Genomic DNA, 288358 nt, shown 5'->3' with positions numbered 1-288358 from the left:
TGGACTAAAGGATCTTGTATCTTGCCCAGGGTTCGCCACTATTTTTAGTCCTCTACAGAGAAGAGTGATCAAGACTATGAAAATAGAGATTCTACAATAAAAGGACTGATTGAAGGAACTGGTGAGGTTTAATTGGCCAAAGAAAAGAAAACCTAAAGACAATATGATAGTATTCTTCATATATTTGGTAGGCTAATATTAGACAAATAGATGAGGCTTAAATTTAAGGAGCTAGGCAATTAAGATCAGACAGCTTGGCTCCTTCAGTTTTTCTCCCCAAATACCAGTTATCTTCAAAGTTTAGTTTATGCATTGTTTCCTGATTTCCCTCTTTAATTAGTAACTCAATCTCCAAAAAACTTATATTTTGTATATGTGTATATGTTTATGTTTTCTCCTTTGATAGAATTTAAGTTCCTAGAGGTTAGGGACTATTACATTTTTGCTTTTGTTTTCTTTCCTCCTAGCATAGTGCTTGACACTTAGTAGGATGCTAATCAATATTTGACTTCTGGATTAATTAATTCCTTTCCGCCATTTTTAATTAATGGGGCATAAAGACTTTTCCCAGTCTGGTTTTTATCTACTTTTGTAATATTATCTCTAACTTCTAGAATCTATTAACTTCATAAGGTATTTTCCTTACAGATACTTTGGTCCAGTTTTCAGAATTTGTAAGGATAACGGAAAAAATATGATTCATCTTCAAATTTGTCAGGTTGAGGTGAACTACAACTTTCCGAGTTTTACTCTTTTTTGTATGCTCTATAAAATCAAGGCACAAGAATGCCCAGCCTAGAAGAAGCCTTTTAGAATAGGTTAAATTTAAAAAGATTTTGCTGTCCTTGAGGATGTATTGGCATTTGGAGGAAATTATAGAAAAACATAACCCTGTTCTGTCACTATAGGCATTCAATGAAAGTTTTTGTAGCTTAGTTTTGTGTGTGTATGTGTGTGTGTATGCGTGTACATGTTTGCTATTGCTGTACTGAAAGATTCATTGCTAAAAATCACTTAAAGTTATAATTTTGTTTTGTTGTTTTTCAAATTGAATTTATTAAGATCTCAGGATTTCTGGAGTCAAATGACATCTAACCCAATGATGAAATGTAGAAGATAAAATCGTGGCAATATTTTTAAATAATTAATTAATAAGTGATTGATTTCCAGGAGAGGTGGGAATTGAACGACTGGGACCATACAAATTACTCTTACAATCAAAGTGAATAAAGTTTCCACTGATAAATAATGGTAGTTCTAATGACTCTATAAAAAAAGAGGATGTTCCAATGAGTTTCCATGTCCTAAACATGATAGGGGAAAAGGCTAGATATGGATTCTAGGTAACCCGTTATAGTAGTTAATCCAATATCTCTTTTTAGTATCCCTGACAGACATTTCTTTCCTTCCACAATTAAAAATCCTAGACAACATTCTAGAAATTCTTTGCAATTAGTTTTGTAAATACTTGATGGTTAGATGCTAGCTGCAGTTTCAAAGAGCTAAACACATTTTGCTTTCTCATTAAGGTTTACTATTTGTAGAAACCCTAAATTCCTCAAGCAAGCATTTTCATAATCACTTTTACACCCCCTTTTGTTTTTTTTTTCAGTTACTTTTCCAAGGTATCAAATTGGGACAAGGTATCAAAAATAGTTAATAAAAAATTTATGAGATCTGCCTTTTGTTTTTATTCCATTCATATTTTTTTTCTTTTTCACATAAATACTTTTGTGATGAGAAGCATATTGCAATTTCTTCTCTGAAGTTTGCTAATCTTTGTTGTAGAGTCAGTTGGAAGATCATTTCTGTTCTAAAAGTGCTTTAAAAACATTATTATACAATTCAAATTTAAAATTACTTAGTTCTTTTTTATTCCTCTAATTATCTATAATTAAATCTTTTCCAGTGAACATTAATTATTCTTTCACTTTTTATTCTAGGAGATTTGTTCCCTATTCATTTTCATGTGAAATTGAATCAGATTGTTTTTTACCTTTCAGTTTAATTGTTAATTTTTTCTTCATCATTTGAAACTTCCTTTTACTTATATTTTCCTTTTCTTTCAGTCATAAGATTCTTTAACACCTTTATGTTTTACAAGTCATCAGACATTGTCTGATAACTCCTTTCTAAGTTTTCAGGATAACAGCTCTATCTCTCAGGGTTGGTATGAGAATTAAATGAGATAAGGTTAATAGAAAGAACTCTTGGTAAAGTTTAAAACCCAAAGAAATATAAATATATATTTCTTTTTATTGTTAATCAATTGTTGTACCTTATATGACAAAGTACTGGGCAAACTTTGAGGAACAATATAAATACCAAGCATGATCATATCATCAGCACAATCATTATCATCATATAATCAACATGGTTTTTGCCTGGGAAAAAAAGAGATGAGTTTGGGAGGATTTGGGGAAGATGGTGAAATAAGTTAGTAAATTTCAAGTTTTCTAGATTTCCTCCACAAATCAACATGGGCTAATATACTGGTGAAAAATGAAGAAAACTTGGGGAAGAACAAGTTATTTGTGATAACCCAAGAAAATCAAAAGAAGGCTCCCAAGCTGTGTATTAACCATTGTGAAGGGCAAACCCTTCTGGGCTAGCTGTGTAGAAAACTAACTAGATCTAGCTGGGCTTGGCTGAAGCCTCAACAGGAACCACACAAACTTCACCTCCTGGATATCTTGGGGAGTACATATCTGAGTTCAGGAAAAGAGAGAATGCCAGGCTGAGCTGTGCTACAGAGATGTGGCACTGGGTAAGAAGGAACAGGCACATCTAATAAGTGAAGAGGCAGTAGGATAGGGACACTGTGGGTACTTGCAGGAGGGGAAGCTTTTGGTTTGAGGTTCCAAGTCAGAGAGGAGAGCTGAAGTGAAGCTAGAGGTACCACTCTTCTACCCAACAATTAACGGTGCTTACATTAATACTTATTTTAAAAATGAACATGCAAAGATGAAAGAATCCAAACATAAAAACTTACTATAAGAAAGGGAAGATTAGCGTTCATCTTCAGAGAAAGACACTGAAGTAAAAAAGCTTCTTCTGTTCTAAAGGGTAACATTAAATGGCTCCCTACCCAGAGATAATTTATAGGACAACTTTTTAAAAAATTGAAAATCCAATAAACAGACATTGAGGAAAAACTTTTAAAAATTAAAAACTATCCAAGAAAAATAAGATTATAAAAAAATAACCCATTAGAAAAGAGTAGAGTAACCAGATAGAAAAGAAATAGAGTCCCAAAGATGAAAATAACTTTTTTTTTTAAATTAGTGTTGGGCAAGAGAAAGCCAGTAAGATATAAGAGACCAAGAAATAACAGAACAGTATATAAAGAATGAAAGCATAGAACAGAATGTGAAACAAATTATAAGAAAAACAACAGATCTGAAGAAAAGATCAAGAAGAGAAAATAGAAGAATGATTGAACTACTTGAAAGCTGGGACCCCCCCAAAAAGGTTTGACACAATGATGCAAGAAATAATCCAATAAACATGAAGCAAAAGTAGAAATTAAAAAATCAAGAATCACCACCTCAAAAAAAATCCTTTGTGGAAAATATGATTGCCAAATTTCAAAATCCAAAGATCAAAGAGAAAATTTTGCAAAAAAAAAAATAATAATAATAAGAAAAACAAAATTTGACTACTCTGAAACTACATTTAAAATTGTACAGAACTTATCAGGAGCCACAATAAAAGACTGCAGGTACAGGAATTATATACATCAGGAGTCAATAAAAAAACAAAAAAACTAGGAATGAAACTAAAAAATATCATATCCAGCAAAATTATCTATAATATTAAATAAAAAAAAATGGACATTCAAAAAACTTGCATATTTTCAGAACTTATTTTCAACTAAACCTGAACTCAATAGAAAATTAACTTAGAGCCAATTATCATAGATTGATTTCAAAGAACATGGACACAGTGTTTATATTTTTTTTACATGAAAATGTACACCATATGTTTAAGATTGGCATCAGCATTTGAGGAAGTGATTGGATATTGCTGCCTTCTACTAGTGCAATATTGATCCATAGACTTGAAACATGCTATATGTTGGGGGTAAAAACTGACTTCAATAAATCACATGTTAACACATACAGTAGTTGTCAATAATATGAGTGTACTGAATGTATACAGGGATATAAAGTCTCATATGAACAAATGCATTCATTCCATTTATGAAAGGTCCAATTACTCTAATGGCTCCAGTTACTGTAATCAAACATTTTGAATTTTCTATAAGCCATAATCATCATGATTATTATCCTTTCTTTCTTCTCATCTTTAAATTCAATACATTTCAGAAAGAAAAAAAAAAGGTCCCAAGATGAGTTATTACCCTCTGATCTTTTATGTTTAATGTTTGGTGAACTCCGATGGAGGTAGACAAAATAATTTATTTTTATATTTGAATAAAAGCATTATGATGAAAGTATATCTTCTTTAAACTCACTGAAAATTCCTGTAGGATAATTCCAGAAACAAATAACATGTCAATGATGAGGCATGCCTCATATTATCCTCCTATGGTTTGGATTTCTTCTTCTGTGCCTCTGTATTTTGAAAGCTTTTAATTTCACATAGTTTTAAAGTTATAAGCATTCCTCATGATGACATCTATTAACCATGTCATTTTTAAACTTTCAAAAATCAATATTATGTCTGGGTGATTGAGGACACTGAGTTATTCCATGCTAATGGTTCTGTTGGTTCAATAAAATAAGTCTTGATAAAACTCCAGCATTAGATAGGATGACAGAGACAATATGTACTTCATTCTGTTCCAATGTTTTGAAAACTTTTCTTGACATGTCACTTGAAGGTTATAAGCATTTTGTATGGTGACATCTATTAAAATAGTTAAAATAAAACCCTGTGCTTCAGGGATTTGGGGATGTATTAATGTCATACCTAGGTAATTATTCAGTTAGTGATTATACTTCAGTTCTAGTGTAATTTAGTTATTGTTTTTCAAGATATTCTGAAGTTTGCATGTCATCTACCATCTATTCAAGTTAGAAAGCTGCTAGAAAGCTGGAAAATTAGAAAAGTTAGTCACAAGATTATTTCTTTCTATGTATTTTGTAGGTACTAAATTTGTACATCCTGACATGAAATAATATATTATATAATTTCTATTGTTTCTTTGCATGTTCTTGACCAATCACTAGGTCCTTAAAAATAAACCCTCTAAAATACTAAAAACAACAAACTGGTCCTCAATTGCCATCATATATTCTATAAACAAATCCACCTGACTTATTTATTCAATTTTTTTTTTTGCTGATATACTATTATTAAAATTCATTCGGATTATCATTATTATTCTTTCTTCTCATCTTTAAATTCAATATAGTTCAGAAAGAAAAAAGGTCCCATGATCAGTTGTTATGCTTTAATCTTTCCTGATACATTAGTTATTATAGAACCTTCATCTGGAAATAAAACATTTCTTATTATATTAAACAAATTCAACCAATAGTAGGTAGCTATTATCTATTATTACTTTTACTTGATAAAATGATGTTTCCTCATTTCAAAAATTCTTCTTTAGGTTTTTGATGTGATAAACTTATGGTTTGTATGAAACGCATTCTTTTCTAGCTGTACTGTTAATTCTTGAGAGATCTTTTTCATGACATTGAAACCTCTGCACCCTGGAAGCTCACTCAATCCCTGGACTACTTCTCATGTTGTAAGTTCATTTACCCCTTCTGCTTTTCTCTCTGATTGGCTAATTCCTCCTCAAACCTCTATTTTATTTGTAAATGCAATTTTGTTTTTTCTAATTTGATGTAAAGGTAATTTTCAACATTCTTTTTTATTATATATAGCTTTTTATTTGCAAGATATATGCATGGGTAATTTTTCAACATTGACAATTGCAAAATCTTTTGTTTGAATTTTTCCCCTCCTTCCTCCTACCTTCTCCCCCAGATGGCAGGTAGAGCAATATGTTAAATATTTTAAAGTATATGTTAAATACAACATATGTATGCATATCCATACAGATATTTTGCTGCACAAGGAGAATCAGACTTTGAAATAATGTAAAATAAACCTGTGAAGGAAATAAAAAATGCAGGCAGACAAAAATAGAGGGATAGGAAATGCTATGTAGTGCTTCACACTTATTTCCCTGAGTTCTTTTGCTGGGTGTAGCTGGTTCTATTCATTACTTAACAAATGGATTTGGTCATCTCATTGTTGAAGAGAGTCACATCCATCAGAATTGATCGTCATATAGTATTGTTGGTGAAGTATATAATGATCTCCTAGTCCTGCCCATTTCACGCAACATCAGTTCTTGTAAGTCTCTCCAGGCCTTACTGAAATCATCCTGCTGGTCATTTCTTACAGAACAGTAATATTCCATAATATTCATAAACCACAGTTTATTCAGCCATTCCCTAATTGATGGGCATCCACTCAGTTTCCAGTTTCTGGTCACTACAAAGAGGGCTCCCACATTTTTGCACATGTGGGTCCCTTTCCCTTCTTTAAGATCTCTTTGGGATATAAGCCCAGTAGTAACTGCTGGATCAAAGGGTATGCACAGCTTGATTACTTTCTGAGCATAGTTCCAAATTGCTCTCCACAATGGCTGGATGTATTCACAATTACACCAACGATATATCAGTGTTCCAGTTTTCCCACATTCCCTCCAGCATTCTGCATTATCTTTTCCTGTAATTTAGGCAACAAATGGTGGAAATCTTTAATTTCTTAATTTCATTCTTGTTCAATGACTTTGGTCTTTTCATTCTAAAATATTTTTTCTTCATTAAAAGTCTTTCATAAATTTTCCAATTTATTTTAAATTAAGAATTTGGGCCCGATTTCATAAATTGTAAAATTCTCTTTAGGGAAATGGGTCTTTTCAGAACTTTTTCAAAAATTTTTTTTTATTGATTCCTTTAATCTTTTCATTCATTTTAACAAAGCTTTTTCAATTGATATTCAAATTTTTATTTTTAATCAATAAGATCCAGTTTTCTTTTGTCAAATTCCTTCCTCCTCCAAGGCTGGAGGTAAATTACATTTCCAAGTTATTTATTTTTTTTATCCTAGATCTGAACCCTTTTTGAATTTCATGGTGTTGGTATTAAGTTGGCAATGCTTTTTTCTGCCACACTAATTTTTAATTTTCAATTTTCTCAAAGTGTTCTTTCCCAAATGGGCTTTTTTTTAAAAACTGATTTTAAATTATTGATTTTTTTTTGGAATAACCTTTCCAAATTTGATCAAAAGTCTATTTTCTTACCCCAATTAAAATTTTTTGGAAAAGCTTTTTTAAATTTTGATTTCAAGATTCATTTGATTTTTTTCATTAGTTCCTTTGAAATCTTGACGTTTTGTTCTTCCAGTAAATTTGTTTATTTTTCTAGGTCTTAAAATAGTTTTTTGGAAGTCTGATTGTAGAGCACTAAATAATTTTTGATTATTTCCAATTCACAAATTGGATACAAATAAACCCACATAATCATCACATTCTTATACATCATAAAAAATCCAAAGTCAGAGTTACAAAGAAAATTCCATTTAAAGTAACTACTGATAGTATAAAATACTTAGGAATCCATCTGCCAAGAGAAAATCAGAAACGTTATGAGCAAAATTACAAATCACTTTTCACACAAATTAAGTCTGATCTAACCAATTGGAAAAATATTAAATGCTCTTGGATTTGGCGAGTAAATATAATAAAGATGACAATACTGCCTAAACAAATCTATTTGTTTAGCGCTATACGAAACAGACTCCCAAAAAACTATTTTAATGACCTAGAAAAAATAACAACAAGGGGGGCGGAGCCAAGATGGCGGAGAAGACACACATGACTTTCTAAGCTCTTCTCTTACCCTCTTTATCAATATTATATCGAGCCTCAAAATATCTTGCTCTACAATTCAAAAGATAAGAAGTAGAAAAACCACCCGGCAAGAAAAATCTGCAGTCTACCAAAAGGTTGGTTCCGGGGCCGGGGGAATCGGCGAGACAGGGAAGAAATTGGTTGGAGGTCTCAAACCGAGGGAAAGCACAGATCTCACGGGCACCCCAACCCCAAAAGGGCTTTTCCCTTGGGGCGGGATCCTGCAACAGGAGGCGAGCCGTTGTCAATCTGCAAAGTGGGGGCCGGCTTGGGGAGAACTTTCCAGGGCCATTTGCATTGGGCGAGACACTGGGGCAGAGTTCCGGGCGTCTGTGGTCTGTGCTCAGCTGCTAATACCCGTCCCAAAGGGCCCAGCCTCAGTGAACTTTCCCCAGTCTCAGCCGGGCAATCGATAATCCACCACCTACTGCCGTTTGATAGCTCGGCCAGTGCTGAATCCACTTTCCTGTTGGGGAAGGGAAAACCTCACTCAGCACCCTACCTGGAGCCGGGTCCCTTTCTTCCCTCTTGCAGAGGAAGCTGGTAACCCCTTGCCTGGAGACCTACCTAAATTTAAAACATAAAAAAAGATGAAAGAACGATCAACAGCTTCTATGCAGAAAAAGAGCAGGTCAGCAAACCTGAAGGACCCAAACAGCAAAATGCATCAGACTGTCCTCTTTTACAAATGCTCTAAAAGAGACCATTAAAAGTCTCAAAAGAGTTAGAAGATAAATGGGGAAAGGAAAGAAAGCCTTAAAAGGCAACAACTTCCTGAAATACAATTGAAAAGTTAAAAAATTCCAGGAAGTCAAATTTAATTGGAAAAATAAAAACACGGGAAAGTAAAAATTGTAATTGGAAAAAAAAAATTACTAGAAAGTAGGATCTGTGAATTGAAAAGAAAATAATTAAAAAAAAAAATTAGTAAATGGAAAAAATTCCACAGACCAAAAACAATACATTCAAAAACTCAATTGGACATATACAGAAAAGAAAAAGCTAATGAAGAAAATAATTCTTTAAAATTAGAACTGAAAAATTGAAACTAATGATGCATTGAGACGCAAGAATCAGTCAAGCAAACAAAAAAATGACAAACTGGAAAAAAACATGAATTATCTACTTCTAAAATGACAGACTTGGAAAATAGATCTAGGAGAGTTAATCGAATTTTGGACTTTCCAAAACTGTGAAAAAAGAGCCTAGATACTATTTTAAAGAAATCATCAAAGAGAACCCGATGTAATGAACAGAAGGAAATAATTGAAAAACATCAACACCTTCTGAAAAAACCCAAAATAAAAACCCCAAGGAATATTGTAAAATTTAGAACTATCAGATTAAGGAAAAAATTTTACAAGCAGCCAAAAAAAACCATTTAAATAGAGGGCCACAATAAGGATCCCCAAATCCTTGCCTCTACATTAAAGGAAAGAAGGGCCTGGAATAGTATTGAAAGGCACAAGAACGGATGCAGCCAAGAATAAACTACCCAGCTAAGCTGGGCATTTTCTTCCAGGAAGAAGATGGACATTTAATGAAAGAAATAATTCCATTTGTTTCTGAAGAAAAACCAGAACAAACAAAAATTTGATCTCAAGAATAGAACTCGAATGCAGAAAAGGTAAAATAACTCTTGAGTTTATTTCTTTGTGGATTAAAAAAAATAATAAAATTTGATAGTACTGATATAACATAAAAGGGGTAGATTGGAAAAGGGATGATGGCGAATAAGGTGGGAAGGAGGGATAAAAAAAACCAATCCCACAAAGGGCTAAGGAAACTTATCATATCTAGGGAATTTAGAGGGGGAGGAACTTGTGAATCTTGCTCTCATAAGTTGCCAAAAGGAAAAATAATTGACATTTGTTTTTGAAAATTCTCCCCTCATTAAAAACGGGGGAAGGAAAAGAAAAAGAAAAAGTAAAAGGAAGGAAGGGGAAAGACTCCAAAGGGGAGGGAATTATAAAGAGGAAAACGTGATCAAGAGGGGTTAATAAGTTTAAAAGGGGAAGAGGGTTGGGGGGAAAATAAACCAATCGGGTTTAGGATGGGGAAATACAGATTTATAATTCTAACCAAATGTGAATGGGATGAACTCCCCCAAAAGGGAGGCAGATGAGACTGGATAAAAAGTCAGAACCCTACAATATGTTGTTTACAAAAACAATTTAAAGCAGGGGGATACAATAAGTAAAATAAAACGGAGCAAAATTTATCTTCAGGTAAATCAAAAAGCAGGGGTAGCCATCCTTATCTCAGACGCAAAAGAAAAAATTATCTAATTAAAAGAATAAAGGAAACACATCCTCAAAAGGGAAAAAAAACAAGCAATATCAATATTAAAATATAGCACCAAGGATGGCACTCAACTTCCAAAGGAAGTTAAGAGATTGCAGAAAAATAGAAACAAAACTGTAATAGGGAGATCTCAAAGATTCAGAATTGAACAAACAAACCACAAAACAAATAAGAAAGAAATTAAAATAAACAAATTTGAAAAATTAGGAGTTGGATCTTTGGAAAAATTGAATGGAATGAAGGGAATATACTTTCTTCTCAGCAGTTCATGGAACCTATTCAAAATTGAATATTAGGACATAAAGACCTCAAAATTAAATAAAGAAAGCAAAATATAAATCTTTCTTTCAGTTCATGATCAATAAAACTCATTCAACAAAAAATTGGGAAATAAAAAAAGTAATTGGAAACTAAACAATCTATCTTAAAGAATGATTGGGGTTTAAAAATTATGATAAATTAATAATTTTCCTCAAGATAATGACAATGTAGACATCATACCAAATTTTGGGATCAAAAAATAAAAATTTTATTTAGAGGCTTCTTGAATAAAACAAAAGAAAAAGATTAATGAATTGGGCTTGCAACAAAAAAATAAAAAAGAAAATTAAAACCCCAATCAAATACTAAATTAAATTCAAAATTAAAAGGAGAAATTAAAAAATATTAAAGTAAAAAATCATTGAACTAATTTAAAACTAAATTGGTTCTAAAAAAGCCAAAAAAAGATAAGCCTTTGGTAAATCTGATTGAAAAAGGAGGGGAAAAATGAAATTATATCTTAAAATGAAAAGGAGAACTTTCCACCAAGGAAGAGGAAATTAGAGAAATAATAAGGGTTATTTTGCTCAACTTTATGCCAATAAAATTTGATAACCTAAGGAAATGGTGTACCTAAAAATAGAACCCCAGATTAACAGAGGAGGAAGTAAATTGTTGAATAGTCCCATTTCAGAAAAAGAAAAGAACAGGCAATTAAACAACTCCCTAAGAAAAAAATCCCCAGGACCAGATGGGTTAATGAATTTTCCAAACATTTAAAGCAATTGGCCCAATGCTATAAAATTTTTGATAAAATAGGAATGAAGGAGTCCTACCAAATTCCTTCCATGACAAGACATAAAGATACCTAAACCATGGCTGAAAACAGAAAGAAAATTATAACAACTCCAAGAATAAATGCTAAAATCTTAAATAAGATATTAAAAAGACTCGAAAATCTCCCAAGATAATACACTATGATCAAGTAGGATTTATACCGGAATGAGGGCTGGTTAATTTGGGAAAACTATCAATATAATTCCATTTAATAAAAATTAAAAAAACCATTGACATCTCAATAGATCAGAAAAAGATTTGAAAAAAATCCAACATCCATTCCTAAAAAACACTTAAAGGTATAGGAATAAATGGACTTTTCTTTAAAATAATCCAGCATCTATTTAAAACCATCATGCATCATTAATGAGACAAACTCAACCATTCCCAATAAGTCTGGGGAAACAAGGTTGCCCCTATCACTTACTAAATATTGTATTAGAAACGCTAACAATAAGAGCTGAAAAGAGATTAAAAGGAATAAGGAAAAGCAATGGGAACCAAATTATCACTCTTTGCCATGACATGATGGTAACTTAAAACCCCAGAATTCTGCTAAAAAGTTATTAGAAATAATACAACTTTAGAAAGTTTTATAAAATAAACCCACATAAGTCATCAGCATTCTTATATTCACTAACAAAAATCCACAGTCAAGTTACAAAGAGAAATTCCATTTAAAATAAATATAAAAATATTTAGGAATCATCTTGCAAGGAAAATCAGAAACTTTATGAGAAAATACAGACCACTTTTACAAAATTAAGTCATCTAACCAAGAAAAATATTAAATTTTGGATAGGGGAAGAAAATAATAAAAGCTTTTCCTAAACTAATCTATTTATTTTCTATACCAATAGACTCCCAAAAACTATTTTAATACCTAGAAAAATAAAACAAAGTTCATATGGAAAAAAAAGGTCAAAATTTCAAAGGGAAAATGAAAAAAAAATCAAATGATGGTGGCTTAGCTAAGATCTAAAATTATATTATAACAGCAACCAAAACTATTTGGTATTGGCTAAGGAATAATTAGTTGATCAGTGGAATAAGTAAGGTTAAGGGATAAAACAGTTAAAATAAGCCCTGTCTTTTGACAAACCAAAAGATCCACTTTTGGGATAAGAACTTTTTTAAAAATTGCTGGGAAAATTAAACTAATAGGCGAAACAGGCATTGATCCATACTTAAGCCACACCAAGATAAAAAAAATGGGTTCAACTACAAAAAAGAATAAAATCATTAATAAATTAAGGAACATAGGATGTTTAATCTCAGACCTTGGAAGGAAAATTTTATGCCAAAAACAGAATCATTACTGATCACAAAATGAAAATTTTGATTTACCAAACTAAAATTTTTTAAAAAAACTAAAGACAAGATTAGAAGGCTAAACAAAATTTTTTACAGTCAATTCTGAAAAGGCCCTCATTTAAAAATATAGAATTAACTCTAATTTATAAAAAATCAAGCCATTCTCCAATTAAAAATGGTCAAAGGATATGAAAACAATTCCAGATGAAGAAATTAAACTATTTTCATAGAAAAGATGTCCAATTTATTAATCAGTAAAATTAAGACAACTCTAAGATACACCACACCTGCGATTGGCTAAATGGGAAAAATAATATGATTGTTGGAGGGGATGTGGGAAAACTGGGACATTGATTTTGTTGGTGGGTTGTGAAAGAACCAACCATTTTGGAAGTAGTTTGGAACTATGCTCAAAAGTTATCAAACTGTATACCTTTGATCCGATGCTACTGGGATTATATCCCAAAAGTTATAAAGAAGGAAAGGGACCTGTATGTGAATGTTTGTGGCAGCCCTTTTGTATTAGAAACTGGAAACTGAATGGATTCCACAGTTGGAGAATGGCTGAATAAATTGTGGTATATAAAATTTGGAATTTATTTCAAGAAATGACCAACAGGATGATTTCAGAAAGGCCTGGAGACTTAAACGAACTGATGCTGAGTGAAGGCAGGATCAGGAGACTTATCTTCAACAACAATACTGGATGATAACAGTTCTGATGGATCGGCCATCCTCAGCAAGAGATCAGAAACATTTCAATGGACAAAGAACTGAACCATATACCCAGGAAGAACTCGGGAGATGATAAAACCATTTTGAATTGCCAATCCCTTATTTATGCACTGCATTTTGATTTCCTTCACAAGCTAATTTACAATAATTCAAGTCTGATTCTTTTTGTACAGCAAAATAATTTTTGGTCATGTATACTTATTATTATCTAAGTTATATTTGGTATGTTTAACATCACTTACCTCCATTTAGGGGGGGTAAAAGGGAAAAATTGGAACAAGAGGTTTGGCAATTTTAATGTAAAGTTACCCCATTTTTATCCTTAAATAAAAACAAAAATTTAAAAAAAAAAATAAAACAAAATTTAATGGAAAACAAAAAATCAAAATTTCAAGGAATTAATGGGAAAAAAAACAAATCAATGGCAACTTACCAGATCTAAAATTATATTATAGAGGAAGAAAAACCATTTGTATTGGCTAAGGAATAGATTATTGATTAGTGGAATATTGGTTCAGGGAAAAAATAACAACTTAGCAACCTAGTTTTAAAACCCAAAGACCCCAAACTTTGGGGATGAACCCCTTTGACAAATTTTGGAAAAATAGAAACTAAATTGAGAAACTAGGCATTGTCCAATTAACACCATACCAAATAAGGTCAAAATGGTTCAGACCTAGGCATAAAGAATAGTTATAAATAAATTATAGGAACACAGGATATTTACCCTCAGACCTTGGAAGATGAAGGAATTGATGACCAAAAAGAACTAAGTTTACTGATCACAAAATAGAAAATTCGACTATACTAAACTCAAAAAGTTGTTTACAAACAAAACTAATTCAAGAAATTGAAGGGAAAAAACGGAAAATTTTTACAGTCAAAGGTTCTGATAAAGGCCTCATTTCCAAAATATATAAAGAATTGACTCTAATTTATAAAAAAAATCAAGACATTCTTCAATTGATAAATGGTCAAAGGATATGAACACACAATTCTCAGATGAAGAAATTGAAACTATTTCTAGCCATATGAAAAGATGTTCCAAGTCATTATTAATCAGCGAAATGCAAATTAAGACAATTCTAATATACCACTACACACCTGTCAGATTGGCTAGAATGACAGGGAAAGATAATGAGGAATGTTGGAAGGATGTAGGAAAATAGGGACACTAATACATTGTTGGTAGAACTGTGAATGGGTCCAACCATTCTGGAGAGTAGTTTGGAACTATGCTCAAAAAGTTATCAAACTGTGATACCCTTTAAGCAGGGTTTCTGGGCTTATATTCCAAAGAGATCATAAAGAAGGGAAAACATGTCCAAAATTTTTGGACCCTCTTCATAGTGGCTAGAAACTGGAAACTGGGATGCCCATAATTGGAGAATGGCTGAAAAAAATTGTGGTATAGAATATTATGGAAAATTTTGTTCTTAAGAAAACCAACAGGATATTTCAGAAACCTGCTTCATGAACATGCTGAGAATAAGCAGGAAAGAATCATTATATACTTAACAAAATACTATGAACAATTTTTTTTTTTTTTTTTTAATAATACTTAAATTTATTTTAGTCTCATTAATTTTTTAAAAAATCCCCTCCCTTGGGTATTGGGATGGAGAATAATTTTAAATTTTATTTAAACCTTTTAAAGGGTTTATGTTTAACTTTCACATTAAAATTCCAAAACCCCCTACCCCCCACCCCCCCAAGGATGTCCCAGTGGAAATATTTTTAAAAAATTGATCACAATGCCCGGGCAAACAGCTGTCAAAATCGGCTTAAATTTTGGAAAAACGTAAAGAAATTAAAAACGGTTTTAAAAATGGGGATTGGGGAAAAATTTGGTTTTAGCATCCCAAGTTCTTTCTAACAGTTCATTTCGTCTTAAATATTTATTATCTCATTCGGAGGAAAATTTGAGGGGATAACATTTGTTTAATTTATCTTTTAAATTTAAATCTATGCACTGATTCTGGGGTTTTTTGGGGAAAAATTAAACAAGAGGTTTCAATTTTTCAATCTTAAATTCCCATATATAACTTTTAAATAAACAAAATTTAAAAAAAAAAAGAATCTTTTCTTAGTATACCATAACATACAAAAGTGATAATTTTTTACCATTACCTTTTTAATTCCTTTAATCCTTTCTCAACTTTAATAATAGATTTCTAATCTTTGAAATATAGTATATGGGAATTTGTTTTCATATCTTATTAATGGTTCCAATTTAGCCCTTGCATTTGTTAATTTTAAATAGATGTATTATTGGGGTGGAAAGTCCATTTTATTTATATCTCAAATTTTTTAATGGCTGGTTTTTTGTTTTCCAATTCTTGTCATCCATTGAATGTCATATGGTTTTGGTTTAATTTTTTTGATATTAATTAGTAATGTTTTTAAGGTTGAACCAGTCATTCTGGTCCTAAATTTTCTTGATTGATTAATACCTTATTTTTCTATTTCTTTTTCCTAAATTTTATTTAAGATTTACTCCCTTTAATTAGGGAATTGGTCTCATTTTTTTTCTTTTTCAAACCTTTTGTTATTATACCTTTTGTTTGGAATTTTCAAGTTCTTTACCTTTTTTTTTCAATAGTTTAAAGGTTTTAATTTTTTAAATTTTGGTTCAAGAACCACTTCCTGGGTTTTTTTATTATTAATATTTTATTTTTTTTCTAAATTTATTTAAAATTTCTTCCTCCCCTTTAATTTTTAAACCTTATTTTTGAAGGTAATCTCCTTTTTTAGTTTTTTATTGGCAAAAAACCTTTTTTTTATTTTTTGTTGGTGGAAATTTCCCTTTTATTTTTTGACAACAATTTGATTTCCCTTTTTCTTTTTATAATTTTAAATTTTTTATTTTTTGTTTTTTCAAAACCAATCTTATTTATTTATTAATTAATTTTTTTTTTTTTTTTTTTAATTTTTTTTTTAAATTTAAGAAGTTTTACTTTTTTTTTCTCCTTTTTTAGTTTTATTCCCAATTTATAGACCTCTCTTTTTATTTTTGTTCCTCTAGATACAAAATTTCCCTTATTATGCTTTGGCTATACAATTTTGTTGGTTTTATTTATTTTCTGGGGGTGAAATTATAATTTTTTAAATTTTTTTTCACCCAATTTTTAGGTGATTATTTGTTTAATTCCTTTTGGTCTATTTACCCCTAGTTTTTTTTTAATTAGTTTTTTTTTCTGATTGAAAAAGAATGCTTTTACATTTTTGCTTTTCTGGCCTTTTTATCTTTTTTCCAAATTATGGCAATTTTTGTTAGGTTCATAACTTAGAAGGTCTTTTTGTTCCTTATTTTTTCTCCCAAAGATCTATCACATAATTTTCTAATATTCTATTTCTTTAGCTTTTTTTTTTTTTGGTTTATTTATTAAACGGGGATGCAAATTAGATTCCATTTTTAATTTTTCCTTTATTTTTTCTTCTTCCTCCTTTCCTTTAAAGTGGGAGTTTCCTTGGGAAATATAATTATTTCTTCTTGCATCTGTTTAGTAAATAAGTTTTTCCCTTTTCTTTTAATTAGATCAATTTTGCTTTTCTTTTAATGAGATGGTGGTCCCTCTTTTTTCTTCCCTGAACTAATTTTTTAATTTTACCCTTTTATTTTATGATCATTTTTGGTTTTCCTGTAAACAATAATTTGGGTTCTCTTTTTCCTCTTTTTGTCCATTTGGGGGATTATTTTACTTTTTTTTAAAAATGAAATTTTATTTCCTCATCTTTTTATCTCAGATTATCTTTTCTTTTTCTTTTCCTTTTAGGTTATCCCTATATTAAACTTATGTTTATTGCCTTTATTTGAGTTTCTCTTTAAATTTTCCTTCCTTTTTGAATTTGCTTTCTTGGGTTTTCTTTTCTTTTTCTTTTTTTTCTCTACACCTTTTAATAAAAGAAGTTTCCTTAAAAAATATTCAATTATTTTCTCTTTGAGCCCAATCTGATGAAAGTAAAATTTACAAATTGTTCCTCCCCCTCTCTAAAACTCTCAGATATCATAGTGCCTCTTCATGAGATGTAGTTTCCCTCTTTTTGTCTCCCCTTTTCCTTTTTTCTGACACTATCCCTTTTCCATTTCTACTTCCCTTCTTTATATTATATCAGTAAAATCAAATTATACATGCAGTCTTTATGTATGTCCATAACAGAAATAAAATTCTCAAGAGTTCATTTTACCTTTTTCTCCTTCTTTTGAGTCCTATAGTTGGAGGTCAATTTTTTTTTGTTTACTTCTGTTTTTTTCCTTAGAAACAAGTGAAATTCATCTATTTCATTAAATGTGCATCTTCTTCCCTGGAAGAAAATGCTCAGTTTAGCTGGGTATAATCTTGGCTGCTTTCCAAGTTCTTTTGCCTTTCGCAATATCATATTCCAGCCCCTTTCATCCTTAAATATAGAAGCAGCTAAATCCTGAGTGATCCTTATTGTGGCTCCTTGGTATTTGAGTTTTTTTTCTGGCTGCCCATAATATTTTTTCCTTAGTCTGATAGTTCTGAAATTTAAGCACAATATTCCCTGGAGTTTTTCTTTTAGAGTCTTTTTCAGAAGATCTTCAATGAATTTTTTTCAATGCCTATTTTACATTCTGATTCTATTATATCTGGGCAGTTCACTTGATGATTTCCTATAAAATAGTGTCTAGGCTCTTTTTTTGGTCATAATTTTCAGGAAGTCCAATAATCCTCAGATTATCCATCCTAGATCTATTTTCTAGGTATGTTGTTTTTCCAAGTCAATATTTAACATTTTTTCTAATTTTTCATTTTTGGGTTTTGCTTGACTGATTCTTGATGTCTCAATGAACCATCCATTTCTATTCAGTTCTGATTTTTAATGAATTATTTTCTTCATTAGCTTTTTTACTTCTTTATTTATATGTCCAATTGAGTTTTTAAATGAGTTGTTTTGCTCTATGGAATTATTTTCCATTTCACTATTTTTTTTTACTGAGTTATTTTCTTTTTTCAATTCACAAATCCTACTTTCCTGGGATTTCTTTATCTTTTCCAATTCACAACATCTGGTTGCCTGACAGTTCTTTACCTTTCCCATTCACATTCCAGGAAGTTGTTTTCTTTTTCCACTTTATCAAATTTTTCTTTATGTGAGTTATATGCATTTTCCATATTCTCCTTCATAGCTTCTCTTTCCTTTCCCCATTTTTCTTCTAGCTCTCTTTTAAGATTTTTAAAATAATTTCTTCAGGAGAGGACTTCCGGCCAAGATGGCGGAGAGCAGGCATACAGCTGTGTAAGCTCTGCGTTTTCTCTGAGAATCCATCTCATTACTAGCCTCTGAATTAATGCTTGACAGAAAAAAAAACACACAAATAGGTACCAAGAGAAGACATCCTTGAGATTCGACAGGAAAGGTTTGTTTTTGCTCACAGGCAGGGATGGTTTTAGATCGGGCACAGACTGAGAACAGTAGCAGTGAGAACTTGGCAGGCAGCTCACAGCCCAGCAGATCGGAGGGGGTGTGGGGTGTGATCTCAGCCATCTCTGTGGGGAGAGCTTTGCTACAGGATTGGATACTTTGCCCTGGCAGCAAGTCAGTAGCCCAGCAGAGAAGCTAAAAACACCGGGGGTGAAGAATACAACCCCAAACAGCTGGAGTCTCTTGGGACCTGTCCACCTCTCCCCAACATCATCTCACCACGCTCTCAGAGTCTCGAAGCTAGGCTCAGCACATTCCTGCTAGTGCCTCGCTGATGCCCCCCACAGTCTGCAGAGGAAGCTTGGTAACACCATCCAGCCCCTCCCCCCAAAAAAGCAGATTCCATTTGTTTCGTTTTGTTTTGTTTTTTTCTTTGCTAGTTTTCACAATCTCAGAGCGCAGGCACAGCCCAGTCCTGCTACTGCCTCGCTGCTGCCCCTGCAGTCTGTAGAGGAAGCTCGGTAATGCCACCCAGCCCCTCCCCCAAAAAAGCAGATTCCATTTGGGGTTTTTTTCCTTTTTATTTTTTTTCTTTGCTGGTTTGTCTCTGATTCTTCTCTGACAAAATGAGCAAAAAGTTGAAAAGGACCTTAACGATTGACGGCTATAAATACGGACAGAGAGCAGACTCTAAACCCTGAGGAGATTAAAAACAGATTATCTCCAGGTGAATTCCCACAGGAGGAGACCATCTGTTCCTATGCACAGATGAACCTCATAGAAGAAATTAAAAAGACTCTCACAAGAGAGCTAGAAGAAAAATGGGAAAAGGAGAGGGAGGCTTGGCAAGAGAGTCTGGAGAAGTCATCCCACTCATTTAAAGACAGAGTGGATAAAGAAATCAAATCCTTGAAAAATAGGATTAGTGAACTGGAAACAGAAAATGGCTCTCTAAAAAATAAAATTGGTGAAATGGGAAAAAAGTCCATAGAACAAAACAACACAATTGAACAATTAGAAAAAGATATTTAAAAAGTGAATGAAGACAACATTTCATTGAAAATCAAAATCGAGCAAATGGAATTGAATGACATGAGAAGAGAACAAGAAACAGTCAAGCAAGACCCAAAAAAATCAAACAATGGAGAAAAATGTGTAATACCTTCTTAGGAAAACAACAGACCTGGAAAATCAGTCTAGGAGAGACAATCTAAGAATTATTGGACTCCCAGAAAAATATGATGAAAAAAAGAGCCTGGACACTATTTTCCAGGAAATTATCAAAGAGAACTTCCCAGAAGTCACAGAAACAGAGGGTACAATAGACATTGAAAGAATCCATTGATCACCTATTGAAAGGGATCCTAAAATCAAAACACCAAGAAATATAGTGGCCAAATGCTAGAACCCTCAAATGAAGGAAAAAATACTCCAAGCAGCTAGAAAAACCCAATTCAAATGTAGAGGAGCCACAATAAGTATCACCCAGAATCTCGCAGCATCCACATTAAAAGATCGAAGGGCCTGGAATATGATATTCCGAAAGGCTAAGGAACTCGGTATGCAACCAAAAATAACTTACCCAGCCAGAATGAGCATCTTTTTCCAGGGAAGAAGATGGTCATTCAATGAAATAAGTGAATTTCACCTATTTTTGATGGAAAAAACAGAACTTAACAAAAAGTTTGATCTGCAAATATAGAACTCAAGAGAAACCTAAAAAGGTAAAAAGAAATCTTGGGAACTATATTTCTGCTGTAAAGATGTATAAAGAATACATGTATACCTTATTCTAGAAACTAGAGGTAGAAAGGACATTGTACCAGAAAAAGAGTAAAGTGGGAGTACTATATCTCATGAAGAGGCAAAGGAAACTTATTATATCTGAGAGAAAGAATGGGGTGGGGATGAATATAGTGGGTATCTTACTGCCATCAGAATTGGCTTTAAGAGAAAATTGTAGACATATTCAATTTATGGTGAAACTGCTCCCAACTCATTGAAAAGTGAGAAGGGAAAAGTGAAAAGGGAAGGAATAAGTTAAGCAGAAGGGAATACAGAAACTGTGAGGGAAAGGAGTAAGATAGGGGGAGGAACTCTAAGGCAGGGGGGAGGGATACTAAAAAGGGAGGGCTGTGAGAAGAAAGTGGTTAGTCTTAAAAATGAAAAGGAGAACTTGCCACTAATGAAGAGGAAATTAGAGCAATAATTAGGAATTACTTTGCCCAACTTTATGCCAATAAATTCGACAACTTAAATGAAATAGAAGAATACCTTCAAAAATATAGCTTGCCAGATTAACAGAGGAAGAAGTAAATATGCTAAATAGTCCCATCTTAGAAAAAGAAATAGAACAAGCTATAAACCAACTCCCTAAGAAAAAATCCCCAGGACCAGATGGATTTGCATGTGAAGTCTACCAAACATTTAAAGAACAATTAACTCCAATGCTATATAAACTATTTGAAAAAATAGGGACTGAAGGAGTCCTACCAAACTTCATTTATGACACAGACATGGTACTGATACCTAAACCAGGCAGGCTGAAAACAGAGAAAGAAAATTATAGCCCAATCTCTATAATGAATATTGATGCTAAAATCTTAAACAAAATATTATCAAAAAGATTACAGAAAATGATCCCCAGGATAATATACTACAACCAAGTAGCATTTATACCAGGAATGCAGGGCTGGTTCAATATTAGGAAAACTATTAGCATAATTGACTATATCAATAACCAAACTAACAAAAACCATATGATCATCTCAATAGATGCAGAAAAAGCATTTGATAAAATCCAACATCCATTCCTAATAAAAACACTTGAGAGTATAGGAATAAATGGACTTTTTCTTAAAATAGTCAGGAGCATATATTTAAAACTGTCAGTAAGCATCACATGCAATGGGGAAAAATTGGAACCTTTCCCAGTAAGATCTTGAGTGAAACAAGGCTGCCCACTATCACCATTATTATTCAATATTGTATTAGAAACAGTAGCCTCGGCAATAAGAGTCGAGAAAGAGATTAAAGGAATTAAAGTAGGCAATGAGGAAATCAAACTATCATTCTTTGCAGATGATATGATGGTATACTTAGAGAACCCCAGATATTCTACTAAAAAGCTATTAGAAATAATTCATAAATTTAGCAAAGTTGCAGGGTATAAAATTAAATCCCCATAAATCCTCAGCATTTTTATACATCACCCAACAAAATCCAACAGCAAGAGATACAAAGAGAAAGTCCATTCAAAATAACTGTCAACAGCATAAAATATTTGAGAATCTATCTACCAAAGGAAAGTCAGGAATTATATAAGCAGAATTACAAAAAAATCTTTCCACACAAATAAAGTCAGACTTAAGTAATTGGACAAATATTAAGTGCTCTTGGATAGGCTGAGTGAATATAATAAAGATGACAATACTCCCTAAAGTAATCTATTTATTTGATATAAATCAGACTTCAGAAAATATTTTTATCTAGAAAAAAACAACAAAATTATAGGAATAATAAAGGTCGGAAATCTCAAAATTAATGAAAAAAAAATCAAATGAAGGTGGCCTAGCTGTACCTGACCTAAAACTATATTATAAAAAGCACACCAAAACTATTTGGTATTAGCTAAAAAATAGATTAGTTGATCATGGAACAGGTTGGTTAAAGACAAAATAGTCAACTATAGCAATCATTTTAACAAAAAGATCCTAACTTTTGGGATAAAATTCATTATTTGACAAAAACTGCTGGGATAACAAATTAATATGGCAGAAATTGGCATGGCTCAGACTTAACAACATATACAAGATAAGATCAAAATGGATCCATGATTTAGGCATAAAGAAGGAGATTATAAATAATTTAGAGGAACATAGGATAGTTTATCTCTCAGACCTGTGGAGGAGAAAGAAATTTGTGACCAAAGATGAACTAGAGACCATTATTGATCACAAAATAAAAACTTTTGATTACAGCAAATTATAAAGCTTTTTCACAAACAAAACTAATGTAAACAAGATTAGAAGGAAGCCAAAAACTGGAAAACATCTTCACAGTTAAAAGGTTCTATAAGGCCTCATTTCAAAAATATGAAAATTGACTCTAAAAAAACCAAGCCATTCTCAATTGATAAATGGTAAGAATGAATAGACATTTTCAGATAATAAATTGAAACTATTACCACTCATTGAAATGTTCCAAATCACTATTAATCAGAGAAATGCAAATTAAGACAACTCTGAGATTCCTACACACCTGTCAGATTGGCTAGAATTACAGGAAAGATAATTTGTGGAATGTTGGAGGGGATGTGGGAAAACAAGGGACACTGATACATTTTGGTGGTTGTAACACATCCACCATTCTGGAAAACAATTTGGAACTATGCTCAAAAGTTTCAAACTGCCATACCCTTTATCCACAGTGTTTCTATGGCATCCCCAAGGAATACTAAAAAGAGAAAAGGGACCTGTATGTGCCAAAATGTTTAATGGCAACCCTCTTTGTAGTGGCTAGAAGCTGGGAAAATGAAAAGGATGCCTTTCAATTGGAGAATGGTTGGGTAAATTGTTTATATAATTTATGGAATATTATTGTTTTTGAAATGAACAGGATGAATCGAGACTTGGAGAGACTTAATGAACGATGCTAATAAATAGGCAGAACCAAGGAGATCTTATATCTTAACAACGTCTGTGAAGTGTATTCTGAGGAAGTGGTTTCTTTGAAAAGACCTCATTCAGTTTAATTGATCAATGATGGACAGAAGCAGCTACACCCAAAGAAAGAACACTGGAAAAGAATTAAACTGTTTGTATTTTGTTTTCTTAGGTTATTTTTATTTTCTGAATCCAATTCTTCCTGTGCAACAAGAGAACTGTTTGGTTCTGTACACATATATTGTATGTAGTATATACTGTGACATATTCAACATATATAGGACTGCTTGGCATCTAGGGAAGGGGTTGGAGGGAGAAAGGAAAAAAAATTGGAACAGAAGTGAGTGTAAGGGATAATGTTGTAAAAAATTATCCTGGCATGGGTTCTGTCAATAAAAAAGTTATTATAATTAAAAAATAATAATAATAATTTCTTCAGGAGAGCCTTGTGTGATGGGGACAGGTTAGGGCCTCGTTTCCAAAATATATAGAAGGGCCTCTAATTTTAAATTAAACCATTCTCAATTGATAAATGTCAAAAGATTGAACAGACAATTTTCAGATGATGAAATTAAACTATTACCCTCATATGAAAAGTTTCCAAATCACCCTTTTTAAAAAATCAATTTAAGACAACTCGAGAACCACTACACACCTTCAGATTGGCAGAATGAAGGGGAAAGATAATGTGGGAATGTTGGAGGGAGGAAAACAGGGACTTTGGGGTTTTTTGTCAGACTTTTCTTTACTCTCCTAGGGGTTGCCTGCTCTCTTTCTTATAAAGCTATCTTATTAAGTATCTTGCTTCTTTACTCATTTTTCTTCAAAGCCCTTAGTGTCTGTCTTCAGGAAAATGGGGTTACCAACTTCCTCTACAGAGGAAGGATAAATATATGAACAGTAGCTGTGTTGGTAACAGGCTGCTAAGGGTAGCAAAGCTGAGGAAGTGCTCTGGGAAAAGCTCTACCCAGTGGAAGTATTACTGCCTTGGGAAGAGCCTTTTACCAGAATTGTCTCTGCCCTGGGAAGCATGGTAAAGCTGTGGAAGTTCTATTGCCCTCCTACTGTGCAGATTTGTGGCTGCTCTGGGCAAAAACCTTGTGTTGTAGAATGTGGCTGCACAGCTGTGCTGTGGTCCATGCTGAGTCACTTTTAGTTCTTGGTGGGTATAGCCAGGTCTGTTAAATTCTGGAGTTTTTTGGAATATACTCTACCTTTTTGTAACTTCTCTGCCCAATCCCTTTGCAACCAAAGCAACACCAACAATGGTAATTCACCAAAATCTCCACCTGCATGGAGACCACCCCCGCCCCTGTCCACTCAGGGTGCTAGCCTCTGCATTCTACCTCCCTGTCTGCGTTGGCCTGCTCCCGTCAATCAGGACAAACCTTTTCTGGCAATCTTCCAGATTATCTTTGGCTAGTAATTTGTTGTACTCCCTGTATTTGTGGATTTTGCCAGTCAAGCACTATTTCTGAGGCTGAATTTGATAATTAATAGTGAGGGTAGAAGAGGAGCTTAGAATGAAGCATGTGTCTTCTCTGCCATCTTGGCTCTGCTCCCTCAACATTCATTTTTATAAGATTTTGAGTTCCAAATTTTTCTTTCCATGTATATGTATATGTAAGTGTTTTCATATGTTTCCTCCTTAATTTGATATTTTTACCAATTTCCTTTCTGTCTTATAATTGAGTTTAATTTCTTTTTTCTTCTTAACAAGTTAACATTTATCTATTAAGTGCTTATTATGAGTTCATCACTGTACTAAATCCTAGGGGCACAAAGAATGATAAAATCATTCTTAACCCTTCTTAATACAATAAACTCACTTCAAAAGATAGCTATTATCAGGGTCAGCCTTTGGCTTGATTAAGCTTTTTCTTAGCAATTTTCTCATTAATTACAAATTGCTAAATTTGGATCAATCATTTTTAATTAATGCCTCCCCAGATTGCTAATAGTATTAACAAGTGACATTTACATATAACTTCAAAGTTTGGGGAAATTTTACATACATCATCATCTCTTATCCTCACAATAGCTATTGTTATCCCATTTTTACAGATGAGACTCAAAATGTTTAAGTAACCTGCCCAAAGATTACACGTTGGGCTAATAATATGTTTGGCAGGATTTATACTTAGGTCTTCCTCTTTCCAAATTCAGTCTCTTACTGACATACCATATTTTCTCAACCAACCTCTCCTTTTTCTGTTTTTAATCCATTTATCCTTATGGAAACCAAATGACATTAACATTTAGCCAAGAATTTTCAGCATATAAGATTATCATTTGTTTCCTAACTGGTCCTGCCATCATTCTACTGCAGAGCAATTTATCAGATTTTCTGCCTCATTTATCTCACCTTAGAGTGAAGAATTTTAATATTAGAAGATTAATAGTCTCTGAGAAAAATATACAAATGAAACTTGTCAAAATGTGTTTGGGAAGGATTGATCATTTTTTGTACATTAAGTGATTTTTTTTTTCTTTCTAAAATTTTTCATTCTAATTTGAATGGAGCAGCAGAAAGAATATTGGGAAGCAAGAAAGCTATGTCTATACTGTCATTGCTTAGCAGAAGAAGCTATCTGGCAAATCCTGCAATTCTCTCTAAATAGTCATTTGCTCATCAGTAAAAAGAAGTCATGATAAATTTCTGAGTTTCCATTCTGATCTAAATAGGATCATGCCTAAATGAAGAGAAAGTTAAGCTTACTGACAAGATAGCAAATTCTAATTCTTCCTCTGATACTATTTACTATCAGAGAGTTACTCAATTTCTGTGCATTTCAGTCCCCTCCTCTGTAAAATGAAGGCATTGGAGTAGATGGCCTTTAAGATCCTTTTCAACTCCGAATTTGTGATCTATGAGAACCTAAGTAATGAATAATAATGATGGCATAAGGTGACCTTGGGTGTTTCTTTAAAAAACATTTTAAAAGATTTATTATCCATCAGGTTGTTTCCACACTCCCCCACCCCCGGAGAGAGAGAAAGACAGAGACCAAGAGAGAGAAAGAAACAGAGAAAGAGACAAAAAGAGAGAGACAGAGAGAAAATTTGGAACTCAAAAGCTAAAAAACAAATTTTACCATATATAATATTTTTGGCTTTTTTAATGTAATCAAACTAGCATTTCTTTAACATGGTACAATAAAAAAGATGACTGCACATGAGACCTCAGGTTCATTATATACAATTTGCTGTCCCTTTTAATTATACTAAAAAATCATTATGTATATTTCCTTTTTCCCTTCCCTTCCACTTCAGAAATGGCTAACATTAGACATAAATTGGTATATTCTTTGTTTACCTGTAATTGAGAAAAAATAAAATACAAATTAAATGTAAAAATATATTTTAAATAAATGTTTCAGGGTTTGTTTTTCACATCACATATTTTATTTTTTTCAATTAACAAGAAGTTATTCTCTCTCCTCTCCTACTGTCCCCATTAAAAACCTGAATTCATTCTAGTCTCATATGCTGATAAGTCTGGAGAAATCACTTAACATCTGTTTGCTTCTTACTTCAATTGTAAAGTGGGTTTAAATATTTCCCTCCCACGTTGTTATGGTAATCAGAAGAGATATTGAAAGCACCTTGCACAGTGCCTGGGCACACAGTAAGCACTATATAATTGCTTCCTCCTTCCATACCCATTGATAAATCAAATTTTTTGTTAAAGGTTGCAATATATATATATGTGTATATATATATATATATATATATATATATAAAACATATTATATTAGCAAAGAACAATCTAGAGTAGAACTTAGCCAAGTTTCAAAGGCGTAGATTATATATCTGTCAATAATGATATATCCTATATAAGCTTAAGAGGCTCATTTATAGGTTGGTCACCAGGTAATGGATCTTTTTTTTTTTTCCTAACCATAATAACTCTCAATAACCATCTGATAAGTCAAGATGCTATTAGGTGTATAGTTTTAAGGAGAATGCCTACCTCAATGAAATCATAGGTCCTTGAAGCAATAGAAATAAGTAATAGTCTAGATGAAACAATAATTTTTCTGTGATAGAAGAGATAAAACTAATCTAGAGTCAGAAAAAGGTAATAAATGATCTCCTGAGATAGATCTCATTTCTGGGACTCTATATGTCAAACAACAAATTTGAAAATGACAGGCTGAGGAGCTGCAAACATTATACCAGCCCAATTTTTTTATTACCTTCAAGAAGAAAAAAAGTTTTCATTTCTTTGACAATTCTCTGCATAACATTTCTCTAGCTTTTTAGTTAGTCGTGGCTAATGAAGGCTAACCTCCACTGAATATTTTAATAAAATAAAAAGACTTTTAAAAATGGGAGATAGAAAGTGAATATTAGGAAGAAAATAGTCAACTCTGAAAACACAAGGGAGAAAATAAAAGGAAAAAATGTTTCTTCCTTTTTTTTTTTTTTTTGCTTTCAATAGCATTTTATTTTTCCAAATAGATGTAAAGATAGTTTTCAATACTTTCTGTAAGACTTTGTGTTCCTCTCCCTCCCATGCCTTACCACTCAAGACAGAAAGTAATCTGATATAGATTAAACCTGTGCAATCTTTTAAAAAATATTTCCATAATTATCAAATTGTACAAGAAAAATTAGACCAAAAGGAGGAAAAGCACAGGAAAAGAAAAGCAAGCAAATAAACAAAAAAAGGTGAAAAGACTATCTTTCGATCTACATTCAGGCTTTGTAGTTTTCTTTGTGGCTGGGGATGGCATTTTTCTATCTGAGGCCCTTGAATCACAGCATTGCTGAGAAGAGCTAAGTCGATTTATCACAGTTGATCATCACATAATCTTGCTGCTACTGTGCACAATGTACTCTCTCACTTCATTTAACATTCATTCATATACATCTTTCCCAGCTTTTTTCCAATCCAACTGCTTATTTTTTTAATAAAACAATGATATTTCATTACATTTGTATATACTAACTTATTCAGCAATCCCCCAATTGATGGGCATCTACTCAATTTCCAGTTCCTTGTGACTACAAAAAGAGCTACTAAAAACATTTTTGCACATATGGGCCTTTTTATGATCTCTTTTTATGATCTTTTATGATCACTATTAGGATGTTTCTGTGATACTGATGGATCAAAGGATGTGTTCCATCTTATAGCCCTTAACACATAGTTCCAAATTTCTCTCCAGTCATCATTTCACAATTCCATCAACAATGCATTAGTGTCCCAGCTTTTTCACATACCCTCCAATGTTTTGCATTATCTTTCCCTGTCATCTTAGAAAATCTGGGAGATGCGAAATGGTAGCTCAGAATTGCCTTAAATTTATATTTCTCTACTCAACAGTGATTGAAAACATTTTTCAAAAAATATTTCTATTTTAGAGACTTTAGTAAGATGAGATTTGATCATAACAAGCAATAACTGGAAAAAACATAGTAATCAGGATGACATTTGATCAATATCTGTCTCTTTACCTGTGTCTCCCTACTGACTATTTTAGCCTGACCAAATCACTCAAACATTTAATGCCCACAGGACCATCATTTCATATATTTTGTGTTAGAAAAGACTCAAATGTCATTTGATATAACACAGTCATTTTAAACTTAAGCAAATAAGCTCAATAAGGTTACAGAGGCTGTGACAGAGCTAAAATCTGAACACATATCTTTGGCCTCTAAATACTTTTTGTTGTACTAAACTGCTTTTAAGAACTACTCATTAAAATATTTAAATTATATGTGATAAATTTTGTTAAGAGAGGGAATTTCTTTATTAGATACTCCATTTACAAATTGAGGACAGAAGAAATATTCTAAATTTTAAAAAGGAAAAGGAGCATGCATCTCTGTTAATAGGAATGTGGGGGTGATTCATAATAGGTTTAATTTTCTCGAATATTTAAAAAGGTGCTTCTGCATTTCTGTGGTAATCCTGATTTCCATGTCTACTTGCTAACCAAAATACCAATGTATCAGAATCATTTCACTGTTTGGAATCCAAGAGAGATTGCTTATTATTCAATATGCTTTTTAGAAAGGATAAAGATGATGAGAGATAAAAAGCTTCTATTGCCTGATGGCAGAGAAAAACTCTGCAATTATAAAGCATAAGGTTAAAGGGCCATTTTAGAAAGTGAACTTTTTGGATCTTGGCAGCTGTATGACAGCCTATAAGTGTCTCTGTCATAATGGAACACTGAGCAAGAGTCACAAACAATGAACTCCTCCCCTCCCTTTCTCTCCCTTTCCTCCTCTTCCCCCTCTCCCCTCCCCCGCCCCCCAGTAATCCTACTCTAATTATATCAACCCCTTCCTACTGGAAGTGTGAGAAAATGCCATGGGCCCTGACAACTTTTCAGAGATCAAAAGAGGAGAGATGTTTGTTAGGATCTCACTCCATTCTGTCACATAATTTTCTCTCTCTGAGAAGAGGAACATGTTTATCAGGATAAGAATAAGTCTACAAAAGCTTACTTACTCCATGGCTGACTAAGGATAAAATTTGACTGGCTTTAGTTCAACTACTAGAGATGGAAAGGAGTAACTTATCACCCGGACTTCTGCACTTCATTGACAATGATAAAACATTGACTCAATGTACAGATCTTGTTCCCTGGATATGATGTTTCACCCCACCATCTCTGTGCCTGCATACAAGACAAGTCACCCTGTCTGAATTCATGTCCTTCTCATTTCTATCTTCCAAAATCCTTATCTCCCTTTAAAACTAAGCACTTTTGCTTCCTTCTCTTAATAGTTCCACTTAGGAGTATTCTAGCCTTTATCATCATTGATCTCTTCTTTGCCCCTACCACTCCTTCTCTTATATTTAGCTGTATTATGCTTACTTGAAAACTAAGTGCAGGGGATGGAGTGCCAGGACTTGAGTTCAAATTTAACCTGACTCTTACTAGCTGAATGAGTTGGGAAATTCACTTAATTTCTATTTGCATGTTTTCTCAATTATATATATATATATATATATATATATATATATATATGTACATATATATATTATAAAAATAAATAAAATTATAAAATGAGGAGTTCATACTTCACTTAGGTTATCTAACCTACTCCAAAATAGACAAAAAGAAAAATTGAGATAACAGTCCTGTCCATTTCAATTTATTCTAGTTTTACCCTAAGGCATAGAAGGAAGGAGAAAACCCTTTAAAAATACAATGTAGGGACAGCTAGATGGCTAGAGTACCAGGCCTGAAATCAGGAGCACCTGAGTTCAAATCTGTCCTCAGACATTTGATACTTTCTAGCTCTGTGACCCTTTGTGAGTCACTTAACCCCAATTGCCTCAGCAAATTTTTTTTGAAAAAAGCACAATATATTAGTATGCAAGTAGACTATTTAAACAAGTCATTCTTTGTACTTATATAATATATTCACTCTATGCCTCTGATGTTCAAAATCTTTTCTTTGACCTGGAGACAATATGTTTCAATAGAGAGACTGCTTACTGAATCTGGAATCAGTTCAAATTCCACTTTTGTCACTTAGTGACTGTCACTTTGCACAAGTCATTTATTCTTGTAGTCGCATTTTATTCACTAAGAAAATGTGGGATTTAAGCTAGCCAATCTTTAAGGTCTTTTTTAACTCAAGATCTCTGATCCTATGCTTTCCCTGCAAGACTTATCTGAATTTCCTTTCCAGATATCCTATCTAATTATCAATACCACCCTCCACCTCAAGCAAACTTTGTTAATATTCTTCTCTTCCACAAACTCATAGTATTTGCTTATATGTGAACACTATATGTGTGTGTGTGTATGTGTGTGTATGTGTGTGTATAATATATATATATATATATATATATATATATATCCCCTTGAATGACTTTTTCCATTTCTATTTTTGAAATCCTAAACCCCTAATATATGATATGTATAAAGTAAAGATCTGGTAATGCTGAAATAAGTTGAACTGAATTAAAATAAAATTTGCAAAAATTGAGGGAGGAGGGAAACTGGAAAGAAAAGCATAACTAATTCACTAACTGTTCTTAAGAGAGAAATATCCTCTCTGTGAGAAAAAATAAGTAACCACTATCAATCAGAACTTGCACTTAAATATTTTAATTCTAGCTATATTGTGCTTTGGGGGAGCATTTGTTCTCTTTTAAGGGAAAACATTTTTTTTATTTCCTATGAGGAATGGCCTGCAATTGATTGAATTAATCAAAAAATCCTCTTTTATTTTTTACATCTGATGGAGTAGTAATAATTCACATTTTCATATTCTGTTAATCTCTATCAATCATTTTCATTTCAAAATCCCTGTGAGTCAGCACATCTCTCAGTCTCATTCTATAGTTAAGAAAGATATAGGGAATTGTCCTTGGGGATTCATATGGCCAATATTTTAATTCTAATTTGCTAACTACAAATACAGTGTTCTTTTCATTACCCTCATGCTATCATGACCAATCTATTTTTCATAAAAATTGTAGTGCCCTCTTCATTTCTCTACAGATAAGTACTAGTGCCATCTCTTATAGCACTAGATAAATCACCAGAAGATCTAGCATAAGCAAAGACATGTCACTGATACGGAGCCTTCCTAAAATTTCCTGGATTATATTTACATATATTAATTGACAAGTATTAATCAGAAATCCAAAAGCTTGAAAAAATGCAATATCGTATGCTATCAAAGGCTATATTCTTGAAAATCCTAGAAATTACATCAAATTGTTTTGTGTTGTTATCTTGTTTCAGTTGCATCTGACATTTTTGTGGCCTCATTTGGGGTTTTCTTTGCAAAAATACTGATTTTTCATTTCCTTCTCCAGTTTATTCTACAGATGATAAACTAAGGCAGATTTAAATAACTTACTCAAGATCATACAGTTATGTGAAGTCAGACTTGAACTTATGAAGATAACGCTTCCTGACTCAGGTCTAGAGTCTATCCACAGTGCTATTAAGTTGCCCTATCAACATCTTTACAACTTCAGTGATGCTAAAATGTGTAGATGACATTGATAAACTAAATGGCACTCAAAGGATGACAGCTAGTGTGGTAAAGGATTTTGAGTCAATGCAGTATTAGAAATTACAAGAAAGGTGAAAGAAATTAGTATTATTAGGTGGGGAAGATTTAATGAAACGTCATAGTTATTTAGCAGTATTTGAAAGACATACATGTCAAAGAGATAATAGACTTGTCCTGCTTGCTTTCAAAAGGCAGAATTAGAAGCAATTCATAGAAGTTATAAAGAAGTTAGTTTAGTCTTGTCATGAAAGAACTTCCTCAACTATTAGAAATGCCCAAAAATATAATGGACTACCAGATGAGAACCCCTCCTTGGAGTTCTTCAATTTGGTTGCATTCATTATATTGGATACTCCTTTGGCATATGGGTTAGCTTTTATAATTAATTAGATATCTATTAACTCCCAAATTCTATGAGGAAATATAGTGACACAGATCTTAGCAAATTCATGCCAATCCTTCTCTTGAGAGATGTTTTGTTGCACTATAAAAATTTTCCCTAAATTCTCAAGCCAAAGATTGAACCCCATATAACTTAACCCTAACAGAAAGGAAGGAGTGAATGGGCCACTGTCCCAGAATGCTGACATGCCTCTGAAGTTATTATATTTTTCCATTCACCATCTTTTCCCAAATCTTCTGAATCATTGCATCAAATCTCCACACTATTAATTACTAGATTTTTTTCAACTTTTGAAAAACAAGAAAGCATATGCTCTCTAAATATAATTTTTGCTGTTGAAGCTCTAGGATGAGTGATCCTAAAAGATATTACTTCTAACTTTTTAAAATTATTACTGTAAAGCAGGTGTAGTGGATAGAGCACCAACCCTGAAGTTAGGAAGATCTGAGTTCAGTTCTGGTCTCAGACACTTAATACTTCTTAGATTGTGATCCTATGCAAGTAACTTGACCTCAATTGCCTCAGCAAAAAAATAAATAAAAAGTAATTACTGTAAGGCCATTGAATTTTCACTCAAATATTTTTATCAATAAATGCTTGTTAATTGATTTATTCAATTCCATAGATCTGGTGATTGTAGTATTTGACCTTTTACATTTATCATTGTTATAACAGATAAAAAATTCATCTCCTGAATGACTTTTATCCTTTGTCTCCATCATCACCTCTCCATCCTCCTTCAAATAGACTTCATTCACGAGATTATGGTTCCATCTCTTAAAACTATTTTGGACAATGATGATGAAAATTAAGATTTCAAAGAACCTTCCTCAACCCATTAATAATTTAAGACAGGATGACAAAGATGTGGTGAAATGAGGTGTTATCAGCTGAGTTAATTACCTAAGTCAAGACAAAGGAAAAAGTTTCAAATGAAATATTGAACAGCCATTAAAATCCCTCTTTCATATTTAAAGTAGATCTGTTCTGTTGCCTTCCCAAAGTACTAAAACTTCAAGTTATGCTGAAACACATAGACTTCTAAAAAATTATTTTTCTGGACTAGATCTAATTTTACCATAAAAAATAATATATTTTTAACCATTAACTAGATAGGTGAATATCTGTAAGCAAATAAGCATATTTTATGAGTCATTAAAACTTAGATGAAGCTTCTATTATTAACCTATTTATTTGACATAACAAAATGAGGCATTCAAACATTAAATTTCTTTCTGAAAATGAGTACTAATTTTCCTTTCTTCTAAATATATTACCTGACAAGTCTTATGAATGTTGTTTCCATTTAGTATTCTTCAATATTTCTATTATTATGGACTTTATCAGTGCCAAACATGATCATTTCCATATACAAAATCGAAAGAGAAATACATATGATATGCAAAACTCAATTCCATACAACTCCTTTTAATATATGTGTGTATATATACATATGTATATATGTGTATTTATCCTTTTACACATACATATATACATACATACAATTTAATCCGGTAGTTTTAGATGTGTCCTAGCTTGGGATTTTTTTTCTGGCCTTCTGCTCTCTTCTGTGCATTTTTAAAATGTGTCATTGCTACACTTTCCTTTTTAAAAGAATATTGTTCATCAACACCCTCATAACCCACTTCCTCTGCTCTGTAACACTCTCCTCCTCCCAAAAAAGCTCTTCCCTGGACAGACAAGCAGAGGGGAAAAAGACAAACCCAGAAATTCACTGTGTCTAAAAATGTTATCTTATTCTATACTTTTCTGTTAAATTGAAAAAGACCTCCATTTATGAAAAATTGAAACTGGATTCTGTTGATGGCAAAATCCAAACTCCTATAATACCAGGATTTGTTAACATTTTAATTATTTCTCAGTTACTGTCTTCCTCTGGTGTCTCTTACTGATATGTAATCAGTACATCTGATAAAGCTAGAAGGCTTCAGGTATGAGATTAAAGGAATGATTATAATTAAAGTTAATATATATGTAGCACTTTGGGGTTTGCAAAGATTTTTTTTCAATTTTTTTAACATTTTTACTTAAAGTTTTGACTTTCATATTTATCCCTCTCTTCTTTCCTTCTTTTCCCCTCTCCCTGGGGTAGTAACCAATCACATACAAGTTATAGCTGTGCAATTATGTAAAACTTTTCCATATTGGTCATTTTGTATAAGAAGACTGAAATAAAAGAAAAAAAAATTAAAGAAAGTTGAAAATAGCATGCTTCATTCTGTATTCAATCACTATCAGTTTTTTCTCTGATGGCAAATAATATGCTTCATCAATAGTCCTTTGGGGTTGTCTTGGTAATAATATTGCTGAAAATAGCTGTCAGTCTGAAGTTCTTTATCAAACAATATTGCCATTACTCTGCAAAATGTTTTTATTCTCTTTGCTTCACTATGTATCAGTATATGTCAGTCTTTCCAGGTTTTTCTCAAATTAACCTGCTTATCATTTCTTATAGCAAAATAACGTTCCATTCCAATCATATACGACAGCATGTTTAGCTATTCCCCAATTGATTTCCAATTTTTAGCCACCTCAAAGAGAGCTACTATAAATATTTTTTGTACAAATATGTCCCTTTCCCTTTGTCTTTGATATAAAGGTCTAGCAATGGTATTGCTAAATCAAAGGGTATGCAGAGTTTGCCAACCCTTTTGAGCATAGTTCCAAATTGCTTTTCAAAATAGTTGGCTACGTTCAAAACCCCACCAACAATGCATTAGTGTTCTATTTTTCCCACAACCCCTCCAATATCTAATTTTTTTTCTTTTTTATTATATTAGCCAATCTGATAGTTATTAGGTGGTACCACAGAGTTGTTTTAATTTGCATTTTTCTAATCAGCACTGATACACAGTATTTTCTTCATATGATTATATGAAACTTTGATTTCAAAGATCTCTATATATGTTATTTCAGTTAATTATTATGACCCCCATCAGCCATGTGTGTTGGAATCCTAGTGTTTACTCAACTTGAAACAAGGTGATAACTCAAGGGAGATGTTAGAATCCTAGTGTTAACTCAATGTAATTGATACAATGCTTGTGTTCACACCTTTGGAGAGCTCATATAATCAAGATCTATTTAAGTACTCATTGGAGTTCACAAATATGGGAGATTCACAAAGTTAACTTTGTAACTTTGTGAATTCACTCTTCCCTTAATCTCTTCCTCCAGAAAGAGGAGTCAACCTTTGGGAGATCATATATATAGAAGCTCTTAGAGCTTCAACTTAGTTACTTTGGAACATTGCCAGGGGTCAGAGAGGAGCACTCTGGGAGATTGAGATTCAGAAGCACTCTGGGAAATACAGAAGGCCCACCAGCCCGCTCTTGGAGGTGAAGTCAGATTCATTCCAAATTTCACCTTGGTGCTGGCTGGAGACATTTGGAGTTGAGCTAGAGGAGTTAGATCCATTCCATTTTCCAGCTTTGTGCTGGTTGGAGGCTGAAGGACAAACCTTTGGATTTGGAGATCTTAGGAGGGAGTTCTTGGAACCAAGAAGAGAGATAGGTCACTAAGAAAGCTACCCGGGCCCAAGGAAAGAGAAAATAAACATTTGCATTTTATCACCTGTCTGCGTTTGGAGTGATAACTATTTGTAACTGAAACTAAGGCTGCCTCCAGGAAAACCTCCCCAAGAAACCTGCTCCCAGAGAGAACCATTATTATATTAAAGAAGAAAAGCACCACACATGTACTATTATGATCACCATTTATATAGATATAGATACAGAGATAGATAGATATAATATAGATAGATAGATAGATAGATAGATAAGAGAGAGAGAGAGAGAGAGAGAGAGAGAGACAGAGGCAGAGACAAAGACAGAGAGATGAGAGAGGTTAAGTAAGTTATCCTGCTGGCAAGTGACTTTTCTGAGGCAAGATTTGAATTTAAGTCTTGATTTCGAGTATGGTACTCTATGCACTACAGAAGATGTGATTTTCCTGAGCAACAGTGGAAGTTAGAAGAAACTTCACCAAATTAGCTTCAAGATGATGCATTTTTTAGCCAAACCAATCTATATAGTTGCTATGCTAAGGCAAGAGCTGCCAAATATTTTTAGTCTCCACATTCTTTGTTTTCAGTATATCATCCTTTCAATATAAAAGAAAAATAATTTTAGAGTTTGTCAGGTTATAGATAGATATAGAGATATGCACAAAAGAAATAACAGATTGGTTTTCCATAAATACTTCTTTTTGGATATAATAATTTAATATCATACATTGCTAAATATTTATTGGGTCACAATCAGATAAATATTCCATGTGTCCTTTTGGCAAGCATGTCATAATCTCCATATTATATCTAATTCATGTTAGAAACCTCTCATGTGATATGGAAGACTTATAGTTATGGAGATAGAAAAAATATTAACAACAAAAATGTCATAGATTTCTGAAGTATTTTAAATGATAAATGTATCCTTAATCAGAAGAATAGTAATTATACAAAACACCAGAAAACTTTTCTTTCCTCAGAAGATAAAAAAAAAAATACAAAGGAGAAGATCTAGCTAAGAAATTCACAGGATGACACATATCAGAGGAAGTCTCTCAATGCTGACTGATAGATAAGTTGAAGAGCTGCTAATTTGTGAAGTGCCACCAACGTTCATTTTGAACTAATTAATTTCCATGGCAATTTTGACTTTCTATGAGTACTTATAATTAAAGTGTTGCCAACAGAATTTGATTTGATTTTTAAAAAATAGAACTTTAGCAGATTTCCTGGTAAATTTCTTGGATTTCCCAGTCAGGATTGGCTGTAGTACATTTTCTGGGTCTTCATGCAGGAGTTATAGAGGATAACTCAGTTGTACTTCTTTATATTCTTCCAATTTGGTCTACTCTGTATGTGTTTGTGTCCCCTTTAGAAGGTGAGTTCTGCATCATAGATCCAGGGTAGATTGAGGAGGGGATCTGTGCCAAAGGTAGGGGCTGGGTCTTGGTCCTAGGCAAGAAGTAGTCATGAGTCCTAAACTATATACCTCTATACAGCACAGAAGTTGTTTGTCCTTCATTCTGGAAGAGGACCATGATATCAGGGAGGTGATGCCATGACATGCAAGTGAACTGGATTTAAATGAGGGAGGGCTGTACAAGGTCACCTGCCTCACTTTCCCCTCCAGAGCCATCTGGGTCCAGTGGCAAAATATAGATCAAAATGATTGGAGATGGCCCTGGTTGAAATGGGAGAATTTGACCTTTTTAAGCTAAGGTCTCCAGCAGGCCACAACCATTCAGTGATTAAAGTGAGGTAATGATTGAGCACAATTCTTTTATTTTAACTTAGTCAAAAAAAAAAAAAAATCTAAATAAATAAATAAATGAGTGAATGGGAAGGGAAGCCCCTTAAGGTTTCTGGCTAAAACAGAAATGACTGCTATTTAGAATCAATCTTAGTCAATCAGGATCCAATGACCAAATGAGACTTGGCCTAATACCTATTCCTAGCCAATTAAAATAACATCTGTCTGGCTCTAAGCCCAGCAGTGAAGCATTGGTTTCAGTGTCAGCCCCCAAGCCACTCTAAAACCCAAAGCTGAATGACAGGAGCAAGAAGATCACACCAGAGGGGAACCTGAAGATGTGTCACACTGAACATGCTGAACTTTCTACCTGACTGACAATATCTAAGTCAAGCAGCAATCTGTTGTAACTATAACCAGGAGAAAGTCCAGACTCAAACCAAGGTCAGAAACTTGTCTGGGAGGATATCACTCAAGATTTTGCTCTACTTAGATCGAACTAAGAGTTTGCTAGATCAGCTGGGTGATGAAGTAGATAGAGCACTGGGACTAGTGTCAGAAAAACCTGACTCTAGCCTCAGACACTTACTATTTGTGTGACCCTAGCCAAGTGATTTAAACTTATTTTCTTCAGATTTTTCATCTGTAATTTGAACTGGAAAAAGAAATGGCAAACTACTCACGTATCTTTGCCAAAAAAAGCCCATATCCAGTCATAAGGGGTCAGACATGACTGAAATGACTAAACCACAACAAAAATAAGTGAACTCCATGAATATATTGACTTAGGAAAATGAAAGCAATTAATGACAGATAATTTATTAAGGTTTTTGTTTTCTCTGTAATATCACATGTTTTCTAAAACAATGCCTCTTATTTTCCAAAAGGTGGAAATAAATATTTCCTTGAAATACTATTAATTCACTGCAATTCAATTTTGTAGCTAAGAATATATATATTCCCAAACTGCCCAATAGAGGCAATATTCCTCTTCAAATTCAGTAATACTGTCAGAGTAAAAAGGAACTGCAGGTAATATTACAGATTATAAAAAGATGTGTTTTTTTTTCAAATAAGGAACTTTTTATCACTGAAACCTTTTAAAGGCCTATCTATGCTATCTTAACAAATACAAAATATTTACACAATACATTTATAAAGCCTTTTGCAGTTTACAATGTGCTTTTCCCCAGTTATCTGATGAAGTAGAACAAATATGGATTTGACAGATGCAAATTAAGGATAAAAGTTGAAAACATCTAAAGATTATAATATGGCTGCATAGGGAATTCACAGAATTTTCTTTTTTTTTTTTCTTTTTTTTTCCAGATTTTTTTTTTTTAATTTAATAGCCTTTTATTTACAGGATATATGCATGGGTAACTTTACAGCATTAACAATTGCCAAACCTCTTGTTCCAATTTTTCACCTCTTACCCCCCCACCCCCTCCCCTAGATGGCAGGATGACCAATAGATGTTAAATATATTAAAATATAAATTAGATACACAATAAGTATACATGACCAAAACGTTATTTTGCTGTACAAAAAGAATCAGACTCTGAAATATTGTACAATTAGCTTGTGAAGGAAATCAAAAATGCAGGTGTGCATAAATATAGGGATTGGGAATTCAATGTAATGGTTTTTAGTCATCTCCCAGAGTTCTTTTTCTGGGCATAGCTGGTTCAGTTCATTACTGCTCCATTGGAAATGATTTGGTTGATCTCGTTGCTGAGGATGGCCTGGTCCATCAGAATTGGTCATCATATAGTATTGTTGTTGAAGTATATAATGATCTCCTGGTCCTGCTCATTTCACTCAGCATCAGTTCGTGTAAGTCTCTCCAGGCCTTTCTGAAATCATCCTGTTGGTCATTTCTTACAGAACAGTAATATTCCATAATATTCATATACCACAATTTATTCAGCCATTCTCACTGATGGACATCCATTCAGTTTCCAGTTTTTAGCCACTACAAAAAGGGCTGCCACAAACATTCGTGCACATACAGGTCCCTTTCCCTTCTTCATAATCTCTTTGGGATATAAGCCCAGTAGTAACACTGCTGGATCAAAGGGTATGCACAGTTTGATAACTTTTTGAGCATAGTTCCAAACTACTCTCCAAAATGGATTCGTTCACAACTCCACCATCAATGCATCAATGTCCCAGTTTTCCCGCATCCCCTCCAACAATCATCATTATTTTTTCCTGTCATCTTAGCCAATCTGACAGGTGTGTAGTGGTATCTTAGAGTTGTCTTAATTTGCATTTCTCTGATTAATAATGACTTGGAGCATCTTTTCATATGACTAGAAATAGTTTCAATTTCTTCATCTGAGAATTGTCTGTTCATATCCTTTGACCATTTTTCAACTGGAGAATGGCTTGATTTTTTATAAATTAGAGTTAATTCTCTATATATTTTGGAAATGAGGTCTTTATCAGAACCTTTGACTGTAAAAATATTTTCCCAGTTTATTGCTTCCCTTCTAATCTTGTCTGCATTAGTTTTGTTTGTACAAAAACTTTTCAGTTTGGTATACACAGGATTTTCAGACCACTCTGCCATCTTCCCAGAATCCTTCTGTTATCAAAATTTAAATACACATACACAAACACACACACACACACACACACACACACACACACACACACACTGGAAAAAAGAAATCTGCAAACAGAGAGAGACTTTTGCACAAATAATTATATAGTCGAAGGAGATGAGGTTCAGAAATATAAAAAAGAAGACTAATCAGTCACATCTTTTTTTCACTGACAATTCTAATAAAAGAAGACATTTAATCAGGAACTTTTTCTGTGAGTAAAATGTAACACTTTGAGCTAGTCAGTATTAATATTACCATTTATGGATAGATTTGAAGTGCTTTCCTCTATTTTATTATCTTTTCAAAACCTGTAATTTCATTCGTATGGGAAATTCAAAATGATAAAATCACCCCTGCCAATGCTTACTGATGATAGATTTTCAATTTATAGTCTTAGGGAATTGCTTGAGGTAAGAAAATGTTAAATGATTTTAATAAAATCATATTGTCAGTTTGTATCAGAGGCAAGACTTAAACACAGATCTTTCTGAAAATGTACAAGTCCTACAATGGTGTCTATAACACTATCTATACTACTTATAACACTATCTCTTTTTGATTAAAAATAGATTTTATTAATATCTTTTGTTTTTATGTTGCTTAAATTTGTTACCAGTTTTTTCTACCACTTTCTCCTGAAGAGTTACTTCTTTACAAGATCATTGTGAAAAGTGTAATAATAGGAAAATAGGAAAAAAATACATTGAAAAATTCTGCATTTATATGAAATATTCCAAACCCTTGACTGTGTTCTTCTCTTCCACAAAGAAGTAAGGGCAAGTGTATTTTCCCATAACTTTTTCAGGGTTAAGCTTATTTTTTTATACTTTCTCAATAAAAGGTTATTCTTTCAATTTTGAATTTTGTAGGCATTTTAGGCATTGTTTGCCTGTTTCTACTTACTATACTATTCACTAATTAATGTTATTCTCTCTATTTTATCTGTCTTCATTTTATTTGTCATTTACTTGGGTACTATAATATTCTTCTACATTAACGTACCACAATTAGCTTAATCATTCCTATTCTTAGGACATCTCTCTTTGCAATTCTTCATGCTATCAAAAATACTGCCATAAATAATTTGGTATATGCAGATTTTTTTCTTTTTTTAAATGATCTACCTGAAGTAGATGTTTAGCAATGGAATCTATGGATCAAGAAACATGGGCATTTTAGTAACTTTTTTTCTTTTGCCTAATTCTAATTGTATTCCAAATTGGAAAATCTCAACTTACAACTCTACCAACAATACATTAATATGCTTTTCACATTTTCTCCAATAATGACTGAGTCTTTGTCATCTTTGTCAATTTAATGGGGGTGAGGTAAAAAATTTAGGGTTGCGGTGATTTGTATTTATTTCATTTTTAGTAACTAGGAACATTCTTTTATTTTATTGGTAATATTTTGCAATTCTTGTTTTGAGAACTGTTTATTTATACTCTTTAACAACTTCTCAATTTGGGTAATGGTTTTAGTCTTGCATATTTCTATTAGTTGTTTATATATCTTGGATACCAAATACTTACCAGAGATATTTGTTATGTGTTATAGGCTAGAACTCTGTGCTTGAAATAAGGATTCTTACAAGGTACTAAGTGGAATTGATAAGACAATGGTTATCTAGTTTAGTATGGTGATTAATAGTTCTCTAGTTCAGTATGATTGATTTAATCTTACCACAAATAATGCTTCTCTAGTGATATAATGATTGGTTTATACTCAGCATATTATAAATAATCTAATTATAATAAAGCATATAAGTTGAGACAAACTCAGCCAGGGTCAGACTTGGAGAAGACAAAGGACTGGAGGCAGGAGCTCAAGCTCTCGGAGCCAAGGAGAGAGATTCACTCCATCTCACACCACCATGGTGGCTGGCCTCTCCTCCGGCACTGAGAACAACCAACCCCAGGCTCCAGGCAAGGAGACAATAAAGAATTTGGACTTTAACATCTGGCTATTCTCATGGTGATTACTTTGCTGAAACGAAGGTTGGTCCAGAGACCTCAGGAAAACCAACCAGAACACTACAGTTATGAAGATTTTCCCCATCCAATTCCTTCCCTATCAAACAAGTTAATCTAAGTTTAATATTACCAGACTTATTTCTAGTTTTGTTGGAAGTTTAATCAAATAGGGAATTCTTTAATAGATGATTTATATTTTCTTACTTATAAAACACTGAGTTACTGAGTTCTATTTTCCTTTAATTTTTCCCAGTCTATTTTACTAATTTTGCATTTTAACCAGTAACAAATGTCTTGATAGTAACATTTTAATGTTACTAATTTTGTGTGTTCATGTATAAACAATTATATAATACATATATCTATAATTTAGAAAGTGAGGTAAAGAAGTCCAGACCATATTACATAATAAAGCAACTACCTATATTACCCAGATTAAAGTCAGAAATTCTCAAGGTAAAAAGCAAAAAGGCTTTATTACAACCTCACAGGAAGAGCAGCTCTCAAAGACAAAAGTGTGGATATAGGAATGCAAAGCACAAACTGCAAAACACAGGATTATATAGACTCTAACAAGAAAACCCCCACTCCCTTTTGACTGTTTCTCTCATTGTCTGGAAGTCCAGGCTTACATTTTAAAATATGGAAATTTACCCAGAGATAAACAATACTAGCCAATGACACACTCTTTGCCCTATCGGGAACTTAATGCTATTTATCTAAGATAAGTAAAGACCAGTGGCTTTTGGCTATAGCACAACTTGTTATTGCAAAGTTTCAAACTGTAATAAGGGTATAGGTCTAGGCCACATTCTTATAAGAGATCTTCACTCAGTTTATATCTTTCAGTCCTTCTTCCTCTTACATAGTATCCTTTGAAGACTTCTCACACCCTTCTTGATACATGTCCTCAATCATCAAGTCCTCAGTCTCTAATTCCTGTAGGCTTGGTATGCTAACAAATCCAGTGCCTTAATTAATTTGACCATGACTTGGAATCTAATAAGCCTATTCTATATAAGTGCAGAACTCCCATCTGTGGGCCATCTATTACCCCAACTATTTATGTCCTCAGTAATTGGAGTAGGTAGTCCTTCACAAATAAAGATACCTATCATAAAAGTCATCAAAAACAAAAAATACTTAAAAAAATTAAATTAAAAAAAAAAAGCCAGACAGACATGTCTCTAGCAACATATAGATGATTAGGTCAAATACTTAGCTACTTATTTAGGATTTAATGACCACATATTTTCAGACTGAAAACTGCAAGATCTTACCTATTTGAATTGTGCTTGTGGCTTCTACTACTAGCCACTTGCTCTGATAATAGAAATTTGCTATAAAAGGAAAAATCAAGGATATGATTATAAGTAGTGCAAAACTGGTCCTTCAGGCTTCATCCTAAGAGCACATACATAAGATGATTAAAGTATCCTTAACTCAGTTTGACTTTAGGTAATTGTCACAATTTTCAACCAAGCATACAATAACAATTCCACCCTATAGTCAGACTAAGGAATAATCAAGTGGGTTCTTATTCAAAGGAACAACACTGCTAAATTGTTCAAAGGGACAAAGACATAGACTACTGTTCTCAGAATCCCTTTAAATAATGTTAACAACTTTAAGATGACTCAATACAACAAAGTAAAACTCATATACCTAAGAGATTTCACTTAACATCTTTGACATTCTCCCCCTTTCTTTTCTTTCTTTTTTCTCCCCTTTTCCTCTTGAATTTAAATTCATCCTGGTATAAAAGGTAAAGATTAAAAATCATTTCTATATAAAAAAACTTGTAGATTCTAAATAAATCCATTCCTTGTTAGAAACTATAAAACCCAAACATGTTCTTTTCCCAGGGTTGATGAGGAGGTTTCAAAAAACATAGCAAGCTTTCAAATTAAAGGGAATCAACAGAAATCCCAGAGAAGGAGCTAAGCTTGATGTTCCTGACTATTCACCCAATTATCCTTAGGGTTTTTCTTTAGGATATGCTCTTTTATATACTTTGTGTTTATTTAACAAGGGGCCAACTATGTCTTTCAAACTCAATCCAAAATCTAGTACCATTTCTTAGTGGGTGGGTCTATCCTAATTTTGCATTAAAGAATCCTATCAGAATCATCATTAATAATTTCTTCATCAGGTGGCTTAGCTGTACCAGATCTAAAATTATATTATAGATCAGTAGTTACCAAAACCATTTGGTATTGGCTAAGGAATAGAAGCAGCAGTTACCAAAACCATTTGGTATTGGCTAAGGAATAGATTAGTTGATCAGTGGAATAGGTTAGGTTCAAGAGATAAAACAGTCAACAAATATAGCAACCTAGTCTTTGACAAACCCAAAGACTTTTGGGATAAAACCCAAAACTTTTTTGGTATTGGCTAAGGAATAGATTAGTTGATCAGTGGAATAGATTAGGTTCAAGGGATAAAACAGTCAACAAATATAGCAACCTAGTCTTTGACAAACCCAAAGATCCCAGCTTTTGGGATAAGAACTTACTGTTTGATAAAAATTGCTGGGAAAATTGGAAACTAATATGGCAGAAACTAAGCATTGATCCACACTTAACACCATACACCAAGATAAGGTCAAAATGGGTTCATGACCTAGGCATAAAGAATGAAATTATTAATAAATTAGAACACAGGATAGTTTACCTCTCAGACCTGTGGAAGGGGAAGGACTTTATGACCAAAGCAGAAGTAGAGATCATTACTGATCACAAAATAGAAAATTTCGATTATACCAAACTGAAAAGTTTTTGTACAAACAAAACTAATGCAGACAAGATTAGAAGGGAAGCAATAAACTGGGAAAATATTTTTACAGTCAAAGGTTCTGATAAAGGCCTCATTTCCAAAATATATAGAGAATTAACTCTAATTTATAAAAAATCAAGCCATTCTCCAATTGAAAAATGGTCAAAGGATATGAACAGACAATTCTCAGATGAAGAAATTGAAACTATTTCTAGTCATATGAAAAGATGCTCCAAGTCATTATTAATCAGAGAAATGCAAATTAAGACAACTCTAAGATACCACTACACACCTGTCAGATTGGCTAAGATGACAGGAAAAAATAATGATGATTGTTGGAGGGGATGCGGGAAAACTGGGACATTGATGCATTGTTGGTGGAGTTGTGAACGAATCCAACCATTTTGGAGAGTAGTTTGGAACTATGCTCAAAAAGTTATCAAACTGTGCATACCCTTTGATCCAGCAGTGTTACTACTGGGCTTATATCCCAAAGAGATTATAAAGAAGGGAAAGGGACCTGTATGTGCACGAATGTTTGTGGCAGCCCTTTTTGTAGGGGCTAGAAACTGGAAACTGAATGGATGTCCATCAGTTGGAGAATGGCTGAATAAATTGTGGTATATGAATATTATGGAATATTACTGTTCTGTAAGAAATGACCAACAGGATGATTTCAGAAAGGCCTGGAGAGACCTACACGAACTAATGCTGAGTGAAATGAGCAGGACCAGGAGATCATTATATACTTAAACAACAATATTATATGATAACCAGTTGTGATGGACCCGGCCATCCTCAGCAATGAGATCAACCAAATCATTTCCAATGGAGCAGTAATGAACTGAACCAGCTACGCCCAGAGAAAGAACTCTGGGAGATGACTAAAAACTATTACATTGAATTCCCAATCCCTATATTTATGCACACCTGCATTTTTGATTTCCTTCACAAGCTAATTGTACAATATTTCAAAGTCTGATTCTTTTTGTACAGCAAAATAATGTTTTGGTCATGTATACTTATTGTGTATCTAATTTATATTTTAATGTATTTAACATCTACTAGTCATCCTGCCATCTAGGGGAGGGGGGGGTAAGGGGTGAAAAATTGGAACAAGAGGTTTAGCAGTTGTTAATGCTGTAAAGTTACCCATGCATATATCCTGTAAATAAAAGGCTATTAAATAAAAAAAAATAACTTCTTCCTCCTAAAAAGCACTAATTTGACTTCTTTCAATTGAGGACTCCCTATAAACCTTTTCTGGGAATATAAATAACAGGTACAATACCAATATTGTTAAATTCCTGCAAGCACAATTAATCTCCCCTCCCACCAAAACATTCCTAATTGCCCTGGTGTAATTTTAGAGGCTATAAATGGTTCTAAACAGTCCATTCTTGAGGTTCCTCCACAGGTTCTTTAATCCTGGTGTAATAAGTCCATCCATTCTCAGCCTCCTGACTGCAGTCTCTCTCATCAGTAACATATGATAAAGTCCTTCCCACTCAATAAGCACCCAGTCTCTTGGAACTGCAGACTCTAAAGGTGTTGTCTGGGCTGGAAATCCTAGCTGCCTAAGGGCTGAAAGGGATGAAGACACTGTCAGTATATAATTCCTTAAAAATTCTTTGTTTCAAAAGAGGGTATTTCCCTTTCACCTTCTAAATAAAGTAAACCAAACCTCATTTGGGGAAAGTTCCAGATCACTTCTGGGGACAATTCTAAAATCTTTAACAAAGCAATAGGCAAACGTTTGGTTCAAAGACATTTAGTATCTAACATCAATTTAGTAACTCAATTCTTAAGAATCTGATTCATTCTTTCCACTTTCTTTGAGGAGGGGAGATGCCTAGGTGTATGGAATTGCCTGTCAATGTGCAATCCCTCCCCATTATTTCTTATAAAGCCTTAGAAGTAAAGTCCATCCCATTATCAGAATCAATCCTCTCACCAATCTATATTTAGGTATAATTTGTTCCAATGTTATTTCACTAACGCCTTCTAATGCAGCAGAGCTTGGAGGAAAGTTTTCCCCTATCCTATCAAATGGTCCACTATAATCAGGAAATATTTCAATTTTTCCACTGGAGTCATTTCAGTAAAATCTAACTTTAATATTCTGGAGCTAGGCTCTACCCCTCCAGAGAGACACCTCCTCAAGATCTTCTTATTTATTTTTAGACAAATTACACATCTTTCAAATATTTGTATTGCAATTATACATATTCACATATGCCAAATTTTCTTCCTTTGCTGACATTGGACTGAGACCAGAACTGCACTGGCATGACTTGTACCAGGACTGCATTCTGAACTCCCATTGTGGTATCACAGACCTTTTCTATTGACCTTCTAAAATGCCCTCAGTTAGAAAATGTTCTATTTAATCTTTTGGGGTGATGCTCTAAAATTTGTTTAGAGTCATTATTTAAAAAAACTTGGAACAGTGTAGGGGAGAGGTTGGGTAAGTTCCTGCCTTTACTCTGCCATCCACCACCTTGACTAGTCTTTTCAATTTTTTCTAAAAGGCATCACACATTGCTTGACTTCCTTAATGCACAATGATTTCTTTAGTACGATATCATTAAAATTTCCCCGGTCATGGCTTTATTTAACATTCTTCTCCCATCAGTTAATTGCCAATATCTTTCAGGGTTTTTGTTTTTTGTTTTTATTTTTTGCTTCAATATCTTCTAACTCTTCTACTTAATTTTGTGAACCAGGAAGTGGTTAAGTACCTGATAATGAAAAATAGACTGTTTCCTGCTAGAGTTTTTAAAGTAGCAGCGAACTACTTTTCCATTTCCCTAAAGTTCTTAAAATTCTCAAAGCCTTCATTCAAACTTTTTCTTTTCTATTTTTCTTTCTTATTCCAATACTTTTCCTCTTTCTTCTACTTGCTTTTAACATCTTCACTATACTGAATATATTTTCTTTCTTTCTCTATCTGATTCATCATCCTTGCAGCAATGAGTGGAGGTAGTGGAGCTTAGAAAGAGAAAGAAACTTTTCCTTCAAAATCTTCAGTCTTATCAATTGCTTTCTCAACCAACCTTTTTGCTTTTGAACCATGTGTTTTTTTTTTCCTATAAAGTTTTGCAAAACTATATATTTTACAAAAAAATTAAGCATGTTTCTTTATTAAAGGGAGAAAATAAGACAAACCTTAAGATTCAGAATATAGGTAATATATAAATAGCTTTAGACTAAATTTCACATAATTTATACCACATGTCCAGCAGGACTGACAAAATGTTAAAGTACAACTCATACATGCTTTGCACATTGCCCAATATATAATTTAGAAAGCAACAAGGTACATTAAATTTATTTCATCTAATTTGGAGATACAAATATGATCTCTTTAGAGAAGTTATCAGACAACTTTGTTTTAATACCCAATTCTTATAATTATATTTAACCCACTTCTTGTTTTGGGGTGATTTTTATCAGTCCATCAGTGCAGCAGCTAAATGTCTTATTTTGTGTAACTAACTCAGTAAGTTGACTTGACCTTTCTCTAAATCTTTGTCCCTGTATGGAAATAGAACTCTATGGGTTGTCCACAGGAATGGAGGTAGACTAAAACATGTAGAGTACATTATATATCATATTCACTGAATATTCTTTTTGTCATTAAAGTTGTTCTTTATTTCTTTAACAAACACTTTATAATGACATTCAAAGAAGTGATTTTCTTTTTTTTTAAATTTAATTAAATTAATTAATTAATTTTTTAATAGCTTTTTATTTACAGGTTATATGCATGGGTAACTTTACAGCATTAACAATTGCCAAACCTCTTTTTCCAATTTTTCTCCTCTTACCCCCCATGCCCTCCCCCAGATGGCAGGATAGCCAATAGATGTTAAATATATTAAAATATAAATTAGATACACAATAAGTATACGTGACCAAACTGTTATTTTGCTGTACAAAAAGAATCAGACTCTGAAATATTGTACAATTAGCTTGTGAAGGAAATCAAAAATGCAGGTGGGCATAAATATAGGGATTGGGAATTCAATGTAATGGTTTTTAGTCATCTCCCAGAGTTCTTTTTCTGGGCATAGCTAGTTCAGTTCATTACTGCTCCATTAGAAATGATTTGGTTGATCTCGTTGCTGAGGATGGCCTGATCCATCAGAACTGGTCATCATCTAGTATTGTTGTTGAAGTATATAATGATCTCCTGGTCCTGCTCATTTCACTCAGCATCAGTTCGTGTAAGTCTCTCCAGGCCTTTCTGAAATCATCCTGTTGGTCATTTCTTACAGAACAGTAATATTCCATAATTTTCATATACCACAATTTATTCAGCCATTCTCCAACTGATGGACATCCATTCAGTTTCCAGTTTCTAGCCACTACAAAAAGGGCTGCCACAAACATTCGTGCACATACAGGTCCCTTTCCCTTCTTTATAATCTCTTTGGGATATAATCCCAGTAGTAACACTGCTGGATCAAAGGGTATGCACAGTTTGATAACTTTTTGAGCATAGTTCCAAACTACTCTCCAGAATGGTTGGATTCGTTCACAACTCCACCAACAATGCATCAATGTCCCAGTTTTCCCGCATCCCCTCCAACAATCATCATTATTTTTTCCTGTCATCTTAGCCAATCTGACAGGTGTGTAGTGGTATCTTAGAGTTGTCTTAATTTGCATTTCTCTGATTAATAATGACTTGGAGCATCTTTTCATATGACTAGAAATAGTTTCAATTTCTTCATCTGAGAATTGTCTGTTTATATCCTTTGACCATTTTTCAATTGGAGAATGGCTTGATTTTTTATAAATTAGAGTTAATTCTCTATATATTTTAGAAATGAGGCCTTTATCAGAACCTTTGTAAAAATATTTTCCCAGTTTATTGCTTCCCTTCTAATCTTGTCTGCATTAGTTTTGTTTGTACAAAAACTTTTCAGTTTGGTATAATCGAAATTTTCTATTTTGTGATCAGTAATGATCTCTAGTTCTTCTTTGGTCATAAAGTCCTTCCCCTTCTATAGGTCTGAGAGGTAAACTATTCTGTGTTCTTCCAATTTATTAATAATTTCATTCTTTATGCCTAGGTCATGAACCCATTTTGACCTTATCTTGATGTACGGTGTTAAGTGTGGATCAATGCCTAGTTTCTGCCATATTAGTTTCCAATTTTCCCAGCAATTTTTATCAAATAGTAAGTTCTTATCCCAAAAGCTGGGGTCTTTGGGTTTGTCAAAGACTAGGTTACTATATTTGTTGACTGTTTTATCCCTTGAACCTAACCTAGTCCACTGATCAACTAATCTATTCTTTAGCCAGTACCAAATGGTTTTGGTAACTGCTGCTCAAAGAAATGATTTTCAAAATATTTTTAGTTCCCAAATCAAGATCCTCTCAGTTCTTGCACTAATCTGCTTGTAAATGAAATTTGTTTTTTACCTATGAGCTTTTGAAGTTAAATAGGAAAATTGATCTTGAAAGCTACAAATGTTATTTTGTGAATCCAATCCAAAGTATTGCCAATTTATGCCTTAGGTAGTCTTTAGCAATTGCAGATTTAAAAAAATTCTCATTAAAACATTTGAACTATTTCATCAGCTGTGGAGTAGTCACTGCTTTGGGCTAGTGAGAACATCTGCTTGATCAGTAAGGTAAAGTAATATCACAAGATTATATTAGACAAGAACATACAGTTAATATTGAGCCAGTGAGTTAAAGGCAGAAATAATAGTCAGACAGGAATTAGGATTCTGAGTGTCCACAAACTGATTGAAGGAGAAAAGAATCAAAATGTGAAAGACCTAGAAGACTTCAATTTAGGCAGTATATTACCATGAAGTTTCCAACTTCCTATCTCCAAGCATTTCAGGATTTATCATTTGGACAAATTCTGCATAGCCTAAAAGATCTTAATAGGCTAGAAAGATCTCTGAGAAAGATTCTGTAATCAGTAGCCTCTTACCTTCTATGCTGAAAAGTAAAACCACACCCATCCTCTGGATGGATTTGAGATTTTACCAGGCAAAGAATAGAACTAGTGAACATGGTTGAGGAGTAAGGTGGAGGTGAGAGGCGGGGTGTTTAATTTCTGGGAGTCAAGCAATTAGGCATACTTAGAATTTATTTCCCTTATAGAATTTCATTTTCATAGTCTAAGATAAACCAATTTAAGCTTTATGCTTGGGATGTATAATAGTAGTCATAGTAGTTCACATTGTTATAATGTTTTAAATTTTGCAAAGGGACGTTCACAGATGAATGAATGCATACATACCTGCATATGTCCACACATACATGTCCACTATGTGCACATATTCTGTGTTCACATACACAAAGGTATACATACACACTTAGTACATATATAACCTGCTATACATAAATATAAGCACAAACACAAGAATATTAGCAGGGATTCAAATAGAAATACATCTAGGGTATTTATAACTCCAGGTAAGATACATATGAATGCATACAAAGAAACATATGCAAATATAAAGACACACATGCATGCATACTTATGATATTCCATGAGTCAGCACATTTTTAAAACAAATTGAAATTCCTTTATATGTTATGTCTGAAAATACATGAAAGTTTACATATATATCACATACATATGCACTGCATACCTATATTATAACTATTTGCATATTTGGTTAAGTATAAATACATAAGTTATATACATATTTATGAATACATTACCTAAATGTATCTGGTATATGTATATAGAACTTGTATATGCATATATTATATAATATACTTTGAGCTTCACCTAAATCCTGTAAAGTGTTATTATCATCCCCATTTCCCAGATAAAGAAATTGAGGCTTAGAGAGGATAATTGACCTATCTCTTAAATATATAAGGTGGTATTTAAACTAAGGTCTTACTAACTCTGTTAACCAATTTTTAGCTTAGAGACCACTAATTCCCCTCCCCCCCAAGAGCTTTTTCAAAGAAAATGTACTGCATATTCTGACTATTAAGCTAGAAAAACTTAGAATTTAAGCTTGGAGACAGACTATGTCAGATAAACCAACTTGTCTCCATGTTAAGTATTGAATTTGGAGTTTTACAAAACTTAAATATTGCAGCCACTTTTCCATGAATTTATTTCAAAAACAACTCACTAGGGGTTTTAGGTCTATTCCAAAAGCTACTGCTGCAGAGAAATCCGGTCTTCATCTCCTGTGATGGGAAAAAGATTTTGACCAGCATTCTGAAGACCAATAATTGCAAAATATATATGCAGCTCAAGTACAGCATTGCAAAAAGTTTCTTATGAATGATTAAAACTCAGACTCTTAATGCTACCTTTAGCAACCATCTTTTCTGAGATTTATTCTAAGGTATTCTCAATACCTCAGTGTGGTGCAAGATCTTCAGCTTTGAATGCAGGGAGAGCTTTGCAGATATTTGCTAGTGGGAAGCAAGTGAAAGTCAATGCACATCAGAGATTTCCCCCAGTGGTTAGAAATGCAATTCCAACAACTGGAAAAGAAGAGTTAGGATTTCAGGTCTGCAGTACTGAAAAATAATCATTTAAGATTTTGTAAATGGGTTCCATAGTCTGGCACTATCTTTCTTCAGATATGCAGGTTTAGCGTCATCATTTTAATGTCTCTGGCTTTATTTAAAACAAAATTATCAACATTGTATATGCACATATATTATCCCAGCTCTTAGTGTCAAAAAAGTTTAAATCTCTACTTTAAACTGACCTCAATTTTTCTTGGGGAATGTTCACTTTGTACTTACATTAATTCACCAAGCATCATTTAGCATTTTTTTCATATATTGTCATCTTTCCAAATCACTGACTTGGTGACAACTCTGAGAGATAAGTGTAGATAGGGGCTGGAGATCTTTTGAGAAGAAAACTTATTTATCAGGTTATACTTTATCTAGTTTGTAATTTTAATATAATAATTCATTGAAAATACAAGAGATCACAAAATCTAGCAGTTGACTTGTGAATAATAGAATTCAAAAATTAAATCTACATAAAAAATATAGTCAAAAGATACCTAGTCCTTTTAGTTTCCCAGTTCTTCTTTTTCATGGATAGAATATTTAGCAGTAATCTATCAATCACGTAGGCTTTGTTTAGTCATTAGTTGCTTTAAAAACAATTCTCTATCAAAACAGTGAACAATTTCCTTAGATGCTCATTTGAAAAAGGATTAGAAAGAGGTTTATGCAAACCATGGGAACAAGGTTCCCTACTTTATTAGAAAAAGAAAAAAAAAAGTAGAAATTTTGTTGTAAAGAAAAGGGGGAGGGGGAATGGAGGGAGGGAAGGACACATATTGAGATCCTCTGGCATTTATAATTCTTTGCTATGTGGCTCCAAACTATTCATATATTACTCTTTTTTCAGACACTTCAGAGGGCAGCAAAAATTGCTTCCTTGCTAGCTTTTACAAAACATTTCTTTTTCCAATCCTATACAGGCTGTGATCCTAATTCTGGCATATACCTCCATAAGTACCACTTTCTGCAGCAGATCTTATTGTTCCCCTCAATAGAGGGTAAGTTCCTTGAAGAAAGGAACATTTTTGTCTTAATATACCTCACATGTAGCATAATGACTATTACATAGTAAGGACTTAATAAATGTTGTTGATCAATTGATTCAGAAGTTAATACTGATGGTGTGAGGGTAGGATAGAAGGGAGAGAGTACTGAAACAAAGACTGAACAAATGAATAGACATAGTGAAACATACAATAAAATATTATGCATTATAAGAATTTCAGGATGAAATTTGAAAAGACAATTACAAAATAGCTCTAAGCAGAATCCAAGAAAAGTGAATGAATTAGCTACAAGGTCCTGAAAATAGTAGTAAAGTTCCACGAGAGAAAGGAAAGAGGTTTGTTTGTTTTTTTTTTATTTTATTTAAATTTATTTTAATCTGACAAAGTGAGAACTAAAGCTTTTTAAAATTTCAAAGAATAAATAGGTTAGAACAGAAGCTGAAAAGCTTTGACAAAATTTTGAGAGAAAAATAAAGAAGAAATATCTAAAATATACAATGATATAGCAAGAATATTAGAACATAGTCCAAAAAAATGGAAGTGTATATGGGATATTGACCAAAAAAAAAAAAAATGAAACATAGCATTAAGAATCATCAGGTTTCCAAAAAGCCATTATATATAAAAAAAATCTGTATTCTATATTTTGAGAAATCAGACTAAAGTACAAAAGAAAATCATATAGAATCCATAGATCATCATGAGAAATAACCTCCAAGATTCACAAGCACAGAAATGTGGTTACCAGACTACAAAGATTGCAAATCCAAAAAAAAAAAAAAAAGAATTGTTAGCAATCAGGAAGAAATAGACTGAATTCCAAAGATTGGTGATGATTACCAAAAAATGTATCTAAAATGAGGGAGAGAACATTGAAATATGATATATCAAACAAGAAAAGAAAATGAAAAAGATCTCTTTATACCCATAAATAAGTTATCAGAAAAGCCAAGAATAATTATTTTTTTCCCTTCAGGAGCCCATCTTCATTGGAGGGTTGATTTTTTTTCTTATCCTCTTACTGTCCCTATCTGGTTGCCTCTAGAAATATCTCTTTATTACAAAAAAAAAAGAGTATGACTTATGCTTAGTTTTCTCAAGTACAGTTTCTTCCTTCCAGTGTATGTTTGTAATATGGGTATTAGGTATGGAGCAGATGTGTTTTTTCTTTCTCCCTTCTACCATAAAATTATGAAAGCCACTTAAAAATTAATTGAAGAGCTATAAGAAATATTAAGCAGTTAATCCATTATATAAATCATGCTCTCTCTTCAAAGACAAATACTCATTATAGGACTGCTGAACAGCAATTTTACATTCACCTTGGATTGGCATTGTGTAAGGAATTATTGATTATTTATATTATTTTTGAGGTTTAGCAATGTCATTGCACAACTTTGGCCCTTTAGCTAGATAATCCTTTTGGTAGCGGTTCACTTCTCCAAGAATTATATTCTCAAAGAAGCCTTCTTCTTCTGGTCAGCTGATGCCAAAATCTTGAATGTGAACTATTTTAATGCTTGAAGTAATTTGGGAATACCCATTTTTCAGAATACTCAGCATTGGCTATATTCAATGGAGGAAGTAGAAAGTCATCAGCTGCAACATAGTTTTAAAAATTCAAGAAACTTCAGTCATACTCAACTGGACCATGGTCTTCTGTAGTAGGTTCCAGTTTTCATGATGAAATATCAGGGCAGAAATTTTCCTCCATTAATTATTGGTCAAAGTCTAAATGGGTAAATGATTGTGATTTTTATGATGTCTCTCTCATTAAACAGTGAGCTTCCTGAAGGCAGATACTGTTTTATTTTTTCTATTTCTTTATATTGCCAGTCTTAGCACAGTGTCTGGCACAATGTTTACTTAATAAATGCTTGTTGATAAAGCTAAGTAAGTTTTAAGATTAGGATTTTAATATCCATAAAAACAAAAAGAGCTTATATTTTATACAGAGTTTTGTGATTCACAAAGAATTTCATATGTGCTATCTCTTCTTACCTCACAATAATCAGGTGAGATAGGAACTACAAACGGAATTATTCTTGTATTATAAATATAACTCAGAAAGAACAAATGCTATGCCCACAGCCACACAACTCAAAGTAGCAAAGCTGAGTATAGAAGAAATACTTTTTGACTCTAAAGTCATAACACTTCACTTCATTAAATTAATTTCAACTTGATAAATTTTTTCACTGCCCTACACATTATTGAGATGTCAATATAAATGGTGAAGGCTGGTTTACTTAAGACTTAACAATCCCCAAATTTTTATACAAAGTTTGTTTGTGACTTCTGAAATTCTCAGGAGCAAAATCTGTACTTAGTAATGCAGATTCCCAATCAGGGTCTGTTTATAAATTGGCTTTTGCATCTGTCAATACTGAGCAATAAAGATTTAATTTTATGGAATAAAAAAAGAATGAATTGTGCTAAAGCTAAATAGTTAAAGCAATGTAATTAGATTTAAAACAGCTACAGTCTTACAAAAATGAAAATTTACTTCACTGATGATTAATACCAAATCTTTTATAAATATTAAATGTTCAAGATCCTTTAGTTCTCTTAAAGGGCAATGGAAATTATCTATTTTATTCAAGGTCATTAAAAGTCAATTTAGTTAAATTTCATAGTTACTTGGTTGCAATGTGGGTTGTTCTGACACTGACATATCAAACAATAGTCTTCACTAATCAGAGCAAATAATGAATGTATTTATGGGCTCAGTGTTTAATTAATGAATCACTATTTTTTCCAAATTAAATGTTTATGATCAAAGTCATATTAAAATATACTGTTCTAGAAGTTAAATGAGATTGTAAAAGTAGTGATGATTTGGTTCTTTCCAAAAAATTTGTCTCTATTTTGCATTTAGTAAACTATGCCTTAGAATCATACTATGGTATGTGTGTATATGTGTGTGTGTGTGTTTAATATTTTCACTTTTGACATATCAGTGGAATTCATGCTGCAGAATAGCTTATCTCCAAGATCCTTTCTTTTTTATTTTCTCCTAATTATATATAAAACAATTTTAAAATTCTTTTTTTTTAAGTTCTGAGAGGAGAGGAGAGAGGGGAAGGCGAAGGGAGATAAAAGAGGGGAAGCAAGAGAAGGGCAGGGAAAGAGAAGGGGAGGGCATCCTTTCAATTTCCACTTTTTGGGGGGCGGAGCCAAGATGGCGGAGAAGACACACGCGACTTTCTAAGCTCTTCTCTTACCCTCTTTATCAATATTATATCGAGCCTCAAAAATAGTCTTGACTGCTACAACTGTAAAGATAAGAAGAGAACAACCCATCGCCGTCAAGAAAATCTGCAGTCTCTGCCAAAAAAGGTTGGCTTACGAGGCCAGGGGAGATCGGCAGACAGGGAGAGAAATTAGGTCCTGAGGAGAGTCTCAAACCTGAGGGTGAAGGCACAGATCTCAGCATAGCGGCAGCCCCAACCCGCAGTACAGGGCTTTTCCTTGGGCAGTTGTGATCCTGCACGGCAGGAGGACGCAGCTCCTGGGTTAGCCTCCAATCTGCGCAGTGGGGAGCTCGGCTTGAGGCCTATAGAGCTTTTCCAGGGCCCATTTGCATCAGGCAGAGACACTGGGCAGAGTTTGTGGCGGTCTGCAGTCAGCGCACACTCACAGTCCCTCAAGAGGTCTGCCTGGCCTGGGCGGGACACTTTCACCACTTAGCTCCTCAGCCGAGGGCACCGATAATCCACTCAGCCCTACTAAGCAGTTTGATAGCTCCGCCAGTGCTGAATCTACCTCGTTGGGGGAAGGAAAACTCTCACACAGAGCACTCCCATACCTTGGAGCCGAAATCGGTTTACATCTCTCCTATTCTGAGAGGAAGCTGGTAACCCCTTGCCTAGAGACCACCCTAAAGGCTTTAAACATGAATAAAAAGATGAAAAGAACAATCAACAGCTTCTATGCAGAAAAAGAGCAGGTCAGCAAACCTGAAGAGACCTCCAAACAGCAAAAATGCATCAGACTGTCCTCCTTACATAATGCTCTCATAGAAGAGACCATTAAAAGTCTCAAAAGAGAGTTAGAAGATAAATGGGGAAAGGAAAGAGAAGCTTATAAGAGAGTAACAACTCCTGAAATAACGAATTGAAAAGTTAAAAAATTCTAGGAAGTGCAGGGAAACAAAATTGGTGAATTGGAAAAATAAAGAACCTGCAAGAAAGTAGGATCTGGAATTGAAAAGAAAATAATTCACTAAAAAAAAAAATTAGTGAAATGGAAAAATCCTACAGACCAAAACAATACATCTCAAAACCAATTGACATATACAGAAAGAAGTAAAAAAAGCTATTAAAGAAAATAATGCTTTAAAAAATTAGAACTGAACAACTGAAACTAATGATTCATTGAGACAGCAAGAATCAGTCAAGCAAAACAAAAAATGACAAACTGGAAAAACCACGAATTATCTACTTGCAAAAACGACAGACTGAAAATAGATCTAGGAGAGATAATCTGAGGATTATTGGACTTTCTGAAAACTATGATGAAAAAAGAGCCTAGATACTATTTTACAAGAAATCATCAAAGAGAACTGCCAGATGTAATAGAACTCAGAAGGTAAAATAGGCATTGAAAGAATTCATCGAACACCTTCTGAAAGAAACCCTAAAATAAAACCCCTAAGGAATATTGTGAGCCAAATTTCAGAACTATCAGATTAAGGAAAAATTTTACAACCAGCCAAAAACCATTTAAATACTGAGGTGCCACAATAAGGATCACCCAAGATCTGGCTGCCCTACATTAAAGGAAAGAAGGGCCTGGAATATGATATCTCGAAAGGCACAAGAACTCTAGATGCAGCCAAGAATAAACTACCCAGCTAAGTTAAGCATTTTCTTCCAGGGAAGAAGATGGATATTTAATGAAACAAATGAATTCCATTTGTTTCTGAAGAAAAACCAGAACTAAAACAAAAAATTTGATCTCCAAGAATAGAACTCAAGAGATGCAGAAAAGGTAAAATAACTCTTGAGAATTGTATTTCTGTTGTGGATATACAAAAAGAATACATGTATAATTTGATTGTAACTTGATATAACTATAAAAAGGGAAGTAGATATGGAAAAGGGATGATGGCAGAATAAGGGGAAGGAGGGATAAAAGAGGGAAACCACATCCACAAAGAGGCTAAGGAAACTTATCATATCTGAGGGAATTTAGAGAGGGGAGGAACATTGTGAATCTTACTTACTCATCAGAGTTGGCTCAAAGAAAAATAATTGACATTTGTTTTAGAGAAAATTTCTCTCCCTCATTAAAAACGGGGGAGAGGAAAAGGGAAAAGAAAAGAGAATAAGGGAAGGAAGGGGAAAGACTCAAAGGGGGAGGGAGGGATTATAAAGAGGATAAGTATCGTGATACAAGAGGGGTACATAAATTTAAAAGGGGGAAAGAGGGTTGGGGAGGCAAGAATCAAGTAAAGCACAATCTGGGGTTATTAGGATGGCAGGAAATACAGATTTAGTAATTCTAACTGTAAATGTAAATGGGATGAACTCCCCCATAAAGAGGAGGCAGATAGCAGACTGGATCAAAAGTCAGAACCCTACAATATGTTGTTTATAAGAAAACATTTAAAGCAGGGGATGCATATAGAGTAAAAGCAAAAGGCTGGAGCAAAATCTATTATGCTTCAGGTGAAGTCAAAAGAGGGTAGCCATCCTTATCTCCAGATCAAGCAAAAAGTAAAAATTGATCTAATTAAAAGAGATAAGGAAGGTAACTACATCCTGCTAAAGGGAGTATAAACAACGAAGCAATATCAGTATTAAAACATATATGCACCAAGTGGTATGGAACTCAACTTCCTAAAGGAGAGTTAAGAGAGTTGCAAGAAGAAATAGACAACAAAACTGTAATAGTAGGAGATCTCAACCTTGCACCTCTAGAATTAGACAAATCAAACCACAAAACAAATAAGAAAAAATTAAAGAAGTAAATAGAATATTAGAAAAATTAGGTATGTTGGATCTTTGGAGAAAATTGAATGGAGATAGAAGGGAATATACTTTCTTCCTCAGCAGTTCATGGAACCTATTCAAAAATTGACTCATATATTAGGACATAAAGACCTCAGAATTAAATGCAAGAAAGCAGAAATAGTAAATGCTTTCTTTTCAGATCATGATGCAATAAAAACTACATTCAACAAAAAGTTAGGGGAAATAGACCAAAAAGTAATTGGAAACTAAACAACTTCATCTTAAAGAATGACTGGGTGAAGCAGCAAATTATAGATACAATTAATAATTTCACTAAGATAATGACAATGATGAGACATCATACCAAAATTTGTGGGATGCAAGCCAAAGTGGTAATAAGAGGGAATTTTATATCCTTAGAGGCTTACTTGAATAAAACAAAGAAAGAAAAGATTAATGAATTGGGCTTGTAACTAAAAAAAACTAAAAGACCAAATTAAAAACCCCCAATCAAATACTACAAATTGGAAATTTAAAATTAAAAGGAGAAATTAAAAATATTGAAAGTAAAAAAACTATTGAACTAATTAATAAAACTAAGAGTTGGTCTCTATGAAAAGCCAATAAAATAGATAAGCCTTTGGTAAATCTGATTAGAAAAAGGAGGGAGGAAAATGAAATTAGTAGTCTTAAAATGAAAAGGGAGAACTTTCCACCAATGAAGAGGAAATTAGAGAAATAATAAGGAGTTATTTTGCTCAACTTTATGCCAATAAATTTGATAACCTAAGTGAAATGGATGACTACCTCCAAAAATACAGACTTCCCAGACTAACAGAGGAAGAAGTAAATTGCTTGAATAGTCCCATTTCAGAAAAAGAAATAGAACAGGCAATTAAACAACTCCCTAAGAAAAAATCCCCAGGACCAGATGGATTTACATGTGAATTTTACCAAACATTTAAAGAACAATTGGCCCCAATGCTATATAAATTATTTGATAAAATAGGAATGGAGGAGTCCTACCAAATTCCTTCTATGACACAGACATGGTAACTTGATACCTAAACCAGGTAGGCTGAAAACAGAGAAAGAAAATTATAGACCAATCTCCCTAATGAATATTGATGCTAAAATCTTAAATAAGATATTAGCAAAAAGACTACAGAAAATCATCTCCAAGATAATATACTATGATCAAGTAGGATTTATACCAGGAATGCAGGGCTGGTTCAATATTAGGAAAACTATCAATATAATTGGCCATGTTAATAACCAAATTAACAAAAACCATATGATCATCTCAATAGATGCAGAAAAAGCTTTTGATAAAATCCAACATCCATTCCTATTAAAAACACTTGAGAGTATAGGAATAAATGGACTTTTCCTTAAAATAATCAGCAGCATCTATTTAAAACCATCAGTAAGCATCATATGTAATGGAGACAAACTGCAACCATTCCCAATAAGATCTGGAGTGAAACAAGGTTGCCCACTATCACCGTTACTATTTAATATTGTATTAGAAACGCTAGCTATAGCAATAAGAGCTGAGAAAGAGATTAAAGGAATAAGAATAGGCAATGAGGAAGTCATATTATCACTCTTTGCCGATGACATGATGGTATACTTTAGAGAACCCCTAGAGATTCTAGCTAAAAGTTATTAGAAATAATCCACAACTTTAGCAAAGTTGCTGGTTATAAAATAAACCCACATAAGTCATCAGCATTCTTATATATCACTAACAAAATCCAACAGTCAGAGTTACAAAGAGAAATTCCATTTAAAGTAACTACTGATAATATAAAATATTTAGGAATCTATTGCAAGGGAAAATCAGAAACTTTATGAGCAAAATTACAGACCACTTTTCACACAAATTAAGTCTGATCTAACCAATTGGAAAAATATTAAATGCTCTTGGATAGGGCGAGCAAATAATAAAGATGACAATATTACTAAGCTTAATCTATTTATTTAGCGCTATACCAATCAGACTCCCAAAACTATTTTAATGACCTAGAAAAATAACAACAAAGTTCATATGGAAAACAAAAGGTCAAGAATTTCAAGGAATTAATGAAAAAATCAAATGATGGTGGCTTAGCAAAATGTACCAGATCTAAAACTATATTATAGAGCAGCAGTTACCAAAACTATTTGGTATTGGCTAAGGAATAGATTAGTTGATCAGTGGAATAGATTAGGTTCATATGGGATAAAACAGTCAACAAATATAGCAACCTAGTCTTTGATAAACCCAAAGATCCCAGCTTTTGGGATAAGAACTTACTGTTTGATAAAAATTGCTGGGAAAATTGGAAACTAATATGGCAGAAACTAGGCATTGATCCATACTTAACGCCGTACACCAAGATAAGGTCAAAATGGGTTCATGACCTAGGCATAAAGAATGAAATTATTAATAAATTAGAGGGACATAGGATAGTTTACCTCTCAGACCTGTGGAAGGGGAAGGTTTTTATGACCAAAGCAGAACTAGAGATCATTACTGATCACAAAATAGAAAATTTTGATTATACCAAACTGAAAAGTTTTTGTACAAACAAAACTAATGCAGACAAGATTAGAAGGGAAGCAATAAACTGGGAAAATATTTTTACAGTCAAGGTTCTGATAAAGGCCTCATTTCCAAAATATATAGAGAATTAACTCTAATTTATAAAAATCAAGCCATTTCTAATTGAAAATGGTCAAAGTGATATGAACAGACAATTCTCAGATGAAGAAATTAAACTATTTCTAGTCATATGAAAAGATGCTCCAAGTCATTATTAATCAGAGAAATGCAAATTAAGACAACTCTAAGATACCACTACACACCTGTCAGATTGGCTAAGATGACAGTAAAAAATAATGATGATTGTTCGAGGGGATGTGGGAAAACTGGGACATTGATTCATTGTTGGTGGAGTTGTGAACGAATCCAACCATTTTGGAGAGTAGTTTGGAACTATGCTCAAAAAGTTATCAAACTGTGCATACCCTTTGATCCAGCAGTGTTACTTACTGGATTATATCCCAAAGAGATTATAAAGAAGGGAAAGGGACCTGTATGTGCACGAATGTTTGTGGCAGCCCTTTTGTAGTGGCTAGAAACTGGAAACTGAATGGATGTCCATCAGTTGGAGAATGGCTGAATAAATTGTGGTATATGAAAATTATGGAATATTACTGTTCTGTAAGAAATGACCAACAGGATGATTTCAGAAAGGCCTGGAGAGATTATATGAACTGATGCTGAGTGAAATGAGCAGGACCAGGAGATCATTATATACTTCAACAATAATACTAGATGATGACCAGTTCTGATGGATCAGGCCATCCTCAGCAACGAGATCAACCAATCATTTCTAATGGAGCAGTAATGAACTGAACTAGCTATACCCAGAAAAGAACTCTGGGAGATGACTAAACCATTACATTGAATTCTAATCCCTATATTTATGCACACCTGCATCTTTTGATTTCTTTACAAGCTTAATTGTACAATAATTCAGAGTCTGATTCTTTTGTACAGCAAAATAATGTTTTGGTCATGTATACTTATTGTGTATCTAAGTTATATTTTAATATATTAACATCTACTGGTCATCCGCCATTTAGGAGGGGGGGGGGTAAGAGGTGAAAAATTGGAACAAGAGGTTTGGCAATTGTTAATGCTGTAAAGTTACCCATGTATATATCCTGTAAATAAAAGGCTATTAAATAAAATTAAAAAAAAAAATTCCACTTTTTAGTGACCATAAGCAGAGCTGCTATAAATATTTTTTTGTACAAATAGGTTCTCTTCTTTTTCTTATCTCTTGGGATACAACTCTAGTGAAGGTATGCATGTCAGAGGAGGAAAAATATCCCATAAAACAAATTTTCTCCTATGTACTTGTCTCCCTATCCTTGTGGTTATAAAGCAGGTGATCCCTATCAATCCTCTTTAGATGGTGATAGGAGGAAGTCATGTTTTGTTTTTTGTTTTTTTTCAGATAGATACAGAAACAAAAGCTCCTCTACCATTACACAGCACTTATGCTATAATTTGTAGTCTTCCAGAATTGATTCTGGAATTGAGAGGATATGATTCCTTTTGAAGCTAATTAAGCCAAGGTGGATAATAATCAATGGGGACCATCTAGGTAAAGACTAATGGTGACAGAAAAACCAAATAAAATTTTCAGATATGTCCCTAAAAGCCAAAGCATAGAATTAGTTATTGCTTTTTGGGAATCTAATCAAGGTATTTATGCAGTTGGGATAGGAATATTAAAATAGGGATAGAAATACCATTTAGTTCAAGAGGGAATATGATGTAGTAGGTAAAAACCCACCCTCAGGATCAGAAAGTCTTAGATTCATGCCACATTTTTGATATATTTTAGCTTTGAACCCTATGTAAGTCATTTAAGATCTCATTTCCCCAGACAAAAAAAAAAAAAAAAAAAACTATAAATGGCAGACTACTTCTTGATCTTATTTGTAGTAGTTTTCTCACTGGAATTCCCGAAATGAAATCATAATTGGATCAAAATAATGGCCATGATAATCCTTTAGATCATATTAAATCCATAAACTTATTAAGAAGTTCAAGTTCAATGATGATTATAAAGTTCTTCCTTCTAGGTATTACTACCAGATTGACCTGAGGTTGAGCTCTACAAGTTCAGATACCTTTTAAAGAAATGCCTTTGCCTAGTTCTTTAAACATTTTTTGTGCTTCTTGAATAAAGGCTATATTTTCTTTCTTTTTTTAACATTTTTTATTATAGCTTTTTATATACAAAATATACGCATGGGTAATTTTTCAACATTGACCCTTGCAAAAACTTCTGTTTCAACTTTTCCCCTCCTTTGCTCTACTCTCTCCCCTAGATGGCAGGTAGTCCCCATACATGTTAAATATGTTAAAGTATATGTTATATATGTTGTGTATATATATATATATATATATATATATGTTGTGCAGTTATCTTGCTGCACAAGAATGAATGGATTTAGAAAGAAGGTAAAAATAACCTGAGAAGGAAAAAAAAAACAAAAATGCAAGCAAACAATAACAGAAAGAATGTAAATGCTATGTTGTCATCCATACCCATTTCCCAGTGTTATTTCTCTGGGTGTAGCTGGTTCTGTTCATTACAGATCAATTGGAACTGATTTGGATCCTCTCATTGCTGAAGAGAGCAACATCCATCAGAATTGATCCTCATATAATATTGTTGTTGAAGTGTATAATGATCTCCTGGTCCTGTTCATTTCACTCAGCATCAGTTCATGTAAGTCTCTCCAAGCATATACCATAATTTATTCAGCCATTTTCCAATTGGAGGGCATCCATTCAATTTCTAGTTTCTAGCCACTATGAAAAGGGCTGCCACAAACATTTTTGCACATATGGGTCCCTTTCCCTTCTTCAATATCTTACCCAATAGTAACACTGCTGGATCAAACTGTGCTAGGTACACAGTTTGATAACTTTTTGAGTATAGTTACAAATTGCTCTCCAGAATAGTTGGATCCATTCACAACTCCACTAACAATGTATCACTGTCCCAGTTTTTTCATATCCCCTGCAACATTCATCATTACTTTTTCCTCTCATCTTAGCCACTTAGGAGAGTAGTGATATCTCAGAGTTGTCTTAATTTGTATTTCTCTGATCAATAATGATTTGGAATATGACTAGAAATAGTTTCAATTTCATCATCTGAAAATTGTCTGTTCATATCCTTTGACCATTTATCAGTTGGAGAATGGCTTGATTTCTTATAAATTAGAGTCAGTTCTCTATATGTTTTCGAGATGAGGCCTTTATCAGAACCTTTAGCTGTAAAAATGTTTTCATAGTTTATTGCTTCCCTTCTAATACTGTCCACCTTAGTTTTGTTTGTACAAAAGCTTTTTAATTTAATATAATCAAAATTTTCTATTTTGTGGTCAGGAGTTCTTTTTGGTCACAAATTATTTCCTCCTCCACAAGTCTGGGAGGTAAACTATTCTATCTTGTTCTAATTTATTTATTATCTCATTCTTTATGCCTAGATAATGAACCCATTTTGATCTTATCTTGGTGTACGGTGTTAAGTGTGAGTTAATGCCTCGTTTCTGCCATATTAATTTCCAATTTTCCCAGCAGTTTTTGGCAAACATATCTCAGCTTATCCCAAAAGCCAGGATATTTCGGTTTGTCGAATACTAGATTGACATAGTTATTGACTATTTTGTCCTGTAAACCTAACCTATTCCACTGATCAACCAGTCTATTTCTTAGCCAATACCAAATGGTTTTGGTGAGTGCTGCTTTGTAATATAGTTTTAGATCAGGTACAACTAGCACATCTTCATTTGTTTTTTTGTTTTTTCATTAGTTCCCTTGAAATTCTTGATTTTTTGTTCATCCAGATGAACATTGTTATTATTTTTTCTAGATCATTAAAATAGTTTCTTGGGAGTCCAATTGGTATAGCACTGAATAAGTAAATTAGTTTAGGTAGTATTGTCATCTTTTTTTTTATTTGCTCAACCTATCCAGGAGCACTTAATATGTTTCCAGTTGTTTAGATCTGACTTTATTTGTGGGAAAAGTGTTTTGTAGTTTTGCTCATATAGTTCCTAACTTTCCCTTGGCAAATAGATTCCCAAATATTTTATACTATCGACAATTATTTTAAATGGAATTTCTCTTTGTATCTCTTGCTGTTGGATTTTGTTAGTGATGTATAAAAATGCTGAGGATTTATGTAGATTTACTTTGTATCCTGCAACTTCACTAACGTTGTGGATTATTTCTAATAGCTTTCTATTGCCACACTGTGGCATTTAATTATCACTCATAACACAGCTTCTATAGGGAAATATGTTCAAATTTCATACAATCACTTAGAAATGAACTTTTGAAATATAAGCTTTTATACTGAAGACTGGCTATGACTTTATGTTATTAATTATTAATAGGTTTTTCAGAATTGCAAAATGAAGTGACAGAGAAAAAAATAGTTGTTAACAAGGAACAGTAAATCAACCATACTTTGTTAGCAAAAAGGAGATTGCATAAATTTCACTATCTTCAAGATCAGGGCATGCAGTGTGTGTAGATTCTACCCAACTCCCATTTCCCCAAATAACTACAGATCTGGAAGCAAGACTGAGCAATGTGAAGAAATACAAAAAAAAAAAAAAAAAAAAAAAATCAAAATGAATAGAATAGTATTATATAATGAAAAATTTCTTAGGTGAACTTTTGTCCAGTCTAAAGATATTTAGTATTTAGTGAATAAACAAAATAGTAATTATGTAGCAGAGTGTTCAGTGTCAGTCATAGGGATAATGTAATGATTTTGCACATTTCACTAACCATCAAATACTGAACCAAAGGGAAAATAATAATCTGTTGAAATAGTTCTTTACAATTACAGATTATTTTATATTGTCTTGTTTAGAGCTAACAACAACTCTGAGAGATAGCAAAGCTTGGTGGTATCTTCATGTTCATCTCAGAGATGAGGCATTCAATGTTCCTCTATCTCATCAACAAATAAATGAATGAATGAATATATTATATAGATATGCCTAGCTAGCTAACTATTAAAAGTATTGATGGTTATGTTATGTCTAAGAAAAGAAATGCAGACTACTTTTGTTGTGCACCTGGAGAAAAGAAAAAAAATGTGACATTTGCTAGAGGACAGAAACCTTTTAAAAACAAGGATAAGAAAAAGTCTAAATAAAAAATTATTCTATGTTTAGGATAAAATAAATGGGATTTCTCCATTGAATATGCATTTACTTAGTGAGCTTTATATTAAGAACATAATTTTATTATGTAATAATAAATTTTATTTCAAAGAAATAAAATGTAATATAGTAGTATAGTATACAGTAAAACTGAAGACTCCAGATATTGGGACAGAAACTCACTATTTAACAAAAAATGCTGTAAAATAGCCTAGTAGAAATTACATATAGATGAAAATTTCCCACCATGTAAGCTACAAATAGATGCATGATTTAGAAATAAGAATTAAAATCATAAACTAATTAGAGCAACAAAGAAGAACTTGCCTTTCAAATCTATGATTATCAAAGAATTCATGACAAATAGCAAAGAAAAGAGAATATCACAGGAATAAAATGGACAACTTTGGTTACGTAAAATTAAAAAGATTTTGGGAAAAAATAGTCAAAATGAGAAGGGAAATAGATATTTGGAAGAACCACTTTGTAACAGGTTTCTCCAATACCACATCTAAGGAATATAAAGTACTGATTCAAATTTAAAGAAAAAGAAGAAATCAATAAATAAATGGCCAAAGGAAAGGAACTAGAAGTTTTCCCTTTTTTATTTTTAAAAATTTAATAATTACATGTCAAGACAATTTTTAGCATTACAAGATTTTGAGTTTTGAATTTTTCTTCCACTCTGCCTCTCCTTTCCTACCCTCTGGATAATTTGATATAGGTTATATTTGGGCTGTCATGTAAAACATTTTCGTATTAGTCACAATTTATAAAAGAAGAAATAGATCAAAAGGGGTTAAAAAAAAAAGCCATGAAAAAATAAAGTGAAAAAAGTATGCTCTAATTTGCATTTAGTTCTTTATCCGAATAGGAATAACATTTTCCTTCCTGAATATTTTGTACTTTTCTTGAATCACTGTGTAGCTGAGAAAAGCTGAGTCATTCATAGTTAATCATGACAGTTTTGACAAGATGTTGCTATTACTGTGTACAATGTTTTCCCAGTTCTATTCATTTCACTTTAAATCAGAAACTGGAAGTTTTCCAAAGAAATCTAAGCTGTTATATGGAATATAATATGAAATATATGAAAAAAAGATCTAAATTAATAATAAAGTGTAGATGAAAGTAATTTTGATTTTCTACCTCACAGTAATCAAATTTGTAAAAATGACCCCCTCCATGACAATTGTAACAAGGACTTTTGGAAAATCGATACGATAATGCACGGTGTGAATTGATCCATCCACTTGGAAAAAATAGTTTAGAACAATACCCCTAAAGTAAATAAACTATGCAAATTCTTTGAGGCAATAATTACACCACTAGGTATTTACCTAAAGAGAAATGAGAGAGAGTGGCAGGGAGAGAGATCAGGAAAAGGAGAGGGAGAGGGAGAGGGAAAAGAAAAGAGAAAGGAGTGGGAAAGGAAGGAAATATATATAAAAACTTGTAATTATTGCTCTAATTTCCTCTTCATTGGTGAAAAGTTCTCCCTTTTCATTTTTGAGACTAACAATTTGATTTTCCTCTTTCCATTTTCTATTCAAATTAATTAAAGGTTTATTTATTTTGTTGTGTTCTTTTTTAAAAATACTTTTATTTATTAATTCAATAGTTATTGTTTTACTTTCAATTTTATTAATATCTGCTTTTATATTTAGAATTTCAAGTTTAGTATTTGATTGAGGGTTTTTAATTTGCTCTTTTTCTAGCTTTTGTAGTTAGTTGTAAACCCAGTTCATTGATCTTCTCTCTGTTATGGAACAAAGCATCAAGGGATATAAATTTTTCCTTTATTACCACTTTGGTTGAATCCCACAATTTTAAGTATATTGTCTCATAATTGTAAGTCTCTTGAATGAAGATACTAATTATTTCTATGATTTGCTGTTTCACCCATTTATTCTTTAGGATGAGATTATTTAGTTTCCAATTACTTTTTGGTCTATGTTCCCCTAGCATTTTATTAAATGTAGTTTTTATTGCATCGTGATCTGAAAAAAATGTATTTACTAACTTTGCCTTTCTGCATTTAATATTGAGATCTTTATGTCTGAATGTATGGTCAAATTTTGTATGGGTTCTGTGAACTGCTGAAAAGAAAGTGTACCGTCTCCATTCAATTTTCTCCAAAGATCTCTCATACCTAACTTTTGTAATTTTCTATTTACCTCCTTAATTTCTCTCTTATTTATTTTGTGGTTTGATTTATCTAGTTCTGAGAGAGAAAGGTTGAGGATTTCCATTATTATAATTTTGCTGCCTATTTCTTCTTGCAGCTCTCTTAAATTCTCCTTTAAGAATTTAGATGCCATACCACTTGCTGCAAATATGTTTAGTATTAAAATTGCTTTCATTATCTATGGCACCCTTTAGCAAGATATAGTTTCCTTCCTTATCTTTTTTTAATTAGACCAATTTTTTACTTTTGCTTTATCTGAGATCAGCATGGCTACCCCTGCTTTTTTTTTTTTTAACTTTACTTGAAGCATAATAGATTCTGCTCCAACCTTTTACCTTTACTCTGTATGTATAACTCTGCATTTCTTGTGAAAAACATATTGTAGGATTCTGGCTTTTAATCCAGTCTTCTATATGTTTCTGCTATTTATAGTTAAAACTACTAATTCTATATTTCCTGCCATCTTATTTACCCCAAATTATACTTTTCTTCTTTTTTTACCCCTTCCCTCTTCTCCAATATTTTACTTATGAGCACCACTTGAATCAAGCAACTCTCACCCCTTAGAGCCCCTCCCCCTTTCTTATACTTTTCCCTTACTATTTCTGTTTTCCTTCTATTAGCCTACCTCTTCCCTTTCCCCTTTTCCCTTCCACTTTCCTATACAGTGAGAGAAGTTTTTCTGTGAAATAAACCTGTCTAATATTCTCTCTTTGAGCCAAATCTGAGGAGACTAAGATTCACACAATATTCATCAATCTCCCTTTTTTCCCTCAATTATAATAGGTCTTTTTGCCTCTTCCTGAAATATAATTTCCCTCACTTTACCTCCACTTTTCCCTTTTTCCAGTACAATTCCCTTCCCATCTCTAATTTCTTTTTTTATATTATAACAGTAAAATCAAATTATACATACACTCTCTATGTATACCCATAATAGAGATACAATTCTCAAGAGTTCATTTCTTTTTAACTTTTTATGCTTCTCTTGAGTTCTATATTTAGAAGTCAAAGTTTTTGTTCATTTCTGGTCTTTTCATCAGAAATAAAGGGAATCCACCTGGTTCATTCAATGTCCACCTTCTTCCCTGAAAGGATTTTGGCTTTGTTATCTTTTTTCTGAATGTGTGTTTTGATTTTCCTTATAACTAGAGTATTTTTCTATGGTCAGAATCTTTTTTCTATTGTTTGCTCATTTTTCCAACCTATTTCTCAGCTACTAATTATTTGCTAAAGTATTTCTCTGTTTCCACAGTGGAGGGTGTAATATGACAAACTTCAGGGGTTTTCTGCAGCTGTTTTTAGAGATCTCTTTAAGGTCCTGTAAAGTTTCAATTCTTCAAAATTGATATGATCCAAGAAGAAGTGTGTTTGAGTGACCACACACTCTCTTTTCTGTCCTGAAATTGTGAGAAGCATCCCAGCTCCATTGTGGCTGTATATTTTAGTATGCAAAATCAATAGAGTCCTTCCTCAGTACAAGTCCTTCTATTTCAATCCCCTTACCATCTATGCACTAAACCTCTGAAGCTACTCCTGCTGCTGCTATTGTCAATTCCATGTCTCCCAAGGCCTACTCCTGGATTTCTGGCCTGGGACTTTGCTAGCTCAACATTCACTGAGAATAAGCAGAACTCCGACACTAATTCAACAGATCTTTCCTGCTGACCTTCTAAGAAGTCTTCAAATGGAAAATTGTTCCATTCCATATTTTTGTGAGTTCTGATCCTCTAAAAATATTTACAGTTATTATTTAAATAAATTTGTAGAGGTTAGGGGAGAGTTTAGGTAAATCTCTATGTTTATGCTTCCATCTTGGCTCTGCCTCCTAGACTATCCTGAAATGTATATTTATTGATTTGTATTTAGAATCCTCTCATATTTTCCTGTGCATGTGTTGTTTTTATTTTCTTTTTTCTTTTTCTATTTTGTATTTATTTTAAATTAATTAAAAGTTAAAAAAATTAATGTAGTAAAGGCTTTCAGCACACCAAACAAATTATTTGTGCAAGATTTATAGATTGATACAGATGTTCTTAAATAGGATGATCAGATGTGGATAAGTTGCAATCTAAACAGAAAGAAGAGGAAACTCATGTGGACAAATCACAGGTACATCAAAGTAATGGAGATAACAATACAAAATGAGACAATTTGGCCTAATTTCTGTTTCTCTGCTGCTTGTTTGAGACCCAGCAGTAATAGCTTTTAAAGAGCCCTCTTGGACTGCATAAATGTGTACATGCAGTTTGACCGATTAATTGATTGGTTGATTATTTCACTCAAAATCATATAAAATTACATCAAACCACTTATTTGAAAACTGAAAATGGAAACAATCTCTCTCATTGCATTTCTTATATGACCTATATGAGTCCCTACCCTCTAGGAGCTTATATGACCTATAAGGTCTTATAGGACCTTATATGACTTTATATGACCTAAAAAGTAACCAAATAACTAACCAGTAGAACCATAAAAATGTAGATATAACTTGATAAATGATCCTACTGTAAATCATACAAACCATGCTATTTTCAATACAAAACAGGAAAAGATGACTGTTTTCTGAAAGGAGATTTCCATGATGGGACAAGAATGATGAAAAAATATTTTTCCTAATTCATAATATGAATATCAAATATATGTTTTAAAATATATAATTCTTCTTTCAATCATGTCTACTTTGATCTGCATAATTTTTATGGTTCATATAGAAGTAAACTAGCAAAGAAATTAAATTCATTATCTTGTATCTTATCTTGCAATGACTTTTAATGAGCAAAAAAAGAATGAGTAAGAGAGTAGAAGTAGAAGCAGGAAATACTTTGACACCATTAAGTAATATTTTAGCTCAGAAAATAAACACTGAACTTGTGGTTTGATTCATATAGGCAAAGTGGGTCCTTATAAGGAAAATCCCTCTCCCAATTCAGGTTAATACCTCCTCTGCAACTTCTGGTCTTAAAGAATAAATGACCTAGAACCTCCAAAAGTTAACTTATTTGCAAATATTACAGTCAGTCATCCAGATTTCCCTAACTAAAAGACCAGCTTTATAGTCACTATCTTAAAATGTTGTACCTTGGCATATCTATAATCTAATTGGAAATTTATGTACCTTCATTTATATTTTTTTCTGAAAAGTACATATTTATAGTGAAAACAAGATTGGAGATAACATTCTTAAGTGAAGAAAAAAATAAATTAGATTATATACCTTATAATAATTTAATGTTAGATATGGTAGCCTTTGTACAAAATAAGCTCATACATTACAGGTAGACAAGTCAAATCAACAAGCAAATCTTCTATGTATTAAATTCTGAGACTACAAAGAAAAAAAGAAAAAAACTAGTCTCTGCTTTCATAGAAAAGCACATTATATACACAAAAATGCTTTAGGTTAGAGAGAGAAAGAGGGTAAATGTATGGAATTTGCAAAATATTTTGCCTTAATTGAATAATTTTACATTCTTTTTATTAAAGATATTTATATTTCTCATGAGACAGAATATACCTAGGCTTTCAGATACCTCTTCTCCTTTACCCAAAAAAGTGTTAAATTCAGTTTTACAGAATTAGAGTCTAGGGTCAGTCAATCTTGAACATGCATCCTATTCAGTCAACCAACAAATATTTATTAACCATCTATGTGCCAGATGTGATACTGAGAAATGCCAATATAAAAATATAAGTGAGTCCCTACCCTCTAGGAGCTTAGCTTTGATAAGAGAAGATCATATGTACACATACAAATACATAAAATGAATGAATTTAAATATATTAGCCAATAAGCACTTATAAGGCATTATGCGCCCACTGTTACAAAGAAAACAGCAGCAATCTTTGCCTTCAAGCATTTTACATTTTAAGGGGGAAGACAACATGTACTCACAAAGATATCAAGATACATGGAGAATAGACTCAAGGAAAATTTAAAGGGGAAGACCAGAGGGGAATAAGGAAAAATATCTTGCCAAACATTACAATTATGCTGATTCTGAAAGGAAGCCAGAGATTATAAGAGCTTGGGTTAAGGAGGGAGAGTATTATATTTTTCTGTACACTGGAGACAGAATGCAAAAACATGGAGAAGAGAGAATAAAATACATATTCAAGGAAGAGCATAAGCATATTTTTGTTACAGTTTGTGTGAACCATAATGAATATAAAGAAGAATGAGTTTAGTAAGTGCAGCTTGAACCACACTGAGAAGGCTTAAAATGCCAAATCCAAGTATTTATATTTGATCCTGGAGGTAACTGGAAGGTACTAAAATTTATTGAGTGTGTATATGTGTGGATGACATGGTCATACTTCTGATATAGGAACATCATCTTCGTAGCTATGTAAAACATAGATTAGAGTAAGGAGGGAATGATTGTAGTAAGACCAATTATTAGGCTACTTCAATAGTCCAGGCTAAAAATGATAAGGTCTAAACTAAGGGAGTATTTGTGTGATAAATATTGCTAGATAAATAATTTTGAAAGTCATACCCATAAAGATAAATCCATGGGAACTGAAGAGATAAAAGAGAATTTAAATGAGATTAAAAAAAAAAAAAAGTTGTGCGATACAGACAGATTCTGGCTACATGATATGGATAGTGAACCACTAAAGAGGATTGGTTAGATATTAGATATGAAGCAAGAAGGAATAGCGTCACAAAAACCCAGAAAAAGGAGTTTTTGGTAAAGAGTAATCAGCACTGGCAAATACTTAGTAATGTCAAAAGAGGCAAGGACTGAGAAAAGGGAATAAGATTTGGAAATTAAGATGCAATTTGTGAAATATGTTGGGATGGGAACATAGCCGAGAAACTATATGCCAATGAGATTGATTTCAATTTTGGAGAAAATTCTTGAATAGAACTTTAAAGAGATAGATAGTTATTATCTAGAAAGGGAAAGATGATTACAAAGACTGAGCACAGTCTAGTTAATGTCAATCTACTGTTATTACCTCTTTGGATAATATTAGATGAAGGGAATATTGATGATAGCATTTACCTTGATGTTAGCAAAGTATTTGAAAAAGTATCTCAAACTAGTTTTGTGAAAAAGATGGATAGATGTGAATATGATTAGATGGTTGAATGGCTAAAATTAAAGAATAGTAGTAAATAGTTCATGGTTGAGTTGGCATGAGGACTGTAATAGAATATCCCAGGGGAATGTGCTTGACCTAATGATATTTAACATTATAATCAATAATTTAGAGAATTATGATTCTGGCATTATGATCCAGTTTGCATCTAAAATAAAACTAATAGGAATAAGTAACACTGGATAACAGAATCAGTATCCAAAAATTTTCTTGACAGACAAGAGGATTAGTCTGAATCAAATATGGGACTGGATGGGAAGGCATTAATATATGGAGAGAACAGGAGTGGCTTCCAGAATTGGGTAGCATTTGAGAAGGTTTTTAAAGGAAATCAGGGATTCTGAGTGGTGAAAAGCTATGCAGAGGAAACATTACAGTAAAGTTTGGGGGGCGGGGAGGGTTGTCAGTAAAATGGCATAGAAAAAGAACATGGAGTGTTCTGTGAAGCAAACAGTGCATAGGCAAGCATGACTGTACCATAGAGAGAATGGAAAAGAGTAATATATAAGAAAATAGAAATAGGAAAAGTGGGTTTGATTGGGAGGCATTTAAAAATCCCAGATTGAAAGTTTATAATTGTCTTAGAAGTTACAGAGTTGTGGTTACTCTTAATCTATATTTTTCAATATATTTTTGACATATTTGACAAGGATCTTAAAACAGAAAATGAGAGCTGGAGGGGAGCAAGGTCTTTCCTAGCCCAAAATTTTACAAATGAGAAATTGGAGGCCAAGAAAGACTAGGTAGTTTATACAACCTGACACACCCAATACTGGTTTAAAGTTTTTTTAGGACCAGCCCTAAGATATAGGTAAAAAAGGCAAATTACCTAAATATTATAATTTGAAAGGTGATTCCTCTTCATAATGTTCACCTCTTCTCTTAGGATATAATCATTTTCTTACAAATGCTAACCTAGGACACCACGGTAACAAGAGCATGTTGATTCCCCAACATGGCTACTTTCTTTCAGTCAGGTTAATTTCCTAACTGCCCTTTACATATAGCATGCTTGTTTGTCATCACTGTATCTGTCTCCTCCAAAATACTGTGCCACTCCCTCTTTATCAAATGATGTTTTTAAAGTTAGTACATGCTTTAATCAAAGACTATTGCCATGATTCCTTAAGGGCAGTCTGGCTAGATTTGCATTTTAACTCAATTATTTGCATTTTAAGCAGACTTCTTAATTCCTAGGAAGAACAATTAGATGAGATAACAGTGGCAGAATTTTAACCCATCTCTCTCCATCCCCATCTGAGGAACTAAATCCTGAGGGAAAGGAAAACAGGAAAGAAAATAAGACAGAAAGAAGAAAGTCAAAAGAATGTGGTCCTACTCTAGTATTCTATGATGTTAGAATTATGTGTGAAATCATTCAAACTTAAGAAAAGAATTATTGCTAAGAGAATAGGTGGATGGAACAAATGACAATCCGATTCACTTTAATCAATCTGTCTGAGAAACATAAAGCTGCCTATTTATTTTAAACAAAGAAGAAAGCTGAAAATAATGCAAATTTTTTATTATTACTATTAAAGCCTGATATATACATGTATTTTGAATACATTTATTTGTATATATGACCTCTAGAATAAAATATGAACTTTGTTTAGTTTTTAATGTCATACATAACCTGGTCCCAGATTATCTTTCCCAATTAACTCCCCCTGTATTCTGTGATACAGTAAAACTGGCTAAATGCTATTATGTATTTGTGAAATGCTATCCCTTTCTGCCTCTACTTCATAGTCTCTCTTTTCCTTTAATATGCAGCTCAGGTATCACTTGCTACATAAACCATTTCTTGAGCCCTTTAATTGATAGTGCCAGTCCTTTCCCTCTTAAACTATTTTGTATTTATATTTATTCACTATGTATTTATGATCTAGATACATACATACATACATATATATTTAATATATAAGATATATGCAATATATGTAGTGTAACAATATGTCATATATAGTATATATAGCAAATATATTATATTTTGTAATGTTCTTTGTTAGTTTTCTGGAGGTCTTGGGAACAGCCTTCCTTTTACTTAGAGTAATCACCATGAGAATAGTCAGGTGTTAATGTCCAAATTCTTTATTATCTCCTTCACAGTCTAGTTTCCTTGCCTAAGGCCCAGCTAGCTTTCTTGAGAGCCTTTCAGACTGGCCTTGGTCTCAGAGGGGGGAGCAGGAGGATAGGCCAGCCACCATGAGGCTGATGAAGATGGAATGAATCTCTCTGAGTCCGAGGGCTTATGTTTTAGCCATCACGAAGGTGGATGATGGAATGAATGTGGCTCTGGGTCCTTTCCAAGTTTGTGTCTGGCCTTTCTGAGTCTCTCTCCAAGCCCTTCTGAGTCTGGCTCTGGCTCTCTTTGGCTCCAAGAGCTTGAGCTCCCACCTCCAGTTCAGTTGTCTTCCCTGGCTCTGAATCCCACCTGGCTTATATGTTCTATTCTAAGTATAAATCAATCATTATATCACTAAGAAACCAATATTTGTTGTAAGATTAAATCAATCATACTGAACTTAGAGAACTATTAATCACCATTCTAAACTTGATAACCATTGTCTCATCAATTCTACTGACTTAACACCTTGTAAGAATCCTTTTTTTCAGAATTCTGGCTCATAACAATATGTAAATGTAGTATATATTATATTTACTAAATATTACATAAATACATCATATACAATAAATAAAATTACATTGTATTTATTCACTGTATTTTTACTGCATACATTTCATATGGTAATATATTACATATATTACATATACAGGAGACACATACACAGAGAGAGAGAGAAAAAGAGAGAGAGAGAAAGAGAGAACTTGTTTTCTCCTTTAGAATATGAACAGTTTTCAAGTAAGGATTGTTTCATTCTATTTATTTCTAGCATAATATAGTGCCTACCACACTGTTAATACTTAATAAGAATTTGACTTATTGATTTACTTTGAAAATTTTTACATAAACCTAAGCTAGTAAAGTAATATCTTTTAGGTTATTTATAATCATTTTTCTGTAGGTATTTTTTATACAGAATCTAGTATATGTTTAGTCTATAAAAGTTCTACTTGGCTGACCCATTGTGATGTGGTGATAACATATTGCCAAATACCATGCTAGCAAAATAGTAGGCCCTCAAGGTTGACCATTACCAGGACAATACTAGCCATGGATTGTTGTCCTATATCACTAAAAGACAAAAATAATTATGAATAGCCTCATTGTCAGAAAGTTTGCCAAAACTTATAAAAAAAGTGAAGGAACCAGCTATGCTTATGAAATCCTACAGATCAAAGTGATAAAACTGAATATTATATATTCTAAGTCTGTAAATTGGCAAAAATGACAAAAATGGCTGATAGTCTATATTGGAGAGAGAGAAACACTAATATATTTTTGATGGAGTTATGAAATGGTACAACCATCGTGGAAAGCTACTTGAACTTATTTAAAGATCGTGAGTGATTAAATTGTGCAGAGGGCAGAACTTTGGAGAAGTACATTTGAAACAAGGTGTTAAGGCAGTGGACTTGATGAGATAATGGTTCTCTAGTTCGCACATATCTAGTATAAAATAATGATATAATCATTCTATATTGGCTTATACTCAGTATACTGTAATGATGTAATTGTAACAGAGTATTTAAGAACAGGGGACAAAATCAAGCTCAGAATGAGATTGGTTGAGACTGGAAGACTGGGTCAGACTATGACAGACACAGACTGTGAAGGACACAATAAAGACTTTGGACTCTATTATTGTCCATCCTCATGGTGACTATCCTGCTGACACCAAAGCTCTTCTAGAAGACCTCCAGAAAACTAGCTCAGACATTACAGTTGGGGCCCAAATGTGGACATAAGGACCTACACTCAGCAGTTCAACTGACATGATCTTGAGTTCAGTGAAGAAGTCTCATGACCTGTAAATAAGGTAAGTATAAAAATAGACAAGCAGGTAACTTTGATAAGGGCTAAACTAGTCACTTATTTTTTTTAGCTGCAATGGGGCAAATATTAAGAAAAGAGTCTCCTCCACCCCAAGGGAAATATGCTGAATGCATAAGGCTAATAAAGAAGCAAGGTTTGTTGGTAACATGGGAGCAGATCATTGGACTCTTAGATATATTAGAATACACGTCCTCTTGGTTCTCTAAGGGAGAAAAATTAGAGGCAGATAAATGAAAACTAGTGGGAGAGCAACTAGTTGAATATTACAGTGATAATGTTCCTGATTCAATTCCTGAGGAAACATTCTATATACATATTTATCAAATGCTTTTTCTGCATCTATTGAGATGATCATATAGTTTTTGTTAATTTGATTATTGATATAGTTAATTATGTTAATAATTTTCCTAATATTGAACCAGCCCTGCATTCCTGGTATAAATTTTACTTGGTCATGGTGTATTATCCTGGGAATGATTTTGTGTTATCTCTTTGCTAATATTTTATTTAAGATTTTTGCAGCAATGTTCATTAGGGAGATTGGTCTATAATCTTTCTCTGTTTTCATCTTACCTGGTTTAGGTATCAGTACCATATCTGTGTCATAAAAGGAATTTGGTAGGACTCCTTTAATCCCTATTTTTTCCCAAAAATTTATATAGCATTGGAGTTAATAGTTCATTAAATGTTTGGTAGAATTCATATGTAAATCCAACTGGTCCTGGAAATTATTTCTTAGAGAGTTGATTAATAGCTTATTCTATTTCTTTTTCTAAAATAGGACTATTTAACCAATTTACTTTTTTTCTCTGTTAATCTGGGCAACATTCATCTATTTCATTTAAGTTATCAAATTTATTGACATAAAGTTCAGCAAAGTAACTTCTAATTATTGTTCTAATTTCCTCTTTATTAGTGTAAGTTCTCCCTTTTCATTTTTAAGACTCACAATTTGATTTTCCTCTTTCCTTTTCCTAATCAAATTTCCCAAGGGTTTACCTATTTTGTTAGTTTTTTTCATAGACCCAACACTTAGTTTTATTTATTAATTAGTTTTTTTCCTTACTTTCAATTTTATTAATCTCTCCTTTTATTTTTAGAATTCTAAGTTTAGTTTTTGATTGGGGATTTTTAATTTGCTTTTTTCTAACTTTTTTAGTTGCAAGCCCAATTCGATTTTCTCTTTCCCTATTTTATGCAAGTAAGCCTCTAGAGATATAAAATTTCCCGTTATTACCACTTTAGCTGCATCCCACACATTTTGGTATGTCATCTCGTTTTGTCATTCTCTTGGGTGAAATTATTTATTGTGTCTTTGATTTGCTGTTGCACCCATTCATTCCTTAGGATGAGATTATTTAGTTTCCAATTACTTTTTAGTCTATTTTCCCTGGCTTTTTATTGAATGTAATTTTTATTGCATTGTGATCTGAAAAGGATGCATTTAATATGTCTGCATTTCTGCATTTGAATTTGAGGCCTTTATGGCCTAATAAATGGTAATTTTTTGTATTGGTTCCATGGACTGCTGAGAAGAAATTGTACTCCTTTCTGTCTCCATTTAGTTTTTTACAAAGATCTATCACACCTAACTTTTCTATTCTTCTATTTATCTCTTTAACTTCTTTCTTACATGTTTTGTGGTTTGATTTATCTAGTTCTGAGAGTGCAAAGTTGAGATTTCCCACTATTATGGTTTTGCTGTTTATTTCTTCTTGCAATGCTCTTAACTTGTCCTTTAGGAATTTAGATGCTATACCATTTTGGTGCATATGTGTTTAGTATTTATATTGTTTCATTATCTATGCTGCCCTTTAGCAAGATATAGTGCCCTTACTTATGTTTTTTAATTAGATCAATTTTTGCTTTTGCTTGATCTGAGAGCAGGATGGCTACCCCCGCTTTTTTGACTTCACCTGAACCATACTAGATTCTGCTCCAATCTTTTACTTTTACTCTGTATATATCACCCTGCTTTAATGTGTTTCCTGTAAATAACATATTGTAGGATTCTGCCTTTTAATACAGTTTAATACAGTTAATCTATATCTGCTTTATGAGGGAGTTTACCCCATTCACATTTATGATTGAGATTACTAATTCTGTATTTCCTTCCATCTTGTTAACTCCAGATTGTGCTTTTCTCTTCCCTTTCTCCCTTATCCCCCTCCCCAGTATTAAACTTACAAGCACCACTTGCCTCATGCAGCTCTCCCACTTTAGGATTCCTCGTATCCTTAGAGTACCTCCCCTTTTCTTAAACCTTCCCCTTATAATTTCTGTATTCCTTTCTATTTAGCCTACTCCTTCCCTTTTCGCTTTTCCCCATGCCACTTTTCAATGAGGTGGAAGAAGTTTCTCTGTAAAATGATTATGTCTTGATATTTTCTCTTTGAGCCAGTTCTGATGTGAATAAGATTCATACTGTTCATTCCCCTCCCTTCTGTCCCTCAGATATAATAGGTTTCCCTTTGCCTCTTCATGAGATGTAACCTTCACTTTTCCTTTTTTCTGGTATAATTTCCTTTCCAACTCTAGATCCTTTTTTATATTATAGCAGTAAAACCAAATTATATATGTACTCTTTATGTATATTCATAACAGAAATACAGTTCTCAAGACTTCTTTTTACCTTTTTATGCTTCTCTTGAGTCCTTTATTTGGAACTCAAAACTTTTTATTTAGCTCTGGTTTTATCATCAGAAATAAATGGGATTGGGGCAGAGCCAAGATGGTGGAGAAGACACACGCAACATTCTAAACTCCTCTCATACCTTCACTACTAATTATCAAACTCAGCCTCAAAAGTAGTTCTTGACTGATAAAATTCACAAAGATTGGAAGTACAACAACTTACCAGCTGAAGATTAATCTGGAATATCACCAGAAAAGGTTTGTCCTGAGTGGTGGGAGCAGACCAGCACAAGCAGGGAGATAGAAGGAGAGGCTAGCATACAGAGCACACAGGGTGGGGGTGGCCACAAAATTTACAAGGAGGACTTTACCACAGGTTGGATGCTCTGCTTTGGTTGCAAAGCAGTACACCAGCAGAGAAATTAAAGCCAAAGGTACAGTGTACTCCAAAAAATGCTAGAATCTAGCAGGATCTGTCTACACCCACACAGCAGTGGCAGTACAAACAACAGCACATCTGTGCAGCTGCATTCTGTAGCACAGGGCTTTTGTCCAGGGCAGTCACAAATCTGTATAGCAAGGGGCTCAGCCTATGGCAATAGAACTGAGACAATTCCTGTTGGTGTGGGGATCTTCTCAGGGCAACTGCTAATTCCCAAGAGCAGGGTTCTGCCTGGAGCAGTGACTTTTGCTGCTCAGCCTCTAGCCCCAGGGCAGTTGCAAATCTACACTGTGGCACTCTTAGCAGGGCACCTCCCCAGTTCAGCCTGTGCTATCAGGGTAGAGAAACTTCCAGTGTGAAGTTTATCCCAGAGCATTTCTGCTGATTGGCCACCCTTTGCAACCCATTTGCAAGATAGCCACTGTCCACATATCTGTCCCTGCCCTGAACAGGAAGCTGGTAACATTCTTGCCCTGAAGGCAGACAATAAGGGATTTTTTAAAAAATGAGTTAAAAAAAAGCCAAATTGATCATTGATAGCTTCTATCAGAAAGAGAGCAGGTTTTCAACCCCGAGTAGACCAATAGCAGACAGTCTCCAGACAAAACCCCAAAGGGAGATGCAAGTCTGGTCACCATCACACAAGGCTCTCCTAGAAGAAATTATAAAATATCTTGAAAGAGAGCTAGAGGAAAAATAGGGAAAGGAAAGAGAAGCTATGCAAGAGAGTACAGAAAAGCCTTATAACTCACTTAAAGAAAAAAAAATGATAAAATGGAAAAAGAAAACAACTTCCTGAAATGTGAATAGGAAAAGGTAAAGAACTCCCAGGAAAGTAGGATTTGTGAATTGTAAAAGATAAAGTACTCCCAGAAAAGTAGGATTTATGAATTAGAAAAAGAAAATAACTGATTAAAAAAAAAAATAGTGAAATGGAAAAAAAAAATCCATAGAGCCAAACAACTCATTTAAAAACTCATTTGGACATATAAATAAAGAAGCAAAAAAAAAAAAAAAAAGGTAATGAAGAAAATAAGTCATTAAAAATCAGATCTGAAAAATTAGAAATGAATGATTCATTGAGACATCAAGAATCAGTCAAGAAAACCAAAAAAATGAAAACTAGAAAAAGATGTTAGTCTATTTCTTCTTGCAACTCTCTTAACTTCTCCTTTAGAAAGTTAGATGCTATACCATTTGGTACATATATGTTTGGTGTTGATATTGCTTCATTGTCTATGTTACCCTTTAGCAAGATATACTTTCCTTCCTTATCTCTTTTAATTAGATCAATTTTTGCTTTTGCTTGATCTGAGATAAGGATGGCTAACCCTGCTTTTTTGACTTCATCTGAAGCATAATAGATACTTCTCCAGCCTTTAATCTTTACTCTGTATGTATCTCCCTGCTTTAAATATGTTTCTTGTAAACAACATATTGTAGGTTTCTGACTTTTGATTCAGTCTGTTATCCACCTCCGCTTTATGGGAGAGTTCATTCCATTCACATTTATGGTTAAAATGACTAATTCTGTATTTCCTGCCATCCTATTATCCCCAGATTATGTTTTATTTTTCTTACCCCTCCTTCTCCAGTTTCCCAGTATTACACTTATGGGCACCACTTGCTTCCTACCCCCTTTGGATCCCTTCCCCTTTTTTGTACCCTTCCCTTATTACTCTTTTCTTTTTCCCTTTTCCTCTCCCACTTTTTAATGAGTTGAGAGAAGTTTCTTTGTAAACAAAATATGTCAATTATTTTCTCTTTGAACCAAACCTGATGAGAGTAAGATTCACAAATTGTTCCTCCCTCTCTCTTAATTCCCTCAAATATGATAGGTTTCCTTAGCCTCTTCATGGTATATAGTTTCTTTCTTTTTATCTCCTCTTTTCCCTTTTTCTAATACTATCTATCCCCTTTCCATTTCTATTTCCCTTTTTTATTTTATATCAGTAAAATCAAATTATACATGTACTCTTTATGTCTATCCATAACAGCAATAAATTCTCAAGAGTTCTTTTTACCTTTTTCTGCTTCTCTTGAGTCCTATAGTTGGAGGTCAAATTTTTTGTTTAGTTCTGGTTCTTTCCTTAGAAACAAATTGAATTTATCTGTTTCATTAAATGATTATCTTCTTCCCTGGAAGAAACTGCTCAGCTTAGCTGGGTCATTTATTCTTGGCTGCATTCCAAGTTCTTTTGCCTTTTTGAACATCAGATTCCAGGCTCTTCAATCTTTTAATGTGGAAGCAACTAAATCTTGAGTGATCCTTATTGTGACTCCTCACTATTTGAATTATTTTTTTCTGGCTGCTTCTAATATTTTTTCCTTAGTCTGATAATTCTGAAATTTAGCCACAATATTCCTTGGAGTTTTTATTTTAGGATCTTTTTCAGAAGATATTCAATGGATTCCTTCAATGCCTATTTTACCTTCTGGTTCTATAACATCTGGGCAATTCTCTTTGATGATTTCCTGTGAAATAGTATCTTTCTTTCATCATAATTTTCAGGAAGTCCAATAATCCTCAGATTATCTTTCCTATCAACCCAACACTGGGTAAGCTGCCAGATCATTATAGCAGCACCAGCCACTCCTTAGTGCAGCAACAAATAAAAGGATCCTCTGTGGGCATCCTGGCAGAATCAGTGTAGTATCAGATAAACAGTGAAGGCCTATAGCCACTGGCCCAATGTGCCTGATACAGTACTCCTTCCACCATTGGAGCAGAGCTCAAATTTAAAGAAAAGAAAAAAGCCAAACAAAATAATAAAAAAACAACAAAATCTGACCATAAAACATTAAAAATCAAGCAAAACATTCAAAAGAAGCAAAAATGGAAGAAAATGTAAACTATCTCATGGAAAAAATAACTGACCTAGAAAATAGATCCAGGAGAGTCAAGGTCAGAATCACTGAACTACATGAAATCCTTAAACAAAAGGAGGACTTGGACAGAATATTTCAATAAACTACCAAGAAAAATTGCTCTGGTTCCCTGGAACCAAATAACATTATAGTTAGATTTCAGAATGATTAGGTCCAGAAAAAAAATATTGCAAGTGGCCAGAAAGAAACAATTCAAATATCAGGGAGTCACAATCAGGATTACAGAAGACTTAAAAGTTACAACATTAAAATATCAGATGTCATGGAACATGATGTTTCAGAAAGCAAAGGAGCTAAAAATAAAATCAAGAATTACTCAGCAAAATTAAGCTAATATATTAAGGGAGAAATAGCCATTAGGATTGCAACCTTTCCATAAGATCAGAACTAAATCAAAAATTTGACCTCTAATATCTAGACCCAAGGGAAGTATAAACAAGTTAAAAAGGGAAAAGAAAATATAAGAGATTCAATGGAGCTATATTTTTATATCCTTACATAGTAAGATGATACCTAAAATTCTAAAAAAAATTATACTCCTTATGAGTACAACTAAAAGGAATATACATAGAGGAGATGAATAAAAAATGATGTTGAAGCAATGACATTTAAAAAATTAAGAGATGAGAAAGAAGAGTATAGTGGGTGCAAAAGGAAAGAAGAGTTAGAATTATTTTACTTGAAGAGGCATGAAAGACCTATTACACTAGAGAGAAAGATGGGAGGGGAGATGATGAACATTACTTATTGTTTGTCGATGGTATCTTACCCAACACAGAAGAAGGAGGGGAGTTGATTAAATAAAGGGTAGAGGTGGGGATTGACAGAAAGGAGGGATGATTACGGATCAAGAGAGATAATAGAAGCACTGTTACATTTAGACTATTTGTGTGTCCATTTGGGTACAGCTTTAAAAATTTCTATTTTCCAGTTAGTCCTAAAACAAGGCCTTTTATTAGCCATCTTAAAACATATCAGCTTCCACTAAAATTTCCCCTTGAATTCTACAATAGAGGGCTGTTATTGGGAGAAATGCTGGGTTGTATTGTCTTAGCCTAATTTCCATGACTTCCATTATTCATATATATTTTTATAATATATTCATATATATATATATATATATTTATAACAATTTTCTTTTTTTAATTGAACAATTTAAAATAAGAAACTCCTTGAATTCATATAATTGATATATTTATAACAATTTTAGTTGCAATTCTATGATAATTTTAGCGACCAACTTTATTTCACAAAACAAATGATAAAACACTTCCCCCCTCCCAGTACAGAAGACTAGATGTTAATATCTCCCCATGCTGTCCTAGAGATTAAATATTTCAGAGTAGCATTACAGTAGTCTGAAGATAATTTTCAATATTAATTCTTGTAAGATTTTCATCCAAATTTTTCCCTTACTTTCTTAACTCCTCCTTCCCCATTACAACAAGCAATCTGATATAGGTTTTACCTGTATAATATAATATATAATATAAAATATATTTCTATAATAATCATATTGTGAAAGAAAAATCAGAACAAAAGGAGAAAACCAGGATAAAGAAACAGGCAATAAAAAGAAGGGGAAAATAATATGCTTTGACCCATATTCAGTCTTCATGGTTTTCTCTCTCTGTCTTTCTTACTCTCTCTCTCTCTCTCTCTCTCTCTGTCTTTTTTCTTCTCTCTCTCTCTCTCTCTCTCTCTCTCTCTCTCTCTCTCTCCCCTCTCTCAGTCTCCTCTCTCTCTGTCTGTCTCTGTCTCGTTCTCACTGTTGCTCTCTTTTTTTCTCTGCTGATGGCATTTTCTATCCTAAGTCTATCAGAATTGCCTTGGATCACTGTATTACTGCAAAATACTAAGTACATCATAGTTGATCATATAATCTTGTTATTCCTGTGTACAATGTTCCCCTGGGTTTGCTTTTATAATTGGATTTGTGTTGCTAGAATGTCAAGCAATATAAAAACATATCACAACTCATATAATGCATCTGAATAATGTCATTCTAAAACCATTATAATGAATCTGGAAGTATCTATATTAGCATGATTTTTCTTGAAAAAATCATGGAAATTATTAACAAAAACAAATAATAAAGGAAACTGACTTCGATATTTTAAAGTTTCATTATCATCATCACTAACACCATAGTCCTTTCTCCTTAGACTGAAATCACATCTCTAATGCTCATCAGTCTCAAGACTTTATAATCATTTTCTGGTTTCATATTTTTATCTGTGGTATGGTCTCCTTGCCCTTTTCAATAAATTAACTAGATCATGCAAGTCTAGGTTTTGCTATATATTGGCCTTTACCCCTACTCTTCATGTGTGTTCAAAATTCCATAATACTTTTCCTTCATCATTCCTGGAGGAGAGGGAGGTTCAATTAAAACCATAAATAAAGCAATCAGCATTTATTATGCACTTATTATATGGCAACCATAATGAATATAAAGACACAATAATGTCTGAATAAAAAGAGGGGATGAAAAAATTTTCATTAAATATCTGTGATATGTCACTGAGCTAGGTGCTTTACAAATATTATTTCATTTGACTCTCCCATCTCAAAACAACACTAAGAATTATGCATTATTTTTTATTATTCCAATGTTACAGTTAAATAAACTGAGACAGACAGAAGTCAAATAACTAATACAGTTGGTAAGTGTAGAGATAAAAGTAGAGCTCATCTCTTCCTAAACCCAGATCCTGTAGCCTATCCACTATATCACCCAGATGCCTGAAATTTGTAATTGATTAAGTAAAATAACATGCATTCTTTATCTTTATGATAAAGAAACATAAGAATGAAGAGCCAAAATGCTGGAGTAGCAGTACAGCACAATACAGTACAGCAACACAAAGTCCCCTTCAAAAAAAGGGAAGAAACAAAATTCATGCAAATATATCTAGTATATCTAGACCAGTGTATCATATTAAATCATGATGAGGAAATAAAAAAAAAAGTCTTGCGAGTACAGGTCACAGATCCAAGGCTGATTGAGGCAACTACAGTTGGCAGTCTAGGATGATGGGTAACTGCAGCTTTGAGTAATATGCCCCAATAGCATCAAGTCCAGAAGCAAGCAGCAGCAATGTAACTAAAATTCTAAGAACAAAGCAAAGATTCTTCTACCTTTAACACAGTCTGAAGCGTGAAGAGAAATATTCAGGCCAAAAACATAATAGAATGTGTTAATATAGTTTTTAATCAATAAACAAATATGCTAGAGGGTAAAATGGAAAAGAAATAAGACAGAAAAAATTGAACTAGAATGAACAGATTGGCTCAAAGCTATAAAAAATTAGAATAGACTCATAAAGCCAATAATTCATGAAACAAAAAGAAATAATGAAAGAAAGCAAAAAGACTGAAAGTACAGAAGAAAATGTAAAGTCTTTCACTATAAAAAACAGTGATCTAGAAAAAAAGATGAAAAAGAAAAAATAACAATAATCAATGAACTACCTAAAAGCCATGATAAAAAAAAGACCCTAGTTATCATATTTCATGGAATCATAAATGAATCTCTTAGAAGCAAATGACAATATAAAGTGGGGGGAAATCTATTCATCATCTTCTGAAAGATAACCTAAAAAGAAAATTCCCTAGAACATCATAGGATTGCGATGTAGAATGTACAAAGAAGAGTAACAGGAAAAACAGAATGGAATCTGATCTCTAGAATCTTTAAATGTGAAACTGAGGAGAAAGTATTTATATTCAAAGTAACAGAACTATTCTCTAGCTTTCTGAGCCAGAGAAATAACAGCTGCCATGGATTTTAGACACATTCCTTTGGTAGTTGTATGGAAGATGATCCCTGACTTAGGTCTTCATCATACCCAGTTTTGGACCCAGCTTAAGAACTGAAACATCGTAATCAGTACAGCATATATTTTAAAGCAATATTTTAGTTTTGTCTTTTTTTTTTAAAGAAGAAAGTGAAGGAACTAGAGACTAAAATAGTTATTAGGGGATAGCTGAACACATTGTATATTGGTGTAAAAATGTAATTGCATTATAGGAAATGACCCAAAAATGATTCGAGCGAATTATTTTAACATAAATTGATTGAGAATGATGTGAATACAACTAGGAGAATAATTTATGCAAGGAAAGAATCACCCTCAAGAAATACAATTTTAAAAGATTTAAGAATTGTCATGAACTCTTCAAGTTTCCTAAAAATCTATAATGAGACACTTTATCACCCTCCTGATAAAGGATTGGGAACAATCTACAAAAAGAAACTTACATTTTTTGGACACAGCCTCTATAAGGTTCTTTTTACTTGACTGCTTATTTGTTATGATGGATTTTTTGTTTTCCTTAAAATTTCATATCTTAAGAAATGATATTCTTTTTATGTATTTTGCAGATTGCTTTGTATCATAGTTTTCCCAAGAAATATTATTGTTTCGGCTTATGTTATTGAGGAATATGCCATTCCTCCTCCTTTGTTTACTCTTGTTTTATGTTTGATATTCTCTAAAACATACTAAAATCATGTCTTTATTTATGGATAAAATTGTCTATCACCAATTATTATGTATGCAAAACAAAGCTATTGGGAACCTAGATTTTAGAAACCTGGAAAAGATAAGGTCATCAAAGATGGCATCATGCACTGAAGATTAATGACCCTGTAAATTTTTCATTACTTCAGTGATTTGAGAACCAGGAGAAATCACAGAAAGAGAAGCTCATTATGATTTGCAGTAGTAATAGTTGCTTATCCTTTGTTTTCAAAGACAGGGTGATATCTTTACTTGTAGGAGACTTGGATATAAGTGAGGCCAAGTAGCAGCTGACAGTGAACCTCAAAAGATGTCAGTCTAGCAAATGTTTTCTCATGTAATTATATCCTCTTTGCTTCTTCCTTTAATATTTTTAAGGGTAAAAATAACCTTTAAAGGGAGTATTTTACTGTTCTCACAGAGCAAGCCAAAATGGAAAAAAAAAAATTGACATCTCTAGCAAATGAAGGTTAAAAGAGAGAACCTCAAACAGGAAGAAAGCAGGGAGAACCAGCAGGTTGTGCCAGTAAACCTAGATTTGGACTTAGAAGAGTAGAGTCATTTAATAAAATATAGCAAATCTATAGTATCAAAAGTGTGAAATCGATTAGTGTCTTCAAGCAAATGGCCAGGATTTGAGTTAAAAGCTAGAAAAGACTGTTAGTGAAGGGGAAGGGAATGCTGGTTGGTAGGACAAAAAAAGAAAGCCTAATGTTGATGCTTATATGAAGTAAGAATCTGACAGCTGTTATCACCAGGGAAATGCATTTCATACAAGCTTAGTTTTTGATAAGGAAAAGTGATAAAGTTGCTAAATAATTTATTTCTAATGATTTCTTCAGGAAACAACTGGGATAGTGGTGCCTCTAAGCAGATTAAATAATACAGGAGGCACATATCAGAACCTTACAGCAAGGCCCTTATTTTTGTGAAAGTAGCTTTCTTCCTTACACTTTAGAAATATCTCTAAGAAAAGAACACGATGACAACATTGGAAAAAGAAATACTCTTTCCTGTAGGGATAGTTAAAGGTGTGTACTACTTATAGACAAAAGATCTCAAAGTCCTTGCTGTGACTTTAATTCATTTTGTAATCAAGGACAATTCACTCAATGCTTCTGATTCCCAGGATGCTTATCTCTAAAATTCATATTAATGCTAACTGGTGGTCAGGATTTTTGTGAGAAAAGCATCTTATAAGCCATAAAGTATCATATAAATGAGAATTTAATTTAGTATTATCATCTGGAATTTTCGCAATTCCTGACATATAAAATTAGAGTTGAAAAGGACCTAAAACATCACTAAGTCTAACCCCTTCAAAATACAGAGAAGGTCCATAGAGGCATCTTGGTTTGTGCAAGGTCGTAAAAGTAGTAAGTGAATGAAGAAAGATTTGGATCTAGGTCTTCCTGACATCAAGTCCAGCAGATTATCCAGTATCATAAGGTTTTCTGAAATAGTTAAATAGTTATTCACTGTCTTTCATGAGTTCCCTATTCATTGCTTTTCCAAAAACAAACAAACAAACAAAACAAAACAAAACAAAACAAAACAAAAAAACAACTATGTATGTTTGTGAGTACTATAAGATGTTGCAACTATTAGGACCTTCAACCTCATATCTCTCCACTCCCTCACTCCTTAACCCTACCCTTAGTTCTCCTCTTCTCTGTCCTATATTGGCTTTAGAGAGAACCAAAATACTCTATTGTAGCAATTTGAATAAATAACTTATTGTTTCTAAGTCTCAGTTTTTTCATCGAGTGACTGTCATTTTGACTATTATAAATATCCAAATGAAATTTAAAGGAGCTATGAAAGAAGATAATCTCTGAATCCAGAAAAAGAATTGATAAATAAAAATATGTACAGGATGATTTTGCATAATATATATGTACATATACATATATGCCTATTTGTGTCTAATGGTAGGCATCTTTAATGTGGGAGAGGAGGAAAGAAAAAAGTGAGGGAAGTTACGTGATAACTTTATTATATATTTAAAAGGAATAAGTTTTATTTAATAGATTTGCCATTTCATATGCAATCACCTATTTCTGTTATACTATGTTATGTAGATGTTGGTTGTTGTCTTTGTCAATGAAATCAATATTTAGACCTTCTATATCTATTTCTGGAAGCATACAGATATATTTATCCATTTCTCTGATTTTGTACCTATGTTCTTGGACAGGATACAGGATTATTAAATTATCTTTTAAAAAACACTTTATATCATCTTAAGTCAATAAAAATATCACCTATCCATCTTTTGACTATTTTTATATCTCTAAATGTGCCATAAGTGTATAAAAATGAAATTCTTGCACAAATTAAGAAAACCATCTTCTGACTAAGAATTTTAAACAAAATATTTCTGGATTGAGTTTAAGTAATTTCTCATCTATGTACAGGTTAAGAGTAGCAGTGTGTTAGTCTATAGTTTTAGTTTATTTCTTGATGCTTATTTTCTTCTGCAGAGATCAAAGTTTATTGATTTTTAATTTGCTGCAGTTGGTATTTTTATGATGGTCAAAATCCTTACATTGGTGTATATTAAATGATTTCTGAAAATATTATGCTGATGAAACATATTCAAAAGTTTGTGCACTATCATTTCCAGATGATAATTCATTTGAGCTGCTCTCTGATACATTTACTTAAGGCATTTTTCTCAATTTTCAAATTCAAATTCTTTCATCTCAGAAACTAAATACCTTAATTCCTTGATTATTCAGCTGCAACCCTAACAATCTAGAATGGACAAAAATAAGTGAAAAAAGCCTCTGGTTTCTAATAAAAATAATTAAGCTAGATTTGAAAATTACATGCAATATGATGTAATTGTTTGATTCAGTGACTTGAAATAAATTATTAACATCATAAATTCATTGTGTATATTAATATTAAAATGTCCAGAAATTCCTGGCAGAGGAGAAGTGTATAGCAAGAAGTAATTACACCCATTTGCAGTTTTCAAGATCCATGTTTGACACACAATTACAACATATGGAGCCAGCTCTCATGCCAAGAGTGACTGAAGGAAAGTTTTCCCCAAGCCCATCATTTTTTTTTTTGAAATTTTTTTAATTATAGCTTTTTATTTAAAATTATATGCATGGGTAATTTTACAGCATTGATAATTGCCAAACCTTTTGTTCCAATTTTTCCTCTCCTTCCCTCCACCCCCTCCCACCGATGGCAGGTTGACCAATACATGTTAAATATGTTAAATTATAAATTAAATACAAGTATACATGTCCTAACAGTTATTTTGCTGTACAAAAAGAATCAGACTTTGAAATAGTGTACTATTAGCCTGCGAGGAAATCAAAAATGTAGGCGAACAAAAATATAGGGATTGGGAATTCTATGTAATGGTTCATAGTCATCTCCCAGAGTTCTTTCACTAGGTGTAGCTGGTTCAATTTGTTACTCCTCTATTGGAACTGATTTGGTTCATCGCATTGCTGGAGATGGCCACGTCCATCAGAATTGATCATCATATAGTATTGTTGTTGAAGTATATAATGATCTCCTGGTCCTGCTCATTTCACTCAGCCTCAGTTCATGTAAGTCTCTCCAGGCCTTTCTGAAATCATCCTGCTGGTCATTTCTTACCGAACAATAATATTCCATAATATTAATATACCACAATTTATTCAGTCATTCTTCCAATTGATGGGTATCCACTCAGTTTCCAGTTTCTGGTCACTACAAAGAAGGCTGCCACAAACATTCCTGCACATACAGGTCCCTTTTCCTTCTTTAAGATTTCTTTGGGATATAAGCCCGGTAGAAACACTGCTGGATCAAAGGGTATGCACAGTTTGATAACTTTTTGAGCACAGTTCCAAATTGCTCTCCAGAATGGCTAGATGTATTCACAATTCCACAAACAATGTTTTAGTGTCCCTGTTTTCCCATATCCCCTCCAACATTCCACATTATCTTTCCCTGCCATTCTAGCCAATCTGACAGGTGTGCAGTGGTATCTCAGAGTTGTTTTAATTTGCATTTCTCTGATTAATAATGGCTTGGAGCATCTTTTCATATGGCTAGAAATAGTTTCAATTTCTTCGTCTGAGAATTGTATGTTCATATCCTTTGAACATTTATCAATTGGAGAATGGCTTGATTTCTTATAAATTAGAGTCAATTCTCTATATATTTTGGAAATGAGGACTTTATGTTTTCCCATTTTATTGCTTCCCTTCTAATCTTATCTGAATTAGTTTTGTTTGTACAAAAACTTTTCAATTTGAAATAATCAAAATTTTCTATTTTGTGATTAATAATGATCTCTAGTTTTTTGGTCATAAATTCCTTCCTCTTCCACAGTTCTGAGAGGTAAACTCTCCTATGTTCTTCTAATTTATTTATAATCTCATTCTTTATGCCTAGGTCATGAACCCATTTTGACCTTATCTTGATATATGGTGTTAAGTGTAGGTCAATGCCTAGTTTCTGCAATACTATTTCCAATTTTTCCCGGCAGGTTTTGCCAACAGTGAGTTCTTATCCCAAAAGTTGGGGTCATTGGGTTTGGCAAACACTAAATTATTAAAGTTGTTGACTGTCTTGTCCTTTGAACCTAACCTATTCCACTGATCAACTACTATTTCTTAGCCAATACTAAATGGTTTTGGTAACTGCGGCTTCATAATGTAATTTTAGATCTGCTAGAGCTAGGCCACCTTCATTTGATTTTTTTTTTCATTAATTCCTTGAAATTCTTGATGTTTTGTTTTTCCATATGAAGTTTGTTGTTATTTTTTCTAGGTCATTAAAATGGTTTTTTGGGAGTCTGATTGGTATAGTGCTAGATAAATAGATTAGTTTAGATAGCATTATCATCTTTATTATATTTGCTCACCCTATCCATGAGCATTTAATATTTTTCCACGTGGTTAGATCTAACTTTATTTGTGTGGAAACTGTGGAAAGTTTTATAGTCTTGCTCATATAGTTTCTGATTTTCCCTTGGAAAATAGATTCTTAAATATTGTATACTTTCAGTAGTTACTTAAATGGAATTTCTCTTTATAACTCTAACTGTTGGATTTTGTTAGTGATATATTGTTAGTGATATTGTTAGGATATTGTTAGTGATATATAAGATATATAAGAATGCTTATGTGGGTTTATTGTGTATCCTGCCATTTTGCTAAAGGTATGGATTATTTCCAATAGCTTTTTAGTAGAACCTCTGGGGTTCTCTAAGTATACCATCATAACATCAACAAAGAGTGATAATTTGGTTTCCTCATTACCTATTCTAATTTGTTTAATCTCTTTCTCAATTCTTATTGTCAAAGCTAGCATTTCTAATACAATATTGAATAGTAATGGTGATAGTGGGCAACCTTGTTTCACTCCTGATCTTATTGGGAATGGTTGCAGTTTATCCCCATTACAGATGATGCTTACTAATGGTTTTAAATAAATGCTACTGATTCTTTTAAGGAAAAGTCCATTTATTACTATACTCTCAAGTGTTTTTAATAGGAATGGATGTTGGATTTTATCAAATGCTTTTTCTGCATCTATTGAGATGATCATATGGTTTTTGTTAATTTGGTTATTGATATGATCAATTATACTAATACTTTTCCTAATATTGAACCAGCCTGCATTCCTGGTATAAATCCTTCTTGATCATAGTATATTATCTTGGAGATGATTTTCTGTAGTATTTTTGCTAATATCTTATTTAAGATTTTAGCATCAATAGTCATGAGGGAGATTGGTCTATAATTTTCTTTCTCTGTTTTCAACCTACCTGGTTTAGGTATCAGTTCCATGTCTGTGTCATAAAAGGAATTTGGTAGGACTCTTTCATTCCCTATTTTTTCACATAGTTTATATAGCATTGGGGCTAATTATTCTTTAAAAGTTTGGTAGAAATCACATGTAAATCCATTGGTCCTGGAGATTTTTACTTAGGGAGTTGTTTGTTCTATTTCTTTTTTCTGAAATGGGACTATTTAAGCAATTTACTTCCTCCTCTCCTAATCTGGCAAGCCTATATTTTTGGAAGTAGTCATCCATTTCACTTAGGTTATCAAATTTATTGGCATAAAGTTGGGCAAAGTAGCTCCTTATTATTGCTCTAATTTCCTCCTCATTGTTGGAGAGTTAAATTTTTTCATTTTTAAGGCTAACAATTTGATCTTCCCTTTTCCTTTTTCTAATCAGATTTACCAAAGGTGTATCTATTTTATTGGTTTTTTCATAAAACCAACTCTTAGTTTTATTTATTAAATCAATAGGTTTTTTTTTACTTTCAATATTATTAATTTCTCCTTTTAATTTTAGCACTTCCAATTTAGTATTTGATTGAGGGATTTTAATTTGGTCTTTTTCTAGCTTTTTAAGTTGCAAGCCCAATTCATTGATCTTCTCTTTCTCTATTTTATTCAAGAAAGCCTCTAAAGATATAAAATTTCCCCTTATTACTGTTTTGGCTGCATCCCACAAATTTTGGTATAATTTCTCATCATTGTCATTATCTTGAGTGAAATTATTAATTGTGTCTATAATTTGCTGTTTCACCCAATCATTCTTTAAGATGAGATTATTTAGTTTCCAATTACTTTTTGATCTATTTACACCTAACTTTTGTTGAATGCAGTTTTTATTGCATTGTGATCTGAAAAGAAAGCACTTACTAGTTCTGCCTCCCTGCATTTCATGTTGAGGTCTTTATGTCCTAAAATAGGGTCAATTTTTGTATAGGTTCCATGAACTGCTGAGAAGAAAGTATATTCCTTTCTGTCACCACTCAGGTTTCTCCAAAGATCTATCATGTCTAATTTTTTCTAATATTCTATTTACCTCTTTAATTTCTTTCTTATTTATTTTGTGATTTGATTTATCTATTTCTGAGAGTGCAAGGTTGAGATCTCCAACTATTATAGTTCTGATGTCTATTTCTTCTTGCAACTCTTTTAACTTCTCCTTTAGGAAGTTAGATACTATATCACTTGGTGCATATATGTTTAGTGTTGATATTGCTTCATTGTCTATGCTACCCTTTAGCAAGATATAGTTTCCTTCCTTATCTCTTTTAATTAGATAAATTTTTGCTTTTGCTTGATCTGAGATAAGGATCGCTACCCCTGCTTTTTTGACTTCACCTGAAGCATAATAGAATCTGCTCCAGCCTTTAATCTTTACTCTGTATGTATCTCCCTGTTTGAAATGTGTTTCCTGTAAACATCATATTGTAGGGTTCTGACTTTTGATACAGTCTGTTATCCACTTCTGCTTTATGGAAGAGTTCATCCCATTCACAGTTACAGTTAAAAATAATTCTGTATTTCCTGCCATCTTATTATCCCCAGATTATGCTTTTCTTTTTCTTGCCCTCCTTCCCCCCTTCCCTGGTATTAAACCTATTGGTCCCCCTTGCATCATACAGCTCTCCCTCTTTAAGGTCCCTCCCTCCTCCCTTTGAATCCCTTCCCCTTTTTTGTCTTTTTCCTTTTCCTCTCCCACTTTTTAATGAGATGAGAGAAGATTCTTTGTAAAACAAATATGTTAATTATTTCCTCTTTGAGCCAACTCTGATGAGAGTAAGATTCACACAATGTTCCTCCCCCTTTCTAAATTCCCTCAGATATGATAGGTTTCCTTTGCCTCTTCATGGGATGTCGTTTCCCTCTTTTTATCCCCCCTTTTTCTTATACTATCCCCTTTCCATTTCTACCTCCCTTTTTATGTTATATCAGTAAAATCAAAATCCACATGTTCTCTTTATGTATATCCATAACAGAAATATATTTCTCAAGAGTTCCTTTTGTGTTTTTCTGCTTCTCTTGAGTCCTATTGTTGGAGATCAAATTTCTTGTTTAGATCTGGATTTTTCCTTAGAAACAAATGGAATTCATCTGTTTCATTAAATGGCTATCTTCTTGCATGGAAGAAAATGCTCAACTTAGTGGGGTAGTTTATTCTTGACTGCATTCCAAATTATTTTGCCTTTCGGAATATCAGATTCCAGGCCCTTCAATCCTTTAATGTGAAGGCAGACAGATCTTGAGTGATCCTTATTGTGTCACCTCGGTATTTGAATTGTTTTTTTCTGGCTGCATGTAATATATTTTCCTTTGTCTGATAGTTCTGAAATTTGGCCACAATATTCCTCGGAGTTTTTATTTTAGGGTCTTTTTCAGAAGGTGTTCAATGAATTCTTTCAATGCCTATTTTACCTTCTGGTTCTATTACGTCTGGCAGTTTTCTGTGATGATTTCTTGTAAAATAGTATCTAGGCTCTTTTTTTCATCATAATTTTTGGGAAGTCCAATAATCCTCAGATTATCTCTCCTATATCTATTTTCCAGGTTTGTTGTTTTTCCAAGCAGATTTTTAATATTTTTTCCTAATTTTTCTTTTTTTTTTTCTTTTTGGTTTTGCTTGAGTGATTCTTGATATCTCAATAAATCATTCATTTCTATTTGTTCAGTTCTGATTTTTAATGAGTTATTTTCTTCATCAGTTTTTTTTTTTTTTTTTTACTTCTTTTTTTATGTCCAATTGAGTTTTTAAACTAGTTGTTTTGCTTTATGGAATTTTTTTTCTATTTCACCATTTTTTTTGTGAGTTATTTTGTTATTCCAATTTACAAATCCTGCTTTTTTGGGAGTTCTTTATTTTTTCCAATTCACATATCCTACTTTGCTGGGATTTCTTTACCTTTTCCAATGCACAAATTCTATAACCCTGGACTTCCTGAAAGTTCTTTACCTTTTCCAATTCACATTTCAATAAGTTGTTACTTTCTTGCATAGCTTCTCTTTCCATTCCCCATTTTTCTTCTGGCTCTCTTTTAAGATTCTTAATACTCTCTTCTAGTAGAGATTTGTGTGATGGGAACCAGGTTACATACCCCTTTGCGGTTTTATCTGGAGACTGTCTGTTATTAGTCTCCTCGGGGTTGAAAACCTACTCTCCTTCTATATAGAAGATATAGTTTGTCCTTTTGATGTTTTTACTCATTTTTTAAAAGCCTGTAGGGTCTGCCTTCAGGGCAAGGAGGTTACTAGCTTCCTCTGCAGAACAGGGATAGATGTATGGACAGTAGCTGTCCTGCCAACAGGCTGCAAAGAGCAACAAGGTATGGAAGTGCTCTGGGAAAGAGTTCCCCACTGGAAGTGACTCAGACCTCGGTAACACGAGGCTGAGCTGCAGGAGTGCCCAGTTAAGAACCCCACTGTGGAGATTAGTGACTGCCCTGGGGCTAGAGGCTGAGCAGTGAAAGTGTCATTATCCCAAGCCAAAGCCTGCTGTGGGGCTATGGGTATTAGCAGTTATCCAGCGAATAGCCACATGGACCAGAAGTGTCTCTGCCCAGAGAAACACAGTCTCACTGTGGAAGTTCTATTGCCCCAGGCTGAGTTCCCCACTGTACAGATTGGAGGCTGTGCCTCCCTGCCATGCAGATTTGTGACTGCCCTGGCCTGTGCTGCAGAATGCACTGTCTGTTCCCACCTCTCAGGACAAACCTTTTCTGGCAATCTTCCAGATTATCTTTGCCTGGTAAGTTATTGTACTTCTAATCTTCATGAATTGTATCAGTCAAGCTCTATTTTTGAGGCTGAATTTAATAATTGTTTGTGAGGGTATGAGAAAAGCTTAGAAAGTTGCATGTGTCTTCTCTGCCATCTTGGCTCTGCCCCTAATCTGTCTGAGTCAATTTAAAAAAAAAAGAGTCATTCTCTGCTTGATAAATGTTTAAAAAATAAAAACATACAGTTTTCAGATGAATTTAGCAAACCTACCTACACTCATATAAAAATGTTCTATATCATGACTGATTAGGGAAATGCAAACTAAAACAATTCTGACCTACCACCCTACACTTATCAAATTGGTTAATATGACAGAAAATAAAAGTGACAAATGATGGAGAGGATGTGGAGAAATTGAAACACTAATGCACTGTTATTTTTAAAATATACTGATTCAACCACTCTTTAGAAATTTAATGAAAAAAAATACAAAGGATGGTGGCTTAGCAGTACCAAGCCTAAAACTATATTATAAATTAGCACTCCTCAGAATCATTTGGTACTGACTAAGATATAGAGTGGTGGATCAATGGAATCGATTAGATACACATGAAACAATAATCAAAGTCTATAGAAATCTAGTATTTGATAAAACACCAAACTCCATCTTCTGAAATACAAACTCATTATTTGACAAAATTTGCTGAGAAATAATATGGCAGAAAATCAGCATAGACCTACATTTCACATCCCATACCAGAATAAGGTCAAAATGGATACATGATTTGGCCATAATGGATGATATCATAAACAAATTAAGAGAACAAGACATAATTCACCTATCAGATCTTAGGAAAAGGAAAGAATTTATGACCAAACAAGAATTAGAGAACATTATGAAAGGCAAAATGGACATTACATTAAATTAAAAAGGTTTTGCACAAACAGAACCAAAAGATACAAGATTTAAAGGGAAGTACAAGTATAGGCCCAGGGCTGTTCCTAAGGCCCTCCAGAGAGCTTTCCTGGACATTACACTTTAATCCTCCTTCCCTCCTCCACTAAGACCAACGACTCAGGCTGATCCCAAGGTCCTTCAAAGAGCTAGTCCAAATATTACATTTTGGAGGCCAAACATGGGGCCCTAGAAACTTAGGGCCTTGCAAAGCAGGGCACAAAGCAGTTTGACTGATGCAAGAGTAAGCTCAGTGGAGAAGTCCCCTGTGAACCTGAAATAGGGTGAGTATAAAAATAGAGAAGCAGGAAACATTGGTAAGGGCTAAACTAGTCACTTTTGTTTTTTAGCTGAAATGGGGTAAATACTAAGAAGGGGACCTCCTCCACCCCAAGGGAAATATGCAGAATGCATATTTATGTTAATAAAGAAGCAAGCTTTGTTGGTAACTTGGAAGCAGATCACTGGACTCTTAAATATATTAGAATGCATGTCTCCTTGGCTCGCTAAGGAAAAAAAAAAAATTAGAGCCAGATATGTGGGAACTAGTGGGAAAAGAACTAATTGAATATTATAAAGCTATGGGTCCTGATTTAATTCCTGAACATTCCTTATGTATAATATAATACAATTGGCTTTAAAGAATCTCACAAGTTCTAAAAAAAGGAAAAAAAGCAAAAAAAAGAAAGGAAAAGTTCTAAGGAGAACAGCAAGAGAAGGAAGTGTGAGGAGAAAGAAGAGAAGGGAGATGGTACTGACAAAGCAGCTGAAAAGCATGGAGAGTTGGATCTTAAGTACCATGCAGATAAGCTTAAAGAGTGTGGTGCTTCTCACTTTGACAGTTCAGTTACACCCAAGCAGGCACTCTTAGGGTATTCCCCATCTCTTGACCCCCCTCCCTCAATTTCGCCTTCATCAATGGAGGGAGGAAAAGGAGTGGGGAGGGCAGTGAAACCATCAGCATTACCTATGAAGCAGCTTTGTGCACTCCCTATGACACAATTACAAAGGGCACTAATTAAAGCTAAAGAAGAAGGTCAGGATAAATCTGATTTGAGAATAGAAACGTATCCTGTGATGGAAGACTTTGAGACTTCAGATCAGGAAAAAAGAAGATACACTCTTTTTATTCTGGAAATTATCAAATATCTGAAAAAGGCTTGCACTCTTTATAAATCTACATTGTCTTATGTAAAGATGATATTAGAGAATTTGGCTTTTGAAATTTTAATCCCTAATGATTGGAAATTTATATCAAGGACATGTTTAGAACCTGGACAAAACTTGTTGTAGCTTTCTGAGTATAGTGAACTCTTTAAAAAAAAAAAATGCCAATGAAATAGGCAACCTGGAGATAATGTGCCAATCACCTTTGACCAACTACCAGGTATAAGTCTCTCCAAGCCTTTCTGTATTCATCCTACAAGTCATTTCTTACAGAACACTAATATTCCATAACATTCATATACCACAATTTACTCAGACATTATCCAACTGATGGGCATCCATGCAATTTCCAGTTTCTGGCCACTGCGAAAAGGGCTGTGACAATCATTTTTGCACATACAGATTCCTTTCCCCTATTTAATATCTCTTTGGGATAAACTGCTGGATCAAAGGGTATGCACAATTTGATAACTTTTTGAGTACAGTTCCAAATTGCTCTCCAAAATGGTTGGCTCCACTCACAACTCCACCAACAATGCATCAGTGTCCCAGTTTACCTACATCCACTCCAACATTCATCATTATATTTTCCTGTCATCTTTGCCAATCTGACAGGTGTGTTGTAGTAGTATCTCAGAGTTGTCTTAATTGACACCTTTTTCTATGAGTAGAAATAATTTTAATTTCATCATCTAAAAATTGTCTGTTTATATCCACTGACTAATTATCAATTGGAGAATGGCTTGATTTCTTATAAATTAGAGTCAATTCTCTATATATTTTGGAAATGAGGCCTTTATCAGTACCTTTAACTGTAAAAATGTTTTTCCAATTTATTGTTTCCCTTCTAATCTTATCTGCATTCGTTTTGTTTGTACAAAAGCTTGTTAACTTGATATAATCAAAATTTTTTATTTTGTGATCAATAATAATCTCTAGTTCTTCTTTGGTCACAAATTCCTTCCTCCTCCACAAGTCTGAGAAACAAACTATCCTATGTTTTCTAATTTATTTATAATCTCATTCTTTATGCCTAGATCATGAACCTGTTTTGACCTTATATTGGTGTACAGTGTTAAGTGTGGACATATTGGCTAAGAAACAGACTAATTGATCAGTTGAATAGGTTAGGCTCAAAGGACAAAATTGTAATGCGCTGAGGTTTGAGTTGATGCACTGAGGTCCTAAGTACATGAGGCTAAATAGTAATTGGGCTATACTCTATTAATATACATAATTGGATAAAGAATGGTCCCTGCCCACTCTCTGTGCAAGTCCTGATGTGTTGTATAGGAAATGACAATTTTGGTGGGTGGAGACAGAGACAGGAAGAAAAGCTGGGGGAGATTGACCTTGGTTCCATACTACTAGCTGCTGGTCATGTGGCTGCTGGTCTAGCTAGCTTCTTGATTCAGCTACACACATTGCTATTGCCCATTCTCTTCCACCTCCAATCTTTCTTCACTGAGAATAAAGACTGACGATTTTCCCCTAACCTGAATTCCTGACTCCGGCTGATTTTAAAATACGTGGTCTTCACACAAAATAGTCAATAGCTATAGCAATCTAACGTTTGACAAACCCAAAGATCCCAACTTTTGGGATAAGAATTCACTATTTGACAAAAACTGCTGGGAAAACTGGAAATTAGTATGGCAAAAATTAGGCATTGATCCACACACCTAACACAGTTAAAGGTTCTTTATGGAATATTATTGTTCTTTAAGAAATGACCACCAGGATGAATACAGAAAGGCTTGGAGAGACTTAGATGAACTGATGCTGAGTGAAATGAGCAGAACCAGGAGATCATTATACACTTCAACAACAATACTATATGAGGATCAATTCTGATGGAAGTGGCTATCTTTAACAATGAGTGGAACTAAATTAGTTCCAATTGATCAGTAATGAACAAAACCAGCTACACCCAGCAAAAGAACACTGGAATATGAGTGTAAGCACAACATAGCATTTACACTCTTGCTGTTATTATTTGCTTGCATCTTTGTTTTTCTTCCCAGCTTATTTTACCTTCTTTCCAAATCTGATTTTTCTTGTGCAGCAAGATAACTTAAAAAATGTGTATACATATATTTTATTTAACATATACCTTAACATATTTAATATGTATGGGACTACCTGCCATCTAGGGGAGGGGGTGGAGGGAAGGAGGGGAAAAGTTGGAACATAATTTTCTGCAAGGGTCAATGTTGAAAAATTACCCATGCTTATGTTTTGCCAATGAAAGTCTATAATTAAAAAAAAATCCAGAGGCGGGGGAAGGAGGGTGTAGGGGGAATATTGTTAATAGTAGATGTTCAGCCTGAATGATGATTCTGCTGAAATCTGTAACATCACCAAAATTTGTAATATTGTCTTCCATTAACAGATATTACTCAATATAGTAGTGCTGTCCTCATAAGGATTAGCTCTTCTATGGACTCTCAATCACTGTGAAAACTTTACAGAAAAGTCTTCTCTTCCTCCAATACTTCTATAGGTCAAGATTAATGGATTTTATTAAACACTAGTCCCTAGTTCAGTGAACAAGTGAATTGAGATACAAATTGTCTCACTAACTATCCAGGTAACCAATTGTTAATCATGTCCTTAACTACAGCAAGGATCTGGATCTGAATCACACCACCTGTATTCTCTAACTGATAGATTATACTGATATATTTTCTCTAACAAACCCACCACTTCGTGGTTCACACCTGCAAATACACCCATTTAAGAATCATATAAAGATACAAACATGTTTCTCCAAAATGCACTCCTGATTGTCAGGAATTTCTTTGCTATGCCCTAACATGGGTAACACTCTAAAGCTCTAACCTCCTTTTAACCTTCCTTTTATGTGTTACCTTCTTCCATTAGGATGTAAGCTCTATTTGCATATTTATTTCCAGCATTTAACTAAGTGCCTAGTGTATCATCAATTCTTGATAAAAGCTCATTTGATTTTACAAACAAGATTTGGAATCTACATACACATAATTATAACTTTCCCATTAGTGTGAATTATGAACCATATAAAGCAGTTCAACAATTTCCAATATCCCAATAAACATTCTCAAATTCATTCTCTAAAATTTCATTCAATCACCTAATAATTTGCTTATATAAGCGCACCCACACATGCATGCACACACACACACACACACACACACACACACACACACACTAGCATCAAGCACAAATCTTGAGATTTTTTCCATAGTGCAATAGGGATTGGGGTTATAACAATCTCTTTACACACTGATTGACTCTGAAAGTAAGTTGCCTAGTCACTCATCCTTGAATCCAGTAATTGGTGTTCATGTACTTCTATCACACTTGAGATCTTTTCTGGGAATCCTCCAAACTGAGTTGTTGATAAACCTTATTCATTACCCTTCTTTGCTGTCATTTTCATTTGTGCGTGATTTATACTCATTACCCTTTAGTACCTTAACCTAGAATAAAAGGATCATAAAAATTAACTTGGGTATGTAGTGACCCACAGATAGCTTGTTTCATAGTCTTTTTTCATCATTTGACCTTTTTGTCAAACCTGTTGTTCTGACTAAATCAGGAACTATACAAATCAAAGTTCCAAGTAATCTAGAGTGTGTTCCCCTTTGAAAAAATTTCTGGTAAACGCAAAATCAATCATTTTACAGGAGTTAAAAAGGGGTTCATGTTGGAAAGACTTTTCATTTCATTAATATTTTCCATCTTTAAATCTTTACAAATGGATCATGTTGCTGACATGGGTATTCCCTCCAATGATGCAAATCACTACTTATCTATGACTGCCTATCTTATGCATCTCTTATTCATGTCCTCCCATAAAGTCACCCCAGAAATTAGTTTCCATCAATATTCTGGGAAATGACTTTATATATTATTTAAGTTATTTCAAATCATAGAGCATGTGGGATATATATGTGTGTGCATATATATATATATATATCTATATATATATATATACTATTTTTTTCACTTCTAATACATAACTGGTTCACATTTTTTCTGGTTGCATTTTTTCTGGCAACATCAATTTCGTGATTTCTTGTGTAACTTCTTTCCTTATTTGTTATCACTTGTCCTTGACTAATATATATTTCTACCTAGGTTCTAGGGTTATATGTAGCTTGATTCTTCAGAAACTGTTATTCCATGACTCACAGATCATAAGAAGAAATTTGGTGTTAGAGATCCAGGCCTTAATTTTAGCAAGAGATATCTACTTTATGAATAATAGGCTAGCTTCCATGTTAAAACTTTTCCTTTTTCATCTTCTTCTGTTCAATGAAATTTGTTTCCTCTTTATAACAAAGTTTTCTTGGTCACCCTCTCTAGCCCTCGTTACACTACAACTCATATTCTATAACTCACTTGTCAAGTGGAGATGGAGGTATAATATTTTAGGCTTTCCCTCAACCACCTTTATTCTGTAATCTCTCCTTATTATATATTCATCTGATGTATATTTGTCACTTAATCAAGACGTTATCCTGGACGCTAGGAGAAAGCAATCACCAGAATCTTGATGGGGTTACACACACACACACACACACACACACACAGTTGTGTATAGACAAATAGATGATAGATAGATAGATAGTTTGATAGATAATTTCCTTAACTACATTAACATCCTAATTCTTCAATTACTCATTTTCCATGATCTATTATTTTATGTGACCTTACCTACACACAAATTGTCACAGCTTTATTTTGCCATCACCCAAAATTGTTTTACTTCTATATTTAAGAACTTTGAATTTCTCTTATCTAGAAAGCCTGTCATTTCACCTTTCCTGTGCTTTTCAATTCCAAACTCTACTCTTCAATTCCAAACTCTCATCATAATCTCCAATCCTTCATTCCCTCAGTTCTTTTCCCAGATCATCACCTCTACAGGGGTTATACTCTTTTCCTTTTTTCTTGACCTTTAGGCAAACCAGTTCAATTTTACACAGAATTCTTCCAAAGAACTCCTTGTCCCTTTATTTCATGGAAATTCTTGCCCTTGCCAAGATTAATTTTATGATCATTTACATCATCAGCTACCTTTGTTCTTTTTCACATGCTGAATAAAGTCAGAGAAAAATCATAAAATTTTGTTATATAATCTCAAATATTCCTTCACCATGATAAGCTACATCTTTTACAATGTTTTCATTGATTCACCACATACAACAGCAGCTTTTTAAAAACCATTTTATCCCATCTCAAACCTCCCATACTTGCCTCTCCCTACAATGCTCTTTCAGAAGAGAATCTTGTCTCATAAAATTGAAACCTTTTACTAAGAGCTCCCCCTTCTCCCTCTCTCATTTCATACTATTTAGATGCATTCTACAACTATTTCCTTTACTCCTATGTTATCTGAAGTGATTCCCTTCTCCTTGCCAAAGCAAATCAGTCTATATGGACAACTAATCTGATTTCATAGCATCTTCTTTAGTAGATTACTATTATCTTCATTCTCTCACTTATTCACTGCTTTCTTTACAACTACCTATAAAAATGTTCATGTCTCTCCATCTTCAAAATAAAAACCCTAACTTGACTCATCTATCTCTTCTAGCTATCACATTTTCTCTCATCTCCCTTTCTTCTCATCTCCCACCAGCCATAATTCACATATTTGCTACTACTACCATCCCATCATGAACATAATATTATGACTGGGATCTATTTCCAAACATCTCACCTATTTGCTCTTTCTACTTATGTGGTCTATAGTGAACTTCTATGAAAAAATATTTCTGCTTATCCTTTTAATAGTTACTCAAATACTCTTGATCCTGAATTTCTTCAAGACTAAATTCCCTGAGAAGCCTATTTACAATCATTTCCTCCAATTTTTTTGTCTTTCACTCCATTAACTCTCTGTACTTTTTTCTAGTTTTATGTTACATCTAAAACTTCTCTCCAAAATTACCAATGATCTCTTATTTGACAAATATAATAATCTTTTCTGAATCCTTTTTTCTTCATTTTCCAGCCTTTTATGTCAATTTCCCTCTTCTTCCTGATATTCAATTCTTATTAGATTTGATGACTCATATCTCTTAGAATTGTATTCCCACAATTCTAACTGCTCTTTATCAGTCCTTTACTATCTTCATTCATATCTTACTCACTATGAAGGTCCACAACGTTGTGGAATACATTGTAAACATTTTCTCAAAAGAAATTATGCTTAGATAATTGAAAAAAAATGTTCTGATTTATAACATTTACTATTTTTGAAGTGTAAATGCTCACAATGAAAATTTAGTAATCAGTTCTGGCACATCTGTATGAACTCATACTACCCAAAACTCTGATAAGGTCTATATAGAAGTAGAAAAGGCTGCATTAATAGATCTTGTTTTCCTATTCCTTAGAGGTATTTTATGAATGTGTTGAGCTATACATATATACTTACATGTTGCATATACATGATATACATGCATACAAATATATATTATACTATATATAATAGAAATAATTTGTAATATACTAATATTGTATATATTTTTATTGTCAAGATTTTAAAAATTACTTAGAAAATGTTAACAATATAGATAGTTTACAGTTAAAATGTTATATAATTTTCTTAGAGCTGGTTGATAAACATTAATCCACAAGGACCTGTGGAGCCTCACAGTTTAGTAACAAACCTTTATTAAAACAACCTTTAGGTACATGTAAAAGAGTTATCCTTGGTAAGAAGGATTACTTCTTCACGTAAGATGAATAATGGAGAAAATAGTGACAAAAGGCACATGAGATATATGAGATGAGAAAGAAGAGTTAAAATAAAGTTCTTAGTAAATAGCCTTATTTCTTTAGAGAAACAAAAATCCAAATTTAAGAGGGAATGACTATCAATAAGTTAAGGTGGCAAGTACAGGGCTATAGTGAGTGGAATTGATTAGCCACCAGTTGGTCCCTTGAACCGAGGTCAACATGAGAAAGGAAGAGAATTTTACCAGTGCAATGGTGATGGATTGAGAAGTAGCTGAGAGATGGATCATTGTGAGGATCAGGGACAACATTGGTGATTATAAGGCAGAGGAAAAGAGAGAATGATAAAAGATTATAATCAGATAAAGATTTCAGAGTTAATGAACATGAAATTGAAACATATATTGTTTATTGCAGTCCCCTTTTATGAGACCAAAAGTTAGGGTAGAAAGAATGTTATCCAGACAATGATATTAATGTAGATAAAGAAGAATTATTTGTAGGTCAATACATAATAGATAAAAATATTTGGAATAGTGATATTTTTAGATAACATAAACCTCAAAAAGAAGATAAGTTGATGAATGAGACTGGTAAAGGGAGAGTCCATACATGACAAGGTGGAAGAAGGTATTCCTCATCATTTAAGATTTATAAATTAAAGTTCAAATAATACTGCAAAGGTTGACCAGGAATTCTATTTCATAAAAAAATGAGAGTTTTACTTCCAAAAGTGGGAAGGAGAGAGAAAGGAAAAGGTTTAAGATGAAAAGAATGTTATGGATTATGATTAGACATTCTGTATAATAGTGGATGAGGTGGCTAGATTTGAAATGAGACATTGAAGGAAGGAGGAGGATTCAGAGACATTGAAAGAAGGGAGATAATATTTTAAATAAATTTTATAAATTGGAAGCCAGACTTTCCAAATCACTGAAATTCTGCAACAACAACCATCCAGATAATTCCCATATCTGCTACTACTACTATCCCAACCTGAACATATTATTATGACTGTGATCTATTTCCAAACATCTCATCCATTTCCTCTTTCTGCTTCTGTGGTCTATAATATACTTCTATGAAAAAAATATTTCTGTTTGTCCTTTTAATAGTTAGTCAAATACTTGCCATCATACATCTATCTCTTGATCCTGAATTTCTTCAAATGAGAATAGGATTTTAACAAAAATGCTAACATGTCTCTTTTCCTTAACTTATTCTTTCAAATAAGATATATACATTCAGCCCAATATTCCCATGCTGGGGTTTTTCTCACCAAATATCAGTATTATCTCTGAGATTAAATTTGCCCCCTTTATTTTAAGATTTCCATTTTTTCTTAAATGTTGCCTAAACTTTGAGAATTTTTGTACAGTTACTTGAGGCTAGACTTTTTTTCTTAACCCAAATCTTTTTTTTTTTTTTTTGTATTTTTAAATGTCTTGTTTGTATTTGTTCATTTGTGCTTTTCTTCCTTTTGTGGCTATACTATCTACTGAATTTGGGAGATTCTGGAACATACATAGACCAGTTTTTCTTCTCCTAAAATTTTAACATAAAGCTTTCATACCTGAGTTCAAATATAGCCTCAGATACTTAACACTTCCTAATTGTGTGACCCTGGGCAAGTCACTTAACTCCAATTGCCTTGCAAAAAAATAAAATTTTAAAAATGCAGCCTTTATCGCAGGAAAGCAATATGTAACACACAACTCTAGTTTGTCTATGCTATTTCCAGATTTGAACATATTTCTATAAATTATATCCAAAATCACATTAGCTTTTTGTGGTGGTTGTAATCAATTTCTTGAACTTATATTAAAGATGAATTCAACTAAAACTTTCAGACCTTACTTTAATGTCTCATCTATGTTATATTTATAAAACTGCTTTTTACGTCCATTTCTATTAGATTTAATTATTTTCAAATGGGTATTACATTTTTACTTGTCCACTTCTTTTTGAATCTGATTCTCTCACTCAGTGCGTGATGTATTATCCAGCTTTGTGTCATATGAAATTTGATAAACATATCACCTAAACCTTTATTGAAACAAAGTCTTAATTAAAATGTTAAACATTACAGAGATATTGAAGAATTCCTCTGAAGTTGACTATTTATGTCTTCTCCTTGTTCCCAGACATTCAATCAGTTGTGAATCTACCATTTACCATTTGTAATTTTTTTACCATCTACCATTTCTTTATCTGTCTTTCCATAATACCATGGCAATTCTCCCCTTCTTAATGTTCTTATAAAGATGACAGAAAATAGCTCAGCAATCACTCTGCCCTTTTTTCCAATATCCCTACTTGGAGATATCTGGGCCAAGTAATTTGAACTTATTAAGGCTATTAAGTGATCTTATCTTCTCTCTGCTTATTTCAGATATGAACTCTCCATTAGCTATTTTTGTTCTCTCTTTTCTAGTCTAAATGTAATTTTCTTTGGCAGAGAAAAGACAAAATAAAAGTTGGACAGCTGTGCTTTCACTTTGTCATCATGTATTATCATCTAATCTACTGAAAACAGTAGTCCTATTTTTTCTTGAACCCTTTTCTTTTCCTAGTATAAATTTAAAAATATGTTTTCCTTATTTGTAATTTTCTACACCTTCCTCAACACTCTGGACACTAAAGTTATAGCACCTCACCAAAATTTATATTCATTTGCTGTTATTCACATTTGGACTCTCCCCAGTACATGTATTTTTAATATGCAATTTGATTTAAGATCTCCTTGATTATGCAAAACATTTTTGAGTTAACTCTTTTTAAATCTTAATTTAAAATATTGCATATGTTTGTATGTAATATCATATTTGAGTTTCTAATCCCTCCTATACTTAATTCTCTAACAAAATTATCTCCGCTTGGTATTTTGTTCTGATATTGTACAATGGAGAGTTTTGCTAGATTTGTCCCTAAGCTATGATATGCCATAGCTTATATTTGTAGCAATATAAACTAATGAGCAGTTAATAAATAGGAAACCTCAATAATTAGTTTCTATACTAACCTCTCCACCCCATTACTACCACTACCAGTAATTTTTTGTGACATTGGAGAAAACATGTTATGTAGTACAATTTAATAAGTCTAGCTAGATAAGGAATTTTTACAAAATTTCTTGTAAATATTTCTTTTCTGTTTTTAACCCACAATACTAATTCAGGTTCTTAATACTTCTAACCCTTACTGTTGCAATAATATATCTAGTATATATCTTGTGTCTAACTAAAACTTGATTTTTTTCTGGACTTAGGACCAATATTTTTAAGCGTTTTCTTTATATTTATCTCTAGAGATACAAATAAAAAAGGGAGTTATTTCCTCCCTAAATTAATTTATATTCTAATACGGGGAGACAACATATATAGAAGGAAAGGCATGGGCACTTTAATAGGCTGAAATGTTTGTTTGAATCAACAATGTTATGTGGCAACAAACAGAAACAATACCTAAAATGACAACAATGCAACTGTATAAAATAAAAAGAAGCAGAACTTCCAAAAATACTGAGTTGCTAGTTTCCCTACCCTCAAACTCTATTAGATTTTATCCAGTCATTTTTCAGCACCAGAGATTAAGAAGAAAACTGATCATCTGGAATGCCCTAAAGAGGGCAACAAGAATGGAGAAGAAAAGATTGAGTCCATGTTATGTGAGAATTAATTGACTCACCTGGTCATGTTTAGTCTAGAGAAGAAAAGATTTGGTTTAATACAAGAAGACCCAATGTCAGCTACACTTCAGACAACCATCTTATTTTTTTTTATTTTATATTTACTTACAAGTTTTTTATCCTAAAACAAATAAATAAGACTAGTCAGGCATCATAGGATGCTTCCTTAGCAGCAATATTTGAAACTATATTTGTATTTGGTTGATTCCAAAGGATAAGATCAATATTAATGGATGAAAATAGCAAAGACGAATATATTGACTGCATGTAAGAGAAACAAAACAAAATACAAAACAAAAAAATCTCCCTTTAAAAAGTTGTCTAAAAGTGGAAAGTTCTACCTCAACACATATTAGATTCCCCAAACTGGAGGTCTTTAAGCATAGTTTGTCCAATCACTTGTCACATATATTAACATAGTTCAGTCATTGTCATGTCTGACTTTTTGTAACCCTTTTGTGAGTTTTTTAAACAAAAATAAAGGAGTGATAAACAGGGTGGAACCAAAAGGGCGAGAGTAGATAGGGCATTGCCTGAGCTTTCCCCAGCTTCCCTTAAAATCAATGCTAGATCAAGCCTCTGTACAGATTTTGGAGTGACAGGACCCACAAACTTTTGGAGTGTAATAATTTTCCAGCTTAAGATCATGAAAGGACTTCAGGAAAGATCTGGCTCAACTGGGCAGGAGGTAATGCGACCCAACTCAGGGGTGATGCAATAGGGAAAATTTAAAGTGGGAGGCTATTGTCCAAAGTATAGCAGTATTGGCTATTCTATCCTGGTTCAGAAGGCCAGTGGATCAGGAACTAAATATAAAACTTCCAGAAGTATACAGGAAGCAAATTTGAGCCCCTGCACATCAGATAGTACTTGACCAAGCTAACCCAAGGCAAAGGGAGAGCCTGCAGCCCCACTAACCCCAGTGCAGTCAATGAAAAAAACCTGTTCTTCCCAGTTTTTCCACATCTCTTCTAATACTTATCATTATCTTTTCCTGTCAGATAGATAATCTGAGAAGTATGAGTTGGTATCCTATAGTTGTTTTAATTTGCATTTTTTGATCATTATTGATTTAGAGCATTTTTTTCATATAAATATAGATGGTTTTAATTTTGTCATCTGAAAATTGTCTGTTCATATTTTTTGACCATTTATCAATTGGGAAATGACTTGTATTCTTATACATTTAACACAGGTCTTTATATATTTTAGAAATTAGAACTTTATCAGAAATACTGGCTACAAAGATTTTTCCAGCTTTGTACTTTCCTTTTAATCTTGTATCTTTTGCTTCTGTTTGTACAAAATATTTTTATTTTAATGTAATCAAATTTATCTATTTTATCTTTCATATTGTTCTCTAGTTCTTCTTTGGTACACTGCCATGTATTTTATTTTGTCTATAGCAATTTTAAATAGAATTTCCCTTTCTATATCTGGATGTTGGGTTTTTCGGTAATATTTAGAAATGCTGATGATTTGTATGGATTTATTTTATATCTTGCAACTTTGCTAAAGCTATGAATTGTTTCCAGTAGGTTTTTGGATGATTTTCTAGGACTCTAAGTATATCATCACATCATCTGCAAAGAGTGATAGTTTTATTTCCTTATTACCTGTTCTAATTTCTTTATTTTTCTTTTCTTAATGCTAAAGCCAACATTAATGGCACAATGTTGAATAATGGTGATGATAATGGGCATCCTTGTTTCACTTCTGATCTTATTGGGAATCCGTCCAGCTCCTCTCTGTGGCAAATATTGCTTGATGTAGGTTTTAGATAGATACTGATTGAAATAGGGAATTTTCAATCATTTTTGAAGAAAAAACCAGAACTAAATAGAAAATTTGGTTTTCAAATGCAAAACTTAAGAGAAGCATAGAAAGGTGAACAGAAAAGAAAAAAAAAAACTATGTAATGCAGCATAGTAAAAACTCTAAACTAAATTTAGAAATGTGGAAATTTTATAATAGGTTAAAGAGAAAAATTTTTAATTAGCACTGATTTTACAGAATCTAAGAAGATTCTATCATAATGATAGAAAGAATAAAAACCAGAACACTCTAAGATAATAGGTGTTTGAATAAAATGAAAGAAAAGAAAAGAAACTGTTTAAATGGTAGGAAATCTTTTTATCACAAATGTAGATAAAGGTTTGAAATACAAGATGAATATGAAATTAACACAAAATAAATTGTGAATAAAAATTTCACTCATAGATATACTGTTGAAGATATAATAAATACTTTTGTGAAAGTTGCAGACTTGACTGTCTGCCACATGAAAATGTGATCAAAATTACAAATAAGCTAAATTATTTTTTTTATTTTCTATTTTGTTTTTTTCCAAATTATTAATCATTAGTTATCCTTCTCACCTTACCCCCTCACTAAAAAAAAAAAAAAAAAAGGAGAGAGAAAAAACAAAACTATTGTATTACAAAAGCATAGTCAAGTAAAGCATATTTCTACACTTCTCATATCCAACAATGGATTTCTTATTCCAAATATTCATGAATCATCTCTCTTTATAGGAAATAGAAAAGATAGTGTCATTCTGTAATCATGATTCTTCAATGTGATTCTTATATCGTTCACAATTGTACTTAATAATATAGATATTATAGCATAAAGTGTTCTGCTTTTATTCACTTTACTCTGTCTCAGTTAATAAAAGGTTTTCTGTCTTTTTAAAATTATCTTTTTCCTCATTTTTCCTGTAAAATAATATTCTATTACATATACCAAATTTTTTTTCATTCATCTCCCACAAATGTTATGTCATTAAAAATTAGAGAAACAAAAATAAATAACTTGATTACAGGTAATAAAAGTTCATGATCAAATGAGGAATAGAGAGGATCATACAAAAAATAAACAAGAATTTTAAAGTTTTTCATATAAACAAATGTGGCATAGCTAAGATGAAAAATGAATAATTAATTAGAAAAATTTTGGAGCCATTGCTGAGAATGATATCATTTTCAAGATATATAAAAAACAATTTAAAATTGTACATTAAAAAGTTATTAATGAATATGACATTTGATGTATTTCTGTTATTGCTAGGCCTATATTAAAAATATATCAAAACCAAAAATTTATATAATACATTATATATATATATAATTATTTCTATTAAATAAAAATTTATTTCCATGAAACTTTGACCTATTGATATTGGTTGTGCCCCTCTGTCAGAAAACATAAGTAATCCCACTTCTACATGACAACCCTTCAAATTCAATTCATTTCAATTTAATAGATTTCAAGATTATGTGAAACTAGATAGTACAGTGGATAGATCAAAAAACCTAAAGACAGGAAGACTCATCTTCCTGAGTTCAAATCTGGCCTTGGACACTTATTGACTGTTTGACCTTGGGCAAATAACTTACCCTTATTTGTCTCAGTTTTTTCATCTCTAAAATGAGCTGGAGAAGGAAATGGCAAGCCACTCCAGAAACTTTACCAAGAAAACTGCAAATGGGATCATGTAGAATTAGATATGAATTTAGCATGACCAAACAACTCCAACAATAAAAGATGATATATGACATTTCTCATGTTCCTCATTGAGTCTTTTCTCCTTCTGGATTAATAACAATTACGATATAATGACAGCATGGCTATCAAGGGAAAAGCTGTCTATATATGTTAAAATATGATTTACATCAAAATGTTATAACAGGAAAAAACACACAGAGAAAATAGCAATAGCAATCTCAGTATTTATTTTTGAAGTTGAAAAAGGGATAGCAATATATGTTAGTGAAATATAATATTAGTGAAGCCTGGCATGCGCTCATCAGAAGAAATCTGCTATAAAAAGAATAATAATTCTGTATTTTTTAAAAAGAGAATACTAGAATTGGAATTAGGATTGAGCTGATCTTGTTTACCTTTTTTTTTTAGTTTTATTCTGCCTAAATGGATTGTCCACACAAAATAAATCATAGTTTCTTTTCAAAAATTAAAGCAATTAGCTTGATCAGGAAATGCATGGTGAAATTTTTAAGTTCTTCCAAGCAATAAAATGTCAACATGTGTTAAGCTTTAGAAAGACCTCACATAGCTGTTTAGTGGGTGGAAAATTAGCATTAATGTGAGCAAAGGGAAGCTAACACATTTTAGTGAGAATAATTCCAGCTATACCAATTATGATTTTATAAGTTCTAGGTTCATAACAATCCAAGAAAGGATTCTAGAAGTCATTGTAGAAAGAGCATATGCCTTTAGAGAACAGTTACAGTTAGAGACAAAAATTTCCCTAAATTTTTAACACTATTTTAAAGGGTAATGTAGACAATATAAAACATTACTATCAACACAAGAAATGAGACTGAATCTCTAATATTGAATACCAGTTAAGTCTTTATACCTCAGGGATAGCAAAAGGTCAATGAAAAGTCATTATAGTCATCTGAGCTTCTGGGTTTTATAAGAACAAAACAAACAACAACAGAAACCATATGATAACTTTTGAGACCGAAAAGTCAATGGCTAAGTACAATTTGAAAGAGATAAATTAAGAAATTATGAAAAGAGTTCAGGGCAAACAACAAATAAAAAGAACAATAAGTAAAGAAGAAATAAGCAAATACTGAAAAGGAACTTTATAATTCATACTTTTATATATTCAATCTTTGTGGCTTATCTGTGTGGCTACTGATAGAACAAAGTCTTCACATCTCTCTGTGTGACTCACCCATGATTTTTAAATAAATATTTCATATAGGACCCATTATACCTAATAAAAGAAAAAGCTTTATCTAATTTCCTTCCCTTTGAAGTAAGCTAACATTTATTTTCTCACTTTCACTACCTGATAAGATGCTAATGAAGAAACATATAGCTAACTTAATCTCTAAGTATCTAATTTTCCCTTATCTTCTGACCTTTGCAGTAAATAGGAATATCTTATGGCATGCAAATAGGGTCATTGATGGCAGTTCTTAATTTCCCATCACTGATAATAATTATCTGATTTAATGAAAATATGATCAGATAGTCTGATTATCTGATACCATTGATTTAGCCTCTATTTATTTTATAAGTTCATGGTTGTATAAGCATACTTTGAACCTCTTGCAAGTAGGAATAGAAATTTTACCTTCCTTTTTTCCCTCAATTTTTAATACAACTCATATTGACAGTCTGGTTAGAAATGTAACTGGATGATTTAAAGAAGTTGTAACTAAATGAAATAGATAGCTCATCAATTGTCCTCCAGGAGCAAACAAATGGGGTTTGTTTTATTGTGTACCAAAAGGAAACCCATAGAATTATTTCACAGAACATTTGATCATATCACTTTTAAAGTCCTAAGAAAAATCATTTTTAAAATGTTAACTATCATTCCAACATAAGTCACAAAGGATAAGATAATTTCTATAAATATTTTGACAATCCCACAAACTACAAGCATATTTTACCATGAATATATCTCTCAATATTTGATGAACTTCAGTGCAAAGCTACACATACAGGACAGGAAGAGGGAGAAAAATGTAGAAAATAAATGGTGTCAAGAAAAGAAAGTGGTTATAAACATAAAGACCTATACCTATGTATTATTAATGCTTTCCTCAAAAATAGAGTTAAAATAATAGAATGTGGAACATATCAGACAATATTAACAAAATCAAATATTGATGTGCTTCAAAAGACAGGGAATGACTGATTCTTCATTTAGAGTCTTTTCAGAATCAGCCATCTATGAGCAATGATGGAACCAGTTGGTTAGTGAAAAACAAATCTCATTTCTAGATAGAAATACAAAGGGTACATTATACCCAATGAATCGGATCTTTTAAATTACCTATTTAAATAAGAAAAAATCTCAACAAAAAGAAATAAGAAAAAAAAAGGATAATCATCAATGTTTCAGATAAATTTTATTGATATCAAGAGTTGCCAAAATGAAATAGAAATCACTTCTACCATCCAGTGCTAAATCTCCTTTTCAAAGATTCATAATGGCAAAGGCCCATTTGTATACTAATATGAATTAAATTGGAAAATATTATGAAGGAGGATGGAAAATTGTGTATTTTGTCATAAAACAGTAAAAAGGGAGATCTGGTAATACAAAAGCAAAACTAGTAGAATCCTTCTGTCTTTAAAAGGAGCTTATATCATATTGAAAAGTTACAAAATAGATGCATCACAAAACAATTTCAAGAGTGAGAGAAGGTAACAATTGGGGAACTAAAGGAGAAAGAAGACATCACTTGAATTGTACTTGAAAGAATGACAAGGATTATATGATTAAGTGAAGAGGAAATAGTGTATTGCAGAACTTAGAAAACATGTGTAAAAACATGAAAGTGGGAAATATAATTTTATATTAGATGAATAGTTAGCAAACCAATTAATCTAGAATAAATGTTCTTGGGTAAGAGTAATATGACTCAGAATGTAAGTAGAATTCAGATATAAAGGTTTTAAATATGAGGCTAAAGGGATTGTATTTTATACTAATGGAGAGAGACAGAAAAGATATGATATCTGTTATTTTAAATTCTTAATATGAATTGAAAACATTTATTAATAGCCTTTGTACTTTAATACTTGGACCTATGAAAATGAATCACTTTTTCTTATTTGCAGAGTAAGATATGGAGAAATCTTGGGACATTTATCCCTATAGTTGCCACATAAAAGACCCTAAAACCTAAGTGACAATAGAGGCATTCCTTGCATTACTTTATTTTAAATATATTCTTTAATGCAAGTACATCTAGGAAAGATGCTATACTGAATCACTTACCTTAAAGAGATGCCTTTACTCAAGTCTGAGGTAGCAAATACTTATTGCACTATTTTGCCTGGGGGTAGACTTCTTTATGGAAAAAGTTTTAAAGTCAGCTTTAGGAAATGATGTAGCTGCTACATTAGGCAGATGATATCATTAGCAACAGCAGCAAAAAAACAACAAAATAGATGGCCTTATCTCTACTTCAGAGTCTTTAGAGTGCTAAATCTGTTCTGAAATGTTATCTGCTCCCCATTCTGCAAATCATCATCTTTTAAAAATGAAATCAGTAGGATTTTTATAGGAATAGTTAAGATTTAAAATTGGAGATCTCTCACGAATTACCATGAAATATGCCACTGTCCATGAAATTGCTTAGTTAGTGGTCAAATAAATTCACAAAATCTTCTCTTTCTGTAACTTTCCCAATTCCAATATGCCAAAACAGGAATGAACGAGTTCTATTGCATCCAGTAGGTTTTATTTTTTAAAGAAACTTTTTCCTATGTAATTTACAAAACAGAAACCTATATAGAAAATGCAAGTTTAAAGCTCTTTAAATTCAATCACTAGACAACAATAAGGGTACTATTTTCTGTACATGGCTTTGCATTCATTATGATGCATTAAGTAATGAGATTGATGTCAAGAGAAGGGTCCTTGGAGTTGTGCCAATGGGAGAGTAAGCCATCATTAAGAAAGATCAACATAAAGCTTCATGGTTTTATGCAAAATAGCCAGAACAATTTTCCTAGTGCTCTTTTTTAAGGTAGTCCAGTATAGTCAAAAGGATACTGAACTAGAAGGGAGAACTGAGGTTGTGTTCATATTTTTATGATTCCCATCCCCACCAAATCAATAGAGAGAAAATCTAAGCAAGCCATAATTTATTTCTGAATTTGGACCTCCATTTCCATATCTGTAAAATGGACACAATAAACTCTTCTTTATAGTGAAGTTGTGAAAAACAGATGAAATCATGTATATGAAAGATTTGTGAACTGGGAAACATCACTTAAAATTTTGGTGTTTAATTGTGCCCATGTCATTAGAAATAGAGAGTGGGGAGAGGTAGGACAGAATAAAGAACATAAATATAAACATGTACGAAATTGTTCCTTATAAAACCACCACAGTTATTTGTTGGGGAGAGGGAAGGGACAAGGTAGGATGGAACATAGCAACAAAGTTAGTAAATTAGTGAAAAAATGAGTAAAAATAAAACCCAAACTTATATCATTTAGAACATGTGTTTTCTCAAAAGGAATACTATTTCATGCAGGGGTAAGCTTCTCTATGAAGGAGAATTGAGGAAGAGTGTTGAGGACAAGTTATTCTCTTTATACTAAGCAATAGAATAAGCCCATTTGATACCAGGAGGAATAATGTTGTTTGGACTTTTGTTTCTCAACTCCTACCAGACACCACTCTCTCCTGCCCCAAGTCTTGACCATCTTTTGCTGGCAAAATGGGACAAATATGAGCACTTAGACACCTTGGTAAATGGAACCTAAAGTAAAAAAAATACAACTGTAAACTGTGTTTCAGGGAGAAAGTGTTACAATAAGCCAGCCTGGAGGAGTTATGAGTTTTCAAGTTTTGCATATTGATATTAATTATATTTAACTAGTCTGATTCTGCTAAAGGAACCCTTAAATTAGAGGACGGACATGGTGCAAAATTACCATACCATTGTAGTTGTGTGCTTGGAACCATGACATGTAGACCAAACAGTTAAGATTTGTTTTCCTTTTATTTTTATCAATTATTGAAAACATAACAGTTAAAGAGAAGTCTGAAGTAGCTATCATGTGTGATTTAGTGCAAATGCAACTTTGCCATGCAAAAATTTCTGTGACAGTGCCATAATGGAGTGCCATTCATTGTTCTAATTTTTTTCCATTGGAACATTGCTGATATCTCTCCTGAGTTTGAACAAAAAAACTCTGAGGAGGCACAAATGGAATTGTTGCAAGTAATCAGCCTTATATTGCTCGAACAGATATATTTTGTCAATAAGATAAAAATAGTATAAACTGCTCTAAAGTGCGGGTCCATAAAATGTGTTAATTTTTTAAAAGTGTCTTCTCAAAGACTGGAAATCACCAGTTCATGGCTTCTTTTTTGAATATACATTCTATAAACTTTTGCCTATATTCTAGCCATTTGTTTTACCAGTATGTTGGTTTTCTCATACAGGGCACACAAACAAATTCAATCAGCCTTCTACAAAAATTATTTTTTATAGAAATTATAACTTAGCTTCTCTATTTTCTTGAGAATTTTGACAAGTCAAATCACTGAAATTAATGATGTATGAATATTTTTTTCATCCCAAAGTTTGGTTTAAATATGCATTTGTGCTAATATCTTCTGAATTTTAACTAAAACTGAATTCTGACTCATTTATTTTACCAGAAGGGTCTTCTATTCAGAAAGTTCCTGTTTCTTTTTGGGAGGGGATTACAAAAATGCAGAGCAGAGTCTGATTATGTGATTTCATTACATTATTAAATTTCCTCTACCACTCCAGATCAGTAATTAAAATTATTACCTTAAAGATTTGGGGGTTTTGAGGAGGGGTACTGAAAGGTTAAATGACTTGTCCACTGTCACTGAGCAAGCTGTTTTTCAACTCAAATTTTCTTGATTCTGAGGTCAGCTCTCTATTTATCATCTTCTGATCTATCAACTTCTGATTGGAAGTTATAAAAATGGAGTAAAATGTAAAAAGAATAATTATTTTAAATAAAATTAAAGTTAAAACTAAAGCAATAAAGAAATTGTCTATTTGAATATTGGATGAATAAAGCCTTTGCCTATTCTACCCCACCCCAATCTAAACATATTCATCTTTTAAGGCCCAGCTTAAGTACCACTTTTTCCTAAAAATTTTCTTCTTTCCTCCCCAACTGGAAATAAATTCACATCAAACTTTGCCCAAGCAACTTGCCCATGGTTACACAAGTAATTAAGTAGAAGTGTCAAAATCTTAACCTAGATCCTCTGACTCTTAATTTAGATATCTTTCCTACTAGACCCTGCTGGCTGCTAGTATGATATATAATACATTGAATAGGTTATTTACTTTCTGGATAGGTCTATGTAGGGATAATGAAAAAACTGTTGGCCTTTGATATAAAAAAACATGCTCATTCCTTCAAGTTGGGGATTGTGTTTGAAAAGAAATTTATTGAAAAGGATCTTTGGAATCTTAGTGGACTATTAGATCAAGATTAGTCAGCAATATCATATGGCAGCCAAACAAAAATTAATGTCACCTTGGACTGCATAATGAGAAGCATGGATTCCACAAAAAGGGAGGTGATAGTCCCTTCTAACTGTGCTCTGCTCATCCCACATTTGTGGAAAAACCATGATCACCTTAGTTTAGGAAAGACAATGGTAAGTTCGACAAATGTTTAGAGATGTACAACCAAGGTAGTGAAAGGCTTTAAACTGATTCCAAATTACAAAGAGTTATAGGAAGTAAGCATTTTTATCTTAGAGAAGGGAAGACTCAAAGAAACATAATAAATGTCTTCAAATATATGAAGAGATACCATGTGATAAAAGGGCTAGGTTTTTGTTATCTTTCATATCAGATGCCAGGAACAGGAAAAATGGGTAGAACTTGCAAAGAAAGAAATGGCTTAGGTGAAAGGGCCACCTATAATGAGGACTGCCTCAAATAAAACAGGCTGCCTGGAAAGGAGAGTTTCTATTTGTTGATCTTCAAGTAGAAGCTAGATGACTATTTGACCAATCAGATATTCAGGAGATTCCTTCTCAGGCTTCAATTGAATGAAATGATTGCTGAAATCACTTTAAATTTTAAAATGCTGTGATTCCATAAGTCCCTCCTATTAGTCTTATCCCTAAATAAGGAAACACATTTTATTCTTCTTAGTATTATTCACAGAATTTAATGCAATATTTTGTATTATAGTAGCCAAACAATAGACATTCAGTGGGTAGATTAATATTATCTGGATGCGAGGAGGTACTTTAAATTAATTTAATTTCAGAAAGACTACTTTTCTAAATTTATTTACTTTATATTTTAACCACTTTCTCTACTAGCTCATTGCTTACTTTAATATTCTACTGAACAACTAACTTCCTCACAAGATTTCATCAGACAGATAATTGTTAAGATGAACAAATTCAGAAGATCACTAATTTCTCCTGGAATGGTATCAATCAACATGACATTCAAAATGTACCTAGAGAGCTTCTTGCAAAATAATAAATGACAAAAATTTTATTTACTTTCAGAAAGTGTGACTTGTTAACAATTTGTGTGCACAGGCATCTGAAATCAAATGGAACTGATTTTGGTAGAAATCACATGCTTGACTTGTTTATGCATGTTATAAAACTAATTTTTTAAGTAGGAGGTATATTCTGACATTTCAGGAAAATGGCCTAAGACAATAGGAGATCAGAAACCAGAAGCCATGAGTACTTTTTGCCTGTTTTTTAAGAGAAAGCAAACAAATCTTTGCAAGCAATGAACTTATGAATATAATATAATTAAGGCAGACTGCTCTACCTTAATAATGTAATTTTGTGCTTATTTGCTTTCTAATAGATGGTTGTTTCAAGAGATTTCTTTCACCTTTCAAAATTTTTGGATGAATTTGGAACTGGGGAGTTGACTAGCCATTAGGTTAAAAAAAATTGTAGATGATGACCTAAGAGAAGAAAAATCAGAGAATTTTCCTTAATGTCATAAAAATGATTTGAAAATTTTCATTTTTTAAAGAAATTGATGATAAGGAAGAGATTAAATTAGCCCAAGCTATATCATCAAGAAATTCTCAAAACTACCCTCATTTATTTATTTCATCATCCATAACAATTTGTTGAGCATACACTATACAGTCCTTATGTAAAGTATGGCAGGAGATAAAATGATATTTTTTTTTAAAGATAAACTTCATCAGGGGCAGCTAGATGGTGCAATGAATAAAATGCTGGCTTTGAAATCAGGAGGACTTGAATTTAAATCTGGCCTCAGATTAACTAATTAACACTTAATACTTCCTAGCTGTATGACCCTGGATAAGTCATTTAACCCCAATTGCCTCGGGGGAGGGGAGGGAAACCATAAACTTCCCCTTACCCTGCTTCTTTTTTTATTTATCCATTTGCAGAAGCAACTAAGTGGTTCAGTGGATAGACTGCTGGTCCCAGAGTAAGGAAAACCTGAGTTCAAAGTCAATATCAGACATAACTGTGTGATATTAGGTAACTCATTTAACTTCTGTTTGCCTTAATCTAAAGAAGGAAATGGCTCACCACTTCAAAATCTTTTCCAATAAAACTTTATGGACAATATTGCTATATTATGATCCTTCAGAACACAGAGTCAGACAGAACTGAATAATTGATCAACAATTCACTTGCACATTCAATTACATCTAAAGCTTTCCTTTTTTCAAACTTCATATTACCTTCTTCAAAGTGTGTACTGAGTTAGTTTGATGTGAACTTTCATCATTCTTTTGTGAAACATTTTCCCCTTATTAATTTTACTTCTCTGCAATGTTTCCCTAACTCCTCCATCTATTCATTCTTTTAATCTATTCCCACTTCTTTTATCTTCATCAAGTATCTTTTTTATGTTTTCCTACTTAATATTTTAGCATCATCTCCTATCCATTCTTTAAATTGAGTTAGGAAATATAGCTAAAGTTGATATCATACTGAACAGAAAGATTGGAGACTTGGCTTCAAGATTTTTTTCTAAGACCTGACTCTGTCACTTACTCTTTGATCTTTGTCAAATTACTTAATTGTGCATCACAATGTAAAGTCTGTAAGTCTGCAAAATCATGAGCTGGACTACAAGACCTCTAACATCTCTCCCATTTCTGAGACCCTATGATTCTGGCAATGTTTTATCTTCTCTATCAGAAGCTTCTGACTCATCAAATTTTACCATAAAAACTCTGCAATTTTCTCTGGAACTTCCCACAATATCTAGACCTTACCTTACTTACTAGTGGAAAGAAACTAACCTGGCAGAGGGATGTTTCCATTTTGGAAATAGGCCCAAGTTAGCCATGCTTTATTTCCCTCCTGACTATACTTCTAATTATCTGGACTTCACCACCATGACCCAATGCATTTTTCAACTACTTTTTAATCTGTCATCTTCCCCCATTAGAATGTAAGCAACTTGCAAGCAAATTATTATCTTTTTTTTTTCTTGAATGTATATTCCCGTCATTTAGTACTGTACCTGGCATATAATAAGCACTTAATACTTATTATTTTCCATTTCCTTACACATTCAAACTCCTTTTGTGTAGAACCACAAAATAGAGGCAGGGTAAGGAGCAAAAAAAGTTATTTTTAAAGCAAGAAATAAAAAAAATTAATCATATAAGAACTTTTATTTTATTTTTAATTTATAGAATAAAACAAGCATTTCTATAACAGTATAATAAAAAGATGATTGCACATAAAACTGAAAATCAACTGTACATGACATACTGTTCATTTTAAATATTCAACAATGTTAGCATGACTTTTTTTTTTCTTTTCCCTTCTGCCCCACCTTAGAGATGACCACCATTAGATACAAATATAGATAGAGATGAATACATATCGATTTAAATATATTGATACGTGTGTCTGTGTGTATATAAAATCATTCTATACATATTTTTATTTATCATTTCTTTCTCCAGAGGTAGATGGAGTCTTTCTTCATATGTCCTTTCTGGTTTAATTTAAGTATTTATATATTTATATGAACCTATTTTTAAAGAAGTGAGTTTTATGCTTTTAGCTTTTCCCAAAAATAATTTACTTAAAACTTGATTATATCATTTCATTATATCACTGATTTAAGGTTAAAAAGACTCCAGAAGCCATCTAGCAAAACTGTCTTGTTTTAGGCTGAGGAAACTGAGACCCAGAGAAGTTAAATGAATTATGCAGTCTCATGAATTGTAAGTGACAGAGCTGAGATTTGAACTCAGATGCTTGGCTGTGTATAAATGAAATGGGTGATATAATTAGAGTTGCGAGTGACCTAGCTGCCATCTGATTGAACAGTTAAGGAATCAAAGTTTTTGTGAATTAGTTTTTGTTTTTGTTTTTGTTTTTGTTTGTTTTTTGTTTTAGTCACACAAAGGCAGAAAGTGACTAATAGTGCCAAAAGATGAAACAGGAGTTTTAAATCTAATTATAGCATTTTTTTCCACTCTTCATCCCAAAATTTTTCATGAAATTCCTTTAGGGCAAATCAAGAGATCCATTACTTAATCGACAATACTAACTATCACCTTTATCTTGACTAACTGATCTCCATTATAATCTTCCAGGAAATCCAGGCAAATGAATTCTTACATTTATTACTAGATATATTAGGAAACAAATGTGTCTATCAGACACATTTTTTCCCAAAATTCAAGTCATTTTATTTACTTGTCATTTTTCCAGATGAAACATTATTATGTAACATGCTTTTTTGAAGGCATTCTGGGGAGGAGTTTTTCTTTTTTTCATTATTGGAAATATCAGACAGCATTACATCATGAAAAGATATACAAGGAAATCACAGGAACACAAAGAAGGTCATATTAAAGCAACTGGACAATTATTTGCAGCATAAACAACGATAACCTATGACTCTGGTGGCATTTAATACTGAAAATCAAAGATAGATTCCAGGTATAAATGGCTTAAACCTAACAAATTTATGATGTAATTAGCACCTTACAGATGTTAATAATAAATTTCCTTCCTTGTCCTCTCTTTTCTTTATAGGAAGAAATATAATGTATTCTTTCATATAGCCTAGCCTCCTATGTCCAGTTAATTCCAGATCATACTCTCCAGAGTCTGTTTTGTGCCCACCAACAAGGAAGCTGATAAACACTGGAAGGTTTTGGTTACACACTTCCCCTGTGACTGTCAGGAGAAAAACCTTCAGGGATATATTAGTACTACTATTAAGCAAACAGCAGATGGAAAATAAACTAGTTCGGGAGCTCAGGGGAAAACAGTGAAATTGCATTCTAGCAAGGAACAGTATATACCTAGAGATGAGTAAATGTACACAATTCTTATTTAGCTTCTTTGAGCCTTGCCATGGTTAGAGGGAGAGATGAAGGTTGGGCTAACATGTATCTTCAAGGAAGAAATTCATGCTTAGAGTCTAACTTTGTTTTATATCAAATGTCTTTGTGCAGACTATAGATAAACCCTAGAATATTACTCCTTTATTTTTTTCTGTCATGGGCTCTTCTGGCAGTCTAGTAAAGCCTGTATCAATTTCCTTTCAGAATGATGTTTTTTAAATTCATTAAAAATACATAGGATTCCAAATAACACCAATTATATTAAAATACTTTTTTCTCATCCAACTTAATAGATTCACTTAATAGATTATCTATTCTCCTAGAAATTACCAGGTTAAGAACCCTTTATAATAAAAGGATTTGCATTTTATCTGACTAGAAATTTCTTTTGGCCATTTGTTTAATAAAACTGAATCTTAATGACACTAGTTCTTTTAACTTTAATAAGATGTTTGGTACTGGGTATTAACCTCTTGTGCATATGACTTGATGAAGCATAGAAAGACACTGAAGAAAGGGAGTCATAGAAACAGGTTAGTAGATTTGTGTCCAATCTACTATGTGAAACAACAGGATTGGGTTAAAAAAAAAAAAAAAAGGTTAAAACAAAAATAATAAAAAAAGATGGTTAAAACAAAACAAAAAGCAAATAAATAGCAAAAAATAAAGTTTAGGGGGAAGACAATGACTAATTTAATGTGATAAAGCTTATGATTTTATTTTCAGAAATAATGTCAGAAAAACCAAAAGTACAAATTTTAAATTATTTCAAAATCATGGTTCTATTTGGTGTTTTCTTGGCAAAGATAAGTGGAGTGATTTTCCATTTTCTTCTCCAGCTCATTCTATAATTCAACAAACTGAGACAGATAAGGTTAAGTGACTAAGGTCACAAGGCTAATATGTGTCTGAGTCCATATTTAAATTCCTGATTCCAAGTCCAGCACTCTTAGTTCTGTGCCACTTGCTTCTTTAACCACAACTGATTGCTGCAGTATAGCATCTATCTCAATTCTTCCCTTATATTGAATCAAACTTTCCCTAAATCACTTTCTAGTTACAATCCTGTAGTAAACTAGACTTAATTCTAATGATGTTCCTATCTCAAAAGAACAAGCACAAACATTATATGTTTACTTCCTACTCATTGTGAGTGTTCTTTCACTTAGCAGACATTAGAAAGAAATTTACATCTCCAGTTTTGCCTAGCATCCTTTTCTCCTGGTTTTCATTACAAATCTTCCAGGTTCTAACTTGTAAAATTCCACTGCCACCTACACTAAATTTCACTTTGCATAGCTAGCCATCACTTTGTACCCAAAGTTTTTTTTTATCTTTCTTTAAAAAGTTAAAATTTTAAAAAATACTGAATTTCTTTATCTCCATATGAAAGTACAGGAGTTATTCATGAGCTATTCCCACCACTGACTAAGCTTTGATAATAGAATGAAAGAGTGACAAAATCATAATTAAAATCTCTTAATTCCTGGTCTTGGACTCTTTTTTCCTTTGAGAATTTGTTGCAAGCTCTCCAAAATGAAAACTAAGATGGATACTAGAGACAAGATATCCATAATAATTTTTTACACTGAATTTAATGATGAATTTATAACCTTGATATATTTTATTACTTATTTACATTTCAAAATTTCATAAGATTCATGATTCCTCAGTATGGGTGGAATTTCCATTAAAGCAAATCTCAATTTATCTATGCCTGAGTATATTTCTTTTCCCTGGTTTTCCATGCCCATCTTCATGCAAAATAATCATTTGATAGCCAGAATTATGGAAATGAATCTCTAGGAATTGAATTCAGCTGCTCTACACAGAGATATATCCATTCCTAGGAGAGTTATTTACTGCTAGATATTATAAAAGAAGTCCCTAACATGATGGATGAACCATTTGGGGCTTTTGTGCTTTTATTTAGAGGATTTGTTATTGTTATGTGTTCTTTTTTTTTTTTTTCAAGGAAAATCATTGACATCAGCCAAAGTAATGTGAATTGGATTAAAGCAAGGCATAGTTGTGTAGAGTCATCAGCCTCACTTTCTCCTTCAGTCATCATAGGTCAAGAAGACAGGCAATTGTCTCAAATGCAGTGTGAGACCTTGGCTTTTTAATCTTTCCCATGTCCCAGGTTGCCTGAGGCAGTGCCTTTTCAGTATTTAAAGGCCTGAAGATGTTCAACATGGATAAATATCATATAGAAGAAGAGGTAGTGAATGGGATATACTCTGCATTATTGTAAGTTTGTACTGTAAATAATGAGAATACAGACCCATTGATGAATTCTACTGAGATGATTTTCCCTTTATAAAATATTTTGCCTCTACCATTTTAAACACAGTGCAATTGCTTTGGTCTCATATTATTTATAACAAACAAATGGCACTTTTCAATGACTAACCTGAAAAACAAGTTCAATCTGAATTGATGAGGGGTTTTTTCCTCACTAGGTCATCCTTATAACTATGCAAATACAATTCACAAATGAAAGCTTTGAAAATAATAGGGAATTTATTATATAATATTGAAAGGAAATACAAGTTCAATGGAATGGAATGGAGATATGAGCTTTCATATATAATTTATTTTTGCTTTGTATATGGAAATGCTCATTTTTTTAATATTTGCCAAGTTAAGTGATCAAAGATGTAATTTTTAAACCACTCATATGAATTTTAAAACATAAATTATTGATGGACAGCATGGATTAATAGATAGGGATCCATTCTGAGTTCAAAATTAATTCCTATCACTGGCACACTGTGTAGACACATGAGAATCAACTAACTTATGTCAACAAGCAATTTTCAGCCAATCAATATGTGTTTTCTATATGCCTACTATGTGCAAAACAGTATATTAATCACTAAGAAAACAAAGAAAACACAGTCTTTCTCTCTCATCAAAAACATGACAAACTAGCCAGGGGAGATAAATATGTTTTAATGATATATGTATGTGTTTATATGTATTTATATAAATACATGTACTATATCCATATTACATATATAAACATATATAAAATAGATACAATATAGTTTTATGGGAAGACACAAGTATCTGGGAACAACAAAAATGTTTTGTGTATAAGGAGTAAATGTGTGCATATATCTGTGTATATCCATGTGTAAATATGTGGATATTATATGTATATAATGGAAACTCAGTTTAACTTTAAAGGAAACTATAGATTCCATGAGTGAAAGTGACAAGGCAAAGCATGGGGGTATCCTATGCAAAAGCAAAGAGACAAGTAAGGTAGAAACATATGTACAGAAAAATAAACATGTCAATTTGACTAGAGTAGTCAATTATGCATGTTAATTTTGCATGAAGAAAGGAAATATATATATATATATATATATATATATATATAAAAATGTGTGTGTGTGTGTGTGTGTGTGTGTGTATGTAATAAGACTGGAAATATAAGTTGAGGCCAGATTATTGTGTTAATTGCCATATAAAGGAGTTACTATTTGATTCTATTATTAACTGAGATTTACTAGAATTTATTGAGCAGTAGTAGTAATAGTAATTAATAAAAAATAGTAAATACATCAAGAGTAATTAATAATGGCTAAAATTTATATATCACTTTAAGATTGGCACAAAACTAAAAATATACATGCATATATACTTACATACATTCATTTGTATGTATGTTGCATATGTGCATGTTGTAAGTTTTATTTAATACTCAAAAACCTTTGAGAAGTAAGAATTATCCCTATTTTACAGTTGTAGTAACTAAGTTGGAAAGAAATTAAATAACTTATCCAGGATAACACATCCAATAACTGTCTGAGGCCACATCTGAACTCATGTCTTGATTCTAGATCCACTTCTCTATTCACATTTTTGAACATCTTACAAAGTTAGTGATGACAAAATCAGAGCCGTGCTTGAGGGAAAAATGCTTTGGCAGCTGCAGGGAGATGCTTGGAATGGGGAGAGATATTAATGGGAAGACTAGTTAGAAAGATATAGCAAAAGTTTGTTAGAGAGATATTGAATCAAATATTATAGTGGTGACTTTGTAAACAGAGAGAAGAGGCCAGATTCAAAAGATGTTATGGAGGCAGAAATAACACTTTTTGACAACTATGTGGCTTAGGAAGAATGAGGGAATTAACGGATGACTACAAAGTTGTCAGCATAGGTTACTGGATGTATATGGTAGCATTTTTTTTTTAAACAAAACTGAAAAAAATTTATTTCAATCCACCAAATAGAAAACTTTATAATAGTTGTTCCTTCCTCCAAAGTATAGATGAATCGGGTATACGAAGTGAAGTTGAAATTATGAACAACAAATAATTAGTCAAATTTCAGATTGTTTCAAAACAAGAGCTAAAAAAGATTAAAAGCAGGAAAATTAAGTTTACAATGCATTTGAAAAATACATTTTGCTAAAAAAAATCCATCTTCTAAGTAGACATTTCATGGAAAGTACTGTAAACTAAAACATAATGTTTCTAAACAATCAACAGAGGTATAGCTCATATGTATTATTTAAGTTTATTACATTTTTGTCTTAAACAACTGTCAAAGCTATATATGATGAACAAAGAGCAGTATGAAATCTTTTGAGTTTGTTTTCTTTTGTTTTTCCTTCAGCAGAGAGGATTTTTAAAACATTATGTTAGCTAACATCAATCAGGGAATCAGTCTGCCTTCTAACTGCCATTTTAAAAGAAACCTTTTTTTTTTTTTTCACCAGAGTAGTTTGAACATTCCTTCAAATAGGCACTTTCCTACTGCAGTAGAAAAAGGAAGGTTATTTTCATGCTTGATTTCTATGTTCAGGATAAGGGGCAAGGCCTGAAAGATATGGGATGGAAGATCATAAAAAGACCATAAACACAGTCTTCCTAGTTCATCAGAGGAAAAAAAAACCATTCCTTTATGATTAAATATTCAATTTAAACATTTACAGTGAAGTAATTCTGATCATAAGCCAGTTTGTGTGTGTGTGTCTCATGTGTGTGTTTGTGTGTGTGTGTGGGTGTGTGGGTGTGGGTGTGTGGAGCACAGAATGGAGCAGAAAGGAGGTCATGAAGTCAAAACCTCTTAATAAATGCCAGGTGATTCTATGTCCATTTTGCTGTTTATGTATGTTTTTCACCATGGAGATGCTCAAGACACTCACTGCACTAAACAAAATAGGAGCCATTTTTCTTTTTTACTCTTGGAACTATATCCATTTCAGGGGTTTGGGTTGCATTCTGTAGCATTACTTAGCCTTTCAACAAGCTGATGGTGGTAATGTTTCTAAAAGAAACTGAAGACCACAGAAGAAATAAGGCTAAAGAAAAAAAAAAGGCTGATCATTTGTCCTAATAAGCAGATGATCAGCAGTGATGATTTTTCATAGAAACCAGCCTCTTTTGAATAATGAGCATGGTCATTTGGTTGTGATTGTATTAACAATGAATTTTCCAAAAAGTAAAAACTATTTTATTGAGAGAAAATATAACACATTAAACAAAGGGTGCAAACATTTGAGCATAGAATGTAAATAACTAGAATGGGCTTACATGACTGAGTTCATATTTATAAATGATTTTTAAAGTCTACTGGGTGGTGGAGGTAGAGTTTTAGAATAGAATTAACACTGTGTCAACCAGTTCAGCAGAAACTGCCCATGGAGAAATGCTGAGACCCAAAATTTTAGGTCGTTTACTTCTAACAGGCAGGGACTTTTTTAGCTCCTGCATGAATTGAGATACTACATCATATCCTAATATAAGTTGTTTGTAATTTCCAAATTAAATAGACATGCAAAAAGTAATCAATAAAAAAGTAAAATTACCAGTTTTGTCAAGATAATTTCAGGACTAGAGTTCTTTTACCAATGAATTCTCTTCAAAATATGTTCCTATTAAGTAGCCCAGTAAAAATGATCATTCTAGTTTAGTCTGAAATTTGCTCACAATTCTATATGCCTTCCTTATTTGGCAAGAGGAGGAAGGTGTGCTAGAATATCAGCAGCAGATCATTCTTAGGTGTTAGACAAACATTTTGGTGTGTTGGCATCCACTGATTTCATCCCTTTGAGTGTCTTGAAGTGCAGAATATAAATTTTAAACTAGTTTACAGGCCTGTTCATTCATTCCAGTGTTGATTTTGTCTTAGTTTTTTTTTATTTGTTTGTTTGGGTTTTTTGTTTGTTTGTTTGTTTCATTTTTAGCAAATCCAGTCTTCAATCAAGAGTCAAACTTAAGGTCATAAGGTCATTTTGATACAGTGATGTTTGAATTTGCAAGGCAAAAATGTTTTGTTTAGCTAATTGAACTCAACAAGTTGAATCAGATTGGTGAATCTGGTATTTCCATCAAGGCTGAAGAATATTTGTCTCTTGTCCTCACAAGGTAATATCTGGATTTTTTTTATTTTCTAGTGATGGCACAGTGTGAATACAAATGTCTTTTGGTCACTCTGGTTGTCACAAAGGATGAAAGGTCCATCCACAAGCCCCTGCTGTTTAATAATCCTATGGTATTCTTTGTGAGAGAATCTTCCAGGAAACTAATTTTATATATTATGAATCATTATACTTAACATACAAGGGTAGAGGGGTCTTGGGTCTTTGGCTACCTAAGACATTCATTCTTGTGCTTCATTTCCTCCAAGCATAGCCTTCTCCCAAAGCTGAGCTCTGAGCTTCATCAGCTCAATCTTGTTTGGATAGAAAAATCCATTATTATAAAGGAGTTCTTAGACACTCTGGGAACTAGAGTTGAGAAAGGATAAAATCAAGCTTTCATCTGCTACAGAATTCTAGAAATCTGATAAAGAACTTAATGAGCCTAAATGCCACCATCCAACATATTCTGCTTTTGTTCATCTTCAACAAACCTTAGGTCTTCTGTTTCATTCTTTTCCTTGATTGTATACAAAACTCACAATCTGTAAGGGGAAAGAAAGAAAGAAAGAAAGAAAGAAAGAAAGAAAGAAAGAAAGAAAGAAAGGGAAAGAGGGAGGGAGGGAAATAAAAAAGGATGGTAGTATTCTTGACAGTAATATGGTAGCTCAGAAAAAAAAAATAGGTCCAGGAGGAAGATCTGGGATGGGAAGAAAGAGACAAATTCTATTTTAGTTATGTAAGTTAAAATGTCCAATATTGGTGTTCTATGTTGTTAATGTGGAACTAGAGCTCAGTAGAAAGACTAGGTCTCCATATACAGATCCATGAGTGATTTACATAAAAATGATCTTTACACTTATGTAATCTAATGAAACTATAAGAGAAAAAATATAAAAAGAGAAGGTAGCCCAAATAAGAGTCTTGAGTATTTCTAGAGGTTTTTTGTTGTATTTTGTTGTTATTGTTGCTGTTTTTCCTGGTTAGGGGAGGTTGGAAGGGGAATAAGGTCCGGTTACTACTATGGATGATGGAAAACGAAATTTGAATAGACAAGTAGGAAGAAAACCAAGAGAGAAAATCCTCTCTCTCTCTCTCTCTCTCTCTCTCTCTCTCTCTCTCTCTCTCTCTGTCACACACACACACACACACACACACACACACACACACACACTTACACACACACACACACACACACACATACACACACACACACACACACACAAGAAAGAGAGAGAGAGAGAGAGTGAAAGAGAGAGAGAGAGAAAATGCAGAAGTGGACAGTCACCAATATCAAATGATACAGAAGATTTAAAAAAAAAACCTAAAAACTAAAATTAATTGATAGCCTACATTGGTAGAGAGAGTTTTATGACAGTATGTTCCAAATCAAATTGCCAATCCAAACAAAAAAAAATAAATTAATGTAAAATATATCCATAATAATAATCTATAGGAATATCTCCTTTTTAATATATTGTGAAAGTAAGTATTATATTTGAATTTATACATTTTTAAGTAAAAAATTAGAATAAAATTTTATTTTTCTCTAGTTTTGTTTAATTTATTTTAATTTTTCTTAATTATATAGAATTTTTTGTTTTATTTTGGGTTCCAAATTCTTCTAATTCTTGAAAAGGCAAATACTGACATAGAGATACATGTTTAGGCATGGAAAACACATTTCCGTATTAAATATGTGTCAACAATAGATTAAAAGTAAAGGAAGTTTTAAAAGTATGTTTTGATGTGTCTTCAGACTCTGTCAGTTTTCTCTCCAGAAATGGAGAACATGTTTCATTATAAGTCCTTTGGAATCATCTTATTACTTAGAACAACTAAGTCATTCACAGTTGATCATCATATAGTGTTATTGTCAATGTGTACAATGTGTACAATGTGTTTTCCAAGTTCTACTCACTTTACTTTGCTTCAGTTCATATAAGCCTTGCCTGAACACATTTTGCTTGTCATTTCTTGTAGTACAATCGAATTCTACCACAATCATCTGGAATTTGAAATATTAATTTTCTTCCTATCTACTACCAACTTGGCTCAGCCTTTTCTACAGTAAAATATTGAGTGGGCCCTAAATCTCAAGGAGCCATGTTAGGCTAGGTTTTCCTTCAGTTGTCAAAATTATTTCCATGAAATTGCTTTGAATCTCTTTTTGTAGGGACAAAAGATGCATATTCTATGCCAAAAACAAAAACAAAAACAAAAAAACAAAACCAGATTGAATAGATAAATTCTAACTAGTAGGAACAGCCAATAATGATCTCTTTTTCCTTCCCTGGAGATGTTTGCTTTAGTAACAAGCAGAACTGAAAGTCACTTAGAATTTTAAAAAATGCAACATAGTTCAAATACTAGGAAAATTGACTATAAATGACTGAATAATATGAGCAAGTTGACACCTAAGGAATGTCCCAGGTGGGTGTGTTTTCACAGCCTTCTATACATAATTCTTTCCAGACTAGATATCTACAAATGAAGCCAATATTAATTTCCAATTCTATCTTCACTAAAAGCCTTAAGAAAATTTTAACCAAAAGAATTGATAGTAACATTTATATAGTGGTTTAACTATGTGGTAGATAATAGAAACATTGTTATTCTTATTTTACAGACTAATAAATTGAGATGCAAGGAGATAAAGTGACTGTCCCATAGTTATAAACCAAATTAATCACAGATCCCCAAACTCCTATCTAGCCCATTGTTTTAAGATTTATAGAATCACTGGGCTTAGAAACAGTTTAACCAATCAACAGCATTGAAGCATCTATCACACATCAGAAATTATGTTAGATTTTTGCTATTACAAAGACCAAAATGAAGCCATCTAACATGTACGTAGGGTGCATAAAAAGGTTAAGAGAAATTATGTAATTTTGGAATGAAATCACTACCGCTTAAGGGTACTGACAGATCTTTTGTAGAAGTTGAGCCTTGAAGGAAATATGAAATTTTAAGAATCAAAAACAAGAGAAAGGTGGGAGTTATGAGAGACGGTCAACATAAAGACACTAAACCAAGAAATCAAATGTCATATATGGAAAACATTAAGAAGGCCAATTTGACTGAACTGTAGTGAATGTGAAGGGAACTAATGAGTCATAAAGCTTAAAAAGGTAGCATGAAGCAAGGTCATAAAGTGCTTTCAATGACAAAGGGAGGACTTTATAGTTTATCTTAAAAGTAATAAAGAACCATTGCAATTTATTGAGTAGTGGAATGACATGGTTAGATCTATTTTTAGGAAAAATCATTTTGCCACCTACATGAAAGATGGATTGGATTGAGGAGAGTTTTGAAGCAAGGAGACCTATCAGGAGGATTTGCTTTGATCCATTAAAGAACTAATGGAAGCTTAAAGTATAGTATTCTATTTGTGGAATATTAAGTTTGAAATACTCACTGGAAATCAAGTTAGATATGTCTAATAAATGGTTAGTAATGCAAGAGAAGAGACCAGGAAAAAGACTAGGACTAGCTATATACATATTGTAGTCATTACATAAGGGTGATAATTAAATCCAGGTCAACTCATGAAGCTACCAATAGAGAAAGAGTCTATATTCTTTCTTTGAGAAGAAAAGAGGATCCACCATAAACACTTAAATTATGCCCACCATTAGGAGATGGACTATCTGTGATCCAGCAAAGAAGACTTATAAGAAGTTAAAAGGTGATTTTAAAAAGAGCATATAGGAGGAGAATGAGGTCAACAGTGAGAAATGCTGTTGAGAGGTCAAGAAAGATGAGAACTGAGGAAAGTGTATCAGATGCAACAATAGATCACTAGTATATCTTGGATAAGAAAAAACAGTTCATTGATGGTCAAAGAAGTTTATGTAAAATATCTAGGATGAGAATTAGTTATCCAAGACATATGTAGGACCAGATCTATTCTCTAATAGATAAAATATCAAAGGATATGAAAAACCAGGTCTCAACAGAAAATTATAACCTATTAAGTAAAAATATATTAAAGAATGCTCCATATCATTAATAATAAAAGATCAAATCAAAATAATCTTGGAGTTTCACCTCACAAGCACAAATTGACAAAGATGATAAAAGACAAGAAAAATCAAAGTGGAAATAAAGAAACACTAATGCTGAAATTATATATTAGCATAATCATTATGGGAAGTAATTAGGAATTATGCACATAAAGCAACTGAAATGTCCATAATTTTGAACTCTGATATTTGACTGCTAGACATGTACTCCAAGGTAATCACTGACTAGAAGAAGACTCTATATATACCTCAAATAATCATAGCCTACAAATGGTGCTTCCACTTCCTTTCTTTTCATTCTCTTAACTCTCTATAGTTTGACTTTTCATCTCCTTGTTCAATCAAAATTGTCAAGCAATCAAGCAATAAAAATTTATTGAGCACCTACTATGTCTCAGGCACTGTGCTAAGTGTTGAAAATAGCTCTATTTGAAGTCAACAATGTTCTCTTAATTGCCACATCTAATGACATATTCTCAACCCCCATTCTTTTTCACTTCTCTACATCATTTGAAACTGTTCATCCCGCTCTTCTCCTTCATTCTTCATTCTCTCTGGGAATTTACGAAATAAACCATTATTCTGATTCTCTTCCTGCCAGTCTTACCACTCTTACATAACATTTGCTCTCTCATTCTCCCAGTCACACCTTCTAACCATGGGTATCTCACAGGGTTCTATCCTACTTTCTTTTCTCCCTCTATATCATTTTATTTGATAAAGATCTTTATGCCCATGATTCTCAAATCTCTTTATCTACCTCTAATTTCTCTGCTTACTTTCATTGTTACATTTCCAACTGTCAATTGGACATACTCAACTGAATAGACATTTTAAACATAATATATCCAAAACTGAACTTAATAGTTCCCTCTAAACCCTTCCCTCTTATGAATTTCCCTATTATTTTCAAAAATATCATTATCTGCCTGTCCCTTGGGCTCTCAATCTGGATATTATCCTTTATTCCTCATCTCTTTCATACCACCACCCCATATCTAATTTGTTTTCAATGCCTGTCAATTTTTCCTTTGTAACATCTTTTACATGTACCTCTTTCTTTCCTATGGTAACTTCCACTGCTCTGGTGCTGACCATTGTCACATACATGAATGATTACAATGGCCTGATACTTCATCTCTATAATATAAGCTTCTATTCATTCCCATCCATTCAACTCTTAGAGATCTTCCTAAAATGTATTTCTGACTATATCACATTCACCCCTTCAATAAACTCCCATGACTCCTCGTCACCTCCAGGATCAACTATTATCCCCCATTTGTCATTCAAAACTATTCATAAATACATATTTTAGAATTGCATATATTTAAATCATATTGGGTTAATTGCTATCTAGAAGAGGTGAGGAGAGAAGGGAGGGAGAAAAAATTGGAATACAAGGTTTTGCAAGGGTGAATGATCAAAACTATCTGCATGTATTTTGAAAATAAAAATCTATTGTTAAAAAAAAAAACCACTTATAAACTTCAACCCCCATCCAACCTCTCCCACATACATTTTTCTAATCTTATTCCTAACATCCTTACTTACTTTGCAATCCAGTGACACTGGCCCCCTTTCTGTTCCTCAAACAAGACAATTCATTTCTCTTGACTATGTGTATTTTCAGCAGCTATTTCCAATACTGGAATAATCTCTTTTCTCATCTCTCTCTTGGCTTCCTTAAAGTCTCAATTAAATTCCACCTCCTACAGAAAGCCTTTCACAGCTCTCCTTAATTCTAATGCCTTCCTTCTTTCTTATTATTTCCTATTTTTCTTGTATCTAGTTTCTTTGTACATAATTGTTTTGATTTTGTTGCCTATATTGGATTGTAAATTCCTTAAGGGTAGAGATGATCTTTTATCTTTATACCCCCAGTATTTAGCTCAATAACTTTAATAAACATTTTTTGGCTGAATGACTAAAATGAAGCAGATACCCATTGACCAGAGAAAAGTTAAAATATATAGAATATGAATGTGGCAAAATATTACTGTATTAAAAAAATGAATATCATGAAAGAAGAATGAAAAAGTTAAATGAAATGATGCACAGTGAAGTAAGTAGAACCAAGAAAATAATGTGCAAAATGACAGTAATATAAATGGAAATAACAATCATTAATTGATTTTATGAAATGTAATTTAATATTATAGAATTAAACAGATTAAGTTTGGAAAAATACCTTTGGAGATTAGGAGGGAATGGCCCATAGTAAAGTAACATTGTATAAAATGTAATTTTTTAAAGTTTTGATAAATTTTCTCTTCTTCCTCTTTTATTAAAAATTTCTCATAAGACAAAGCTCTGAGAGGGTATGGGAAAGAAATTTAGAGGGATATCTAGGCCATGTAAGATAAAAGGTCATCATAAAAACTTAGGAGATTACTTATAATTTTAAAGTGAAGTTTCAGTTTAGTGATGAGGTCCAAAACTAGAAGCAAAAGATGGAGAAGTTAGCAAGGGATGAAATGGAGGCACTGATTGTACATAACTTTTTTCTTTGAGTTTGCCTGAGAAATGCAGAAAAATATAGTACAATAGCTTGAAGTAATTTTAGGCTCTAGTGGTCTCTGTATGTTTTAAACGATGGAAGGGACTTAAGTATCTTTACAAACAGCAGGAAAGAGTCAATAGAATGCAAGAGATTGATGATTATAGAGAAGGGGTTATTGAGAAGAAAATGTTCTTTAGAGGAGACATGAAAGGACTTGATCTAATTTAAATATAAACAAATTGGCCTTGGTGAAGAGAAAATCATTTTCATTTCAAAGACTATAGTAAAAAAGGAAAGAATGAGGGGATAATATCAGCTCCTGTACTAATTTTATAATTTTTAAGAATTATGATGCCTGACTTTGATGTTAGTGAAAGAAGCTTTACACAGAGTCTTTCTGTTATCTCACTTAAAAAGTGTTTTTTTTTTTCGTCAGACATCTCTTGTGCACATTTACTTTAATGTTCGATTTAACATTATTAAATTTAATTGTTCATTTTAATGATTTATTATGTAGGATGCAATAAGCTAAATATTAGAGATTCATGAGGGAAGAAAATACATAAAAGGAAACTGGAAAAAGGAGGATGGATCATTCACCGCAGTGTACTGAAAAGATAGTGGGAAAGGGGCATGGAGAATCAGCAAAATGAGGTAAAAGTTCATCTTTAGAGTCTAGCCCATTGGAGTCCAAGATTCACTTGTGGAGTGGATTGTGGTGGCGGGATATGGAGAAAAATATGAGATGGCCAGAGTGTACATGACAGAGCTAGAAGAGCTGAAGTCACTTGGTCAGAGTTATACAGTCAATTGGTATAAGGCCGAACTTGAACCCAAGTTTTCCAGGTTCAAGAATTGTTTTCTATCTATTATACCAAATCTTCTTAAACTATGGGTTGCAACCCCATATCTGGTATATTGTAACTGAATGTGGGAATCACAGAAATTTTGACAATAGTGAAAGATATCAAATGTTCTGCCTAGATTTAGTTATTTATATATAAAGAAACAAATACATCTCATTAGTATGCCTATTTGCCTTTGTCTTTAATAAATAGTAAAATTATATGCATGCCAAAGAATTGTTTTAAAATAAATTTCTTTATGATTTATTACCAGTAAATGTTTGATTTGTATACCTATTTTATATATCTATTTTCCAGAGCCACATAAGAAAGTTATAGGCAAAATAAAGTCATGAATGACACAAGTTTAAAAGGCCTGTATTGTCCATGAAAGTATAAAAATAAATATAATATAAAAGAATAAATGTATAAAACAAGCCCAAAGTAAATGCTGTGAGACTTCATAGAAAGGTTAAATGATTTTTAGTTATCCATGTCCAAGGAAATCACTTTCAAAAGTCTTCTCTAATAGGTTACCTGCAGAGCCCTGAGATTTTACTTAGCACATCCTGATTGAGTCTTGATTTAATAGAGCTGAGTTTAAAATGTAGAGCTTTAAGGGGAAAGAAGGGAGTAGGAAATAGATAGCATGATAAAGGAAGTAGCATGTGAACTTGTTAGGTAATTAGCTGGAAGAAATAAGAAAGGGCATTCCAGGCATAGGGAATTACATACAGAGGCATGATATTTGTTCTTATTTTTAATTTTCTGCTTGTGGGAGAAAGAGAAAGGAAGATAATCCACTATGTGATATTTTTCTCTGCTTGCTTACTTCAGGCTAAGCTATTCTGTTTCTTTTAACATGTTAATAGGTCTGACTGTGCAAATAACTACCTTACTAATCATTTTAATGCTATGTGATGGAGATAGAGAGAAGGGTTATAACCTAGCAAGGCTAATGGCTTGGCTAGGCAAGAAATAAAGAATGCTGGTTGCCTTTGTTGTGCTTTTCTACCTCCCAGAAAGAAGAGGGACTCATTTTTTAATAATAATGATAGTCAACCAACATTTTCTCTTCATTTGAAAAGCTGCAAATTATTTTCATTCTCTGAATGCAGTCCACATTTATACAGAACATAGATCTCATGCCTAGCAAAATACATCAGAATCCTGATCACATAGCATCATGCAGACTAACTAGAATGACTGTAGCAGATGGTGATAGTTTGTTTTAATCTGTTGCTCCTAAGCACACAGTTATGGCTGTGCCAGATAAAAGAAAAAGAAAGCCAGGCCAGCTCTATGCTCCCTTCTCTACTCCTCTTTTATCTTTGCATCAGACTCTGCAGACTTTTCCAAGAGCTTCCTATCCCCTTTTCAAATCTCACTTACCTGCTGTCTTTTCCCATCAGAGAAAAAAAATGGCTCCTCAAGAACAGAGAATATCCTTCTTTTTGCTTGTGTTTGTATTTCCAATGGCCAGCAAAAGAGCCTGGAATATGTATTTCATAAATTCTTACTGATTTGAATGCAATTGTATCTGAATTTTTTAAAAAGCATTCAGATATAACATAAAATAGCAGGGATTCATTTTACTATGTGAGACAAATAGTAGCTAGGATTTTTTTTGGGGGGAGGGAGGTTCTTTTGTTTTATTTGTTTGCTTTAAAACCGGATTTTCTTACTTCTCCTATGCTAGAATTGCAAAGTCCCAATACTGATCTTGATGAGCAAAGACATTTACCATGACATTGTTCCAACCCAAGCCAGTTTACCTCTCTTAGGCAGCACTGACTCTCTAGGGAATCACTGCAGCAGCCAGACAATATGAATACCCAAAAACTTTAGCTTTACTACAATTTAGAACTCCAGAATCCAAGCAATTTAAGCAAGGGGCCTTAGTCCCTTCAACAGGAATCCCTACAGGCATGCATCATTATATCTGGCTAAATTGTCTTTTTTCAAACTGATTAAATGGTTATGAGAAATTTGGGAGCTAGAAAATAATGAGAGAATATATAAATGTTCTCATGTCTGAAATACTCAGAGGATAAAGGGAAATTTGAGAGCAAACTTGAGGAAATTAAGGAAATTTTCAGCCAGGAAAATGCATATGGAACAGTTATTTTTAATCTATGTATCATTTATAGTTAGCTTTTAAAAATATATTAAATGTCTGTCATACAATTAATTATATAATTAAATATTCTAACATTTCAATTTTTAGAGAAAAAAATAACATCACTAAAATTATCTTTTGGAATCCTTTGAAATATTGTATAGGGCAGCAGTATTCCATGTGACATGATTTGCAGAACATTGGCCTAGATTTATTAGGGGTGTAATACAGACTGTTTTATCATGAGAAAAATGAATTGATTAACTTAAATTTCTCTAGCACCTTGAGGTTTTATAAAGATATTTCCTTAGGAATACAACTTCATGAAGCAAATAATACAATAATTATCTCCATTGTGTAGGTTAAGAAACTAAGGCTGAAAGGGGGCCAGGGATTTGACTGTGGCCACATAGCTTTCAAATATCAAATTTATGTCTGCTGAATATAAGTATCCATATTTTCTAATATGGCTATTGTATTAATAATACAATAAACTGTATAATACTTTGTCAAAAATAAAATTTAGACAAATGCAAAAAAAATCAGTAAGCTCAGCTTCAAATTTTGGGTTTGTCAAATACTTAACACAAAATATAGTGTAAAAAAGTAAACTGGGAATCAGGAAACCTATATTCCAAGCATGCCCTGTGCCCCCAAGTAGCTGAATGGCCTTAAGTAAATTATTTAAAGTCTGTGTCCCATTGTTTTCTGCCTAAAATGAGGTTGAACAAAGTGAATCTGAACTCTCTAGGAGTTGAATTTCTCTTTCTTTGAAAAGGTGTTCTGTACTACCTATGTGATTCCATTATTGCCCCAAGGCCCATTTCAATCAGAGATATACTGGATGGTGGTGAGGAGGCACACAGCTGTGTAAGCTCTGCATTTTCTCTCAGAATCCATCTCATTACAAGCCTCTGAATTAATACCTGACTGAAAAAAAAAAACACAAATGATTACCAAGAGAAGACATCCTTGAGATTCTCCAGGAAAGGTCTGTTTTTGCTCGAGGGCGGGACAGTTTTAGATCTGGCACAGGCTGAGGGCAGGCAGCAACAGCGAGAGCTAGGCAGGCAGCTCACAGCTGAGCAGACCAGAGGGGGTTGGAGTATGTATGATCTCAGCCGCCTCTGAGGGGAGAGCTTTGCTACAGTCTTGGATACTTTGCCCTGGCAGCAAGTCAGTAGCTCAGCAGAGAAGCTAAAAACATCAAATTAAAAAGCTTCTATACAAACAAAACTAATGTAAACAAGATTAGAAGGGAAGCAACAAACTGGGAAAACATCTTCACAGTTAAAGGTTCTGATAAAAGCCTCATTTCCAAAATATATAGAGAACTGACTCTAATTTATAAGAAACCAAGCCATTCTCCAATTGATAGTCAAAGGATATGAACAGACAATTTTCAGATGATGAAATTGAAATTATTTCCACTCATATGAAAGAGTGTTCCAAATCATTATTATTCAGAGAAATGCAAATTAAGACAACTCTGAGATACCACTACACACCTGTCAGATTGGCTAAGATGACAGGAAAAAGTAATGATGATTGTTGGAGGGGATGCAGGAAAACTGGGACACTGATACATTGTTGGTGGAGTTGTGAACAAATCCAACCATTCTGGAGAGCAATCTGGAATTATGCCCAAAAAGTTATCAAACTGTGCATACCCTTTGATCCAGCAGTGTTTCTACTGGGCTTATACCCCAAGGAGATACTAAAGAAGGGAAAGGGACCAGTATGTGCCAAAATGTTTGTGGCAGCCCTGTTTGTAGTGGCTAGAAGATGGAAACTGAGTGGATGCCCATCAATTGGAGAATGGTTGGGTAAATTGTGGTATATGAATGTTATGGAATATTATTATTGTTCTGTAAGAAATGACCAGCAGGATGAATACAAAGAGGCTTGGAGAGAATTACATGAACTGATGCTAAGTGAAATGAGCAAAACCAAGAGATCATTGTATACGTCAACAACGATACTGTATGAAGACGTAATCTGATGGAAGTGGATTTCTTTGACAAAGAGACCTAATTCAGTTTCAATTGATCAATGATGGGCAGAAGCAGCTACACCCAAAGAAAAAACACTGGGAAATGAATGTAAACTGTTTGCATTTTTGTTTTTTTTTCCTGGGTTATTTTTACCTTCTGAATCCAATTCTCCCTGTGCAACAAGAAAACTGTTTGGATCTGCACACATACATTGTATCTAGGATATACTAGGACATATTCAACATATATAGGACTGCTTGCCATCTAGGGGAGGGGGTGGAGGAGGGGAGGGGGTGGAGGGTGGGAGGGAAAAATCGGAACTGAAGTGAGTGCAAGGGATAATGTTGTAAAAAAATTACCCTGGCATGGATTCTGTCAATAAAAAGTTACAAAAAAAAAAATCAGAGATATACTGATCCATGTTTAATAATTATCTCTTGAGGGAAGCCGGGAATATATGCTTAACACTTTTTACTTTAACAACATAAATCCAAATATTTTCCTAAGTTTAGAATATGAACAAAACACAAATCAAGTTTTGATTTGTAATGTTTACTGATTTCCAGGTTATATTGCTTTTTATAAGCCTGTATCAGGTGGTTCTAGGACAATGCTTTTTTTAAATGAAAAATATCTCTTTTTTTTTTCTCTTTGGAACTTTAATTCTTGGACTACTAAGAAGCTCCTTACTTTATGAGGAAATGACTTTTTAGAATTATAACATTTTACCTGAACACATTTCTATGTTTCTAATCTATGAAAATGTAAAATGTCTTACCAGCCAAGAAATAAGGGGAAGACAGGTTAAAAATAATTTTAAGTAACCAGCAACTTTAAAATGAATAATGAATCTATAATGATGTCTCTAATTACCTGCATTTTGGTAAGTAAGTAAAAACAATTATTTCAGTCTACAAACCTGACTCTGTCTCATCTGTACTCATAATAAAGAAAATCAGAAGATTTGTGTTTCATAGGTAGCACTATAAACCTCATTTCTTTAATGTACAGGCTGAGAAATTTTGTCTCTGAAGATTTTGAAAGAAAAAGAGTCTATAATTCATCAAAATGAAATGGATTATGTTGACTTCTCAGATCCACAGAATCCTAAGGATTAAGTAAGGATTAGATACTCCCAAAAGAGGCCCCTTAAAGATAGGGTGGGTAGAAAAGGCTGAAAGTTCTAGTGAGAAAGAAGTGTTGCCAAATAAAACTCTATTCACAAGTTACCTGTAAATCCTATAGGTGACTGCTAGGATGCCCTTGATAGTGTGAAGTAAGATTGGCAACCGCTCCTTTCACCGTATTCTGTGTTTTTCATTCTTGATAGGAGGTTGGCTACAGGAAAGGTGGTAATGGGTTGTTCTTAAATCTTCATGAATCCTAACTGAATAGTGAGACATAAGTAAGGAAAGTTAAGGCTTCCCATCTTCCGAATCCATAAGAACATGAAAATTGAGAATAGAGACACTTTAGAAGCAAGGTAATGAGGTCCAAGAAATGGCCATTGATTCCAAAATAGGTCAGCAGCTTTCTGGATCTCTCCCAGTATTTGTATAATGGTATATGTCAACATGGCATGGATAGAACAGATTAAACTCAGCTTGGTGTGCATAGGATATGGTTTACAGCCTTATTTTCCAGCAGAAAATCAAGGAAGGAGTCCATGGTAAACTGAGGCACCTAGTGCTTTCAGACATTTACAAGATGTATGACTGAGCAATTCATTTAATCTCTGCCTGCCTCAGTCTCCTTCTCTGCAAAATTGTGGTGATGATAGTAACTACCTCATAGGCCTGTCATAAGAATCAAGCAAGATAATTTCTCAAAATATTTAGCACAATGAATGATACAGAGGAGGCACTTTCTCCTTGATCAAAGGGTAAAAAAATATTTTTTTTTCTTGTGCTCTGATATCTGAGAATCTTATATGGTTAAAATTGATGGGAAAAGTAAAAAGGGTCTTTCTTCCTTCTAAGCAGTCATGCAAATAAGATTTTTTTTAAATGAATCATAACTAAAGTGACATAGGACATCTACAGATATTAATATAAAACATGCCTATTTCTCTTCTGCAAAAAAGCTTTATACACAGAATACTTATTTATATGTATATATAAATATATTTACATTTGTATAAATATATGTATACATACATGCATGAATTGTAATAAAAATATGTATATATGTGCATACATATATATATATGTATATATATCCATAAGTGTGCATCTATTTCACTAATTCAGTGAGCCATAGAGTTGATTTAAACAAAGTATTTGACTATCACAAAATCCAAGGAAATAAAGTGCTCAGATAGATGTATATCATTATTTAGGTGAATTTGTATCTGACTGAACTCGAGCCAAAGAGTATTGTATAACTAATTTACGGTTACTTTAAAGAAAGTTCTCTAGTCATATCCAAAAGAGTTTGGTAATTATTACCTTTGTATTTTCCAACAAATTAATGACATATCAATTTATATACTTCTCAAATTTGTGGATGACATAAAGCTGGATTATACCAAATGCTAGAATTGTTATTTACAAAATTAATACCAGAGTAAAGGGATAGATTAAAAGAAACAAGGTTTATTTTATACACCATAACCAATTTAATGAGAATAAATGTAAAGTTTTATATTTGGGTTTAAAAAATTAATTTTGTCCGTATAAGTTGGGTGTAATATGGTTTGATAGTATTTAAATTAAAAAGATCTGAGCTCAGTGAACTGAAATCAACAGTGACCTGATATTCAATGGAGATAATGCAAATATAAAAAGTATTAATGCCATTATATTGTCCAGAACAAGGGAAGTAATCTTTCTGGATCTGAATACGGTTGGATTATCATGCTCAGTTTGGGGCATTAAATTTCAGGGGAAATATTACTAAGCATATAACAAAGAGGACAAATAGGGACAGTAAAAATAACTTAAGATCCATGCATATTTAGATTTAATATTTTATGAAAAAAAAGTGCATTCTAGCAATTGCAAAAAAAATATACAACTAGCAAGTTCTATAATGCTTATGCATAATGTTCTATGATTCTATGAATACTTGTTCTGAATAATTGTCTGTCAACCAAATGTATGTCTTGTATACTTGTTTTAATGTTAAATGTTGAATAAATCAATATCATGTTTAATACCTTCTTTTTAATTAATATCTTATTCTAATATTTGAAATTTCCATCCACTTAAAGATATTTATTCAATATTTAAGATAATTTTCTGATTTTTGCCACAAAAACACTTGTTATTAATTTAAAAAATCAGATAATAGAAGCAAAATATAAAACAATAAATCCTACTTTTTTGTTAAACAATAAATCTCACTGTCATTTGAATGAGATGTTTTAGAATACTGCCATAAAGATATCAGTTACTCAGTTCTAAAACTATGGTAGTAAAGAACTGAAAACTGAGAGGAATGCCAACTAATTAGGGAATGCATTAATACTCTTGTGCTGTAACAAATAATTAAGTGGATATTTAAGAAAAAAAAAAAGATCCTGGGAAGGCTTGCATGAGTTAATGTGAAGTGAAGTGAGTAGAATTAGAAGAACATTGTACATAGTAAAAATAATATTATAATAATAAACTGTAAATTAGTTACACTGATCAATACAAAAATCTTAGATAATTCTGAAGAAATCACATTGAAAAATACTTTTCATCTCTGAAGACAGAACTGATTAATCTTGAATAATGACTGAAACATTTTCTAATGTTGACTGTATTGATTTTGTTTATGCAGAAATTTTTTTTAATTTAATGTAACCAGAATTATTCACTTCCAATGATTCTCTCTATTTGTTGTTTGGTCATAAACTTATCAATAAATTTAACAAGTATTTTTTTTCTATGTTCCCTTTACTATTTTGTTTTTTTAATGTCCCTTTTGTGTCTAAATCATGTACCCATCTTGAGTTTATCAAACTACATTATGTGAGATGTTGGCCTATGCCTCTTTCTGTCAGATTATTTTCTAATTTTTTCTGAGAGTTTTGGGCAAATAGTGAGTTCTTAGCCCCTTATACCTTGAATCTTTGGGTTTAACAAACATTTAACCTTGGCTTTTGGATCATTTTTATTCTTGGAGAGATTGTGATTCTCCACAGAGAATCTGTGAGGCTGCGAGGGTACAACATCAATTATCCTGGAAAATCTGAGTGACATCAGAGAGTTGTACCAAATAGCAATTCATTTGTTCTATATTTTCGCTGTACAACTGATTGAAATACATTCATTAGAGGAAGATGTTGGAAAAGGAAGTACCTACAACCTTAATGGATTTTTTTTTTTTCCTGAGGCAATTGGGGTCAAGTAACTTGCCCAGGGTCATACAGCTAGGAATTGTTAAGTGTCTGAGACCAGATTTAAATTCAGGTCCTCCTGAATTCAAGGCTGGTACTCTATCCACTGCACCACCTAGCTGCCCATGAATGGGATTTTTTAATTTAAAATTTAATGTAGAATCTGGTAGTAGGCTTCCATTAGAACAAATTAATCCAAGTTATATTTAAATTCTAACTATTAATTAAAGCATATCGAAAAATATGAAGTGGTAGCCTCTCAGGGGCACTTTTCTAATTCCATTTATTGGATTTCCAAAGCATAGGGGTCTCTGAGTATAAAATCTGATCCACTATGGAAACTCAGATATAGAGAGATAAGGTTATGAAGCGCTCTTGTCCCTTACTTGTCACTTAAGATAAGACAGGGTAGAATTAAAACACCTATAAGAATAATGGCAATTCCTTTGAAAATTTTCTATGTAAAGCTCAATGACTTTTTCTGTAACAGTCAGAACTTACTAGTTGTATATCACTTTTTTTTGTAATTGTCAGAACTTCTGATTTTTTTCATAAAATATTAAATCTACCATTTATGAATTTACCTTCTTTAGATGGATAGAATTGTTTAGATATGATTAATTTGTATAATATACCTTATGAATTAAATACAAACAAATTTTGAAATTCCTAAGAAAGCAAATCAGCAAAAAGAAACATTCCATCTGATCATAATATATCTAATAATTATAATTTATATAGAATTTAAGGATTTGCAAAGCATTTTAATTTTTTAAAAAAAATTTATCTCACAAAAATCCAGAGGTGCTATTATCATTATTTAGGAATTTTACTTAGAAAACTGAGGCAGGTAGAGCTTAGGTGACTTATCCTGGGTCATACCCGTAGTAAGACAAGATCTGAACTCAGATCTTTCTGATTACAGTTCCAGAACTTAATTCACTGTACCATCTACGTGCCTAATACAATAACTGTCTTAATCATCATTTTCACTATTACTGTAAAAATCAAGTGAATTTTGCCAAAATGACAACTTCAACAAATACAATACAATATAAAATAACAATGAAATACAAAATTAGCAAACCTAAAGAAAGCATAGGGTTTGATTTTCACCATCCTGATGCCTATCTGATCATGAAAAGATTAGCCCCATTTCTTCCCCATAGGGTACTAGTCAGACCATCATAATTTCTGCTAGTGAAGAGCCATCCTGGATTGAAGCTACCAGCAGCATATCACTTTGGAGGACTGAGAATTTTAAAGTCAATAGCAATTGGGAAGCATAAGAAACTGGATGCTTGTTCAAGGGAGGTATGTATAATCATTTAGAAATCACCAAAACTTAAGACAGGGATTATTGAGTATATAATTCTCCTAGAGAAAATAAAACCATTCCCTTATGGGATATCCTGAAAAGCCACTTGGGAGCTATAACATAAGTATTTTATAGTAGAGAGTGAAAGGGCCAAAGAATAAATGAGTAAACTATGTTCTAATGATCCTGCACTACCTCTAGGACTTCCTCATCAATCTGAGAGGTCACTTTATAACCTCCATTTTTTTTTCATTCTATGGCCTAAATATAGAACATATTCCATTGCAATGGAGTTATTATATTCACCAGTAAAGTTAGCCTACAAAACATGTAGGACAAGAAAGATTAAGAACACTAAGAGAAAAAATTATTTAGGATTTTGCTACCCCAAACACATTTGACTCACTCTACCTTCCTCATTACTAAAGCAAAGAGCACCAAATGCAATGACTTAGAAGGAAGGGGAAAAATATCTCTAGAGACTCTCCATTTCTAGAAGAAGAAAGGTAATAGGTTTATCTGTTTGTTTATTTTAATTTAAAAAATCCCTGTATGAACACTTGGCAACTAGGACATGTTCTCTGTTTACTGGAATAAATGAACTGAAATTGAAAACATCAAGGTTTTTTTTTCCCTTCTTTATTGCAAAGTATATTCTTGCTTTAATATAACAATTCTGGTATCTAACTATCTTTGTGTAAAAAAAATCTAAATAATAATATGACAATAATAAATTAAAGGGTTTTTTTTATAGATGTTAGAGTGCTAGGCTTGGAGTCAGTAATACTTTTAAATTCAGTCTCTAGCTTTGTGAACCTGGGCAAGTAATTTAATCTCAGTATGCTTTAGACAACTCTGTAGAGCAAATATTGTCACAAATGGTTAGCCATTTATTTTGAGAAAGAAAGTTTTTCAGATTGATTTTTATCAGGCCATCTTATTAGCTTGCATTTATATAGTGCTTGAGGGTTTGTAAAGCACTTTATAAATATCTCATTTTAACTTCACAACAACATTGTGAGATAGAAGCAATAATCCCCATTTTACAGTTGAGGAAATTGAAGTTTACAAAGCTTGATTGACTTACTGAACTTCACAAAGCAATTAAATAATTGTAACCATATTTAAACTCAGATTTACCTGAGTCAAAGTTCAGCAATCTATCAAATGAACCCCCCCCAAATACCTCCAATTTCTATACCATTTTCTATAATAAATCCTAACGATAACATACGAACAAAGTCTAAGATTTCAGACAAGTGTGACCCATATCTATGTATACTGCTTTTAGGTAAGGCCTAAATAGCTACAATTACATATTATAAATCAAGATATTATTTCTCAGTTTTAGGAAAATTACTCTAAAAATAATGAAATATTAATCTTTAAGGGACATTAGATAATATTGACAGACATTGTGGTTGGATGCTAAATAGAACCTAAATTCAACTCCTAGAACTCTTTTTATGTGCTCTTGAGCAACTTAATTTCTCTGTTTACTCATGTAGAAATTGGAGGAACTGGAAATCCCTTCCAACCCTCCATTCTGGGATTACATTAGTTAATATCCTATCCTTTGTGTTGTATAGATAGGGTAGCAATAGTTTGAAGGTTTTTTTTTTTTCCTAGTGTGAGGCATGCCTTGCTAGCAAGAAGACATAGAAGAGACATAAAAGCAAAAATATTTTTCCTCTGATCTTTGTTTTCTAGAATTTAAGAAACAAAACAACGATAAACAAAATTCAAAGTACTGACAGATTTTATTGTGTGTGTTGAAATGTTCATAAGTCTTTCAAATAGGTTTTATTTATTTTTATGAGTAAGCAGGAATATCAAAAGCTAAAATATACTCCTCTCTAGACTAACAGTATCATTGTTTTGTGGAAAGGCCACTTAATAGATCATTGTGTCCCAAGGTAACTGCAAAGAAATCTATGGCATAGGGAAGGCTACAACAGCAGGGTTAGATATACTGCAGACAGTTGCATTTGTAATTTTGAACATTATTTAGAATACAATTTAAAATACTTAATTTTAAGACAATTAGTGAAGAATTAAAGAGAGAAAACTTTAATTATTTCAGCTTTTAATTCTGACTATTTAGACCTACCATCAAAAGAATAAAATTACCCACTGCCCATAACATCTTCCTTTGTCATATTGGGTTACTTTTATGTATGTTATTAAATATAAATATTTTTACATTTTAATATGTTATTACTATATTTGGTAAACAATTTTTAACAAGAAAATACATTTATATATGTGTGTCTTATATACGTATATGCAAAGATATGTATCTATATTTATATCTCATACATTCATATATCAGGGATTAAATATTTTTGTCTCATGCTGAGTAAGTGTTAAGGAGTTTTAGTATTAGCTTTATCTAATTTTTTGTCCTCTGCCAAGTCACAAGCTCTTTGTCCTTGATTTTAGCACATGAGCAATGGAGAGACTACTAGCAATACAGTTCTCTCCAATTTTTTTTTTAATTTTCTTCTTAAAGATTTTATTTATGTTCTTACTTGCTGGGTAAACCTGATCACGTCATCTAACTTTTGAATGCCTCAGTTTCCTCAACTATAAAATTGAGGTGATTATAGTACTTATCTATAGGGCCCAGTTTCACAAGAATCAAATGAGATATTTGTAAATAGCTTCGCAGAATATCTGCCAAATAGTGAGGTTAAATAAATGTTTGTTTCCTGTGTTCCTGTAAAACAAACACATGCACAAGGTTATCAAGCAAAATAAATGAACAATTCACGATGTGCAAAAGTTAATGCCATGTATTGCACATGCAATGGACTACTTCTTTATCAAGAAATGATTTGTTCCCAATCCTTTACTATTAGTCACTCTACTGAGGAAAGAGCTAAAGTGTCCCAGTATTATTTTTCACATGATTATGTACAGTGTACATTGTTCTGATTCTGCTTACTTTTGTCAATAGCAATTCACAGAAATTTTCTAAACTTGACCTGAATTATTTCTCATCCTTTCTTCCATTATCATAATGATAATAATTGACAGTTATAGCATACTGGAAAAGTCACTTAACTGCTCTGTGCCTCAGTTTCCTCCTTTGTAAAATAAGAGTTTTGGACCTGATGGCAGACAGAAATTAAGTGGCTTGTCAAAGTCACCCAAGGTGTCCAAGGTAAGATTTAAACTCAGGATTTCCTGACTCTAGGTTCAGGTTTTTTACTAATACTTCTGTTTGAAATTGTTTGTATTATTTTAATTAGATAACAATATTATATATGCATAAGATCTGACTAATTAATAAAAACATCTGGAAAGATAAAGGAGAGAAAATCTCTTAGAGAAGTACAGGAACATAAAAAAAATCTAATTTCTGACTATGTAAGCCACAAATAAAACCCCTAAACCAATAAGAGGGGAATGATACCATATACAAAGAAATAGTACTCAATAATGAGACTCTTTTAGAGCCAGTAAGAGTTTGGCAGTTATCCCAGAGTGTCTCCTGTTGTTGGACAATTTTCATAACAGTTGGGGATGAATATTTGATTAAAACATTCTGTCCATAGTACTAAAACAATGTGTCAATATACTGGCCAACAGAGAGTTGTAGGTGCTAGACCACTAACAGTATAAGACAAAGATATGTTCAGATCTACTTAATTTAATTTAGAGTGTAAATCAAGGATGTATTGAATGAGGGTAAGGCCAGAATTAGAAGAGGCTATTACAAAAGACTAGATAATTAAAAAAAAAAAAAAAAGATGGACCAGATCAGAGTTCTAATTAATGTGACTAGTGAAGGGAAAGTGGAAACTAGATGAAGGGAGAATTTACATGATGTAGGAAAATGATTGGTTGGGGAAAGTGGTAAGAGAGTGAGAATATTAAAGATTACTCTGGACTTTTAAAACTGAGTTCTAGGCACTCTGGAAACAGGATGTATTATAGAGGCAGGCCTGAATCTTTAAAATAACTTTTCCTGCTGTTGTTGATGTTGCTTTTCAAAAAGGTTCAAACTTGGGAAATTCTTCTCTCTTTCTTGTTATAATTTAATTATTTTTGTTGACACCTTTCTTCTTTCTTTACTCTGTTTAGGAGATAGATTTAGAGAGATACACTCTCTAACTGTTATCTTGACAGGAGTGCCAACTCTTTCATTTTGACGATGGAAAAAGAGATCTAGAAATGAGACATGAAATGACTTAAAGACGTTGAAAGACATAATAGAAATGACAAGCTTTTGTTATGTGGGTTTTCTTTTTTATAAGAGAAATATGAGATGGTTTTCAATCATGTTGAATTTAGGTGCAAAAAAGCATATAGATCTCTTGGTTTGGGAGACCTAAGACATTCTCTAACTTGGCCCATACCTGAACAAACCCACACTATGCTATTTCCAGTCAGTGCTCATCTATCACTTGAAAACCTCGTTACTTCCTGCAACAGTTAACTTTACTTTTGCATAGTCCTGATTGTGAGAATTTTCTTTTCTTCCAATGAAACTAAATCTATTCCTCTCCAATATTTGTCTGATACTCATGGTTCTCCCCCAAAGAAGGGGTCCACAACTCCTATTCTTCATGATAGCTTTTCACATACTTGTTTTTATTATTATTATAGCTTTTTATTTACAAGTTATATGCATGGGTAATTTTACAGCAATGACAATTGCCAATTTTTTTATTCCAATTTTTCCCCTCCCTCCCCCCCATCCCCTTCCCCAGATGGCAGGTTGACCAATACATGTTAAATATGTTAAAGTATAAATTAAATACAATATTAGTATACATATCCAAACAGTTATTTTGCTGTACAAAAAGAATCACACTTTGAAATAGTGTACAATTAACCTGTGAAGGAAATCAAAAATGCAGGTGGACAAAAATAGAGGGATTAGGAATTCTATGTAGTGGTTCGTAGTCATCTCCCAGAATTCTTTCGTTGGAAGTAGCTGGTTCAATTCATTACTGCTCTATTGGAACTGATTGGGTTCATCTCCTTGTTGAAGATGACCACCAGAATTGATCATCATTGTTGAAGTATATAATGATCTCCTGACCCTGCTCATTTCACTCAGCATCAGTTCATGTAAGTCCCTCCAGGCCTTTCTGAAATCATTCTGTTCGTCATTTCTTACAGAACAATAATATTCCCTAACATTCATATGCCACAATTTATTCAGCCATTCTCCAATTGATGGGCATCCACTCAGTTTCCAGTTTCTGGCCACTACAAAGAGGGCTGCCACAAACATTTTTGCACATACAGGTCCCTTTCCCTTCTTTAAAATCTCTTTTGGAGAAGATCTAACTCAGTTACAATTGAACAATGATGGACAGAAACAGCTACACCCAGAGAAGGAACACTGGGAAATGAGTGTAAACTGTTTGCATTTTTGTTTTTCTTCCCAGGTTATTTTTACCTTTTGAATCCAATTCTTCCTGTGCAACGAGAGAACTATTCAGTTCTGCACACATGTATTGTATCTAGGATATACTATAACATTTAATATGTATAAGATTGATTGCCATCTAGGGGAGGGGATGGAGGAGGGAAGGGAAAAGTTGGAACAGAAGTGAGTACAAGGGATAATTTTATAAAAAATATTTTTAAAAGAATATCTCTTTGGGATGTAAGCCCAGTAGTAACACTGCTGGATCAAAGGTATAGGCTTTTCACATACTTGAAGAATAATACCGAGTCTCTCTCAGGTCTTCTCTCTTTGGAACTAACCATCATCATCAGTTTCTGGAAATGCACATTTATTATGGTCTCCAGTCCTTTCATTGGATTGCTCTTTTTCTATCTTGTCTAACTCTTTTGTTTTGTTAGTGTTCTTCCTAACATGTGGTAAGAAACGATATGACATGCATAAAGTATTAGATTCGGAATAGGTCTGAATATAAATGCCATCTCAGATGTTTTCTATTTGTATGATCCTGGACACGTCAATCTATCTCTCTGATCTTCTTCAGTTATCTATTAAAGAGTCGATACTTTAGCATCTACCCTTGCAAGGCTAGAATGAGAACCCAATGAGAGGGGAAGAGGGAGGGAGGGAGGACAAATGCGAGAAAGAGGAGAGAGAGAGAGAAAGAGAGAAAGGGGGGGGGGGGAATATAACATTCCTATATGTTCTGATGAGGGTTGAGTAGTGCTGTAGCCTCACCTCTGTTGTCCTATACACTCTCCCTTTCTTAATACAATCCGAGATTACATTCCTCACACACAGAACTTCCTTTCCTGTCTCCTGACTTTGTACTGGCCATCCCCCATTCCTAAAAAGCACTTTTTCCTAATCTTTTCCTCTGTTCAAGAATCAGCTCAAGTATCATCTTTTATTAGAAGCAGGATGTGGAAGAGAATGAACATTTTTAAATTACCTATTATGTGCCAGGTACTGTATTAAATGATTGAAGATATCATCTCAGTTCATCATCACAGTACTTCTCAAAGGTAGGTCCTATTAAAATCTCTACTTTACATTTAAGGAAAACAAGATTGTCCAGGATTGAAGACCTGGTCATTATCTGAAGCTGAATTTAAATTCAGATCTTTCTCATTTCATGATCTTCATTCTATTCACTGCTCCCCACTCCAGATCCCACACTCATGTATTAATGTTTTAACTCCCTAACTATCTTGTACAAAATAACTTTGTATATTTTGGTATTTATTAATTTTATACTTAAGCTACATACATACATACATATATATGTGTGTGTATATACACACACACACACACACACACACACACACAAGCACACACTCACACTTGCCTCTCCTATTAGAAATAGAAGCTTTATTTAAGTAGTAGTTTTTTAAATTCTTTGGACTTGTATCCCTAATGCATAACATAGTTCTTGGCACATAGTATGTACTTAGAGTGGTTTTTTTCAATTAATTATCTTTTTTATTATTATAGCGTTTTGTTGACAAAACATATTCATGGGTAATTTTTTAACAATGACCATTGCAAAAACTTCAGTTCCAATTTTTCCTTTCCTTCCCTCCACCGCCTCCCTTAGATGACAGGCAGTTCCATCCATATTAAATATGTTAAAGTATATGTTAAATATAATTGATGTATACATATTTATACAGTTATCTTGCTGTACAAGAAAAATCAGATTCAGAAAGAAGGTAAAAAATAACCCGGGAAGAAAAACAAAAATGCAAGCAAATAATAAGAGAAAGAGTGTAAATGCTATGTTGTGTGGTCCACACTCATTTCTCAGTGTTCTTTCTCTGGGTGTAGCGGGTTCTGTTCATTACTGATCAATTGGAACTGATTTGGATCCTCTCATTGCTGAAGAGAGCCATGTATATCAGAATTGATAATCATATAGTATTGTTGTTGGTCTCCTGGTTCTGCTCCTTTCACTCAGCATCAGTTCATGTATGTCTCTCCAAGCCTCTCTGTATTCATCCTGGTGGTCATTTCTTACAGAACAATAATATTCCATAACATTCATATACCACAATTTACTCAGCCATTCTCCAATTGATGGGTATCCACTCAGTTTCCAGTTTCTGGCCACTACAAAGAGGGCTGCCATAAACATTTTTGCACATACAGGTTCCTTTCCCTTCTTTAGTTTCTCCTTGGGATATAAGCCCAGTAACAACACTGCTGGATCAAAGGGTATGCACAATTTGATAACTTTTTCAATATAGTCCCAAGTTGTTTTCCACAATAATTGGCTCCATTCACAATTCCACCAACAATGCATCAGTGTCCCAATTTTCCCACATCCCCTCCAAAATTCCTCATTATCTTTTCCTGTCATCTTAGCCAATCTGAAAGGTGTGTAGTGATATCTCAGAGTTGTCTTAATTTGCATTTCTCTGATTAATAATAATTTCGAACACCTTTTCATATGATTAGAAATGGTTTTAATTTCTTCATCTGAAAATTGTTTATTTATATCATTTGACCATTTATCAATTGGAGAATGGCTTGATTTCTTATAAATTAGAGTCAATTCTCTATATATTTTGGAAATGAGGCCATTATCAGAATCTTTAACTGTAAAAATGTTTTCCCAGTTTGTTGCTTCCCTTCTCATTTTGTCTCTATTAGTTTATTTGTACAAAGGATTTTTAACTTGATATAATGAAAATTTTCTATTTTGTGATCAATAATGATCTCTAGTTCTTCTTTAGTCACAAAGTTCTTCCTCCTCAACAAGTCTGAGAGGTGAACTAACCTATGTTCTTCTAATTTATTTATGATTTCATTCTTTATGCCTAGATCATGAAAATATTTTGATCTTATCTTGGTGTATGGTATTAAGTGTGGGCCCATGCCTAGTTTCTACCATACAAATTTCCAATTTTCCCAGGAGTTTTTGTCAAATAGTGAATTCCTATCCCAAAAGTTAAGGTCTTTGGGTTTGTCCAACACTAGATGGCTATAATTATTGACTATTTCTCCCTGTGAACCTAATCTATTCCAGTGATCAACTATGATATTTCATAGCCAATATCAAATGGTTTTGATGACCACTGATTTAAAAAATAGTTTTAGATCGGTTACTTCTAGGCCACCTTCATTTGCTTTTCTCTTCATTAATTCCTTTGAAATTATTGCCTTTTTGTTCTTCCAGATGAATTTTGTGGGTTTTTTCTGGAGTTCAGTAAAATAGTTTCTAGGGAGTTGAATGGTATAGCACTAAATAAATAGATTAGTTTAGGGAATATTGTCATCTTTATTATATTTGCTCCACCTATTCAAGAGTACTTGATATTTTTCCAATTGCTTGGATCTGACTTTACTTGTATGGAAATTGTTTTGTAGTTTTGCTCATATAGCTCCTGACTTTCCCTTGGCAGATAGATTCCCAAATATTTTATATAGAGACAGTTATTTTGAATGGAATTTCTCTTTGTCTCTCTTGCTGTTGAGTTTTGTTAGTGATATATAAAAATGCTGATGATTTATGTGGATTTATTTTGTATCCTGCAACTTTGGTAAAGTTGTAGATTATTTCTAATAGCTTTTTAGTAGAATCTCTGGGGTTCTCTAGATATACCATCAGATCATCTGAAAAGAGGGATAATTTGGTTTCCTCATTACCTATTCTAATTCCTTTGATATCTTTTTCATCTCATTACTGAAGCTAGGATTTCTAATACAATATTATATAGTAATGGTGATAGAGGGCAACTTTGTTTCACTCCTGATTTTACTGGGAATGGTTCCAGTTTGTCACCATTACATATAATGCTTGTTGATGGTTTTAAATAGCTCCTACTGACTAGTTTAAGGAAAAGTCCATTTATTCTTTTACTCTGTAGTATTTTTAATAGGAATGAGTATTGGATTTTATCAAATTATTTTTCTGCATCTATTGAGATGATCATGTGGTTTTTGTTAATTTGGGTATTGATATAGTCAATTATGTTAATAATTTTGCTCATATTGAACCAGCCCTGCATTCCTGGTATTAATCCTACTTGGTCATAGTGTATTATCCTGGGGATGATTTTCTGTAATCGTTTTGCTAATATTTTATTTAAGATTTTTGCATCAATGTTCATTGAGGAGTTTTCTCTATAATTTTCTTTCTCTGTTTTCATCCCACCTAGTTTAGGTATCAGTACTATGTCTGTGTCATAAGAGGAATTTGTTAGAACTCTGTCAATCCCTATGTTTTCAAATATAGCATTGAAGTTAATTGTTCTTTAAATGTTTGGTAGAATTCACATGTAAATCCATCTGCTCCTGAGGATTTTTTCTTAGGGAGTTGATTAATAGCTTGTTCTATTTCTTTTTCTAAAATGGGACTATTTAATCAATTTACTTTATCCTCTGTTAATCTAGGTAACCTAAATTTTTGAAGGTATTCATTCATTTCATTTCAGTTATCAAATTTATTGGCATAAAGTTGGGCAAAGTAACTCTTAATTATTACTCTTATTTCCTCTTCATTATTGGCAATTTCTCCCTTTTCATTTTTAAGACTAACAATTTGATTTTCCTCTTTCCTTTTTCTAATTAAATTTAGCAAGGGTTTATCTATTTTGTTGGCTTTTTCATAAAACCAACTCTTAGTTTTATTTATTAATTCAATAGGTTTTTTTTTACTTTCAATTTTATTAATCTCTCCTTTTAATTTTAGAATTTCTAGGTTAGTGTTTGATTGAGGGTTTTTAATTTGTTCTTTTTCTAGATTTTTTTAGTTGCAAGCCTAATTCATTGATTTTCTTTTTTTTTTATTTTATGCAAGTAAACCTCTAGAGATATGAAATTTCCTCTTATTACCACTTTGGCTGCATCCCACACATTTTAGTATGTTGTCTTATTATTGTCATTCTCTTGAGTGAAATCATTAATTGTGTCTATGATTTGCTGTTTCACCCATTCATTCTTTAGGATCAGATTATTTGCTTTCCAATTACTTTTTGTTCTATTTTCCCCTGGCTTTTTATTGAATGTAATTTTTATTGCATCATGATCTGAAAAGGATGCATTTACTATTTCTGCCCTTATACATTTAAATTTGAAGTCTTTATGTTCTAATATAGATTCAATTTTTGTATAGCTTCCATGGATTGCTGAGAAGAAAGTGTACTCCTTTTTATCTCATTCAGTTTTCTTCAAAGATTTATCATACCTAACTTTTCTAGTGTTCTATTTACCTCTTTAACTTCTTTCTTATTTATCTTTTGAATTGATTTATCTATTTCTGAAAGTGCAAGGTTGAGATCTTCCACTATTATACTTTTGCAGTCTATTTCTTCTTGCAGCTCTCTCTCTTAACTTCTCCTTTAGGAATTTAGACGCTTTACCACTTGGTATATATATGTTTAGTATTGATATTGCTTCATTATCTATGGTACCCTTTAGCAAGATATAATTTCCTTCCTTATCTCTTTTAATGAAATCAATTTTACTTTGGCTTGATCTGAGATCAGGATGGCTACCCCTGCTTTTTTGATGTCACCTGAAGCATAATAGATTCTGCTCCAGCCTTTTACCTTTACTCTGTATATATTGCCCTGCTTCAAGTGTGTTTCCTGTAAACAACATATTATAGGATTCTGGCTTTTAATCCAGTCTGCTACTTGCCTCCTCGTTATGGGGGAGTTTGCCCCATTCACATTTATGGTTAAAATTACTAATTCTGTATTTCCTCCCATCTTGTTAATCCCAGATGATGTTTTTCTCTTTCATTTCCCCTTTATCCCCCCCTCTCCAGTATTAAAATTATAAGCACCACTTTCTTCACTCTGCCCTCCCTCTTTAGGATCCCTCCCCACGTAGAATCCCATCCCTTTCTTTAAACCTTTCCCTTACAATTACTGTATACCCTTCTATTTAGCCTACCCTTCTCTTTTCACTTTTCCCCTTCCACTTTTCGTGAGATGAGAGAAGTTTCTCTGTAAACCGAATATGTCTAATATTTTCTTTTTGAGTCAATTCTGATGAGAATTTCACATTATGTTTATCCCCCTCCCTTCTTTACTTCAAATATAGTAGGTTTCCTTTGCCTCTTTGTGAGATGTAGTACCTCCACTTTTCCCTTTTTCTGATACAATTTCATTTCCACCCCTAGATCCTTTTTAATATTATAAAAGTAAAACTAAATTACATATGTACTCTTTATGTATAATCATAACAGAAATATAGTTCCCAAGATTTCTTTTTACCTTTTTATACTTCTCTTGAATCCTATATTTGGAGGTCAAACTTGTAGTTTAGTTCTAGTTTTTCATCAGAAATAAATGGAATTCACCTATTTCATTGAATGTCCATCTTCTTCCTACCTGGAAGAAAATGATCAGTTTGGCTGACTAAGTTTATTCTTGGCTGCATACAAAGTTCCTTTCCCTTTTGGAATATCAGATTCCAGGCCCTTTAATCCTTTAATGTGGACCCTACTAGATCCTGAGTAATCCTTATTGTGGGTCTTCAGTATTTGCATTTCTTTTTTCTGACTGCTTGTAGTATTTTTTCCTTGGTCTGATAATTCTGGAATTTAGCCACAATTTTTCTTGGAGTTTTAGTTTTAGGATCTCTTTCAGTAGGTGATTGATGAGTTCTTTCAATGTCCAATTTACCTTCTGATTCTATGACATCTGGGTAGATCGCTTTGATGATTTCCTGAAAAATAGTGTCTAGGCTCTTTTTTATTATCTCTCCTAGATCTATTTTCCAGGTCTTTTGTTTTCCCAAGTAGGTATTTTTCATTTTTTCTATTATTTTCATTTTTTTGGTTTTGCTTGACTGATTCTTGGTGTCTCCTCGAGTCATTCATTTCCATTTGTTCAATTCTGATTTTTAATTAATTTTCTTCATTTACTTTTTTACTTTTTTCTTTCTTACATTCCTTTCTTTTATTTCTAAATCCATTGGAATTTTTAAATGAGTTATTTTGTTCTATGGAATTTTTTTCCATTTTGCCAATTCTATTTTTTAAGGAGTTATTTTCTTTTTCCAATTCACAGATTCTGTTTTTTAGGGAGTTGCTTTCTTTTTCCACTCTATCTTGTAATGAGTTACATGCCTTATCAAGACTCTCTTCCAAAGCTTCCCTTTCTTTCCCCAGTTTTCTTCTAGCTCTCTTTTAAGAGTCTTTTAAATTCCTTCTATGAGAGCCTTATGTGATGGGGACCAGATCATATTTACCTTTGGATTTATGTCTTGAGACAAACTGTTTTTTAGTCAATTGGGGTTTCAAATCTGTTCTCCTTCAATATAGAAGCTATCTATAGTTAGAGCCCACTTTGCTTTTTTACTCATTTTAACAACAACAACAAAAAAAAAAAAAAAAAAAAAAAAAGCTGCAGTCTCCTTTTGGGCCATGTGGGATTACCAGGCTTCCTCAACAGACAATAAGAAGTGGCGGTGAAGAGCAGCAGAGAACAACAGCTGAGCTGGGATCAGTGGCTGTACTGGGATTAGCTGTTGTGCGCTGAGATTGTGCTGAGTGGGTGCAACCAAGTCCTGAGAGACTGTAGTGTTTTGGGGTTATAATCATTACCCCCTGTCTTTATAGCTTCTCTGCTAATGTACTGGCTTGCTGCCAGGGCAGAGTAACCAACACTGTGGTAAAGTTTTCCCCACAGATTTTCAGCTGGCAATGACCACATACCTTTGGTCTGCTCAGAATAAGCTATTTTCTGTTCTCTCACTGCCTATCTGCCTGAGTCTGCACCTGGTCTAGCCTTCTGTCCCTGCACAAGAGCAGAAACAGACCTTTTCTGCTGAATTTCAAGATTATCTTCTGTTAGTAATGTGTTGTACTCCCAATATTTATGGGTTCTGACAGTCAAGAACTAATTCAGACGCTGAATTTCATAAAAATAGCTTAAGGTTTGAGGAGAGTTCAGAAAAATGTGTGTGTTCTCTCTACCATCTTGGTTCTGCCCCCCCCCCCAGAGTGTTTATTAATTGGCTTATTGCATAAGCTGTTTTTGTCATATCAAAGAGTTGTATTGAATTTATGTCTGCTAAAAACCCTCAGCTTTTTTTCTGAAAAATATTGCATAACACATTATTCATTTAATATTTCTGAGACAGTTTTAAAATGCAGGTGTAGAGATATGAATTTTTATGTATTAAATTTAATCCAATTATTTTAAGTTTATTATTCTAGCCTATGGAGATCTTTTTTAGATTGTGGCTCTGTAATTCAATATTTTCTTTCTATTTTACAGCATTTGCAGATTTGATAAGCATTTCTTTTATGCCTGAATCATGTCATTGATTAAAATGTTGAATAACACACAGAGACAAAGGCATACCGCTGGGGTATTCCACTAAGAGATCCTATGTCAATCTATTAATCAATCCACTTTGGCTTTGATCATTTAGCCAATTTCAAATTCACAACTTTGTCCAAAAGAATCACATGAAAGACTTTGCAAAATGATGTATTGAAGTTTTGGTAACATTTACATATGGTACTACTTTGATATACTAATCTATTAATCTTGTTTTTTAAAAACTAAATTAAGGTTTATTTCTCATAAGCTATTATTGATTGTGCATGTTGACTCAGCAATCATTCTCTCTGTTTCTGCTATTAGCCAACCTTTAATAGTATATGGTGTTTTTTTAAGAATCAAAGCTTGACTTTCTCCTTCTCCTTGAATATAAGGATATTTGCTCTTCTCTGGTTTCCATAGCAAATCTTCATTATATTTCAAGGATCACTGACAGTGACTCAGCAATTGCTTCATCAATTCTTTCAGATCCCTGAGATGTTGTCCCACTGGAACTTTTAACTTGAACTCATTGATAGCAGCTATGTCTCAGTGCTTACCTTGGGTTTCAATTCATCATTGATGAATTTTATTTGGTGTTTCCCTTTGCAAAGATTACTGTTTATGTCAGATAATACAGAAGCCAGATGAGTTTAGTGATGCTGCTTTCTTTGTGTTGTCCATTATAATTTTTCTCTCTACCTTGAGTTCCTTCCTTGATTTTTTTTCCCTAGTACAACTAGGATCAATTGTTTCATCATTTATTATATATTACTGCTAATTCATTATGAACTTTAACACTACTGCCATATTTTATAAATGACCTTTGTTTCTAACTTATATCTATGTATGTTTAAGGAGCTAGATGGCTCAGTAGATACTGGGCCTGGAGTCTGGAACACCTAATTTCAAATCTGATCTCAAATACTTGCTAATTATATATCCATGAGAATGTAACTTAACTTTTGTTTACCTCAATCCATTTGAGAAGAAAGTGGCAAACCACCCCAGTATCTTTGTCAAGAAAACCCCTAGACATATGTTCAGGATTACAGAGTTGTACAGGAATGAACCACAATAACAAATGAATCTTTAAAATATTTAAATGTGTCATTGAGTTATCTATATATCCATATAGCTTCTTTTTTTTCCTCATTTGAAATATTTCTCTTAATATCTTATTAAGTATATTCTTGAGAACTTCATATTCCCCATTCTATTATCAGACTGAGTTTCCTTGTGAAACCTTGGTCATGACATCATTTCAGTTCTTCCACTGAGCCCTTTGAGATCTACTCTACCAAAACCATATAGATCTTGGCTTGGTTTTCCTTTTCTATCATGAATTATAAGATAGAGTGGTCAATGTCTCCCAAAATTCAAATTGCTTCTTCTTTAACAAACAATCCCCCCTTGATAAATCTAATATAAATAGCAGTTGTACTTCCCTCTTATCATTTGAATAGTTAAAGAATAATTTAGACAAGCTGAGATTATTTAAGGAGCATTGCTATTACATTCATTATCACAACTGTATTATGGTTTCATGATTATTTAATGATCTATCTCCCAAATTCCTTATCTCATTCCATTATATTTCCAGATAGTCTATGGGATATTTCTCTGCCAACATACTTTTCTTTATCTCATCTAATCTTCATCCAAATGAACTCCAACATGTTTCTGAACTATTATTCCTTGGTTTGCTCACATGAATATGTGTACTTAATATACTATTGTATCCTATCTTTTACATATTCTGCACTTTCTTGATTAAAAAATGCCCACAGTTCTACTTCTATAATAACCCGATGAGATTATGGAAAGGGAGGAAGTTAATATGGTAAATGGCTAAAGTGTCAAAATATTCATACATGTGAATATTGAAGACACCAAAAATGACATCAAAGGTCTATACAGAGAGAGAAAAATAAATTGGAAAAGTCAACCAAGGAACATCTGTAACTGTCCTGGAAGCTGGAAAATGAAAGGATTATGGCTCTAGCAAGAGTTATAAGAGTTATTGGATCATATATGGTCAGAGATTTCAAGCTATGGGAGTTGGCCAAAGATGGATAAGGACTGGGTAGAAATAAGATTATCATGACATTCTTATCTTAAACAGTGGAATATGTCCCTTTGAAATTTGCTTCTATCATAATTTTTCAAGTTGCACCACACATTTTTTTATCCCCAATGTTTCAAACTACCTGGATTACCACAAACTCTGAACTTTTGCAATTAATAAGATTTGATTGTAGTTTTAAAATGAGAAATCAGGTCTTTTAAATGATACCTCTTGGCAACTGGTAAAAGAGGTAAACAATCAATTCAATTCTACAAATATTTATTCAGCATTACACTAAACAAGGCACTTTCTAAGAGTTTAATTCTTCTCATTATGTTTGTTTAGGTAGGCATAGACTGTGATAAAAAGCTGATGAGAACAATATTTCAGAGAAAATGAATATTTTTTGCTTTAACAGCCAAAGCATATAGGTTCATTGTATGTAGAAAAGCTTAAGCCGAGGAGGAATGGAGGGCTGGCACAAGGTCAGATCTGGCAATGCATTGACTCAACAACATTCTGTTGTTAAAGCAAACAGAATTATCAGGAAATTGAAACCATCATTCAGCTCAGCACTAACTGATGACAAAAAAAGTAAATATTCTCTCAATTTAGGACATTATTTGTATTCAGCTCAATTCCTGTACTCCAAAATGAGGGAAAGAGAAAGAATTAGATATGAATTCCAACTGGTTCCAACTATCATTTTACAATTATACTAACAAGCAAACAAAAAAACTAAAAGATAAAAGATAAAAACTATTAAATAAATCATATTGTGAATTACAGTGTTATATAACAAAAAGATTTCTTGAAGAAGAGTGCAGTAGATGACTCAGGACCAGACCAAAATGACTGTATCCTTGATCCTGATGGTAGTGACCATTTCATGACTGCTATATTCAATGTGGAATCCATTCCCATATAGCTTAATATGCATTTCTCTGATTAATAATAACTTGGAGCATCTTTTCATATGGCTAGGAATAGTTTCAATTTCTTCATCTGAGAATTGTCTGTTCATATCCTTTGACTATTTATCAATTGGAGAATGGCAAAGCTAGCATTTCTAATACAATATTGAATATTAATGGTGATAATGAGCAACCTTGTTTCACTCCTGATCTTATTGGGAATGGTTGAAGTTTATCTCCATTACATATGATGCTTACTGATGGTTTTAAATAGATGCTACTGATTATTTTAAGGAAAATTCCATTTATTCCTATATTCTCAAGTGTTTTTAATAGGCATGGATGTTGAATTTTATCAAATGCTTTTTCTGCATCTATTGAGATGATCATATGGTTTGTGTTAATTTGATTATTAATATGATCAATAATACTAATAGTTTTCCTAATATTGAACCAGCCCTGCATTCCTGGTATAAATCCTACCTAATCATGGTGTATTATCCTGGGATGATTTTCTGTAGTCTTTTTGCTGAACGTAGTTTTTATTGCATTGTGATCTGAAAAGAAAGCATTTACTATTTCTGCCTTCCTGCATTTAATTTTGAGGTCTTTATGTCCTAAAATAAGGTCAATTTTTGTATAGGTTCCGTGAACTGCTGAGAAGAAAGTATACTCCTTTCTGTCACCACTCATGTTTCTCCAAAGATCTATCATACCTAATTTTTTCTAATATTCTATTTACCTCTTTAATTTCTTTCTTATTTGTTTTGTGGTTTGATTTATCTATTTCTGAGAGTGCAAGGTTGAGATCTCCCACTATTATAGTTTTGATGTCTATTTCTTCTTGCTACTCTCTTAACTTCTCCTTTAGGAAGTTAGATACTATATCACTTGGTGCATATATGTTTAGTGTTGATATTGCTTCATTGTCTGTGCTACCCTTTAGCAAGATACCGTTTCCTTCCTTATCTCTTTTAATTAGATCAATTTTTGCTTTTGCTTGATCTGAGATAAGGATGGCTACCCCTGCTTTTTTGACTTCACCTGAAGCATAATAGATTCTGCTCCAGTCTTTTACCTTTATTCTGTATGTATCTCCCTGTTTGAAATGCGTTTCCTGTAAACAACATATTGTAGGGTTCTGACTTTTGATCCAATATGCTATCCACCTCTGCTTTATGGAAGAGTTCATCCCATTCACATTTATGGTTAAAATTACTAATTCTGTATTTCCGGCCATCCTAATATCCCCAGATTATGCTTTTCTTTTTCTTGCCCTCCTTCCCCCTTTCCTTAGTATTAAACTTATTGGTCCCCCTTGCATCATACAGCTCTCCCTCTTTAAGGTCCCTCCCTCCTCCCTTTGAATCCCTTCCCCTTTCTTGTACCCTTCCCTTATTACTCTTTTCCTTTTCCATTTTCCTCTCCCACTTTTTAATGAGGTGAGAGAAGATTCTCTTAAAACAAATATGTCAATTATTTTCTCTTTGAGCCAACTCTGAGGAGAGTAAGATTCGCACAATGTTCCTCCCCCTCTCTAAGTTCCCTCGGATATGATACGTTTCTTTTGCCTCTTCATGAGATGTAGGTTCCTTCTTTTTATCCCCCCTTTTCCCTTTTTCTGATACTATCCCCTTTCTATTTCTGCTTCCTTTTTTATGTTATATCAGTAAAATCAAATTATACATGCACTCTTTATTTATATCCACAACAGAAATACAGTTCTCAAGAGTTCCTTTTACCTTTTTCTGCTTCTCTTGAGTCCTATTAGTTGGAGATCAAAATTTTGTTTAGATATGGTTTTTTCCTTAGGAAAAAAAATGGAATTCATCTGTTTCATTAAATGTCCATCTCCATCCATGGAAGAAAATGCTCAGCTTAGCTGGGAAGTTTATTCCTGGCTGCATTCCAAGTTATTTTGCCTTTCCAAATATCAGATTCCAGGCTCTTCCATCCTTTAATGTGAAGACAGCCAGATCTTGAGTAAGCCTTATTGTGGCACCTCAGTATTTGAATTGTTTTTTCCTGGCTGCTTGTAATATTTTTTTCCTTAATCTGATAGTTCTGAAATTTGGCCACAATATTCCTTGGAGTTTTTATTTTAGGGTTTTTTTTTCAGAAGGTGTTCCCTTCTTTCAATGCCTTTTTTACCTTCTGATTCTGTTATGTCTGGGCAGTTCTCTTTGATAATTTTCTGTAAAATAGTACCTAGGCTCTTTTTTTTTAATCATAATTTTCGGGAAGTCCAATAATTCTCAGATTATCTTTCCTAGAGCTATTTTCCAGGTCTGTTGTTTTTCCAAGTAGATATTACGCATTTTTTCCTATTTTTTCTTTTTCTTTTTTTTTTTTTTTTGTTTTCGCTTCAGTGATTCTTGATGTCTCAAAGAATCATTCATTTCTATTTGTTCATTTCTGATTTTTAATGAGTTATTTTCTTCATTAGCTTTTTTTTTTACTTTTTGTATATGTCCAACTGAGTTTTTAAAGGAATTGTTTTACTCAATGGAATTTTTTTTCCATTTCACTAATTTTTTTAGTGAGTAATTTTCTTTTTCCAATTCACAAATCCTATTTCTTGGGAGTTCTTTATCTTTTCCAATTCACAAATTTTGTTTTCCTGAACTTCCTGGAAATTCTTTCCCTTTTCCAATTCACATTTCAGTAAGTTGTTACTTTCTTGCATAGCTTCTCTTTCCTTTCCCCATATTTCTTCTAGCTCTCTTTTAAGATTTTTAATAGTCTCTTCTAGGAGAGATTTGTGTGATGGGAACCAGATTTCATCCCCCTTTGCGGTTTTGTCTGGAGACTGTCTGATATTAGTCTCCTCGGGGTTGAAAACCTCTTCTCTTTCTATATGGAAGCTATGGATTGTCCTTTTGATTTTTTTACTCATTTTTTAAAGCCTATAGGATCTGCCTTCAAGGCAAGAAGGTTACTAGCTTCCTCTGCAGTACTGGGATAGGTGTATGGACAGTAGCTGTCCTGCCAACAGGCTGCAAAGAGCAGCAAGAAGTGGGAGTGCTCTGGGAAAGTGTTCTCCACTAGAAGTGACTCAGACCTAGGTAGCACAGGGCCAAGCCGTGGGACTGTCCAGTGAAGAACCCTGCTGTGGGGATAAGCAACTCCCCTGGGGTTAGAGGCTGAGCAGTGAAAGTGTCACTATCCCAAGCCAAAGTCTGCTGTGGGGCTGTGGGTATTAGCAGTTGTCCAGCAAATAGCCACACGGACCAGAAGTGTCGCTACCCAGGGAAGCACAGTCTCAATGAGAAAGTTCTATTGTACCAGATTGAGCCCCCCACTGTGCAATTTAGAGGCTGCCCTGGGCTGTGCCCCCCTGCCATGCAGATTTGTGGCTGCCCTGGCCTATGCTGCAGAATGCAGCAGCAGAGCTGTGCTGTGGTCTGTGCTAAATCACTTCTGGTTTTGGGTGAGTATAGGCAGATCTTGTTAGGTTCTGGTGTTTTTTAGAGTACCCTCTACCTTTGGCTTTAATTTCTCTGCTGATTTACTGCTTTGCAAGCAGAGCAGAGCATTCAGCCTATGACAGAGTCGTCTCAATAAATTTTCTAACCACGGAGACCACCCCCACCTTGTCTGCTCAATATGCTAGCCTCTAATTCTCTATCCCTGTTGGTGCTGGTCTGTTCTCACCCCTCAAAACAAACCTTTTCTGGTGGTCTTCCAGATTGTCTTTGATTAGTAAGTTGTTGTACTTCTAATCTTCATGAATTTTATCAGTCAAGTGCTATTTTTGAGGCTGAATCTAATAATTGGTTGTGAGGGTATGAGAGGAGCTTAGAAAGTCACGTGTCTTCTCTGTCATTTTGGCTCTGCTCCCCCCCAAAAAATATTAGTTATTTAAACTTTATAAATTCAAATGAAATTTACAATAGATTATGTAGCAAGATCCTGGTTATGTAGTCAGAGCATTTCATTTCCACACATAATCATAATTTGGGTGATTTTTGCTAAGTTATTTGTGTCTCTGGCTATCAGTTTCCAAATATAAATATTGCTGTATAAATATGTATATATGAATATTCCTCTATAAATTAAGGGAATTTTTCTGGGTGAAATAAAAATAGATCATTGATTTTGATCTTACTGGACTTTAGTAGCCATCTGTTTTGAGCTGTACCACACTAAAAGCTAAGTAGATTCTCTTGTGTGATTAATGTTAAGAAATAATACTGAAGAGAGTGTTCATTTATAACCCAGGGGGCTAGTCACAAAGAAAGCAACTGTGTGTTTTCTTCAACTTAAACACACACACAGCAGCTGACTTTACAAGCTAACATAATAGTTAGATCCTTCTCCAGTAAGTGTCAAACAACAATAGCTACTAAACCAAACCTGAATATACAGAGAGTTGTTGGGAAAAGATTTTTCTACAAATCTCTCCAGTCTAGTACACTCCACTGTCGTACTCACTAGGCTCAAAGAGGAAAATGAATCTGATTATTTCCCAATTTAGAAAGTTGGCATTTTAATTATTATAAATAGTCCGATTTCTTTAATTCTGGATATAATTGAGCTTTGACTACTTCTTTTTTAAAAAATATATTTTTCCCCTCCCTTTTTTTTAATCCACAGATAACAGCAAGGGTTTACAATGCTCCAGGTATTATAATTCATAATATAATTGGAGACGAAAGATCATCATTTTTAAAATGACATTGTTACCAAAACGTGACAAAAATAGAGACTAGACCTATCATTTTATTAATATAAGTAGCTCTCAGGTAAAAAAAAAAAAAAACTCCCTCTAAAAAGCAGAAACCCTGCATTTTCTACAATTTATAATCTTAGAGAGTTATCAAAGTCATTAAAAGGTTAAGTGACTTGCCCAGCCTCATACATTAATCACCTAGACAGTATGTGTTGAAGAGACAATGTGATCTCAGGTCTTCTAAGGTTAGAAAATTTCTCTGTATCCAATATACCGTTTTATTTCTAACTGAGTAAGAATAGAAAAGAAAATGTTGCTACGAAAGGTGATGCATGTCTATAATCCTAGCTACCTGGAAAGCTTGGGACTTCTAAGCTATAGTGGACTAATCCAATTAAGTATCTGTACTAGATTTGTCATCAATATAATGAGTCTATCATATTACCTAAGAAGGAGCAAACTGGCTCAGAATGGAAATGGAGATAGTCAAAGGATCTGAGCAGAGCAGGACTGGCCCATGAGTATCCAATTCTTTACATCCAGTCTGGGTTGGAAAAAAAAAGGGGGGATGGAGAAAGAAAGGGGAAAAAATAATGAGAAGGAAGAAATATTATTTAAAAATGTTCATAAAAAGATTGTAAAAGCCATACCAACAAATGACATATACATATTATTATTAAATCATTTCTGAAGTTACTCAAAAAATAGTGCACACTTTTATATATTTTTGGACATGGGTTTGAAAATTATTTTATTAAAAATATTTGCATAAAAATCCCTCACCTCATTTTGAGAAGTAAACTTTGCATTATGTGTAAATATAAATCTGTGTAAACATAATATGAGGCAATTATCTTTCATTCTCATAACTTATAGAGTTCTTTTCGGATAAAACTATGTATCAGCAATAATGGGATATGCATTTATACTAATACAAACTTCATGTTGCAAATTCACTAACTTAATTGAAAACACCACTAAGTGTTAATTAGTTTTTCAACATAATTAGAGGTCACAAGCATCAACAATTATGTGCCAATGCCAATTAGAAATGATCAAAGCAATGACTAACCCTATTTCTTAATATTTTCCTCTGTCTTTCCTTTCCAATCATTTGGCAAATTTTGTAAACTTTGTTCCCTTTTACAAAGTACACTCTTCCAGGGATATAGTCGAACAGAGTCCAATTTTCCTAAAATTCAGTGATAGTGTTGGGATCAAATTAAACTCCTAACATCAATATTTCCTTTTTTACCTTATTAACTATACTTTGCTTATTTATGCAAAGGTACCTAAAGCCAAGTATTTTATTCGTTATTTCTTTCTTAGATTTCTTTTGACTATATATTAAGCTTTCTACTGTAAATCCCACTATATTGTAGCTATTATTCACTAGATTATCTGGGTTTCCAGAAATATAGGCAGTTTTCTACACCACCCTTTATAGTTTCAGTTTAAATCCCTTTTAATCAGGATAATAAGACTTCAAGAAAAATTTTTGGCAGTCCTTCTTATTAGTTGCATTATCTCTCTGACTCAAAACACATATCTTTATTTAAATCATTTTCCAGAAATTTCACTCACTATTTCATCTCAGTTTGTGAATTTCTAAGTGAATTTCTATGGTGAAATGTAATTCTAAATCTACTTTTTTGACTTTTTTTAATTTTTTAATTCAAGGCTCTTTCCCTTTTCTGCAACCACAATTAAGAAGCTATAACAATATATGTAAGTTGTGCAAAACATTTCCATGAAAGTTAAATTGTAAAAGAAAACATAAATCTCCTACCCTAATGAAAATAAAAATCCTCAAGAAAAAGGAAGTTAAAAGAAAAAGAGAGAGAAAGTTTCGATCTGTATTCAGACACCATCAGTTTCTTCTCTGAATATTGATAAGACATTTCATCACAAGTCCTTCAGAGTAATCATGGATGATTATACTACTGAGAATAGCAAATTAATTTACAGCTGATCATCCCAGAACATTGTCATTGCTTTGTATTACAATTCATTTTACTTTGCTTGAGTTCATGGAAGACTTTCAAGGTTGTTTTGTTTGTTTGTTTGTTTGTTTGTTTGTTTTCTGAGAGCATCCTACTCATCATTTAGTATAGAACAATAATATTCCATCATAAACACATACCACACTTTGTTGAGCCATTCCCAAATTGATGAGCATCCCTTCAACTTCCAAATTTTTTGACCTTAGAAGAGAGATGCTATAAATATTTGTATACATATAGTTGTTTTTCCTTTTTTTTAAAAAAAAAATTCTCTTTTGGTATTCATGTCTAGTAGTGTTATTGTTAGGTCAAAAGATATGCATTAATTTATAGCACTTTGGGCATAGATCATATCTTTTGATCATTTATCAATTGAAGAATGGCTCATTTTTTTTCATAAATTTAACTCAGTTCCCTTTAGGTTTGAGAAATAAGGTCTTACCAAAGAAACTTGCTTCAAAATTATTTTTACAATTACTATTGCTAACTGTATTCCCTCCCTCCTTCATTCTATTCTCTTTCTCCTTTCACCCTGTTCATCCTCAAAAGTGTTTTACTATTGACCACTCCCTCCCCCAATATGCCCTCTATTTTATTGCCCTTCCTCCCTTCCCATACCCCAACCCTCTCTTATTTTCCTATAAGATAAAATAGATTTCCATACCTCTACTTCATATGTACATCATTTCCTCTTTGAGCTAATTCTGATGAGAGTAATGTGCACTGACTCCTGTTATCCTCCCCCTCTCCCTCTTCACTATAAAAACTTTTTCTTGTCCCTTTTTCATGGCAGATAATTTGTATCATTCCACTTCTTCCTTTCCCTTTCTCTCAAAGCATTCCTCTCACTTCTTAATTTCATCATTTTTATATTATCCCTTCATATTCAACTCACACCTGTTTCCTCTGTGTATATATACTCCTTCTAACTGCCATAATATTGACATAGTTCTAATGAGTTACAATTATCATTCTCCCATGTAGGAATATAAACAGATAAACATAATTAAGTCCCTTATGATATCACTTTCCTGATTACCTCCTTATACTTCTTCAGAGTCCTGTATTTGAAAATCATATTTTCCATTCTGCTCTGGTCTTTTCATCATGAATCCTTAAAAATCCTCTATTTTATTGAATGACCACCTTTTCCTCTGAAGGTTATACTCATATTTGTTGGGTAGGTGATTTTTGGTTGGAATCTTGGTTCTATTTCTCTCCAGTGTATCATATTCCAAGCCCTCTGATCTTGTAATGTAGAAGCTGCTAAATCTTGTGTTGTGCTGACTGTGGTACCACTAAACTTGAATAGTTACTTTCTGGATGCTTGCAATATTTTCCCTTGATCTGGGAGTTCTAGAATTTGGCTATAATATTTCTGGGAGTTTTTATTTTGGGATCTCTTTCAGGAGGTGATCAGTGGATTCTTTCAATTTCTATTTTACCCTCTGTTTCTAGAATATCAGGATAGTATTCTTTGCTAAACTTCTTGAAAGATGATGTGCAGGTTCTTTTTTTGATCATGACTTTCAGGTAGACCAAAATTTTTAAATTGGCATTCCTGGATTTGTTTTCCAGGTCAATTGTTTTTCCAATGAGATATTTCACATTTCTTTCTCTTTTTTTGCTTTTGCTTTATTGTATCTTGATTTCTCATAAAGTCATTAGCTTTCAGTTGCACAATTCTAATTTATAAAGAATTATTTTTCTCAGTGACTTTTTGTACCTCTTTTCCCAATTGGCTAATTTTTTTCTTTTCAAGACACTCTTTTCCTCAGCCTAATCACTCCCTACTGTTGAGAACCTTCTCAGCTTCTATTTTCTATGCCTGTTTGATTGTTATGCTTGTCTATAGGGTACCAAGAGGTTCTAAAATTGTAGATGTCCTGGGCTGGGATTTAGTACCTTTGCTGTACACTTTGCATAACTCTAGTACTGTCTTTGCATGAAAAGACAAGTTTGACATTTCATTTGTGCTTTGCCTGAATGATGGAAAGAAAAATAAAATCTTCTAATATATTCTAATAATAAAACCTTCCTAAGTACAGTGAATGGCTGGAACAGAATCAAGAAGAGCTATTTCTCTCTCACCTCATTACCACATTCCTATCTCATTCTCTCTGTCTCTATATTGCTGTGTGTCTCTGTCTCTCTGTCTCTGTTTTTGTCTCTATCTGCCTCTCTCTACCTCTCTTTTTATCTCTGTCTCCTCATCTCTGTCTCTCTGACTCTGTTTCTATTTCTCTCTGTTTCTCTCTCTCTCTCTCTCTCTCTCTCTCTCACTCTCTCTTTCTCTCTCTCTCTTCGTGTGTCTCTCTCTCTGAGGGAGAAAATTAATTAAAAATTAGTTCTACAAAAGTCAAGGAAAAATCTATAGAGTGAAGAAACAGCATTTTACAGAACCTTGTCCATCTTCCAATTAAAACATGGAGAGGAAGACAAGGCTGAAAAGAAAGAGGAGGAGGAATAAGACATATTGGAAGAAAACTCAAAGAACATTGTTTATACAAAATGGAGACAGAAGAGAATGACCCAGGAGAGAGTGATGAATTATGTCAAGAACACTGTGGTTAATCATGTAAAATACTAAATTGCCTTTCTTAGTGCTTAAATACCCCTATCACTTGAACAAATCAGTTATGTGGATCCATTTATTTAAATATTGCTATGTGAGCTACTAATCCATTCAACCTGATACAGGAATATAACTCATTGAGACCAAAGAAAAACTCTCAAAATAATGTGACCATGGGAAGTACCACACTGTGTTCAACCAGTAGTTTTTCTATTTCTCATATAATACTTTCTCTAAAAACTATAGCCAGAACATTTTATGTACAAGTATTGGTGGTTGGTTTCTGAAATGCTTATTTTCAAATTATTAGGAACATCATTTAGGTGTTCCTAATTTCCCCTAAATAATTCTTCACTATTTAGAGGTTAACCTTCACTATTTAGAAGGTTAAATCCTTCTTGACTTTATTTATATTTTTGGTTTATACAACCTCTTTAGGAACTAAATTCAGCATTTTATTGCCAAAAAAATTTTCTAATCTTAACTGAAAAAAGAACATCAAAAACAGGAAAATCTTTGAGGCCTTTATGTAGCTCTAGGTATCTAATGGTCTTTCTCTTTCCTTCCTCAGTCACATAATGAACCTTGAAAGAAAACAAGGATTCTAAGAGTTGGAGATTAAAGGAAAGCACTCCAGGTGTGGGAAGAATCATTTTCAGTACAGATAATGAGTCCTATTAAAGAGAGGTTGAGATGCCTATAGGACACACAGGAAAAAAATATCCAGTGGGTAATTGATAAGAAAATAGAGTTTAAGAGACAGATTAAGGAATGGATATTTAAGCTGTATAATGATGATATATTTTTATCCAGAGAAGCTGATGAAATTCAAAGAGAACATAAGAATGCTCAGATCAGAGCACTAAAGAATCTAAAGTCATGGGGATATATAATAATCCAGCAAAATGAATGAGAAGGAAAAGATAGACAATTAAAAAAGGAATCAGATAGCAATGTTCCCAGAAATCAACACAGTTCCCCAGAAGGAGCATACATTTTCTCTTCACCTCTTCTTGAATATCCATCTTCTGGATGAAGTTTTCATGATCACTTCAACTGAACCCAGATCCATCACTACCTTATTTTTAACTCTATAGATTTTGTGTATTCTTAGCTACTTATATATCATCTTTCCACACTCTCTAAGTTCTGTGATAAAAAAATCTTTCCTTTCCCTTTTATTATACTTCATTTTGCCATGTCTCATATTTGGATTACTGTTTCCAGTTAATATTAAACTTAATACATATTTATGTATAGAATCTGTTTGTTTTCTTAAGGAATGTGTGAAATTATGATTCTATTAAAATACATCCCTACAACTTTTATGACCTAAAAAGATATATGAGATTATAATATGTAAAATATGGGTAGATAGATATATATATATAGATACATATTCTGTGTGTGAAAGATCTAATACTTGTTGTCTATAAAAATGTCTCATTAGAATCCTCATTTTTGTTTAATGTTTTTTTTTCATTATGGACCTATGTTTAAGCATAACAAAAGCAAGTTTTTTAACCTTCATAATTTCTGCAAGGTGGTATATTTGTTTTTTCAAGAGTAACCTACCACATGAACCCAAAGTTCCTTGAAATCAGGAATTTTTACCTTTCTTTGTATCACCACCACTTGGTACAGTGCCTTGTAGTAGTCTGTAAATGAATGTTTATTGACTAATTGATTTTTAACTTTATATTTATCATATGTGTTTGTGTATTTTTTTCCTTCTATGTATGTGTGTATACTTTTTTTCTCCCGATGGAATTTGAATTTATTGAAAGTAGCAATTGTTTCATTCACTATATTATTATCTCCAATACCTAGAAAAATTATTGGAACAGAATAGGTACTTAATATTTTATCCACTTACTGGAGGAAAGACAGTTGTAAGGAGACAAAATAAATACTTTACTTTTTTAGATTTAATTTTAAAATAAATGCTTAAAATTGAAAAGTAACTAAGCATCATAATAAAGTATTATCAAAATGAGAGTTATCACCATATAGTACAGCACACTTATTTTTTAAGAGGTTGGAATATGTCATTAATGGGCAGGCTAAATCTATAAAGGAATTTAGCAGACTAATCCCAAAAAAGATTAGCAAGGGTAGGGGATTATACCATTGACTGTTGGGCTAACGCTTAAAGGTACTAAGCATCCTAAAAGAGTTTGTTATAACAAAGAGAAAGAAAACATGAGCTATGGAAGGCAAAGGAGTGAGAAGATAGATAGAAGATGTGAGCTAAATTTGAAAGGCCATAGACTATGGACAGATTTATAAGGACAATTTGACCTGATGGAGGGTAGTTGACATCATAATTTAGCTTTCTGGTTGGATATAAGGTGAGGTTTCCCAAGACTTTCACAGGGTGGGGCTGTAAGGTTAAACTCACCCTTTAGGTGCTCTTCCCTGATTCCTTCAGGAAGTATTATAATCTCATCTGCACTTCAGGCTTTTTCTGCTAACTCCCACATAACCATCCAGGACCTTATAATAATCATCTTCATTAAATGATCAAAGTAGAAAAAGAATGTTAGGCAATCTTTTTGCATATTAGAATTAGTCATAGCCCTTACCCTTCCCAAGGAAGAAACATGATGTATAAGCTTGAATGATCTCAATTAGAATTTTTAAATAGTTATATTTTATCTAGAAGAATTTTATCATTGAGACAAGGAAACAGGACCAACTACTTGTGACAGTCTATTTGATAATGTGACATTAATGTCACTTTTGTGTACCATTTAACTTTTCCCTCTTATGAATTTAATACAATATGTAAATGTAATTATTTTTCAATAATAAAGATATTTCTCTTACCTACTGGAGGTTGTTAGGCAAAGCAAACTAAATACCATGTCAATTAAATGATCTGGAAATGTACAGAGTTATAAGAAATGAAAAGCATTAGACCTTTCAGGTATTTTATTTTAAACTTTTGTTGTTTAAAAACAAATTATGCTATCAAAAGGTTTAATGGTCAGTAGCAAATAGAGTACATTATTTTGGGAAAAGCCATTGGATATGACAAACTTCTGCATTACCGGCCTAGGATCTTTTGAAATTTTGAGTCAATTTTTAGAAAGAAAAACCCAGACTTTTTAAACATTAGAAGTTTTCTGCAAATGTTATATGACTACATGTTATATAATAACTATAAAGAGGAGATTTCTGATCATGACAAGGCTATGGTAACACATTATTTTTGTACCAGAAAAATGGTACAAAGCATATGATCAAAGAACTATATGAATAGGGAAAAAAAGTATTATCATCAAATCACACAAATTTGAGTCCACAATTGGTGGACATTTCTATTCTTTCATCTATAAAATAATAATATGTGTACCTGAACTAACTCAAAGTATCAATATGAGAAAGAAACTTTCCAAATTTTAAAAAGATATAGGATTTTGCTGCATTGAAAGTTCAATATGAGGCAATAGTCTGACCTGATAGTTTTCTTTGTCAAAAAACTGATGCTACTATTGGTGCTGCAACTTCAACACTCTGACAAGAATACCCTATCACCAGAGTTGTCCCTAGCCTGTTTCAGGCTTTCCAGGATCTTTCAATATATACATGGTCAATTTTAGAGGAAAGAAAACAGCAGCCAAGGAGTCTCTAATATAAATCATCACTAATTGATTATACATTCCACTTAAGAAATTATTATTATTCAATTGTTTCAGTTGCATTGAACTCTTCATGACCTCTTTTGGAGTTTTCTTGGCAAACACACTGTAGTAATTTGTCATTTCCTTCTACATTTTACAAAATAAGGAAACTTAGGCAAACAAGTTAAGTGATTTGACCAGGCCATTCAGTGTCTGAGGCCAGATTTGAACTCAAGAAGAAGAATCTTCCTGACTCGAAGCCCAGCACTTTTTTACACTGAGCTAACCTAGTTGCCCCTATTGATATGAGTAGCAATAAACAAAATACTGTAAATTTAAACACATTCAAAATTCCATATTTCAGAAATATGAATAGTAGCTAACTTTTCACTGAAGAAATGGTGAGGAGTACCTTAGATCAAGATTTAGGAATAAGGATGGCAATGTTATTCCAAAAGTCAGCAAACATTTATTAAGCAGTTATATAAAGCCAGTCATATGCTAAGTACTGGAAAAACAGAGGAAAGCAAAAACAATTCCTGCCCTCAGGGAGCACGATCTAAAGGAGAACACATGCAAACAATTACATACAAATAATATCTACGTAGGAGGTAATTTCAGAGGGGAGATATTAGTTTTAAAATAGATCAAAGTTTTCTTCTTGCAGGAGTTAAGGTTTTACCTGAGGTCTGAGGAAACCAGAAAAGCCAACAGCTTGAAACACAACTTGGGAGACAACTTGTGAAAATGCATGTACATAATACATAAATTATTGTAAGTAGTAGTTGCCTTAGTTATTTACTTTAATTTAGTAACTGGCTTTCCCTGCAATAGTTGAGTCCCTATCTTTATTTTGAAAACAGCACATATTCTTTATAGGATCTTATGATAGAAAACCAAGAGATTCATAAAGTAGAATTTCAGTGATGGTGGGTTCCATGATTTTTCAAAATCCCCTAAATCCTTGACCTCAATTGACTAAATATCACTAAATAGCTGTGAAATTTCAATTGACTATAAGTGTAATGACTCTTTTTTCAGCCAAAAATAACATGTGAGAAATGGTGAAAAGTTGGGTTTTCACTGTGTTGCAAACTTTGAAGTAGTGTGGAATAATGGATACCACTGATGAAGAGGTTTTCAGCATGTGAAAAGTTAAGAAAGGTTAAGATTCCACAGAACAATTAAGTGATAAATAGAAGCCTTGAATAAACAAGCAATTAGGGAACTAAGAAGATACATATGGATTCAACCAATAAGAAAGAGAGTTGTGGTTCTAAGAAAACTACAAACTTAAAGATAATAGCCAATCCATCCCAAACTAGTTGGAGTCAGTTACCTGACTTGAGCAAATCACTATTGCATCTGCTTAATAGGCTAATTAAATATTAAACAACACACTCATAGGAGGAGTTTTCCATCATTTTCAAATGTGGAACATATGATAAAGGAGAGGGACCATGTTTATACATATTTAGGGGAAACTTGTAGTGAATATATAAGAAAGATTATAACCCAGAAAAAATGGACCAATCCATTCTCTGAAGGAAGGGACTGTGCCAAACTAGAAAGTATAAAGGTTCTCCCACTTCTCTACTTAGGGCTCCCTCTTCCCAAAGAAGAGTGGGGCTGCTTCTGGACAGAAAGATTAAGACAATTCCTTAAGATTCTTCTTTAATAAATTTTCCTCAATATTTGATTTTCAGGGTCAAGAATGTATTTCTAATATATGCTTACAAGGGACCTATAGCTGAAACAACAGGAGTAGAAGAGAAAAAAGCAAAATGGTATTGTCATCTCTGTTGAAAGTTTCTAATTTAGGAGCAGCTGGATGGCACAGTGGATGGAACACCTGCCCTAGAGTCAGTAGAACCTGAGTTCCAATTCAGCCTCATCCATCTAACACATACTAACTGTGATCCTGAGCAAGTGGTATAAGTCCAATTGCCTCACCAAAAAAAGTTTCTATTCATCTGAGAAGAGGAGCACAAAAGGAACACAGGTGCAAATGAAACAATCCCTAAGGTAAGCATTCAGATATTGAAAATTTAAAAGAAAAACAGAAGGCAAGTGAGCAGGCACAGCTAGTTCCAGTGCCCATCTAATTCCATTCACTCATTCATTATATCCATACAAAGTGTCATGCAGCTGAGACAATTATCAGAAAATTAAATGTATTGAAAAAAGAATAATAACTAAAGCTAAATTCAGGGTATTAGGAGAGACTATTTAAAATAACAAAATTGTACCAAAGTACAGATGTGTGCCAGGAAGGAATTTTTTAATATTGTAAACTTAAATGAATCTTTCAGAGGCTCAAATCATGATTAATGCGGGAACAAAGGTGAGGAATATGAGGGGAAGCAGTGGAATCAGTAACCAAGGGACTAAAAAATGAACAAATGTAAAATGTTATAGTAAATAAACCTCTCTCATCAGGCTTTCAATTACCAAGAAAACCTTTAAAGCTGTCTTTATATTCTTGTGGTCCAGTGCAGCCAACAGAGGCATTCAGAATTCAAAGCTCTATGTAATTTGGGTCACTTAGTTATAATAGGTTCAAAATGGGCTCTTGAATATATATACTGTTCAGTTACCTGTGGCTGTAATTACCTACTTTTAAAAGCATGAATTTCCTTGGAATTGTTGATTGTTCTTAGGTAATACTAAGTATCTTTCTAAAGTCCCTAATTTTGTTGGACTTTGTGTTTGTATGCAAAAAGAAGTGGAGAACTAAAATAATTAATTGTATTGGTCAAATAAAAAAAAAACATACATCTAAATATTGCCACAAATGAGAAATACTGGGTCTTAAGAAAAAAAAATCTTAATTCTGACACACTCCAGTGTTTTCCCAGCTCAACTTAAGTCACTGGAAAATTGTCTTTGGAATGTCCATACTGAACCTCAAAACTTAACATTTCCAGGGTTTGACACAAAATAAAAGTCCCTGCTTCCCAAAATTTTCCAAGATTATCTAAGTGACATATTTGATACACTCCTAATTCCCCAAAGAACCCTGACCAGGAGAGGGATCAAATAACCAGAGTATTCATTCTATTTCCCCTATATTTTTAAACAATTCCTCAATAGAAAGGAAACATTTATATTCAATATGTAATGGACTGAAGCTGAGCAGATGCACTGAGGTCCGATCAGAGCACTTATGGCTAATTAGCAATTGGACAATACTCTATTAATATATGCTTGGAGAAAGAATGGCCCTGCCCACTCTCTGTACAAGTTTGATGTGTTGTATAGAAGAATGGATAGAAGATTAGGTGAGTGGAATGTGAGAGCCAGAGACACTGCTGGCTGGATTCTGTTGCGAATTGCTCTCACTTCCTATGCCATTCTCCTCATCTCCACAAAGAATAAAGATCAAGGATTTTTGTTTATCCTGACTCTCGCAGATTTTAAAATACTCTGGGTGCTAAATGTGATCATCACATAATGTACTTTAAAATAAGTAACTGTTAATGATGAGTGGATCAGGTAAAGATAATAGCCACAATGCTGCAATACTAAGAATAAATGACCTAGTCTTGTTGTAATCATCTATTAGAGAATGAGTTAAATAAAGTAAAGCTACATACTGGAAAAAGAAGACTTACTTGGAATGTAATATAGGTTCTCAAATATTTTAAAGTTGTATATTGTAGAGATGAATTCTATTTGTTCTTGAGCCTAGAAGGCAGCAATAGGAACAATCCATGAATAAGATGTACATGCCTATTTGAGATCAGTATAAGGAATAACTCACTAAAAGGGTGGGTCACTATGGTAATGTAGGAAATAGTTCCAAACTAGAAGTCAAAAGAGTTTGGTTTTAGTTGTTTTTGCTTTTTGTCCCTCATTCTCAAAGAGGACTATTACAACAGAGAGCTGATGCCATGGCACACAAGTGAACTGGAATTGACTGAGAGAGGGCTGTACAAGGCCACTTGCCTCACTCTCCCCTTCAGAGATAACTGGGTGCAGTGGCAAGATACAGGTCAGGTTTACTGAAAAAGACCAAGGAATCCCATCTCCGTATCCAAAGTTCATCTCCAGGTTCAAGTATCCATGACTTGCTAACTGGGCAAGTTTAATGCTCTCTGGGCTTCAGTTTCTTTACCTGTAACAGGAAGTTGGAGAAAATCATCTCTAAGGCTGCTTTCAACTGACTTGAGCATTTCCTATATGTGGCTTTAAAATCTTCCAGTAAATCCCAATCTACTCAGGGGAAGGAAGGGGACTGTAGGGAGTCAGTGTCCACCCTTGTGTACTATCAATTCTCCCAGTTATTTGGTAGATTTGATTATGGAATGAACTAGTAGATGTCTCTCATCAGGAATTCTGGAACAAGGTCTAAGGCTTAGCCCCTGGCTTGCTAATGAATCTATATAGACAAAGCAAGGAGGCAAAACTAGCAAAAGTTGATGCCATTTAATCCTATGTGAAAGTTCCTGAACAAAGTGAGGGCTATGATAACCAAATAAATCTAGGAAATAATTTATCCCAATATCCTATCAAATGTGATCAGATGGTTCTTTCAAAGAAGCCCTAGGATTGCAACAGACAATTGGTTATATTGGACTTCTAAGTGAACCTTACTCTGATATCTCTGGATACATTCTGTGTCAGTAAGATCATACTGTTTCTAACATTGCTCAATGACAATGAACATTCCCCAGAGGAATCTGCTATTTTTACTGGAACTTGTCTAAGTGCAGGAGGGAAAGAGAGTGGGATGTTGTTGGGAGATAGTTTCATGTAATGTCAATGGCACTGAAATTGGAGTCAGAAGACTTTGATTTGAATCTGGATTCTTCTAATTATTCTTTATCTTTACTTGGACCTCAGTTACTCCATCCCTTCCTGTTCTCCTAGTTCATGTTTTATCCTTACTTTCTTCCCTGAAGCCTTTGTTAAATTAAAAAATATGGTCCTCTATTCTTGAATCCTTATGCTATAGTTCTTCATGCCTTGCCCAACCTTACACTTAGTACCTCTGTGATTTAACTTTTCTTCTCCTACACCAAATCTTGGTAAAGAAAGTCACAAAACCATGATAAATGGGTCTTTTGCAAATAAAAAAAACAAATAACTGATCCCAATACTTGCTGCCATAAGACAATTTTTTATACTTCTTGCCTTTTTTCTCATAGCCATTTTCTAAGCCTTCTCTTATCTCTTAAAGCCTCCTATTTATCCCTCTTAGAAGGGTTCTGCTGCAACCATCTTTTAAGAGCTCATAGCATATGAGCCTTCTGATCGCAGAAGTGAGATGAATGAGTTGGGAGACTCATACAGTGTGAAAAGAGCTCCAGTTTATTATGCCGTACAGCCTTGTTGATATACATTTTTGCAAGCATGATCAGCACGTGAACAATAAACAATCCGCAATCACCATTTAGAGAAGCAGCTTGTGAGCTTTGTGTATGTATGATATCTGCTAATGGGAGGAGAGCCAATCCAGCAATTTAGCAATTCACACATAGGTGAGAGGCCCTATCAAGGCATCTCTGCTCATGAGCAACTAGCTGTGACCCACGGACACCCGTTCCCATGATCACAAATCATTACCCCTTGCTCAGCAAGGGCATTTCTGCAACATGGCAGAAAACTTGTGCATCAAAAATCGAGGTGACCTTAATACTCCCTCTCAGCTGGGTCCCATAACTCAGCAATTCCCCCTTTTTATCTTTTAGATAAAAGTCTTTTCTTGAGCTGCAACCTCTGAAAGGATGGTGGAGAAGATATATAAAAGCATCCTAATATTACAATGGTAATGAATATTACCATTATCATGGTTTTGTGACTTTCTTTACCATCCTAAACAACAAACAAGACAATCCATGACTTCAATTTTAACCACCTTGAAAGAGGTATTATCAAACCAAGGCTTGATTTTTTTCAGCAGTTTCATCTGGATTCACATTGTAATTGAGCCTGGAGTTTCAATAACTCTTACTTCTGCTCCTATTTCCAATGATATTTCTCTTTTTTCTAATGGGATTAATGTCTATGTCTCATTTTTGACAGGAAGCATTGATATGTAAGCTCTAGTGATCAAAAATACAGTCTGATTTTCAATTTCAGTATACACTTCCAAAGGGTAACATTGTAAAAATCCAATGTTTCTTTGGTAACAGTTACAGAGTCTCCCCACATAAATGCTCATTTCTCTCCCACACAGGCTTTAGTATAAAACTGGTATTCAATTCTCCTGCCATTTGTCCAAAAAACAGGGCCCAAGATGTTTTCCCTTGTGCCAAGATGTCTTTCCATGTGTTTCAAGATGTTTGTTGAATGACAAGAATGTGTACCATGGAGGTTTGTGAGGGGCCAGCCTGATGATGTAGACACACGGCTGGAACCCTCCCGTGGACGAGGCTATCACTATGACAAGGTGTCTCCTGCATGTCCAGCTTGTGTTACATAATGCCACACACCCAATGAGACAATCCTAGGCCGTGATGGGTCCAGCCCACCTTTTGGCCTCTGTTGCCAGTCCTGATTGTATGTAACAAAGCTATAAATACAGAAAGCACCTTGCTAGTGGTCTTGGAGGCACGAGTTCTCCTTTTGGACAGTTGTTTCTTCTTTCTTCTTTTTCCTCTTCAGTTCTGTGGACAACTTTGGGATGTCTGGTGGAGATCCACTGCTGAAGGTTTTCTCCTCTGGAGATACAAGCATATCCTGGCCCTACATTAGAACCCAATAGGATCCCTCCCATCCTTCAGTACCCTTTTGCATTGCCATGGTCTTGTTCTTAGGGAGCCTTCTTAATGAAGATAAGCTGTTATCTTTTATTAATTCTCTGTCTATGTTTACCAGAGAGTATTTCATAGCTGGACTTAAATCATTTGAATCAAATTGTAAATAACTTATTGTGAACACTGCTTTATCTATATCTTTCTGAGTGACCTACCTCCATCTCTCTGTTTTTGTTTTTTGATAAATTTTTTGAGGATCTAACTGATTCTTTTTACAATGGCCTGTCTTGTAGGGTTGTAAAAAATCCCAAAAATATGATGTATAGAGAATTCCTGTAAGAACTGTTTTAATATTTTTGAGGTATATAAGGGTCCATTATTGGTCTTAATAGTGTGTGGGATACCCATAGAGGCAAAACAGTGAAAGTGGTAATTTATTACATATGAAGCAGCTTCCCCTTATTGAGAGGATGCAGATACAAAGCCTAAATAAGTGTCAACTGTAACATGAAAAATGTTTTTCCCATATGTGTAACATCCATTTGCCTGGACTATATCATTTGGCCTATCACCTCTGGGGTTAGTCCCCAGCCCTACAAGTCTTTGAGAATATGGTGCACAAGCTACATATCTTTTTACTATGCTTGCTGTTTCTTGCCAGGACACTCCATACAATCTATGAAGAGATCTGGCAGACAGATGCAAATGTTCATGAGCTTTATTACTTGTTCTAGATGGCAGAAAAAAATACATTGTGGAAGCAGAGCATTCATTATTTTATTCCCTTCAAATATAGGTTCCAGCCCATTTGTATGAGAGTGGATATGCGTTATATAAAAAGGGTGAACTCTTATTAATCCTTCTTGCACCTCCTGAAACAATGAGAAGATAAGGTCCTATTTGAGCCTTTATATATGCTGTTTCTATGTCTCTGGATCACCCCAGCTGCATATTGACTATCTGAAATGATATTGATGGGTTGGTCTATTTTCAATGCTTGTATAACGGCATACAACTCATTTTGTTGTGTTGAGGTGTAAGGTGTAGTAAATACATTAGAAAGACTCAATTGGGGGGATATATGACCACTTTATTTTGCTTGGTAGCATCAATGAACACATTAGGGCCTTTAAGTGGATGTATTTTTGCTTTTATGGGAAATATCCATTGCTACTGTCCATAGAATGGCAACTGTGTCAGAATTTTTCCTGCTCTTACTTCTCCTAATCCTAACAAAATGGTCCACGTTTCCCAAGTAGCTATTAAACAACCTAACCTATCTATGCTAAATCATGTAATTCCTTTTTCTCCTGTTAATTGGATAATTCTGAGCAATGTTTTCCTTGATGTTTCGGCTGTCACGTCTAAGTATGGTTCTAGTGACCTTTTTGTCCTTGAGATATATATAAGCATTCATAAATGTCATTGTTTTGATGTATAATTACTATGAGTTGTATAGGAGCTAAAATAACAGTTATGTAACCTTTGTTTGTGGAAGTACCCTCTGAGTGCTTGCTTTTGCTGTTATTTGTATTATCTGCTTTATGCTGTCAAAGGCTTCAGAAGTCCATGTCCTACTAGAATCTAACTGAGGATCGCCTTCTAGCATTTTATACAAAGGAAACATCAGAGTATTGGGTATACAAGCTTGGGGTCTAAGCATTGAATGTCCCCAATCAATTTTTGGACCTGATTTAATGTGTGTATCTGATCAGTCTGGAATTCAGGTGATTTTTGATATACACCCTCAGGCTGAACAGTGAAACCCAAATAACTAAAAAGGGGGGTATCTTTGAATTTTTTCTGATGATATTATCAACCTTAAGTGTTTTAATTCTCTTTCTGTCATTTGTAACATCTCCTCCAAATCCTCAGGCTGTAAATGACCAGCCAATATATCATCCATGTAATGGAGGATGACTGCATCGGGGTAATGCTATTAACTTTATCAACATACCATTGGCATATGGTAGGGCAGTTTTTCATGCCTTTTGGCAATAACTTCCATTGAAATCTCACAAGTCCTTGGAAATTATATGTTGGTACTAAGAAAGCAAATTTATTCCTGTTCTCAGGTTGAAAAGGGATAGAGTAAAAGCAATCTGTAATATGTATTATCCATAAGAGCTATTCCCTGGGGATCATATTTGGTGATGACAGATCTGGCCGTAAAGAACCCATGTCTTTCAAGATTGAATTTACTTGTCTTAAATCTGTTAACATTCTCATTTACCAGATTTTTTTCTTTATAACAAATGCAGTGGAGTTCCATGGGCTATTTGTTTCCTCAATATATCCTAATTCTAATTGTTCTTGTACTAATTAATATAGAGTGGCTGTTTTTTCTTTGGTGAGGGGCCAGTGCTCCACGCATATCAGTGTGTCACTAGTCCAAGTGATTTTTGGAGTGGTGGAAGCCACAACAGCTATGACCCCTCCTAAAAATCTGTGGTGATTTTTATCCCTAATTGATGTGATATATCCCTACTCCATAAGGTAATATGAAAGCCATCTATTATTAAAGGAAAATTGGCTCTTGTTTTTCCATCTTTTTACCAATTTATTGGTTCAGCAAATATCAAAGCTTCCTTACTGCCTCCTACCCCTGCCACTCTATTGTTAGCTGAAGTCGTAGGCCACCAAGGGGGCCATTGAGAAACAGCCACCACAGTCCTGTTAACTCCAGTGTCAATTAATCCTTCAAATTGTTGGTTATTCAAAGTAAGGGTCAGTATTGGACAAGTGAGTATGATAGCCTTTGTAAAATATGTTTGTACAACAGCCTCTGAATTTGGATCCATGTGTGGGGCTAATTCACAATTATTATTTTCTATTTTAACTGTAAGTTCAGATGGGATGAGTATTCCTTGAGCTATATATAGTTCTCTGTTAAGATATGTTTCAATATTGTCAGTGTTAATCATAGTTATAGACACAGGCACTTCCTCATATATTTGCATGACTGGGATAGCTAATGAATACCAGTGTAGTGGAGGATTTATAACAAGGATTTTTAATTGTTTTCATCTTTGATACTGTTGAATGGGCACTTCACAAATAGCATGAGGTGGTAAGTGGTAATAATCATTGCTCCTGAGCTCCTTGGGGGCTCCTGACCCCGTTTCCCTGATTCTTGCATTCTAAAGCCCAATGTCCCATTGTTTTGCATTTTGGACATGATGTATTAGGTCAACCCCCATTACCTGCTTTCTTTCTTTGGGAACGACAGTTTTTCTTAAAGTGTCCTGGTTTACCACAAGTATACAATTCCCTTTTGTCCCTTTTATTTTTGAAGCAGCAATCACATATTCTGACATCAACTCAGCTTGATATACTTGCAAACCTACTCAGCCATACCTTTGAATCATTTCTTCTATGGTTCAATCTCTTCTCAATTCATTCATTGCTCTGAAACAATTTGCATTACAATTTTCCCATAACAAAGCCTTTAATATCATATCTACACCTCCTACATTTCCCATGGCCTTAGCTACAGCATCCTGTAAATGAGCAACAAAACCAGTGAAGGGCTCCCCAGTTTTTTGGTCTTATTTGGGTAAAGCTTTCCTTTTCATCCTTTTCTACAAGAATCCTACTCATTGCAATTCTGGCACATTAGGATATTCAGAGATATGTCTCTTCAGAAAAATGAATTTGATCTCCCGTGTCTGCTCCTAGAGAAACCTGAGTGGCAATCAGCCGAGAGTATTCTAAAAATTCTGTCATACAGAACACTGCCTGTCCTGGAGTCATCACTGCCTATGTGAGTGCTTTCCAATCATTGGGGCACAAAATTGCCTGTGACATTCTTTCAAGTTGTAACATAACAAAAGGTGCTATGGATCCATATTTATGAACTGAGTTTTTAAGCTGGGTTAGAACTTTAAAAGAAAGTGGTTCATGTCTATGTCTTCTTTGCCCTGAGTTAAAAGGGGCATCCTCCTCAATAACAGGATACAATTCTTCCCACCCCTCTGTGTCTTTTCCTTGATCTCTAGCCAGCTGCAAAACTTTTTGAAATGAAGATAAAAACTATAAGGGATTACGTTTTGCTTTTTGTCCACTGTGTCACTTCAGTCTTTGGTTTATATTTGTGATCCAGCTTTTCCTCAGTTCTTATTTCATTTTTTACATTGGGAGAGCCTTTGTAGGCTCCAGTAGATCTGGATAGACACAAAAATAAGGCAGGGCTGAAGGTGGAGGCGGGGGAGGCCATTCCAAATCATCTTGCTCAGGCTCAGGAGAGAGACATCTACTGCTAAGAGATGGGCCTGTCTATGGTCCAACTATAAACTTCCTGACTTCCTTCTCTGGTTCTGATTTCAGACTTTGTTTAATGAGATGATAAATCATAAAATGGCTTTTTATTTCTCCTGGGCATTGCTTATAAGTGGTGAGCTGTTCAGCAAAAACAATCCATCTATCACAATTATAACAGCCCTCCTCAACTAACCATGGAGAAACTTTGTAAGCAATGTCCAGGAATTTCCTAACGTCTCCTAATTGAACTGTGCACCCCAGCTCTTTTATACATTTATATATAATCCTGACATATGCTTCCTTGTCTGAAGGGAGTAGGGTGCCTATTTTCTGTCCCATTACATTACTTAATCTTCTCAACCACACTCTGCCTGCTCCAGAAACAGTGCAGTTCAATGGGCTCTACCTCCGGAGTCTTCATAGAGATTGTCTTGACCACATAGCAGTGCTTGACCTCAGAGTGGTCACTCTGGCACCATTACAGATTCCTGTCCCCAGCACCAGTTGTTGTGGCCATCTTTTAAGAGCTCATAGTAGGGGGCGGAGCCAAGATGGTGGAGAAAGCACATGCTACTTTCTAAGCTCTTCTCTCACCCTCTCTATCAATATTATATCAAGCCTCAAAAATAGTCTTGACTGCTACAATTCATAAAGATAAGAAGTAAAACAACTCACCAGCCGAAGAAAATCTGCAGTCTCGCCAAAAAAAGGTTGTTTCCTGGGCCAGGGGGGAGATCAGCCCAGACGGGGAGAGAAATTAGGTTCCGAGGAGAGTCTCAAACCAAATGAAAGCACAGATCTCAGCATAAGCTTGCAGCCCCAACCAGCAGTATGGGGTTTTCCTTGGGGCAGTGTGGATCCTGCCCGGCAGGAGGACACAGCCTGGGTTAGCCTCCCAATCTGCACAGTGGGGGCTCTGGCTTAAATAGAGCTTCCCAGGGCCCATTGCATCAGAGACCCTGGGGCAGAATTCGTGAAATCGGCAGTCTGAGTCAGCTGCAAACAGTCCCACAAGAGGCTCCTGGCCTGAGGCAGTGACACTTTCACCCTAGTTCAGCCAAGGGCAACGCTAACCCACACATCCTTTGGCACTTCAATAGCTCGGCCAGTGCTGAATCCACTCCTGTTGGGGGAAGGGAAAACCTCACCAGAGCACTCCACACCTCGGAGTAGAAATCGGTTTACATCTCTCCCTGTTCTGCACAGGAAGCTGGTAACCCCTTGCCTAGGAGACATACCCTAAAGGCTTTTAAAACATGAATAAAAAGATGAAAAGAAGATTGACAGCTTCTATGCAGAAAAAGAGCAGGTCAGCAAACCTGAAGAGACCTTCAACAGCAAAATGCATCAGACTGTCCTCCTTACATGATGCTTCTCATAGAAGAGACCATTAAAAGTCTCAAAAGAGAGTTAGAAGATAAATGGGGAAAGGAAAGAGAAGCCTTTCCAAGAGAGCAACAAACTTCCTGAAATACAAATTGAAAAGTTAAAATTCCAGGAAGTGCAGGGAAACAAAATTGATGAATTGGAAAAATAAAGAATTCACTAGAAGTAGGATTTTATGAATTGAAAAAGACAAAGAACTCAAGAAAGTAGGATCTGTGAATTGAAAAAGAAAATAATTCACTAAAAAAAAAATTAGTGAAATGGAAAAAATTCCACAGACCAAAACAATACATTTAAAACCCAATTGGACATACACAGAAAGAAGTAAAAAGCTAATGAAGAAAATAATTTTTAAAAATTAGAACTGAACAAATAGAAACTAATGATTCATTGATTCAGCAAGAATCAGTCAAAAAACAAAAAAAATGACAAACTGAAAACCATGAATTATCTACTTAAACGAAGACTTGGAAAATAGATCTAGGGAGATAATCGAGGATTATTGGACTTTCTGAAAACTATGAAGAAAAAAAAGAGCCTAGATACTTATTTTACAAGAAATCATCAAAGAGAACTCCTCAGATGTAATAGGAATCAGAAGGTAAAATAGGCATTGGAAAGAATTATGAACACCTTCTGAAAGAAACCCAAAATAAAACCAAGGAATATTGTGGCAAAATTTCAGAACTATAAGATTAAGGAAAAAATTTTACAAGCAGCCAGAAAAAAAAAACCATTTAAATACCAAGGTGCCACAATAAGGATCACTCAAGATCTGGCTGCCTCCACATTAAAGGAACGAAGGGCCTGGAATTTGATATTCCGAAAGGCACAAGAACTTGGGATGCAGCCAAGAATAAACTACCCAGATAAGCTGAGCATTTTCCCAGGGAAGAAGATGGAATTTAATGAAACAAATGAATTCCATTTGTTTCTGAAGAAAACCAGAATTAAACAAAAATTTGATCTCCAACCAAGAAACCAAAGAGATACAGAAAAGGTAAAATAACTCCTTGAGAATTGTATTTCTGTTGTGGATATACAAAAGAATACATGTATAATTTGATTGTACTGATATAACAAAAAGGGAAGTAGATATGGAAAAGGGATGATGGCAGAATAAGGGGAAGGAGGGATAAAAAGAGGGAAACCAACATCTCACAAAGAGGCAAAGGAAAACACATATCTGAGGGAATTTAGAGAGGGGAGGAAATTGTGTGAATCTTACTCTCATCAGAGTTGGCTCAAAGAAAAAATAATTGACATTTGTATTAGAGAAAATTTCCTCGCCATTAAAAACGGGAGAGAAAGGAAAAGAAAAGAGTAATAAGGAAGGAAGGGGAAAAGATTCAAAGGGGGAGGGAGGGATTATAAAGAGGGTAAGCATCGTGATACAAGTGGGGTACATAAGTTCAAAAAGGGGAAAGAGGTGGGGGAGGCAAGAAAAAGTAAAGCATAATCTGGGGTTATTAGGATGGCAGGAAATACAGATTTAGTAATTCTAACCATAAATGTGAATGGGATGAACTCCCATTCACATAAAGAGGAGGCAGATAGCAGACTGGATCAAAAGTCAGAACCCTACAATATGTTGTTTAAAAGAAACACATTTAAAGCAGGGAGATACATATAGAGTAAAGGTAAAAGGCTGGAGCAAAATCTATTATGCTTCAGGTGAAGTCAAAAGGAGGGTAGCCATCCTTATCTCAGATCAAGCAAGCAAAATTGATCTAATTAAAAGAGATAAGGAAGGTAACTACATCCTGCTAAAGGGAAGCATAAACAACGAAGCAATATCAATATTAAACATATATGCACCAAGTGGTATGGCATCCAACTTCCTAAAGGAGAAGTTAAGAGAGTTTGCAAGAAGAAATAGACAACAAAACTGTAATAGTGGGACATCTCAACCTTACACTCTCAGAATTAGACAAATCAAACCACAAAACAAAAACAAATAAGAAAGAAATTAAAGAAGTAAATAGAATATTAGAAAAATTAGGTATGTTAGATCTTGAGAAAATTGAATGGAGATAGAAAGGAAATACTTTCTTCCTCACCAGTTCATGGAACCTATTCAAAATTGACCATATATTAGGACATAAAGACTAATTAAATGCAAGAAAGCAGAAATATAAGTGCTTTCTTTCAGATCATGATGCAATAAAAACTACATTCAACAAAAAGTTAGGGGAAATAGACCAAAAGTAATTGAAACTAAACAATTTCATCTTGAAGAATGATTGTGAAGCAGCAAATTGTAAATACAATTAATAATTTCACCCAAGATAATGACAATGATGAGACGTCATACCAAAATTTAAGGGATACAGCCAAAGCGGTAATAAGAGGGAATTTTATATCCTTAGAGGCTTACGTGAATAAAACAGAGAAAGAAAAGATTAATGAATTGGGCTTGCAACTAAAAAATTCTAAAAAGACCAAATTAAAACCCCAATCAAATACTAAATTGGAAATTTAAAATTAAAAGGAGAAATTAAAAATATTGAAAGTAAAAAACTATTGAACTAATTAATAAAACTAAGAGTTGGTTCTATGAAAAGCCAATAAAATAGATAGCCTTTGGTAAATCTGATTAGAAAAAGGAGGGAGGAAAATGAAATTAGTAGTCTTAAAATGAAAATGGAGAACTTTCCACCAATGAAGAGGAAATTAGAGAAATAATAAAGGGTTATATTGCTCAACTTTATGCCAATAAATTTGATAACCTAAGTGAAATGGATGACGACCTCCAAAAGTATAGACTTCCAGACTAACAAGGAGGAAGTAATTGCTTGAATAGTCCCATTTCAGAAAAAGAAATAGAACAGGCAATTAAACAACTCCCTAAGAAAAAATCCCCAGGACCAGATGGATTTACATGTGAATTTTACCAAACAATAAAACAACAGCTGGCCCCAATGCTATACAAATTATTTGATAAAATAGGGAATGAAGGAGTCCTACCAAATTCCTTCTATGACACAGACATGGTACTGATACCTAAACCAGGTAGGTTGAAAACAGAGAAAGAAAATTATAGACCAATTCCTAATGAATATTGATGCTAAAATCTTAAATAAGATATTAGCAAAAGGCTCAGAAAATCATTTCCAGGATAATGTACTATGATCAAGTAGGATTTATACCAGGAATGCAGGGCTTGGTTCAATATTAGGAAAACTATCAATATAATTGGCCAATTAGCAACCAAATTACAAAACCATATGATCATCTCAATAGATGCAGAAAAGCATTTGAAAAATCCAACATCCATTCCTATTAAAAAACACTTGAGAGTATAGGGAATAAATGGACTTTTCCTTAAATAATGCAGCATCTATTTAAAACCACGTAAGCATCATATGTAATGGGAGACAAACGCAACCATTCCTAATAAGATCTGGAGGAACAAGGTTGCCTAATATCACCGTTACTATTTAATATTGTATTAGAAATGCTAGCTTTGGCAATAAGAGCTGAGAAAGAGATTAAAGGAATAAGAATAGGCAATGAGGAAACCAAATTATCACTCTTTGTCAATGACATGATGGTATATTTAGAGAACCCCAGAGATTCTACTAAAAATTTATTAGAAATAATCCACAACTTTAGCAAAGTTGCTGGTTATAAAATAAACCCACATAAGTCATCAGCATTCTTATATATCACTAACAAAATCCAACAGTCAGTTACAAAGAGAAATTCCATTTAAAGTAACTACTGATTATATAAAATATTTAGGAATCTATCTGCCAAGGGAAAATCAGAAACTTTATGAGCAAAATTACAGATCACTTTTCACACAAATTAAGTCTGATCTAACCAATTGAAAATATTAAATGCTCTTGATAGGGCGAGAAAATAATAAAGATGACAATATTACCTAAACTAATCTATTTATTTAGCGCTATACCAATCAGACTCCCAAAACTATTTTAATGACCTAGAAAAATAACAACAAAATTCATATGGAAAAACAAAAGGTCAAGAATTTCAAGGGAATTAATGAAAAAAATCAAATGAAGGTGGCTTTGTGTACCAGATCTAAATCTATATTATAGAGCAGCAGTTACCAAAACCATTTGGTATTGGCTAAGGAATAGATTAGTTGATCAGTGGAATAGGTTAGGTTCAAGGATAAAACAGTCAACAAAATAACAACCTAGTTCTTTGACAAACCCAAAGATCCCAGCTTTTGGGATAAGAACTTACGTTTGATAAAATTGCTGGGAAAATTGGAAACAATATGGCAGAAACAGGCACTGATCCAACTAAACACCGTACACCAAGATAAGGTCAAAAGGTTCATGACCCAGGGTATAAAGAATGAAATTATTAATAAATTAGAGGAACAGGATAGTTTACCTCTCAGACCTGTGGAAGGGGAAGGACTTTATGACCAAAGAAGAAGTAGAGATCATTACTGGTCACAAAATAGAAAATGTCGACTATACCAAACTGAAAAGTTTTTGTACAAACAAAACTAATGCAGACAAGATTAGAAGGGAAGCAATAAACTGGGAAAATATTTTTACAGTCAAAGGTTCTGATAAAGGCCTTCATTTCCAAAAATATAGAGAATTAACCTAATTTATAAAAAATCGCCATTCTCCAGTTGAAAAATGGTCAAAGGATATGAACAGACAACTCAGATGAAGAAATTGAAACTATTTCAGTCATATGAAAAGATGCTCCAAGTCATTATTAATCAGAGAAATGCAAATTAAGACATCTCTAAGATACCATTACACACCAGTGAGATTATAAGATGACAGGAAAAAATAATGATGATTGTTGGAGGGGATGCGGGAAAACTGGGACATTGATGCATTGTTGGTGGAGTTGTGAACGAATCCAACCATTCTGGAGAGTAGTTTGCTATACTCAAAAAAGTTATCAAACTGTGCATACCCTTTGATCCAGCAATGTTACTACTGGGCTTATATCCCAAAGAGATCATAAAGAAGGGAAAGGGACCTGTATGTGCATGAATGTTTGTGGCAGCCTCTTTGTAGTGGCTAGAAACTGAAACTGAATGGATGCCCATCAGTTGAGAATGGCTGAATAAATTGTGGTATATGAATATTATGGAATATTATTGTTCTGTAAGAAATGACCAAGGATGATTTCAGAAAGGCCTGGAGAGACTTAATGAACTGATGTTGAGGAAATGAGCAGACCAGGAGATCATTATATACTTAACAAAATACTATATGATGACCAGTTCTGATGGACCTGGCCATCCTCAGCAAGGAGATCAACCAAATAACCAATGGAGCAGTAATGAACTGAATTAGCCACACCCAGAGAAAGAACCTGGGTGATGACTAAAACCATTACATTGAACTCCCAATCCCTATATTTATGCCCACCTGCATTTTGATTTCCTTCAAAGTAATTGTACAATATTTCGAGTTCGATTCTTTTGTACAGCAAAATAACGGTTTGTCATGTATACTTACTGTGTATCTAATTTATATTTTAATATATTTAACATCTACTGGTCATCCTGCCATCTGGGGGGGGGTGGGGGGGTAAGAGGTGAAAAATTGGAACAAGAAGTTTGACAATTGATGAATGCTGTAAAGTTACCCATGCATATAACCTTTAAATAAAAGGCTATTAAATAAAAAAAAGAAAGATCTTCACAATCTTACTTCAAGCTATCTTCTTAAACTTATCCTATAGACTCTTTATAAAATCAAACAGATTTTCTTGCTGTCTCTGAAGCTTGACAATCAATCTCTTGTCTTTATGCCTTTCCATATGCTATCACATATACCAGGAATTCATTCTTTCCCAAACTTGGAATATTTAACTTCTTTGAAGTCAACTTAAGTGCCATCTTTGAGAAGAAGCTTCTCCTGATCCTTCTATTTATCAAGCTCCCATATCTTCATATCTTCAAAATCATATCTTCAAAATGTCCAGTACTTAATTTTCCATCAAAATATTGTAAATTCACCCTGCTTTATCCTTATGGAATATAATCTCTTGAGGACTGCAATTGTTTTTTTTTTCCTCTCTTTATTTTGTTTTGTCCAAAGAATTTAACAGAGAGCTGTGTACATAATAAACACTTAATAAAGGCATGTTGAATCAATAAATTATTCTACTAAATGAAGGAGTTGGAATAGATCCCTTCAAATTCCAAAGCTAATAGTGATCATTGGACTATGTCCAACAATAGTGCTTGAATCAGATCCCTTGAATGTCTAAATACTTATGATAATTGGAAGCATTTTCTGGGATCAGTCAGAATATGAAATATCTGTGTATAATACATCAATTATGATGAATTCCTATGTGAGCTTACTGTTCATCATTCTTCCATTGATCCCATTGTAAAGTTCACCATTATTGGAAATAACTGTGGAAAAACACTGAACTTCTATTTGCTTTTCAAAATTATCTAGTTATGCCTAATATCAAAAGAAACAGTAATAACAAAGAAGTATTAACAAAATTTCTCCAAATGTGTAACTAAATTCACCAAATTTTGCTATTTCTGTTATAAATATTTATTAAATTCTTTAAAATATTTGGAAGAGTTACAAAGGTGAAATCAGATAATGATCTTACATTCAAGGAGTTTATAATCTAGAAGAAGTGCTAAAATATATTGACACATGGAATATTCACTTGCAATATATTGTATTCCCAGATGGAATGAGTTTCAATTATTTCATAATGCAATTTCTAAACTGGTCATTAAATGTTACTCTATTAAACTCTTCTTCTCTGCCACACACATATACATGAGTTGTTGGTTTTGTTTTGTTTTTCTGTTGTTTTTTGGGGGGGGGGAGGGGGAATCACATTACCATATCTCTGATGGCCATTAGACAGTGCTCAAACCTTAAAAATGTCTTAGACTACTTTCTCACTCCCCACCTCTACCCCCACTCCAAAAGTCTAGTTGTTCCTATACTCACTAGTGTTTTTAATAGGAATAGGTGTTGGACTTTATCAGATGCTTTTTTCTGAATCTTTTGAGATAATCATATAGTTTTTGTTAATTTGTTTATTGATATAGTCAATTGTGCTAATAGCTTTCCTAATATTGAATCAGCCCAGCATTCCTGGTATAAATTCTATTTGGTCATGGTGTATTATCCTGGGGATGACATTCTATAATCTCTTTGCTAATATTTTATTTAAGATTTTTACATCAATATTCATTAGGGAAATTGGTCTATATTTTCTTTCCCTTGTTTTCATCCTTCCTGGTCTAGGTATCAGTACCATGTCTGTGTCATAAAAGGAATCTGGTAGGAGTCCTTCTTTCTCTATATTTTCAAATAGTTTATATAATATTGGAGTTAATTGTTCTTTAAATGTTTGGTAGAATTCACATGTAAATCCATATGGTCCTAGAAATTTTTTTTCCTTAGGAAGTTGATTAACAGCTGGTTCTGCTTCTTTTTCTAAAATGGGACTATTTAAGTAGTTTGTTTCCCCTTCTGTTTATCTGGGCAATCTATATTTTTGTAGGTATTCCTCCATTTCACTTAGGTTATCAAATTTATTGACAAAATTGGGCAAAATATATCCTAATAATTGTTCTAATTTTCTCCTCATTGGTAGAAAGTTCTCCCTTTTCATTTTTGAAACTAACAATTTAATGTTCTTCTTTCCTTTTTCTAATGAAATTAACTAAAGGTTTATTTTGTTGCATTTTTCATAAAACCAACTCAGCTTTATTTATTAATTCAATAGTTTTCTTACTTTTAATTTTATTAATCTCCCCTTTACTTTTAGAATTTCAAATTTGATATTGATTTGGGGGGGTTTAATTTGCTCTTTTTTTCTAGCTTTTTATTTGCAAGCCCAATTTGATCTATTTCTCTATTTTATGCAAGTAAGCATCTAAAAATGTAAAATTTCCCCATAAATTTTGGCATGTTTTCTCATTATTGTCATTCTCTTGGATGAAATTATTGATTATTTCTATTCACCTATTCATTCTTTAGGATGAGATTTTTTTAGTTTGCAATTAATTTTTGGTCTATTTCCCCCTGGCTTTTATTGAATCTAATTTTTATTGCATTGTGGTCTGAAAAAACCCCTGCATTTTCTATTTCTCTCTTTCTGCATTTGATTTTGAGATTTTTATACCCTAATATGTGGTCAATTTTTGTATAAGTTCCATGAACTGCCATGACAAATAGTGTACTCCTTTCTGCCTGCATTCAATTTTCTCCAAAGATATATCATACCTAACTTTTCTAAAATTGTATTTACCTCTTTAATTTATTTCTTATTTATTTTGTGGTTTGATTTATCTAGATCTGAGAGAGCAAAGTTGAGATCCCCTACTATTATAGTTTTGCTATTTATTTCTTCTTGCAATTCTCTTAACTTCTTTAGGAATTTAGATGCTATACCACTTGGTGCATATGTGTTTATTATTGATATTACTTCATATTCTATGATACCCTTTAGAAAAATACAGTTTTCTTCCTTATCTCTTTAATTGGATCTATTTTTGCTTTTGCTTGAACTAAGATCAGGATTGTTACCCCTGTTTTTTTTTTCACCTAAAGCACAATAGATTCTGTTCTAGACTTTTATCTTTGCTCTGTATGTATCACTCTGCTTTAAATGTATTTCTTGGAAACAATATATTGTAAGATTCTGGCTTTTAATCTTCTCTGCTATCTGCTTCTGTTTTATGGGAGAATTCACCCCATTCACATTCACAGTTAAAATGACTAATTCTGTATTTCCTCCCATCTTATTTACTCCAAATTATGATTTTCTCTTTCCAGTTTCTCTTTCACTCCTCCCCAATATTTTGCTTCTGACCCAAGGTACCTCAAACACCCCTCTTTATAGCCCTTCCCCCTTACTTATACCTTTCCCATACTACTTCTGTTTTCCTTTCCATTAGCCTTTCTCTTTCTTTTCCTCTTTCCCTTAACATTTCCCTATAAGAGGACAAATTTCTCTATGAAACCAAATATATCTAATATTCTCTCTGTGAGCCAAATCTGATGAGAGTAAGGTTTATACAATATTCATCCCCCTCCCTTTTTTCCCTCAATTATAATAAATCCTCTTTGCCTCTTCATGAGATGTGATTTCCCTCATTTTACATCCATATTTCTCTTTCCACTACAATCCCCTTTCCATCTCTAGTTTATTTTTATATTATCAGAGTAAAATCAAATTATAGCTACACTTTCTATGGATACCCATAACAGAGATATAGTTCTCAAGGTTTTTTTTTTTCCTTTTTACATTTTTATGCTTCTCTTGAGTTCTATATTTGGAGGTCACGTTTTTTGTTCAGCTCTGGTCTTTTCATCAGAAATAAATAAAATTTACCTGTATCATTGAATGACCATCTTCTTCCCTGAAATATAATGCTCAATTTAGCTGGATAGATAGTATCCTCTTCTTAAAGAAAAGATTTCCCTGGATGACCCAGATTCTCATGATAGCTTTGTGTGAGGATCATGGATTCCTTGTTTCTTTTTTTTATAGCTTTTTATTGACAAAACATAAACATGGGTAATTTTTCAACATTGACCTTTGCAAACACTTCTGTTCCAATTTTTCTCCTCCTTTCCTCCACCTCTTCTCCCACATGACAGGCAATGCCATACATGTTAAACATGTTAAAGTATATGTTAAATACAACATATGTGTACATATTTATACAGTTCTCTTGTTGCACAAGAAAAATCAGATTTAGAAAAGTAAAAATAACCTAGGAAGAAAAACAAAAATGCAAGCAAACAGCAACAGAAAGAATGCAAATACTATGTTTTGGTTTACACTCATTTCCTAGTGTTCTTTCACTGGGTGTAGCTGGTTCTGTTCATCACTGCTCAATTGGAACTGAATTGGATCCTCTCATTGCCGAAGACAACCACTTGCATCAAAATTAATCCTCATATACTATTGCTATTGAAGTGTATAGTGATCTCATTCTGCTCATTTCACTTAACATCAATTCATGTCAGTCTCTCCAAGTCTCTATATTCATCCTGCTGGTTATTTCTTACATTCTGTAACATTCACATACCATAACTTACTCAGCCATTCTCCAGTTGATGGACATCCATTCAATTTCTAGTTTCTAGCCACTATGAAAAGGGCTGCCACAAACATTTTTGCACATACAGGTCCCTTTCCATTTAATAACTCTTTGGGATAATAAGCCCAGTAGTAACACTTCTGGATCAAAGGGTATGCACAGTTTCATTACTTTTTGTACAAAAGCTTTTTAACTTGATATAATTAAAATATTCCATTTTGTGATCAATAATGATCTCACATTCTTCTTTAGTCACAAATTCCTTCCTCCTCCACAGGTCTAAGAGGTAAACTATCCTATGTTCTTCTAATTTATTTATAATCTCATTCTTTATGCTTAAATAATGAATCTGTTTTGATCTTATCTTGGTTTAGGGTGTTAAGTATGGGTCAATGCCTAGTTTCTGCCATACTAATTTCCAAATTTTCCAACAGTTGTTGTCAAATAATGAATTTTTATCCCAAAAGTTGGGATCTTTTGGTCTGTCAAACATTAGATTGCTATAGTTATTTACTGTTTGGTTCTGTGAACCTAAACTATTCCACTGATCAACTAATCTATTTCTTAGCCAATACCAAATGGTTTTGATGGCTGCTGCTTTATAATATAGTTTTAGGTCAGGTACACCTAGGCCACCTTCATTTGACCTTTTATTCATTAGTTCCCTTGAAATTCTTGACCTTTTGTTCTTCCAGATTAATTTTGTGGTTATTTTTTCTAGGTCATTAAAATAGTTTCTTGGGAGTCTGATTGATATAACACTAAATAAATAGGTTAGTTTAAGGAGTACTGGAATATTTATTATATTAGCTTGACCTATCCAAGAGCACTTAATATTTTTCCAGTTGTTTAGATATGACTTTATTTGTGTGGAAAGTGTTTTATAGTTTTACTCATATAGTTCCTGACTTTCCTTTGGCAGATAGATTCCCAAATATTTTATACTATCAACAGTTTCTCTTTGTATCTTTAACTACTGGATTTTATTATTCATGTATAAAAATGCTAAGGATTTATGTGGATTTACTTTGTATCCTGCAACTTTGCTGAAGTTGTGGGTTATTTCTAATAGCTTTTTTGTTAGAACCTCTGGGGTTCTCTAAGTTTAACATCATATCATCTGCAAAGAGTGATAATTTGATTTCCTCATTACCTACCCTAATTCCTTTAATCTCTTTTTCATTTCTTATTGCTGAATTTAGCATTTCTAATATGATATTGAATAGTAATGGTGATAGTGGGCAACCCTATTCACTCCCTATTTTATTAGGAATTGTTCCAGTTTATCACAATTACATATGATGCTTACTGATGGTTTTAAAGAAATGCTGCTGACTATTTTAAGGAAAAGTCCATTTACTCTATAGTGTTTTACTAGAAATAGGTGTTGGATTTTATCAAATGTTTTTTCTGTATCTATTGAGAGGTTTATATTGTTTTTGTTACTTTGGTTATTAATATAGTCAATTAAACTAATAGTTTTCCTAATATTGAACCAGCCCTGCATTCCAGGTATAAATCCTACTTGGTCATGGTGTATTATCCTGGGGATGATTTTCTATAATCTTTTTGCTAATATTTTATTTAAGATTTTTGCATCAATGTTCAGTAGAGAGATTGGTCTATAATTTTCTTTCTCTGTTTTCAACTTACCTGGTTTAGATAGCAGTACCATGTCTGTGTCATAAAAGGAATTTGGTAGGACTCCTTCAATCCCTATTTTTTCAAATAGTTTATATAGCATTGGAGTTAATTGTTCTTCAAATATTTACTAGAATTCACATGTAAATCCATCTGGTCCTGGGGAGTTTTTCTTAGGAAGTTAATTAATAGGTTGTTCTATTTCTTTTTCTAAAATGGGACTATTTACCAATTTACTTTTTCCTCTGTTAATCTGGGCAACTTATATTTTTGAAGGTTTTCAATCATTTCATTTCAGTTATCAAATTTATTGGCATAAAGTTGGGCAAAGTAACTCCTAGTTATTACTCTAATTTCCTCATCATTAGTGGAAAGTTCTCCTTTTTCATTTTAAAGAAAAACAACTTGATTTTCCTCTTTTCTTTAAAAATTTTCTAATCAAATTTACCAAGGGTTTAACTATTTTGTTGGTTTTTTCATAGAACCAACTCTTAGTTTTATTTATTAATTCAAGTTTTTTTTTAACTTTCAATTTTATTAATCTCTCCTTTTACTTTTAGAATTTCAAGTTTTATGTTTGGGGATTTTTAAAATTTGTTCTTTTTCTAGCTTTTTTTAGTTGAAAACCTAATTCATTGATTTTCTCTTCCTATATTTTATGCAAGTAGGCCTTTGGAGATATAAAATTTCCCCTTATTACCACTTTGGCTGTATCCCACACATTTTGGGATGCTGTCTCATTCTTGTAATTCTCTTGGGTGAAATTATTAATTATGTCTATAATTTGCTTTTTCACCCAATCATTGTTTAGGATGAGATTATTTACTTTCCAATTGCTTTTTGGTCTATTTTCCCCTGGCTTTTTATTGAATGTAATTTTTATTGTGTTGTGATCTGAAAATTATGCATTTGTCATTTCTGCCTTTCTACATTTGAATTTGCAGTTTTATGTCCTAATATATGGTCAATTTTTGTATAAATTCCGTGAACTGCCAAAAAGAAAGTGTACTCCTTGCTGTCTCCATTTAGTTTTCTCCAAAGATTTATCATACCTAACTTTTCTAATGTTCTAGTTATCTCTAACTTCTTTCTTATTTATTCTGTGGTTTGGTTTATCTAGTTCTGAGAGTGGATGTTTGAGATCTCCCACCATTATAGTTTAGCTCTCTATTTCTTCTTGCAGCTCTCTTAACTTCTCATTTAAAAATTTACATGGTACACCACTTGGTGCATATATGTTTAATAATTGTTATTGCTTCATTATCTATGCTACCCTTTAGCAAGTGATAGTGCCTTTCCTCATCTCTTTTAAACTAGATCAATTTTTGCTTTTGCTTGATCTAAGATCAGGATGGTTACCCCTACTTTTTTGGCTTCATCTGAAGCAGTAGATTCTGCTCCAACCCTTTACTTTTACTCTGTATTATTGCCCTGCTTCAAGTGTGTTTTCTGTAAATAAAATATTGTAGGATTCTGACTTTTAATACAGTCTGCTACCTGCCTTTGCTTTATAAGGGAGTTTACTCCATTCACATTTATGGTTATAATTACTAATTCTGTATTTCCTGTCATCTTGCTAACCCCAGATTATGGGGTTTTTTTCTTTTTTCTTTCCCTTTAACCCCCTTAACCCCAGTGTTAAACTTGTGAACACCATTTGCCTCATGCAGCCCTCTCTCTTTAGGATCCCTCCCTTAAAGTCCCTCCCCTTTTCTTAAACCTTTCTTTTACAATTTCTGATTCCCTTCTATTTAGCCTACTCCTTCCTTTTTCACTTTTCCCCGCCCACTTTTCAATGAGGGGGGAGAAGTTTCTCTGTAAATCAAATACATCTAATATTTTCTCTTTGAGTCAATTCTGATGAGATTAAGATTCACACTATTTCATTTCCCACCCTTCCTTCCCTCAAATATAATAGTTTTCCTTTGCCTCTTCATGAGATGTAGTTTCCCTCTTTTTACCTCCACTTTTCCCTTTTTCTGGTACAATTTCCTTTTCACCTGTAGATCCTTTTTTATATTATAACAGTAAAACCAAATTATACATGTACTCTTTTGTATGCTCATAACAGAAATATGGCTCCCAAGATTTCTTTTCATGCTTCTCTTGAGTCCTATTTTTTGGAGGTCAAACTTTTTGTTTAGTTCTGGTTTTTTTTTCATCAGAAATAAAAGGAATTCACCTATTTCACTAAATGTCCATTTTCTTCCCTGTAAGAAAATGCTCAGTTTGACTGGGTAAGTTATTCTCGGTTGCATACCAAGTTGTTTAGCCTTACATAATATCAGATTCCAGGACCTTTGATCCTTTAATGTGGACACTGCTAGATCCTGAGTAATTTTTCTTTGTGGCTCCTCTGTATTTGAATTATTTTTTCTGGCTGCTTGTAGTACTTTTTCCTTGGTTTGATAGTTCTGGAATTTAGCCACAATATTTCTTAGAGTTGTGGTTTGGGGATCTCTTTTAATAGGTTATCAATTTATTCTTTCAATGTCCATTTTACCTTCTGATTCTATAACATCTGGACAGTTCTCTTTGATGATTTTCTGGAAAATAGTGTCTAGGTTCTTTTTTTTTTTTTCATCATGATTTTCAGGGAGTCCAATAATCCTTAGATTATCTCTTCTAGATCTATTTTCCAGGTCTATTGTTTTCACAAGTAGGTATTTAACATTTTTAAAATTTTTTTTGGTTTTGCTTGACTGATTCTTGGTGTCTCTTGAGTCATTCATTTCAATTTGTTCAATTCTGATTTTTAATGAATTACTTTCTTCACTTACTTTTTTATTTCTTTTTGTCATTTTCCAATTGAGTGTTTAAGTGAGTTGTTTTATTCTATGGAATATTTTTCCATTTCACCAATTTTACTTTTTAGAAAGCTATTTTCTTTTTCCAATTCACTAATTCTGTTTTTCAGGGAGTTGATTTCTTTACCCACTCTATCTTTGAGTGAGTAACTTGACTTTCCAGACCCTCTTGCAAAGTTTCCCTTTCCTTTCCCCATTTTTTTAAGTTCTTTTTTAAAATCATTTTTAATTTCTTCTATGAGAGTCTTGTGTAATGGGGACCAAGTTATATCACCATTTGGAGCTTCACCGGAGACAACCTGCTTTTAGTCTATTCAGGGTTTAAAATCTGCTCTTTCTATATAGAAGCTATTTATAGTTAGAGCCTGCTTTGCCTTTTTACTCAGTTGGGGGAGAAAAAAAACTGCTGTCTGCTTTTGGGCAATGTGGTGTTACCAAACTTCCTCCATGACAACAGGAAGTAGCAGTGAAGCAGCAGTGGGACAGCAATGGCTGTACTGGGATCAGCATCTGTGTTGTGGTCAGTGTCTGTGCTGGGATCATCAGTTGCACACTAAAATTGTGCTGAGTCCCTCCTGGTACTGGTTGGATATGACCTGGTCCCAAGAGACTCTAGCTTTTAGGGATTATACTCTTTACCCTGTGTTTATAGCTTCTGTGCTGATCTACTGGCTTGCTGCCAGAGCAGAGTAGCTAACACTGTGGTAAAGTTTTCCCTATAAATTTTCAGCCTGTGAAGACCATACCTTGTCCCCCTCAGATCTGCTCAGAGTGAGCTGTTTCCCATGCCCTCACTACCTATCATCCTGATTCTGCACCTGGCCTAGCTGTCAAAATCTGGGAGCAAAAGCAGACCTTTTCTGGCAAATTTTGAGATTATCTTCTGTTGGTAATGTGTTGTACTACCAATATTCATGGGTTTTGACAGTCAAGCCCTAATTCTGAGGCTGTTTCATAAAAAAATTAGCTTGAGGGAAAAAGAGAGCTTTGATAGAGCTGTGTGTGCTCTCCACCATCTTGTCTCCACTTTTCAATTCCTTGTTTCTTGATGTCCATGGAAGGTCACATAAAAAGCCAACATGGTTGGCTATTATGTGGCTCCATGTCCAGCTAACATACTTTGTTAAATAAAAAGATCAGCATGACTCCAGAGAATCAAGCTAATATCTAACAGATTTTTCTTCACACCTAGTATCCAGTCTTCAGTGCTCCCCCTGTGATTCATTTTCAAAGTCTTTGAGATCTTCCCAGAAACTGTGAAAACAAGCAAACAAGTGAGATGATCTCAGGCTACATACAAATAGAGCGCAAAGTAGAATATAAACATTATAAGAAGGAAGAGACAGATAAATATTATGAAGATCCAGAAGAAGAAGGGAGCAGAATTTATAATAAAGAAAGAAGTTTGAGTTTTATATGTTTATTCTCATCAGTAACAAAGGCTACATAACTAGCTTTTTTCTCTTTCTTTTTCACATATCTGTACTTGCTGTCATTTAATGAACTTCTTTTTCATTAGGACACCTTCTGTGTACCAAAACAAAAGCAATTGTACTTCATCTAAATTTGACATTGCAAACCCATAATAAAGAAGAAAAGTCACTCACCAAAGACACCATGAGAACATACTTTGATATAGTTGGAAGGTATAGAACATAAGTGGTACCAAAACAGAAATAGATGAAACTTTTAGCTCATTTATCACAATAATTATGATTTTTACCTATCTATAACTTCCTATCCTGTGAGATTTTCATTCAGGCTTTCCTAAATTCATCATTTGGGGTCCACCCAATATACTAAAGGTGATACTTAAAACAAACTTACTTTATAAAGGCTATCAGTGGAGCAATATGGCTATCCATCTGTTATCCTTCAATTTTATCATATTACCAGACATCTCTTTATGTTATTCTATCATCATTCTTGATAATATCATTTACTCCTAATTTTTTTCATAGTTACTCATTGGTTATATCTTGCAACTTGTTCTGACCCATATTGTTCCTTTCCATTTCCTTATTTTGCTACATATTTTAAGCCCTTTAGAAGTAATGATGTTGGGGCAGCTTGATGGAGCAGTGGATAGGGCATCATCTCTGAAGTCAAGAGGACCTCAATTCAAATCCAGCCTCAGACACTTAACACTTACTACCTATGTGACTCTGAACAAGTCACTTAACCCCAATTGTCTTTCCAAAAAGAAAAAGGAAAAAAAGAAAGAAAAAAAAAGCAGTGGTGTTCCAGGTCTAGCTGATATGTAGTCATCAGTATTGGCTGTTTATGTAAATGTGGGTATCTATATTTATATTGAAAAAGTAGACCTTTATAGATATAGGTATACAATACATCAAAGCAAATCAACACATCAATCATATCTGACAACTTTCATTCTGCAACTCTAGTCCAGTACCTTTCTGTCAAGAGATTGGATAATTGTTTAATAATTATTTTTTGACCTCAATAATATTCACCTTACCATTACTGTGCTTTGCACAGTCTTACACATAGTTGTTGGTTTTTTACATCCTTTATTTTCAAAAAGGACCAGTGACATCACAAGGTGATGTCTTGACTTATGGAAGAATTGTATTTTTAAGTAAGGCAGAATTGTAGACAGTTGTCAGTCTCACTCCCTTTTCCAGAATCATCAAAGTTCAATGGCAAAACAAAAATCAAGACTATTGGTGATAATCCAGGATTCAGTGGATAACTTTGGCATCTTCAATGTCTAAAACCTAAGTGCTCCACAGTACTGTTTCAGCTACCTTCATGGCCATTAGAACAAATTGTTCTCATGCATCCATTTTGCAGGAGGTGGGGGTAAGGGGGAGGGGCAGGGAGAAAAGGGAAGGGAGATGATTTCACATTCTTGGGTTAAACATACCACCATTACTCAGCAATGGGTTTGAGCCTTATAAGTCGTCCCCAACCTGGTTTAGCCCATCTGCCAAGATGGTTTACCAGGATGTAAATGCTATAGCTTTTTGGAGCTATAAATAAGAATTATTAAAGTAATTATTAAATACATGTTGGATTAAATTAAATTGAATTGAAGGATAAGGCAATTAAATAATCAGATACTAGGATCATACCAGAGGAAAAAATCCCAATAAGTAGAGAAAGAAAGTGAAAAACAGCATGGGTGTGAGTTTCTCTGTGTATTGAAATCTTCAGGAGTACATGATACTACATTATTCTAATATTTCCCTCTGGAAGTCATGCTAGAGGTCATGAGTGTTAGCAAGAAAAAAACAATCTCCATCTCCTTTATATTAAAAACACTTCTCCTTACCATTACTTTTCTATGAGTCTGAACCTCATACCCACATTTCTACTAAGAACAATTAATACACCTCCTATGAAAAAACTTCTTACCAATAACTCTAGCAATATGCATATGATTTATCTCCCTACCCACTAAAACATCATTGATGATTCTGGATATTCCTATTCTATTTCTCCAGAAAATTTCACAACTCCAGAAAGTTGTGAAATCCCTATTAAACCTACAATATATCAAATTTTACTAGATCATTTTGTCTAGTCTTATCTTCAAGTATAATTATATCAAAACTGTCTTAAGTAATTAACTTCCTTTAGTAGACCCTATAATCAAATATTTCTTCCTTAAAATTCAACTAATCTCTCATTAAGCTGTCCATTTAAGTTATTCATGTGTATAAGATTGTCAGCAATCTACTTATATTAATAAGTAGTCATGTATTTAATAACTAACATGTCACCCCTTGCCCCTTACAATCTCAAATTAAACATTCTAAACTTGTATAATTTTAATTCATTTTCAGTTGTTATTTTAATCACTAGAATTTTAAAACTATAAATTATCTCTGAGAGTATTTAGTTCAAACCTAACTCTGATTTTATGGATGAGAAAACTTAAGTCTTAATAAGTATCTTGCCTAAGGCCAGACATGTTGTAATTGATCAGAGTTATAAATGAAACCCTCAATCTACTCAACCAAATTCTTTACAACTTACAGGGAATTAAATTTTGATAGGGAATATGCAAGATGTAGAAATCAGAGCAGATGGTAAGTATTAATTCCAAATGTTATGTGCATATATGTGTGTATGTGTGTGTATATATATATATGCATGTATGTATTTTTGTGTATATCTGGTAATGCCCTATAAAATATCAGTAGATTAAAAGAGGAAAAAAACAGAAGAAGGGAAAAGAATTGCACAATTTTTAGATCATCTATAAATTTAATTTTGAATCTCTATATTTTAATGGGAGGTCCTCTTTCTATAACCAGAAGCACGGAAAGTTAAGTGACTTGCTCATTATAAAGAGAAAAAAACAGAACAAAAAAGAAAAGACACCCAAAAGGAGAAATAATATTGATGTGAACAGCATTTTCCAACAGGAATCTTCTGGAATTCTCTTGGATCATTGTGTTGCTGAGAAAAGCTAAGTCAATAATAGTTAATCCTTGCAGGGTTACTGTTATTGTATGCAATGTTGATTCTGCTCACTTCGCTCAGCATCAGTTCAATCAAGTCTTTCCAAAAGATGTGGTTTTCTGAAATTCACCTTTTCACCATTTGTGATGGCACAGTAGTATTGTAAATACTTTCAAGAAAGCAATTCAAGAAGATGTGGAAAAGATCAGGATGAAATTATCACACTTTATTGTCTCCTTGACTTGGGGCTCGGCTAGTTTTTCTGGAGGCTTATCTCTCTCCTTGGTTCCAAGAGCTTGAGCTCCTGCCTACCTTCTCTGGCTTCTGAAATCTCCCCAACGGAAACCTGGCTGAGGCTCCAAGAGCTTCCAATGTGCTTGTTCTTCTGGCCCTGAGAGCTTCTTGCTTATACACCCCACATTGAGTATATACCAATCCACTAGGAAACCATTATTTGTTGTAGGATTAAATCATTGCTAAACTAGATTTAACCATTGTCTCCTCAATCCCACTTAGTATCTTGTTTCAAGTTCTGGCCCATAACATCTCCTTGTAGAATTAAATCAATCATACTGAACCATGCTAAATTAGATAACTATTGCCTCTATCAATTCCACTGACTTAGTACATTATAAGAATTCTTTGTTTCAAGTTCAGAGTTCTGGCCCATAACAGATTTTAAAAATCAAGTAAGAGAGGTAGAAGAAAAATTAAAGGGGAAATGAGTTATACAATAGAATTATGGAAAAGTCAACAGCTTAGAAAAGGAAGCATCAAAATGACTGGGGGTGGAGGGGAACAATTCCTTAAACAATAGAATTAGCCTAATGGGGAAAAAATCCACTGAAGAAAAACAACTCCATAAAAAGTAAAATTAGCCAAATAGAAAAGGAAGTACAAAAGCTAACTGAAGAAAACAATTTCTTAAAAATTAGATTTGAGCAATGACTCTCTAAGACATCAAGAATCAGTAAAGCATAAAGAAAAGAATGAGAAAATAGAAGAATATATAAAACAATTCATTGGAAAAAACAACAGACCTTGGGAAAATTCAAGAGAGATGTTTTAAGAATTATTGGGTGTAAGTTCCGGGCTAGCTCCCTGGAGGCTTCAGCATCAGCCAGAGTCAGGATAAGCAAAAGTCCTTGGTCTTAAGGGGAGAAGTGAAGAGGATGGACAAAACTGCCACAAACTCTCCACCTCTCTTCTTGTCATCCTTCTCCAAAGTGACTCTGGCTCTTCTCACTCTACCCCCTAATTCCTTCTTAAAATTCTTTTAATCCCAAGCATTGAGTCAGCATTAACAGTGAGAAGAGAAATTCCAAACATGCTAATAGAGTTAGTGTCCAATAGGTAATTAACCTTAAATGCTTGGTTGTCTGATTCCAGTGCACCTATTCAGAATTTCAGCCCTTTACATCTGGACACCATGAAAGTTATGATGAGGAAAAGAACTTGGACATCTTTTAAAAAATTATCAAGCTAAGTGAAATAAGCAAAACCATCATTTTACATAGTAACAAGATTACACAATGATCAATTCTAGTGGACATGGCTCTTTTCACCAGTGATATGATTCAGGCCAGTTCCACTGATCTTGTGATAAAGAGAGCCATCTACACCCAGAAAGAGGATTGTGGGAACTGAATGTGAATCACAACATAGCATTTTCACTCTTTTTGGTGGTGTTTGTATTTTTTTTCTCATTTTTTCCTTTTTGATCTGATTTTTCTTGTGCAGCAAAATAAATGCATAACTATATATGCCTATATTGGATTTAACATATATATTTTACCATGTCTAACATATATTGGATTACTTGCCATCTAGGGGAAGGAATGGGGAGAAGTGGGGGGAAATTGGACCACAAAGTTTTGCAAGGGTCAATGTTGATATATCCATGCATATATTGTAAAAATAAAAAGTTTTAATAAAAAAGGAAAAAATGAAAGATGAAAAAGAAAAAAATTACCATAGAAAACTCTGTTGACTACAACCAGAGGATTAAAAGAGACATTGAAAGAATCTGCCAATCCCTTGAAAGAAATGCCAAAATGAAAACTCTAAGGAATATTGTAGCCATATCACAGAATCATCAGGTGAAAGAGAAAATACTGCAAGCAGACAGAAAGAAATAATTCAACTATCAAGGAGCCAGTCACAAAATTTAGCAGCTTCTATTTAAATTATAGAAGGGATTACAATATGATACTCTGGGAGGCAAAGGAAGTTGTGTTACAACCAAGAATCAACTATTCAGAAAAAAATGGAGCTTAATCTTTTGAAGAGAAAGGGGGACATTTAATGAAATAGAGGGTTTTCAAACTTTCCTGATTTAAAAAAAAACAAACAACTGACAAGAAAATTTGATTTTCAGGTACAAGACTTAGTAGAAGCATTAAAAGGAAAACAGAATAGAAAAAAAATGGTATGTGGCTCAAAAAGATTAAGCTATTTACATCCTTGCATGGGAAGGTGATATTTGTAATTCTTGAGAACTGCATCTTGATAAGCTAGTTAGAAGGAGTATACAGAGACAGAGGGTATGGGTATAAATTGACTTTGATGTAATGGTATAAAAAAAATTAGAGATAAGAAAAATATTTTACTTGGAGTAAAAGAAAGGGGGATGCATATCAGAGAAATAAACATAAAAGACCTATTAAAAGGAAAGAAGGGTGAGAGGTAGCACTGTTTGAATTGGACTCAAAGAGGGAATAAGATACACTTAGTACAGAAATTTATATATTGTATAGGGAAATGGGAGGAGAAAGGGGAAGGAAAAAGAAAATCAAGGAGGGACTAAAAAAAAAGGGAGACAAAAGGGAGGAAAGAAGCAGTAAAGGAAAGGGGAAAGAAAATGGGGAGCTAATAAGAAGGAAGATTGAGGGACAGAGTGACCAAAAGCCAAAAAAAAAAAAAACTGGTGTTGAGGGACAGGGTGAATAAAAAAAGAGAGAAGTATAAAAGAGGGTATAGGATAGAGGGACATACACAGTTAGTAATTATGACTGTGAATGTGAATAACATGACCTCTCCCATAAGATTTAAAAAGTAGATAAAAACACAGAATTCTACAATATGTAGTTTACAAGAAAGACATTGGAAGCAGGGACACATAGAGTAAAGGCAAAAGGCTGGAGAAGAATATATTATGCTTCAGCTGAAGTTTTTAAAAAATTAGGAGCAGCAATCCTGATCTCAGAAAAGGTAAGAGCAAAAATAGACCTAATTAAACAAGATAAGGAAGAAACTATATTTTGCTTAAAAGTACCATAAACAGTGAAGTAATATTAAGACTAAACACATATGTGTCAAATGGGACAGCATCCACATGATATTAAATAAGTTACAGAAATGGACACCAAAACTATGCTAGTTTCCAAAACTCAAAAAAATCCAAAAAATAAATAAATAAACAAGTGCAAAACTGAAGAGGTAAAAAGAATATTTTAAAAAGTTAGATGAGGCATACCCTTGTAGAAAGGGAAACAGAATGGGAACAGAAAGAATATATCCTTTTCTCAACAGCATATTGTATTTATACAAAAATAGATCATATATCAACATAAAATTCTCAGAATCAAATGCAGAAAGGCATAAAAATAATTATTTTCTTTTCAGTTCATAGTGTAATAAAAATTACATTCAACAATGGGGAATGAGAAGACAAATCAAAAATTGATTGAAAACCAAATATTCTAATACTAAAGAATAAGTAAGCTAAAGAAGAAATCAGAGAAAGAATCAATACCTTCATTAAAAAGAATGACCACAATGAGACAACATCCACAATTAATGGGATATAGCCAAAGCAATATTAGGGGAAATTTTATTTCTATATCTTATCACATCTAACCAGAAAAAATAAGGGCTCAATAAATTGGAGATGCAGTTAAAGAAACTAGAAAAAGAATAATTTTAGAAATCCCCAACTAAGCACCAAACTGGAAATTCTGAAAATCAAAGGAGACATTAATAAAATTAAAAGTAAAATCTCTATCAACCTTATAAGTAAACCCATGATGTGGTTTTATGAAAAAACTAAGAAGATAGATAAAGCACTGATTAATATGATTTTTAAAAAGAAGAAAACCAAATATCCAATATCAAAAATAAAAATGGTAAAATTATTATCAAATGAAGAAGAAATTAAAGCAATCATTGAGGAAAATTTTGCTACTAACTAGATCTACCTGAGAAATAGAATAAACAGCTTTGAAAGATAGTGATTTCCTCTTACTAAATGAGACTTCAAGCATTACCACTTGGCAGGAATTGTATAGAGGAAATTCTAATTAAGATAAAAATAGGCATACAAGGATTCTCTGGACACTTTCAACCATAAGAGTCTATGATCCTCTGAATTCCCAATAAGAGAATGAACTATGTTAGAGCAAGTCTAATACACTTCCAGTAGTCACTAGTACATGACACTCAGTTAATGAACTCAGCTTTTAATTTCTATGGAATCTTAATTGATTGGCATAGATCACCAACACATTCCTACCACAAGAACTCATTACATATCCTACATGTAATCACTCTGCTTCCTTTGGGAAATAATTCCCCACAGGTGCTCTTGCAAAGTGTAAATGTTCTTTGCATTTGCTACCCTATTTCATGATGCACTGGTTTATAATTGCCATGCATTTCCATCTGTGTTATTGTTGGTTGTTGGTTAGTTTATGCTTTTTTATATGGTACTTTATCATTTTATGAATGTAATCTTTCACTTTTGCTTGATCATTTATAATTTTGTGTTAATTAGTTTGGACAAAGTATAACAATTATATTTACTGACAAATCTATAGTTTATTTTTTACATATTTAAGAAATTTTAATTTTGAAATAATTATTTCTTTAGCTAAAAGCAGTTGTTTTACACAATTTAATAATAAATTTACAAAATACAAACTAACATTCTTGGATCCTTCTTTTTATCACCTTTTTAATCACATTAGCTATATTTTTGACAAACGAGCCATTTTTTCCAGGGCTAGCCTGCATTGTAGCTTTTAGGCTTTCATTGGACTTTAAATTATGTGAGTTCCCAGGTTACTGAAGTGTGTTGATCTTCAAGTACTAAGTGACAAAATAAGCTCAAACTCAGGTTCTCCCGACAGTCAATATTCTTTCCAATATCATCAATAGCACACTAATCCACAGGTTTAAAAATGGACAGGATTGAGAGATTGTTTAGGCTAGGATCTCTCTGGAACTCTTGTGAAGTTCATAGAGTCTCCAGAATGTTTTCAAATGAATAAAACAAAATACATAGCATTAAAAACATAAACCAAGCATTTTGAAATATATTCATCAAATTATGTTTTTTTTTAAATAAAGTTTGTGGATCACAGGTTAAGGACTTCAACATATTTCAGCTCCCTCTTTTTACACATGAGGAAACAGCCTAAGAGTTTTTTGTTTTGTTTTGTTTTGTTTTACTAGCCCAAGGTCACATCTAGTAATTGGGAAATGGGTAAATGGGAATTCTATAATTTTTGAGTCATGGTTCTTTCATTTCAAATCCAGTCCTCTTTCCACTAAACCAGGAATTAGCAATGTATGTGGTCTTAGTAGATGCTAGTTGATCATGACATATCACACTCACTTTACAAATTAAGTTTATTTTTATGTGTTTGAAGACTGAAAATAGGTTAAGACATTATTCAACACTCCAAAATTATATAACATTATTATAATAATTATTTCAGAGACTTCAACCCCATTCTGCCTTATTTGTCAGACTCTGTGAGTTGCAATGGTCACAAATAAAGGAGAGAAAAAAACTTGTCACTTGATAGACAGCCCTGAAGTAGTCAGCCAAATTTATCTGCAGATGATAGATCTCAAGTCTATCACCAAGCCGATTTCTGAAGTTTTGAAGTTAGATCCATACCTTGTATTTTACTAGCATACTCTCTGAAGACTCAGGGTCACCTCTATACAATGATGCGGCATTAAAATAAGGTTTCAATTAACTGTATTTTATAATATCAGCTTAAGAAAAACATAATTAATAATGCAGATGTGCTGCCAAGATCAACTCATGCATTGCAAAGGTAAATATAAGTGATTTGAAATATATTCACTCTTTGGTATTCTATGTGCCATTATTCCACTTCACCAGAGTTGTTTGAAGGAGAAACTAATGCAATTTTCTTCACACCCTGATGAGCAGCTCATTGTTTCTGGCTTATATACAATTTTTAGATTAGTATGATTTTAGAATGGTAAGGTACATATGCTTCAAGATACAGTTACCCTCTTAATTCAGGCTCCCAGTTTTCTAAATGGTTTCCTTATCACAAATTTCTTTCATCTGTTCAATTTCTGCTAAAAAACAAATTTTATATGCCACTCTGTATCTCCTAGTCAACTCCACTAGCTTTCTATTTCCTATTAAAATAACACAAAATTTTCTGTTGATCTGTTTATGTCTACATATCTTTCCAACCCCAATGGAAATTCCATCCTTCATTCTATAATCAAGACAAACTATTGTCTTCTCTTTTCCTCATCATTGACATTCCATCCTATATCTCTGAGCTTATGTCTGAATTCCTGACCACTCACCTCAGAAGCAATACTAGTTGTTTTCTTTCTTTTTCTTCTTCTCTTTTTTTCCCTTGAGGCAACAAAAATAAAAAGTTTCTGAGGTTAAGTGACTTGCCCAGGATTACACAGTTAAGAAGTGTTAAGTGTCTGAGTCATATTTGAACTCAGGTCCTCCTGACTTCAGGGCTGTGCTCTATCCACTAGCTGCCTCTCTAGTTCTTTTTTTTTCTAAATGACATCCATGTATATGGTTTCATTATGTTCAAATCCTCTATCTTGACTTTTCAATATTTGTACTCAAGGGTGTTCTGGAGCCAGTTTGTTTTAACTCACAGATTCAATTATTTAATTTTCAGAGGGAATTTTTCCATCTCAGAAATCAGCAAACACTACAAATCAGGACTTGATTCATTGTTTTGCTGGGTTTTGTTCTTAAAGTGAGGGAGAAATATTAAGAACTAATCATATTAAAAGTATGTCCTGAGCATGTTTTTCCCCCTTTTGAAGTATTATATGGTAAGCATTTACCAACATACTCCTGTATATATCACAGTAGAGAATCTTTTTTTTTTTTTTTGGGGGGGGGAGATAAGGTCATGGCTCCTTTCTTTAACCACTGTTCCCTTTTTTTTTATAACTTTTTATTGACAGAACCCATGCCAGGGTAATTTTTTTACATTATCCCTTGCACTAACTTCTGTTATGATTCTTTCCTCCCACCCTCCACCCCCTCCCCTAGATGGCAAGCAGTCCTATATATGTTGAATATGTCGTAGTATATCCTAGATACAATGTATGTGTGCAGAACCAAACAGTTTTCTTGTTGCACAGGGAGAATTGGATTCAGAAGGTAAAAATAACCCAGGAAAAAAAACAAAAATGCAAACAGTTTACATTCATTTCCCAGTGTTTTTTCTTTGGGTGTAGCTGCTTCTGTCCATCATTGATCAATTGAAACTGAATTAGGTCTCTTTGTCAAAGAAATCCACTTCCATCAGATTACATCTTCATACAGTATCGTTGTTGACATATATAATGATCTCCTGGTTCTGCTCATTTCACTTAGCATCAGTTCATGTAAGTCTTTCCAAGCCTCTCTGTATTCAGCCTGCTGGTCATTTCTTACAGAACAATAATATTCCATAACGTTCATATACCATAATTTACCCAACCATTTTCCAATTGATGGGCATCCATTCATTTTCCAGTTTCTAGCCACTACAAACAGAGCTGCCACAAACATTTTGGCACATGCAGGTCCCTTTCCCTTCTTTAGTATCTCCTTGGGATATAAGCTCAGTAGTAGCACTGCTGGGTCAAAGGGTATGCATAGTTTGATAACTTTTTGAGCATAGTTCCAAACTACTCTCCAAAATGGTTGGATTCGTTCACAACTCCACCAACAATGCATCAGTGTCCCAGTTTTCCTGCATCCCCTCCAACAATCATCATTATTTTTTCCTGTCATCTTAGCCAATCTGACAGGTGTGTAGTGGTATCTCAGAGTTGTCTTAATTTGAATTTCTCTGATTAATCATGATTTAGAACACTCTTTCATATGAGTGGTAATAATTTCAATTTCATCATCTGAAAATTGTCTGTTCATATCCTTTCACCATTTGTCAATTGGAGAATGGCTTGGTTTCTTATAAATTAGAGTCAGTTCTCTATATATTTTGGAAATGAGGCCTTTATCAGAACCTTTAACTGTGAAGATGTTTTCCCAGTTTGTTGCTTCCCTTCTAATCTTGTTTGCATTAGTTTTGTTTGTACAGAAGCTTTTTAATTTGATGTAATCAAAATTTTCTATTTTGTGATCAATGATGGTCTCTAGTTCATCTTTGGTCACAAATTTCTTCGTCCTCCACAAGTCTGAGAGATAAACTATCCTATGTTCCTCCAATTTATTTATAATCTCATTTTTTATGTCTAAATCATGGACTCATATTGATCTTATCTTGGTATATGGTGTTAAGTGTGGGTCCATGCCTAATTTCTGCCATATTAATTCCCAGTTATCCCAGCAGTCTTTGTCAAATAATGAATTCTTATCCCAAAAATTAGGATCTTTGGGTTTGTCAAACACTAGATTCCTATAGTTGACTATTCTGTCTTGTGAACCTAACCTGTTCCACTGATCAACTAATCAATTTCTTAGCCAATACCAAATTGTTTTGGTGACTGCTGCTTTATAATATAGTTTTAGATCAGGTACAGCTAGGCCACTTTCATTTGATTTTTTTTTTCATTAATTCTTTTGAGATTCTCGACCTTTTATTATTCCATATGAATTTTGTTGTTATTTTTTCTAGATCATTAAAATATTTTCTTGGAAGTCTGATTGGTATAGCACTAAATAAATAGATTAGTTTAGGGAGTACTGTTATCTTTATTATATTCGCTCGGCCTATCCAGGAGCACTTAATATTTTTCCAATTATTTAAGTCTGACTTTATTTGTGTGGAAAGTTTTTCGTAATTTTGCTTATGTAATTACTGACTTTCCTTTGGTAGATAGATTCCCAAATATTTTATGCTGTCGACAGTTATTCTGAATGGAATTTCTCTTTGTATCTCTTGCTGTTGGATTTTGTTGGTGATGTATAAAAATGCTGAGGATTTATGGGGATTTATTTTACAACCTGCAACTTTGCTAAAGTTATGAATTATTTCTAATAGCTTTTTAGTAGAATCTCTTGGGTTCTCTAAGTATACCATTATAACATCTGCAAAGAGTGATAGTTTGGTTTCCCCATTGCTTATTCTGATTCCTTTAATCTCTTTCTCGACTCTTATTGCTGAGGCTAGTGTTTCTAATACAATATTGAATAATAATGGTGATAGTGGGCAACCTTGCTTCACTCCAGATCTTACTGGGAAAGGTTCCAGTTTTTCCCCATTGCATATGATGCTTACTGATGGTTTTAAATAGATGCTCCTAACTATTTTAAGAAAAAGTCCATTTATTCCTATACTCTCAAGTGTTTTTATTAGGAATGGATGTTGGATTTTATCAAATGCTTTTTCTGCATCTATTGAGATGATCATATGTTTTTTGTTAGTTTGGTTATTGATATAGTCAATTATGCTAATAGTTTTCCTAATATTGAACCAGCCCTGCATTCCTGGTATAAATCCTACTTGGTCATAGTGTATTATCCTGGGGATGATTTTCTGTAATCTTTTTGCTAATATTTTATTTAAGATTTTAGCATCTATATTCATTAGGGAGATTGGTGTATAATTTTCTTTTTCTGTTTTCAGCCTACCTGGTTTAGGTATCAGTACCATGTCTGTGTCGTAAAAGGAGTTTGGTAGGACTCCTTCAATCCCTATTTTTTCAAATAGTTTATATAGCATTGGAGTTAATTGTTCTTTAAATGTTTGGTAGAATTCACATGTAAATCCATCTGGTCCTGGGGATTTTTTCTTAGGGAGTTGGTTAATAGCGTGTTCTCTTTCTTTTTCTAAGATGGGACACAGTTCAGAATCTTAAACAATTTATTTTTATTCATAGCTATTTTGATTTGTTTTTATCTTGATTAATCTGTCCCGTTCAAAGCTGGCTGCTAAGTCTTAGATTTCGTTAAAATAGTTGGACCTATTGTATGTATATCTGCACTTTTAATTCCATAAATAATTTAACTTCACTTCAGACCATCTATGTCAATTGTATACCCCCCACAATGTTTTGCTCATTTATTTTCTGAATTTCCACTGTGTATGCCTGAATAACCTGATTTATAGTAGCTAAGGAAAGACTACAAGACCAACTTCCCTTATTTTTACTTAAGCTTTAACATCTTCATTCTCAAATTGTTTTGTCATATTCACATTTCTTCTACCCTTAAATGTCAATTTAATTCAACACATATTTACTAAAGTTAATTTTGTGCTAGGTACTATACTTAATTCTGGAAATACAAAAAAAGACATTACCTTAAGAAAGCTTTGAATCTACTAGAGAAAACAAAATATACCAATATGTGAATATACAAAGTAAAATCAACATCTGAGGAGCATTAAGTACTTGGAAGATGAAGAACATTTCCCATGTTGGAGTACATTTTCTGTTGAACATTCAGTGGTACTGAGATTAAGAGGAAAAGATGAGAAGAGATTGCATTCCAGGCACAATGATTAATCCAGGTAAAGAGGTTCAGAGACAGGAGATGAATTTTTGTACCTTTGGGTATAGCAAATAAGTCAATTTGGCTGGAACACAGTACATCCCTTCCACACCATGACTTCCCCATCATGGTGTTAATATATCACAGGGAGAGATAAAAAATTAAATGAGTATTTGGAGGGAGTTTTGCAGAAGCCACAGATAACACACGAATGCAGCAGACTGCTGAACCAAAAAGGACCCTGTAAGTTTTTCATGAGAACTTGAACTGAGCCTCACTCAGTAGATCAAAATGGCAAGCATGACCATAGAGTGACCTTGCCTATTTCTGTTCTTCTGCTTACTTGGGCATCATATCTGTGAGGTGCTTCTATAGATAAGAATAGTTATTGTTTTCCAAAAATACTAACCCAGGAAAGTCCCTGTTAAGCCCATTCCCACCATTGTATAGATCCCAAACCCATTCCCATCATTGTGAGAAATATAACTTTTTTTTTTAACAGCTGTCTGATGATATAACTGCATTCTTTTTGCTTCTTAAACACCTGCTTGCTTTGCTAGTTACAATCCTATATAAACGCTGTTCCTAAGTCATTCTGGACTGAATGATTTGGATGATAGTCCCTTCAGGGAGTTAGTTCATTATTAAACTCTCCACTTTAAAATTAAACTAGTCTCCGTCTTGCCTCAGTTTCTCTGGCATTACAATTGCAAGACAACACAGAAAAAGTTTAGAAACTCAGAAATACATTACTTATATGTAATGCTTTTTATTTTATTTTATATTTTAATATCATGATAATTCAGACTTCTTCTGAGATTCAAAGGGCGTATCAAAAAATTTTCCACAGATTTTCCAGATTTTTTCAGATTTCCAGATTCCTTGGGGAAGGATAATTGTAAATGCAAAGGACAAGGTTCTTATTTTTTCTAGGTCTGTAAAATAGTTTTTTGGAGAGTTTGATTGGCATAGCACTAAATAAATAGATTTGTTTAAGTAGTATTGTCTTTTTTTACTCAATCTATTCAAGAGCACTTGATATTTTTTCAGTCGGTTAGATCTGACTTTTTCTTTGTGGAAAGTGTTTTGTAGTTGTGTTCATATAGTTGCTGACTTTCCCTTGGCAGATAGATTTCCAAATATTTTATACTATCAACAATTATTTTAAATGGAATTTCTCTTTATATCTCTTGCTGTTAGACTTTGTAGGTGATGTATAAAAATGCTGATGATTTATGTGGATTTATTTTGTATCCTATAACCTTGGTAAAGTTTTTGAGGTCTCCCACTATTATAGATTTGCTTTCTATTTCTTCTTGTAGCTCTCTTAACTTTACAAATTTAGATGGTATACCACTTGGTGCATATATGTTTAGTATTGATATTGCTTCATTATCTATTGTACCCTTTAGCAAGATATAGTTTCCTTCCTTATCTCTTCTAATTGAATCTATTTTTGCTTTTGCTTGATCTGAGATCAGGTTGGCTACTCCTTCTTTTTTGGTTTTACTTCATCTCAAGGATAATAGATTCTATCCAGCTTTTTACCTTTATTCTGTATATATCATTTTACTTTAAATGTGTTTCTTGCAAACAACATATTGCAGGGTACTGTCTTTTAAACCAGTCTGCTAGCTACTTCTATTTTATGGGAGACCCCATTCACATTTACAGTTAAAATGACTAATTCTGTATTTTCCCCTATCTTATGTACCGCAAAGTGTGCTTTTCTCTTTCCTTTCCTCCTTTCCCTCATCCTCAGTATTTTATTTATGAACACCACTTGCCTCAAGCAGCCCTCCTCTTTATAGTCCTCCCCCTTTCTTGCACCTTTCCCCTACTATTTCTCTTTTCCCTTCTATTAGCTTCCTCCTTTCCTTTTCCTTTTCCCCACCAACTTCCCTATAAGGTGAGAGAGCTTTCTCTGTGAAATCAAATATGTCTAATATTCTCTCTTTGAACCAAATATGATGAGAGTTAGATTCACACAATGTTTATCCCCTTCCCTTCTTTCCCTCAATTAAATTATGTTTTCTTTGCCTCTTTGTGAGATGTAATTTCTCTCATTTTATCTCCACTTTCCCTTTTTCTGATACAATGCCCTTTCCACTTCTAGTTTCTTTTTTTTATATTATAATGGTAAAATCAAATTATACCTGCACTCTCTATGTATACACATAACAGAGATATAGTTCTCAAGAGTTCTTTTCTTTTTACATTTTTATGCTTCTCTTGAGTTCTATATTTGGAGGTCAATTTTTTTTGTTGTTGTTTTTTCATCAGAAATAAATGGAATTTATTTTGTTGAATGCCCATATTCTTCTCTGAAAGAAAATGCTCAGTTTAGCAGAGTAGTTTATTCTTGGCTGCATTCCAAGTTCCTTTGCTTTTGGGGGATATCAGATTCCAGGCCCTTTTATCATTTAAGGTGGAAACTTCTAAGTCCTGAGTAATTCTTATTGTGGTTCCTCATTATTTGAATTGTTTCTTTCTTGCTGCTTGCATTATTTTTTTTTCCTCTGATAGTTCTGAAATTTAGCCACAATATTCCTTGGAGTGTTCATTTTGGGGTCTCTTTCAGGAGGTGTATGGTGAATTCTTTCAATGGCTATTTTACCTTCTGATTCTAAGACATCAGGGCAGTTCTCTTTGATGATTTTCTGAAAAATAAAGTCTAGACTCTTTTTTTCATCATGGTTTTCAGAGAGTTCAATAAACCTTAGATTGTCTCTCCTAGATCTATTTTCCAGGTCAGTTGTTTTCCCAAGTAGGTATTTTACATTTTCTTCTACTTTTTTTTATTTGTTCTGTTTTGCTTGATTGGTTATTGATGTCTCATTGAGTCATTCATTTCTATTTGTTCAGTACTGATTTTTAGTGAATTATTTTCTTCATTTATTTTTTTTAGTTCTTTTTGTATTTGGCCAAATGAATTTTTAAATGAGTTGTTTTCTTCAATGGATTTTTTTCCTATTTGACCAATTCTGTTTTTCAAGGAGTTGTTTTCTTTTTCCATTTCACAAATTCTGTTTTCCAGTGAGTTTTTTTCTTTTTCCATTTTGTCAAATCTATTTTGTAAGGAGTTATATGCTTTTCCATTTGACTAATTCTATTTTATAAGGAATTTTCTTGGATAATTTTTGTATTTCCTTTTCCAAAAGTTATCTTTGCAAAGTTCTCTTTGCAAATTCTTGGGAAGTTCTCATTTCCTTTCCTCATTTTTATTCTAGATCTTTTTGAGATCCCTTTTAATTTCTTCTAAAAGTGCCTTGTATGATAGGGACCAATTTATATTACCCTTTGGGGCTTCATATGAAGACAATCTACTTTTAATGACCTCCTGGTTTGAAACCTGTTCTTCTCTTTCACCATAAAAATGATGTATGGTCAGAGTTCTTTTTGCTTTTTTGCTCATTTTTTTTAAAGTTGAGATCTGCTTTTAGGGCAAGGGAGGTTGTCTAAGCTTCCTCTACAAAGCAGCAGGACTGTATTTGGTGTGTGCTGATTGAGTACTGTTGCTGTTTGGGTGTGGTCAAGTTCTGTGAAATTCTGGCATTTGAGGTGTTCATTATTTACCTTTTGTGTTGTGTTAGCTGATTTATAACTTTTCTGCTAATCTACTGGCTTGCAACTAGGGCAGGGTAGCCAACACTGCTGTAGATTCCTCCTAGTAAATTCTCTGGTACATGGAGCCCACATTCCCCCAGGACCCTGCACTGCCTGCATTCAGCATTTGTGCTCAGCCTGCTGGTCTGCCTCCCTCCATGCCCAATTAAAACAGACATTTTTCAGGAGGACTTCGAAATTGTTTTCTGCTAGTACTTCCAATATTCATGGCTTCTTTAACTCCCAAACTAATTTAGAGGCTGGATTTGCTAGTTAGTCTAAGGGCTGTAGGAAGAGGTCAGAAAAAAAAAAAAAGTGTGTCCTCTCCATCATCTTGGCTCCATGTCCCTCCCCTAACATCTCCCTAACTTTCAACCTATGATTTTCCTCTAACTGATATTTAAAAGGGCATTTGGGAATGGGACTGTTATCTGATGAGATAGAGCTTCTATTGGGTCTTGGCAGTTCCACAAACAATGATGGCAGTTATATAACAATCTGTTGGTCAGTAATAACAAAATTTTTGAGACAATAATGAAGTGCAAATCAAACTACTCTTCAACTTCACCTCTAAAAGCACTCTTCAATTCTACCTGTAAGCCATAAAATTAGCATATCATTGATATGAAGCATCTGATCTCTCTGTCCTTTTCCTATAAATTTGTCTCCTTGCTCCTAGTTCTTGGCTAAATCCTTTTGGAATTTAGCCAGCTTCAATTGGTGTTACAATTAAAATAAACTTTGCTCCTTGATTTGTAGATGGGTTCCAAATTCCTCGAGACACTGGTCTGTGATTCCAACCTTTTGGGGTCTCTTTTATGAACCTCAACATATACATTCTTCCCATTCCAATTTTCTATATATTTTAATAACTTTCCAGTCTATGCACTATATTCACAGTAGTAAAGCATGCCTTTCAAAGAAACAAAGAGAAACCAGTTTGATCAATTTTTAAGAATTGCTATGATGTTACTAATACTCCAAAGTACCTCTCCTGACATGTAAAAATACACACATGCTGGCACACACCCACACCCATGCAAAATCACTCATTTTATTATTTTGAACTCTATCCATTTCTCTTTTTTTGTCAATAAGTACTTAGGAAAAGAAGTCTACTGAAGAGGCTGGGTCCTCCACTGACAAACCTCTTGTGATGTATCAAATTGCAAATAGGCAAGCTCTGTCTTTTTTGGAACTCTGATTCATGATGCTGTAGGATAGTTCCATATGTTCCAAATCACATGAAAAAAATGAAAAGAAGGTGAAAGTCATAGGGCTATGATTTTTTAAAGCATTACTAATGTTCTGTGAAAACTTTATTTTTCAAACTCTAACTTGCAAAATCTTGCTGTTTTTAAAAAGTGTGGCTACATTTATATTTATAGCTTCTTTGTTTAGGTTTAAGACATAAGTCTTACCTATCAAAATGCCAAATACCTTTCTAAAGAGTTCCCATATATCTACTTATTCCAGTGTTTTATGTAATTTAAAACATCTCTGGCATTTTTAAATTCTACAAACTTTAATTTATAAGCAACATAGTTACAAAAAACAAACTCCTCTACACAGAAGACAGTGTGTCTGCTACATAAAAATATAGAACTCTTGGATTCTAAAGTTGAAGACATGCAAGCCTTGGGAGCCCTTTATTTTTTGAATGAGAATAAAAAAAAGCCACACTTTGCAAATCTCTCGGTTTCTAATGCACATTATCTAAGAGTTTTGCTTACTAGGGATCATAAATTAGGATGCTGGTTCCAGTGATGTTTTGACCAGTTTATGGAAAAGGAGAAATAATATTATTTCAGAGTTTAATTCCAGTATAATTTTCTCTTTCTGTTTTCCTTACCTGATCATGATATTCAACAAGATAATCATGCCTTTCTTAAAACTAAGAAGGCATATTTCCATATTAGAAAATAATCTTTTTGTTCTTTTTGTTCAATGTTCTTTATTCTGTGGGCAATCCTATGAGTCTCAAATATTCCCTCCTTTTAAGGAACTTCAAGGATTTGAAGGTCTGTCACTTGGAAGAGAGATCAGACTCATTCAACTTGGTTTTAGAGAGCAGAAAGAAGTAGGAGCAATGGACAAAACTACGAGGCAAAATCACTTTATACTTAAAATTAACATACTTTATACTCTCATAGTGAGTATAAGAAAGATTTCCCAATATACAGTGCTATTCAAAAGTGCAATGGACCCCTTCTTATCAGAAAATAATACTTGATTAAATCAATAACCATTGATCATGTACCTACTATGTGCTACATACTATCTATAATAGGTGTATGAGATAAAAATACAAAATAGTCTTTGGCCTCAATCAGATTACACTCTGCTGAGAGAGAGTATATTATAAATTTCCTTTCATAATAAGGCATATTGGGCCAGATGACCTCTGGGTTCCTTTTTTTTCTGAGGCAATTGGGATTAAGTGACTTGCCCAGGCTCACACAGCTAGGAAGTGTTAAGTATTTGAGACCAAATTTGAACTCAGGTTCTCCTGACTTCAGGGCTAGTGCTGTCCACCTAACTGCTCCTTCTGGGGTTCCTTCTTGCTCTAGATCTTTGAATATATTTACAAAGACCATCTTGGCTTTAAGAGATTTCAACGTTACATTAAAAGTTCTGAAAGAAATGTGCATAACCGAAGAGAAAATAAAAGTTCCAAGTAAAAGTAAAACTGACTCGTTGAGGATGGAGTGGAAGTGAAAGAGACCTTTGACCCATTCTGCCACTGACCACATACACAGCCCCTTCATCTGTCCCTCCAGTGACAGAGTACTGTGTTTCTATCCCTCTAGTTGCTTGTGGTCTGTCCTCTCCTGTCTGTTTCCATGTCCAGCTCCCACATGTTTGCTTCCCCTATGTTCTTTTATTTGATTCTAGCCAGACTCCCATGTGGGTGACCTGCACTTGCTTCTTCTCTGCCACTAGTCTCCATGTATCCTTGAATCATGAACTGGTCCCCTGCATCCACAAGCAATCAGTCTCCTTTTTCCTTCCATCTTCGCAGTCTCATTGTCTCCCTCCCTTAATCACATCCACTGGCAAATTTGCATTACTAAAAATTGTTTTGTATAAAAATTTTTGGAATGGCCCACTTATGTAAAGCAAAACTGTGTATGTATACATAAACATCTGTGTACACACAGTATAACACTCAAATATACATATTTGTACAATGTATAATCTATTAGTATATACATATATGAATGTACATATATATGTGCATGTACACATGTATCTTGTATATACCAAATATATATTCCAAAAGGATGATAGGGAAAGATACTAGAAACAAAAGACAGTAGAAAACTTCACATAAAGAAAACTCAGGGTGCCAAAAAGCAGAGGTGATAAAGGAGTATATACTGAACATGGACAACAACCTGTACTGAGGCACAGAGAAGGAAGATAGAGTGTTCTATGTAAGAAACAGCAAGAAAATTAGTTTGACTGGACAAGAGAATTTATTAAAAGTAATAATATACATTAAAGCTTGAAAGTAAGAGCCAGATGGTCATGATATTTAAATGCCAAAGAAAAAAGATTGTCTTTGATCTTAGAGCTATTAGAATATTGCTTGAGTTTCTTGAACATGTTAAGATTCGTCCAAAAGAAAAACATATTGGCAACTGTGTTGAGGATGGTTTGGAGTGAGGAGATGCTTGAGGCATTGGAACTGATTAAAGGCTAATGCAATAATCTAGGCAAGAAGTGATGAGTATTTGAAATAAGATGTTGATCATGTTAATTGAAGGAACATGAGAGCTATAGGGGAGGCCGACATGATAAAGTTTAGGAAAGTAGTTGTACATGTGAGATATTATGTGCAAATAAGTCCATTTGTCCTGTCCTCTTGAATTTTAGTTCCTGTCCATTGTCTTTCTGAAGTTTAAATCTGAGATATCTGTGCCAATGGATGAAACATGTCATTTCTAGTTAAATACAGTATATACTATACACCTAAGCTTTAATAGCTCAAAATAACATTAAGATTTTTGGGACATCCTATGTTCTTCATCCATTTGTTGTTTTCCTGGATAGATCCAGAGACTTATCTAATTTGAGGGGTAATACAGCTCACTGAGGAGGATCTATAATATCCTGGGGGTTGGCAAAATCTGTATAAGGTCATCTGTAAATAAGAAAGTCAGAAGTACCTTGCTATTGGAATAGAGAATTTCTATATCAAATGAGACAATAGTGCTAGTGCCAGTGTTCAATACTAGTGTATGGCACATATTAGGTGTTTAATAAATGTTTGTTTCTTTCTCTTAGGACTTTGTTCAGGATGTAGTCCATGGCTAACTTGCCCTGATTTTAGACTTTGGTGAATATTAATAAGCAGAAAATTATTGAACAAAATTATCTCTGTGGTTACATGTTTGAAGGAATTTTATATGATATTAATATGGTTATGGAAATAATTTAATGGAGTCAAGCCCTGAATGATAGACTTTGAACTATCAAGAAAAATGCTTTTAAACAATAACAATAGCAAATAATATAATGGTATTGTGTGTTCTTTACCTCTCTCAATCAATTGTATTCTTTTAATAAAATCAGCCAAAGGGAATCATCTGTGAAAGCCTTTTTTTTTACTGTTTCTCATTTCTATATTAGTAATATTTTAAGATGTAACACACATACCAAACTTTAATTACATAAAATTCATTCTCTTCATTCAAATCATTCTCTTCATAAATTACTTTCCTTTGGATTACTCTACAGTAAATGTGATATTGTAAAGACTTTTAATAAGTAGCAATAAGTTTAAGAGGTCCAGGGCAATATGAATTGCTTTTAAATCCACTTGAAAACCCAAAAGTTACTGCAAATCACTGAGGTGCTTGTAAAGGAAAAAAATAATAACCTTGCACAAAATTCCTTCAAGATTATAAACATCTTTTATAACTGTGAGACTATATCCACAATAGTATCAAAATTATACCCCAAGTTCTCTTTGTTTAGACAAGTACCCAAAATAGTCTTATCCAAAGTCATAAAAGAGTATCATCTTCCTACTCTATCCCAAGAAGAGGCATAATAGATTTTTTATAGTGCATGAAAATACTGTTTCCTCATACAGAAGTAACTGAAGGTACTCACTTGGATTCATAGTTTCATTGGGTGGGGAATGGAAGAGGGGAAGTGAAAACAGAAGGGAGTGGGCAAGAAGACAGCTGACAAACTGGCTACATTAACTTCCAGACAGGAATGACCTGCATATAGATGGAAATGCATTTTCCTACACTCTGTTATATGAGAAGCCAAGAAATCAGCTTAACTAAGAATATTTCTGTCACTGATCTGCCTGAGTACTTATAATTTTATCAATGAGTCATTCTTTGCAGTTAAAACTTTGTTAACTTTCAGATTCTGAATGTACCTGACTTGTGATCAGTCTTTGGAACTTCCCAGGACTGAACAATCCTAACTTCCCTTCTCCATGGAGAGGACTGTTGAGAGAACTGGAACCTTCCAAGCACTCACTTCCAGCAACAGAAATTTTCTAAATCACTGATGGTCTGCCTGGAAACATTCCTCCTGTTTTCTCTGTTCCAATGATGCTGAAATATTGAACCCTGACTACAAAAGGAATAACTCTTTTTTGTACCCCCTTTTTTCTGCTTCTTCATTTCATCTACTTCAGCTCTATGCCTGCAATGTGGCACTCCTTTCCCTGTACTCTCTATAATTCCTACTCAGTAATTAACAAATTTCTTTTTATTTTAAACTTCTTTTCCCTTTTGTTCCTGGCAAACACTGAGATCTGGATTCTCCCTGGATGATATACATCCCTGTCCTTCATTTCCAACTTTATTCCCTCCATACATCCCTTATGTCCTAATTCATAGAATCCAGAAGAAGGGATTTGAAAAAATTTTGTTTGCCCATTTTACTTTTATTCCCTCCCTCTACTGCCATTATTTAGCAATCTCTCATTTTTGATATTCACTCTATCCAAATTTATTACTCATTAAAAAACCTAGTGACATATATACGCATATAAATACATGCATTCATGTACACATGGGTGTATATATGTGCATTATATATGTGTGTATATATGCATATGTACATGAACACGCACATATATCTTGTGATATTTGCCTTTTTTTCAATGATTTCAGTGACAGGCACATAGTCACTTTATCTACCAAACTCTTACCCTCATATTAGGGGGACAACACCATACAAATTTATATTCCTTCAACTATCTTTACTTCAACTCTCATGATACACTAGTTCTTTCCATCTTAACAACACACAGGGATAGGTATACTAGAACCTGATCTGGCCATCATTCAAGTTTTCCACTTCCATGCTCAAGAACTCCAAAATTCAATCATTTAATTATAGTCTTTTGTCATTCTATTTTTCGTTGTGGCTTGCTACTCTTAACTATACTCATCCACATCATGACCTTTAATTCTTTTATTCTTCATTATTTTCCCAGATTATCATGCCTGCCCTGGCTATACTCTCCTACAGACCAAGTCTGATCTAAAAGAGCAAAAAGCAGTGATTAGAACACAAATCTGAATAAAGCATAGGATGAGAGCTAAACAAGCTAGTTCTTCCCAAAAGTCTTTAAAGAAGAAATATTAAGGAGGAAAAGAAATAGATTGAAAATGGAACAGATTTGTCAGAATTGCTGTAATCTATTTCTATCTTCCTAAACAATGGAAAAACCATATTTGGAGTAAAAAATGCAGGCAATACTATTAACCATTAAAAGGTAGTTAAGAAGAAATCAATAACAATTTTACTTATAAAATATTTTTCTTTCAAAACATTCTGAGCACATGTTGAAGATGTCCTTGATGAAAATATGATAAAGGAGAAACAGAAAGACTTTGACAAATGATCTTCACAATTTATCTTTAGTCACTCCATCTGACCAAAAACTAGAGAGCTTGCAAGATCCTAAAATCTACTGTAGTTAGAGTTTTTTCTTATTTTCCTTAATTTCCTTTTATAATTCTCCTATGTGTTTGTTTGGAATCTTTCCCTCTCTTGTGTAAATTAAAACTTATTATAACAACGTCTTTTTTTCAGTAGGTCTATCTGGTTTTCTTGTAGAATCCCCTCAGTCTCACAATTGCTTTTAGAGACTAGGGCTGAAATATTGTCATTCAAGATTTCTTGATAAAGACAACCAGAAATATAACTTTTCAATGTTTCTCTGATTATTAAACTCAAGCAAGGCATAAAACAAGGACAAATATGTTTACTGAAAGGATCTGTCAAAAGATTGTCATAAGATCTGTCTTGGAAAGGGTCAAAATGGAAGAGGGATTAATGGTTGATGGCTCCAGATATTCCTCTTTACAGTTATTATTGTGCTTATCACATTGTCACAGAAATTATTTGACTTCTTCAGTGAGGTCCAAAATTATTCAAGAGATTGGCGCAAGTATTGCATTGTGTAAAAATGAATATAATATCTAATCCATACTATGCCATGTAATTGGACGTCCATTATGATGAATTATTAAATTGAAACTTACACATATAGCATTTCTCTGACTATCTCTGCTGTTCTCCTAACTTACACTCCTAGCTTAGGATTCATAAATTATTCTGAAGGGACAACTATGCTAGGTTCAAATGTCTGTGTTCTTAAATCTATAGTTCACAGACACCTACCCATGTGTTTTTGCCAGAGGACACAGTCAAAGCAAAGGCATTAATTGAAATGACATAGTAAGAAAATTAGCAACACAACATTTACTCCATAAATTTAGGGCACACTTTCCCATAAATATATATAATCTCAGTGGGTGACCCTAATATCCTTATTCTACAATTCTTCAATGTCATTTTTCAAAGAATCACTATAACTAAAAACCCTGAGTACTTGTTGATGAATAACATCCATTTCAACTACATATATTAATAATAATGACTATTTATATACCACTCTAAATTTAACACCACAGTATTACATATGCACACACATGCATATTATATTATATTATATATATATATAGTTATACAAACAGCATATTTATATAATCTTTCTAAAGCATATATAATAATAATAATACCATACATGTTCCTATATTTACACTCTTCTGAGATTCACAGAAGTCCTATGAGGTAGGTATTACAGAAAGCATTATGTCTATTTTGCAGATGAGAAAACTGAGACTCAGAGAGATTAAATGAATTGCCCAGTCACAGAGTTAATGTTTCAGAAGCCAGTTTTCAGAAGCAAGGACTCTACTATATCTTTCAAAGTATACATTGAAATATCTACAGAAGGAAAAATGAGAGATTTAATGAATCATCAGAAACTGAGATTTAATCCTTTAAAAAATCATTCTGGTGATTATGGCCTTTTCATTTAAATATAATCACTTTTAACTTGGCAGCTTTTTCATGAAAATAAAAATGATAAATGATTAGTCCAATAGTAGAGACACATATCCACCCATAAGGCAGTGGCAGTGATGATCTAAATTATGAATAATTAGAAGGCATTTAGAAAATAGCCCTGATATTATTGATCTCACACCATGATTCCTACATTTTCTCTGTTGTGTTCTAGTGATTAAACCAAGAAAATGCTGCTAGAAATTAAAGATAAGTTGACTCATAATTGGATTAAACTGCTGCTGTATTGAGTGCAATTTCCCCACCTTTTCTAACTTACTTTCAATACATAAAAAATTGTTTTTCATTCAAAAAGGGCAATATTCTGCTTTGTTAATATGATATCTTTCTATCATTTTAATTACAAAAGAAGGATCTGGGATTTCTCATACAGTGGTGCAAAATCATTAAGTAGATGAGATTTTGTCAAGAGGACACTTGACCCAAATATCCCAAATCTTTCTCTTCCCCCTTTGCTTTAATAGTTTATTATTTATTATACCATTTAATTCCATAAAGTCCTTCTCCAATGCCTCATTTTTGACACAGAGATAACAAACCCTGGGTTTTCACTAGATATAGCTGATCCTAAGCCCTAGCTACTCATCTGGTAAGTGACTTTCGTCATCTCCTTTTTAAATCATCTTGCTGTTTCTCTCCCCAGATCCCTGGACCTATTGGGACTGCCCCAAGTAAGTGATTTACTCAGCTTTGAAATTTTGAAACTTTCTTGTGGTTAGTCAATCAATAAAAAGCATTTATTGAGTAACTATTATATATTAAGTTTTAGGTCATACTATCTTCACCAGTAAATCAATGATGTCCAGGCCCATTATATCTTAAAGATCTCTGGACCTCATACCATGTTTCCCATCTTACCCAAACATGAATCTTGAAATTTTCTTTTGTTATTTTGTAACCAGTTTGCACATACAATATCCCCACCCCATCGATCTCTTACTATGAGAATAATAATTATATGTTGGCTGCTGTTTCTTCTAGACTATGTGTATCAACCAATTTCTCTATTGCTTTCACCATCCATTGAACTTTCTAATGAGTGTATGTTTATGTATGTATTTTTTCAAACAAAAATATAAAGTCCTAAAAGGCATAATTTTCTTTATATATTTGTAAAGTCATTAGCCCAATACTTGCCCTATAGTAAGTACTTATTAAGTGTTTTTAATTGATTCATTCAAAGGGTTTGTCCAAAATAAGAAAGCACTTGGAAATTCTATCATGCTGAAAAACCTTCAAGTATATTCTTCGCAATAGTCAATGTCTTCCTTTTGAGGACCAACAAAGTTAAATAAAGAGAGATTTTTCATCAATAGTTTAACACTTGATGGTGACTTCTTTAGTATAGGCCATCAATAACACAAAAGGAAAATATAAAATTACTCTGTCTTGTGAAGTTATGCTTCTGTGAGGATAATGGCAGAAATAATATGTTAAAAATCACATACTCAGGTGGACTTTTACCTATAACCTAAATATTAGAGGCTGTTAACAAAATGTTTTCTCCTACAGAGAAAGAAGATAGCAAGAATAATTACTTATGGTAAGTATCTATGAGATAGTACCTTCAGAACAATTGAGCCAAGACCAGCTGAGTTCTTCTTTGTCTGCCCTCTTATTGGTATTTTCCCATTTCTTCTTTTCCCAATTATGAAAAATATGCCAGATGTGACTGTAAAAATTAACTAAATATTTGGTACTCAATATGAAATCTCTTGTCCAGAGAACAAGGAAGTGACATACTAACTGATAGAAATGAATCATATTAATTCTTATATTTTCCTATCAATTAAAATAGATGACAAAAAATCAATGAAGCTAGGTGGAAGGGTTTTTACATCATAACTAACTGACGTATAGAATAACCAGACAAGCATTGTCTTGTAAAAATGGTTCTTTTCTTCAGAAAGAAGTTTGTGATAATTAAAATCACTGTCATTTTTCAAAGGCAATCCAGGCTTCCATCCTATTGACTGAAAAATTCAACTCATTTTCTACAGTGGTTTTTATGTTTTTTTTTCTTATACCTAGAGTGAGGTTAAATATTTTGAGTGAATATGGTTATATTTTATATATTTTGAAATATTCCAGGACTTGAAACAGTCAACAGAATATTACATGTAAGCAAAATTAACTTACCTAACCATCTACAGGGAATGATTTTTCCATTTGGACTTTGTCCTGGACATCCCCAGAATGGTGATAGACCAAAACCAATAAAAACAGAAGACTCTTGCATTCTTTTTGCCTTTAAGTCAATTGTGTAATTATTAAAGTATGAACTGCTGCATAATATTATGTTGAATTTTTTCTAATTTGTTATTTTCTTTTAAAAATATTTTGATTGAGGATGTCCTTGATATTTGTATAACATTCTCACATTTTATAGATATGGAGCAGTAAGAAAATGAATATCATCATTGATATTCTCTTACCTTTTTTTCCCTAAGGACTTTTTGTTTGTTTGCAATCATTTAATGTTTTTCCTCTTTCAGAAATCTTGAGAATCAATGTTTTAATGCACTTATAATTTTATCACTCTAAGCTCACTGTAAAGATACATAATAGGAGATAATAGCCTATAAAATAGCACCAAGGAAAACCGTGCAGGAGAAGCAATCAAAATAATGTCATTGTAGAGTTGTATGACAAGAAAAGAAGTTTAACATGATAACATTCACCACTGGTATCCTTGGTATGATAAAAGATCTGAAGGAAGATCCCCTTCATGAAGGGAAGGATACTTATAAAGAGCTTTAACTGAGAACTTAGATAAATATCTTATGGGATGAAAAAGTACATATGGATTGTGATGAGTATTGTTGAAGGACTTACCCACATCAAGGAGAACAGACTTATCAAAGAAATTTAATATTTTCTTAATCTTTCATTCTCTTACCTGAGGACAGTATTAGAGTCATACTCTAGTCTAAAGAAATCAAATTTATTAAAAACCAACTATATATCTTAGTTCTATGCTAAGTACCATCTCCAAATTGTGATTCTGCCCTCACTCACCTTATCAAATTAGTTTAACTCAGCCTAGTTAAATGGCCATATGTAACTATTTTCAGTACCTTCCCAAAAACTTCATGTGAAGGCAAGAAAATATTGAACCCAAAGTCAAATTTATTTCCTAAATTTCAATTTGAAGTAATGACTAACAGAATGATAAAATAATTTTATAAAGTCATCTCTTTCAAACATTTAAATGGTACAGAGTTGTCCAAATAGTGGTAAGACAGGGAAAAAAACCATCATTCATTTCAAAGAGCTACATGTCTATTTCAGAATTATTCCTTTCTGTGTATTTGTTATGCCTCTGTCACAAATACAACATTCTATTATTTGGGTAGGAAAAATTAAAACACTCATTTTGCTCACAAATACGTTAATTGTTACATACAAATATCAAACGTGAACTCTGGTTTATTGTTCATTCTAAGCACTATATATAGGACAGAACCCATCTCTAATACTTGCTAATTATGTGACCAAATGCAACCACTTTATACCTTGATTTCTCCATCTCTAAAAGGGGGAAAATACTATCTGTAGTGTTTATCCTACAAGATTGTTATAAAGCTAAAATGAGAGACTGTATGAATACTGTCACAAATCTTAAAACACTATACAAATGTCAACAATTCTTAATTTTTTTTCATGTTTTAAACCATGTTTAAAAAAAAGAGAAATAGGATAAAAGCCCTGGTATTGGCAGGTTTTCTTCTGTCTGTGTAGGGTTTCTTTGCATATAATTTGGCATTCTTCTGTCCTAAAGTTATTGGATTTAGCCAAGTCTCATGGTAGCTTCTGACCATAAAATTTCTGTGGTCATGCTACTTGGAGATATCTCAAATAATAGTCTTTTCCCAAATTACCTCTGACTACTTTTACCTCATAAATATTAATCAGTTAATAAATCTTCTGTTAGAGCAATTATGAATCACTCATGCTTGTTTGTAAATGCAGGGACTAAACCCAGATTTGTACATTTAAAGAGCTCAAAAACAGCAACAAATTCCTAATTATTCTTCAGAAAAGTGAATCAAAGGCCAAGGCCAAGTAAATGTATCTTTCTTTTTATTTTCGGTGGATTATTTTTTTTAGCTTTCTCATCAATAATATGCACAATGTGGACCAAAACACAAATGGTAACCTTCTAGTGAAAGATTTTATACTATTTTTCTGTAACTTTCTGTAACTTACATTTTTAAGTTAGGTGTCTTCAAAGAAATATGCTTAAGTGGCAACTTATTCTGGAAGATGGCACTACTAAAGTTGTAACTCATGAGGGACCACAGCTTCATGTAGCTTTAATCATCAATTAACAGAAACAACTGTCTCAAAATAAAGGCATTTGTAAAAATGGCATAGAATAAACAATATTATATTGTTCTGTAAGAAATGACCAACAGGATGATTTCAGAAAGGCCTGGAGAGACTTACACAAACTGATGCTGAGTGAAATGAGCAGGACCAGGAGATCATTATATACTTCAACAACAATACTATATGATGACCAGTTCTGATGGACCTGGCCATCCTCAGCAACGAGATCAACTAAATCATTTCCAATGGAGCAGTAATAAACTGAACCAGCTATGCCCAGAGAAAGAACTCTGGGTGATGACTAAAAACCATTACATTGAATTCCCAATCCCTATATTTATGCACACCTGCATTTTTTATTTCCTTCATAAGCTAATTGTACAATATTTCAGAGTCTGATTCTTTTTGTACAGCAAAATAATGATTTGGTCATGTATACTTATTTTGTATCTAATTTATATTTTAATATATTTAACATCTACTGGTCATCCTGCCATCTGGGGGAGGGGGTGGGGGGGTAAGAGGTGAAAAATTGGAACAAGAGGTTTGGCAATTGTTAATGCTGTAAAGTTACCCATACATATAACCTGTAAATAAAAGACTATTAAATAAAAAAAAAGAATAAACAATATTAACAATTTTTTTTTACCTCATAAACTTGAGTTAGGCAATATATATGTTTGTAGCTATATAACTATAAAAAACATATATATATATATATATATGCATATAACTACATAAACACAACTATAGAGAGCATCAGTAACATTTAGTACATAGGGCAAAGGTAACTGAAATGCTGTTCTTTTCCTTCTTGTATCTTCATGTTGTTTCAAGACACAGCATTTCTACTTGGCGGGTTCCCTTGGCTTGTCCCTTTCTGGTGTTCAATGGCCAATGGCTAAGGCTTACTCTCAAATTAAGAAGTTCTTCATGTCTAGGTAGTTGGTGACACAGTGAGTAGAGAACTGAGCTTGGAGTGAGGAATAACTGAGTTTAAATCCAGATCCCTAAGCAAGTCTTCTAATCTCCATTTGCCTCACTTTTCTTACCTGGAAAATATGTCTGATTAACTCCCAAAGTTAGTTATTTTGTGAATCAAATGAGATAATAATTTTAAAGCACTATACATGATGTCATTGTTGTAGTAGTAGTTGTTATCATGTCTTGCCTCACTGAAACTGCTTATTTCTTTGTGTATTGACCCCTACTGGGTCTATGAATATTCCCAGCAAATAAACAGGGCCACTTGGGGCATACTGGCCCTTATTTCCAATTTTGAATAGCTTTCTACTGAGTTGGAGTTGGTTGGCTTCTCATTTCAAGTCTCTTCTTTCCAATGTCTTATACTAAAAAGTTTCTGCAAGCTCTATATAACACAATTCTTAGAAAATTTCACAATTAACAAGTTTTCTTGTGGTTCAAACACAACTGATATCCCTGGGGAATTACATTCACTCCTAAAGTCTATGATTATACCATTTAACAGACAAACACCACTTTATAAATGGTCTCTATTATCTTTTCCTTATATTCCACAATTTCATTAGCTGGTCTGGGGAGGAAATCAATTGTTCAGTGGTCTTTAGATCAATTCCTACCTACTATATTTATTGAATAGATTATTCTAAAGAATTTATCATTTAAGAAAAATAAGCTCAATCCCCTAGATTTGAGCTTGAGAAGAGCTTATCTTTGTATCTTTGTTGCTTCACTTTCCAGTCAGATTTGATAATATCAAAGAATTCTCATCAATCTATATGTCCATGAAAAATGTGGCAAAATTCTTCTAATTCAGATTAATTAAATGAAAGGCCCATCAGAATTGCTGGAAAGGCTTGATTATACAATATTTTTAAAAGAAATGCCTTTTTTCCAGTTTCTTCTAATACACACATATACGTGTATCTTTATCCTTTATATATATATATATATATATATATATATATATATATATATATATACATATATAACATATGTATATATATATATATATATATTTGAGAGATATAGATGACATAGATATAGATATGACATAGACATAGAAAAGAGATAGAGCTAGATTAGAATAGAGGAAAATAGCATATCATTAGTTAGACTCTCATGTTATTGCCAGAAATCTTTAGGGCAACTTTAATGAAGAGTCACCATAGTTTGTAATTAATATTTCCTGCTGCACTGCAAAACAAACATGCTTCAAATAGGTCATTGTCTTCAGTGTTCTATGAATATTCTGAATTTATTTTCATAGATGAAATTTTCTTCATTCTCCCTCTAACTTCTCTTTTTCCCCTTTCTTTTTCTCCCTCTTTTCTCTTCCAACCTTTTGGAATCTTCCAAACCTTTTTGGAAAATGTGAAATCCCACATTTATTTCTCTCTTCTCTGAATTTCTTTATTTCTCCTCTGACTCTTCATTTGGAAACATGTTAGGAGCCTGTTTATTTTAGTGCTATTTCAATTTCAATTGACAGCATATTAACATCCAGCTATTTAGAATGGGGGAAGGCGAATGATTATAACAATTTACCCTTTTCCCCTTTAGCTCCATCCAAACCAAAAAATGAGACCCACTAGGCTGTGTGACTTGTATTCAACAAGTTAGTTTTCCATTATATTTCCCATTTCAGGGATTGAAACATAAAAGGAATATAAAAGCTTTAATCTTAAGACTGAGGAACAATCAGCACAAACAATCTCACATGTAATTGAGAATATGTGACTGACTAGCCCCATGCAGTCACCAAATATCCTGATGTGGACCTACTGATATCCCTGCATGAAGAGTGTGGGTCTTTAACACATCTTGTGTCTGCAACACTTTTTGGTAGCTTAAAGCATAGAGACTATTTAACATACTTGGGCAATTACCTAAGTGACCATTCCATGCTCTAAATGGTTAGAACCTTAGGTATTGGTTTGAGATGTCACAGCAGCTCTAAATCAATTTTTCTGGAAGGAAAAGAAATATGACATAATTAGATTTGTACATAGTAAGAGAAATTACATTAACCAACACTGTGCAAAATCTGATACAATAAGAAAATTACAAATTCCTCTATTTGGCATTTAAATTCTTCTTTAATATAGTAGCTCCAGCCAACTTTTCCAGGCTTGTTATTACAAAAGTTTCTTCTTCATAAATTCTTCTTTCCAATTGAACTGATCAACTTACTATTTCTTACCCACAATAAGGGATTGGAGCTGGAGCCCCAATTGTTAAATTTTCAGTGTTGATCAATTGCCTCAGTAATCAGCAATCACTATAAATGAAGATTGATTTATTATTTTGTTAATGATCTGGATATAATGAAGTAGCAATGATGGAAATTAAACTTAAAAGTGTTTGATCATACATTTTGCCCCTTCATAGCTCCCAACTTGTTAAATATTTCCCAGCACATTTCTGTAGTGCTTTATAAACACTGCTTGTATTTCTTAATAAAGCAATTGAAGGCTCATGGGGTAGAATCATCACCACACTAAAGGTTTGGGGACCCTAGATTGTTAATAATAACAATAACAGACATTTGTATAGTACTTATTTGCAGAATGTTTTAAATTTATTATCTTATTAGAGTCTTTTAACACTGTTGCCGGAGGCAGAGCCAAGATGACGGAGAAGGCACACGTGACTTTCTAAGTTCCTCTCATTCCCTTCATAACCAACTATTTAATTCAGCCTCAAAAATAGCTCTTCACTGCTTAAATTCATGAAGATCAGAAGCACTACAATTTACCAGCCAAAGTCAATCTGGAAGATGGTCAGGAAAGGTTTGTACTGAGTGGCCAGGAACAGACAAGCACAGGCAGCAAGAGACTAGCGTCCTGAGCAGACCAGGGACGGGGGTGATCACTGTGGCTAGAGAAATTATAGATAACTCTGCTATAGGCTAACTGCTCTGCCTTGATTAAAAAGCAGTAAACTGGCAGAGAAATTAAAGCCTAAAAGAGAGGGTACTCTAAAAAATGCCAGAACCTAAAAAGATCTGGCTGTAATTACTCAAACCAGGAAGTGACACAGACAGACTGTAACAGGCAGCTCTGCAGCCACATCCTGCAGTTAGGGGCTTTTGCGGGGAGCAGTTATAAATCTGCATAGCAGTGGGACACAGCCTTGGCAGCCTCTAATCTGCACAGTGGTGGGCTTGGCCTGGGGCAACAGAACCTCCCCAGGAGACTTTCCTTCCCGAGCCAGAGATACTTCCCATCCCTGCAAATCCATTCACTGCTCAACTGCTAATACCCACAGCCCCAGGGTGGGATTTGGCTTGGGGTAGTGAAATTCTCATTGCTCAGAGTCTAGCCCCAGGGCAGTCATTATCTCACACATCTGGGGTTCTTTGCAGGGCACTTTCCCAGCTCTGCCCTGCAGGCCTGAGTTACTTCCAGGTGGGGAACTCTTTCCCAGAGCACTCCAGTACCTCACTGCTTTTTGTAGCGAGTTAGCAGGACAGCTACCTTTCCAAACACCTTTCACTGCTCTGCAGAGAAAGCTGATAACCTCCTGGCCCTGAAGGCAGACCCTACTGGCTTTAACAAAATGAGTAAAAAAATCAAAAGGAGGATTGATAGTTTCTATTCAGAAAGAGAACAACTTTTCAACCCTGAAGAGACTAATAGCAGACAGTCTCCAGACAATTGTTGGTCCCCAATACAAAGGCTCTCCTAGAAGAGACTATTAAAAACGTTAAAAGAGAACTAGAAGAAAAATAAGGAAAGGAAAGAGAAGCTATGTAAGAGAGTACAGAAAAGATATAACTCACTAAAAGAAAAATTTGATAAAGTGGAAAAAGAAAACAACTTCCTGAAATGTGAATTGGAAAAGGTAAAAAACTCCTAAGAAGTGAAGGGAATCAGAATTTGTGAAGTGGAAAAAGAAAATAACTCACTAAAAAAAAAAAATTAGTGAAATGGAAAAAAATTCCATAGAGTAAAACAACTCATTTAAAAACAATTGGACATATACAAAAAGAAGTAAAAAAAGCTAATGAAGAAAATAACTCACTAAAAATCAGAACTGAACAAACAGAAATGACTGATTCATTGAAACAGGAAGAATAAGTCAAGCAAAACCAAAAAACTGAAAGATTGGGAAAAAAATATCAAATATTTACTAGGAAAAACAACAGACTTGGAAAATAGATCTAAGAGAGATAACCTGAGGATCATTGGACTACCTGAAAATTATGATGAAAAAAAAGAGCCTAGATACTATTTTATAGAACATCACCAATGAAAACTGCCCAGAAGTAATAGAACCGGAAAATAAAATAGGCATTGAAAGAATCCATCAAACACCTTCTGAAAAAGACCCTAAAATAAAGACTCCAAGGAATATTGTGGCCAAACTTCAAAATTTTCAGATTAAAGAAAAAATTCTACAAGCAGCCAGGAAAAAAACAGTTCAAATACCAAGGTGCCACAATAAGGGTCACACAAGATCTGGCTGCCTCAACATTAAAGGATCGAAGGGCCTGGAATCTGATATTCCAAAAAGCAAAAGAACTTGTAATGCAGCCAAAAATAAACTACCCAGCTAAGCTGAGCACTTTTGTCCATGAAAGAAGATGAACATTTAATGAAACAGAGCAATTCCATCTGTTTTTAAAGAAAAAACCAGACTTAAACAAAAAATTTCATCTCCAACAACAGGACTCAAAACAAGTAGAAAACTCTTAAGAATTGTATTTCTGTTGTGGATATACATAAAAACCACATGTATAATTTGATTTTACTGATATAACATAAAAAAGGGAAGTAGAAATGGAAAGGAGATAGTGTCAGAAAAAGGGAAAGGGGGAGATAAAAGAGGGAAACTACATGTGACAATGAAACAAAGGAAACCTATCATATCTGAGGGAACATATACAGGGGGAGGAACATTGTGTGAATCCTAGTCTCATCAGAGTTGGCTCAAAGTGGAAATAATTGACATATTTATTTTATAGAGAATATTCTCTCACCTCATTAAAAACTGGGAGAGGAAAAGGGAAAAGGAAAAAGAGTAATAAGGGAGGGGTACAAGAAAGGGGAAGGGATTCAAGGAAGGAGGGAGGGATACTAAAGAGCTGCGTGACACAAGTGGGACCAATAAGTTTAATACTAGGGAAGGGGGGAAGGAGGGCAAGAAAAGGAAAAGCATAATCTGGAGACATTAGGATGGCAGGAAATACAGAATTAGTAATTTTAACCATAAATGTGAATGGGATGAACTCACCCATAAAGAGGAGGTGGATAGCAGACTGGATCAAAAGTCAGAACCCTACAATATATTGGTTACAAGAAACACATTTAAAACAGGGAGATATATACAAAGTAAAGGTAAAAGACTGGAGCAGAATCTATTATGCTTCAGGTGAAGTCAAAAGAGTAGGGGTAGCCATCCTTATCTCAGATCAAGCAAAAGCAAAAATTTATCTAATTAAAAGAGATAAGGAAGGAAACTATATCTTGCTAAAGGGTACTATAGACAATGAAGCAATATCAGTATTAAACATATATGCACCAAGTGGTATACCACCTAACTTCCTAAAGGAGAAGTTAAGAGAGTTGTGAGAAGAAATAGATAGCAAAACTATAATAGCAGGAGATCTCAATCTTGCACTCTCAGATTTAGATAAATCAAATCAGAAAACAAATAAGAAAGAAATTAAAGAGGTAAATAGAATATTAAAAAAATTAGGTATGATAGATCTCTGGAGAAAACTGAATGTTGACAGAAAGGAATATACTTTCTTCTCAGCAGTTCATGAAACCTACGCAAAAGCTGACCATATATTAGGACATAAAGACCTCAAAATTAAATGCAGGAAGGCAGACATAGTAAATGCTTTCTTTTCAGATCACAATGCAATAAAAACTACATTCAACAAAAAGTTAGGTGTAAATAGATCAAAAAGTAATTGGAAACTAAATAATCTCATTTTAAAGAATGATTGGGTGAAACAGCAAATTATAGGCACAATTAATAATTTCACTCAAGATAATGACAATGGTGAGACATCATACCAAAATTTGTGGGATGCAGCCAAAGCGGTAATACGGGGAAATTTTATATCCATAGAGGCTTACTTGAATAAAATAGAGAAAGAGAAGATCAATGAATTGGGCTTGCAACTTAAAAAGCTAGAAAAAGACCAAATTAAAAGCCCCCAATCAATTACTAAACTTGAAATTCTAAAATTAAAAGGAGAAATTAGTACTGTTGAAAGTAAAAAAACTATTGAACTAATAAATAAAACTAAGAGTTGGTTTTATGAAAAAACCAATAAAATTGATAAACATTTGGTAAATCTGGTTAGAAAAAGGAGAGAGGAAAATCAAATTAGTAGTCTTAAAAATGAAAAGGGAGAAGTTTCCACCCAATGATGAGGAAATTAAAGAAATATTAAGGGGTTACTTTGCCCAAGGTTATGCCAATAAATTTGATAACTTAAGCGAAATGGATGACTACCTCCAAAAATATAGACTTCCCAGATTATCAGAGGAGGAAGTAATTTGCTTAAATAATCCCATTTCAGAAAAATAAATAGAACAAGCTATTAAAAAAAAAAAATCCGCAGGACCAGATGGATTTACATGTGAATTCTACCAAACATTCAAACAACAATTAGCCCCAATGCTTTATAAACTATTTGAAAAAATAGGGAATGAAGGAGTCATACCAAATTCCTTTTATGACACAGACATGGTACTGATACCTAAACAAGGTAGGTTGAAAACAGAGAAAGAAAATTATAGACCAATCTCCCTAATGAATATTGATGCTAAAATCTTAAATAAGATATTAACAAAAAGACTACAGAAAATCATCCCCAGGATAATACACCATGATCAAGTAGTATTTGTACCAGGAATGCAGGGCTGGTTCAATATTAGGAAAACTATCAGTATAATGGGCCATATTAATAACCAAATTAACAAAAACCATATGATCATCTTAATAGATGCAGAAAAAGCATTTGATAAATTCCAACATCCATTTCTATTAAAAACACTTGAGAGTATAGGAATAAATGGACTTTTCCTTAAAATAATCAGTAGCATCTATTTAAAGCCAGCAGTAAGCATCATATGTAATGGGGACAAACTGCAACCATTCCCAATACGATCAGGAATGAAACAAGTTTGCCCACTATCACTGTTACTATTCAATATTGTATTAGAAATGCTAGCTTTGGCAATAAGAGTTGAGAAAGAGATTAAAGGAATAAGAATAGGGAATGAGGAAACCAAATTATCACTCTTTGATGATGATATCATGGTATACTTGGAGAACCCCAAAGATTCTACTAAAAAGTTATTAGAAACAATCCACACCTTTAGCAAAGTTGCAGGGTACAAAATAAACCCACAAAAGTCATCAGCATTCTTATATATCACTAACAAAACCCAACAGTTAGAGTTACAAAGAGAAATTCCATTTATAGTAACTACTGATTGTATAAAATATTTAGGAATCTATCTGCCAAGGGTAAAATCAGAAACTTTATGAGCAAAACTACAAAACACTTTCCACACAAATTAAGTCTGATCTAACCAACTGGCAAAAAATTAAATGCTCTTGGATTGGGCAAGCAAATATAATAAAAATGACAATACTTCCTAAATTCATCTATTTATTTAGCGCTACACCAATCAGACTCCCAAAAAACTATTTTGATGACCTAGAAAAAATAGAAACAAAGTTCATATGGAAAAACAAAAGGTCAAGGATTTCAAGGGAATTATTGGAAAAAAAATCAAATGAAGGTGGCCTAGCTGTACCAGATCTAAAATTATATTATAAAGCAACGGTTACTAAAACCATTTGGTATTGTCTAAGAAATAGACTAGATGATCAATGGAATAGGTTAGGTTCAAAGGACAAAACAGCCAATAACTTTAATAATCTAGTGTTTGACGAACCCAAAGACCCCAGATTTTTGGATAAGAATGCATTATTTGACAAAAATTGCTGGGAAAATAGGAAATTAATATGGCAGAAGCTAGGCATTGACCCACACTTAACACTGTACACCAAGATAAGGTCAAAATGGGTTCATGACCTAAGCATAAAGAATGAGATTATAAATAAATTGGAAGAGCATAGGATAGTTTACCTCTCAGATCTATGGAAGAGGAAGGAATTTATGACCAAAGAAGAACTAGAGATCACTATTGACTACAAAATAGAAAATGTTGATTATATCAAATTGAAAAGTTTTTGTACAAACAAAACTAATGGCAAGATTAGAAGGGAAACAATAAACTGGGAAAACAGTTTTACAGTCAAATGTTATGATAAAGGCCTCATTTCTAAAAATATATAAAGAATTGTCTCTATAAGAAATCAAGCCATTCTCCAATTGATAAATGGTCAAAGGATATGAACAGACAATTCTCAGATGAAGAAATTAAAACTATTTCTAGCCATATGAAAATATGTTCCAAATCATTATTAATCAGAGAAATGCAAATTAAGACAACTCTGAGATACCACTACACACCTGTCAGATTGGCTAGAATGACAGGGAAAGAGAATGTGGAATGTTGGAGGGGATGTGGGAAAACAGGGACACTGATACATTGCTGGTGGAATTGTGAACACATTCAGCCATTCTGGAGAACAATTTGGAACTATGCTCAAAAAGTTATCAAACTGTGCATACCCTTTGATCCAGCAGTGTTTTTACTGGGCTTATATCCCAAAGAGATACTAAAGAAGGGAAAGGGACCTGTATGTGCCAAAATGTTTGTGACAGCCCTCTTTGTAGTGGCTTGAAGCTGGAAAATGGATGAATGCCCATCAATTGGAGAATGGTTGAATAAATTGTGGTATATGAATGTTATGGAATATTATTGTTCTGTAAGAAATAACCAGCAGGACAAACACAGAGAGGATTGGCGAGACTTACATGAACTGATGCTGAGTGAAATGAGCAGAACCAGGAGATCATTATATACCTCAACAACGATACTGTATGAGGATGTATTCTGATGGAAGTGGATTTCTTCAACAAAGAGAAGATCTAACTTTGTTTCAGTTGATCAAGGATGGAAAAGCTGCTACACCCAAAGAAAGAACACTAGGAAATGAATGTAAACTGCTTGCATTTTTGTTCTTTTTCCCAAGTTATTTATACCATCTAAATCCAATTCTTCCTGTGCAACAAGAGAACTGTTTGGTTCTGCACACATATATTGTATCCAAGATATACTATAACCTATTTAACATGTATAAAACTGCTTGCCATCTGGGGGAGAGGGTGGAGGGAGGGAGGGGAAAAATTGGAACAGAAGTGAGTGCAAGGGATAATGTTGTAAAAAATTACCCTGGCATGGGTTCTGTCAATAAAAAGTTATTACAATAAAAAAATGATTTTTAAAAATTTTTAAAAACCACTGTTGCCCATACATGACAATAAAAGCTGTTCCATATCAAAAATGCATTTATTCCTTACCTCTGCTTTGTAGAATCCCTAGCTTTCTTCAAGATTCAGCTCAGCTGTTCCTAAACTTCCTGGTACCCTTTCCTCTTAATGACATAAACACACACACACACACACACACACACATGTAAATGCATAGGTGTGTACATACACACACGTAAATGCATAGGTGTGTACATACATACATACACACACACACACACACACACACAGAGTGTCATTTTTTCTGTATATTTTATTTTGCCCTGCCCTCCATCCTTCATAAAACACAGGTTCATTGAGGGCAAAAACTTCTTAACTTCTTACCCCAGCTTCTATTCCCTTGCCTAGTTTATAGGTTCTTTTTCCAAAAATTATATGTATTTCATTTTGAATTTATGGAATAAAAAATATTTTCATAATTTTAAAGACATTGCACATTGTAGATATGGTGAATTTTAATAATAAATATACAAGTATTTAAATCATTAATATTTTGAACTTTTTATAAGTTTGTAGGATTTATATTTCTGAAGTTATTAAAGTTTAAAGCTGTATTAAGACTTTTGGGATGCACTGTGTATTAAGTACTGTGGGGAATATAAAGAGGCGTAACATATAATTCCTGCTTTCAAGGACCTTACAATTTAGCATAAGACATAAGACAAATACATAGATATGATACAAAGCAAAATGTAGTAAATGATGAGATAGTATATAGGTTTTTAATAAATGTTTAATAATAATTAGAACTATCTATAAAACATCATAGAATGGATTAACCATTTCAGGTCTCATGTTGCTGATTTTATAAAGAGGTGAAGGATAATAAAGTGAAGCAGTATTATGATTCTGATGCTCTATGATGCCTCAAATAGACAAACATTGGAAGAAAAAGAAGATAGCACACCAGATAATGCCAAAATTAACCTAAAGCTTATATACATATAATTGACCCCATGACTCACCAAATAGAAGCAAGATCAATGGGGAAACTTTCAGTCCCAGCTCAGAAGGCAAAATCTGGGAAAACAGACTGTTTCCTGAAGAGCAGGCAAAGCTATTCCTCTGAAAACACAAGGACCTTTGTACTCAAAGCCAAGAATCAGAGCTGCACAGGAAGCTTATGGTAGCACCCTCTTTACCCCAGGAGGAGAGTTCCACTAAGAAAGTAAAAAAGAGGAAATACCCAAAGAAAATGAGCAAGAAAGAGAAAAAAATCTTGACCATAGAAAGCTACTATGGCAACAAGGAAGACCAAAACACAAACTCATATGCATACAAAATGTCCACAGAGGAAAATGCAAAGAGTGATATAAATTGGTCTCAAGCTCAAAGGGGTTTCTTAGAAATGCTCATAAAAGACTGTAAAAGATAAATAAGAGAGCCAGAAGAAAAAAAAAATGAGAAAAGAAATGAGATATAAGATATATGCAAGAGAGAGCCAACAGCTTGAAAAAGAAAGTAAAAAATTGTCTGAAGAAAACAACATTTTAAATAGTAGAATTAACCAAATGTAAAAAAGAGATACAAAAGCTAACTGAAGATAATCACACATTTAAAACTGGAATGAGGCAAATAGAAACGAATGACTCTATAAGACTCCAAGAATAAGTCAAACAAACTAAAAAGAATGAAAAAGAGGAAGAAAATATGAACTACATCATTGGAAAAATATCCAACCTGGAAAATAGATCCAGAAGAGTCAATTTAAAATTTATTGGCCTACCTGAAGGCCATGATTAAAAAAAAAAAAAAAAAAAAGCTTGGATAGCCTTCTTCCAGAGAGTTCTTCAACTCTCATGGAAACCCCACTGTTGAAGTTGATCTCTTCACTGGAAAAGGTCTCTTCCAAGCTGCTGTGCCCAGTAGTGCTTCCACTGGTGTTTATGAAACCCTGGAGCTCTGGGACAATGATGAGACCCGCTATATGGGGAAAGGTATCTCAAAAGCAGTTGAGCACATCAATAAAACTATTGCCCCAAGCCGGGTTAGCAAGAAACTGAATGTTGTAGAACAGGAGAAAATCAGTAAGTTGATGATAGAGATGGACGGCTGTTAGAATCCTAGTGATAACTCACTGGAATTGGTAGAAACAGTGCTTGAGTTTATACCTTTGAGAATTCACACATTGGCTCACACGTTGGAGTTCACAAGTACAGGAGATACACAAAACTTAGTAACTTTGTGAATTCACACCTCCCATAATTCAACTCTCAGAGGAGGAGTCAACCTTTGGGTTCACACCTTTAAGCAATTTAGAAGAGCAATAAGAAGCTCTTAGAGCTTCAGTCAGTCAGTCAGTTCGGAAGATTGCCAGGAGTCGGAGTTGAGCTGGAGGCTACAAAGGACAAGCTGCAAGAGCTCTTGGAACCAAGCAGAGAGATAGGCCTCTAAGAAAATTAACCAGGCTATTTTGGAAGAAATAATAAAAGACTGTACTTAAATCCCTGGCTGCATTTGGAGTGATTATTACTCTGAACTGAAACTAAAGCTGCCTCCAGAAAACCTCCCCAAGAAACCTGCTCACAGAGAATCATCATATATTATAAAAAAGAAGAGAACACCACAGACGGCTCCGACAATAAATCTAAATTTGGTACAAATGCCATATTGGGAATGGCTCTGGCTGTTTGTAAGACTGGAGCTGTTGAGAAAGGTGTCTCCCTATACCACCATATTGCTGACCTTGCAGGCAATAGTGAAGTCATCCTTCCAGTTCCAGCCTTCAATGTGATCAATAGTGGCTCCCATGCTGGTAGCAAGCTGGCCATGCAGGAGTTCATGATCCTCCCTGTTGGAGCAGCAACCTTCAGGGAGGCTATGCACATTGGGGCTGAGGTCTACCACATCCTGAAGAACATGATTAAGCAGAAATATGGACAGGATACCACTAATGTAGGAGATGAGGGTGGCTTTGCTCCTAACATCCTAGAGAATAAAGAAGCTCAGGAATTGCTGAAAGAAGCCATTGGTAAAGCCTGTTATACTGATAAGGTTGTGATTGGCATGGACGTGACTGCCTCAGAATTCTTCCATTCTGGGAAATATGACTTGGACTTCAAGTCTCCTGTTGATCCCAGCCAATACATCTCTCTTCTGAGTTCAGGGACCTTCATCAAGGACTATCCAGTGCTGTTTATTGAAGATCTCTTTGACCAGGATGATTGGGAAAGATTTCCTGCTACCGCAGGCATCTAGATGGTAGGGAATGATCTCATAGTGACCAATCCTAAGTGCATTAAAAAGGCTGTGAATGAGAAAGCCTGCAACTGCCTCCTTCTCAAAGTGAACCAGATTGGCTCTCTGACCCAGTCTCTCCAGGTGTGCAAGCTGGCCCAGTCCAGTTGTTTCCCATCATTCTGGAGAGACTGAAGATACCTTCATTGCAGACCTGGTGGTGGGTCTCTGCACTGGGCAGATCTGAGCGTCTAGCCAAGTATAACCATATTCTTAGAATCGAGGAAAAGCTGGGCAGCAAGTCTAGCTTTGCTGAAAGGAACTTCCAAAATCCTCAGGCCAAGTAAACTGCTTAGCAGGGAAGCTTCCAAGCTAAAAGCTAGCAGGCTCCAGTCACCTCCATAGAAGTCTGCTCCTGTCCTGTGAGTTGGCAGCGCCAAGTACTAGACCAGTTTTGTTCTGGGGACAGGGACCTCTACTGTGCAACTTCCGTCTCCCCTCCACCTCTCTGCTGTTCTCATCACTTCCTTAGAACTATCTTATCAGAAACTGTCCCTGATCATCTGCACTGACACTCTGTCAGAAGGCCTTATTGTCTTGTGACTGGGCTAAAGTGACTTGTTCTCATCCCTCCCTGTGTTGGTATGTGGAACCATATGTTTATGATGCAGCCCCAACAAGCCCACAGGCAGATCCTTAGTGGCTTCTTTGTGCAGAATAAAAGTATTCAGTAACCCTCTGGAAAAAAAAAAAACAAGAAAAAAAGAAAAACAACATCAATATTCTAGAAACAGAGGGTGAAATACTCACTGAAAGAATCCATTGATCACCTTCAGAAAGAGATCCCACAAGAAAACCCCAAGGAAATTTTTTGCAAAACTCCAGAACTATAATCTCAAGGAAAAAAATACTGCAAGGTACCAGACAAGAACAATTCAAATATCAAGGAATGTAATGGGCTGAAACTGAGTAGATGCACTGAGGTCCAAGCACTTAAGGCTAATTACCAATTGGACAAGACTCTATTAGCATTTACTTGGAATATGGCCTGCCTCACCATTCGGCGCTGGCTTGATCTGTTGGCCCATAGAGAGATTTTGGGAGGAGGAAAAAAAGGGAGGAGTGAGAAAGCCAGAGTGACTCCTAGACAGATTCGTGTCACAATTGCTCTCAGTTCCTATTGCCATTCCATTCACATCCAAAAAGAATAAAGATCAAGGACTTTTGCTGATCCTGACTCTGGCTGATTCTAAAGTATCCAGGGTGCTAACGCAGTCATCACAAAGGAGCGTCAGGATTACCCAGAATCTGGCAGCTTCTACAATAAATAATTAGAGGGCCTGGAATATCATATTCTGGAAGGCAAAGAATCTAGGGTTACAATCAAGATTTAACTACCCAGTGAGACTTCATCTTTCTTCATCTTTAACAGGAGGCAATGAATCTTCAGTGAGGTCAGAGACTTTTAATCATTTCTATTGAACAAAAAGAACTAAACAGAAAATTTAATCAACACAGGACTCAAGAAAAGCATTGAAAGGTAAACAGGGAAAATTATATATTATTTAAAAGTTAAGCTCATTACCTCCCTAAATGGGAAAATGATATATGTAACCTTTGAGAACTGTATCTGTCACTGGACAGACAGAGAAAGGCACCAGAGATAAAGGATGTGATTATGAATAGACTCTGATTTGATGATTTTAAAAAATATACATTAAGGGATGGAAAAAAAGATTGTACTGTGAAAAGAAGAAAAGAGAGGTATAATGGGACAAATTAGATTACATGAAGAGGCTCAAAAGACCTATTACAACAGAGGGAAAGTAAAGAGGGGGATGAGCATTTTCTGCAGCTTGATCTCATCAGTTTTGGTATAGAAATTTATCTACCCCTATAAAGAAGTAGGAGGAGAACGAGGAAAGAAATGGGAAGAACAGGTTGGAAAGGAAGCAGAAAAAGTAGTGGGGAAAGGTAAGAGAAGGGGAGAAGAAGTGATAAAAGATAAAGTAGTATTTGAGGTAGGTTTAAAAAAAGGTGAGTGGGTGATAGAAGATAATGTAGTGGATGGGGTGAGTTAAAAAATACTACTAAAAAAGGAGAAGGGTGATAGGAGATAAGATAGTAGGTGGGGTAAGTAAAAATCAGTTCTAAGGACAGGGTGGAAAGAGAGAACAAAAGTATATACTGGGGAAAACTAGGATGGAGGGACATACAGAACTAGTAATCATAACTGTGAATGTTAATGGGGTGCACTCTCCCATTAAAAAGAAACAAATAGCAGAGTGCATTAAAAAACAGAAACCTACATGTTGTTTACAAGAAACACATTTGGCACAGAGAGACACATACAGAGTAAGGGTAAAAGGATGAAACAGAATTTATTATGCATCAGCTGAAGATAAAAAAACAGGGAATAGAAATTCTGGTCTCAGATAAAGTAAAAATAGATTTCATTGAAAGAGAGAAGGAAGAAAAGTAAATTTTAATAAAAGATATCATAAACAATGAAGTTGTAATGATACTAAATGTATATGTACCAAGTAGTAGAACAACCAAATTCCTAGAGAAGATATTAAGCCAGGTACAGAAAGAAAGAGACAGCAAAATTATATTAGTGGGGGACCTCAAATTTCCCCTCTCAAAATCATACAAATCTAACCACAAAATAGATAAAAAAAGAAACTAAAGAGATTAATAGAATCCTAGAAAACCTAGATATGAGAGACCTCTGAAGAAAACTGAATAGAGACAGAAAGGAATACATCTGTTTTTCAGCAATACATTGCACCTACATAAAAATTGACCATGTAATAGGTATAATATAAAAACCTCACAATCAAAAGCAAAAAGACAGAAATAGTAAATGCTTCTTTTGAGACAACAATGCAATAAAAGTTATATTCATTAAAAGGGCTTGGAAAGATACATTAAAAATCAAATTTAAAAAATCTAATTCTAAAATAATGAGTGAGTCAAAAAACAAATCGCAGAAACAATTCACCATTTCATCCAAGAGGATAACAATAATGAGACAACATTACAAAACCTATGAAATGCAGCCAAAGCAGTTCTTAGGGGAAATTTTATATTTCTAAATAGCTACATGAATAAAATAGAGAAAGAGAAGATCAATGAATTGAGCAAGATAGAAAAAAAATTAAAACACTCCAATTAAATACCAAATTAGAAATTCCGAAACTCAAAGGAGAGATTAATAAAATTGAAATTGAGAACTATTGAACTAATAACTAAAACTAAGAGTTGGTTTTATGAAAAAAAATGAAATAGATAAACTTTTGGTTAATTTAATTAGAATTGGGAAAGAAAAAAATATTTCCAGTATCAAAAATGAAAAGGGCGAACTTACCACCAGTGAAAAAGAAATGAAAGCAATAAAACAAAGTTGCCCATTATAACCACTGTTATTCAACATTGTACTAGAAATATTGTTTTTAGCAATAAGAAAAGAAAAAAGAAATTAGAATAGGCAATGAAGAAATAAAACTATAATTCTTTGCAGATGATATCATGATATACATAGAGAATCCTAGAAAATTATCCAAAAATATACTTGAAACAATTTACAGCTTTAGCAATAAGATATAAAATAAATCCACACAAATCATCAGCATTTCTATATATTACTGACAAAGCCCATTGGCAAGAGATAGAAAAAGAAATCCCATTTAAAATAACTGCAGACAAAATTAAATACAGGTCTACTTGCCAAGCTAATCCAAAAACAGTATGAACACAATTACAAACACTTCTAACATAAGTAAAGTCAGATCTAAACGATTTGAAAAAATATCACTTGCTCATGGATAGGCTGAGCTAATAAAAAAAAATGACAACTCTGCCTAAATTGGCCTATTACCATCAACCTGCCAAAAAAATATTTTATATACCTGGAAAAAATAATAAAATTCATCTGGAATTACAAAAGATCAAGAATATCAAGGGAATTAGTGAAAAAAAAAAATACAAAGGATGGTGGCTTAGCAGTACCAAACCTAAAACTACATTATAAAGCAACAGTCTTCAAAACCATTTGGTACTGCTTAAGAAATAGAATGGTGGATCAGTGGAATAGATTAGATAGCTATGATACAATAATCAAGGTCTATAGTAATCTAGTATTTGATAAACCCCTAAACTCATACCCCATACAAAATAAGAACAAAATGGGTACAAGATTTAGGCATAAAAGATGATACCATAAACAAATTAGGAGAGCAAGGGATTATTTGCCTATCAGCTCTTTGGAGAAGGAAGGACTTAATGGCCAAAAATTGGAGAATATTATGAAAGGCAAAATGGACAGCTTTGATTACATGAAATTAAAAAGGTTTTGCACAAACAAAACTAACAGAAACAAGATTAAAAGAAAATTACAAATCTGGGGAAAACTCTATACAACCTGTGTTTCTGATAATGGTCTCATTTTTAAAATATATTAAAAAACTGTCAAATTTATAGAATACAAGTCATTCTCCAATTGATAAATGGTTAAAAGATATGAACAGACAATTTTCAGATAATGAAATTAAAGCTACCTAGAGTTATATGTTATATGTAAAAATACTCTAAATCACTACTGATTATAGAAATGCAAATTAAACAACTCTGAGGTGCCATCTCACACCTCTCAGGTCTGCTAAAATGACAAGGAAAAATAATGATAAATATGGGAGGGGATGTAGAAAACTGGGACACTAATGCATTGTTGGTAGAGTTGTGAAATAATCCAACCACTCCGGAGAGCAATCAGGAACTATGCCCAAAGGACTATCAAAGCATGTATATAACCTTTGACCCATCAGTGCCACTGGTCTGTATTCCAAGGAAATAATAAAGAAGGGGAAGTAACCCATATGTGTAAAAATGTTTGCAGTAGCTCTTTTTGTGGTGGCAAAAAATTGAAAAATGAATAAATGCCATCAATTGGGGAATATCTGAAAAGTTGTTCTATTATGAGGATAATGAAATATTATTGTTCTATTAAAAAATTATGAAAAAACTTATTTTAGAAAGGCCTGGAAAGATTTATATAAATTGATGCTGAGCAAAACAAGCAGAACCAAGAATGTATTATACATAACAACAGCAAGAATGTATTTATGTCTTAGTCTTATGTCTTATGAAAGATTTGGTTCTTTTCAGTGGTTCAATGATCCAAAGCAATTCTAATAGTTGGACAGAAAATGCTATCTGCAACTAGAAAAACTATAGAAATTGAATGTAAATTAACACATGCTATGTTCATTTCTTTTTTCTGTTTTTTTCTCTCTCATGGTTTTTCCCTTTGATCAGATTTTTCTCTCCCAATATGATTCACAAAGCAATGTGTATTAAAAATAAATAGATTTGTTTAAAAATTTAATGATATATTGAAATGAATCTGGAATAACTTTATAAAAGATAAACTAACATTACTATACTTATATTAATTTATATTATATTGGGGGAATGTGAGAAACAGAAAATTGGAACTCAAAATTTCAAAAAAAAATGAATGTGAAAAATTGGTTTTACATGGAACTGAAAAAAATAAAATGTTATATATAAAACTCAATTGCCAGATTTCTTTATAGCCTTTTATTTCTTATAAACCAAAAATTCAAGAAGTAGAAGGATCCTCACTTATCAGAATTCAGTATCTTAAGCATGACAGAAAAATTGCTGTATTTAGAGCCAAAAATAGATATGAGTTCAAATCCTACTTCAGACATGAACTTTGTCACCATGGGTAAAATGTTCACCTCCTTCAGCCTCCGTTTTTCTATCTAAAAAAGAGGAATAAAAGGATAATAGTAGCACTTACTTCAAAGAGTCCTTGTGAGGATTAAATGAGATAACAAAGTTCTTTGCAAACCATATAGCACTACTTAAAACTAGTCATTATGATTGTTATTATTATATCAAGAAGTTTTATGCATTACACCACAACTGGAATTTGTCCCCAATGCCCAAGAGGTGAATGAGGGTATTCAACTAGTCTGTATTGCCTTGCATGGGTTTTTAACTTGGAGGCAATATGGAATAGAGAAAAGAACACAAGTGTCAACTGAAGGAGAACAGTATTCTAAACTTGATTCAGCTTCTTTTTTTTTTCTTAAATAACTTTTTTATTGACAGAACCCATGCCAGGGTAATTTTTTACAGCATTATCCCTTGCACTCACTTCTATTCCGATTTTTCCCCTCCCTCCCTCCATCCTCTCCCCCAGATGGCAAGCAGTTTTATACATGTTAAATAGGTTATAGTATATCTTAGATACAATATATGTGTGCAGAACCAAACAGTTCTCTTGTTGCTCAGGGAGAATAGGATTTAGATGGTATAAATAACCTGGGAAAAAGAACAAAAATGCAAGCAGTTTACATTCATTTCCTAGTGTTCTTTCTTTGAGTGTAGCTGCTTTTCCATCCTTGATCAACTGAAACAAAGTTAGATCTTCTCTTTGTTGAAGAAATCCACTTCCATCAGAATACATCCTCATACAGTATCGTTGTTGAGGTATATAATGATCTCCTGGTTATGCTCATTTCACTCAGCATCAGTTCATGTAAGTCTCGCCAATCCTCTCTGTATTTGTCCTGCTGGTTATTTCTTACAGAACAATAATATTCCATAACATTCATATACCACAATTTACTCAACCATTCTCCAATTGATGGGCATCCATTCATTTTTCAGCTTCTGGCCACTCCAAACAGGGCTGCCACAAACATTTTGGCACATACAGGTCCCTTTCCCTTCTTTAGTATCTCTTTGGGGTATAAGCCCAGTAGAAACACTGCTGGATCAAAGGGTATGCGCAGTTTGATAACTTTTTGAGCATAGTTCCAAATTGCTCTCCAGAATGGCTGGATGTGTTCACAATTCCACCAGCAATGTATCAGTGTCCCTGTTTTCCCACATCCCCTCCAACATTCTGCGTTTTGATTCAGCTTCTAACTAGCTATGAGACTTTGAGGAAAAATATCTCTCTGCAGATACCACATACCTGGCTGCCTTGACTTTTCTAAGCTCAAATGACTGAACAAGTTTCTTGAAATGGATGTTGGCTTAGGGATACTTCATAAGCCCAATAACATCAAGCTAATGCTGTCCATCAGAGGTGATCTCTATAACAAGTCAAAGAAGAGGAGATGAATCACTCCCAAAAGGATATTTATAAGTGAAAGGACAAAGAAGTCCAATTTACACTTTGACTTTCTAGAAAATAGAGAATTGTAAATTATATAGATAGAATAAATCAAAGGTGAAAGTGAAATATCTGTCCATCACTCTCCCAGGAATTAAAAAATAAAAATAAAAGTAATGGATTTCTATATGTTGTTTGGTTATTGTATGTATTTTTGACACCTGTTTAAGGGCTCATGTGATTCTTTTGTTATGGATAAGTATTTCATGGTCTATGGATCTTTCAATGCTTGAGTGTTTTGTGTTTAAACATATCTTTTGTGGGATAGCAAACAGATAGCTCTTTTGTACTTCCTACTATGTTGTATAGTAAGAATCTATTAATCCTACTACCTATTAATTCATTTTTAGGATACAGTCATCATAAGCCAAACCTAATCTTAGGTTAGAGCGGGGGTTGGAAGAGAACAAGCAAGAGAATTAAGAAAAATCTGACTTTTCAAGAGCCTCCAAACTGAATGCAGTCTACTTGAGATTAACACTGAGTCCCTTCATAGAAAAGGAAGTACCTCTTAGGCTATAGGTTTTACATCTCCATGCTTTTCTCTCTAAATTTTATTGAAAACTTTTTGAGCATAATACCTATCTATTCCAATGGAACTCTATTTAGCAAATGCCTACTCATATTACTTGCAATGGATTTTATCCAAATGAGTATTCTTAAAGTCTTGTAATTTTTCTTTTAAGTAGTTTACATGTCCTACTTGAATTCTTATTTATGCTATACTATGCTATGATATTTTATTACATCTAAAACATGTTGCTCATCTTTGAATTTCTATTAATTTATTATTTCAAAAGTATATTCCCACTTAAAGGGATGATTAACAGTTGAAAGAAGAGAATCATTACAACTATGCTGTAGCAATCTGCTCAGTTTTTCTCTGAACATGCATGGTCATATGGAAATTGGGTACTACAAATTTTAAAAACACTATATAATACTTCTAACTTCAAACAGAATTGAAAGTAGAGGTACTTTTGCCTTCTGTTCATGTCTCATTCCAGTACCCTTTCCTCATACCCAAAAATAGGCTTCCAATGAATATAAATGATGCTTAAAGTTGAATTATAATTCCAAAGATATACACAAATATAGAAGGACTGAATAAACAAGCTGTTGATAAGAATGCAACCAATATAGATCCCTTTATCTGAAACATTTTAAGCTTCATCTTACATTCATCTAAGCAGCTTTGGAAAATTATTTCTCCCAAAGAACTCTTAGGAGAACTGGCTGGAAAAAAAAAATTAAGTAATCAGAGCTATACTTTTGCATTTATTTTTTTCTTCCAGTCACCTAGACCAATTTTTAAGTGCTCGTGTGAATTTATCAGTTTAAAAAAAAAAGATTTTGCTTTATAATAGTTGTCCTTTTGAGAACCTGTGTGCTTTTTGTAAAGACTTTCTTGAACTGTAAACTTTATTCTTTTCACCATCTATAATACATCAGAAACCTCCTCAGCAATAAAGACTAATTGAATCCCTAAATAGATGCACAAATTATAGTGATACAAAATTCATTCACCTCTTCATCTCGGTGGCAAAGAAAAAAATTGGCTTCCTTTATTTACACATGCGTTCAGCAAATAGCTGCAGATGAATTTCTTCTATGTATAACCGAGCACAGCTCAACGGATCACAGTCTGTGGAAAAGAAAAAAATCAAGCATGCAACTGATTTCTTGAAAGGGCTTGCAATCTGAATATATCTATCTATGTAAATCCAAATACTTAGATCTTTATATGATTATTACCATCCTACATTATTCTTAAGCAAAAGATGGCAGGCTTTCCCATAATAATCCTCTACATCTATAAAACTACCTTGAGAAACTCTTTACAGAATGCAATGATGGAAACTCAAAAAAGAAGAAAATACTAATAGAACTTTTCAAAACATGAACACATTGCAAAATCCCAGAAATGAGGCCAGTAACACAAAAAATAATAATTCATACCTTGTGACTACATTCTAAATTTTATATCCAGACTGGATAGCAGTATACCCTTTTAAACCTCCCAGATATAAGAATATTCAAATCAAATGGAAAAGTGTGATTCAAGCTAATATGATGCATGTATTTATAAACACTGTTGCATTTTATTCTATCATGTAATAAAGTCCAGAAATCAAATTATATATAAAATAGGAATTAAATGATAGATAGATGGCTGGTCCTGGAGATGTGAAAATCTAAATTCAGATCCTACTTCTATTATAGCTGGCTGTGTGGCCCTGGACAAGTCATTTAATCTCTCAGTAATCTAGGTAGCATTCTAGTCCTATAAATTGAAGAAAAGATGAATAGAAAGAGTTTTCTCCTCTAAGTTTACAGTTGTTGTTGTTGCATTCTTTCAGTCATGTCTAACTCGATGTGATCCCATTTGGGCTTTTCTTGGCAAAGATACTGTGATCTGGCATTTCCTTCTCCAGCTCATTGTACAGATGTGAAAACTGAGGCAAGGTGGGTTGAGTGACTTTTCTAGGTCATGCAGTTAGTAAGAATCTGAAGTTGGATTTTAACAGATTCTTTTAAGTTTCCTAGACCAATGAAATAACATCTCCAATACCCATCTCCCTATATATCTTGCCAGGATCTTGTGAGAAAAACAATTTATATGTTATAAAATGGTGTATATCTGTGAATTACCATCATAATTATAATAAACTATACCAAAGATTGTGTGACATAGTTAAAAGTATTGGGATTAGATGATTTTTATCATATCATTTAAACTCTATATGACTATAAACTCTATAAGTCCCAAGGACTTAGCTACTGAGTTACAAAGGTAGCTATTTGCTTTGCTAGAAGGAGGGGAAAGGAAGGAAAGAAGGAAGGAAGGAAGGAAGGAAGGAAGGAAGGAAGGAAGGAAGGAAAGAAATACCTAGGTCAGTAGGTATTTAATATATGCTTGTTACATTTAATATTTTCCATGGAGCAAACTGTACGTTTCAAAGAATATAGTACATTGCATTAAACATTCAGTCACAAATAACCTTTTAATCGTTTAAGATTTTTAAAAAAGATCATTTCAATGATTTTTTTCTGTCTAATGCTGATATTGTACAATTTTTCTTTGTCACAAAAAGCTGAAATATCATTCTCATTCAACTTTCAATAGAACAAATCTTCTGTCACCTCAACTGTTGTCTTCCTCAGAGTATTTGTGCATTCAACCATCACACTTGAGAATGTAACTATATATCTGACAATATTCAGAAATTGAGCCTAAGATTAACATTTAATTGGGTTCATCATTCCCATGGAGGTCTTTGAACTGATTCAGTCTGTGATAGGGGAATATGAAAGGAGAACTCATGAGTTCTCCTGGGATTATCATTAGGCAATCTCAGAAAAAAAAGCAATAAAGCAAGAAAGTATTACAAGAAAGCTTCTAAAATTCATGAGGCAGATGAGGTCTTCACCAGACCACAGGCACACAAGAATACAGCGTATTATGAAGTAGCTCCCTCAGCTGTTACAGGTGGAGCTTCAGCACACACTTTCAGATTTCGGTTTGCCCAAAGTGGCAAAAGATAAATCAATGATTACTAGATTATTTATTATTTAGTATCCACTATATTCTAAGAACTGTGTCAGATGGTGAGAATACAAGATGAAACAATATCAACTAGAAAGAACCTGACTTTCTAAAGGGAGAATCAACAAGGATATATAAAAAAGGAAGCTAATGTAAAGCATAAGTATATAGTTAATGTAAGCTGGCATTCAACTATGCAATTGGCTTGATTCTTCTCATTGGTGGGGAGAATGATTGATTCACGCTCTTTTGATTATAATGGGTGGGGAATAGCTATAGCTTGGAAAAAGAAAAAGTATTCTTGTTTTCATTTTTAAGAGAGAATAAACTGGATTCCACATTCTCTTCAGGGAGAGGGCCCTGATGGGAAAGAAAGACTTTTGACATTTTGCTGCACTAAACACTGGGGATTTTCCTATAGATAAATTTGAGGAGTACCTTTCATTTCCTTTCTTCTCTTCTCTTTTCTCTTCTCTTCTCTTCTTCTCTTCTCTTCTCTCTCTATCTCTATCTCTATCTCTTTTTCTCTCTTTGTGTGTGTCTCTCTCTGTTTCTCTTTCTGTGTGTGTTTATGTGTGTGTATGTATGTCTCACTTTCACATACTCTTTCTCTTATTTATTTTATATATTGTATGGTATATTCTGATCAATATAGCTTCTAGATTTCTGTTAGCCTTGGATAAATAGACTATTTAATATTTGGTATCCAACTTATACTAGATATTCAATAGATGTTTAAACTCAACATTTCCAAAATTGAATTCATTATATTTTCTGCCTAAAAGCTTATTACCTCCTAGGTTCCTATTACAATAGAGTAAAATATTATTCTTCCAATCCTTCAGGCTTATAATCAAGGTATCATCTTCAATACCTCATTCTCTTTCAATACCCCCCCATCTCATCAAGGACTATTAATTTCACCTTTGTAACATCTCTCCAACATACTCCTTAATTCTTCTAATAGTTCCTCCATCCTGGTACAGCTCCTCATCATTTTATTCTCGAACTATTGCAGTAAACTATTTATAGAATTGAATGCCTCATTCCTCATTCTAAATTTTTGTGGGGATTAAAATTATCCTACCTACAATAAAGGAAACTAAGGCAACTCTGAACCATCGGCACTTCATTAAAGGTCTCCTCTAAGAAGTGAACTTCAGATCTTCCTCATAATCTGAGATATATCCTCTTTCCAGGGCCCTATTTAAAAATTAGATATACAGATGTTCCAGAACAACTATTCCAAATACAGAGTAACTCCATTGATTGATATATTACACATAAGCTAAAATAAACAAAACAATGTCACCAGGTTCATGAGTTAGATGAAACAAGAAATATCTTCATTGTTGAGGTTCTCATAAGATAAACCTAAGGCTTTCTCTTCTTAGGTTAGGCAGGAGGAGATGATACCATCCATCACACATGCTTGGGTAAAGCATGGGGCAAATGACTAGGTGGTCATAAGATAGTTTTAGGTTGATCACTCTTCCTGTTAGATAAGAGAGAATTGTCCAGAGATACAACAATATATTGGGGGACTTTCCATATAATAGAGTCACCTCTGTCACACTGGTTCTAGTTACCATGACAAGAAAAAACAAAAGTGGAGAGCATTTAGTGAATTTCCTATAATTAACCCAGTGAACTTAGAATCTGCATCTCCCAGCTCTGAAACCTAATATATTCAACTTTGAAATGATTCTATCAAATTGATTCAATAGAAATTGGAATATAATAGGGATCCAAGTGAATGATTTCTATCACTATTCTTAATTCAGCTATCAATGTGATTTTCCTGAAGCATAGGTCTAACCATTACTACCACTCCCAACTCAATTAACTACAATGTTTCTCAGTCACCTCCAAGATCAAATATAAAATTATCAATTCTCTTCCTGGTGTTCAAAGTCCTTCATAACCTACTCTCCTCCATCCTACCACCTTTCCAATTTTTTTACTCCCTATTCTCTGTCATATACTCTTCAATTCAATGCAGTGAGCTCATTGCTATTCCTTGAACAAGACACTCCTGTCAGGTCTGGGCATTTTGCCTAGTTGTCTCACATGCCTTAAGTGCTCTCCACCCTAATCTCTGTTTAATGCCTACTTTTAAGTTACAGTTAAAATCCTATCATTTACAGAATGCCAGTTTTGACTTTTTAAATTCTAACACTTTCCCTTTTTAAAATTACATCCTATTTTTTCCTGTACTTTATATATATATATTTATATATTTATATATTTGTTTGCATGTTATGCTCCCTATTAAATTAAAAAATCCTTTAAGGCAGTGGCTTTCTTTTGCCTTTTTTTTTGTTCTCACACCACTTAGCACAGTATCTGACATATAGTAAGTGCTTAATAAATGTTTATTGAATGATTGTTATGATCACCTTTCTTTAACAAGAATTTGGTGGGAAGACAATCAAGCCCTCAGATATAACATAAGACACTCTACTCATTAAAGGATAGTAATTATAAGAGTGGTTTTCCCTAAATTTAACAATACTGAGAATGATAGATGGATGTAATCTACCCAGGTAAACCTCTTCAAAGAGAGTCTAGTCAGACTCATGACACTAATATCTAGGGTGAAAATTGAAATTTGTTTTGGAGACATATGAGTGATATTCAAAGATGTCTACTTATACCTCCCTATTAAATATATTTAAGTAAGCCTATAGAGATATAGACATAACTCACATGGACAACACAAACAAATACACACACACGATAATAAAAAACAAAAACATGCAAACTAGTGAAATATAAGGTAGTTAAGGTGAGAATACACTAGTAGTTGGAAAAAAGTTTTCTTGCATAAGATAGTATCTAAATGCCATCTTTTTTATTTTTAAAAGCTTTTTATTTTCAAAACATATGCATGGATAATTTTTTCAACATTTCAACATTGCATAGCCTTGTGTTTCAGATTTTCCCCTCCTTCCCCCACTCCTTCCTCTAGATGGCAAGATGTATATATGTTACACATGCTAAAATATATATTAAATCTAATATGTGTAAACATATTTATACAATTCTTTTGTTGCACAAGAAAAATCAAATAAAAAAGAAAAGAAAATGAGTAAGAAAACAAAATGCAAGTGAACAACATCAAAAAGAGTAACAATGTTCTGTTGTGATGTACCTTCAGTTCCAACAATTCTCTCTCTGGGTATAGATGGCTCTCTTTATCACAAATTCATTGGAACTAGCATCAATCATCTCATTGTTGGAAAGAGTCACATTCATCAGAATTGATCATTGTATAATATTATGTTTCTGTGTTCTGCTCATTTCACTTAGCATCAGTTAATGTAAGTCTCTCCAGGCCTCTCTAAAATCATCCTCCTCATCATTTCTTATAGAAGAATAATATTCCATAACATTCATATACCATAACTTATTCAGCCATTCTCCAATTGATATGTATCCACTCAATTTCCAGTTTCTTGCCACTACAAAAAGAGCTGCCACAAATATTTTTGCACATGTGAGTCCCTTTCCCTCCTTTAAGACTTCGTTGGGATATAAGCTCAGTCTAAACTACATCTTAAAAACAGAAAAGTACTCAATGCATTGCAGGAAAAAGTACACTATAAATATGGAGGATTGGCCGAGAAAAGCAAAGAGATGACAGTCGATTGAGTGTCATATGTAAGGAGCATCAAATACCTATAATTTGACTATTTCTAAAAATCTCTCACTATTTATTTTCCTTTCTAGAATAGCAGTTATTCCTACCAATGATTCCTGTTGTACTATCCTATCCCACTTTTGAAAAATAAATCTCATCTCTCATGGACCCTCGCCCAAGCTATTGACCAAGAAAAACGGGGTATTACAATGGCTCAAATATTTTTGGACTAGGTAGAAATATGTAGTCTTTTCTAATTCAATGAATGAACATACTTTTAATGTCTGTTTGCCTTAGTTTTCTCAAATAATGACAATATTTACTTCCCAGAATTGTCAAGAGGAATAAATGAGATATTTGCAAAAAAATTTAACACAGTTCCTGACACATATTAGGTACTGTATTCATTAATTGAGTTTAGTAACATAATTGCTCCTAGTATACTTAGTACCCTCCAAAAGTACCTCAGTTACCACATTCTATGTGATGCCTTTCCTGATTTCAGCCAAAATTAGTATCCCCAAATTTAATTGAAATTTATTTTATACTTCAGTCTTATCTATGTGTACATTGTATCTCTCAAATTAGTAGGTAAACTCCATTTTGATCACTGTATCTACAGCATCCAGGATGGGGCCTTTGCACATACTTAGTATTCAATGAATGCTAGTTGAGCTGAATTAAAAGTAATTGTTTTTACTCTAATCATGGTGCTGTTTTTCAAGGAATTAAAATCCTACTAAAATAATAATATCCAGTTAAAGATAGCAATATCAAGATCTTAAAGTAACCTTTTGATCCCCAAAACATTTCATCAAGTTTTTTAATAGAATTTTATTTTCCAAATTATATATAAAGACAATTTTGAATTCATTTTTTTAAGTTTTAGTTCTAAATTCTTTTCTTTCTTCCCATTCCCTCCTTGAGATGGTAAGCAATTTGATATCGATTATATGTTTAATCACATGACATATATTTCCATATTAGTCTTGTGAAAGAAAACAAAAAAGAAAAAAAAATGAAAAAATAAAGTAAAAAATATTATCCATCTATCTTCATAATACATAATCAGATCTTTGGACCAAGTATTTTTTTCACCATGAGTTCTTAGAGATTATCTTGCTGAAAAAAAAAAAAAGAAAAGAAAAGAAAAAGAAACATAGAGAGACAAGGGGGAAGATGATGGAGTAGATCAAAAAGTTCAAGCTCTCCAAATTTTCCCTATAGAAAAGATAGAATGATGCTTCAGGGTGAACATTAAGTGGTAAATTGTTTATTTAGAGTTGGACCAGAACAGTAGTCTTCCTGGGATTGTGGGAAGAAGTCCTAAGAAAGATCCCAGGACCAAGAATTGGTTGTATGAAGTCTCAAGACCTCCAGGATACCTCCACTGAAACAGCAAATGACAAGCAAGAATTGGGAGGTAACTTTGACCCCAGCTACATGAATTTTCACCTCAGCAACAGTGTATAGAGTTGGGGATCTGAATAGGGAACACTGAGGGAACTTCTGCTGAAATACCAAGTCTCGTTTTTCCAAGATGTGGCCATTTGAAAGAAGGAATAATCACAGTGAGTGAAGAAGTAGGGAAGTAAGGACACTTCTGGCTATGGGCACTTACAGGAGAGCAGAGTTCTTGGTTATGGTTCCAGGCAAGAGGAGAAAACTGATGGAGTACCTAAGGCTAGAGGCATCATCCTTCCCACTCTGGGAGTAGAAGTGATTACAATACAAGATGCTCTAAATAAAAATTAAAAAATGAGCAGACAAAAGAAAAACAAAATGACCATAGAATGTTACTGTAGGAATGGAGAAGATGTCTTCAGAGAAGGATGCTAAAGCAAAAAAAAAAGCCTCTCATACCCAAAAAAGTATTATTAAATGATCATCCACCTAAAAGTAATTAATAGAACAACTCAAGAAAATTTTTAAAAATCAAAGTGATTGAGGAAAAATTTTAAAATAAAAATAAACCAAGAAAAACAAGAAACTTCTGAAAAGAAAGTCAACCCACTGGAAAAAGAGATCCAAAATCTTAAGGAAGAAAATGACTCTCTGAAAATTAGAATTGGGCAAGGGAAAGCAAATGATGTTATAACAGACCAAAAATAATAAAATGAAATATGAAGAATGAAAAATAGAAGACAATGTGAGTAATCTTATAAGAAAATAACTGATCTGGATCAAAAAGATGGGGGTTGCAACCAAAAAATGTCAAACCAAGCAAGGTTGAGCATAATTCTGAACAAAAACAAACAAAAAAAGACTTTCAATGAATTGCCAGACTTTGGGAGATTTTCTTGCAAAAAACTTGAAATTAATGCAAAATTTGACATGCAAGATCCAAGAGAAATGTAAGGTAAATATGAAAGACTGATTACAAGGGACTCAATAAGGACAAATTGTTTATATTTTATACATGCAAATATAAACCCTGCATCTAAGACTATCATTTGTAATTGGAGAGTCTGAAAGAAAGATTGGGGTAGAGGTAAGTATGATGTAATTCCAAGAAGCAAAAGTATATAGGAAAAAGTAAAAAAGCATTATTATCTTATACATATGAGGTGTGATAGAAAAAAAAAAACTGACAGAGGAAATAGGTGAGGGAATGGGTTTAAGAGAGAATAATACATATATAACTAAAAGATATCAATGTCTTCTAAATTCAGAAATAGAGTAAAAGTAGAGAGGGAAGAGAGGATAAGGGAGGGATTTTTAGAAGGAATTCTATTCACATTAGGTCTAAGTTAATCATTTACATTTAAAAGGGAATAAAAATCTCTCAAATTTATAAAGAAATAACAAGGTGAGGGAATAGAATGAGGAGTATATAGAAGGGTGTGTAGATTATCAGGAATGGGATAAACAGCAACATATATATTTAGAAGATTATAAAAGTCTTCTAAATTTAGATAGAAACAAGAAGGCAAAGAAAAAAGGTGAGTGGATAAAAGAGGTCAAGTAACAGGAGGGCAAAGTAGAAGTAAAACAAAACAAGAAGTAGAACAGCAAAGACAAGAAGGACAGGAAATAAGAGATACATATTTTGGTAGGATTCTTTTTTTACCTATTTTTCCAAATAATTTATCTTTTATTGGAATTTATTGTTCTTTAAATATTTGGTAGAATTCATGTGTATCTATCTTGTCTTGGGGATTTTTTCTTAATAAGATTGTTTATGGCCAGTTCAGTAATTTTTTTCCAAGTTTGGGTTGAAATAGCCTATTTCTTCTTCTATTAATCTGGGAAATTTATATGTTTTTAAAAATATATTCAGGGGCAGCTAGGTGGTGCAGTGGATAGAGCACCAGCCCTGAAGTCAGGAGGACCTGAATTCAAATTTGGTCTCAGACATTTAATACTTCCTAACTGTGTGATACTGGGCAAGTCACTTAACCCCAATTGCCTCAAAATAATAATAATAATAATAATAATAATAATATTCAGCCATTTAGCTTGGGTTATCAGATTTACTTGCATATATTTGGGGAAAATATGCCCTAATAATGGGGAGATTTTCATAGCTAATTAACTCACCCTTTTTTTTCATTTTTAAAAATAATAATGTGCTCTTTTCCTTTTTTATTTTTAAATCAAATTAAGCAACAGTTTATTTTTTCACTAAACCAGCTAATACTTTAAGTTATTAGTTCAATGGTTTTCTTACTTTCAATTTTATTAATGTCTCCTTTGATTTTCAGGATTTCTAATTTGGTGTTGATTTAAGGATTCTTTTTCAATGTTTGTTGTTGTTGTTGTTGTTGTTGTTGTTGTTGTTGTTGTTGTTGTTGTTGTTGTTGCTGTTGTTGTTGTTATGGCGTGCCCAACTGATTTTGTTCCTATTTGACTGATGTAAACATTTAGAGCTATAAATTTTCCCACAAGTACTACCTTGATTGAATCCAGTAAATTTTGGTATTTGTCTCATTACTCTCATTATTTTTTAAAAATCATTAGTTGTTTCTATGATTTGTTTTTTAATCATCTATTCTTGAGGATTAAATTATTTAGTTTCCAATTCATTTGAACCAATCTTTTTATGATCCTTTATTGAATATATGTTTTATTGCATTATCATCTGAAAAGGGTTATTTTTCCTTTCAGAAATTAATATTTCTGCCTCTTGCATTTGACTGCAAGATTTTTAGGCCCAAATGCATGATCATTTTTGTGTAGGTCCTATGCATTATTGAGAAGAAGGTATAATTTTTCTGTATCCATTTTTTCTACTCTCTATTCTCTATTCTCCAGAGGTCTATCATATCCAGACATAGCATAGCATATTTTGGTAAAATTCTATTTATCTCTTTAACTCCTTTTTTCTTTATTTTGTGTTTATTTTTCTCTAGAGCTAAGAAACAAAGTTGAGCTCTCCCATTGGTATAGTTTTACTGTTTATTTCCTCTTTAACTAATTTAACATTTAATTTAAGAATTTGGATGCTCAGATAATTTCAAAGAGGCCTGGAGAGACTTACATGATCTGATGCTAAGTGTGATGCTAAGAGCAGGACCAGGAGATCATTATACACAACAACAAGACTATATAATGATCAATTCTGATGGACGGATTTCTTCAGCAATGAGATGATTCAAACCAGTTCTAATTGTTCAGTGATGAGAATGCCATCTACACCCAGAGAGAGGATTGTGGGAACTGAGTGTAGTTCACAACATAGCATTTTCACTCTTTTTGTTGTTGTTTGACTGCCTTTTATTTTGCTTCTCTTTTTTTCTTGTGCAGCACAATAATTGTATAAATATGTATGTATATATTGGATTTAACATATATTTCTACCATGTTTAACATATTTTGGACTACTTGCTATCTAGTTAAGAACATGGGGGAAGGGAGTAGGAAATTGAAACAAGGTTTTGCAAGGGCTAATGTTGAAGAATTGTCTACTCATATGTTTTCAAAAATAAAAAGCTCTAATAAAAATATTAAAATAAAATAAAACAAAATAAAGAATTTGGATGCTCATAAAATATTACTGTTACTATATACAACTTTGAGCTACTAAGTCATTTTGAGAATAATAAATATACAAATAAACAAAAAGTATCTATGAAGAAAGACTCTATCTGCCTCTAGAGAAAGAAATAACAAATAGAAGTATGTATAGAATTATTTTTACCTGTGTATATGTGTATGTGTATAAACACATAGTTGTGTCTATACACATATTTGTGTCTAATGGTAGGTTGAGGAAGAGGGAAGAAAAAAAGAAAGTTACCGGACAAATTAAAATTTTAAAAATTAGCAAGTGGTATAAAATTTTTACAGTTTCATGAACAATTAATTTTTCCCATTTTACTCTGTTATAGAAACACTTAACTTCTTAAGTTCAGAATAAAATAAATTTTAAAATAATAATTTGTTTGTTAAACACTTTGGCACATATATACTTAATACTGATATTACTTTGATGTCTATGGTAACTTTAGCAAGATGTACTTTCCTTGTTTTTAATTAGACCTATTTTTGGTTTTGCTTTGTTTGAGATCATGATTGTTATCCCTGCTTTTTTTTTTTCACTTCAGCTGAAGTATAGTAGATTCTGTTCCAGCCCCTATTTTGTGTATGTATCTCTGCTTCATATGTATTTCTTGTAAACAGCATATTGTAGGATTCTGTTGGGGTTTTGTTTGCTCTCCATTTTTTATGGGTGAGTTCATCCCATTCACATTCATAGTTAAGAATATTAACTATTTTCTCCTCTATCCTATTTCTCCTTTTTTTCCCCTCTCTCTCCTTTCCTCTATTTAATCATCTTGGTTCTGGCTCTCTTTCCATTAAAGTTCTAGATGTGCACCATAAATAAGGAAATTATTTTTTTTCTTTGTTATTATTTTTTATTAAAGCTTTTTATTTACAAAACATATGCATGGGCAATTTTTTAAGATTTAACCTTGCAAAACCTGTTTCAGATTTTCCCCTCTTTCCCCTCACACCCTCCCCTAGATGACAGGTGGTCCAATATATGTTAAATATGTTAAAATATATGTTAAATCCAATATATGTATACATATTTATACAGTTATCTTGCTGCACAAGAAAAATCAGATCAAGAAGGAAGAAAAAACTGCAAAAGAAAACAAAATGTAAGCAAATAACAAAAGAGAGAATGAGAATTCTATGTTGTGGCCCACACTCAGTTCTCATGGTCCTCTCATTGTATAATCTTATTGTTGCTGTGTACAATGATCTCCTGGTTCTGCTCATTTCACTCAGCATGAGTTCATGTAGGTCTCTCCAATCCTATCTGAAATAATCCTGCTGGTCATTTCTTACAGAACAAGAATATTCCATAACATTCACAATTTATTCAACCATTCTCTGATGGGCATCTACTCAGTTTCTAGTTTCTTACCACTACAAAAAGAGCTGCCTAAAAAAAATTTGCACATGTGGATCCCTTTCCCTCCTTTAACATCTCTTTGGGATATAAGCTGAGTAATAATACTGGTAGATCAAAGGGTATGCACAGTTTGATAACTTTTTGAACATAGTTCAAAATTGCTCTCCAGAATAGTTGAGTCCTTTCACAGTTCCACCAACAATGTATCAGTGTCCCAGGTTTCCTACATCCCCTCTAACATTCACCATTATCTTTTCCTGTTGTCTTAGCTAATCTGAGAGTTGTATCTCAGAGTTGTCAGTAAGGAAATTAATATGAAATAATAATTCGCTCCTCCATCCAGGCTAGAAGTATCCAAGAAGACTGCCAGAAACATAAAGGTTTTCTGAGCAGAGACAAGGCAGGAGAGGAGAAGCCACACAACTTAGTGATAAAGTCAGTGGGAACTTGGCCTTTGCCTGTTGATGGAACAGGGAACAGAGAGAGAACTCACAGGTCACTGAACAAGGAGAGATGTCTGGGCATTGAACATGTGCCTGGTACCATTTAAGAAATCTTTAAGCCAGAACTCCCAAATCCTTCACTAGAACTCTATCAGGAGACAAAATCAGCATCACTAGGGCAGCGCAACTTCAGCCACAGCAGTCAGCCAATAAATATTTATTAAGAGCCCACTGTGACTCAGGAACCATACTAAGGACTGGGGATAAAACTTTTAAAAAAGCACATCTTTAGATGCTCACTTTAATAGAGTAGAGAATAAGCACATAATTATGTACAAAGAAGTTGTGTAAAAATAAGTAGCTTATAATCAAAAGAGGGAATGCACTAGAAATAAGAGGAATCAAGAACAACTTTCTACAGATAGTGTAGCAGGAAACAGGATCAGAAGCATAGAAGTTTTTATAGTCATTGAGATATTCCAAGTGCCAATGAAGGGATATGTAGTCATTTAGAGACAAAATATTCAGAAAGCCTAGGCCAGAGATATAGCTAAAGATAGGGCCAGAAAAGTAACTGGGCAATTACACCATCAGCAATTTCATAGGAAACCTGCAATCAGCACAATTTCCAACATCTTGTTACAACCTGCCAGGATGACAGCAGGAGATGGAACTAACTGCAGGTAAAGTTTATACTAGGAGAAAGAAATTGAGAAAAGTGAAAGCCAAAAATACACTGGCCACCAAGAGAGTCCCAGAAGCCAGGAATTCTGATAGAAGGCAAGACTTAATACAAGCTACAGGATACAGACATGCAATAACAGCATCTGCAAAAGGACCACCTCATTCAATGTACAGGAGAGGACAGAAACAGAAGCTAAAAATATAGTAAATGGAAGGAATTCCAAACATAATGAAGACATACTATAGGGTAAGAAAAGTCCATGAAGTAAACTCAGAATAAGAGAGTAACTTTTTAAAGTATCTACTATGCCAGGCACTAAATTTATCATTTAAATATTAACTCATTTGATCCTCACAACAACTTTGAGAAGTATATACAATTGTTATCCTCATTTTATAGTTGTGACAAAAATTAAGTGACTTAGCCAAGATCACACAGGTAATGTCAGGTCAGATTTTACTTCTGGTCTTCCTGACTCCAACTTAGTATTTTTTCAACTGTATCACCTAGCTACCTAAGAAGAGACAGAACAAATAATAACTTTACCACAATGGCTCCCAAAATGATTTTGAGGACTTTCTTAATCTTGGTTCCTGAAAGATCATGGAGTATTTTACCCATCAGATCAAGCCACCATTTGGGCTTTCAATAACTTGGGTAGAAAATTGAAAATTAAAATATGGCTTCCTAAGGAAAAGTGCTCAAGATTACAACATTTTCTGTTTCTTAGAGTACAGTTTGGATGTTTATAATTTTTCAGTAGTACTTATGGTACCCAGGCATGTGGCAACATTCTGTCACAATTTGGAGGTAGATTAGTAAAACCTCTTACAGAAAAGAAGATAAAAAAGGAGGAATTGGCCAAAAAAGAGGCTGGCTTCTGAGGGAATATTTCATGCAGCTAGAAGCACTTGTCATAAGAATAAGAAAATATTACCTGTTCAAGAACATGAAATAATATGAGATAACTAAATATGTTTTCTTTGGTATAATCAAAAAATGTTGAAGAAGCTTATTTGATTCAAGGAAACAAGACTGAGATAATCATTTAGAAAAAGCTATAGGTGCAACTGTTTTTATAACAGTAAATGAAGCCAATATTTCTTCATTTTATTTGTTATTTTTTATTTTGCCTTTGGTTACCAGAAGAAATGAAACAAATTAAAAATTAAATTAGAAATAAAGTTGGATTTTTTTATATAAAAAGTGGAAGAAGAATAAATAAATCAGAAAAGAAGATGAGTCACATACTCTAAATATAATGGAACAAAGTACTTCAATCATATGATCTCATAGAGCCTTATGATTTCTCTGTAAGAGATGGACTATAGATATAAACTTCATTCTGAAAATGAAAAAAACAGACTTGGAAAAATTTATTAACTAGATTTCATTTGGAGTTGGATGGCTCTTTCTTGCCATAAAGCCCAACCACCTCATTTTACAGATAAGGAAACTGAGGCATAAAAGGTTAAATGATTTGCAAAAAGTCACATAATATCTGAGGAAAAATGTGAACCTAGGTCCAGGTTTTCTGATTCCAAGACTATTGTCCTATCCAGATCATGCTGCCACTCCAAATTACTGGTCTACAGAAAACTAATTTGAATGCCTTTTCTTTTCTTTTTTTTCATAATGCTGCATTATCATGAGATCCATTACTGTCCCTGCCATGTTGTATGAGCCATTATCTCAAAGGTAGATGAGGCTACCTAAAAATTACAATAAAAGAATTCCATTTCAAGAAGTATCACTGTGATGGAGCTGCAGAGATATAGATAGCTGACTGCACTAGGAATAGTAAGATGGAATTATTGCACTGAATACAATCTCACTGATGCTGAGGTTGAATTCTGCTTTTGAATTAGGGCAGTTGAGTACCTGGGTCATTCAATAGAGATCACAGAAAATAGGCATATGAGAGTACATCATGTTACAAAACTATAGTGGATTGTTGAACAGATTATATTCAGAAAATTTTGGGCTGCTGTGCATAGAAGTCAACGGAGGGCCAAGAAAGTGTCAGACACATCAGCCCCAGGTACCATTCACTCATTTCAAGATGTCCCATTTAACTGGAATCATTGTTCCAGTTAAGCAATGGTCCTTGAAATTAAGTATCATTACATGCCAATCAATTCACAGAGAGATGCCCAGATCAAGCAAACAAGCAAAGGGTTGGCTTTACAATGATATCTACACAATTAAAAGTAAAGTAAAAATTCAACAATAATCTAGAGTGGCATAGTATAATTTGGGAATAAAAGAAAGGTCTGTTTTTTCCCTAAATGATTTAAATTGTTTTTCTACACAAATAATAGGATTAAGGAGAAATTTGGAGACATCATTGCATAGTTGATAAAAAAAAAAAATCAGTCCCAGAATCAGAAAAGACTAAGTACAAATTAGAACATATATTGTCTGTGTGGATGCAAGAATTTATGTGACTATAACTGAAGAGTAATTGTAGTCTACACTTGTGTGGGGGAGGAAGAGGTTCCTCCCTGGAAGCTCCCTACACTAATAGAATCACAAGTCCAGACCAAAAATATTGAGAAATATTTGATTAATTTATTAACAATAATAATTCACATTTACATAGCATTTTCAGCTTTAAAAGCATTTTTCCACATCAGCCCTTTGAGTATAAATATTATTGGTAAGAGTACCATATTGGGAGAAAAAAAATACTGGATTTATCCCTCTATAAAGGCATCAATTTCCTTATCTGTAAGATAAAAGTGCTGTATAATAGGATTTCAAAGATCCATTCCAACTTTAAATATGTGATTATGATTTCTACATGACAAATCAAAAATTGGAGTCATAAAAGTAGAGGAACTTGCCCTTATTTGCGGACTATCAACAATATAGAATTTTAATCCCACTTTACTAACTTTAAAGTTCTAGTATCTCTTTTATAAGCAGTGGTGAATTTTCATTCTTCATAGGAAATTTGGTTGTGATGAAAACCTTGAAGAAGTACAGAAGAGAGGCAATAGTTATGAAGAAATTTCTCCAACAAATTCAATAAATATTTCTTATCCATAGTAGACACTACAGCCATATATTAGCAAATCAGACAAAAAACTCCAATGCCATGAAGCACTTTATATTCATCATCATTACTATTACTATATTATTATTATATTGTTATTGTTTTCTATTTCTCTCTAAGAAGTTTTCATGGGAATTTATGCATATTTATAGAGAGTAATAGTGTTCCTAATACAATTAGATATGTAAATTCTTTTAGCCTAGTAACACCAGGATTTTAGGAGAAAATGAAATTAATTAGAATATCATACTAGATAAAGTTTGGAAACTACTTCCAGGGTGCCTGAAGCTAGGATTCTGTTTAGGAAAATTCCCTGGAAGAATTTGTTTTCTTCCTAAAATCTCTCATTTAACAAGGAAGAACTTGGGAGGCACAGAGGGAGGAATATGTATTGATAGTCAGTTCACTTTATTTTTTTAAATAGCTTTTTATTGACAAAACATAGACATGGGTAATTTTTCAACATAGACCCTTGAAAAAACTTCTGTTCCAAATTTTCCCCTCCTTCCCTCCACCCTCTCCCCTAGATGGCAGGTAGTTCCATACATGTCAAATATGTTAAAGTATATGCTAAATACAATATATGTATACATATTTTTACAGTTGTCTTGCTACACAAGAAAAATCAGATTTAGAAAGAAGGTAAAAATAACCTGGGAAGAAAAACCAAAATACAAGCAAACAACAACAGAAAGAGTATAAATGCTATGTTGTGGTCCACACTCATTTCCCAGGGTTCTTTTGCTGGGTGTAACTGGTTATGTTCATTACGGATCAATTGGAACTGATTTGGATCTTCTCATTGTTGAAGATAGCCACTCCCATCAGAATTGACCATCATATAGTATTGTTGTTGAAGTGTATAATGATTTCCTGATTCTGCTCATTTCACTTAACATCAGTTCATGTAAGACTCTCCAGGCCTCTCTATCTTCATCCTGCTGGTCATTTCTGACAGAACAATAATATTTCAATTTACCCAGCCATTCTCCAAATGATGGGCATTCATTCAATGTCCAGTTTCTAGTTTCTACAAAAAGGGCTGCCACAAACATTTTGGCACATACAGGTCCCTTTCCCTTCTTTAATATCTCTTTGGGATATAAGCCAATAGTAACACTGCTGAATAGAATGGTAAGCACAGTTTGATTACCTTTTGAATATAGTTCCAAATTGCTCTCCAGAATGAATGGATTCCTTCACAGTTCCACCAACAATGTATCAGTGTCCCACTTTCCCCACATCCCCTCCAATATTCCTCATAATCTTTTCCTGTCTTTTTAACCAATCTGACAGGTGTATAGTAGTATCTAAGAGTTGTCTTAATTTGCATTTCTCTGATCAATAATGATTTGGAACACCTTTTCATATGGGTAGAAATAGTTTCAATTTCATCATCTGAAAATTGTTCATATCCTTTGACCACTTATCAATAAGAGAATGGCTTGATTTCTTATAAATTTGAGTCAATTCTCTATATATTTTGGAAGTGAAGCCTTTATCAGAACCTTTATCTGTAAAGATATTTTTCCGGTTTACTGCTTCCCTTCTACTCTTGTCTGCATTAGTTTTGTTTCTACAAAAGCTTTTTAATTTGATATCATCAAAATTTTCTATTTTGTGATCAGTAACGATCTCTAGTTCTTCTATGGTCACAAATTAATTCCTCTTCCATAGATCTGAGAGGTAAACTATCCTATGTTCTTCTAATTTATTTATAATCTCATTCTTTATGCCTAGATCATGAACTCATTTTGATCTTATCTTGGTGTATGGTGTTATGTGTGGGTCAATGCCTAGTTTCTGCCATACTAATTTCCAATTTTCCCAGCAGTTTTTATCAAATAGTGCATGCTTATCCCAAAAGTTGGGGTCTTTGAGTTTGTCGAGCACTGAACGTGGGACCAAGGACCTACATCTGTGACCCAGAAATTAGGGTTAGTACAAAAAGAAAACTTTGTAAAGGGCTAAACTAGTGTTTCAGCTAAAATGGGACAGATGTTTAGAAAGCAGCCTTCCTTTCCAATTCAAGGAAAATGTGTTGAAAGCTTAGTTAAAGTTATAAAAAACCAAGGTTTGATTGTAACTTGGGAGCAGATCATTGAACTTTTAGAAACAATAGAGTACACATTTCCTTGGTTCTATAAGGAAAAAGAATTAGATTCAGAGAAGTAGAAAGTAGTAGGAGAGCAACTATGTGAATAGTACAATGATAATGGACCTGACTCAATTTCTAAAGAAACACTTTATACATATAACAATATATTGGCTTTAAAAAATTGTTTAAGTATTAGAATAAGAAAAAAGAAGAAAGTGCAGGAGGGAGAGGATACTAACAAAGTGAAAAGCATGAAGAATTAGACAAGAATGGAGTTAAGTACAATTCTGATTAATTAAGGAGTATGGTGCTTTACAGCAGGAGCCATTAGGGCATTTCCCATTCCCTGTGGTACCTCCCTCAATTAACCCTTCATGGGTGGAGGGACAAGGAGGAGGGGAAAGGGGAGTGACACAATCAGAACCACCTATGAAGCAGCCTATGACAAACCTACAAAAGGCATTAGTTAAAGCAAAAAAAAGGACAGGATATATCTGATTTGATAAATGCATACCCTGTTATTGAAGAGCTTGACTCTTCATATCCACAAAGGAAAAGATACAGTCCTTTTGATCTAGAAAAACACAAGGATTTGAAAAAGGATTGCACTCTTTATGGAGCTACATCATCTTGTGTTAAGATGTTACTAGAGAATTTGGCTTATGAAATCTTTTTTTTTTTTTAATTTAATAGCCTTTTATTTACAGGATATATGCATGGGTAACTTTACAGCATTAACAATTGCCAAACCTCTTGTTCCAATTTTTTACCTCTTACCCCCCAACCCCCTCCCCTAGATGGCAAGATGACCAGTAGATGTTAAATATATTAAAATATAAATTAGATACACAATAAGTATACATGACCAAAACGTTATTTTGCTGTACAAAAAGAATCAGACTCTGAAATATTGTACAATTAGCTTGTGAAGGAAATCAAAAATGCAGGTGTGCATAAATATAGGGATTGGGAATTCAATGTAATGGTTTTTAGTCATCTCCCAGAGTTCTTTTTCTGGGCATAGCTGGTTCAGTTCATTACTGCTCCATTGCAAATGATTTGGTTGATCTCGTTGCTGAGGATGGCCTGGTCCATCAGAACTGGTCATCATATAGTATTGTTGTTGAAGTATAGGCTTATGAAATCTTAACACCTAATGATTGGAAATCTATAGCAAGGACATGTTTAGAACCTGGACAAAACTTATTGTGGCTTTCATAATTCTCCCTTTTCATTTTTAAGACTAACAATTTGATTTTCCCCTTTCCTTTTTCTAATTAAATTTACCAAGGGTTTATCTATTTTGTTAGTTTTTTCATAGAACCAACTCTGTTTTATTTATTAATTCAATAGTTTTTTAACTTTCAATTTTATTGATCCTTTTATTTTTTAGAATTTCAAGTTTAGTTTTTGATTGGGTGGGTTTAATTTGCTATTTTTCTAGCTTTTTTAGTTGCAAGTGTAATTCATTGATTTTTCTCTTTCTCTATTTTATGCAAGAAGCCTCTAGAGATATAAAATTTCCCCTTAATACCGCTTTGGCTGCATCCCACACATTTTGCTATGTCATCTCATTATTGTCATTCTCTTGAGTGCAATCATTAATTGTATCTATGATTTGCTGTTTCACCCATTCATTCTTTAGGGTGAGTTTCCAATTACTTTTTAGTCTATTTTCCCCTGGCTTTTTGCTGAATGTAATTTTTATTGCATCATGATCTGAAAAGAATACATTTACTATTTCTGCCTTTCAATTTGAGGTATGTCCTAATGTATCTCAATTTTTGTATAAGTTCCATGAACTGCTGAGAAGAAAGTATACGCTTTTCTTTCTAAATACTGTCCATTGGGGCGGAGCCAAGATGGCAGAGAAGACACACTCGACTTTCTAAGCTCTTCCCTTACCCTCTATATCAATATTATATCGAGCCTCAAAAATAGTCTTGACTGCTACAATTCGTAAAGATAAGAAGTAGAACAACTCACCGGCCGAAGAAAATCTGCAGTCTCGCCAAAAATAGGTTGATTCTGGGGCCAGGGGGGAGATCAGCGCAGACTGGGAGAGAAATTAGGTTCCGAGGAGAGCCTCAAACCGAAAGTGAAAGCACAGATCTCAGCACAAGCTCACAGCCCCAAGCGGCAGTACAGGGTTTTCCTTGGGGCAGTTGTGATCCTGCACGGCAGGAGGACACAGCCCGGGTTAGCCTCCAATCTGTGCAGTGGGGGGCTCAACTTGGGGCCATAGAGCTTTCCCAGGGCCAATTTGCATCAGGCAGAGACGTGGGGGCAGAGTTCCCTGGCAGAGTTCTGGTAGAATTGGTGGTCTGCAGTCAGCTGCTAATACTCACAGTCCCACAACAGGCTCAGGCCTGGGGCAGTGACACTTTCACCCCTTAGTCTCTAGCCAAGCGCAATCGCTAAGCCACACAGCCCTACTGGGCACTTCGATAGCTCTTCCAGTGCTGAATCCACTTCCTGTTGGGGAAGGAAAACCTCACCAGACACCCCATACCTCCGAGCTGGAAAATCGGTTTACATCTCTCCTTGTTTTGCAGAGGAAGCTGGAACCCCTGCCCTAGGAGACATACCTAAAGGCTTTAAAACATGAATAAAAGATGAAAAGAATGATGACAGCTTCTATGCAGAAAAGAGCAGGTCAGCAAACCTGAAGGAGACCTCAAACAACAAAAAATGCATCAGACTGTCCTCCTTTACATGATGTTTCCCATGAAGAGACCATTAAAAGTCTCAAAAGAGAGTTAGAAGATAAATGGGGAAAGGAAGAGAAGCCTTCCAAGAGAGCAACAACTTCCTGAAATACAAATTGAAAAGTTAAAAATTCCCAGGAAGTGAGGAAACAAAATTGATGAATTGGAAAAAATAAAGAATTCTAGAAAGTAGGATTTAGAATTGGAAAAGACAAAGAACTCAAGAAAAGTAGGATCTGTGAATTGAAAGAAAAATAATTCACTAAAAAAAAATTAGTGAAATGGAAAAAAAATTCCACAGACCAAAACAATACATTTAAAAACTCAATTGGACATATACAGAAAGAAGTAAAAAGAAGTTATTGAAGAAAATAATTCTTTAAAAATTAGAACTGAACAAATAGAAATTAATGATCCATTGAGACAGCAAGAATCAGTCAAGCAAAACCAAAAAAATACCAAACTGGAAAAACCATGATTATCTACTTGCAAAATGACAGACTTGGAAAATAGATCTAGGAGAATAATCTGAAATTATTGACCTTTCTGAAACTATGATAAAAAGAGCCTAGATACTATTTTACAAGAAATCATCAAAGAGAACTGCCAGATGTAAAGAATCAGAAGGTAAAATAGGCATTGAAAGAATTCATCGAACACCTTCTGAAAGAAAGCCTAAAATAAAACCCAAGGAATATTTGGCAAATTTCAGAACTATCAGATTAAGGAAAAAATTTTACAAGCAGCCAAAACCATTTAAATACCGAGGTGCCACAATAAGGATCACCAAGATCTGGCTGCCTCCACATTAAAGGAACAAGGCCTGAATATGATATTCAAAGGCACAAGAACTTGGGACGCACCAAGAATAAACTACCAGCTAAGCTGAGCATTTTCTTCCAGGGAAGAAGATGGACATTTAATGAAACAAAAATCCATTTGTTTCTGAAGAAAACCAGAATGAAAACAAAAATTTGATCTCCAACCATAAGAACTCAAAGAGATGCAGAAAAAGTAAAATAACTCTTGAAATTGTATTTCTGTTGTGATATACAAAAAGAATACATATAAATTTGATTGTACTGATATAACATAAAAAGGGAAGTAGTAGGAAAAGGGATGATGGCAGAATAAGGTGGAAGGAGGGATAAAAGAGGAAACCACATCCCACAAAGAGGCAAAGAAACATCATCTGAGGGAATTTAGAGGGGAGGAACATTGTGAATCTTACCTCATCAGAGTTGGCTCAAAAGAAAAATAACGACATTTGTTTTAGAGAAAATTCTCTTAGCCCCATTAAAATGGGGGAAAGAAAGAAAATAAGGAAGGAAGGGAAAAGACTCAAAGTGGGGAGAGAGGGATTATAAAGAGGTAACATCGTGGAACAAGTGGGGTACATAAGTTTAAAAGGGAAAGAAGGTTGGGAGGCAAGAATAAGTAAAGCATAATCTGGGTTATAGGATGGCAGGAAATACAGATTTAGTAATTCTAACCAAATTGAATGGGATGAACTCCCCATAAAGAGGAGCAATAGCAGACTAATCAAAGTCAGAACCCCACAATATGTTGTTTACAAGAAACACATTTAAAAGCAGGAGATACATATAGAGTAAAGGTAAAAGGCTGGAGCAAAAACCTATTAGCTTCAAGGTGAAGCAAGCAACATCCTTATCTCAGATCAAAAAAAGCAAAAATTGATCTAATTAAAAGAGATAAGAAGGAAACACTCCTGCTAAAAATACATAAACAACAAACAAATCAATATTAAATATATGCACCAAGTAGTATGGCATCCAACTTCCTAAAAGGAGAAGTTAAGAGAGTTGCAAGAAAAATAGACAACAAAAACTGTAATAGTGGGAATCTCAACCTTGCACTCTCAGAATTGGAACAAATCAAACCACAAAACAAATAAGAAAGAAATTAAAAAGTAAAGAAATATTAGAAAAATTAGGTATGTTAGATCTTTGAGAAAATTGAATGAGATAGAAAGGAATATACTTTCTTCTCAGCAGTTCATGGAACCTATTCAAAAATTGACCATATATTAGGACATAGAGACCTCAAAATTAAATGCAAGAAAGCAGAAATAGTAAGTGCTTTCTTTTCAGATCATGATGCAATAAAAACTACATTCAACAAAAAGTTGGGGAAATAGACCAAAAGTAATTGGAAACTAAACAATCTCATCTTAAAAGAATGATTGGGTGAAGCAGCAAATTATAGATACAATTAATAATTTCCTCAAAAATGACAACAAAGAGACGTCATACCAAAATTTGTGGATGCAGCCAAAAGCAGTATAAGAGGAATTTTATATCCTTAGACTTACGTGAATAAAACAGAAAGAAAGATTAATGAATTTCAAACTAAAAAGTCTAAAAAGACCAAATTAAAACCCCAATCAAATACTAAATTGGAAATTCTAAAATTAAAAGGAGAAATTAAAAATATTAAGTAAAAAACCATTGAACTAATTAATAAAACTAAGAGTTGGTTCTATGAAAAGCCAATAAAATAGATAAGCCTTTGGAAATCTATTAGAAAAAGGAGGAGGAAAATGAAATAGTAGTCTTAAAATGAAAATGGAGAACTTTCCACTAATGAAAGGAAATTAGAGAAATAATAAGAGTTATTTTGCTCAACTTTATGCCAAAATTGATAACCTAAGGAAATGGATGACACCTCAAAAATATAACTTCCCAGAATAACAGAGGAGGAAGTAAAGTTGAATACTCCATTTCAGAAAAGGAATAGAACACCAATTAAACAACTCCCTAAGAAAAAATCGCCAGGACCAGATGGATTTAAATGAATTTTACCAAACATTTAAAGAACATTTGCCCCAATGCTATATAAATTATTTGAAAAATAGGGAATGAAGAGTCCTACCAAATTCCTTCTATGACACAGACATGGTACTGATACCACAACCAGTAGGCTGAAAACAGAGAAAGAAAAATTATAGACCAATCTCCCTAATGAATATTGATGCTCAAATCTTAAAAAGATATTAGCAAAAGGCTAAAAAATCACCTCAAGATAATACACTATATGAAGTAGGATTTATACCAGGAATGCAAGGGCTTTCAATATTAGGAAAACCATCAATATAATTGGCCATGTTAATAACCAATTAGCAAAACCATATATCATTCAATAGATGCAGAAAAAAGCTTTTGTAAAATCCAACATCCATTCCTATTAAAAACACTTGGAGTATAGGAATAAATGGACTTTTCCAAAATAATCAGCAGCATCAAAAACCATCAGTAAGCATCATATGTAATGGGGACAAAACTAACCATTCCTAATAAGATCTGAGGAAACAAAAGGGCCCACTATCACCGTTACATTTATATTGTATTAGAAACGCTAGCTTAGCAATAAGACTGAGAAAGAGATTAAAGGAATAAAATACAATGAGGAAACCAAATTATCACTCTTTGCTGATGACATGATGGTATACTTAGAGAACCCCAGAGATTCTGCTAAAAAGTTTAGAAATAATCCACAACTTTTAGCAAAGTTGCTGGTTATAAAATAAACCCACATAAGTCATCAGCATTCTTTATATCACTAACAAAATCCAACAGTCAAGAGTTACAAGAGAAATTCCATTTAAAGTTAACTACTGATAATATAAAATATTTAGGAATCATCTGCCAAGGAAAATCAGAAACTTTATGAGCAAAGTTACAGACCACTTTTCACACAAATTAAGTCTGATCTAACCAATTGGAAAAATATTAAATGCTCTTGGATAGGGCGAGCAAATATAATAAAGATGACAATATTACCTAAACTAATCTATTTATTTAGCTATACCAATCAGACTCCCAAAAACTATTTTAATGACCTAGAAAAATAACAACAAAATTCATATGGAAAAACAAAGGTCAACATTTCCAGGAATTAATGAAAAAAAATCAAATGAAAGTGGCTTAGCTGTACCAAATCTAAAATTATATTATAGAGCAGCAGTTACCAAAACTATTTGGTATTGGCTAAGGAATAGATTAGTTGATCAGTGGAATAGATTAGGTTCAAGGGATAAAACAGTCAACAAAGATAGCAACCTAGTCTTTGACAAACCCAAAGACCCCAGATTTTGGGATAAGAACTTACTGTTTGATAAAAATTTCTGGGAAAATTGGTGGCAGAAACTAGGCATTGATCCATACTTAACACCGTACACCAAGATAAGGTCAAAATGGGTTCATGACCTAGGCATAAAGAATGAAATTATTAATAAATTAGAGGAACACAGGATAGTTTACCTCTCAGACTTGTGGAAGGGGAAGGACTTTATGACCAAAGCAGAACTAGAGATCATTACTGATCACAAAATAGAAAATTTCGATTATACCAAACTGAAAAGTTTTTGTACAAACAAAACTAATGCGACAAGATTAGAAGGGAACCAATAAACTGGGAAAAATTTTTACAGTCAAAGGTTCTGATAAGCCTCATTTCCAAAATATATAGAGAATTAACTCTAATTTCTAAAAAATCAAGCCATTCTCTAATTGAAAAATGGTCAAAAGGATATGAACAGACAATTCTCAGATGAAGAAATTGAAACTATTTCTAGTCATATGAAAAGATGCTCAAGTCATTATTAATCAGAGAAATGCAAATTAAGACAACTCTAAGATACCAATACACACCTTCAGATTGGCTAAGATGACAGGAAAAATAATGATGATTGTTGGAGGGATGCAGGAAAACTGGACATTGATGCATTGTTGGTGGAGTTTGGAACGAATCCAACCATTCTGGAGAATAGTTTGGAACTATGCTCAAAAAGTTATCAAACTGTGCATACCCTTTGATCCAGCAGTGTTACTACTGGGATTATATCCCAAAGAGATTATAAAGAAGGAAAGGGACCTATGTGCACGAATGTTTGTGGCAGCCCTTTTTGTGGTAAAAACTGAAACTGAATGGATCCATCATGAGAATGGCTGAATAAATTGTGGTATATGAATATTATGGAATATTACTGTTCTGTAAGAAATGACCAACAGGATGATTTCAGAAAAGCCTGGAGGACTTACACGAACTGATGCTGAGTGAAATGAGCAGGACCAGGGAGATCATTATATACTTCAACAACAATACTATATGATGACCAGTTCTGATGGACCTGGCCATCCTCAGCAACGAGATAAACCAAATCATTTCCAATGGAGCAGTAATGAACTGAACCAGCTATGCCAGAAAAGAACTCTGGGAGATGACTAAAACCATTACATTGAATTCCCAATCCCTATATTTATGCCCACATGCATTTTTGATTTCCTTCACAAGCTAATTGTACAATATTTCAGAGTCTGATTCTTTTTGTACAGCAAAATAATGTTTTGGTCATTTATACTTATTGTGTATCTAATTTATATTTTAATGTACTTAACATCTACTGGTCTTCCTGCCATCTGGGGGAGGGGGGTGGGGGGTAAGAGGTGAAAAAATGGAACAAGAGGTTTGGCAATTGTTAATGCTGTAAAGTTACCCATGCATATATCCTGTAAATAAAAGGCTATTTAAAAAAAAATAAAAATAAAATAAAAAAAAATAAATACTGTCCATTTAGTTTTCTTCATAGATTTATCATACCTAACTTTTCTTGTGTTCTATTTACTTCTTTAACTTTTTTCTTATTTATTTTGTGGTTTTATTTATCTAGTTCTGAGAGTACAAAGTTGACGTCTCCCATTATTATAGTTTTGCTGTCTATTTCTTCTTGCAGCTCTCTTAACTTCTCCTTTAGGAATTTAGATTCAATACCACTTGGTGCATATGTGTTTAGTATTGATATTGCTTCATTATCTATACTGACCTTTACCAAGATATAGTGCCCTTCCTTATCTCTTTTAATTAGATTAATTTTTGCTTTTTGCTTGATCTGAGTTCAGGATGGCTACCCCTGCATTTTTTAACTTCACCTGAAGCATAGTAGATTCTGCTCCAGCCTTTTACCTTCACTCTGTATGTATCTCCCTGTTTCAAGTGTGTTTCCTATAAACAACATATTGTAGGATTCTGGCTTTTAATCCAGTCTGCTATCCACCTCTGCTTTATGAGGGAGTTTACCCCATTCACATTTATGGTTAAAATTACCAGTTCTGTATTTCCTGCCATCTTGTTAGCCCCAGATTATTCTTTTCTCTTTCCTTTTCCTCTTACCCCCCCTCTCCAGTATTAAACTTATGAGCACAACTTGTCTTATGCAGCTATCCCTCTTTGGGATCCCTTCCTCCCACTTAGAATCCCTCCCCTTTTCTTAAACCTTTCCCTTTCAATTTCTGTATTCCCTTCTATTTATCCTACCCCTTTCCTTTTAGCTTTTCCCCACTTACTTTTCAATGAGGTAAGAGAAGTTTCTCTGTAAACTGAATATGTCTAACATTTTTTCTTTGAGCCTATTCTGATGAGAGTAAGATTCACACTATGATCATACCAGTCTTTTTTCCCTCAGATATAATGGGTTTCCTTTGCTTCTTTGTGAGATGTAATTTTCCTCTTTTTACCTTCACTTTTCCCTTTTTCTGATACAATTTTCTTTCCACCTCTAGATCCCTTTTTATAATAGTAAACCAAATTATACATGTACTCTTTATGTATACCCATAACAGAAATACAGTTCTCAAGTTCTGTTGGGCCCTGAAACCTTCTACCCCACCTGTTTTCTATGACCCCTATAACACAATACCTTAGCTAACCGTACAAACCAGAATTGGGTTGAGGCACCCGGGCATGTATTCTGCTGACAGATGTGCACTAGGTGTTCCAGCAAGAAAAATAAATCACAAACAGTCATGCATCAAGTACATACCAAGAATGGGGCAAGCACTCCCTTCCACTGGAAGAATTGTTGCTGAGGCATGTGATTTGGGGGGGAAGGAGGACAGTTGGGGGGGGCAGATATAAGGGACAAGGGACAAGGGAGAAAGAGAGACATCAAGGGAGACATCATGAGCTGTACCAAATAAAGTGTTCCTGATGCAGCCTTCACTGGGTGTGGTGACTATCTTGTCTCATGTATCCCGAAACGTCTGAAGAGTCATTGAGGCAACTGGGTAAGGAAAGGTACCACCTGGTTAGGAAGTAGCCTAACAGAGTTCTTTTTAACTTTTTATGCTTCTCTTGAGTCCTGTATTTGGAAGTCAGACTTTTTGTTTAGCTATGGTTTTTTCATCAGAAATAAATGGAATTCACCTATTTCATTAAATGTTCATCTTCTTCCCTGTAAGAAAA

The 288358-nt window shown here is 33.4% G+C and overlaps 1 pseudogene; it reads left to right on the top strand.

Annotated features, from left to right (window-relative positions):
• Positions 1-98743: 98743 nt before the first annotated feature.
• Positions 98744-251860, top strand: LOC100920394 (annotated as a pseudogene).
• The last annotated feature ends 36498 nt before the right edge of the window (positions 251861-288358 follow it).

Source organism: Sarcophilus harrisii, chromosome 4 (assembly GCF_902635505.1).
Source record: "Sarcophilus harrisii chromosome 4, mSarHar1.11, whole genome shotgun sequence".
NCBI classification, from domain to species: Eukaryota; Metazoa; Chordata; class Mammalia; order Dasyuromorphia; family Dasyuridae; genus Sarcophilus; species Sarcophilus harrisii.
This window is presented reverse-complemented; position numbering and strand designations above follow the sequence as displayed.